The sequence below is a fragment of the Mirounga leonina genome, unplaced genomic scaffold, assembly GCF_011800145.1.
Source record: "Mirounga leonina isolate KUSES-001 unplaced genomic scaffold, KU_Mleo_1.0 Mir_151, whole genome shotgun sequence".
NCBI lineage: Eukaryota > Metazoa > Chordata > Mammalia > Carnivora > Phocidae > Mirounga > Mirounga leonina.
Genome location: NW_023270377.1, coordinates 50,044,933 through 50,333,290, shown reverse-complemented (window position 1 = coordinate 50,333,290; position 288,358 = coordinate 50,044,933). Strand labels below are relative to the sequence as shown.

The 288,358-nt window shown below is 37.2% G+C and overlaps 3 protein-coding genes, 2 long non-coding RNA genes and 1 pseudogene across 10 annotated transcripts in view; 4 read left to right on the top strand and 2 right to left on the bottom strand.

The window, feature by feature from the left end:
- Positions 1-12,380: 12,380 nt before the first annotated feature.
- On the bottom strand, positions 12,381-30,946 carry LOC118012259. Its single transcript, XR_004679656.1, has 3 exons — positions 29,161-30,946; positions 27,093-27,171; positions 12,381-12,549 (listed from the first exon to the last, which is right to left on the bottom strand). It is a non-coding gene; the product is annotated as an uncharacterized LOC118012259 (long non-coding RNA).
- A 1,235-nt stretch (positions 30,947-32,181) lies between these two features.
- Positions 32,182-71,336, top strand: ITPRID2 (ITPR interacting domain containing 2). 4 transcript variants are annotated; one of them, XM_035007602.1, is made up of 18 exons: positions 32,182-32,531; positions 32,897-32,942; positions 35,911-35,960; positions 36,780-36,836; positions 39,170-39,209; positions 39,296-39,394; positions 40,587-40,795; positions 41,682-42,382; positions 50,249-50,321; positions 54,298-54,386; positions 55,747-56,958; positions 59,900-59,977; positions 60,057-60,184; positions 60,570-60,720; positions 61,976-62,029; positions 62,742-63,206; positions 69,824-69,941; positions 70,659-71,336. In XM_035007602.1, exons 1-17 carry the CDS (start codon positions 32,321-32,323, stop codon positions 69,926-69,928), a joined length of 3,768 nt encoding a protein of 1,255 aa, XP_034863493.1. In that variant the 5' UTR covers positions 32,182-32,320; the 3' UTR covers positions 69,929-69,941; positions 70,659-71,336. The 4 variants fall into 4 exon arrangements, with proteins under 4 accessions (XP_034863493.1, XP_034863492.1, XP_034863495.1 ...); XM_035007601.1 differs by having other exon boundaries at positions 61,976-62,041; XM_035007604.1 differs by lacking the exon at positions 69,824-69,941 and having other exon boundaries at positions 61,976-62,041.
- A 48,560-nt stretch (positions 71,337-119,896) lies between these two features.
- PPP1R1C (protein phosphatase 1 regulatory inhibitor subunit 1C) lies at positions 119,897-237,682 on the top strand. Of its 2 annotated transcripts, none has more exons than XM_035007600.1 (5): positions 119,897-119,977; positions 121,654-121,714; positions 174,729-174,766; positions 176,846-176,906; positions 237,158-237,682. In XM_035007600.1, the coding sequence occupies exons 1-5, from the start codon at positions 119,897-119,899 to the stop codon at positions 237,244-237,246; spliced, it is 330 nt and encodes a 109-aa protein (XP_034863491.1). In that variant the 3' UTR covers positions 237,247-237,682. The 2 variants fall into 2 exon arrangements, with proteins under 2 accessions (XP_034863491.1, XP_034863490.1); XM_035007599.1 differs by having other exon boundaries at positions 121,633-121,714.
- LOC118012597 lies at positions 129,568-172,798 on the top strand (annotated as a pseudogene).
- Positions 184,742-194,904, top strand: LOC118012257. Its single transcript, XR_004679655.1, has 3 exons — positions 184,742-184,753; positions 187,988-187,999; positions 194,892-194,904. It is a non-coding gene; the product is annotated as an uncharacterized LOC118012257 (long non-coding RNA).
- Positions 237,683-252,318: 14,636 nt separating the features above from the next.
- The window catches only part of PDE1A (phosphodiesterase 1A), a 236,704-nt gene continuing 200,664 nt past the window's right edge, over positions 252,319-288,358 (bottom strand). Inside the window, exons 11-15 of one of the 2 annotated variants that reach the window (XM_035007595.1) lie at positions 284,041-284,122; positions 281,718-281,838; positions 280,477-280,637; positions 258,103-258,219; positions 252,319-254,898 (exon numbers count right to left, since the gene is read on the bottom strand). In XM_035007595.1, the coding sequence (XP_034863486.1) occupies positions 258,146-258,219; positions 280,477-280,637; positions 281,718-281,838; positions 284,041-284,122 (438 nt within the window). In that variant the 3' untranslated portion in view covers positions 252,319-254,898; positions 258,103-258,145. The remainder of the gene's footprint in view (positions 254,899-258,102; positions 258,220-280,476; positions 280,638-281,717; positions 281,839-284,040; positions 284,123-288,358) is intronic. The other variant, XM_035007596.1, reaches the window with a different exon arrangement.

Sequence of the window (288,358 nt, the reverse complement as noted above, 5' to 3'; positions counted from 1 at the left end):
ATTCATATACCAGAAATGCTAAGGAAAATTAACACTATTTAATATATACATAGAGTCCCTTCCCTAACATTTGTGGGATTTGAAAAAGAGTGTAAGTAGAAGCCCCTGTACAACATATCCAGTTATAAATTGTGGTGATATCTGTAAGTAAAGTGTGTTCTATCCTCCCACCTTAAAAAATATACCTTCAGGCGAAGTTCAAATTTAAAATTGTTTGAAAACTTTGAGTTTCATGTTTAAATAGTGTAACTCCTGGGAGAGTATGCTTGAAAGCCCACAGCCCAGTCTCCCTTCTCTTCCCATTCCCAGCTCCGTCCCACAAGATGAGAGGTCTGAAGACAAGGCGAGAGACCTCAAGATTATGCACATGGCCAGATCAACCCACATAACCATATCTGATCCACTACAAACAGCTGCTGCTTGGGCATCCCTCAAGCCTTGGGGAACAATCCATGCATGGAAACAGTCCTGGGGTTAGAAGCTGAAACAGGCTCATGGCCATTTGGGTGGGAAGTTCTGGGACACTGAGTAACCAGAGAAGGCATAGGAGGAGGCATTGCTCTGCCTCTGGATGGGCACAGTTCTTCAGTTCCTGAATTCTTAGTCTTGTGCAAAGATCTATAGTTAGAAGATGTGCAGAGAGGTTCTCTGAAGCCCCAGGCCCAGAGAACAGAAGCCCCTCTTGCCTGTATGTGTGGGTATGTGTGTATATATATATGTGTTGCCTATATATATTTAAAGATATAGAAAATATAACATGCAATCATGTATCCATTATCTAAGAGAGAGGTATAACCCCGTGGACGATCTAAAAGGATGAGCAATATATCATTTGTCACTGGTGCACTGCAGTGATTAGTAAACTGTGGATATCTACATACTTCAAATAAATCATTCCAATTATAAATTAATGAGATTGCAGTCCTTCTCAGAAGGGCCTGGGAAGCTGTCAAGTTTCCTTCATCTATGTATTGAAGGATCAACTTCATTTCACTCCTTACTAAGCTGCTCTGCACTGTGGGAAAATGAAGAATATTATCTCCTGCTGAGCAGAGCCTAGCAGGGGGCTGACATGGGGATGCCTCCTTCATTTAAGTGTTTCCTACCCTCACTGGTGGTTTCACATTTCTTCCTTTGAGTGCCCTTGCTCTTCTTGTTTGCATTTTGGAAGGGGTTTTTCTTAAAACTTTATAACCCTTTAACCTGTGAGATGCCAGTTATCTTTGGCAATGAGAGAAATGAAGCTCAATCTTTAGCCTTTTGAACAAAAAGTATTGAAGTCCTAACTATATTTACTTTTGTGATACAGTGATATTTGAAAAGAGATAATCAAGAAAATGTAGCATACAAATAAGAAAAAATTACTTTTTATGTGTAATTGTGGCTTTTAATTTTTTAAAAACGTTTTGTTCCAGCTAGCGTCTGTATTTTGGAAGTAGAGAAGTCAAAGACTTGAGTGTAGGTAATAGGAGAAGCCATGAAGGAATCCAAGATGCAGTTAAGTAAGTATTTCTTAGTAAAATGAATCAGGTGTTTGAGCAGATATTATAAATACATGTATGTGAACTATTCAGGTTGTATACTACATTTAACAGTATTGGATAACTTGAAGTGGTAAATTTAATTTGTGGTGACCTCATTCCCCGGAATCTGTGATGAGTCAAGATATTTTACTGATATTTTAAGGGATCCACACCCTGGATCATGATCATTGTAACTGTTTGTGGGTTTCCTTATTACCCAACTATGTTCCCCAACATTTTATTACTTTGTGAAGAAGAAAGTGGGTAATTGGCATATGTAAACAAACAAAGGAAACAAGCAAGAGTGCCAGCTCCTTGGGGACAAAAACATCTCACTGGCTCACCACCCTGTTTCCAGAACCTAGAATCCAGAATGGCCCATAGCAGTGTCCTCAATAAGTTTTTGTTGGCTGACAAAAGAATAAGTGAATTAATGGAAGTAATTTATATCAAGCCCAGGGATTAGTGTTTTGTATATAGTATGGCATTAAATCTGCTCTTACAGGCAAATAAAATGTGAATCGATGTGATAACAAGATAACACAGCTTGTGAAATGATGGACTCACCTACCAACAACTGACATTTTATTATTTCTATTCCCTCATAATATTTGTGTGTATCATAAATTTAAATCTTGTTAGCTTTAATGCATAAAGAGAATATGATAGGTATATATAGTCAGTAGCCTCCTTTCAAGATTACCAGCATAGTCTGAAATAAAGAAGTCAGTCATCTATGCCCTAAAATGGCAAAAATCTGTACCAAGTGATCCTGGTTCCTCTGCTTCACTGAGAAGCAGAATTCACAGGCTGACTTCTGACCTCTCTCTGGTAACAATCAACAACAGGGCCTGTCATGGCCACACAGAGCAGCAAGAACAAAGTGTTACCTGTTCTCCAGGACCTTTCTTTCCAGTTTTCTCTGGCTTCCCGGACTCTGGGCCTCGGTTACCTAGAACGATGGCCTTTGCCAGCTGTGCTGGCCTTACCTGCCTTCCCTGGACTCCAGCCTAAAATATAACAACTCTTTGCCCCTCCCAGCTTTGTGTCTACCTCCCATGGCCTTCCTGAAGCTCTCAAACTATGGTAGCTGCCAAAATCTACCTGGCTAGTTAGACTCCTCTGAGTATTCTCTTTGCTTGCATAACCTCATAACGACCCAAGCATTGAACTGCAGAAAACCTTAGGAGTCCTAAAAAATTAGAAAATAAATTAGCTCTTATTCTAAATGGTCTTTTCTGTTATTGTATTATAATACTTATGTGGGTCTTCCCTTTGTTTAGATAGGCCTGAGAGATGAACCTTCAAGAAGAGTATCAGGTGACCATTTTCTTTTATCTACAGGTATCTGACATTTGCAAAGGGACTGGTGTGTGTATGTGTGTACGTGTGTGATGTGTATCAGATCAACTTTGGGTTGTTTTGCTAAGGTGTTGTTAAATGTTTGAACTGATACCAAATGGTCTTGTGAAAAACAAAACGAAATCTGAACTGTAAAACCAAATCTGAACTGACGAAAATCAAACAAACCCACATCAGATACTGTTCCTTCTATTAGCAACAAGCATCTTTACAGGGGATGAGATAGTGATGGCCACAGTTTAAAGAGCACGGTTTTTAAAAAAAGAAAAAAGTCACATTTTTAATGTCTTTAAGGACTGGTTTTATTTGTCAAGGACAGAGATAGGGAGAAAATATTAACAGGCTTTCCCTAACAAAAACTTTTGAGCTAATGTTGTCTAGACTGTCTCACTATAAAAGGAGGTGTGCTCAAAAGAAATATTGATTCTTAAACATGAATTGTATTAATCATTGAAACCATGTCAAAGTTCTTATGGGAAAGATAAAATATTTTCTAATTTTTAACCTGTGAAACCAAACATCAGGCAGGTAAAATCAGAGAAGTTGTTCAACAGATCTAATTTGTTTTAATCACTGGTTATTAAATACTTGATTAAAATTTTGCTTATCAAGACTCAGTTTGGAATAGTAGAAAATGTTAATTTGGGGCACCTGGGTGGCTCAGTGGGTTAAGCGTCTGCCTTTGGCTCAGGTCATGATCTCTGGGTCCTGGGATCTAGCCTCATGTTGGGCTCCCTCCCTGTAGGGAGTCTGCTTCTCCCTCTTCCTCTCCCCTCACCCCCCGCTTGTGCTCTCTCTCTCTCAAATAGATAAATAGAATCTTTTAAAAAATTAAAAAAAAAAAATGTCTCAGATAATACTTGCATGTAACCAGATTGGTTTACACAGAAAAAACATAGTTTTAGAACATATCACAGCTAAAATGACATTTGGGAGTTTTGTGAATTCAGGTGAAGGCAGTATGGCTTATAAAATAAGCAGGGCACTGGGAACAAGAATGACACTTGACTTCTGGTTCTAGCTTTGCCAGTAATTAGTTTGGTGAGCTTGGGCAGTTCTTTTGATCTCCTTTGGCCTTAAATGTTTTTCACTATAAAGGAGGAGCTAGGCTCCGATTCCTAAGGTTAATTAAAGCTACGAAATCATGAGATTTTTTTCTAGAAGTTTCTATCAAAATACACATTGCTTTTTTACTTATTTCTGAGCCCATCGTAAAGGTATTACTGGACCTTATCCAGTCACAGCTTCGGCAAACAATACAGCCACAGAAAAGCTACTTGCGTCACTTGATTTTATTTTTTAACGTTCAAACAATACCTGGCAAATAAAGAAAGGTGCTTGAATTGTGACTGGCACAACGATACATGGCTAGCTGCACAGAGAATTTAAGCAAACTATACATATTGTCAGGGTGTAGATCGTAGGTAAGGGCTGATCTGCAATTACCTGCATTTGTGAACTAAACCAATGTTGTAAATTGTGGGTGTGGGACATATGCAAAAAGCCCAACTGTATAAAACAGTTTCTTTATGCACATATTCAGTTTTGTTATTTTAGCACAGTTTCCACTCTCCTACTCATTGGCTTTTCTCTTAGAATGCACACATACTCAGCAACTTTTTCTAGCCCTCCCCACTCCTAGTCTTCTATTGCATTTAACACCATGGTCTACACTTTATTCTTTATACTCTTTCATTTCTGTGGCATTACTCAGCCTTGTACCTTGGCTTTCACTCTTCTCTCCACACATTAAATTTAGGTGTAATATGAGATATATTCCCAGACCCTCTGCTCTTCTGTATTGGGTCTTTCTCCCTTAGATTTTTCTTGACTAATTGTCACTAATGTGTGGACAGCTCCAAAATAAACATCTTTATTTTTTTTATCACTTTTGTACAGTTTAAAACTAACTGCCCACTGACTATATTCTCATTTATTCATTCACTAGACAGAGTACATACAATGAGAGGACTATTTTAGGGCCATTGGAGTATTTGAGAAATCAGTTTTTAAATATGTCCTTTCTAGGAAAAAGTGTTACAGGATATGTCTCAATACTTACTTGGTATTTTTAAAAGAATTCTCAATTTTTAATAGAACTAAATTAGATGTCCTATTTTTAAAGAGTTAATGACTCATGTTTTTGATGATTTAGAAATTACTTAGGAGAAAAAGAATTTTAATAAGAGGTTTTTAGACTGTATTAATTTTCTTTTATAAAATTTAATTCAATTTTTAAAAATTTATTTATTTGACCGAGAGAGCGCGCACAAGCAGGGGGAGCAGCAGAGGCAGAGGGAGAAGTAGGACCCCCTCTGAGCAGGGATCCTGATGTGGGGCTCCAACCCAGGACCCTGGGATCATGACCTGAGCTGAAGGCAGATGCTTAACTGACTGAGCCACCCAGGCATCCCAAGACTGTATTAATTTTCAACTCAATCTTGCTTTTGTCTGAAAAATCAAAGATACAGATATAGCGCCATTATATGAAACACATCTGCAGTTGGATTACTCGCTTCTGTCTTCTTTTCTTGTCCAGCACCCTGAACCACTTTTCATGCCTGCTGCCCAAATCAGCTCTCCCCATCTCTGTTTATATCATCTTTTGGTCACTCAGCCTTAAAGCAGAGAAAAGATGGCTTTTCCCTTTCCCTCTTGCCTGGACTCCTATCTCCTGTCAGGTTGTACGTGGATTCTTGCTTCACTCTATTTTTCAAAAGCACCCCTCTGCATTCCCTCTGCCCCTCTGCAAGTGAGAAACCTACATATGCCATGTTGCAACAGTCGTGAGTTCAGCCTCAATTCCTAAGTCCCTTCCAAGTCCCTCCTGACCCCTGCCAGCTGAATCTTTGTGAAGTGTTTTACAACATACTGTTCTATCATCAGTAGCTCTCCAATGACTACAGCATGACCTCTCCAATGACCTTCACATTCAAGACCATCACAACTGTCTGATCTCTTCAAGAAAAGTTAAACTGCTGTTTTGAAAGGAAGAAGGGTTGTTTCGAACTGAGAATTTTAATGTAAGGGGAGTTTGGATTCTTAGCACAGTTTGTATGTTTGTTTAATCTCCTATCTGCAGGTCTGTTGGGAGATAATCTCTCTCTGCAAACAGAAATAAAAATCAACAACTGTGGAAATAGAGTTTTAGAACAAATACATTGACAAAAGGAATAATAAGAGCAGAAAGTAGAGAGATTTGGCTTCCTGCCTGAGTGAGCCTGGGGCCTCCTAGACATACTAGGATAATTTGGGAGCCTAAGGGGGTAATAATTTAAATGAGAACATTTAGTATCAAGGTCCGACTAGAAGTGAAGCAAGAATTTAATGCATTTGTGTATTAAGGCCTATGATAAAGACTAATGGGTTAAGAAAACTGCAATTATTCTAAGTATTTGATATTGCTCTTCAAATTGGAATAAAATACACATTTTAAGAAGGAATTGTTCTAATTACAATCCTTTCTGAACTTACACAATTTTCTTTAAATAGAAAACAAAAGTACTGTCTCGTGAGACTTGCTGAAAGATGAAAATACATGAAGATGAAGATCATCAAAATACAATATCCTTATACATAGTAGAACTAGAAACAAAGTGAAATGCAGTTTAGAATGAATGAGTGCTCTGGAGTCAGACTGCCCAGGTTCAAATCCTGGTTATGCTCTTATTCTGAGTATTTGTGGGCAAGTTACTTAATCTTTCTATGTTTCAGTTTCTTTAACTATAAAATATGAATGATAACATTACTTGCCTCATAGGGTTGTACAGAGGAATAAATAATAATACATGTAAAGTGCTTACAAAAGGTATCAATTTGAGCACTTCCTAACAACCCTGCAAAGTATTACATGTATTTATAGATGATGAAACTGAACCATAGAGAGATTGATACTTGCTGAAAGTAACGCTGCTACCAAGCACTACAGCCTTAGCAAGTCCAGATCTTCACTCTATCTCAAGACTGCCTCCTTGCTTTTGTGTTGCTGGAGATATGATAATGGATACTGGCCCCGTCTTCAAGATAACACTTTAAATAGAAAAACAAGAAGTGAATGGACAATTCTGCAAAGCTGATCTGGAAGCACGGGGAAAAGGGTATTTAACGAGCCTGGAAGGGCTGGGGATGCCTTCCATAGAAGTTTACTGGCTAAACCAGGTCTTGAGGTGTGGGCGGGAATCAGATCAGGGGTTGGGTGTGCTAGGCAAAGGAAACAACAGGCAAAAGAGTAGAGAGGATGTTCTGCATGCAAAGGACACAGAACGTTCAGTATTTACAAGAGGTCAGCTCGGCTGGAATGTAGAACCTGGGGTAGAGCAGGGGCCTGATTTTAAGGGAATAAAGTTGAAGCAGTTCTCTTCTACTAGCCATGAAAATACAAGTCAAGAAGAGGCAGCACAAATGCTTGTACACAATGATGTACACACTGGCCCCAAATAATCAGTACCCTTAGATGTACAAGCTGGTACTCATTAACTGTGAAGCATAGGTCTAAATCCTCTTAAATATTATGTATGCCCCAGGCCTGGGGAGGTCAGATGTGCCTATAGGTAGTGTATACTTTTAAGGAAAATCACCTCATTAACAATTGAGAGAAATCACCCCTACTTCCTTCTTCCAGGTAGTCTTTTTTTTTTTTTTTTTAAGATTTTATTTATTTATTTGACAGAGAGAGACAGAGCAAGAGAGGGAACACAAGCAGGAGGAGTGGGAGAGGGAGAAGCAGCCTTGCCGCGGAGCAGGGAGCCCAATGTGGGGCTCGATCCCAGGACCTTGGGATCATGACCTGAGCCTAAGGCAGATGCTTAACGACGACTGAGCCACTCAGGCACCCCTTCCAGGTAGTCTTTCTTAAGGAAACTTATGTATATTAGAATTATATGTTCAAATTCCTTTGTTTCTAATGGGAAACCATCTCCCCAACATCCTGCTTAAAAAATATTTTTAGTGTTTTAATCTAACCATTTTCACGGCAGTAGATCATCTATAGGTTACATTCAATGTCTTGTGGGTAAGCTACAGAGCAGTGTTGGTTTAAGGGCCTCCTTACACTCTATTCCTAACTAGATTATCTCAAGATAATAGTGGGTTTCAATAGTGCAAGCTTATTACTTAAAACCACTTATGAAGAAGTAATTAAAATATAAGCTAGCTGAGCTCCCCAGGAAATTTTAGCACAGTACCTTCCTTATGCTAAAAGACAATTTTGTCCTTCTCATGCCTCCCTGGATAGTTTCTAGAAAAGTTATTTGTATGGTGCCACCATGTTGAGAAACCATTTTTTTTTTTTTGATAGAGAAATAGTGAGAACAGGAACACAAGCAGGGGGAATGGGAGAGGGAGAAGCAGGCTTCTTGCCGAGCAGGGAGCCCGATGTGGGACTCGATCCCAGGACCCTGGGATCATGACCTGAGCCGAAGGCAGACGCTTAACGACTGAGCCACCCAGGCACCCCGAGAAACCATATATCTTAACAAGGTTAATATCAGTGACAGTGGAACTCCTTGCAGTGTAGTCTTTAATGCAATTTAACCAGTAAAGTATGAGGACATGCCAGGTACTGCATTAAGAACTAGGAGTACTGTGAGTATTCATTTTGTATGTATAAAAATATAAAGTTTCCATGATGTAATATGATAAGTACTAATTTAGAAGTATGCATCATATTCATATCAGATTTGAGAATCAAGAGGGAACATCCCCAGACCTGTAGAAAAAAATGAACCAATTTGGTAATATTTTTTTTTCTCTAGAACCTGGATGTGGGAGGGTTAATTCATTTTATATAGGTCAGAAAACATCTGATTAGCACTAACTTGTCTAGTGTTCATAATTCAAGTGAGTGAGAATGTTACTGGAATTGCTAGTTCCCTTATCTTTTAAAACACCCGGTCTCCCTTGTAAGTGTTCTAAAAATGCAAATTATGTAACATGTACCTACTTAACTAGAATTATTTCCCTATATTATGTAATATATCATAAAATATTTTTAAAGTCAAGTCACTACCTAAAGGTGATAGTATTTCTAAGAACACTTAATGTGGCTATCACAATTTATATAAATTAAAATACTTTTGAGACTGAAAGCTGCAAAAAATATTTCTCTAAAACTGAAGCAATTTTTTGTTACCTATGAAGCAGAAAAGTTTTAATGGGAATCTGTGAACTATTTGTCACTGTAATTTGAATTCTTTAATCTATTATGGATACTTCACAATTCTTTTAATTAATTTTTTTTGATGTAATGTTCCATGATTCATTGTTTGCATATAACACCCAGTGCTCCATTTAGTATGTGCCCTCTTTAATACCCATCACCAGGCTAACCCATCTCCCCACCCCCCTCCCCTCTGGAACCCTCAGTTTGTTTCTCAGAGTCCATAGTCTCTCATGGTTCATCTCCCACTCTGATTCCCCCCCTTCATTTTTCCCTTCCTACTATCTTCTTCTTTTTTTTTTTTTTAACATATAATGTATTATTTGTTTCAGAGGTACAGATCTGTGATTCAACAGTCTTACACAATTCACAGCCCTCATGATAGCACATACCCTCCCCAATGTCTGTCACCCAGCCACCCCATCTCTCCCAACCCCCACCACTCCAGCAACCCTCAGTTTATTTACTGAGATTAAGAATTCCTCATATCAGTGAGGTCATATGATACATGTCTTTCTCTGATTGACTTATTTTGCTCAGCATAATACCCTCCAGTTCCATCCACATTGTTGCAAATGGCAAGATTTCAGGGTTTTTTTTTTGATGGCTGCATAATATTCCATTGTATATATAAACCACATCTTCTTTATCCATTCATCTGTTGATGGACATCTTGGCTCTTTCCATAGTTTGGCTATTGTGGACATTGCTGCTATAAACTTTGGGGTGCACATATCCCTTCAGATCACTACATTTGATACCTCACAATTCTTAGTCTCAACAGTCTTCACATTAAAATAATTTAAAGGAATGTCCTTTGTCTAGCCTGTGTTAGAACTCACATTTCCCAATTTACTAGGAGAATTTCAGGTTTAGTATTTTCTCAGCTTTTCCATGTGAAGGTAACATCAGCTTCCATTGTCAGCCATGTTGTTACTGTCACTCCTTTAACTCATTTCTTTCTTTCCTAACATCCTTAACGCAATAATCACATGGCAGTGACACTGGTTTTATAGTAAATTAGTGAGATTGTTGGATATTTAAAAAATTAGCACCTTCCTATTTTTTATGTGTAGAGGAAAAGAAATGTTATTGGTTTCATGTATTTGAAAATATACCAAATTAGTTCCAAACAAATTTCCTCTTTATGATAGAATAAACTATACAGAGGAGCATAAATAATAATAAATATTATATGTTTTGTATTATATATATTACATTTACTAGATATAATATTATAATTATAATATTGAGATATTTCCAAATCTCCTCACGTTAGAAACATGAAATAATTTTCACCCACTATAATATTAGAAAGGCATCCTGATACATTTGAAGGTAGATAATACCCATTTTAGCTATGAATAGTTAAACATCTCATTTTACAGTCCTACTGCCTTTCACTTACAGATAGAAATACTTCTAGCTTTCCCCCCAGCTTTATTGAGATATAATTGGCATATAACATGTATAAGTTTGAGGTGTAAGACATGTTGAGATGAAACATTTATACATTGCAAAATGATTACCATCAGCAGTGTTAGCTAACACCTCTATCACGTCACATAGTTACCATTTCTTTTTTTGTGGTAAAAACATGTAAGATCTACTCATTTAGCAGCTTGCAAGTATAATACAGAATTATAAGCTGTAATCACCATGCTATAAAATAATTTCCAGAACTTATCCATCTTCAACTGGAAGTTTGTACTCTTTAACCAATACTTCTAGTTTTTAAAGTGCTTTCCCATGTATTTGATGCTCAAAAATCTCAATATATGAAAATGTTATATGTAACATATAACATATTAATAACAACCATATATATAATGATAATATATATCATATATAATATCTAGAGAGAGTGGGAAATGTGGTTCAAAATCATCTTTGTTAAACAGAGAAAATGTAAAAAGTTCATGTTCTACAACTAGTCAGTAAACTATGGCCCAGAGGCCAAATCTGGCCTCTTAACAACTACTGACCTGCTTGAAAATAAAGTTTTATTGAAAGATAGCACTACTCATTCATTTACGTATTGCTATGGCTGTTTTTTGTGATACATGGCAGAACTGAGTAGTGACAGAGACCATTAGGGTCAAAAAGCCTAAAACATTTACTAATCTGGCCTCTTAACAACAACAAAAAGTCTGACCCTTTGTGCAGCAATCTGTCCTTAAAAACCATAAAGAAGTAATTTAAAACTGTTTTTCCCATTTTATGATGTCAAATTTAATAGTATGTGATACATCATATGTACATTTTCCATGAGAAATCTGAATACCAGGAGAGGTGAAATATAGAATTTCACAGCATATAGTGTTAATATTTTGTTTTATAATATAGGAAGGAGTGTATCAAAATATTTATGCTTACAGTAAAATAATTAGGGAAGTTTTGTTTTATTGGTAATGATGTGACTAGCATGAATTCAGAGAGGTACAAAAAGTCTCCTCTTAAAGTAGAACTAATACAGTTCTAATTTAGTATAGCATGCAGTTCCATTCCTACCAACATTTAAGGTTAGCTTGTACTTAGCTAGCTCTTAATAGAAACAAATACTAAATAATTCTTAAAGCCTTAAAATATGCACTAAGGCTCATTGAACCTTACTTTTGAACATTATTTCCTATTAGGGAGTTTTACACTTGAGTACAAATATCTGGCTCTTTTCTTTAGAAACGTCCTCCTCGGACAAGATGTGCTATAATTCTATTATATGTAATATAAAACTGTACCATTGATAATAGATTCTCACCAGTTGAACGTACAGATGAACTAAATACAGATTTTCTGGAAGACATACATAACTTCAAAATATTGCCTGTCCCTTGATTTTCTACTCTTAAGATAGTTAACTTTAGAGAAACTGTAAAACCCAGACTCCCCTTTATTAGTGCTAGAAATTTCAGGGCAATTTAATTTGGAGAATAAAATAAAGAACTGATGTAGATAAATGAAACACAAATGTATAGTAAAATTAGAGTTTTTTTTTTAAATGAAACTACATTTTAACTGTCAGAATGCTTTGCTTTTAGTTTTTATTTTGAAGTATTTGAACTATTGAAAAATAATGAGATCTTTTCTTTAAAGACCCCAAACTCAACATTTTCCTAAAAAGGCTTATGCAACCAACTTTCAAGTGTCTTTTTATGACTGTACTATAATTCTTGCAGGCCTTATCAATAGTAAGAGCTTAATGGGTGGCTTCTAGCCCAAAAACTCATTCTATATCTTCTGAGCATTACCTTTATTTACTCATTTTTCCTTATTTTGCTTAATTAAACCAAATAAAAACATTGATGACCTACTAAATTCAAGACATAAATACAGTTTGAAAGAAAATCTTACTTGACATTCTCTGTTAGTTTGGTACTAGATACTTTTTCCTCAAAGACTGGTCAATAGGGACAAGGTTGAATAGAGCCAAGATAAAGAATTGTAGTTTATTTGTCCAGTTTCTTCTTCTTCTACCTCAGTGGTTTCAACAGCTTTCTAGCAAGTTCCCTTTAAGAAGAAACACAGTGTCATAATAGACATAAAAACTCAATTGCTAAGTATTCCATAAATGTTAGTTCCTCTTTTTATTTTCCCCTTATCTTACTTCTTTATCCTTCCCTTCTACTTCAGGCTTTCTCAAATCAAAATCACTATTCTCACCCTTGCCAGGCTTCCCCCCTCCCCCAATAACAGTGCTTTTAAAGCTGGCTGATGTTGGTTCTGCAGAAGGAGGGAAACAAAGTATGACTAGGAGTCTCTCACTGCTTCTCCAGGCAAAAAAAGTTCTCCTTTGATTCATTTCAGACCTCATTTGCTTTTTGACATTTCTTTAGGTGGTATGTTAAAACACTGGCCTGTGTCACTAAAATAATAATTATACTGTAGTTCCACATTATGATCTTCATTAGTTTGCAAGTTCCTGAGTATCAGAAACAAAATCTCAGTACTCAATTCCTATCTGGGTCAAAGTACAACATAACTATTTATTGAATGAATAAAAATGTGCATGGACTGAATGATTCTTTTTTTTAAAAAAGATTTTATTTATTTGACAGAGACACAGCAAGAGAGGGAACACAAGCAGGGAGGAGTGGGAGAGGGAGAAGCAGGCTTCCCGCAGAGCAGGGAGTCCAATGCGGGGCTCGATCCCAGGACCCTGGGATCATGACCTGAGCCGAAGGCAGACGCTTAATGACTGAGCCACCCAGGCGCCCCGGACTGAATGATTCTTAATTTAAGTGTATTTAAAATTTTATGTAACCTTTTAGTAATGAGGGCACTATGGTAAAAACAAAATAAATTTTCAATAACTTATCTAAATATACTACTTTTATTTGCAAAGTTTAATTCACTAGAAGTAATTTTATTTAACAATATTTCTAAATTTATATGTCTATATACATACATATACACGTACACACATACACGAGTTAAATGGGTTTTTTAATTGAGATTTTCATGTTATAAATCTAATTTGTAAAATGAAAAATTTTGGTAGAAGATTAGTAGCATCAAAAACTGTTTTGATTGGGCGCCTGGGTGGCTCAGTTGGTTAAGCGACTGCCTTCGGCTCAGGTCATGATCCTGGAGTCCTGGGATCGAGTCCCGCATCGGGCTCCCCGCTCGGCAGGGAGCCTGCTTCTCCCTCTGACCCTCCCCCCTCTCATGTGCTCTCTGGCTCTCTCATTCTCTCTGTCTCAAATTAAAAAAAAAAAAACAACAACAAAACTGTTTTGATTAAGCCAAACTGACAGGTAAGGGACTTTTATGTTGACAGCTGAGTCAAGTTTATCTGCTGGGGAAGCCAGGAATTCTTAAAAAATTATAGACAGCTAGATTTAAGTACTCTGCAGTTAAAAGCAGCTACAGTTTATTTAACAGGTTGCTTGGAATCAAGTAGTACTTACTGTTTTGGTATTTTGCCTGACTTTTTCCATTTACAAATGAATCAGTGCCCCATAGAAATAGTTTTAAAATATAGTCAAAATGTCCCAAGTTCATCAATATTTTTTATTAACTAGAATGATAGAACTCTTTAATGGTATTTTCCTGATACTGAGTTTGTGTATTTCTTCACACAATCTGTAAATGAACACCCACCAAAACAAGTATCTATGATATTTATACCAGATTGTTTCTGTGTAGGAACACTATGTTACACTGCTTGCTTTCTTGAAGGAATACAAAAGATTAGAAGTTGTGAATGTTGAATACAAACTTTGGTTTCTTTTTTTGAAATGCTACCTCAAACTAGAGTTTTCAAAAGTGAAATTTACTGATAATAATACAAAGCAGAATCTAGGTAAACAAACAAACAAAAAAAGTTCAAATCTATAACCAACATTCAGTACTAATTTTTATCAAACATCAACCAGTTTTTGTCCTAAGAAAGTATCTAAAAGTATGACCCAATACAACAATAGAACACCAAAATAGGCATGAATTTTTTTTTTCATTTGTTCTGAGTGTGGTGCTTTGCAATTTCTATGAATGGTCTCTGAAGATCAAGTTCATTGTTTTTTGTTTTTAAAGATTTTATTTATTTGACAGAGAGAGACACAGCGAGAGAGGGAACACAAGCAGGGGGAGTGGGGCAGGGAGAAGCAGGCTTCCCGTTGAGCAGGGAGCCCAATGCGGGGCTCGATCCCAGGACCCTGGGATCGTGACCTGAGCCTACAGCTGAGGCTTAATGACTGAGCCACCCAGGCGCCCCAATCAAGTTCATTGTTTTTAAGGTTGAGGAAAGAGACTTGCTCAAGCTGAACAGAGTCAAGATGGCAGAGCCAAGGCCAGGGTTTCTCAGTTTCTACAAAGGGCCTCCAGAGTTCCTCCAAGGAGCCACAGGAGCCACTGGTGGGGCTGTGGAAGGGTTAGGCAGGTAGGACACTCACGTTCCCCTTATGCACTGCAATCTCTTTAACAAGAGTGCTCAGCTTGCATCTCTTTGACATATTTGAAATTCTGGGTAAGAATGAGCTTAAAAAGAAAAGAAAAATTCTGTCCCTAAAAAAAATAAATTTGAAAACCACTGTAGTATCTCATGTACCATGGGAAGAAAAGAGGGGGTATATTATGGGGACCCAAATTTGAAATAATGTCCCTGTTAGTAACTACCATGAGAAACACCTAGAAATTGCATTTCAAAATAAGGGAAAAGGGGTTCTGAATGTGGTTTCTGTACAATAAAACTTTTATTATTTTTCTTTTTTTATATACTATGGTTATTGACTTGATGGTTCTAGAAGTTTGCATCCTACAGAAATGAACAATGAATAAACAAAGTTTGGTAGAGGAACTTCCAATGTGTTTCAGAATACAAGGGCAGGTGGAGCCTACAGAAAAACATAAGAATAAACTAACAGAAATCAGAACGATGGAATGCTGTATGGACATATTGACAGTAAGAGCACCATATGGGCAAAACACTCAAAAAAGCTTTCTGGAAATGAGGTGCTCCAGTAAGAGTAGAGATAAAGGAAATGACATTCCTGGTGGAGGGAACAACAGAGCTGAGGAGGGGAAAGCATGTTTATTGAAGAGAAAGATAGATCCAAATGGAGAGGAGTGTTTGTGTCCGTGATATATAAGCTTGAGTTGGTAAAATGGGGTTATTTTGAAGAAGTACTTTGAAGGCAATAGAAGAGGACACTGAATTTAAAGTATGCAAAAGGGGTAATGGGTACTACCTTTGGTACTCAACAAGTGTTTTAGTGCTAATAAGCTAGCAGTGTATTCTGCAAGGCACTTTTCTGTAGTGTCTTAAATTACTGGTGATGGAAGTATCAAAAGATACTAGATCGTCTTCATAGATTTATTTTAAAGATTTATTTATTTGAGAGAGAGAGAGTGTTTGTGTGTGTACATGCAAGGGGAGGAGGGGCGAAGGGAGAAAATCTTCTAGCAGACTCACCGCTCAGTGTAGAGCTCCACCCAGGGTTTGATCTCATGACTCATGAGATCATGACCTGAGCCGAAAACAAGAGTTGGACACTTAACTGACTGAGCTACCTAGGCACCCCTGTTTTCATAGATTAAAACCACATATGCAATAATGGACACACAGACATTTTATACTTTTGCAATTGTGCTGGCAAAAAAATAAAAAATAAAAGTAACAGGCATACACTATGACCTAATCCACCTCTTGTGCATCAGATTTATATATTACATATAGTTTTTAGTTTTTATCATCCTTTTTTTTTTTTTTTTGAGAGAGAGTGAACATGATCAGGTGGGGGAGGGAGGGGAAAAACAGAGGGAGAGGGAGAGAATCCCAAGCAGGCTCCATGCCCAGTGTGGAGCCCCATGCAGGGCTGGATCCCATGACCCTGACATCATGACCTGAGCTGAAATCAAGAGTCGGATGCTTAACCGACTGCGCCACCAGGGCACCCCTATCATCCTCCCTCTTTTTAAAGATTTTATTTATTTGAGAGAGAGAGAGTGAGCATAAGCAGGAGTGGGGGAGAGGAAGAGGGAGAGGGAGAAGCAGACTCCCCCCTGAGCAGGATGCACAATGTGGGGCTCAATCACAGGACCCTGAGATCATGATCTAAGCTGAAGGCAGCTGCTCAACCAACTGAGCCACCTAGGCACCCCCCTATCATCCCTTTTTAAAGCATCTGGAAAATAAGAAATTTTGCTTAATAGTAAATGCTCTGGGTTTGTGAAATATTTGAAATAGTCTCTCCTAGGGTAGCGTAGAAATATTTGTATACATTAGAAAAATAATGGATATTATTAGACAATTAAAATTGAGGAAAGAACGTTCTTAGGAAAATTTGAATTAAATGACTCTGGAGAAGTGTTCTTTTCCATTTATAGCTTTTATTTCTGTTTTTTCACTATTGAAGATGTGGAGACAAAATTTTACCTAGTATATTAAAATAAGTAATATAAAAAAGTAATCAATGAACTGGAAATATCCTTCCAAGGTCAAATCAATAAATGGTCTTTAGAAAGAGTTTATAGTATGATTATTAATTTTTAGGGGAAAACTTAAACCATTTTTTAAAAGTAATACATCCTGTATATACATAAAAAAGATCTCAAATGAAAATTATCTCACAAAAAAAGATTTTTAAACTTCTATTTTTTCAATCTCTAGTGTCTTCAGACCACCCAGCTGAAATGTTACATGTTTCCTCCCCTCCTTTCTTTTTCTTTTCCCAAGTTCATTGTGGAGGTCTATGGCTATGCATGCACACATATGCCATGGTTTTCCTTTCTAAAACCTGGTATAGGATCTAAAAAAATCAATGACAGAGAAAAAAAAATTTTTTTTAAGATTTTATTTGTTTATTTGAGAGAGAGAGAGAATGAGAGAGAGAAAGAGCACATGAGAGGGGGGAGGGCCAGAGGGAGAAGCAGACTCCCCGCTGAGCAGGGAGCCCGATCTCCAGGACTCGATCCCGGGACTCCACGATCATGACCTGAGACGAAAGCAGTCGCTTAACCGCTGAGCCACCCAGGCACCCTGAAAATTATTTTTTTAAGGAGCAAATTTTTTTCCTTCTTGGGAGTTACCTGGTTTTGCTGGATAAATACTGTGATATGCTTGTTGAGAAGTGTGCATAGGGAAGTCTGTCAGGAGATATGCTTGAGTGAGAATAGTGGTAATTGGACATATTCTAAAATGAATGGCTTCTATAACTGCAGTGTTTTTGTTTTCTTAGAAAGCAGTCTTGGAAGGAGAGCTGAACTGCATTTGAATAAGACTCTTAGGAGAGGGAGGAGAGGAGAGTGGTGAGATGGCTGGTTTCAGATCAGAACATAGTTTTGAAGAGTACTGATATGCCAGATAATGTTGATTATAAAGGTTTCAATAACCTCACTCCGTTTTCCAGCTCTGAAAACTGACTTCTGCTGCTCTGGTCTTGTGCAGCTAGCTCTGTCTTGTGCATGAGCATGGGGAAAAAGCAGAGGCTTCTTGATCTAATAACCTCTGGATCACTCACAAGCAGAAGTGTGCACACACACTCACAGAACTGTGCACACATGCACACAAATGTATATCACCATGTATATCACCATGTTCCTGTCTGTTAGCATAAGCTATTTTCCCATTGACCAGGGGAGGTCAGTTCATGTAAAGATCACTCCGTTCTCCAATCACTGTGGTTACACTCATGGTAAAAAAAAACCCAGAATTTTAAGAGCATGCACAAACTGACTTAGGCCTCTGATAAGCCACTGGAAACAGATGGAAAATGCCAGCTTTTGGTGCTTCCAGAACCACACAGCCTGTGAATATAATCATTTAGAAATTTTCCATCACTTATCTTGTTTTCTTTTGCCCAAGATTACTCTGTACTTTTAGGATATTAAGAATAAAAGCTACATATTTATATGGATAAAAGACTTCATTCTAATTTCTGTTTGTAACTCAAGAAACATCACATCAAAATTGTTGTATTACTGTTTTTCATAATGGTGGTATTATGAATATAATTCTGCTAATTCTTAAAACAAGTAACTGCTGTCAGAAGAAGCCCTTTGTTACATAATTAACTTTAACACTGGATAATTTTTATTGTATGGCCTTATTGTCAGGTGCCTATCTTTATTTCACATCTACTTTTGTTCTATAATAACTAATATTTTCTGAACTAGAATAGATCTTAGAGATCATCTAATCCAGCTAAACTGTACAGAGAAAGACGTTTCATGTTATACATTTCATGAAAATAACTTTTATGGAGTACTACACAAAGATGGAAAACTTTGAATTCTGAAAACATAGATGTATGTCATACTAAAAGAACTTTCACAAAGAAACCTTTTGAAAATACTAATTAGAATTTGTAAGTTGATACTTAGGGATGAACAATATGTGTATTGACTTGCTCAATGAGAGGGCTGACAAAACTGCATTAGTTAGGATGCCTTTGGCTGTAAGTAACAGAAAATGCAAAAAGAACTGGCTTAACACTAAGGAAGATTTATCTGATACTAAAATGTTTTGAGTTAAGGTGGTCACAGAGTTGTTTAATTCAGCAGCTCAATTACTTCATCAATGACAGGATCTAACTTTCCATTTTGTCATCCTGAGTATCTAGGGTTGTCAGAGTAAATACAGGACATCAAGTTAAATCTGAATTTTAGTTAAATGATATATATCCCTTGTGATATTATCCATTATCTGAAATCTCATATTTAGCTGGGTCCCTGTATTCCTGTTTCCTAAATCTGGGAAACTTATTAGCATCTTGGTTTTTCTTTCTAGGCTAGCTCCACTTATGGTCACAAGATGGCTGCCTTATCTCTTGGTGTCATATGTAGATGCCAATATCCAGTGGCATAATAAGGATTCTGTTGGTAAGGAAGAAGGTGGAGGAGTGGTGGTTTGGTAGGTAACCAGCAATATAGGTCTCCAAGGGCAAATCTGAATTTTTGTTGATTGAAACATAATTTCCTCTAATATTAAGTAGTTAATTATATCATAGTAGGTAATTCAGCCTGCCTTCTGATTCAGGGGTAGGATTTCTTTTCTGTAAAAATTTATTTTTTGTCTTTGAGTCTCTTTGTTGGAACTGGGAAAGCCCCTATCACTGCATCTAAAATAACAAATTTTACTGAGTATTCTGAACTAAGGGAGGAGTATGGCTCATTTGCACATTTCCCCTTTCCACATGCCACTATTCCTAGGGCACATGTAAGAGGTTCTCCATGTTCATGGTTGCTGGTTCTTCCCTCCTCCTCTATGTCAGTTGTTCACAGTATGCATGGCCAAATTATACCTCAGTTTTCTATGTTCTCTTCCTCCTTCCACTCTCCCACCTTTGAAAACTTAAAATATCCATAGGGCCATATTTGTACTTAAATGGTAATGGTTTTATATGGGCTAGATAAACTAAACTGTGTTAATATTTACTTTACTAATGTGCTGGACCTCTGAGGTAATTTAAAGCTTTAATCATTTCAACAGTTCAACCTCTTTAAAAAGCTCTTCAGGAAAGCTGCCAATTTAGGCATATTAGTGCCATGGCACTTTTGGCTTCCCTATCACACTGCCAGAGGCAGGTGGCTACAGGAAAGGTTGACCTATATGACTGCACTTCTTGGAGTATGTTCATTATGTCTGTCTGGTCTCTCTTACGCCATCTTTCATTCCCTCAACACGTTCACATTGCAATCCACTGGTTTCTGCAGCCGTTTTCTCCACCCCATTTCCTGTCTCATCTTGAGTGATTCATAAGTGACTTCAATATTTATAGATGTGCCCCACCCAACACCCTAGACTCATCATTTCTTGACCTCTTTTGCTGCACAGGCCTTTAACTTCTTTGGATTTCAGTGATCTACAACCAGTGCCATACTCCAATGCTACCTAGCCCTCCCCAGCAACTCTTTACCCTTCTTAATGACACTTCACAATGTTACTCTCTTATTCTGAGTTCCTGCTGTTTTCAATGATCCCTCTTCCTTATTTCTATCAAACTATTTGATTTCAAAGGAACCTAAACCTTAAGAATATAACAAAGATTCAAGTCCCTGAACCCCTACATGACCCAGATTCTTTCCCTCCTGCCCTATGTCTTCCATCTAACCCTACATGCTATGGCTTATCTCATCAACTAATCTCAACTTCCATCATACTCAACCTCTGAGCTCCTATCCTGGATGGGTGTAAAGTTTTGTCTTTTGAAATTCAACATCTATGTACCTAAACCTGCTAAGTGAAGTCAGGCCACTGCCATCAATCAGCATTGTAAAGGAGTTAAGAGCATGGACTCTGGAGCTAGACCACAGAAGCTCAGTTTCAGGATCCTCCACTTACTGGCTGGGTACCCTTAGAAAAATAGCATAATCACTTTGTGCCTCATTTTCTTCATCTGCAAAGAGGGAATAATAGTCAAGCATATCTCACAGACATATGATGAATAAATGAGCTGATATTTATAAGGTACTTAGAGGGATATATAATGATTAAATAAATATTTTACTTCTCCCCTATAGTTTTGTTTCCATTTTTAATAACAACTATGCCAAACCTTTACTCTTTTAAATTCTCCAACCAGCTCATGATCCATTTCTTTAGCGATGATCTGGCCTAATTCTCAGAGCATATGTAGGACATTAGGTGTGAATTCCTTTAAATTATCTTCCCCTGGGGGTGCCTGGGTGGCTCAGCTGGTTAAGTGTCTGCCTTTGGCTCAGGTCATGATCCCAGAGTCCTGGGATTGAGTCCTACATCAGGCTCCCTGCTCAGCGTGGAGTCTGTTTCTCCCTCTCCCTCTGCCTGCCACTCCTCCTGCTTGTGTTCTCTCTCTGTCAAATGAATAAAATCTTCAAAAAAAAATTATCTTACCCTGAAAATTTAACTACATTGGTACATTGTATCTCTTTCCAATCTAAGAAATGACCTAAATGAAATAAATTTTCCTCCCTTTCTCAAGATCTTATCCGTCAAATACCTAACCTTTTCTGTGTATATTTAACCTTTTTCTGTCTACTTGCTCTTGTCTTTAACCAATAAACATGGTTTATTCCTCAAAAAAATAACCAGAAATCCTTCTTCAACTCTGTATTTCCTTTTAACTATTTTCCTATCTTTATCCTTCTCTTCATTAGATGTCTACATTTACTGTTTCTATCTTTACCTCTCTCATGACTTGACAAATGACAGTAATTATAAGAAGGTCTAATATTAAAATTAAGTGGAAATAAACTCAGAGGGGTCAAAGCTTTAGAAACTGGTTTTTCCCCAACCTTTTCCAGACACAGATAATCATGATCTTGAATGGCCATATATCTATATAATGGTTTTCTTGCTCTTTTGTTCTATCTTAACCAATTAATTGTTTTAGTTTGACTGCCCCTGCTGTTTCCTGTTTCCCTCTTCTAAAAAGAAACCGGCCCCAGAGAGTCCTACTACAGTCAAGGCTTCACTGTTCATCATTCCACTGCAATTATTATCAAGGGCAGCACTAATATCTGTACTGCCAGACCCAGAGGTCAATTCTCAGTCTTCATCTTAATCAACTTCTCAGGAAGTTGGTAGAGTTGATCATTTCCTCCTCTTTTAAACCCTTTTTTCAGTAGCCTTCAAGATACCACTTCTCTTAGTTCTCTTCCCACTTTGCTGGTTGCACTAACTGATCATTCTTAGCCTCTTTTGCTGGATTCTTCTCATTTATTTGTCTTTAAAATGTGGAAAACTCCAAGCACTATCCTCAGACATCTCTTTTTACCATTCTTCCACCAATTCCCCCCTGCTGGCCCCAATTAGTTTTTTAGCTGTAGATACTATTTATATGCTGATGACTCTTAAATTTATATTCCAGTCCAGATTTTTCCCTTGAACTCTATATTCATGTATCTAAATGCCTGCACAACATATCCCCTTGGATGTCTAACAGGCTTTCAAACTTAATACATTTGACAAACTTTTGTTTCTCCCCAAACTTCTCCACTCTCAGTCTTCTCCACCTCAGCCAGGGAGATTGTGTACACTTAAGAGAGGGAAACTCTCAAGAACACAACAATAAAGCTGGTAAAAGAATGAAAACCAGTGAAGGGGACTGAGAAGTAGGAGAAGAGGAAAATATAAGATCAAGAAAGAAATGAGAGGAATAGTCAGTCCTGCAAAAGCTATAAAGATAACTATAAAAAGAGTGCTGAAAAGGATCCAGAGGATTTAGCATTTTAGAAGTCATTGATGACTACTGCTTTGATATATTGGGAATAGTTTACTTGGGAAATAGAAACATGGCTGTCTAGTGTTAGTGAGTCCAAGCACACACATACCTTATAATAATATTTAAGCCAAACTTTCATCCAGAGTTTCAGCTCTGTACTGTATTTTTGAATGCTTGGGGCTACATTTCCATCAGAATATTTATAAGTACCTCATATCTAATATGTCCTATAATGAACTCATTTCCTTTCCTCTCTCTTGTTCTTCTTACTCCTAAACAAATTAATGCCAAATCCCAAATTTTCCTAAATTCTCTATCATGTTGAATAACACCAATACCTATCCATGCACCTACAAGTAGAAAAAACCTTGAAGATCATTCCATTTCTTTCTTCCCACCCATTTCCAATTTGTCAAATCTGATTGCAGCCCCTATTCCTACCAGTCTAACTTGAGTCTGTATTAACCTCTGTATCCCCAAGCCCCATACTAATAAGCCTCCTAACTAGCTCCTTTGCCTAACAACTTCCCATGTCTGACTCTTTCAGCTAGTTACTAGTTATCTTTCAATAAAGCACTTTAGTTAAAAACTGAAAGGTGCCTCTAACTTCCCACTTGCAATAACACAATTTTAGGATAGCACACCAAGGCCTTTGAAATTTGGATCTCACCTACCATTCCAACCTCACTTTATGACAGTTCCTCACTTGCTTTAACATAATCAAACTGAAGTACATTGTGGGGGGGGGGGGTTGCAAATATTTCCCATACTTCTATCTCTGGAATAAAAAGCTAGAGTTTTCAAAGTTCAAATAACTTTTTCTCCCTAAATTGTAAATGCAATTTCAAGAAGTTTGGAAAATAAAAGAAAAAGCCATAATATTGTCATTGTAATGGAGCAGCTTTATTTCCCTCCTAATATTCTTCTATGGATATATATATATTTGTATAGTAAACATAATTTTGCATACTATTCTTATATATTTAGCTTTTCCTTGTCATAGTGCAGAAAAAGAATATACAAAATTATAAAATATTATTTTGAGAAAAGAAAAAATAGAAGAAGAAGAAAAAAAGGGTGGGGACAAAGTAGAGCTATGAATAAGGTTTAGAATGCATACCATGATGACCTACTCATCTACCCGGGTGAGCCACACATTTGGCTTTCAATTTTCTAGTAACCAATGTTAAAAACAGAAACTTTGTTAGTTATCCAAGTCCTGGTGCCCAGGAGATTAGAATAAAATGTCCCAGTAATTTCAACTCATCTTGGAAAAAATATTGTAAAAAGATATTTCTTCTGAGTTTCTCCTAAAGAGAACACAGGGTGATGTACTTAACAACTTCTGGGAAGACTCCTTATTAGAAAAAACGCATCTCATTTCACATCATTGCTCATATTGAGAATCAATATAGACAGATGCCATTTTACAAATCAGAGAGATTTTGTAAAAACCATCTTTTTGGAAATCATTTGGTACTATTGAGACACCCAGGTCTTTGCTGGTCTGCTTTAAAGAATGGCTAAATATTAACACATTGAAATACTCACATATATATTAGTCACAGTAGTGGCGGAATATTACCCTTCAGAAAAACTTTCTGAATATTGTTTCTCTTTAAAATAGAATTTTAAATAGTTTTTAGGTGAAAGGTGAAGTCTTAAAACTTCAGGTCTCCTATTAGGCAATTAAGGCTTACTTGGAAGACCAGATTTTAGGTTAAGAAGCAACAATTCTCTCTTCTTGATCAAGAGTGTGATGCCCCCTGAGAAAGTTCTCTGAGTACAAGAATGTGGCTGGGCCAGGGATGCTACAGTCTTGGGTTTTTGTATCTAACAGAATATAGGATGTTATCCTAGAAGGACTCAAAAATTAATTGAATGATATACTCAAGTTTGCAGAGATTCTCACTGTCCCCAACCTTGAGTCCTCTCCAGAAAGATGGCTAGGTGCAGCTATAAATTTTGGGCCAGAGGTATCACCTTTACTGATAAATTGTAATATTACATCCCCTTAAGAAGCCTAGATACTAAAATCTTTGTTTTTATATTCTCCAAGTTCTTCAGAACATTTGATAAGATAAAAGCAGTTTTTCTACCTTTGCCTTTCTCAATGTTTGTAGGGCTTTGAGATCTGGATCCTTGTCCCTAATTAATTCTGTCACTAACTAGATAGCCAACCTTGAGCAGGCTACTTAAAGTTTCTGAGCTTAGTTTCCCTCCCTTTATAAAATGAGGGAGTTGTAGTAGGTAATTGGCTCCCTAGGATTCCTTCCAGTTCTGAGTCACACTGACCCTCTGCCCATCAGCTATATGTGAAGAATCTCCTCAGTCCGAAGAGAGTGATTACTAATGTTTCTCTAACAGTGGATCTGGAGTACTAGGAGACAGTCACACATCTTAGGTGAGAGCGTAGACTTTGCAGGGGAAAAGTCCTGGTTCCACTCTGCCACTTATTAGTCCATGGCCTGGGGCAAGTATTAACCTCTCTGAAGCTCAGTTTCCCTAACTATAAAGTGAGAATAATACAAGTCCTTATAGAGTTGTATTAAATGAGACACTGTAAATCCAATCCTAAGTACAGTGTCTGGCACAAAGCAAGTGCTCAATCAAAAGTATCCATTTTCAACATTGTTATTTCCTTGGGTCCCCTGAAATAATTGTTCTTCTACTACCACTTGTCCAAATTGAATATCAGCACTATTATAATAATTACAGTAGTTAAAGGTTTTAAGGTGCCAACTTGGCTGACTAGTAAAAAAATTGGAAAGACACAGGCTCAGGGGATTTTTTAAAAATTAACCAAAACAACCTGTGTGTTGACCTTTACCCTGTAGTTCTTTTATATAATAACAGTCTATTAATAAACAGAACTTTAAGCTGTTTGCTTTAGTGCTAATGTAATCCAGGCCAACTATGCTACCTTTCTTGCCCGCTCCAGAGAAATTTTAATGGAGGTTTGTTTCATTTTTCTGTTGGATTTGAAATAAGATTGTGGGGAAGTTCTTAGTTTTGGGTTCCCATCAATAGATATTTAGTTCCTTTAACTTTTGATCATTTGTTGATTATATTTAAATACAACTAAATGTGATAAAATCATTCTTAGATAGTCGAGATAAGCTTTGAAGGCTGTATAAGTACTTATTTTATAATTTAGAAACAATTGCCTAACCATAAAAGAAAAGGAAAAAATTCCCCAAATGTGGGAAACCAGAGTTTTTGGCTATGCTCTTAAACTACAGCAGGAAATATGTGTTTGTTTATTATGACCCCAGTGCTTTCATAGCCAGATTAACTTTCACAGAGTTTTCATTCCATTTAACCAATAATTGTCACCCTGACTTGTGGAAACTGATAATTTGCAGGGAGTTCAAGGAGAACATTTGCATAGTTCCATCTAGTAGAACCTGGCTTGTCCCCGCAGCTTTCAGACAGACCCCTTGTGAACAATTCTAACTGTAGGGCCGCCTACAGGTTGTGTCAATTACCACACAGTAACTTGCTGGGTCAACCTGGAAAGGCCTATCAAATTTTATAGCAAAGGAATTCTGAATTATCATTATATGTTTAAGAATCTCCCTTTATTGATTTTTTTCTAGGTTTCTCCTCATTCATGAGATGTGAGCCTCAACTGATTTGTACCAAGTTGTGGAAGAGTAATTACTTGTATTTCTGCTAAAAAGTTCTCTGCAGGATAAAGGGTGAGTAATATGTTATATAGATAAAGAAGAATCTACACTGATTCATAAATCTTGAATACCTGATTGTTAAATGTCTAAAATGTATCAAGCCATTGTATAGACTTTCATTATATTAATTCAATTTCAAAAGTTTTTTTTAGGAATTAGCTTATTATTTTCTGTCTCTATAGCTCTATTTCCTTTAATATTTTATTGTTTAATTAACTCTCATGGAACTTCTCTTATTTTAAAAGCAATTTTAAAGACTTGTATACCAAATTTATATACAACTTTCTAAAAAATGCCTAAAGTTATTAATTTGTCAAAATTGATTTAATTAGCATAAAGAGATTATTCAGTGGATACATCTTATAGCTTCTGAATTAAAGAATGACAAAAAGGGGGACTTAACTGATGCTAAGATATAAGGGATCTGCTGGTTCTACTCAGTATCACAGTGGTGGTTGAATTGAAGTGTCCTTATTTTGATGTCCCACCTGCTCAATCTTACACTTTTTGGTCAGTGATGGTAAGAAAAATTGGTAGAGTTAAATGTAAGGAATAGACAAAAATGGTTTAGCAAAATCCTGTCTGAGTCTGGCAGAAACCCCGCTCTCTCCCCATTTTGTCCACCCTCAAACTTGCCAAGCCTTGTTCACTTTGGCTTTATTTTAAAAATGCATTTCTGGTGAGTGAGGAAAGGTTTTGTACTGTGTTTTCAATGACTCACCCAAAATAACTCCATTGAACTTGTAAATGGTCCTGTTCTGAATGCAGATTGTGTTTGTTCTGAGATGGGCATGAAGGAGCTGCAGAAAGGAGATTAGAGAAGGGAAATGTGGTGGGAGAGGCAGTGCAGTTTATATTTATTCAGGTTCAGGCACACATAAGAATTATTTTTAAAAAAGACATTGTGTGTGTGTATGTGTGTGTTAAAGAACTGTCTATGAGGTCAGTACCATTTAAAGCTTTTAAAGATACATCTGTATTAGATATGGTTCATCTAGTCACCAACCTCTTTTGATTCTCATAAAATGAAGTAGGAAGATTTACAAGTATATAATTTCAAATATATGCATTATAAAACTTTTTAAAGGGCTAAATGGCTTCAAATAGGAAATATGTGTGACATGAGCTAGAGATTAAAATAGGAAGAAAATGTCTATCAATACATTGATCATATAATAGGACAGTATTAAAACTGGGAAATGCAATAATGACATCCTCTTGTTTTGTTGTGTACCACATAAAAATGTTTAATATCTGAGTATTTAATATCGATAGATGTACCTCTTCAAAAGCTTTTATGATTCAAAATGTCAGAGATCTTTAAAAACAATATTTTAGGGCAGGACTGAAAAGAAAAAGAAAAGAGGACTGATCTAAACTTTCATGAATTCATGAAACAGACCAAATAAAGCTTATTCTGTTACATAATCTTGCCTCAGTCAATTGTTGATGAAGAATAGATGAGCTATTCTTACCTGTTGCTCAGAAACACCAAAGAATTGAGCCACTGAAAAGAAAACAAGCTATCTACAAGGTTTTACCATAGAGAGGGTAAATTTAGCATTATGTGGCAAACTGAAGAACTTGTGATCTGAGGACAGTGAAATGGATGATAAAATGACAAGTCTTCAACATGCACAAATTAGAAAATATGTAAATTTACCCAGATTATGTACATAATCTGCAAGGCAAAGTTCCAGTGGTATTAACACCTGCTTCTCCTTCTGATGTATACGTGAGAAAATAAGGGAAATCAAAATAGCAGATTGTTATGCTATATTATTGCTTACTTAGGAGGACAATGAACTAGTATAATACTCCCCAAATTTTTGCTAATGTGGAAAAACCCTAAGAATAAGTCACAGGTTCAAGTTATAGACTATACAGATGAATTTTATTACTTTAAAATATACACAACTAAAAATACTTTCATGATTAATAATGACTTAAAGAAATGTATCAGAAAAAAATCTTAAGTCAGACTAACCACCTTTCATTATTCATTTATATGGTTTGTAAATAAACCTTAAAAGTTTTCAAAGAATTCATTTGTTGAATAATATTTTCCTTTCATCCTCTTTTATCCTGTTGCAAATTATTCCACTGGTATCCCTGTAAATGTTAGTAGCTATATTGAGCTGGCCCAAAAGATTTCATGTTCAAATGAATTTTAGAAATATGGGGTAAAATGAAGTTAACCAGTTTTCTTCTTCTTTTTTTTTTCCCAATAAATCTTGAGAATTTACTTCTCAAGTCTCTTACATTCATTGTGACTGGATTGGGGTGGGAGAGATGGGGACATAATATATAGTATTTTCCAAACTTATTTCATACAGAATTCTTTTCTCAGGCAATCTTACTGAAATATAAAATGCTGCTCTATTTATTTAATTTGCAATTCTACTTAACTTATACCTCCCACCGTCCTTTTGTCTTAACAAGGGGTGAAAATGTGGTAAACTGCAATGCTACCACTTTCTGATCAGTCTGTATTATTAAGATTTTGATGCATAAAATAAAATTTTGATTACATAAATATTATTGGACAAACAATGCAATAACTAGAACAAAATGCCTTAACTTAATAGTAAATCTTGTTTAGTAATTTTGAGGCATATTTAAGGTCTGGAAAAGTAGAAAATAACTAAAGTAATTAAACTGAGCATAATGTTTCATTTCTGATTAAGCTTTTCCATTTAAAACTGTCTAACCAGAGTATGTTTTCTTTCCTAGCCTGAATTTATGCCATTTAAAAAATTCATCTGCATAAGCACATAGATGTCACTTACCAGTAATGAGAACAATCTCCCTATTATAAAATTGATTTTTGCCTTCTGCAGTATAACAATTCCAGCAGCTATCCTGAGCACCTACTTCCATGTGATTCCATGTGATGCTCACATCAGTTTGGGAAGGTTGTTATCATGATTGCTATTTCACAGATGAGGAATGTGATGACGAGATAATAGCTGTCTTGCCTTAGGCCATAAAACTAGAAAGACACAGAAACAGATTTCAAACTTCAGTCTGACACCAAAGACCCTACTGTTTCCACTACAACTTGCTAGATGGAATTATCCACATCTAATATAAATTTGTTTGTTCCTCTACATTGTAAGCATAGGTGAATCAGACATTATTCCTTACGCAGAGCTTCTGCAGTGTGGTCCACAATACAGTACTTTTTGGGGAAAGAAATCCTTGAAGAAGCAAATAACTAGACTCTCTTCATGTGTGATATGGCTTTCATTACTAAATAAATAAAACAACTTGGACATTTTTTAAAAATGTCCAAGTTGAGAATGCAATTAAAACCCTTTACATTTCTAAATAGCTTGCTGTTTCAAGGATTTCCTTCCCTACTATTTCTGTGCCCTTAACATTTTGCATTAAAAATTATCATGTAGAAGAAAACATACAATTGTGCTATTGGAGATTCAACAATTTCTGTATTCTATTCTAATATTACCACCTGCTGGCATTCACCCCCCCCCCTTTCTTTATAGCTTGACTCTGGTGGTTGGTTTTTAAATATAAAATATGGTTCACCATTGCCTTTCCCAAAAATTCTTTGTTGTCTAAAAGTATTTAAACAACAAAACTAAATAATAAATAATAGGCCTTAGAGGGGTACCCCTTAGAGGGGCTCAGTCAGATAAGTGCCAGACTCTTAATTTCGGCTCAGGTCATGATCTCAGGGTGGTGAGACCCAGACCCAAGGGATTTTGAGCTGGGGGCGGAGCCTGCTTAAGATTCTCACTCTCCCTCTGACCCTCCCCTCACTCAGGCTGGCATGCGTGCTCTCTAAAATAAATCTTAAAAAAAAAAAAATAGGCCTTAGAGAAACAACATAAAGCAAATACTTTATCCATTTGTCCATCCTGAAGAACATAAAGAGCAGGACATTTACCTCAACAGAAGTCATGTTTCTGGTGGGATTAGCACTGTACTAAAAGTGTAAGGGGTACAAGAAGAATACAGAATAATGTTCTTTAATCTCTCACAGTTTACAGTGTGGCTGGGAAGTCAAACATACCCTCAAAGGCCAGTCATATTATTTACTGCACAATTCAGTCTCAACTAAGAGACCTAGACATTCAGTTGTGTATCAGGGAATTGTGGGAGAGATGTGACCAGAAGTGGTGGAAAGATGTGGTTGAGGAAAAGTTCTGACTCAGATGGATCTTGAAATACATGAAGGTATTGGACAGAAAGAACAGCAATAAACGGAGATGCAAGGACATAGAGACAGCAACAGGGTGTGGAGAAAATGGAGTTGAAGCTAGGAGCCCCAGATGAGTAGGGCGGGGTCTGTCAGGGCCAGAATGAAACTGTGAAGACAGCATATTTTGTTCTGTGTGGCTTTTGACCACCCCTTTCAGAGCCTCCTCTCCTGCTACTTCCCTCACTCTCTCTCTCTTACCTTTCCTACAGGGAACTAGGCTCTAGCCTATTCTGAAGGACCATTAAATTGTTAGCTGCAGTTTCCTATAGGACTCTTGAAGACTGAAAAGTCTTTGAAGATTCAAAAAAAGAATAAAGTGAAATTTCAAGCCAATGAGAAGCTAGTATCAATGTTCTAGCACCCCTTCTATTTTCTTTTTTTTTTTTTTAAGATTTTATTTATTTATTTGAGAGAGAGAGTGAGAGAGAGAAAGAGCACAAGAGGGGAGAGCAGGAGAGGGAGAAGCAGACTCCCCGCCGAGCAGGGAGCCCGATGCGGGACTCGATCCAGGGACTCCAGGATCATGACCTGAGCCGAAGGCAGTCGCTTAACCAACTGAGCCACCCAGGCACCCCAGCACCCCCTTCTATTTTCACAGTACATATACATAGGCCCAGAATATAATGGTGGTTCTGGAAAGTTAGTCTGTATTTTTGATATGATCTGGTAGATATTGGTAAACCATCAGAAGTTGGTGTGCGATTTTGAATACGATTTTATAGTCTTTGTACTAAATGAGATTTAAAAAGGGGGGGGGGGATGCCCAAACGCATTTTTATAATAGTTCTGAACCTTGACATCATTTGTTTCTTGTAGCATCCTGTAAACTCTAAAATCCAAGCAAATATTTCTATACTTTCCTAGCCATTCCTTGCTCTATTTTCCTTCATTTCTCCATGTCCAACTTCATTGTGGAATTTACAGATTAAACGTTCTTTCTCAATTCATTTTCATACATAACAAAACCACGATATATAACTTTCTTAAGCATAAAAGTAGCACTTCACGAAGTTTGGTCTTCTCCAGTTTTGACATTCTGACAAATACCAATTACGCGCCTTTCTTTCATCTTCCTCCTCAACTCCTTGGACTTCAGTAAGTCCGCGAGCCCAAGCCGACACTTGTTTTGACGTGGTGAAGAGAGGCACTTGGCCTTTCCACAGTTTTTCTGTGAGAGAAGTTGACAGGAAACAAAGATCGCCAACAAACAAGCAAACAAATCTCGCCCGCTCCGCAGGCCAAGGCGAGGGGGACCCTGCGCCCCACTCCGCGCGCGCCGAGCGACGCTCCGCCCGCGCGCCCCCGGCCGGAAGGGGGCGTGGGACGCCGCCGAGGGAGGGGCGCGCAGACGCGCCGCGGCCGGCCGGGCCCCTGGCGCGTCGGGCGGAGGCGGGAGGCGGAGGCCTAGGGGCGGGGAGCGCGGCCCGGGGGCAGGCCGGCGCTCGTTCTCCGCCGCGCTCGCTCGGGCCACTCGCGCTCCCGCGCCGCGCCGCGCCGGCTTCATGTGAAGCGCCGGCCCTCTGCCCCCTCCCTCCCCTTCCTTCCCTCCCTCCCTCCCGTCCCCTCCTCCTCCTCCTTTTCCTCCTCCTCCGCCCCCTCCCGCGCCGGCTCCCGCTCCCCGGGGCCCCCAGCCCGGCTGGGCGCTGACAGCAGGGGCGGGGGTCCCCGCCGCCGCCGTGTCTCGCGCAGGCTCCGGCTGGGGCAGCGGAGCCCCCGGTGCGGCCATGGACCGGCCTCTGGTGGCGTCGGCGGAGGCGGAGGAGGAACTGGAGTGGCAAGTGGCGAGTCGCAGGAGGAAGGCCTGGGCCAAGTGCCGCGGCTCCTGGCAGGCGTCGGAAACGGAGGACCTGTCCACAGAAGCGACGACGCAGGACGAAGACGAGGACGACGAGGACGACCTCCCGGGCGCGAAGCTGCCGGCGGCGGCGGGGAGAGGTCTGTGCGCCCGGCCGAGTCGTGGCGGGCGGGGGGGACGCGGGGAAGTGCAGGCTGGCTGCGGGGGAAAGTCTCGTGCGCCCTGGGCGACTGCTGTGAGTTCTGGAAGATCCTCCAGGACTTGCTAAGCCGGGGGAGAGGGGACACCTTGGACCTTTAAATGCGCGCGCTTGGCGAGGCGTCTCCAGAGTCAACACAGACACCCCGGTGCCATCTCGTTTCCTTTCAGATGGACACTTAAGACATGTTGCTTAGGCTGCGTTTTAACCCCAGTAGATTTTCCTACATGGCAGTGTCCAGGTTGACCGAGCGGTCGGAGTCCGCCCGGGGTCGGTAACGAGCTGTCCCCTCACTCTGCCCCGCAGGAAACGTGCCCAACGAGAAGATCGCGATATGGCTCAAGGATTGCCGGTGAGTCCTCGCTTTCGCCGCTCGCATCCCAGAGGGAGGTCCGCGGAGATGGCACTCCGGAGCGGAGTCACTAGGGCCGCAGTCCCAGTGGGTCCCGTGGCCGTTGTGAGCTATAAGCCGGAAAGTGAGCCGGCGGATAGTTTCCTCCTCTAAAAGATTAGAAATGGAAGTGCTGTGACCGCTGATTATTTGGTGACCGTGTTGACTTAACAGTTGTTAGGACTTCAGCCCCCGTGCATGATGTTAGCATCAGAGATCAGAGACCTAAAACAAATAATCATGCAGTGTTGTTATTCTTGCCTTGTTTTTATTCGAAAGGATTTTCACATTTCACACAGTATTTTATTTTGCTTTTGTTTTGACGTCTGTATATCTGGCATGGAATGATTTCCCTTTCAAATGTGTTTTAGATGAATTTAGTTTACTTAACAGCACGAACTGGGCTTTAATTTTATTTTTGTGCCTTAATTCTATTTGGACAGCTATAAAACTAACTTTGTTCTTGTAGTTTACTCCTTGGACATGCATTTGTCAGATGGTACTGGAATGCACGAAGGGAAATAGAGCTTTGAAGGCATTCAGACGGCATAAATCTAATTGCTTGCTTTGGCAACTGGTACAAATCTTTGATAAAGTACAAGAGGAGATGAATCATATTGCAAGTAAATCTTACTACAGTAAAAAAGGGCTTGTTTCATATTTTAATTTTTTCCCAATTTATTTTCTACTTGTAAAATCTCATATGAAGAATGTTACTTTTTAATGTGGCTATGGTGTTTGCTTCTGCACACACTTGCCATCTCATTTTGGGCTTTTCTTAACCTTTTGTTCAAGTACCAGAGGTAAGGACGTGTTTTTTGGAGGAAGGAGAAGTGATTTTCATATATGTCAGCTTATTTTTCTAACCTAAACACAGATAAAGTATTGGCTACTACTCCATTGATTTCCCGTTTTGATGAATTACCTGGATTTTTTAGTAACTTTGATGAATTACTAAGCACTCTTCACTGCAGAACTCCTTAACCTTTATTGGGGGTGTCATAGACCCTTTGAGATAATGAAGAAGTATATGGACCTTCTCTCTAAAGGTGCATCAAAAATAATGTTTAACAGCAAGAGAAAAATCACATTGTGTTTACTTAATGATGTATAGGAATTAAGATTATATGCGATCATATCAAGTAGACAGTACGTTTATCTTGTAAGATAAATGCAGTAGGCAAATGTTACTCATCAGACATATCATCTCTGAAAATTCCGAAAGTTTTGTTGCTAATCTTACGTAGGCAGATTCTATAGTCTGCTGCTCCTTCCCTCATAGGTTTCCTGCATAGATTTCCTTCTTGTTCCTTACAGTTGCACCTATTTTGTACAAAAGGGGCATTCATTTGTACCTGGGAAAGCTAAAACAAATAGTCTTGTAATGTTAGCTGTATTATCACAGATTTCACCGCTAGGATATATGCAACTGTAGGTTTTTTTTTTTTTTTTTTTTTTCTGTAACAGTTTAGGATCCTTCTCAGAGTTAGGCATCTACCTACTTTGTACATTATAAGTGATCTAAAGCTAGCTTTTTCCCCTTGATACATTCTCATTTTTTTTTCTTATTGATGTCCATATCCTGAATAAAGATACCATTTGTTATTCCTTTAAGGGGGAGGGGGTGTCCTTTATTTTGATAATCACTTTTTTAACTAAGTGGAAATAAATTGCTTGAATTAACATCTAAGAAAGGATAGTTTTTGAGAGAATTTGGAAGAGAGCTGTTGTAAGAGTGAGAAACTTGTTTCTGAAGGAGAGTGGCAGTTATATTCTCTTTATTTGCCATTTTCTGTTAGGGCACCCACGCACAGAGACATCTGCAGGAGTAAAACAGTGTTTTGTCCTAAGAAAGTAGCCCAGGGAAGAAGAAGGACTTTATAAAGGCGTAAATTCCAGTTTTGTTAAAATATATGCAAAAACTTAGCTCAAAGTTTTTATTGTCTTTATGGTAGTTGTGATTCTTTTACATTTTTCAAAAGCACTAATTTTCAAAGAACTGCCACTGCTTTTATATTTGCTTGCAGAAAGTTTTAACATTAAATTGTCATTTCAATAATATTTTTTGAGACTGATATTTTTATGATCCCATATTTGATGTGAATTTGTAACAGGTATAAACTGTTACTGATGAAAAATTCAAATCACAAAACAGAACTTTCAAAATAAAAGTGTTTCTTAATATAATTTAGTTTTGAGAAAGAAATGAAAAACATTTTCATTTTCACGTTAAAAAATTTCTAAGTTATCTGTGTTTGAACGGGAAGAATGTGAAAGAATTTTAGCAATGGCTGGTTCTTAAGGTTGATTCTCAAGCCAACTTCTTAGTTTTTAGAGTTAAATGAAGATATATGTATTTCATAGTTTAAAAACAGAAAAAAAATCTTAAGCTTCTTCATTTAGACCAAAAAAGATAGTTGGGGTAAGGGAGGCACTGAGAGATGCTCTAAAGTGCTGGTGATAGGTCTGACAGATGAGGTTTAAAAAAACTGTTGAGCCTTATTTCTAACTAGACTCTGACTTTTAAATTTTATTAAAGATTTGTTTTCTTTTCATTCTGTTTCCTGTTTCTAGGGAAGGGATTGAGGGGAGCAGACATTTTCTTAATGCCTTCTGACATTCTCTTTTTCTGTTTTTGTAAAGAAAATGCTAATTAATATCATTTGTAATTACAATTCTTGCTCTTAATTGCTGGCAGATCAGATGTGTGATTAAATCATTCCTGGTGAACTGACTTGAGGATAGGTGTTTGCTTAGTTAGTAGGACATTACTTATGTAATACTCTTGCATTCCTTTTGTGTTTGGGGAGGATAGTTAAACTGTGATTAGAAGCTTGCTTGGCTATGATCCTTTAAATGTAAAGTTGTGCAGTAACAACTCTCCAGATAGCTTTTTAAGACTAAGGTTTATATATTTATGTGGTTTCAGTACCCCTTTGGGAGCCTCGCTGGATGAGCAAAGCAGTAATACGCTCAAGGGTAAGAGAAAGTTGCCTTTCTAAACTTGTTCTTTATGAGAGCCCTACTTAAGAGGGAATGTATACATATGTAAATTATAAAAGTAATGTTCATTTTATAAAATATGCCATTCTGAGAGAAAAGCCAAAAGAAAGAAACCTTGTCATAAACCATAAAACAGTGAATAGTTCAAGCAAATTACTAAACCTTTCCACAGTGTGAAACTCTTTTTTTTGTCTAGTTAGATATTATGAAGATTAATTAAATGTAGAAATATGATATGTAAACATAAGGAAAATATTGAGTGAACTGGGTCAGCTTTAGTGCAGCATTTCTTTGCTTACATTAACTGAAATTGCCATACCTGAAATTTTACCAGCTGTGCAAGACAGAATTGTAAAGTTCAAAGTACAACAAGAATGTGCAGGTAGTGACAAGGCATATAAAAAACACTTATAGTATTAGAAAAGTCTAGCTTGAGCTCCTGACTGTTAAGGGAGGTAAAAAGGAATGATTGCTCCGGGATCTGATTTTCCATGAAACTCTTGGATAAGATGTTAGCTAAATGAGTATCTTCAAAGACATAGTAAGTATAAAATAGCTTGTATCAGGGCTTTTAACAACTTTACCTGGCTGCAAATCATGGTTTGTTTGTGATAAAGTAAAGCTTATACTTGCTTTTTGAAATAATATAATCAGAATAATGAGTACATTCAGGTTTGAAATACTTTATTGTATCTTATTTTTTGCTTGGTCAATTTGCTTTAGCTAAAACTATGATTTTATATGGGGGTCCAGAAGAACAGAACACCAGGATGAGTCTTCTAATGTTTCTTTCAGGTGTGCTTGTGAGAAATGGAGGCAGTTTTGAAGATGATTTGTCTTTGGGAGCTGAAGGTAACATTTGTTTGGAAGAACTGTATTTTTATACAGGTTTAAAATTAAAAAAAAAAAAAAAATTTGAGTGCTTTCAGGTGTACAGTCCTTAGAGCCAAAGTTAAAAGTCTTGACAATGGCTCAGACACACTTTATAGAACCTTTATATGTTAATAATCTAGTTAGAGCTTGTAGGATACATGTAGAAATGGCTCTGAAAACCATTGTGAAATGTCCATGTCTTCCTTGGACTTAATTGCTTAAAGGAACTGTTTAGGGGCAAACAATGGTCATAGAACTGAGGGAAGAATTGCCCCGCCAGAAGGAAGGAAACTTAAATATTTATACATGAGAAGACTAAAGTGAAGCTTATTTTTAGTGTGAGGTAGCCTTATGTCAGACACAGCTGCGGCTTGTCTTTCTCTTTGCATTCAAGTGTCTCCTGTCTTTTCCCCTTCCTCTTTTTCCAGATTTTTAGAACACTAAAGGACAAAAACAAAATAGAGTTATTAGAATTTAATTAGAAATCATTACGCTGATGTCTATTCCAGACTGCAGTAATATTTTAAAAGTGCATTGTGCCATGTTTAAATTTTCACAGATGTTATTATCTAGTCAGTGGATTTATATAGTAAAGTTTTCCACAATGTAGAATTAAACATTTTTATTATTTTATTATTTTACTGGTATTGGGAGATTATTAGTAGCTGTATAGCTGGGTTATGAATGTGTTTTTTATCAAAAAGAACTAAGGATTTTATTAAATCTTTCCAAATTAAATTAAAAATTTTATTGAATCTTTTCAAATTATAAAAGATTTAAAATCTAAATCTTTTAAATTATAATGATGAATGATGAATTTATCCATTGAATGTAGTGTCCTTGATCTTTTACTGTTTTAAGTCAGACTCTATGGTAGATTACTTACTTAGAACCTTCTAACCTTCTAACTCTAGAATATGTGAATATATGAGGTTTTATTATTTCAGTTAATGTGCTTTCAAGGAATAAACTCTGTAAAGAGGTTAAACTTACTGCTTCCCAATTAGTACAGTTGAGCATACTGTCCACCCTTACTAAAATGCATTTCAGTGTTACTGTAAATAGCACTTTTGATATCTGCCTTAATTTCACAATACGGAATTTTTTTTAGACTTTGTTTTTTTTAGAGCAGGGTTAAGTTCACAAAATTGAGGGGAAGGTTTAGAGATTTTCCCTGTACTTCCTGCCTTACCAATGTCTCCCCATTATCAACGTCCCCCACCAGAATGGTGTGATGAACCTGTAACGAGGCATCATCATTACCCGAAGTCCATAGATTACATTGGGGTTCACTCTTGGTCGTACATTCTGTGGTTTAGACAAATGTATAATGACATGTATCTATCATGATATCATAAGTGGATTTTCACTGCCCTAAATATCATTTCTGTTCTACCTGTTCATCCATATTGAGTGAGTTTATTGGAAACCAGAACCTAAAAGGAAGTTCCAGAAAAGAATGGAAATACTGTGTTGTTTTACTGAAAAATTTTCAAGATTATTTTCATTCATTCAGTAAATATTTATTGAATGCTATGTGTTAGGCACCTTTCTGAGTGGATGTACAAAGAAATATAAGAAATTGCCATGACTTTGTAGATCAGAAGTAAAAAAAAAATCTGGTATACTGAAATAGATATGTTTGTAATTATTTTCATTCTTTGTATTTGCTATAAAAGTTAAATGCAGTCAATTTAACTCACTTTAAACTTAACATTAACAATACTTATCTGTTTAAAACTTATAAGTCTAGAATAAAGCTAAAAAGTAATTTTTTTAAGAAAGCTTATTTTGAAATGAGTAGAAATTTTCAAAGTAGATACATGAAAAATTGGTTGTAACTGGGATGAATTTTTAGCCTTTGAAAAACCACAGTAAGAATTTATGTATATTGTTGCCACACTTAAATAATGCTAAATCATGATTTTGCTCTTAAGGTCTTCTCTAGTAACAGCTTTTAAATTTATTAATTAGAATCACATTTACTACAGATGCTGTATATCTTCTTACTATTTGTTTCTAACTATGAAAGAAATTTAATTGGTTATCTGTAAGTCTTTTATTTTAAACATTCAGTGAAGGGTGTAGTTTTACACACTGCTAACAAATGAAAACTGGTTTCCTGAAGCTACTGGTTCTGTTCGTATCGATCTGTATGTTACTTTTAATGATGCAGATTTAATGAACCAAGACAAGGGTTTGGGATATTAGGCATTTAGCTGTAATATTTGGCTAATCTGCTTTCTTGATGACTGTATCACAGTAGTTACTGTTCTAACAATTCTGCTCTGCATTTATTCTTTTACCTGTAGCCAACCACCTCCATGAAACAGATACTCAAATTGAAAACTGGTACGTAGCTGTGCTCTTTGTTCTCTTTTCAAAAATGAAGAACATTTATGAAAATAAGGTTTTATATAATCTAATGTTGTTTATAGCAATAATATCTTGGCCAAAGAGAGAAGACTACAGTTTCATCAGAAAGGGAGAAGTATGAATTCCACTGGATCTGGGAAAAGTAGTGGGACAGTTTCCAGGTAACTTATCTGTAATTATATTACAGTTACATTGTGTTATAGATGACCTACTCACACTTTTTCAGTCTTGGATTTGGCTTGATAGTATGAAATCAAAAAGAATCCAAAATGTTTCATTCATTGCTTTTTAAAAAAAATTAAGATTAAGTAAAAAGCAAATGTGTTTATAATGCTGCTGGAATTCCCGTTATAGTGAGTATTTTGAGCCCTATCAACAACTTGAAAGAGGAAGTCCATAGTGGAATAACTTCTTCAAAAATTCTCCATTTTTTTTAGGGTCTTGAGTTACTGTAACAAAAAATCAGAATAATCCTTTCTAATATAAAGTTTGATATTTAAGCATAGATTTATTTATCTTCAACATATTAAATCAAAGTTCTTCAAAATATATATTAAAATAGGCAAGTACGTGAGCCTGTGGGACCAGTTTACATTGTTATGCAGATTATTGTACTGGAATCTGAGCATTTTCTCTGAAACAAACTGAAATTTTCTTCAGTTCAAGTTTCATCTCTAACATTTTCCTCAGTGAATCTCTGAAGGTGGATTATCACTGATATGAGGAAGAAGAGATAAGAAATGTTTAATTCCCAACAGAATCAGAGCAAGAACTTAACCTTTGAGTAACCCATTCTCTCCATACCTTACTCCTCCTACTTCTGAGTGAAAGTGGTTAGAGAAAATTTGAAAGTAGGCCCCTCCCTCCCTTTCTGAGTTCAGCTTGTTACCTGTATTGCATCTTCAGTGACAGCCAAGATAGCAGAAAACCTCAGTTCTACAGCATGTCCTGTGCTACCAGCTTCCTTGTGTGTTTTTTCCTTTTCATTTCTTTCGTAATCTGTTTATTCCTTATTCTACCTCATCTGTCCTCTAATTGTTTTAGCTGCTTTACTGGGACTCTTAAAATGACAAAAAAAATAAGGTGAGGAAGCATTTTGGGAGTCTTGCTGAGTATCTGCTCAGGGACCAGCTCTTTTTTCCAGTCCTAACAGTTTGAAAGAATGGACTTTTTTTTTTTGAATGGACTCTTTTTAAGACTTCTATATCACATTTAGTACACAGTATATAAAGATGCTGAAATAAATAATGGTGTAAAGAGCAGAAGCTCTTTTTTATAATGTGATGTGACTATAAACTTATTTTATATCTTGATGTTTCTTTTTTTTCTTTTCTTTTCTTTTTTTTTTTGTAGTGTTTCAGAATTGTTGGAACTTTATGAGGAAGATCCTGAAGAAATTCTTTATAATCTTGGATTTGGACGAGATGAACCTGATATTGCTTCTAAAATTCCTTCCAGATTTTTTAATTCATCATCATTTGCCAGAGGGATAGATATTAAAGTGTTTTTGAGTGCTCAAATGCAACGGATGGAAGTAGAAAACCCAAATTATGCTTTAACAAGTAAGGTTTTTAAATATTAACATCCACAGTGAGATGGTCTTATTTTTTTAAAGCCTTACTAATTTTTAGGAATAGCGCTGGAAACTTAATTATTGAAGTTAACACAATAGCTATTTTACTTATTCTGAATTTTTGTTATTCTATTTATAGAAGTTAACTTCCCCCTCCTCATTCTTGACTTAAGTGTTACTGTAACTGACATGTAGAACCTTGTGCTTATCTTAAACTTATCCCCAAATTGCTGATGTTCAAAAAGGAAAGAAGTAGGGGAGTGGCTTGTTACTCTTAAATAAAGTCAGTCAATTTTAGGTGTTTTTCTATAAATCTAAAATAGCATGGCTAATTTGATAATTTTTATTTATATTATATCTTATTTTTCTCTGTTGCACAGAAGTTCCAAAATGGGATCTTAGGTGGTCCTTAGAACAGCTTTAAGAGATCTATAAATCCAATCCTACCTCCTCCCTTCCCCACAATTAGGTATAAAATACAAATTTATGTACATTTTCTTGGCAGAACATTTGCAAGAGTCTTAATGGAGTCAAAGACTTAAAAATAGAATCACAGCTGTAGATCAATAGCCAGTCCATTCTTTTTAATTCAGAGTTGTCATGCTTTGTCCTTCTTTCTGATTTTAAATCATAAAACATAAATTCTTAAATTCTTAAAACATAAATTCTAGTGCTTAGAGTGAAATATCTTCCTCTCTCTTCCCAGTAAATGTAGAGAACTTTTAAATGTTGGATAAGGAAAAAAGTTGTGCTTTTATAATCTTTGTGATCTAAGTTCAATTATTGGCATTCTGGAAAGTACTAATAGTTTAATATATGTATAAATATATAAACAGATAAATATATATATAATTAACATTGTTTCCTTTTTGTAGGTCGTTTCCGTCAAATTGAAGTGCTTACTACCGTGGCCAATGCATTTTCTTCTTTATATTCTCAAGTCTCTGGGACTCCCCTCCAGAGAATTGGAAGTATGTCTTCAGTGACTTCTAACAAGGAGACAGACTCACCTCCACCTTTAACCCGAAGTAACACTGCAAATCGTTTAATGAAAACACTATCAAAACTAAATTTATGTGTTGATAAAACAGAGAAAGGAGAAAGTAGTAGTCCTTTCCCAGCAATTGAAAAAGGAAAGATCCTGAATGTTTCAGTGATGGAAGAAAGTGGCAATAAAAATGATCAAAAGTCTCAAAAAATTGTAAAGAAGAAAGACTCATCTTCTATGTTGGCTACAGTTAAAGAAGAAGTATCAGGTAGTTCAGCATGTGTTATGGAGAATGCTGACATTGATAGACTTTGTGATGAAGCAAATAGTAATTTTAACCAAAAAACTGAAAGTGAACAAAGTGAAGAAACGCAAAGTCATGTGAATACACCGGGTGAGGAATCTGGTATTATGGGATCTGATTTAGGTAACAGTTTTAACATGTCCAGGCACAGTGAGCTGGAAAATGGCAACGAGGTGAAAAGTGTCCATGTGTCCACACATGAAAAAGAGCCATGTGCACCGCTCACGATCCCATCCATAAGAAATATAATGGCACAGCAGAAGGACTCCTTTGAAATGGAAGAGGTGGGTAAAATATCACTGAGACCTGTTTCAAATAATGAGTTAGGAAAAAAATACCAAAAAGATGTTTATAAAACAAAGGTAGCTAATAGATTTATACTAGAAGAAAATCCTCCTAATTTTGACTTTTCAAGTTTTAGTTCTGTGTTTCACCAACCAAGAATTGGTCACAGGACTATGCATCGCCAGGGTAATGTGAGAGTTCATCAGCTCCTCTAGATCCTCTGTCATTCACTGATGATACTTGAACTTTAACCCCCTTTCTCTCTCAGTTTAAGATTTTGATGCCCTGAGAAAGCCCTGAGAGATTATATATATATATATATATATATATATATTTTTTTTTTTTTTTTTTTTTTAAGATTTTATTTATTTATTCATGAGAGACAGAGAGAGAGAGAGAGGCAGAGGGAGAAGCAGGCTCTCAAGGAGCAGGAAGCCCGATGCGGGACTCGATCCCAGGACCCTGAGATCATGACCTGAGCCGAAGGCAGACGCTTAACCATCTGAGCCACCCAGGCGCCCTCTGAGAGATTATATTTAAATTAAAATCAATATTGCATAATAGTTAAAAACACAGCCTCTGAAATCAAGTAGAAGTTTGAGTTCTTTTTTTGCCACTAAATAGCTATGTGCCTTTGGGCACACTTTTCTCAAAGTATCTTAGTGGAAAGGATAAGTTAAGTATGAATAAGGCTTTGAAAAGGATAGGTTTTGGCATGGGACTGGAAAGAACCTGAAGATACTATGTTTCTGAAGGGGAGGATAGGGAACCTCAAGAAAGAAGGTTTGAAACACCACTGAATATGGTTTCTGCAAGCCCAGAAGACCAATGTTTGGTTATTTTTTATTCCTACCTAGAGATATTACTTCATTTACATAAATTTCAAATTGGGCAAGATAAAGAGATGCATTTCGATGAGGTCAACTAAAACTACTTTTGAATGGCCAGAGCTAATACTTATGATTGGCACTGCATAGCTGGAGACAGGAAACTGACGTTTATCAAGACCTACCTTGTGGCAGGCACTTGTACCAGGCCCTTACTTTTCTCTTTAGTCTGTGAGGCAGGCAGTGCTAGTCTTATTTTACACATGAGGAAACTGAGGCACATGAATACTGTTGAAGAGTTACGACCGGAAATTACATAATGTGCAATTTTCTTTTTAAAATTTATTACAGAATAGCATTAGTAATATAGTAGTTACTCCCAGTAATTTTAGAATCACATGCCATATTTTTAGGGAGTTGGAAAATGGGATAATTGATTCTGCCCATAAATGTCCTCTTGGTAAATACTTACCTCTCACATTAGTGAAGATTTTTCATTTATTGCAGAATTTCTGTTGCTGATACAGCTATTTATCTTCTTTGTGGTCTTTGAATTTATCTTTTAATATTTTAATTCTAACTAAAAAATGAAAAGGGAGAGGAGCGGCCCTTTGAAATAGTTTATTTGTAAGCTTCTTTTCCCTTTATTCCTTTACATATTCTTTATATCTCTCCTATTTAGTTTCTAATATATTTCTCATTATAAGTTCATAAGATGACTACTTCATAAATTAAAGCCTCTTTTTGTTCTATTTCACTGTTTGATTCCTTTTGACTTTGTTTTGGTCTGAACATGTCCTACCATTAAGAATTAAAGTGTAACTACTTGCCCTTCATTAGGGCCCCTCTTCTGTGACAGTCAGATATGTCAGTGGGTTTCCTTGTTTTAACTTAATAGCAGAGTATGAAAATTTAAACAGATTATGTTAGATATTTGCAAACCTGATACTGGTGACTCGGATGAGAAGACACTCTTAGACGTTGCTTTTTAATTCCTAGGGTTCCTGAATTTTAAACCATATATTTTTAAAATTATTGCTGTCATACACAGAAGGTCTTTAAAGTGGGGCACCTGGGTAGCTCAGTTGTTAAGCGTCTGCCTTTGGCTCAGGTCATGATCCCAGGGTCCTGGGATTGAGCCCCTCGTCGGGCTCCCTGCTCCACGGAGAGCCTGCTTCTCCCTCTTCCACTCCCCCTGCTTGTGTTCCCTCTCTCACTGTCTATCTCTCTGTCAAATAAATAAATAAAATCTTTGAAAAAAAATAAAAAAAAATAAAGTAAAACATTTGTAAAGTACTAGAGAGATCTGCTTTGGTGGCAGGTTAACATTTAATTTAATGTATGGGGTGTTTTTGTTGTTGTTGTTTTTTGCTCCCTCTACTGGCAAAAGCAATTAATGAAGAAAGTAATGTGGTGGTTGAAGAATAATAGATTTTTGTTTTCAAAAAAAGAATATATGCATATGATCAACCATGGCTGCATTGTAAATATGGGGAATTTTAAGGATAATGAATCCTTGTTTTTCAGATGTATTTAAAACATGGATAAAAACCTTCTAGAACTGTGTTTTTATCCCTTTGGGAACTTTAAAGAGAGCTTGCAGAACAATGGGTAAAGAAAGGAAATAATGTGTTTCTTTAATTTCCTCTCCTCCCAAGTGTGACTTGAATTATACTGACAAATGAAGAGAACAGTCTTACTGAAGCAAACTTTTAGATCCCATTCAAAGTAGGTTGTTGCTGTTTTTCTTTTAGACTCCTTTCCCTTGAGGTTTGATTCCTATTGGGAACTTTCTTCCTGTAAAAACAGCAAATAAACGTTAAGTTAGAGGACACTCCCTTTCTCTCCGTCAACCAGTTCTCAAACAGATTAACTGAATGCCTGCTGCTTTGGGTAGCTAGGTAGGAGAATATGTTGCAGACCTGACTCTGTGCATGAAGCTGCCTAATCCCTCTGAGGCAAAGGTAAGCTCTGACAGTCACCAGGAACAAAGACAGGAAATATTTCAACGTAAGGGGAATTAAATAGATGACAAGACTGACTCAGTCCTTGGAGAGTGAGAGTGATTATTTCTCATGTTAAGAAAAGATAAATAAAGGCCAGAGACTATTTTCAATTAGAAGTCAGTTTGCCTTATAAAAAAAATGTTTTGTAGACTATTTAAAATGTTTGAGTGTGTCTAAAAGTTGTAAAACCCTCCTCTCGAGTTTTCTAATTCTTAATAACTTTCCTAGATAATTCTTGTGTTCTTCTCAAAATAGCTTATTTTTATTTTTTTAAATTTTTTTTTAAAGATTTTATTTATTTGACAGCGAGAGAGACAGCGAGAGAGGGAACACAAGCAGCGGGAGTGGGAGAGGGAGAAGCAGGCTTCTCGCCGAGCAGGGAGCCCGATGCGGGGCTCGATCCCAGGACCCTGGGACCATGACCTGAGCCAAAGGCAGACGCTTAACGACTGAGCCACCCAGGCGCCCCAAAATAGCTTATTTTTAATAAATACATCCTGGTAGCAGTCTAGAGCCATAGATTTATAGAATGAAGGATCCACAGTTAAACCAAAATGATCCTACTCAGTAAGCAATTATTCATCTTTTAGGTGTAAAGGAAAAATTTCTCATACTTAAAAGAAAGAGAGCTTTTAGCTGTTTATTTCTGTAAATGGGTTCTGTGTCTTACTCTACAAATAAATTTATATTCAAATAGAGGTATTATTACTGGAAGTGTATATAATTTTTTAAGCTACTGAAGTCTTAGTGTTTCTAATTCTGTCTCTACACTGATTGTTGATTTAACTACTGTATCTCCTTATTTTTAGTCATTGAGTTTCAGAATTCTTTTTTGTTTTATTTATTGGCCTGAGTTAAAATAATCTGAAATCAGTCAGATACTTGACAGATAGTTAAGTTGTTCCTTTGGCCTTTCAAATTTGACTGTGTTTTGAAGACAAGCATTGTGTCTTAGAATAGAATGCAATAGGATATGAACTCTAACACATGATACATGCACCCATGTCTCTTTGAAGTCCAATTAACCACCAAATTTTATTTGACATTTATCTAAAAGACTTAAATTAACTTTTGTTATATAAGTATTTACCTGACAGTAGAAAATAAACCTTGTAAGTAAAACCTGAAAGGTTTTTTTAAATAAAAATTTGCAACAAATACAGAATAATAAACTAGCACAGAAAGAGATCTTTGAATTCATTCTCTAGTTTCCTCCTTTTACAGATGAGGAAGCATTTTTCCTCCTCTAACATTTGATATTACTTGACAGCAGTGGTTTTCTGTCATCTTTCTGAGGGATATAGTAATGTTCCCTTTGATATCTGTGTCTTACTTGGGGGGGGGCTAAAGGGATGTCAGGGTAGGGAGTCCCTGGATGATAGCAGAGAGAGATCTGTTGTAAATCGTTACCACTTTACTGTTGCAAAATATTTGATCATCCTAAGGACCTGTGAGGTAGGAGTTTTAGTCTTTATTTTTCAGTTTAAAAGAAACTGACATAATTGTCCCAGATAATTCTGATAACTATCTGAAGCCATTTAGCCAGTAAGTGGCATGAATAAGACTTGAATTCAGGTCTTTGTATAAACTTGCTACTTTTGACTACACCATACCACTTGGTAAAGGTCAGACTCGCTGATAGTGTCAGACATTGGACAAAAACTCAAGTCATCTGGTGCCATACTACTTCTTTAGAAAAATAATGCTTTCGGGCGCCTGGGTGGCTCAGTCATTAAGTGTCTGCCTTCGGCTCAGGTCATGATCCCAGGGTCCTGGGATCAAGGCCCACATCGGGCTCCCCGCTCTGCCGGAAGCCTGCTTCTTCCTCTCCCACTCCCCCTGCTTGTGTTCCTGCTCTTGCTATGTCTCTCTCTGTCAAATAAATAAAATCTTTAAAAAAAAAAAAAAGAAAATGCTTTTATTTGAATTTTTTGAGATGTCCTTAAAAATTAGAATTTCTAAAACTCCAGTTTTGATTTTCTTTTTTTAAAACTGCTATACTTATCTCTTTAAACCTTAGAAGAAGGGTTATTTGAGTTAGAACATTCCATGTATTGCAGCTCTATGGAACACAGCACAATAGTGTTGTGCCTGGAAGATGTATATTAGGATAAATGTGATATGTTAAAAAAAACAAAAACAAAAACAAAACCCACCAAAGTAAGGTGCCTGCCGTGGTAGCAGGACATTGATTCACAAAGATAGAGTTTTAATAAATGTTTTGTTAAAACATTTTTTAAAATGAAATAACTTTTAAATATGGGTTTACTTTAAAGCTATTTTCATACAGTTTTAAATCTCAAAATAAATAATTAACACCAATATATAAATAATTAACATCTTACATCAGAGCAATTATCACCATAATTATGTGTTTGCATGTCTTTTTTTTTAGACTATGAGTCTTCTAAGACAGAAACCTCATTTATTCTATTTTATATCCCAGTACCTAGAACAATTAAACAATAAAAAATATTTGCTGAATGAATCAATGATAACTTTCTCCTTAAAGCATTTTTTTGTAATTTTTATTATGATAAGTTTCAAACTTAACCCAGAGATCAAAGAAAATTGTATAGTGAACACCCATTTTCCATTACTCAATTCAGTTATCAGTATTTAGCTATAATTAATTTAATGAAAGGCAATTTGTAGCAAATGACGAGAACACAACTGAGGATTTGAAACTGTTGAGTATCCTGCCACATAAATAAATCCAAGTTTTATTTGCTTCATAATTTTCTGTGCTGTACTCCATCTCAAATTTGACTGCTTTCCTTCACACAACTGTGACCAGTAATAACACATACTAAGCTATGAAATTTAACTGTTACCACTAGCATGTCGTTTTGTTTTCTGTCTTCAAGTGATTAATGATTTTATTGAGTAAGGGGGGAAGAAGAATTCTGACGTTAGTAGTTTTATTAGTAAAAGATGATCCTCTCAGCTTTTCTTTAAGGGCCCTTTTCTTTGAACTAATTAAAGAGTTTGTAGTTTTTGTAGTTTTTTGTTTTTGTTTTGTTTTCCCATAGAGTAGCATTTTGAAAGATAGTATATTAAAGATACATATTCATTAAAGTCATGTTATTTTGTGACTAATTTTATAAATCTAAGGAATAGAATATGTGATAATTCTACATTTAAAAAGAGAGTATAGTTTGGTGTATCATAATGCCCTGCCTAAACTGAGATTCCTAGAATATAATTAAAGAGACATTTGGATTTCTGTTATACTTCTTTGGTCTGTTTGATATTTACTTTAACAGAAAACTCTTTGAAGTAGGGTAGGCTTGAGGAGAGACTAATAATAGACCTTTTGTTGAATATAAAAAGAAAATGCATTTTGTTTCCTTGCATGCATAACAATGGTTTTCCTGTTGAACTTATGTCTGCTGCTTTGAAAAATATATATATAATTTTTCAGTAATAACAAAGAGGTTAGAAACTATTTTACATAATAATTTATAGGTGGTGATTTTAAAAGACCAGTGTGTTTTAGTTCTCAAAAGATTCATAAACCTTGGATTCGTGGAATGTATAGAACAAAGATACCACAAATCAGAGCAGTTTTTTTTTTTTTTTTTAAGATTTTATTTATTTATTTGAGAGAGAGTGTGAGAGAGAGAAAGAGCACAAGAGTGGGGAGCGGGAGAGGGAGAAGCAGACTCCCTGCTGAGCAGGTAGCCTGATGCGGGACTCGATCTCGGGACTCCAGGATCATGACCTGAGCCGAAGGCAGTCGCCCAACCAACTGAGCCACCCAGGCGCCCCAGAGCAGTTTTTAAATTAGGTAATAGTATCTTTAACCTTTGAGATTTTTTTCATGTTTGTCATTCCACTCTCATTCCTGTGGAATATTTCTTATTCATGGATGGGTTCATAGCTCAAAACTACCAGGGTTCTACCTAAAACCTGTTTCCTAATTGCTTTCTCATTTGTTCAAGGTTGAAAACCTTGTTTGGCTAGTTTGCCTACTTTACTAGGATGCTATTTGTTATTTTAAGTACTAATCATTACCGAGTAGTGTTAGGAATTAGGGTCTCTCCCTCTCCAAATGTTTAATCTCAATTTAGAGTTAGTTACATTTGAGTATTTGGGGAATGGGATGGGTGTGGTGAATAAAGAATCTGAAAATTCCTAGATTATGTAGTTGTGCAGATGGGGGGAAAATATCATTAAAAAAAAAAACTTTTTTTGGGTTCGATAACTTCTCTGAATATGGGCTTCAGGGAGGATTTATGGTTAAGATCTTTCAACATTTTAGTTCTGTGACGAAACATGCTTTTCTATTTACAACTCCCAAGTTATGTCTTAAAAGACCACTTATATTAGGATGAAGCAGTCTTAATACAAGTGCGGTTTTTGAGATGCTCAGAATTTTGGGGATTTTATAAAATTTTGTAATGGGAGCATGATATACAATTTTTTAAAGACACAAGACTTGTAATTGCCTGAACTGTGTGTCAGTCGTGATCTGCTGCAAAGTCATGGCATTTATCCTTGGATTGGCCTTAACACTTTGAATTTTAACATTTATAGAACTATTTCTTAGGAATCTATGTTTCATTTAATAGCAACTTTTTTTTTTTTTTAAGATTTTATTTATTTGAGAGAGTGCTAAAGTGAGAGAGATCACAGAGGGAGAGAGAGAAGCCGCCTCCCCGCTGAGCAGAGAGCCAGATGTGGGATTCGATCCCAGGACCCTGGGATCATGACCTGATGGAAGGCAGACGCTTAACTGACTGAGCCACCCAGGCACTCCAGCAACTTTTTTTTTTAATGAAGTAGTTTATACATGTAGTCACTTTTCATTGCTAGCTACAAACTTGCAGTCCTATCATTAACTGGAAAATAGGTTATAAAATAAAGATGTGGGACGCTCTCACAATTTTGAGATAAGATGCTTTGCATTGTTTAAATATAAAACTTTGGTACCTACTTTTAGTTATGTTGATTTGTTTAATAATTATCAAGAGGTATTCTTCTTTGCCATATATTTTTCAAGTTTTAACTACTTAAAACCATTCTTTAGGTTCAAAGTACAGAGGGAGAAGCTCCTCACGTTCCAGCTGCTTACCAGCTAGGTCTCACGAAGTCAAAAAGAGGTAAGTAGACTAATAGTTCCCAAGCACATTACCAAGTGGCATTAATTAATTTGGAAAAGGTGTTTATCTATCAGTATTTGAGTACCTATAAGTGTAAAAAGAAGGTTAAGGACACAGGTATGTATGCTTCATTATACTTTGTTTATAGAATTTTTTTGTACCCTCTTGAAGACTTTTGTGTTCACTAACATAATTTTAGTTTGCTTATCCTGAAATGCAGTTCTTTGTACTCATAATTATTTTCAACTCTGCATAAGGGCTGGATGGGAAGCGATAGAACAACAGATTGAGGCCTACTTTTTACATCGTTATTATTGAAATACATGGTTGTTTTTTTATTTAAGGATTTTATTTATTTATTTTTGGGGAGTGGATGTGCAAGCAAGGTGGGGAGGGGCAGAGGGAGAGAGAGAGAGAATCTTCAGCAGGCTCCATGCCCCATGTGGAATCTGAGGCGGGGCCTGATCTCACAACCCTGAGATCATGACCTGAGCCAAAATCAAGTGGGGCACTTAACCGACTGAGCCACCCAGGCGCCCAAAATACACACTTGTATTATCCGCCTCTGCTTTTCATTATTTAAACATGTTTCCTAAGTATATACATGAATATGCCTCTAGCAAAAAATACCAATCTCTCAATACTGCTTAAAGCTAGTTAAGTTAAATTCAAACTATGGATCAAAGGTGAGTGGCTGTAGATACCGTAGTACTCTTGAATTATTGATTTGACCAAAGAACCTTTGAATCCATTTCTTTCATTTTTAATTTGCAACAAGAAAAACATGTCTGATGTTTAAAGTCACAAAGCATTTGAGATTTAGAGAAAAGGAGGGAGGAAGTAAAGAAGTTAAAGTGACCACTGAAGGTAGGACTTTATTTTTAAAGGTTACACATGCTGAACTACCCTGGTTTTTTTAAACGAGGATTCATATGTATGTTCTTAGAATAGGAAATTGCATGTTTATTCTCCTCTGATCTCTGAAATGACTTTATAAGAACAATTTGCATATAATTTTTCTTTTATTGCATTGTGGTACTAAAAAACAAGATAGGTCACTATAGTTCTGGTCAGACACAAAAAGAACTTTCCTGTTTAATTTTCTTCCCCTTTTTAAGTCCATAAATATATGCATGTGTTTCTGAGCTATAAGAACAGTTCACAGTCATCAAGGAATTCTTTCCTTTAGTTTGGTTGACATGGGATACATTGGAAAAAGCAGCTTGCCCTGCGTCAAAAAAAGGGATTAAAAATGGTATATAAGTATTTCACGATCTTTCAAGAGCAGGCTCCTTGTGGTAGAAAAGACAGAATGTGGTTTGTATTCATATCTGAATTTCTCCCTCTTACCAATAAGAAGTCTCTTACTTCTGGTGGTATAAGTAAAAATGTTAACATTTTTATGAATCACATTTGTATAAATTAACAATAAAATGGTTTTATATTGCATGAGAGGGAGAGGGAACAATATAGTGTTTTCATCATTTTTGAATATAGCCTATCAAATTTTAATAATGTGATATGAAAGTATCTTAGATTAGTTAATGATGATAGAATTAGAATCTCTGGTAAAGTATTCATTTCACAAGTTTAGTAAAAATGCATATAGTATATGCATAAAAATACTTTGCACTTTAGTCATAGGACTTTCGAAGTTACAGTAATCTTAATCTCATATCCAGTCCTGGGATTTAATACTGAAGCCTACAGGTGCCTGGGTGGCTCGGTTGTTTGAGCATCTGACTCTTGATTTCGGCTCAGATCATGATCTGAGGGTGGTGAGATTGAGCCCCATATTGATCTCTGTGCTGGGCATGGAGCCTGCTTAAGATTCTCTCTCCCTCTCTTCAGAATCCCACCCCCCCACCCCTGTTCTGTCTCTCTTAAAAAAAAAAAAAAAAAAAATTCTGAAGCCTAGAGAGTTTTAGTGACTCGACTTTTGTCACAACTGACATTCAGTAAGCTATATTGAGAGAGCAATCAAACATTTTCCTTATTAGAGATGAACAAATTTTCTTTAATCTTGTGGAGTATACAAGTGTTCTGTTTGTTTATGATACTGGACAAATACAAATGCTCAGTTTTGTTTTGTTCTAACTTTAATGTTTTGCTCTAACTTCCTGTTTTTTTATTAGAAATAATGTTTAATCTCTTCAGCTAGGACAGAGGTCTGATTGGTTTTAATTCCACCTTTTTTCTGCAGAGAACTATGTTTTTTGTGAAATGTGTGACTAAAGAACAGAGATTGTGATTTACAGTTTACAGAATAGTTTCGCTTACACCCTATTTAGTTTCTGAAGTAACCCTGTGAGATAGAAGAACTATTTTGTTTGGTGGAGGAGAGAAGTTATTGCTTATTGTGATAAAGTAGGAGCTTGAACCCAGGCTTCCTTGTTCTTTCTACTGCCCAACACGTGCTCTGAAGCCTGAGTAGTCTACGCTCTGATCTAGTGTGTGTGAACTCAGGGCTAACCCCAGAGGTGAGCTCAGCACAGACTGTAGTCCATTGCAGATTGAACAGGACTCAGAGAGAGAACCTGAGCCGAGCTGGTCATTCGCTTCCCCAGGCCCTCCAGCATTTGCCCTTTGCCCAACCAGATAGGCAGTTTCACTTCTAAATCCTTCAAGTGACTGTTTAATTTTATTTTTGCTTTAAGGAGAAAGTTATCATTGATTCATTCAGCAAATATTTTTTATTGTTTAATTGTTCTAGGTACTGGGATATAAAATAGAATAAATGAGGTTTCTGTCTTAGAAGACTCATAGTCTAAAAAAAAAGACATGCAAACACATAATTATGGTGATAATTGCTCTGATGTAAGATGTTAATTATTCTCTCAGTTGATATAATGCATAATTAGTACCTATGATAACAGCTTATTCCAGTTCAGTTTCACTACTGTTCCAGTTTACCTAGACTTACCAAAGGTAGGGATCAGTTTCTTATATCTCATTATGCGTTTTGTTAACTTCAAAACAATATTACAGAATTATTCTAAATTATGATGAGAAAAAATTATGCTATTCTGTGATGCTCTACGTTGAACCTGAGGCTACAGTGGGATAATTTTCAAAGTCAGGTGAATTTTAATTGATTTTGGATTTTATTCAAACATATTACCAGGTTCTGTCATTCAAATCTTGAATGTGGATTTGGTAAACACACTTTATTTAGCGTGCTGCTTTTGAAGTTCTGCAGAACTTGACCTTCTCATGAAGCTTCTCCCCTAGTAAATGTTAATAGCTGTGAAGTCTCTCCTCTACTTACAGTGTGGATGGGCATGTGATCATTCTTGGTGGCCTTTTTACTTTAAGAAGTGTTTTTAGGTTATACTAACCAGGAATTAGAGTTTTCAGGCCAAAAACCAGACAGGGTTTTTATAAGATTAACAATATTATGTACCAGTTGAATGTATTTGAATTTCATGCAGTTGTTAGGAAATCATCGTTTCATGACTTAAAAATGTTTGCATCATTTGGAATATCAGAAACATTTAAGTACTCTGGCATGCGAATTAGTTAATTTATTGGCACCTTAGTTATATTTTTATTTTCTATTAGGAAAATAATAGAACTTTTTACACACTACATTTAAACTTCTAATTTCATCTGCTAAATATCTTTACATATCTACTAATGGAAGTGGTTTACTTTGGGATTTCTATTTTTATTAGCATTATTCTTTATTTCAGCCAGTTGTCCTCCAAAGATAAGACATTAATTGGATTTACCAAAATATATTAACACTGGAACTTAATTAGCAACTGAATGCTGAGTATTTTTGATAGACCTGATTCCGTTTTGGGATGAATTCGAGTTAACCTCCTGTGCTTTGAAGCCCCATTTTGCATAAGTGATGCATATTTGTTGAAGAAGAAATCAATATGTGAATCTGTTAGGAATCATATATGTGTAATATTTTCTTTTCAGTGCGGTCATATTTAGCAGTTTTGCCTAACGACATTTCTTTTGGTAGATCATCTATTACGTACTGCAAGTCAGCACTCTGATAGCAGTGGTTTTGCTGAAGATTCGACAGACTGCCTCTCCCTCAATCATCTTCAGGTAAAAATTTCTATTGTAGTAGGCACTGTGATTAACTTCATATTTTGGTGATTTTTCAGTAACTATATATTTCAAGACTGAATCTGTCTAATCTTTATTTTTCAAATGGCAGAATAAAAATGCCAGGATGTAGATGTTATCTAAGCATTTGACTACAGGTTTTCGTTTTCACTAATTATACATCTCTCTCTGACTGAACATTAGAAACAAAGAGAGTTTCTTCTTCTTTATTTTTGGGCTTTCAGTAAACAGGTTATTTTGATCGTTATTCTGTTTGGCATTTTTCTTCTGTTTTCCCATAATTGTTTCTGTAGTTTACCGTAATTGTTTTGTTTATTTAATTAACAATAATTGTGTTACGTAGCTTGCTGAATATTATGTGACTTTTATGCTAGAGTGTGTTAGATAACCCAGATAACAGGCACATCTTTATCCTTAAGGAGTTTATGTGGAACCCTTGTATGCAAAGATACACAAGTATCTTGAAAGTGTTTAAAATATCTATAAGCAAATTTTAAACAAAAGTGGAGTAAGAGAGAAAGAGAACCCAAAAGAGCCTCTAGGAACATCGTACTTGAGGGATACACGGACAAGAGAAAGAGACTCAGAAAGAATAATCCAGTGGGCAGAAGAACTGGGAGTTGGAGAGCCTTTTTTTAAAAGGCAATCTGTGGACATGAGCGTGGAAAGATAAGAATTTGGCTTTTTGGAAAGTGAGTGTTTGAGTGGTTCTGAGGGAGTAAATGAGGCAGAAGCATGAATGGAGATTAAGTCAATGATAAGGAAGAGGAGATAGGAATGTTGACTCCTTTTTCAAATAAGGGTGATAGGTCTTTGTGCCTTTCTCATATGGGAGTGACTCAGAGAAGTTGCTTGGCTAAGGGAAAGAGCTCTAAGAGGACAGTCTACCTCTAAGAGGCAGAAAAATCCGGGATAAAATTGTGAAGTGATACCTAGTCCTAGAGAGGATGTGATTGGACGCACAGATTGGAGGATTAGCTTTGAAAAAAAGGACAGTTTTCTTTCAGAACAGAGAGGAGTGGGGAGAGGTATGGGAACATTTGTAGATGTTAGGGAAGAAAGTTAAGAAACGTTTGTCCATCTTCTCAGTGATTCAGTGTCATGTGTTGGAAGAAAAGGAAATGGGGACCTATGAAAAATAGTAAAGTTCTGGAATAATCTTTGTGGGAAAGTGGAGGGGTTGCCAATTAGGGGCAGTGAAAAGCAGTTTTGATTAGTACCAGGGCCCTAACCAAGGTGGGAGACCCTGAAAATACAGAGGGATCACATCAGTTGGTATTTTTGTTAATGATACTTACCACTTGAGTTCTTCATCTTCCTACGTGTTTTCCTTTCACAGGTTCCCGAGTCCTTGCAGGCCATGGGGAGTAGCGCTGATAGCTGTGATAGTGAGACAACAGTCACCTCATTTGGTGAAGACCTTGTCACACCAACAGCACAAGATCAGCCTTATTTTAATGAATCAGAGGAGGAGTCTCTCATCCCTCTCCCAAAGGGAAGAGAGAAGGCAGCAACAGCTGCTGCTAAGAAAAGGCCAGATAGCCAGGATTTCCCCCAATGCAAGACTGTGGAGAATGCAGGAAACACGCAGCCCACCTGCAGCACAGGAGATCACATTACTGAGATTACTGAAACGAGTGAGGATTTGTCTCCAGCACAGCCAGGGGACCTGCTGAGGGAAGCAAGTGCTGAAAGTGATGTGGACAAAAGCAGTGAATGTGAATTTGCCCACTATACCACACACCATATTCTGAAGTCACTGGCTTCTCTCGAAGCTAAAGGCAGTGAGAAGGGCTCAGAAAATACAACTGGGCCTCCCTCTTCTGTGGACAGAGTTAATACAGCTTTGCAAAGAGCTCAAATGAAGGTTTGCAGTCTGTCTCATCAAAGAGTAGGGCGTAGCTTGATAAAATCGAAAGATCTCTTAAAACAGAGGTACTTATTTGCAAAAGCTGGCTATCCTCTAAGAAGGTCTCAGTCTTTACCAACCACCTTATTGAGCCCAGTAAGAGTTGTATCCTCTGTCAATGTCCGGTTGTCCCCAGGAAAGGAGACCAGATGCAGTCCACCTTCCTTCACCTATAAGTACACACCTGAAGAGGAACAGGAATTAGGAAAAGAGGTGATCGAGCACGATGGTCAGTCTTTAGTTAAATCCACTATTTTCATCTCTCCGTCACCTGTGAAGAAAGAAGCAGCCCCTCAGAGCGAGGTGAACCGGCCGGAGGAATGCCATCATCGAAGGACTCCTACCTGTTCACTGTATGCTCCGGCGCCTGTATCTCAGTCCGCCTGTTCTCTTCACTCTGTCCACTCCGAGTGGCAGGAGAGGCCCCTGTGTGAGCACATGAGAACTCTGAGCACTCACAGTGTTCCCAGCATATCAGGCACCACCTGTAGTGCCTTCACTGCCCCTTTCGGGTGTCCTAACTCGCATAGACATGCTGCCTACCCTTACCGAGCGTGTTCTGTGAACCCTCCTTCTGCCATCGAAATGCAGTTGCGAAGAGTATTGCATGATATTAGAAACTCACTGCAGAATCTTTCACAGGTATGAGAAAAAAATACCTTTTTTTTTCTTTTATTGCTCTGAGCACCTCTTAATTCACTGAGAAACTAAGTCCCATCAGGCGTGATCCACTTCAGCTTCATTTTCTTACATGCCTAAACTTATGGGTACCTGCCCTCCTCCTATACTCTGTCCTCCTGTCTCAAGGGAGTAGCTGTAATTAGTCCTGAACAAGGTTGATTTCTCTGTTCATAATCTCCCTCCCTTCCAGAGAAGATATTTTGCTCATTAGATAGCCTCCCTTCTTTAGCCTCTTCTCCATGGTCTTTTTCTTAGGTTGTCCCTATTAGTAAAAAAATCTTCACTCTCAAATACTTTCTCTCTTTTTCTCTGCCATTTGATTGTGTTTACCGCCTCTTTCCTTTCTAAGCTTCCCTCCCCTCAGCTTCTGTGTCGCCGTGCGTTCTCCTGGTTCTGCTCATGCTCTCTGACTAAGCTTTCCCCTCCATCTCCTGACTCCTGGTGCTGGTCTCCTGGCACAGAACGAGTCTGCTTCCACTGGGTTCAGAGACTGGAACTACTCCAGAAAAGAAAAAAAATCAGGTAAAGTGTGAATTTGAATAAGGATAGTCTGTGTGTCTTGTCACTTTTAAAATTACTGCTCTCAGATACGTTAAGTGGGCTGGAAATAATTCCCCAAAAAAGCTTTGAAAATAACTAAATTGTCTTTAGGTTTGCATTTCACATTTCCTTCCTAAATCTCTCTCCAAGCTACTTGTGTTTAGACAGTGAGGAAATGAAAATGGCAGTGTAATGTAATGATCACAGTGTTCAGCTAGGAATCAGGAGGCTTAGAATGTATGTAACAGATCTCTTATGATGACATAATAGACAGGAAGCCACTAGGAAAGTAAAAATGAAAGTTGCAACTTCTTTTTTTTTTTTTTTTTTTAGAGAGGGAGGGAGGAGAGGGGCAGAGGGAGAAGGAGAGAGAGAATATTAGGCAGACTCCACAACAGAGCACAGAGCCTGATGTGGGGCTTGATCTCAAGACCCTGATATCACAAACTGAGCTGAAATCAAGAGTCACACTCTTTTTTTTTTTTTTTTAAAGATTTTATTTATTTCACAGAGAGAGACACAGCGAGAGAGGGAATACAAGCAGGGGGAGTGAGAGAGGGAGAAGCAGGCTTCCCGCAGAGCAGGGAGCCCGATGCGGGGCTCGATCCCAGGACCCTGGGATCATGACCTGAGCCGAAGGCAGACGCTTAACGACTGAGCCACCCAGGCGCCCCAAGAGTCACACTCTTAACTGACTGAGCCACCTAGGCTCCCCGAAAGGTGCAGCCTTTTTTTTTTTTTTTTTAAGATTGTATTTCTTTGAGAGAGAAAGAGCATGAGTGCGGGTGAGGGGCAGAGGGAGAGGGAGAGGGAGAAGCAGACTCCCCGTTGAGCAGGGAGCCAGATGCGGAGCTCCATCCCAGGACCCTGGGATCACGACCTGAGCCGAAGGCAGACACTTAACTGACTGAGCCACCCAGCCACCCCAAGTCGCAACTTCTTAAGTTATGTAGTAAAGTATATCTTCTTTTAAATATTTATTTTTCAGAGAGAGAGAGAGAGAGATTGAGCATGGGGGGATTGGCAGAAGGGCAGGGAGGAGGAGGGGGGAGGAAAGAATTCAAGCAGACTCTGCACGGAGCACGGAGCATGGAGCCCAGTGTGGGACTCCATCTCAGGACCCTGACATCATGACTTAGGCCGAAACCAAGAGCCTGACACTTAACGGACTGAGCCACACAGGCGCCCCAAGTATACCTTCTTTTAAATACAGATTTTATTCTTATGACAACTGTCTCCTAATGATTTCTGGTCTAACCAAAATGTGGGTATTTCTTCTTCCTCTTTATAAATCGTAGTTAGTTTTATCTGTGAGGGAGATATCCAACCTTTCAGCTGTCATTATGTGAAACACGGGGTTTCCAGGGCTCTGTCCTGCTACACCCTCATGGTGTACCTTTCCAGACCAGCTTGTTACTCTGCTCTGGGTGTGGTCATCTCTTCTTGGATGCCCCATCAGTAGCTCAGCTAATTAATCTTCTCACCACTCCCCAACCCCGAGGAGACAGATGCTGTTCTTGACCTGGTCTCTGCCTGTCTCTCCAGTCTCATTCTTTGTGTGTGTGCACCAGCTGTGTTGGACTGCACGCAGGCCTCTAAGTAGGTGTGTGTTCCTAGGTGTCTGTTGTTACAAATGCCACTGTTTTTGTTTTTGAACCTGGAATGCCCTGCCCTTGCCTTTCTTTGCCTGACCAAGTGCTGTTTACTGTTAAGGCTCAGCTCAGGTGTCACCAGTGCTGGGATCATTTATTCACCTAATCTAGATTTTTGTATGTTTCGTCATAGCACTCCCCTCCCCCACCCGAACATTGTAAGTTTTTTCTCACTTCTCTCTTTTTTTTTTCTTACACCATGAGAACACTTGAAGGCTAGGAATGCCTTTTGTCTTCCTTTTGTCTTTTTTCTTCACTGTCTAAAATAGTGACATATAGTGGATGCTTAAATGTCTATGAATAAGTATGATAACCACTTGCTACTCTCTCCAGCCAACTCAGTAATTTCCTGTAATCTCAGAATTTGCTATCACTTCTATATTTTTTAGTTTTGTTCTTGTTTTCTACTTTCTCAAGGCAAGAGGGAAGTTCTGTAAGGCATAGATTGAAATGATACATGTTCCATATAGGCTGACTTATACCTGAAACAGATAGGGGTAATCTGGGTGGCACTGAGGACTGATTTGGTTCCTGCTTACAAAGTGAAGTGGGATTTCTTTGGTTGTTGTTGGTTATTTTTTGTTCTGTTTTGTTTTTTGCCTCATAGAGAAAACTATATAGGTCCCAAATTCCACCTTTTTAACACCTTAGATAATTTGGAAGTAACCACTTTAACATTGATTTGTAATCATACTTCCACTTTTTTAAAGTACCCTATGACGAGAGGACCTGATCTTGCTGCTGCTGTGTATAGCACTCAGAAATCATCTGTTCTACCTCTATATGAAGTAAGTTCTTACTTAGATCTTTGTGTTACAAAGTAATTTATGTGATTTAGAGGTATAATTTTGTCATATTGTATTTTAGAATACTTTTCAGGAACTCCAGGTAATGAGGCGGAGCCTGAATTTATTTAGAACGCAAATGATGGATTTAGAGTTGGCAATGCTGCGTCAGCAAACCATGGTTTATCATCATATGACTGAGGAGGAAAGGTAAAAGTTCATTTTGTCTTAATGTAACTCAAAATATTTTTCATTCCAAAAAAGCGTTGTCACCTTTTTGGTTTTATGTCTAGTGCTGTGTACCTTTTATTTTGTGAATCACTGTAAATAAACTTAGGCATAGTGTTTTACTAATTAAACTGTTTTCACGTATTAAGGAAGACGGCGGTTGTATTCTGTTTTTTAGTCTGGAATATTTGGGGGAGAGGGTAGAGGAAGAAAGACCATTTGTCCTACTGGTCACCTGCGGCAGTTGCTGTCGTGCTAATTTTTAGAACTGGCCATTTCAGTACCTTCTAACGGCTTGTGAGAGAGTGGTGAATGTGAAATCTCCAAACCGCTTTTTTCAACCTTGTGCCTCTCATCACACCGATAGGTATGAAGTCGATCAGCTTCAGGGTTTGAGAAATTCGGTCCGCATGGAACTTCAGGACCTGGAACTGCAGCTGGAGGAGCGCCTGCTGGCCCTGGAGGAGCAGTTCCGCGCTGTGCGCATGCCTTCTCCCTTCCGCTCCTCAGCCCTCATGGTATGGCGCCTTGGGGCTTGTCAGCAGTTTTCACTTAGGACTTATGTATCGTGTTCCACATCATTCAGAACCAGTGCCTTAATTTTAAAACATTTTAATGGTATTGAGGCAAGCAGAATGTTTAAGGAACCTTTCCCACAGATCAGCTGAATGTGCAAGTTGTGATTCTTTTCTTATTTAGTATATTTAGAAAAATACTGAAGAATCTTAATCATATTTTTTTTTTTTTAAGATTTTTTTTTTTTTATTTTTTTGACAGAGAGAGACACAGCGAGAGAGGGAACACAAGCAGGGGGAGTGGGAGAGGGAGAAGCAGGCTTCCCGCTGAGCAGGGAGCCCGATGTGGGACTCGATCCCAGGACCCTGGGATCATGACCTGAGCCGAAGGCAGACGCTTAACGACTGAGCCACCCAGGCGCCCAATCATATTTTTTTAATAAAGAATAAGGAGCAATACAAAATTTTAGGAGTTTTAAAGGAAAAATGATAGTGGGTTAATATATGACTAATTAGATTTTAATCACTGCCTGTAACTAACTGCCAAGAACATAAATATCTATTTCACTCAGTCTTTTTTCCCCTTCTTGCCTTTGAATAAATAACTATTCCTTTTAAATTTTTCCTTTATTTTGGATTCTTTGCCAGTCTTTATATTTTTTAAGGAATTAAATGAGATCTTTTTTAAAGGCAGAAAACATGCATACAGCCAAGAGAATAAAATACTTTGTATCACTTTTCAAACTTCTAATGTTTCTTTGAGTGAAATTTAAACTTTAGCAGTTGATTATTTTTTGGTATTATCTTTGCAGTCATGAAATACAGTTTTGAAATGTTGAAATAGTGAACTTTTCTGTTACTTGAACCACATGCTTGATTTTGTTAACAATAGATGACTCCGTACACACATATATGTGCACCTATATGGAGAAGAATCAGTAGAATAAGAATGTGTATTACACACACATATATATGTGTAGCATAGAGTGAGACTATCACTTATCACTTATCCGTAAAAGGTTTCAATTGTTATTTTGAGAAATGCCTGTTGGTGACAACAGAGAATCAGAACATCTCCTGTGAACCTTTAGTCAGAATTAACACATTTTATAGGATCCCATGACAGTTGAGAATGACCTTTGTGACATAAAAGAATGTTTCAGGGCAATAAATAGCCAATTCATTTTATTGTGAAACACTTGCATTTTGAAGAAGTAATTTATACATACATACATACATATTGTTCTTATTTTTTCAGGGAATGTGTGGCAGTAGAAGCGCTGATAACTTGTCATGCCCTTCTCCATTGAATGTAATGGAACCAGTAAGCCTCTCTCCTTTCAAATCACTGGGGAAGGGAATGATAATAACATTTCATAAACACACAATTTTCCCAGTGTAGATGAAATGTTTTTGTTTTTAAATACAGAATTGGATGGTAGCTAAATTGATTGGAAGTGAATTTGGCCCTTCTGAAAGTCTTTTGCCATCTTAGGCCACTAGAAAGCCAGTTAATTGCAGTGGTGATTTATCTTTATGGTGTAAAGGATGTAATGCATTATGAAAAGTATTTAATTTATGCTCCAGAGGAAATATGCTTTCACAGTCTGTTTCCAGGTCCTTTAGGTAGTTGGATTTGTAAGGTGACTACTTTTTGAACAAGAGTCTGATTTTTATTATATTTTAAAGAAAGTGGTTAATTTGGGTGCCAAAGCATTATGATTAGCTATTTTGTTTTTCACTAGTTACTATTCCTTAACGAGTAATTTGGACACCCATACAATAACAAGTAAAGTTTTGTCCAACCATATAATCTAGTTATGTATTTTATGGCTTTGTCTCACCATGAATTTACATTTTCCTACATTTTTGCAAATGAAATTGAGTAGTTACTAAATGAATGAATTAGAATCATGTCTTTACAAGCTAAGTGATTTTTGGCAGTAATCACAACTAGAATTTTAATCTTTTAACTACCAGTCTTAATTTCAAGAGAGAAGAATTGCAATTTTTCTGACTTCCAGGTCACTGAACTGATGCGGGAACAGTCCTATCTGAAGTCTGAATTGGGCATGGGACTTGGAGAAATGGGATTTGAAATTCCTCCTGGAGAAAGCTCAGAATCTGTGTTCTCCCAAGCAACATCAGAGTCATCTTCTGTATGTTCTGGTCCATCTCATGCTAATAGAAGAACTGGAGTACCTTCTGGTGACTCAGTGGGCAAACCTAAGACCCATCTGGTACCAAGCAAGAAAGTATTCCGAGCATCAGTGGCCCTAACACCCACTGCTCCTTCTAGAATGGGCTCTGTTCAGACACCTCCAGATGTGGAAAGTTCTGAGGAAGTTGGAGCAGCTGAAGAAGTCTTGGAGGCTGTGGGACCTAAATCTGAAGTGGAAGAAGGGAATGGAAAAACCCCATTAATGCCAACTGCTGGAGAAATGCATAAAAATGTGGAGCAAGATGAGTTGCAGCAAGTCATACGAGAGGTGAGTGAAATCTATGCTTAATTTATTTGGCAGTATGTGTTGGAGGAGGTTTTATTTGAACATTATTTATAAGATAATCCTTTGATTCACTGTATTCAGTAATTTTCAGAGAGCTTTTAAATTTTCAGAGAGCTTTCCCATTGAGCTAGCTCATGTCTATTAAGATATGTTTCTAATGGCATTTGTGCAAATTTTATACTCCAGTGTGAAATAATAAGTATAAAGAATTTGATCTGTTTGGCTTAGTGGATAGTGGAGATATATAGAAGTTGTTCAAAGATAGAAATACAGAATGAAAAGAAGGTTTACCCTGGGTGATAGCAATGTGTAAACCGGAAACATTTAACCATAGATCTAGGTTACCAAAAGGACTGCAAAAAATTAAGAAGATTAGTAGTCAACAGGTCAAAAGTTAATTGAGAAAATTAGTAAAATAGCTGTTTTGGACACTAGGATCAGGCAATAAGAAGGAATAATATATATATCATTTAAAAAGTGAGAGTACAGATCAAAATTTTTGATGACTTTTAATTTTTTCCTTTTCTTCCCAAATCACACTTTGTCTGGGTACAAAATGTAATAGAGTGCACAGGATAAAAATTACACATGTTGAATTTTTTTTTTTTCAATCTATTCTCTTAAGAGTAACTAAGGAAGAACCATAATTATCCATAGTTCTTTCCCACTGATACTAAAACCCATGATGAGAAAGGATCTTTCCATTGGTTAAAAATGGGGATATCCTATACATTTAAAAAAAAAAAAATCACTTCATAAGAGTCTTAATGAGTATGATGCTCTGTAAGGGATAAAAGAAAAATATAAGATGTGAAATCCTTAAGCTTAAAGACTAGTAGAGGGGCGCTTGGGTGGCTCAGTCATTAAGCGTCTGCCTTTGGCTCAGGTCATGATCTTGGGGTCCTGGGATCAAGCCCCGCACTGGACCCCCCTGCTCCGCGGGAAGCCTGCTTCTCCCTCTGCTCCTCCCCCTGCTTGTGTTCCCTCTCTCGCTGTGTCTCTCTCTGTCGAATAAATAAATAAAATCTTTAAAAAAAGACTAGTAGAAAGGTGTAAATAAGACTAATTCAGGAAACAATCCAAAAATTACACAAAAAAACATGTAATATAATGTATTCAAGAATTTAGAAATAGAAAAGGTCAAAATAGGCCAGAGAAATTAGGGTCAATGGCTCCCTATTTTTAATCTGCATATTTCCAGTAAATTCAGCAATATGAACCTAATGTATTTTTGAAATTAATTTATGAGTAATATAGAACAAATTTGTAGTGGTTATAGGTCAAGAATGGTGGCAGCAGACCAGAATCTTCTCTCAAATGGGCCATTGATCCTCTGGGTCCAGAGATTAGTTCATGTGTATGAGGTGCCATCATTCATAGCTGCATAATAATAGCTTGAGAAGTACAGTAAAAATAAATACAGTTTTACTATGGTATGATATATATATACATTCCTAAAAATTGTTGTGCTGTGCACATTGGTACAGTAATAACCACAGAGCTTATGGGGAAAATAGGATTAGGAGCATAACCAAAACTTTGTAAGTGACATATTTAAAAGAGGATAGAAACCTAACAAAAATAGCACAATTTTATACATGTTAAATGGTTAAGAAATACATAAATACTGCAATAAATATGGTACTTGATCTTGAAAAATACCTGAGATTTGCTTGTGGAACTGGACTTTGGAAGGGTTGCAGCTTGTGAGGTATTGCAAGGTAGCAGAGGAGAGTAAGATGGAATCCAGCAGAAAGTTTTAATACCAGATGTGAGTAGGTGTGGCTCATGACACAGTGAACTGAGATAACTGGTAGATATTTAATGTATATGTATTTTGTGTACTGTGTTCCTAGGTTCAGCTGAACGCAGTTATCTGTATTCACCCAGTATTTCTTATAGATGATACTGCACATAAGCAGACGTGAAAGTTATACTCAAGTTGTTTCCTAATATTTCAATCATGTTGAGACAAATTTACATTTTCAAAACCAGCATTATAGTAGAAGAAACTGCATGTTTATAATTTCTTTTCATGACTTGAATTACCAGCTTCAAGTTTAAAAGGTCTTAATTCTATACATTTATTTGTTCTACAAATGTAATTTTTATAAGTCGATTGTATGTAGCGGGCTACTGTATAGCAGGCTCTGTGCACGCATCTTGCTCGGTTAGGTGCAGATGATTATAATCCATTTTTATGTTTCATATCAAAGACTCATTGTTGCATGAAATTAAGTAATTATTTTTCTCCACACTATATTTATATATTAAGAAGTAAGTTTTATATGAAGAAGTAAGTTTTAAGGTGCATTTTCTTCCCCTAGAAATATGGTGTTCCCTTTAGCTTGCTTTAGTTTGAAAGTTTTCCTTGAAAACTTGACGTAATTTTGCTTGTTTGGCATGAATATTCCCTTAATGCACACTTGAGTCCTCATTTTTAAAGTTGTTAATAGGTGGTCTGATTTGTGCTGTGTGTAATTTCCAAGGAGTAAAGCATTCCTAGACCAGAACATTTTTATTCTTTGGCTGATAGAACATAGCATATAGAAAAAAGATGGTTGTTTCTTGGTCCTAGAGAAGTATTTGATCATTTATATAGAACCTCCCATAAAACAAGAAAGATTTTATAATTTCAAAGACATTTAAACTGACATGCAAGGCAAATGTTTGAGGAATTTTTCAGAATTTGTAACTAAACCTGTTCATTAGAAACTCCCTAAATCAACATTTGGCATAGTTTGGAGGAAGTTGGGCTTAACATTTACCTTTTGTTGTTTACAGATAAGGACTTACCAAGCAGAGTATATAGGTGAAACAAAGTGTTAAGAGGAATTTTGATGTACTTAAGAAAATAAACTATTTTTTTTTTTTAAGATTTTTATTTATTTATTTGACAGAGAGAGACACAGCGAGAGAGGGAACACAAGCAGGGGGAGTGGGAGAGGGAGAAGCAGGCTCCCTGCAGAGCAGGGAGCCCGATGTGGGACTCGATCCCAGGACCCTGGGATCATGACCTGAGCTGAAGGCAGTCGCTTAACCAACTGAGCCACCCAGGCACCCAAGAAAATAAACTATTTTGAAGCACTTAAAAAAATACACCTTATTAGATGAGTTAGTACAATGCCAATTATAATTTTAAAAAATAATGTGTTGATACTATCTTAGCTCAGTTATAAGGGTGTTTTGTTAAACTTAGTTTACAAAATATATAAAATTCAGGTTAGTCTTGATGCCATTCATTTCAAATCCATAATCTTTTTGCTTAAATACACATGGTACTGAATAGCTTTTTAAAGCTATTATATCAGCTACCAAGAAAATTAAATTAGACCCTGCCTTTCCAGTAAATTCTGTGACCCTGACACCATTAATAAAGCCACTCCTCAGGACGGCAGGACTTAAGCTTGGGTTGAATATTGCAGGTGAGGATTAAGCATGTTTGGCAGACACGTTCAGGGACGTTTTCTTAACTGCACGCATGGGTGCATGAACACAATGATGTCTGTCAGGTTTTTGTTTTCATCATTTCACCATATGTGAAGTTTTGAAAAAGTATGCTTTCATTATAATGTGTTAATACAGTAGAATTCTTTCGAAGGAGAACCCTGGAAGTCCTTTCAGACAAATGTTTAGTATACTCATTCAATAACAAAGCTTTTGTCAGACTAAAGGTAACCCACTTTTGCACAGATTGTATATATTGTAGTGGGGAAAAATTACACTCTTAGAATTTGCCCAGGTGGTCTGTGATGTATATAATCAGTGGCCTGAAACTGTTTACAGTTACTTAAAAATATTACTTAATAGAATAAATGAGCAAGTGCCATAGAAGCAAATCAACAGAATTAAACATCAAAGAATAAACATAGATTGCTTTTGTCTTTAGAGAGTTCTTTTTTGTTTAATGAATTTCCTAGGCTTGGTTCATGCCTTTTAGTATCTTTATTACAGTCCATATGACATGCTTTAAACATGTATTTTGGTAAATACGTAGCTTGTCTGTGTTCTTACTATAATTTCTTTCAGTGATCGCTTGATCTAATGGCTGCCACAAAGTCACGACCCAGTAGATGCCTGTTAACCCACACTTCAGACTTGGAACAGAATAGGAGAACTGCTTCTATTGCCAGTGAACATTCTTTTCTTAATCTCATTCAAGTCTGTGTTCAGCCTGTACCACTTTGTGGAAACTGCTCATAAGGGCAGTTTTCCCATCCATCCCAATAGAATTTTCTCAGTCCTAATCCTTCCATCCTCCCTGTAGCATGTGAGACTTGGGAGCTAATTTATTTGTCCATACGTTTATTCCTTCAACAAATTATTAAAGGCATTTTATTGTTTTCAGTGCTAGTCTGTCTATAATCCTTTGTTTTTCTACTTTCGTGTCAGATATTGTCTCTCTCTCCCTCTCATGCCTTTGCTCTGTATCGCTTCTCTCTCTCTCATCAGAGCAAGCATTCAGACATTTATCGAGCACTTTATGCCAGGATACATTGATAAGTGAGACCCAGTTCTCTCCCTGAAGTAGCTCACAGCACAACACTCCCCATTTGACCTCACCCTTCCTAGTCCAGGCTCCTTTTCCCTGGTGGGAACCATCTGTTGGTGACACTCCTTCTTGCTCCCCTCTCTTCCGAGGTGTTCTTGCTGCAGTTTTCTCCTCACTGTGACCTGAAGTTGCCCTTATTTTCTTAAGGTCTGTCATTCTCTGAGAAGTTTTTACTTTTTCCTCTTGTAGCCCATACTGGTCTCTTATTCTCTGTTCTTATGTTTTAGTAAATTAATACATTATTTTTCCTCTTAATATTTTATGAAACAGTATTCATTTTGTGCCCATCTAGATTATAACATCCTCCTTGGCCATGCTTCTTTTATGCTTTATTCCAGTAATGTCCGTACCCTCAAAAAATGTTGGCACCCATTTTTGGTTTGTAGAGAATACTTTTTGGCTTCTGTTTTATTTTTTGAATGATAAAGAATGATGAGAGTTAATAAAATTGCCACATTGCATGGAATAACAGGACTGGGAAGACTATACTACTCATTGTCTTCTGGTAAATAACAGATTTGCAAAGGTTCTGATTCAACACATTGTATTTGTGCTTATAATGTGTTGTGGCTGAGATTCTGGTTTTCATATTTGTATCCAACACATACTCATTTAAAAATAAATCTGAAGTACTATGAAAGTCAAAAACTTTTCCTGATGTTTAAAATTTAGAAATATTGGTAGAAGATAAAAGGAGAAGTCTGTATTTATTTAAATATATTCCAATATAGATAGTAGGTAGCTAAGGAGCATTTGTTTCTGTGAATACTTCTGTATAAATCTATGTATTATGTACCGGTTTTGCATGACAGATTACTACAGAGCCATTTTTGGAAAGACTTCAATTGAGATGTGTTCAGGATGTACTTAGGAACATTTTAGGAAATAGATCAGGCTGACAGGAAACTGTGGAAATGTAGAATTTTTAAAAGCTGCTTGAAAGTGTCTCAAGTTCTAATTTGGGAAGACATTATCAGTTTATTTCAGGAAATCCACATTTACAGCCTTCACAAAGAGCTATTTGGAGGTGATGCTGTATCATTAGAGAGAAAAAGGCATGGATAGGCATGTGCAGTGTCTGGGCATCTGGAAAAGAAAATCTTGATGGAATTATCATTGCCCCTAAGTCTGTTTGCCTCTTCCAACAATAAAGTAAGATTGTGTATCTTTATCTGAAGCAAAATTTTCAGACAGGTGACAAGCCTTTACCATACAACTAAAGAAAAACTTACTTCTTTAGAGTTTGTGGTTTAGAGGATATTTTTCATGTTTTAAAATAAATTATACTAAATTATTTTTTCTTTCCACTTAAAATGTGCGTGTTAGGTTCGAACAATATACAACTTCTTTAGATACTTTGTTTTCAGTTGGTATAAACAGGCAATATACCGATATACTAGTTTGCCACTAATGAGTTTTCTTAACAATGAGAACACTAAGTACACTGTTGATGACCATACAAAAATAGACATTAATAAAAAACATGAAAGTGAATCTAACATTTAGTCAGTTCTTCTTGGTTACTTTGTGTCATGGAGCAAATGAAGTTTTTTAATCTATAAAATAACATGTTTGATGTTCTCAACTTAAGAATTGTGATGTTGGGGCGCCTGGGTGGCTCAGTCGGTTAAGCGTCTGCCTTCGGCTCAGGTCATGATCCCAGGGTCCTGGGATTGAGCCTCACGTCGGGCTCCCAGCTTGGCAGGGAGCCTACTTCTCCCTCTGCCTGCCGCTCCCCTTGCTTGTGCGCTCTCTCTCTCACTATCTCTCTTTCTGTAATAAATAAATAAAATCTTAAAAAAAAAAATGTGATGTTATTTTATAATGGAATTATCTGAGTTACACCAGACCACACACTGACCTGGGTTTGAGGATAGATGGACATGATTCCTCACTACCTCTCTATATTTCATGAAGGTTTACAAGAGGGTTTCTCTATGGCTTAGCTGATTGTAGGAATTAAATGCTATTGTTGTTTTTCTGAAAACAGGAAAAGTAGATTATAGTCCTATTGTTGAATTCTTATTTTTCTCTTTTTCCATTCTAGATTAAAGAGTCTATTGTTGGTGAAATCAGACGGGAAATTGTAAGTGGACTTTTGGCAGCGGTATCTTCAAGTAAAGCATCTAATTCTAAGCAAGATAGTCATTAAATGGAATTTATAGGTAAATTTTACTTAGTTTTTAATGCTTTGTTTTCTTAGTACCCAGGATTGTTTCTCTGGCTAATTTTTAATTTTTAGAATATATATAATAGGTTACCCTGCAGTGTGAAAAACTCATACAGCCCTATTGGAAGTGCAAGCAAGTCAAATTTCATAATACTCACCTCTAGGGGATTATCGATAGTGTGTTATTTTACTGAAATTTCATTATAGTAAATAAATACTGGAATTGAAGGAATCAGAACTTGCAAACCAAACATCATTTTGATACCATTGGACCAAGATTGAGAATTAATCACAAATTATTAGTATCTTTCTTAATTTTTTTGTCTTTTAAAGAAAAGTATCCCGGGGTGCCTAGGTAGCTCAGTCAGTTAAGTGTCTGCCTTTGGTTCAGGTCATGATTCCAGCGTCCTGGGATCAAGCCCCACATCTGGCCCCCTGCTCAGCGGGGAGTCTGCTTCTCCTTCCCGGTGTTCTTGTGCTCTCACTTGCTCTCTCCCTCTCAAATAAATAAAATCTTTAAAAAAATAAAGTATTCTATAGGTCCATATGTAATCATATCATAATTTATAAAAAAGGATGTTATATATATACACACACACACATACATATGTGTATATACATATTTAGAGAAGATTCTCATCCTCCTTTTAAAGAACCTTTTAACACTAATATTTGAAAAATGTTTAATGCTCCCTTCTCTTTCTTTTTGAAGGTTGGCATGGATCCTATTGGCTGTGCGATGTTGGAGTTATCAATGATATACACTGGTGGCGGTGTTACTTGTGCTTCAGAAGATACTTGCTGCTGAGCTGGGCTACTGTATACAGTGTACAATGTTTATTTCTTCTACGCATATCTTTTTTAAAAACGTACATAGAAACTTAGGCACTTTGCTGACTTTATTTCTTTTCTAAACTACCAAAACTGTAGCCATTTGAAAAGCCTAATATTTATTTGTATGTCAATATTTTCCAATTGATTCCCTATATAGAATTAATTTTAAAACTTGAAAACTTCCAGACTTAACCAACTTATAAATAACATATTTCTTCAGACTAGCTTCTTAAAACACTGACCTCTATGAGGTATTTACTGTGCAATAACTGATTCATTTTTTGAGCTTGAAGCAACCAATGATTTTCCCTCCACTGCTATTAATTAGTGTCACTTCCAAGAAGAAAAATTGTTCTGTTGTAAAAATTGCTCTTAATTCTTGAGGAGGTTACTAATAGCAGTAGGATAGAATTGTATGAGGTTACCTACAACTACTTAATGTTCTTACACTGTAAGCATTGTTACTTTACCAAGACAAATGTAATTTTATTATAGCTTATGTAGTATTTTTCTTTTGGAAATAAGCCTTATGTTAAACACTATACTTTTTGCATTGTCCAGACTTCTTATAAGGAGATGTTTCTCCTTCTTTTAGACTAAACAGTAGAGTATTGCCAAAATAATGGGACCTCTGACTTGAATGGATAGAAATGAATAAGCTGGTTTTGTTTTTCAAAATGGAAGTAATTTAGATTTGTTCTCCTCATAATAGATCGTTTTAATTCAGTTTTAACCAGTGAGAACTTCTTGTTTTGGGGGGGGGGGGGGCGGGGGAAGAAGGTGGTTTCCTATTTGGTTTTGTATGTATTAAATAAATGTGTAAAGTAACAACCAAATTTATTAGAATTATTCCTTTAGCATTTATAATTTTCAACTCTTATTATATTTCTTTGTGTGAAATTTTAATCAAAGGTGGTTGAGATGTTAACAATATTCTTTGAAAGAATATCTAAAAGGTTTATAAATGTTTGAATTATCACACAAAGGCTGATTTCTAAAAATAAAACAATAAAGTATTTATTTTGCCTAACATCTTTTTAATAGTTTCTTTCTTTACCATGTGAAGAATTTGGATTAGATTTGATGAGTAACAAGGTCCAAAAAAATTGGATATAACCTAATAGGTTGAAATTCCCTTTTCCTGGAGAGGCTTCTATGATGCTTTGAAAAATACAGTTAAGACCAGACCACCCTGGAGAAAGAGCTTGTACTGATGCCTCTTGGTCTCATCTAGTTTTGTGGTCCTAATGATTACCATCTGAAGCCAAATAAAACTTTCCTTTAAAATGTACTATTAAACTCCAAAGAGCAGACATTAAAGTATCGTTTTATTCTCTGGTCAAATTTTTCAATTTAGTTGATTCTAATATAATAGTAATGATACATATAAACCAGGCACCCCATATTAAAAGTAATACAGGCATCAGTGATTTTAATTGTTCAGCTTTGTAGCCACTTACAGTTCATTTCTGACAATACAAGATACCCAGAGTTTGATAATCAAAATTAGAGATGTAACAGTTGCAGTAATAGACAAAACCAATGGGCAGATCATTTCTCTAGTGTATAAATGAAATAAAGTGAACTTCACTATTAGAGTTTCATCCTTTTCTCCATTTTAAATCTTTGTGTTTAAAAGCCACCATGCTAGCTCCTGTTATGTAGAAATGAATGAGAGAGAAGAAGGCATCTTTTTTTATATGGGTAAGTGTACAAGTACCAAATGAAAAAATATGAAGAAGAATCATAAAAAGAACTTGAGAGAGTGTAGCCTGGGTGGTCAGAGAAGTCTTTACCAAGAAGATGTGGTTTGTGTGAAGTCTTAAAACATGGGAAGTGGAAAGGATGGGGTTCAAATAGTCAAGAATATTAGTAAAGGTTATTCAGAATGTATAAATTGAGTTTGAGTTCCTACGTGCATGATGAAGAACTGTTTTTAAGAACCCAAGTTGTCTGTAGCTTGCACATGTGCTCAGAGCCTGAAGAAAGAAGGCAAAGAAGAAAAAGAATCTTGAAATGGTAGTTTGGAATTTGGGAGTCACCGTGAGTGATATACCATGGACAAAACTGGGCAGCTACTCAGACTTGAGTACATATTGTTCCTCTACGAACGTTCAATTGAATTTCAGTAACATTTAAAATATGCATTACATCAGTTAAGACTATTTGCTCAGCTGGCCATCTTCAACTTTCTAAAAAAAACACTTCATGTTTTTAGAGCAGTTTTAGGTTTACAATACGCTTCAACTTTTTTAGAGGACAATAAGGATGCAGTGAAGTACATGTAAAATAAGGTAAAGAAAACGTCTGGGGGATTCCTGAGGAGATGGTATGCTGCCCATGCTCCTCACTTGTCCACATGGGAGTGTGGGGTAGTGAAAGAATAATACAAAACCAAAGCATAGGTTTTCCTTTTTTGTTTTCCTCTCCTGGAAAGGAAGAATTGATACCTTCCAAGAAGTGGGAAGAGGAAATATTCTTTCTTGTAATTAAAGCTGAAGCTCCAAGCTGTAATAGGTTATGTATGACTGATAATTAGAATCTTTTATAAATGTTGAATTAATTAGCACTTATCCTGGCTGCCTTCTAAGTGGAGAAAGTTAAGATGTCATATCTAATTAATAGTTCCTCTCCTATGTTTTTTTATTTGTTTATTACTGTTAAATCCAGCCCTTTACCTTATTCACTTTGTTCTCATTTTCACACCTGATTCTCTTTCTCACTGAATAATAGCTTACATACAGAATGTCAGTGTGCTTAGCAATAAATTAGAAATGTACTCAAAGAAACCTATCAAACAAATAGCACTATCCATTTCCTCACAAGGGTCTTTTCGGATACCCCAAAGGAGACTAAATCTTGTAAACAATGATTAGCATACTTAGAGGGTTGACTCACTTAATAAAAGTTTGCTGGAGGGGTGCCTGGGTGGCTCAGTGGGTTAAGCATCTGACTTCAGCTCAGGTCATGATCTTGGGGTCCTGGGATCGCCCTTTAGTCTGTTGGGCTCCATGCTCAGTGGGGAGTCAGCTCCCTCTCCCTCTCCCTCTGGCCCTCCCCTGACTCATGTGCTCTCTCACATGTGCTCTCTCTCAAAATAAAATATTAAAAAAAAAAGTTTGCTGGATATCTACCCTTTACAAGGCTCTGAGCTGATGAAGATGGATATATAAAGAATGAATAAGAGCACATTCTAAAGACAAGTAATAGAGTACATTGTTTAGAACTTTGAAGGAATCAATACATTTAGGAATTAGATTGTCTCTTTTTTGTCCATTTATAAAAAAATCCAATGGGTTCTTCAAATGGATAGAAAAGATAAGGATATTGTAGGTAATGTGAGTTGGAATGATATGAAAGGTAATGCATTTTGAAGAATGACTTAGAACTGAAACTGAGAAAAGAATGTTGCTTTATTTTAGAAATAAAAATATTTGAAGTAGTGATGAAATATTTTAAGGAAAATAACTGGTTTATCTGTAAGCTAAGGAGAAAAAAAGGAAACTTGAGAAGTTACTTTAACTATACTACTTACATGAGGAACAAAACTATAGAGAAAATGCACTTTGTAAATATTTGTATGTTCTTTTGGTTTTAGAAAACCTACATTCTGTTGTTTTGATGCTCATATTGATTTAGATTTTTAAAAATGTTCCTTGAATCAATCTTGATGTCATAAATACACTTTTATGGAATCAATAAAAATAGTATCGAATGACAAGTGTACTCAACTTGGACACTCAAATGGTAGGTATAGCATCAACAATGATGAGAATGTTTTTTTTTTGTTTGTTTTTGTTTTATTTATTCACGAGAGATAGAGAGAGAGGCAGAGGGAGAGGGAGAAGCAGGCTTCCCGCGGAGAAGAGGGACCGACGTGGGACTCGATCCCAGGACCCCAGGATCATGACCTGAGCCGAAGGCAGACGCTTAACCGACTGAACCACCCAGGCATCCCACGATGAGAATGTTTTAAAGCAGTTAGAGATTAATGTTTTATGCTAAATTATTTTCTGTTCTTAATTCTAATGTGCATAAATCTCATAGTTTTCCTAAAAAAGCAATTTAGCAGGGTAACACACTTTACAAAGTAAACCCCTTTATGATTTTCTGCCTTTAAAAATAGTGAATCACAGACCTGTACCTCTGAAACAAATAATACATTCCATGTTTTTTAAAAAAAAAAAGATAGCAGGAAGGGAAAAATGAAGGGGGGGGAATCGGAGGGGGAGACAAACTATGAGAACTATGGACTCTGAGAAACAAACAGAGGGTTCTAGAGCGGAGGGGGGTGGGAGGATGGGTTAGCCTGGTGATGGGTGTTAAGGAGGGCACGTATTACATGGAGCCCTGGGTGTTATTTGCAAACAATGAATCATGGAACACTACATCAAAAACTAATGATGTAATGTATGGTGACTAACAAAATTTAAAAAAAATAGTGTTAAATGTCATTTATTTTGCTTCATATGATACAGGAATGTAAATGCTACTCTTTTTTAAAACAAATGCACATATTAATAAAACACCTATATTTTTCCAGTGTAATTAAGCTTACAGCTAGTCATAAGGAGTGTTTGAGGGTTTTTGTTAAATAAAAGTGGTTAAACATTATATTTCTACAGGCACTTCCTCAGAAAACAAGTTACTAGATTACTAGAAAAGGTAACAAAATGTTTTAAGCAAGAAGGCTTAGTATATATGAGATTCAAGTCACCACTGACTTGACATATACGTGCACCTCTCTAGTGGTTAAGACTCAAGCTAGCTTCAAATCTGCTACCCAGAACTGGGATGGGTGATACTAGTTAGTACCTCTTTTACAGAGTTGTTAGACAAATGTAAACACACTTAGCACAGTCCTTGGCACAGCTCAATCAGGTTTGTGGTGGTGCTCACGACGGGTAGAAACAGGGTGACAGGTAAAGAGTTTTCGCAAATTAAGCTTCATATGGAAGGGAGAACATGAATTGATAGATCCAAGCCTGAATTTTTCATCTTCACCATGTTCTTTCAAGCAGTAGAACCGGGGATGGGCGAAAGACCCCTGATTCTCCTACTTTGTGAAGGGTGAACATTATTGTGTTCAAAACAATAAAAAAGACATTTTGTTCTTGAGGGCAAAAATCTTGGCTCATGGAATACCACTTAGAGCAATGCTTTGCAAGCTTTAACATGCATAGAAATCAAATCACCGCAGATCTTGTAGACATGAAGGTTCTGATTAAGTAGGCCTTGGTCCTATTTCCGGGGTCTAGATTTTTGTGTTTCTAGAAGCTCCCAAGGTGAGATTGATGCTGCTAGTCTATGAACTGTACTTTTAGTAGCAAGGATTTAGATTAGTAGGTCTTACTGCCTGTATGCCAGATGCTTTGAAGGCAGAAATCTGATAAGCAGGAAAAGGACTTTTTTTTTATCTCCAAGGAGATGTCACCTGAGATCCTCCCTTCAGGAAACTTTTCATTACAGCCCAAAGTCCAAAATTGAGAACAGAGATTAAGCACAGCACATAAGGAGGAAACTATGAGGGGAACTACCTAAGGCCATGTGCAAATGTACAATTGTCAAGACAGGTCTGTTGGCAACAATAACAGCATAAGCAAAGAGCTATTTTGCTGTTAATGATAGCAGGTGATAAGGCTTTATACTGTGTTGACTGGACATTGAGAAAAGGCAGACAGTCTGAGTGCTTCTGAATTCAACCACTCAAGAGCCAGGATGAGACCCAAAAAGGAATGAACTAGCTCTGGAGATGCTGTAGAAAGAGGAAATCAGCTCTAGAGTATGAAATTTGTGCCATTCAGTGGTGTTTGGAAAAATTTACCATTCCTTTTGGGAAGGGATTAGTGAATAAAAACAATTACACCTGTGTCAAACACATTGTAATATGTTATTCATGTTTCTGAGTTAATTGTTTAGTATATTCATCCACAGATGATTCATGGTTTTGTTTGGTACATCTCAAGTAATTCTTTTATTATTTCTTCAGTCCTGAGGTAAAAAAAAAAAAAAAAAAAAAATCCCTTAAGGTATTGTAAAGCAATTACTAAATCATTATATTATATTATATTATATTATATTATATTATATTATATTATATTATATTATATTATATTATATTATATATTGTATTACCCAGGCCTCCTTGGTCTATGAGGACAAATGGGATTGTATTAATGATGATAGACTTTTTTTTCTTTTGTCTTTTTCCATCACCTCCTCAGGACTGCTGAAGAATATCCTCTTCCTAGAAGAGTGTTTATTTGGAAAGTCCTCAAGAGTTATTCATATGTCTTCACGATAGTCCTTATCTATCGATTCCAAGTGATCTCTTCTCTTTATTGGAGGCTGCAGTGCTCCCCGGCTCTTCTACTGGGGTCCTCAACTGGCCAAAGCTGTGATGATACCATGCCGCACTGAAGAGGGGCGGGAGCCTCTCTTGCTATGTCATCGCTTACTCCATTGGCAGCAAAGCAGCACTGCTTATAACCCAGCCTTCTCACATGAATCCCCTGTGAATGTATCTTTGTTTATGCTTCACTACCATCTCTGAGATGCTTGTCCATGGGTGAGAAGCACTTAAGACAGACACTTTGCTGTCCTTCTCATCCCCTGTTCTCCTCTGATGCTGGCAAGCTCTCTTGCTGTCTGCCAAAACACCAAATTGACCATGGCTGAATCTTTAGCATGAACACAAATTAGTGTGTATAGGTACAAACTGGTTCTCTTTTGGATGCAGACAAGCATTTAATGACAAATGTTGAACATGCATGTTTTTATTATATTTTCTGAAATCTCATCATAAATTCATTTAACAGTGAATAACTGTGGAGGACAAGGCACTAGTAACAAAGCTGATTTTTATATGGCCTTATTTTGCTATTTGCTAATTTGCTAACTTTGCTAGCATTTGAATCAAGTTTCTCAAGATTCACAAAGGAGAATTTTTACTTTGGTAAAAATTTTTTTTATTGTTATTATTATCTTTCATTGCTGTATAAGAAGCCAAAGCAGAACATAAATAATATTACAATCAGTCAGGTGTAATCCTAACCCATTTTTTAGAGTAGATATTAATTTCCCAGAAGAGTCTTCGCTTGGCCCATTCTGCCTGTAAGGCCATAATGGGAAAGGGAAATGAATGAAACAGCTCATTTCTTGTGAAACGTTCTCCCTTTTTAGACTCTAGATACACAGTTGGCAGAAATTATTTGTAAAAAGGCACAACAGCTGGGTTATAAGCAGTGCTGCTTTGCTGCCAATGGAGTAAGCGATGACATAGCAAGAGAGGCTCCCGCCCCTCTTCAGTGCGGCATGGTATCATCACAACTTTGGCCAGTTGAGGACCCCAGTAGAAGAGCCGGGGAGCACTGCAGCCTCCAATAAAGAGAAGAGATCACTTGGAATCGATAGATAAGGGCTATTGTGAAGATATATGAAAGGAAGGAAACTTCATCCATTATCAGAAATTATGTGAGTTATAGAACACACTTGTAATTATCACTCACGATTCTGGGGACAGTTTTTCAAAATAGGTTTAACCTTCCAAAGGTTCTGGATTTGTGTCTGCCCCTAGATAAGTTATTTTTTTTTTCTTTTTTAAGAAATCCAAGTAACAGAATGCCTGCCTTCATTAAAACCAACCTGGAACTCAATATGGAACATCAGCAAAACTGTTAACAGTCCATTTACACTCTTAGTTTATGAATTAGCTGAATTATATAGCAAGGCAGCAACAAAGTGAATTTCTTTATATTCTCCAACTAATAACAAAAATAAAGGGAACAAAGGAGGAGAGAGTTGGGGGAAATTAGTAATAGCCTGAGTTTAAGTCATTTGGTGAGGAAATACTTCTATGATGGAAAAATCCTAACCATAGATACCTATTGAGAAATAGAGATTTCTTTTATAGTATGTTCTCAATTTCAGCATTTCCTTTCTGCTTTTTTCTTCTTTTATCACCTCTTTCCCTTCAAGACCTAGAAATTATTTCCTTACTAAGAGATTTCTTGAACCCTACTTTTCCACTCTGAGAACACTGTTTTCTTCTTCAAATCTGTGCATTATAGTATCTGATAGAACTGGATTAAATATCACATTTTGCCAACAAATGTCCCTTTCAGTATCATTCTAGTCTGAACATTGAGTTTGAGATTTGCTAAAAATCACAGACATTTATATTCATTTATTTTTCAAGACAATATTGCTAAAAATGTACATAACTGAAGTGAGTAGAAGAACATAAGCATGAAGAGGTCCAACCTAGAGGCAGACAGGCCTCAGTTCCTGGCTTAGCTCTACTGCTTTCTTACTTGTTTTAGCTTCACTCTCCTGAAAATAACATTAGCACCTACATCTTTGGTTTATTAGGGGAGATTAATAAAGTATAATAACATAAGGATATTTAGCATACTGCCTAGCATATGGTAAGAGCTCAAAAAACAGTAACTATTAGCAAGAGGTAGTAATGATAATATTAGAAGAGAAAGTAAAAAATAGCAGTGTATTAAGATATCAAGATGATATACTGTCTTATCTTAATCAACTGAGTGAAAATACAGCTGAAGTTATTCCAACTTTATGTTAAATAAACCACTACAAACATTGTGTGATTTGTCATGCCTAAGTTTTATTTAATTCAGGAAAAGCTCAGTGTTAGGTACGTTTGTCACAAGTTTATCTTTTCTGTTATTTTTAATACACTCGGTACCGCAATAAATGATCAATTAGGATAATTGCCAATGGTGAGATGCTTTACCCTGTATCATTTATTTAAAGGATTTGGGGCCTTGGAGAATTGGAATCCTTAGTTTTGGCTATTTGTAGCCCTTTATTGTTTTCTTATGAATGCCCTTGACAACATTCTCCTAGCATAATCCTCCTGTTTCTTTTCTGTTTTTCATTTTTTAAGATGAATAATGAACAACTGAGTTAAGCTTTTAAAACCCTCTAAGCATAGCAATTCTTAGCTGGGCAAGAGTAATTACAGAATATATGTTGTGTGTGTATATGTGTGCTTTTATGCACATATGCATGGGCATGTTGTTTTTATTGTTTTATACTTTTGTATTTGGAGAAATATTCCTTTGAAATACAAGCTACAGAAAACACAACCTTCTGAAATCTTCTGAAAGGGTGTAGTATGGGTTTTAAAAAGTTGAGAAAAACTAACAAATTAAGCTAATTTATTATCAATGTAGGAATATTACAAATAGAAGGTACTATACCCAGAGTGCATTATGATGATTTGCTTTTGAGAAGGTCTACTATTCAGAATATTATAATTCTAATTGATACATAATAGCTAAGAGACTTTCAAGTTGATATAATTCTGAAGGTCATACAATTTAAAGTTTAATAAATATAACTGGTAGAAACTGCAAACAATTTTGACAATTTTTAAAGTCATTACAATGAAGAGTTGGCATCTTCTATCTAGATGGGAGAATTTACAGCTCTGGGTCACAAGGATTGCTAAGGGAGGAAGAGTTACTTCACCATGACTTGTGTATCTTAGAGTCTAAAGATCAGGAAGTGTGAACATCAGTATTTCATGACCTTGATATCTCATGACAGGCAAGAAAAAGAAGAGGCACTTTTGAGAAGTTATGGCTACTGCCAACTTCCTGGTTTCTCCTTTAAACAAGGAACATTTAGATATCTCCTGAAGATTCTGATACAATACTAGAAAAAATAGTATATGCAGCAGGTGCATCTTCCCCACCAACCTATTTTGATGGTTGTTGGGACAAAAGGCCATAATTATTTCTCAAAGATTATGGGACTTTTAATTAACAACGATGATGTACAAAAATAACTATAAAAGAACTTCACAGTATTTATAAGTCCCTGGTTATGTACTTATTAAAATACATATTTGGCTTCTTCTTGGGAAGAAATGTATAAGTGAGCCCACATTTACGAAGCATAAACCATCTCAGATTACTTTTTATGTTTTCCCTTTGTTGAAATAGCTAAGGAAAAGGCCCACCAAGTTCCAGTTCCACTTACCAAATATAAATTGTTTTTGTTTGCCAGGTACCTTGCTTCTTCACAAGTCCTGAGCATCTAACTCCTTCATACCCAGTCATCTCCACTGCTCATACCTCAGTTCCGGCCCTCTTGCTTCTTAGGCCCTTTTGCAATTACAGCACTAATTGCCACCTAGGCCTTTCTGCCTACAGTAGTTCATCTGCTGCCCATATGCCTCCACACTATTACAGTGATTGTTCTAAATGCAAATATGATTCCATCACCTCTTTGCCCTTAGTGCTCAAAGACTCTCAATGATGCCCTGCTCTTTTTGAGTTAACGTCCGAATGCACCCTTTTTTGCATCTTCAAGCCTATTTCTCGAAAGCCCACAATATGCAGCTGTGCCTCAGCCATTCTCAACTGTGCTGCTCCATCCTTCCCTGTATTTGCATATTCCATTCTCTCCTTGGAAGTCCTTTCCTTCTTCTCCAGTGTCACCCATTTCAAGCATCTCTTGCTCCAAGAAACTCTCTGTGATCTACCAAGCAGAGATCACTATTTTGCCTATGCCTCCACTCTATGGAGTACATACCTTTATGTTTGAGTGTGTGTGTGGATCAGCTTTATTGAAATATAATTCGCATACCATACAGTTTACCTATTTAATGTGTAAATTCCATGGTTTTTAATATATCTACAAAGTTGTGCAACCATCATCAGAGTTAATTTTAGAACATTTTTATCACCCCCAAAACACCCAGTACCTATTAGCTGTCACTCTCCAGTCTTCCTCAACCCACCCCCATCCTAGGCAACTATAATTTACTTTCCGTCTCTATAGATTTGATTACTGTGGGGGAGTCTGGGTGGTTCAGTCCGTTAAGTGTCCAACTCTTGATTTTGGCTCAGATCATGATATCAGGGTTGTGAGTCCATCCCCACATCAGGCTCCACATTGGGCATGGAGCCTGCTTAAGATTCTCTCTCTCCCTCTCCCTGTGACTCTCCCCCACCTTTCTCTTAAAAAAAAAAAAAAACGAACAAAAAAACCAAAGATTTGCTTATTCTGGGCATCTCATATAAATGGAATAATATAATATGTAAGCTTGTGTAACTGACTTCTTTCACAACGATATTTTCAAAGTTCATCCACGTTGTAACATGTATCAGTACTTCATTCCTTTTTACTGCTGAATAATATTCCATTGTATGAATGTACCACATTTTGTTTATTCATTCATTTGAAGGACACTGGGCTGTTTTCACTTTTTGTCTATTATGAATAATGCTGCTAAGTACTTTCATGTACAAGTTTTTGTATGCACATATATTTTTATTTATCTTAGATAGAAGTGAATTTTCTGGGGTGTATGGTAACCATATGTTTAACCTCTGAGGAACTGCTAAGCTATTTTCCAAAGTAGCTGGCTAAACATAGAGTTACCAAAGATGAAATAGAGTTATTATATGAACTGTTTTAAATCCCTACTAGCAGTGTATGAGGATTCCAATTTCTCCACAGCCTCCACATGTCTTTTATTATTATTCTAGCCATCCTAATGGGTGGGTGGTAGTATCTCATTGTGGTTTTGATGAGCATTTTTCTGAATGATATTGAGCATCTTTTCAGGTGCTTATTAACCATTTATACATCTTCCTTGGAGAAATGTCTATTCAGATCCTTTGGCCATCTTAAAAATTGAGTCATTTTTCTATTACTGAGTTTTAAGAGTTCTTTTTATATTCTAGATGGGTCCTTCATCAGATATATGATTTACATATGATTTGCAAAATTTTCCTCTTATTTTGTGTCCTGTCTTTTTACTTTCTTGATGATGCCTTGAAGCACAAAAGTTGTTTTTTTTTTTTTTTAAGATTTTATTTATTTATTCACGAGAGATAGAGAGAGAGAGAATGGCAGAGGGAGAAGCAGGCTCCCAAGGAGCAGGGAGCCCGATGCGGGACTCGATCCCAGGACCCTGAGATCATGACCTGAGCCGAAGGCAGACGCTTAACTATCTGAGCCACCCAGGCACCTGAAGCACAAAAGTTTTTAATTTGAATAAAATCATCACCTAATCCAAGGTCATAGAGATTTACTGTTGTCTTTCAGGAGTTTTATGCTTCAAGTTCATACATTTAGATTTTTATGGATTTTGAGTTTTAATTTTTATACATGTGAGGTAGGGATCCAACTTCATTAATTTTCATGGAGATATAGTACAGAACTTTATTATTTTTTCATTTATCTTACTATGGTATAATTATTTATTGTATGTCTTTCAAACTACAGTAAGACAGGAACATGCCTTATTTACCATAGTACACCTAGAACAGTGCTTGGCATGCAGTTGTTCAATACATACTTATTAAATGGAACTTAGCTGGGTGGAAAATATTGATCATTTTTTATTGTTACCATAAAACTAAGTTATTTTTATTGAAATGTGCAAATTATTTAATTTTTTTAGGATAGTTATGTTTTACAAGGATATGTCTATTTTAGATGAACATAAAAAGATTCCTAACCTGGGTTAGATCTATAATCCATCTCAACAGATACTGTTTACTTTCAGAGAAATGAGAGCTATATTATAAAATGTTTAATTCTTCTCCATAATTCTGGTGTCAGTGATAAGACACATTACCCTCCCCCATATTAATTCCTTATGCAATCATTTTTTACTTGGTATAGTAGATTATATTTTTTATTTTTTATTTTATTTATTTATTTATTTTTTTAAGATTTTATTTATTTGTCAGACAGAGAGACAGAACACAAGCAGAGGGAGAGGCAGGCAGAGGGAGAAGCAGGCTCCCCGCCGAGCAAGGAGCCCAATATGGGACTCGATCCCAGGACCCTGGGATGTGACCTGAACCGAAGGCTGACGCTTAACCGACTGAGCCACCCAGGCGTCCCTAGATTATATTTTTTAAAGATGGGTCCAATAATATCATCCTGTTCCACATACTCTTCTAAAATTTTGCCACTTCCCCATCAAGAGCTGGAGTCTCTATCCCTTCCCTTTGCAACTGGCTGAAACTTTAAGACTGCTTTGAACAACAGAGTGTAGTAGAAGTGACCTCAAGGTTAGGACATAAAAAATACCATGCACTGACATTTGGTTCTCTCAGGATGCTTGATCTTCAGACCCAGGCACCATGCTGTTAGGAAGGCCAGAACATCTAGGAAGAGGCCAACGTAAAGAACAGAAGCTCCGGCCTTTGGCCTTGGCTGAACTCCCAGCCAACAGACAGCACCAAATTGCCAACCACATGAATGAGTTACCTTGGTAGTAGATTCGTTGCCAGTCATGCCACCCCAGATGATGTCATATAGAGCTGAGACAAATGGTCCCTGCTAAGCTCGTTCAAATTGTAGATTCATGAACAAAATAATTAATAGATGTTGCTTTAAGCCACTAAGTTTTAGGGATAGTTTATGCATCAACAGGTAACTACTACTAATTTTGGAGCCTAGGAATGGGATGCTGCTATAACAAAAACCTAAAATGTGGCACTGACTTTGGAATTGTACTGTGGGAAGAAGTTGAAATGCTCTTGAGGAGGCTGTTAGTGAAATCCAAAGGTCTCAAGTAGAGTGTTAGTGGAAGCCTAAAAGGCCTTGAAGCAAAACCTTAAAGGAAATAGAGGAAAAGATTATTGGAAACTGAGGGAAAGGGAACCCTTTGTAGGTAATCACAGAGTTTGCCAACATGGTCATTTGTGATAATGTGGCAAAGAGGAAATGTACCTTTAATAAACTCAAAGATCTAGCTAGGAGATTTCCAAGCAGAATATTCAAAATGCCAACTGATTATTTTTTCATTGCCTATGACAAAATGTGAGAAGACATGAGCTAAAGAATAATTTACTAAATAGAAAAGAGCCAGAACTTGCTGGATTTGAAAAAGAATTGTTTCTCATACCCAGATTCTTTAAAAACAAGTTGAAACAATGGCTTCTGGAAAAGATCAAATCCAGTATAAGTCTGTAAGATCCTTGTTAATATCTCAGAAGGATTCAAGACAGTTACTCATAGAACATTTCAAACAGAGGAAAGGTCCTTTCAGGATCTCTCTCTCTCTTTTTTTTTTTTTTTAAGATTTTATTTATTCATTTGAGGCGGGGGGGGGCGGGGAGAGCACAAGCACACGAAAGGGCAGAGGGAGAGGGAGAAGCAGACTCCCCGCTGAGCAGGGAGTCCTAGGAAGGGCTTGATCCCAGGACCCTGAAATCATGACCTGAGCCCTGAGCGGAAGGCAGATGCTTAAAGGACTGAGCCACCCAGCTGCTCCTCGTTTCAGGATCTTAATGCCTGCCTGGCCATATCATTTCAGTTAAATAATAGGGCTTCTAAGATTGTTAATGGTGTTCTCCCACAGCAGTCTCAAAAAAGGCCTAACTATACACCTTTACCTTGAGGAGCTTTGTGAATCTGGCTTTTGTCTAATGAAATTGGTTATAAAAGAATACTTAAGAAACCCACAAGGATTTTTAAAGAATTATACCACCTTCCACTGAAAACAATATAAAATAAAGAGGGCTTTCAATCCCCAACTTTTAGAGGCAGGGGGGGCAGGCCTTTTCGATTCACACTACCTTTGGGCTACATCAGATTATTCATTGCCTTGCTTGGGTGATGTATCACTTTCTTTTACGTGTCTTAAATTTTCAGATTTCAAACGACATTTTCTTATAAGTCAAAAAGAGAAAGACATGTATCATATGATCTCACTGATACGAGGAATTCTTAATCGCAGGAATCAAACTGAGTGTTGTTGGAGTGGGGGGTGGGGTGGGAGGGATGGGGTGACTGGGTGATGGACACTGGGGAGGGTGTGTGCTCTGGTAAGCGCTGTGAATTGTGCAGGACTGTTGAATCTCAGATCTGTACCTCTGAAACAAATAATGCAATATATGTTAAGAAAAAAAAAATAAGAAGAAGAAGAAGGTAGCAGGAGGGGAAGAATGAAGGGGGGGATATCAGAGGGGTAGATGAACCATGAGAGACGATGGACTCTGAAAAACAGAGGGTTCTAGAGGGGAGGGGGGTGGGAGGATGGGTTAGCCTGGTGGTGGGTATTGAGGAGGGCACATTCTGCACGGAGCACTAGGTGTTATGCACAAACAGTGAATCATGGAACACTTCATCTAAAACTAATGATGTAATGTATGGGGATTAACATAAGAATTTAAAAAAAAAGACATTTTCTTATCTCTAATATTACTGGAATCTGAAGAGCAAGATGTTGTCCCTATTCTATTAATTTAATAAATTTTGGAGGCTTCAAATAAACCATCACACAGAGTTTAAGACTGAAAAACTACAGGGTGCCTGGGTGGCTCAGATGGTTAAGCGACTGCCTTCAGCTCAGGTCACGATCCCAGGGTCCTGGGATCGAGTCCCGCATCGGGCTCCCTGCTGGGCGGGGAGCCTGCTTCTCCCTCTGCCTCTGCCTCTCTCTCTCTCTCTGACTCTCATGAATAAATAAATAAAACATTAAAAAAAAAAAAAAAGACTGAAAAACTACAATTTGATTTTTTTCTCTCATAACGTAGCTTCCTCCCACCCACTACCCACCATCTACATTCCTTCAAAAGTTTGTTTCCCTTTTATCTATTTTCTGCCTTTACTCTGTCTTTCTTAAAGTATATTGGCCAGAACTATACTTGATGTTTCAGAGCAGATGATATGCTGCTTTTGTCAAAGGTCAGGACAAGGTTGTATCTTTTTTTTACCACAATACTCTTCTTGGTGATCATGGAGATGATATCTGTCTTATTAAATCTGGTGTGATTGAAAATTTTCTTAAACCTCTTTAGCCATAAATCCCAGAGCAAGAAGATTGCGTTGTCAACTGCCTCTATGAGAAGCAGTTCATGGATTATGGGAAATAAAGTAGGAAGCAAATATCATCTCAAATGTGGTCAGTAGAAATAGTAAATATTGGCAGAATCCTGTTTAAATAGTGAGAAAAGATTATTCCGTGTGTTTCTTTTTACTCACTTCAATTATGTTAAGTTTAAGGAGGTGAATTCAAGTTTAAATATATCTGAAATACTTCCCTTTGCATTTGGCATTTTGGCACTGGAAGCCAGTGTTGCAGCAGGTACATATTTGGAATTGTCTCAGACCGTCTGTGAAGTATGTCCTTCCTTGTGCAGCACACATTTGCAATGTCAACAGTAGCTAAGTACCAGGTGAGCTGCATTCCTTGTAAAGCAATCTAATTATGGCAAACTCAAAGACCTTAGCTCTGGTGATAATTTCCAGAATGAAATGTTCACAAGATGAAATGGAAAAGCATCAGCAGCTCATCCTTTTCTCTGTCATCCTTGTTTATGAAAACCTAAAAATGTGAATGGGCTTCCCTCTTTTGTGTTTGCCCAGCTTCATAGAGACATATACAGAATTTGGCCCAGTGAGTTAGAATTCTATGCAAGTTCCATACAAATTGCTTTCTACTGTTTGAACAACTAGTCACTTCTTCTGGATCTAAAGTCATTTACTTACAAAGAAAGAAACCCAATTTTATCAAATTATTAATTTAAGACCGAAGGTTGAGTAAGACAAGACAGCAACTACAACCCTTCCATAGCAGGGTCCCTGGGTATGGTGCAGGCCAGGTATTCTCAGACCAGACACTACTGTTCTTCAACTCTGATGACTTATATAGAACATAGGCTTTTATAGGACTTCCTTTAGAAAGAAGCCTGTATCCTTTGTTTAAGATTATTTTCAGCAACTCTGTGAACTTCAAAGTTCATATAAGGGTAAATAATCTTGACTCTTAATTTTGGCTCAGGTCATGATCTCAGGATCCTGGGATCAAGCCCCACCTCCGGCTACACGCTCAGTGGGGAGTCTGCTCAAGATTCTCTCTCTCCCTCTGCCCCTGCCCCCCACCCCATGCTCTCTCTCTCTCTTGAATAAATAATTCTTAAAAAAATTTAAGCTTGCTCACCATCTCTTTGCATTTGATACTCATCAAAATATAATTTTCAAAATAATTTAAAACATAGCTCTTCTACAAATATAAAATTAGCAAGTGTCAAAGATTGATTTCATTCATTACTGAGAGAATTAGAGGGATAATAAAGCTAATTGGAAAATGTACTGGACAGGCAGAAATATTATAATTGAAAAAAAAAGAATATAGAATAATATTGTTAAACTGATTTTTATTTTTATTTTTTTAAAGATTTTATTTATTTATTTCAGAGAGAGTACAAGCAGGGGGGAAGGGGCAGAGGAAGAGGGAGAAGCAGTCTCCCCACTGAGCAGGGAGCCCGATGTGGGGCTCGATCCCAGCACCCTGGGATCATGACTTGAGCCAAAGGCAGATGCGTAACCACTGAGCCACCCAGGCACCCTGTTAAACTGATTTTTAAAACCTGTGTTTTATTTCTACCATATAGAAACCATTTACATATCTATACAGGCAAATTCATTTGCAATGCTGCTGGGCAAAAATAATTTGAATGTTATCAATTTTTCTATAACTTAACATTTATAGGGCGCCTGGGTGGCTCAGTCCATTAAGCATTTGCCTTCGGCTCAGGTCATGATCCCAGGTTCCTGGGATCGAGCCCCACATCTGGCTCCTTGCTCAGGAGGGAGCCTGCTTCTCCCTCTCCCACTGCCGTCTGCTTGTACTGTCCCTTTCTCTGTCAAATAAATAAAACCTTTAAAAAACAACAACAACAACATTTACTTCTTTACAGTTGTAAGTTACTCTAATGGAAATAGTAAGTCAAGACAAGTCTACATACCCTTAAAGAGTCAATCTTTTTCCTCTTCTCCCTTTGGCATTTTTCTTTTTACTGTGCTGATACAATTAATTATATTTTCTCTCAAAATGAGAAATGCAGAGCAATTTCTACTGAGTTGTTATTCTAATAAGGGAGTGAAATTATGATACAAATACGTTGGTATTTATTTTTCATAAAATTAGAAACCATTATCTATGTTATTTTTTTAATTTTGAAAGTGTGTTCAGAAGTCAAAATAGTTAATGAAACTAAATGCTTATAAATTTAAATACACACTTCATGAAAAAATTACAAATCACAAATTTAAAAATAAATGCCAAAGAATATAGTCAATGATACTGTAATAATATAGCTACACTTGTGCTGGGCATAGCATAAAGTATAAACTTGTGGAATCACTATATTGCACACCGGAAAGTAATGTAGCATTGTGTGTCAACTATACTCCAATTATAAAAAATAAATAAATAAAAATTTTAAAATGAAAATAAATGCATAAAAATATAAATGTCAAAAATTTTCTATTATAAATTAACAGATAGAATATAAAGAGAATAAAAATATTAAGTCAAGGATTCATAAAATGCTGAGTGCTTAATTAATCATTAGAAATAATATTATTTGGTTTTTAATTACAATTAAAGAAAAAAATGCCCTCGAATACTGGTGTAGTTAGATGACAGGTTGCTTTTGTGTAAATTGTTACAGATACCGAAAAAGGTTTTTTTGACTTTTATTTAAGGTAATATGAAGTATAACTTCAAATTGAGAATTGTGGTGGTATAATAGGATGCTTTCTAAATGAGGGCATCATTGTTTAATGTAAGATTTCAAAGGAGTATAATGATTCTCTGGGAATATCTCAACATATAAATCATACCAATTCCAGCCCTTACTCCTCAACACTGGCTGCTTTTAAGATTTTCCCTTTAATACTAGTTTTCAGCAATCTGATTATGGTTTGCCTTGGGTGGTTTGAGTTTCTTGGATGAGATTCTTGGATCTGTGGGTTTATATTTTCATCAAATTTGGAAATGTCTTAGTCAGTTTTTTTCAAATTTTTTTTTCTGTCTTCCTACCCTTCCTTTCCTTCTGGGACTGCAACTACATGTATGTTAAACTTCTGATATTGTTCCTCAGGTCACTGTGGTTCTGTTCTTCCCACTGTCACCATACTACCAACTCACCACCACCCCACTCCAACACCTGACGCCCCCCACCCAGCCTCCCTCTATGCTTCATTTTGGATATTTCAATGTCTATATTTCAATTGCTAAGTCTTCAAGTTCATGGATTTTTTTCTGTAGTATCTATCTGTTATTAATATCATTCAATGAAATATTCAATTGTAATATTATATTTTCATCTCTAGAAGTTCCATTTGGTTCTTTTTATATCTCCCATTTCTCTCATCATGTTTTTAATGATGTTAATTCCATCATGTCTGTCATTTTGGCAACTGTTTATATTAACTGACTTATCTCTTGATTGTGGAGCACATTTCCCTGCTTCTTCACATGACCAGTAACAATTTTAACAGATGCTGGACATTGTGATTTTATGCCATGGAGTGCTGGATTTTGTGATCTTCCTTTAAAGAGTATCAGATATTGCTCTGGCAGGGTAAGCAACTTGCAGATCAGCTTGATTCATTCAAAGCTTGCCTTTCAGTTTTTCAAAGAGGCCTATAGTAGCCTTTAAACCCACTACTACCCCTGAACCTTCTGGTTTCGCTAATGAAATGCCATGTATTGACAACATTTCTCCACTCACACTGATGTGAACTCAATGGTTCCCAGGTTTATGTAAATTCTGAGGATAGTTTAGTTTACAGCTCCCTAGTAATGATCTTCTCCCAGCACTTGTTTCTTGGCTGGCAATATTGAATTTCACCTCACACACCAAAGACCTTTATGCAGATTTCTAGGGCTCATTCTTTACATAGTTCCCTCCTCTCTGGTAATTCTCCCTGCAAATTCTAGCTGCCTCAGCCTCCCTCATCTCTAAGCTCTGTCTTCTGAACCCATTATATCCACGAGCTTCTGTTTGGGTTTATCCTCCCTGTACTGCAGTCCAGAGATTCCTGGAGCAACCACAGGGTTCATCTTACTTAGTTCCCTTCTCTCAGAAAGTACAGTTATTCAATGTATAAAAACAGTTGTTTCATCCACTTTGTCCAGTTTTGTAGTTGTTTGTAGTAGGAGGTTAAGCTCTGTGAGCAGTTGTGCTTTGGTATAAGGATGCATCCATTTTAAAAAAAATTCCAGAACAACACTATGCTAATAAAAATAAGTGTTTTCTTACTAAAATATAGCATGGTATATTGGAGTAGTAGAATGCCAACAAATGGTAGCAGCCACTGAGTCCGGAGGAAATAGACCAAACTCCATTGCTGACTAGAGCCTATTTCAGCTTTGTTAGTATTTCAGGTCCAGTGAAATTTTCTTATTCCCATCAGTGTCTGGTTTAGGGGACTCCTTACAGCCTTCTGCTAAATGTTACAGCAACTCTAACTTGAGCATGTATAAATGTCTGCAGATAAAGATGAAGGTGCTGCACACAGGGTGGTGCTCTCATAGGTCTTCTCAGTCTAAATATTCCTGATTGCCCTTTACTTTATGAAACCCATGGCAATTTGGCATAGAACACTCTTTGAGGCTGCCTCCAATCAGAATTCCAGGCCCAAAACAAATTAAAGTCCTTTTTGCTCATAGAACTGAGCTATTTGAGAGTGTTCTGCCAGCTGTTTATTGTCTAACCCACTCTCCTCTTCACCTGGGGAGGAGGCAGGGCAGGGGACTCTCTGGAAACTCATCTATGATTCACTTCCATGCTTTACTCACCCTGAGGATCCATTCCACATGCTTTGGACTGAATTGTGTCCCCCCAAAATTTATATGTTGAAATCCTAACCCGCAGACTGGCTGCATTTGGAGTAAGGAAATAATTAGGGTTGAAGGAGGTCATAAGAGTAGAGCCCTGATCCAATATGATTAGTGTCTTTATAAGAGGAGATACCATATGCTTGCTCTCTCTCTCTGCCAATGAGGTCACAGAGAAAAGGTGACAATCTACAAGCCAGGAGGAGGATCTTCACAAGGAACTGGATAGGCTAGCACCTTAATCTTGGACTTCCCAGCCTCAGAACTGTGAGAAATAAATTCCTATTGTTTAGCCACCCAGTCTGTGATATTTCGCTACAGCAGCCCCTAAGCAGTCCAAGATACCACACCTAAGGGAGGTTTTGTTATTTTTTTGTTTCCTTTCTTTGGGATAGAAAACTGCCTTTCTGAGATCTCCTCTATTTTTCATATTTAAAGGTTTTTAGTAAAAACTCTTTTCTCAGCCTTCCAGGATTTATTTCTTGACATTTAAAGGAAAGATTATGGAGTTAAAAACAAACAAACAAAAAACACACAAAGAACAAAAACTTTGTCTATCTCAATCTCTTGCTTGTCTCTTGAAATCGAAACCCAAATTCAAGACTGTCCTTACTGAAATTGATTTTAGGAATCTAATTCTGGAAGCCAAAAGCCAAACTCTGATTACTGACTTTTTCCTTTTCAATGATAACAATCTTAATCCTCTCAGAGGTAATGAACAGCTCCAGTTTTGAATAGGGGTAAGATCAAGCAACAACAACAAATACAAGGAAGTGCCAAAAAGAAAAGCATAGTAATATATTTCAAAATATTATTTCATTGCACAAATGTAAGATTTCTTACCCATGCATAAAAAATAATTGAGAACTAGGTAACAACAATGGTTAAAAAAAAAAAGCAGTACTCTTTTCTAAACTATTTCTCTTACCTCTCTTGATCTCTTGGTATTGCTAGAACTCCTATGACAAAGTTCTCTTCTCTGGGTTCTTCAGGGTTTCTGGTATAGAGTTCTTACGGGTAGTACATGCATGGGCCCCATACTGGTCTCAGGACTGCTGCCTGTCTGACATTTTCCGTCTTACCTTGGAGTGTGACACAGGGTGGCTGAGGTCTCCCTGTCTCCTCTTGGTCCTGGGTTCTGGTGTGCAGGGGCTCCTTTAGATGAGCCTACTAATGGTGATAGAAAGTATAATCCCCCTAGCAATATTATTAATGTATGTAGTTTCCATGTAGAGTAGACTTTTTAACTTTCAGGTCCTATTTGTATTACCAGGTATTACATATTTCCTGTTATCCTCTTCAATTTCTTGAGAGATTTAGATCTAACTCTTCATTGGCAGAGTTAGAGGACAACCCATAGGGGATCCCATGAGCTTACCTGGAAATATCACCTTTTACTATAAATTCAGCCATTTCTTATGATTCAGTTCAAGCACCTTCCTACTCCTCTCCCTGAGTTTTGTACGTATCTGCTATATTTATTGAGAAGATTGCTTTTATCCTCTTTTTGGAAAGATTTAGTTCTTGATTCTTTTTTTTTTTTTTAGAGAGTTCATTTACAATGTCCTCTAGGGAACATCAGAATTTTTTGCAAATATACTCACTGACATTTTGTCCTCACATGTTAGAATTTTGGGTGAATATACAAATTAGGTCTTTCCGGAATCCAATCCAAACTGGTTAAAATGATAGGATTTGTGGCTCATATAACTGGCAGTTGACATATAAATTGGCTTTAGGGTTGGTTTGTCAGCTACCTCAATCATGTCTTCAAGATTCAGTTTCCTTTTATCTCTCCTTTGTCTCATGCAGGTTCAGCTTCTTCTTAAGCCTGGTTCTACTTTGTTGTCACAAGATGGTTGTGACAACTTCCATGGGAATGTGTTTCTCCAGGCACATCTATGGACATAGAGGGGATTGTTTTCAAGAGTGTTCTCAGAAGAGGGAGGACACCATTCTTCCAGAAACCATCAGAAAACCTGTCCTTTGATTTGGTCAGCCTGAGATCAGTCATTCTGGAACAAATAACTGTGACCAGGGAGAGGGATTGTGTATGAACAATTGTGTATGAGATGTTCAGGGGAGGTGAAGGTATCTGAATGAAAATTTGGATAGTGACTAAGGAAGAGGGACAGTAATGTTGGAAAACTAACCACAATGTCCAGTATATCTAACTCCTCAGAAGAGAATAAATGTCTTGAAAGGGAAGAAAAACATGCTAAGTATTCACTTAGGCTAGAACTTGTGCCGGGCAATACATGTATTTCTGACACGGTTAAGGAGTGTCTACCCAGCCTATTACCTCCTTTCTCTAAGAATTTCCCTGCCTTGGGGGAGAGGCTCTGATAACCTGTTTATTAGACAAAGGTGGCTGGATCAGGGATAGACACCTGGTCCAGACTAGGCCAATTATCTTTCTTCTCTAGGAATTTCAACATGGTACTCAAACTAATTAGTCTCTGCTGGTATGTGGGAGCAAACATAACATTGGAAGCTGTGGGCTAGCTGTTTTTTGTATGTGCAAGACAAACAAAGACAGTTTAGAGAGTTTATGAGCAAGGAGAAGCAGAATTAAGGTTTGACTCTAGAGAGAGAAAGAGAAAAGCTTCCTTGGTGCCTAATGACTTTCACATGCATGGTTTAGTTACTGCTTAAGCCTACTATCTATGTAGTAGACTGTTAAAATGGAACTCAAAGAAAAAGAACAATGTAGTAGATTCCAAGGAATAATTCTCTCCCGCCACCTAAGGCCCCAGATACTAAAGTGAAGTGCTGGACCACCTTTGCATAATACACTAAGGGATAATGAGATGCCCCTGCCAGCTTGATCATACCTTGCAGTTGATATAATAGAACAAAGTTGGAGATTAGAAAGATGTCTTTGTGTGATATTATTCTCTGCTCCCTCCTCATGAGAATAGGATGCTTTACTTTCATGACAAGCTGATGAGTGAAGACTCTGAGGAGATTTTGGTATCTGTGTCCTGGAAATTGAGGGAGATAGACAATGGTGTTTGACTTAAGACTGTGAAGTCTAAAGTCAAGAGGTGTATAGCAAATCCACTGGGGTAGTATGTACTTCCACTCAATTTGGCTTGTGGGGACAAAATGAGACCCCTTCCAAAAGTGAGTTGACCTGGGTCATCTTAAAAGAGAATCTCTTCCAAAAGAATAGCCTCAGTGGGTTACGATACACAAAGAAATGGTGAGTTGCTGAATGCTGAGAAGAGAGCTACCCAGAAGAGGGCACACCAAGGGAGTTTCATTGGTGATCTTGAGTGAGAATCTCCAAAGAGCAAAACTGCCCATCAGAGGAAAAGTCAGCAATGTTTCTTCAGTCCAGAGGGCACTGAGGTCAGACTCCATTACACCAACTATGTAACCTGCTCCCATTCCTCTAGTCCCTTTCTTCCTAGGATGACTTTGGAGGGGCCAGAACTGTGGCCTGCACAGTGAGAGAGGAGGCAGAGGAGGAACTGCTTAAAAAGCCAACCATCCCCACCTCCCCTCCTTGCTGTGAGGAGTGAGGAAAGCTTGACACTGAGTAAGAGTTTAGATATTTTCTTTATAGGATGCCAGTTTTGTAATTATTAGACTAGACTGGAACTTTCAATGCCAGAACATTATCTAAGAGTGAGGATAAAAGCTATGGACATACTAAAGTTTTATCCTTAACAGTGAGAAATAGTGTGTTTATTTTCTTGTTATATCTTATCACTAACTGAGGTGTCACATGATCATTTTAATGACTCTGCCAGGTAGTTATTATGATCCCAGTAGAAATTCTTTTCTCTATTCTGTAACTGAGGAAAACTGAGATTCGAAGAGACTTATGGAAGGGGAGTGACTCATGAAATGGACTGTAAAGGATGAACAGGTTTCCATAAGCAGAGAGGAGAGAAAGGGAATTCCAGGAGAGAAAAACATGGAGAAGTGGAAGCTGGTGAGTAAGGGTGTATCCAGGAACTGTGGCAGTCTAATTTGGGTACAGTAGAAGGTCTGGACAGGCTGAGGGCAAAGTAAGTCTGCGAACATGTTAGAGTAAGAAGTGGCCGTTCTTGACCATAACTTTTCCCCTCATCCCTCCTCTACAGCTGCCTCTTTCTCATTCTCTGAAGAAAAATGAAGGTATTCTTTCCATTTGATCATGTGAGAATGTACAATTTGGAAAGCAGGGATTATATGCTAGAATCCCACAAGGTAGAAGAGAAAACTGCAAGAGATTGTGGGATAGGTAGACCTACTTTCAAATCCAATACTATTGTAAAAACGTAGTATTTCTGTGTTTTGTTTTGTTTTTTACAGCATTTTCTGCTTAAAAACATAGTATTTCTGAAACTCAGTTTCCTTGTCTGTAGAGCAAGGAGATTTCGACAGGTACTGTGAGGGATACCTAAGATGAAAATGAAGTAGATAAATAAAATAACTGTGTGACCTGAACTAAATCACAAATGTCTTCAGTCAAGCTCCCTCAGCGTGCCCATCCCATTGCATTGTCAATGACACTTCATGTCAGTCGAGGTGGCTTTTTTTTTTCCAGGCAAAACAAGGTAATGTTTTCTTATAAATGCTCAATAAATGTCAAGCCTAACTTTTTATGTGTACGAAAGTAAACCTTTTGTTTTTGTTATATAAGAAAGGTCCTTTTGGTGAGGGTAAAAAGGACATTTAAACTGAAAGTTATGTATATTGGGCCTGAAAACTTTTAATGGCTCTATTTAAAATGAATAGAAAGGTACTTAAGGAAGGTAGCAGCTGTAGGCTTTCTTTTCTTAGGAAATCAATACTCATAAAACTCAAGGATGGAATTGAGAATTAAAAACCGCAGTGAGTTTATTTTAAAACATGCGGTCTGTCATCTTTATTTTCCCTTTGGATAACACAGGGTTTATGCCCTGATGTCTATTTATGTTGCTGCAACTCTTCTGCTGACTTTGAAGGTGAACTTCATATGGTGCTAGAATCAGAACCATAGGGCTTCAAGATCACTAAGTCCAACCCCCTCATTTAAAAAGAGTAAATTGAGGTCAGGGAGGAAAGTGAACTGCCTGACCCCTTCTCCTGTTTCCTCGAAGTTGTAGGAGTTGTATGGTGGAATCTCCTGCTGTTCTGAACCACCAGGCCCTACTCTGGGAGGGCACGAATTGTCACTCCCCATCTCATCCTCTACCACGGGGCTGGATCTTCCACTAAAATGAGACGGTGCCTGGCACTTGGCAGGCCACTCTATCTATAGTTCTTTTTTTTTTTTTTTAAGGAATTGTATTTAACTCTGAACACATTATTCCATCCTCACTAGAGTCTAATTAGAAACTCTCTACCGTTTTTGGTGTGGCTTAGGAGAATTACCAATCAATCACTGGTTAAAGACAACAAATCCCTGCTGCTCTTCTCCCACATACATGCTTCATGGAGTTGCCTGTGTGAGAAACAGTTCCATCACCAAACCACGCCTACAACTGAAACATCCTCCTCTATGCCTCCTCATCTACAGATTCATTTAAAACCACCATTCCCTCTGTCCAGGGCACCTTACTTCATCCAGCACCTTTCATCCAACTGGCAAGCACATAGATTTGTTCAGAAGACTACCTAGTTCTTTGGGATGTCCCTTCAGGGTCCCAGAAAACAAATTTCACTTATGCTTATATTTTAAATCTAACTGAACCAAACAAAGTTTTAGTATTTACAAAAAACAACAAAAAAAATCTGTTTATATCTTTCTGTGTGATTCAGATACAGAGACTGATTTTATTTGTACAGTTATTGAGGTTATGTGGATTGGAGAATGAGTCATAGAAAATGCAAAAGTAAAACATTGAGTAGAACAAACCAACTTAGAGGGTTTGTAATTTTGGAGGTTTTTGTCTGAGGATGAGATAGCTAAACCTGATACAGCAACAGGCTGCTTGTATGTACTGTGTAGGAGAGATCGGCTGTTCTCCTCTTTACTGGGGAGAGCACAACAGTAATTGGACTTAAAGGGTAGCAATATGCATTTTTATTAGAAACAGGTAATCTTCTGAAGTTCCTACAGTGAGAGAAAGATAACTCCATAGAGTCCTTTTCACCTGTTTTCAAATTCCTCCAGTTCCAGTTCTGCTGTTCACTCCACCTGGTTCATAGATGACCTAGAGCCTTGAGTCCCAAGCTGAGCCCAGGTGCTCAGAGGCCTCTTATGACAACTTGCAACTGTCAGGGGAAAGCACAGTGCCATCTGTCAGGACATCACACCAACTACTGTTATTCAGGTGCTCCAATGTAACTACTTAATAAATGGAACTGTTAGGTATTTCTTTCTTTTTTTTTTTTTAATTTTAATTCCAATGTAGTTAACATACAGTGTTTTGTTGTTTGTTTCAGGCGTACAATATAGTGATTCAACAATTCTCTACATTACTCAGTGCTTATCAAGATATGCTCTTAATCCCGATCACCTATTTCATTCATCCCTCCACCCACCCACCTCCCTCCCCTCTGGTAACCATTAATTCTCTATAGTTAAGAGTCTATTTTTTTGGCTTGTCTCTTTATTGTTTCTTTGTTCATTTGTTTCTTAAACTCCACATATGAATAGAATCATATGGTATCTGCCTTTCTCTGACTGACTTATTTCGCTTAGCATTATACTCTCTAGATCCGTCCATGTTGTTGCAAATGCCAAGATTTCATTCCTTTTTTTTATGGCTAAATAATATTCTACTGTATATATGCCACATTTTCTTTATCCATTCATCTACTGATGGACACTTGGGCTACTTCCATGATTTGTCTATAAAACATGCTTCAATAAAAAAAGAGATGCACATTTCCTTTTGAATTAGTGTTTTCATATTCTTTGGGTAAGTACCTAGTAGTGCAATTACTGGACCATAGGGTAGGTAGTCTTATTTTTAATTTTTTGAGGACCCTCCATACTGTTTTCCGCAGTGGCTGCACCAGTTTGCATTCCCACCAACAATGCACGAGGGTTCCTTTTTCTCCACATCTTCCCCAGCACTTGTCGTTTCTTGTGTTTTTTATTTTAGCCATTCTGACAGGTGTGACGGGGTATCAGGTATTCCCTGATGATGAGTAATGTTGAGCATCTTCTCATGTGTCTGTTGGCCATTTGTATGTCTTCTTTGGAGAAATGTCTTTTCATGTCTTCTGCCCTTTTTTTATTGGATTGTTTGTGGTTTCTTGGTGTTGAGTGGTATACTATTAGGTATTTCTTTTGGCCTAGAAGCAGGGTGAAAAATTTACTGAGACCTCAGGGAAACATGAACCAAAAACTTTGGGAACCTCTAAATAAGGGTTAAGAAACATCAGAAAGATCACAATTGACAAAGGAATTAGCAAAAAAAAAAAAAAAAAATCCCAAACATTCTATCTTTCTATGTATTACCTATTGCCTATAGACTTTCTCATTTTTTTCTCAACTACGTAAACAAAGGCAGACATCCATGGTCAGAAGGCAGGCTCCAACTTCTCTGCCTGTTATCAGTTTACTGCTACTTCACCGGTTATGAATCCTTTCTATGTATATCTTTGTATCTATATCTACAGATAGATAATATTTATCTGTGTATATGTATATAGACAGAAGTTTTTTTCCTAGAGATGTCTCCTCAAAAAATTACTTCTGAAAAGTTAAAGACATAGGTTTCATGTTACAGAATGTGCTAGTGTGGAAGCTGCAAAGTTCTCAAATCCTAATAGAGGCCATCATGGAGAGAGCTGTTGATAAGGAATCAATCTCATTGTAGGTGACCTTTGTCAACTTCACAAGCTCTTTGATGACTTATCCATTTATAAAACAAAGAAAATAATGCAAAGATAAGAAAGGCAGCCTAGCCTTTTGTCTATGCACATTTTTTTTGTTTTGTTTTATTCACCTCATTTTGTGTCACAGTTTCTTTTGGTAATTTTGACTACCATTTATTCCAATTAAGGCAATCATGCCATATTTATCATCTTTCTTTTTTGCACAAGCTGTTTAAAAAGGTCAATTTAAGATTATTTTAGATACAAGTACATTGAAATTGGGAAACATAAAATTTTAAATGTATCATTTTTGAAATTTCCATCTGAAATGCTACATAATTTTATATTTACTGACTCACTCTGTAATTAATTATAAAGCTCATACCACCAGCTGTTCATATTATTAAACTCTAAAATGGATTTTGGGCAAAAAATATTTGATCAGCTGTTTTAATTGGAATAAGTAGTATTAATGTGCTTTCCCACTGCATAACTATACTAACTCTTACGAAGCAATCTCCTGAAATCTCACTCAATTCATGAAGTCACCTGGGTTTCATGTGGGACCGGTAGTAATTTCCCTATTCTCAACCACTTAAAAATAGTGTAAGTCCCTCTGGCTTATTAAATCATAACATGCATTCATTCCATTGGTTATACATAGAATTAATAAACATTAATCAGATCAGGATTAGTCCTACATAAAACTCATGAAATTGAATCATCTTCTGCTCAAAACTCTTTCTGTTTTGAGTCTTCTTTCTTCCCTTCCTGTGGCCAGGTGATCAAAATCTGGCCTAAGGAATGTGTCCCTCCTGCCCTAATCAGTTCTCCTTTCCAGGCGAGGCTTGTGCTTCAGACCATTCCTGAACATTGTTTCTTACCCCCATAATCACAGCTTCTGGTGGATCTCCTGGTGGCTGAGGGACTTGTCAGATGACTGCTTTGCTAATCTTACTGCATTTTGCTAAAATGCAAGTCATTGATAGATGTTTCATAAACATGCCTCCCAGATTGTGTCTCCATTCAATAAGTGGAAGCCTTTCAAGACCTTAATCCCTAAAAGGAACTGTTTGGGGTATAAATTCTAGGCCATAAGAAAAATGGTGGTAAGTATTTTGAAGGGCAGTAGGGGAAAGAAAGCTACATCCATACGATACTGGATTTCCAATATGGCCACTTTGGGTCTGATTCTCATTAGGTCTGATTCTCAGAGGATGACTTTGACAAAAATTTGTGAGCATGAGATTTGTTAAGGCAGTACTTCCAGAAAAAGCCAATAGAGGCACAGGGGAAGCCAGACAGGAAAGGGAAAGAAGTTAAGCAAGGGAGCAGTTTTAGGTCAAATCCTAGCCTCAGCCTGATCCTACAGGGAGCTATGGCAGAGGACATTATATTTCAGAGCTTGTCTTGTCTTGAGGGAAAGGAACGGGGCTTTCACTATTCCTCACCAGTCATTGACCATACCTGCCCTGTGGGAGAAACAAGCTCCCTGGCACCTCCAGCTTTATACAGGTATGGCCAAAGGGGCCCCAGTAACCCAAGAGCAGTCTTCTGAAGATTACAGCTCTGTGCTGTCAGAAGCGCAACATACAGAAGCTGAGGGACTCACAAGGAAGCACAAGACTTATAAGGAAGATCCAAAAGGATATGGGTGGAGCACCTACTATATCTGCTATAATGACATAAACTTGAGAGGGAGCACAGTGGGTGAATAGTGCCTATGCATCCAGATCTTGGGCAGTTGGAGCCTTCTTCCTAGAGGTTAATTTCAACTCCGGGTCAAGATATGGAGTAATAAAAGCACCCCAGAAGTCTTCCTTGTACCTTCTCTCAATCAATAGACCCTTTGAAAAGGTAACCAGTCCTCTGATTATAGTTAGTTTTGCTTTTTTTTTTTTTTTTAACCCTTTTATAAATGAATCTTACAGTATATACTCTTCTGTGTCTGGCTTTTTTTATTCAACTTATTGTGAGATTCATCCATGTTGCAGCATCTAGAGGCAGTTCATTCTTTTCATTGCTTTGGAGTATTCCATTATATGGCTGTTTCACAATTTATTCTACTGTTGCTGGGCATTTAGAGTCTTTCCATGTCACATACTTTGTATGTAAAATCCTACTCATAAAAGAGAATAAACTAAGAGTAAGACAAAAGGAAATCACAGTGGCCAATGTGAACTTTTGTAGTAGTTGTTTGTCTACATCTGCCACAGGACTTAAAGTGCCCCAATAGATAAGCTACACTAGTTTGCCAATGTTTGCAGAAAGACTTCGGTGAGGCCCTATGGATTCAGGCATAACCATTACACCCAGCTACACGGACCCCCTCAAAGAAGCTACTGCATGGCTCCAGCCAGACTTCTGGAGGCTCTGTCAGCCCAAAAGGCAACCTGACTGCAATCCAAGCCAATGCCTGTCATAGGACCACATCTGTGCCTCGCAGCTGGCACTGTGATGCCTGCTTCCCATATCCTCTTCCAAGTGCTTCGTTAATTCCCACTTCTAACTTTCTTGTGTGACTAACTTGTGTGATAAAGTTGTACAATAAATAGAGTGATTCATGCATTTAATAATGGTGCTACATGGTTATTTGAAACATATCTCAATTTCATGATTCTTACCTGGTCTTGCATTTGCCCTGCTTCATTCCAAATTGGGGCTATTATAAGTGATGCTAATATAAATTTCTTGGGAGTGTATTTTGAGGCCTAAATGTTTGCATTTCTGGGAGGTACGTGGATAAATACCTAAGAGCAGAGCTGACTGCATTGACTGTGTATATATTAAGCCTTAGTAGATACTGCCATTGTGTTGTTTCAGCTCTCACTAGCACTGCATAAGAATTTCAGTTGCTCTGCATCCTCAGCATTTTTTAATTTTAATATTTTGTTTATTTATTTGAGGGAGAGAGAGAGAGAGAGAGATCATAAGCAGGGGGGAGTGGGAGAGGGAGAAGCAGGCTCCCCACTGAGCAGAGAGCCCTATGTGGGGCTTGATTCCAGGACCCTGGGATCATGACCTGAGCTGAAGGCAGACGCTTAACCGACTGAGCCACCCAGGTGCCCCTCTGCATCCTCAGCATTACTCAGTCGTCTCACTCTGTAACTTCTAACCATTTTGGGTGTGTGGATTGTTTTTTAAACTGTGATTAAACTGAAAACTCACAATTAAAGATTTTTGTAGAAAGTTTTCTTGAATATAGCAACCTCATTTTGAGAAATGCTAATATTGGTGAATAATTGCTCTCCTCACACAAAATATGGGTGCTAAATATTTATTTATTCAACTGATTTTTTTTTAATTTTTAAGTCATTTAAGTATGAATCAACAAGATCTCTCTTACGTTGTGCATTATAGAAATCAAGGGCTATGTCTGTTTGAATTTGCTCTATATCAAGGAAATTTTTTTTTTTTTAAGATTTTTATTTATTTATTTGTCAGAGAGAGCACAAGCAGGGGGAGCAGCAGAGGGAGAGGGAGAAGCAGGCTCCTCACTGAGCAAGGAGCCTGATGTGGGACTAGATTCCAGGACCCTGGGATCATGACCTGAGCCGAAGGCAGACGCTTAACGACTGAGCCACCCAGGCATCCCTATATCAAGGAAATTTTAATGCTATCAACTACTGTACATGTATCTTTTACAAAAAAAAATTTATGCTGACTAGTCTTCACCCTAGAACTTTCTAGCTCCAATTTAAGACTGAAGAATCCTGGAAGTATGTGGAAATATTTTGACATCTGTGTGGATGTAAAGAATCAGAAACAAGTCATTTTAGCTTCAACTGGGAAAAAAACCCACATTTTCAGTGAAGAAGTATAAGACTATTAAAAAAAAACGTTAGGGGCACCTGGGTGGTGCAGTCAGTTGACCTTCCGACTCTTGGTTTGGCTTAGATCATGATCTCAGCTTTGAGGGATGGAGCCCCACGTCAGGCTTTGTACACAGTGCAGAGTCTGAAATATTCCCTCTCTCTCTCTCCCCCCCACCCCTTCCCCCGCTCATGCTCTCTTTCTCTAAAAATAATAAATACATAAATAAAAAATCTTAAAAAAAAAGTTATGATTTGCTATAGACCGAAAGTTGATAGTGAGGCAAGAGAGAGGTGGCTGGCTGATCCAGGAGTAGAATTTGAGAAGGTGCTCAGGAGTATGCCTGTGCTCATATAGCAATGTCACTGTATATCATTTTACTAGTATGACTTTACCTTTTTAAGCATTTTAGAACTTCTGCAATAGGCAATTAATTATGTTTTTAATTTAGGTAATCATGCCATAGAATCAGGAGCCATTGCAAGAGGTTCCAAGGATCTAAATATATATATATGTACGTGTGTGTATGCGTGTGTGTATCTTTCTCTTTGTATGTTTATCTTTATCTTTGATGGCAAATTTGTTCAACCACATGATTTATATGTTACTTTTTCTCCTTACAACTGAAAAAAATCTTGAAAAATAAAAAATAATGCTTTTAATTAAATGCTGCCTCAAGAAACTGTATATAACTCTATAAAGCATCTGCTCTCAGCCCTTACCGGCTAATACTTTCCTTATCAGTTAATGCCTTATCAGAGATTTGCAGAATAAGCCACAAAGTAAATCACTGGGAAATGGTGGTTGAAAGAGGGAAAATTAAGGATGGTAGTGGAGAAGTCTGAAAGGAAAAGAGAGCTGCTTGTAAATCACAGAAAAGAGTAAGTTCTTCATTATTTTATTGAAGTCTGGTCCTGCTCATTTTAGGATGAGTGCACACCATATGGTTTCTATCTGGAGGGTGCTGGGGGGAGATCAGCGGTCTGGTAAAGTCTATTGCGTTCTAATATCTAATTCATAGACTCACACAGTGATTAAACAGGAAAATAATCTTAGCCATCTTATAGCTATGTTCTTTTTCCCAAATGGGAGAGCTGAGGCTCAGAAAAAGATTAAGAATAATCTAAATGCCACATAAAAAGTAGTCTTCCATTATTCCAGAGTTTTGTTTGCTCCAAATACACCCCTCTCCCTTCTATCATTCTCACCAGTTTCTATTGTTTTCCATTAACAGGAAAAAATCAGAATTCTCTCTTCCATGAACACTTGTGTTTTTCTGTTTCTGTGCTCTTGTTCAGGTAGCCTCTCCACTTACAGACACCTGGCCTAGGCACTGGGGATGACTGTGCTGCCATCCAGGAGTCATTTTACAGCAGAGGAGACTTACATGAACAGAGAACAATTACCCCAGTGTACAGTGCAATACATTCGTGAAAGTTAAGAACCAAAACATGCTCTAGCTACCTTTTTGTGTCTGTTGGAATTGCAGAAACTCTACCAAAATACATAGAAATTACAGAAAATATTTTACTAGATAATACATCCATAATACACCGTAAGTAAAAAAAAGGATAAACTCAGCACACCAGAAATTTTGAAGAATTTCTTGATGGGAAAGAGCAGATAGGACCATCTAGCTGGAGAAGTCATAAAAGAGAACTAAGAAATAAAGGCTGTAGCTGGAGAAGGCTCTACACTATTTTAGCATTTCTTCTTTCTTTTTTTTTTTTAAAAAGATTTTATTTATTTGACGGAGAGACACAGCAAGAGAGGGAACACAAGCAGGGGGAGCAGGAGAGGGAGAAGCAGGCCCCCCACGGAGCAGGGAGCCTGATGCTGGTCTTGATCCCAGGACCGTGGGATCATGACCTGAGCCTAAGGCAGATGCTTAACGAGTGAGCCTCCCAGGCATCCCTATTTTGGCATTTCTTAAAGAAACTAGGGGAAATACATGCTCAGATTGAACAAATCAGAGAGGGAGGGGCCCCTGAGGGCAGTTAGGGCAATTAATTAAAGACTATTTGGATAATCTGTGCCAGCGGACTGCCCCCTCCCCACCCTCCAAAAGCAGTTGGCAGCAGCTGTGTTTGCCCCAAGATAAAGCCTAGGGGACTGTTTCATATACAGAGTGAGTTACCTCCTTAGGAGAGTACTTGTATGAAGGTTGGGGTCGGAGATGAAGGAAAGTAGAGCCTGAGCTAACTTGGAACTTCCAAATCCACAGCAAAGACGGGGAAGGAAGGAGAACCACTTATTCCCTTTATCCACAGGAAAAATTTGGGAATGGGACACTCTGAAATGGGAGTTCTGACACAGGACACTCCCAGGGCAGTGTGCTAGATAAGGTGTAACAACCAGCAGGGCTGAGGAGCCCTCACACCCTACATCAAAGTTATTTGTACACCTTGCAAATTTTCCCAGCCCGACCCTCCTCCCAAACATCCAAGGCAGTCTTCTATATTCAGAATTTAGTGTTGCTTACTGCAAAAGAGGTTCTCATTTGATCTGATAAAACACATTCCAACGACCCTATTATGATAAAAATAGCCAGCCACAAATATAAATAGCAACCCCAAACTACAAACTAATTGAAGAAACTTAACCATGCAAGTGAGTCATTCAAAATATTGAAAGGATCCATAAAGTTTCTGAGTAGCATGAATAAAAAGCCTCTACCTACATTTTGACACACCCTAATGTAGTTTTAGAATGTGAAACAAAGATAAAATCCTTAAAGTTTCTCAAGAGAAAAAATCAGATTGCCTATGAAAGAGTTTTCTTCTAATTAAAATCAGCAATACTGGATACAAGTTGACAACAGAGAAATATCATCAAAGTTCTGAAAGAAAAAACATTAACCTGCAGTTCTTTACCCAGCCAAACCACCTCATGTGGGAGGGCAAAATAAAGATTTGCATTTTTAGATATGCAAAGACAGAGAATTTACTACCTATGAATCATTTCTAAAAAAACTACTGAAGAGGGGCGCCTGGGTGGCTCAGTTGGTTAAGTGACTGCCTTCGGCTCAGGTCATGATCCTGGAGTCCCGGGATCGAGTCCCGCATCGAGTCCCGCATCGGGCTCCCTGCTTGGCAGGGAGTCTGCTTCTCCCTCTGACCCTTCTCCCTCTCATGCTCTCTGTCTCTCATTCTCTCTCTCTCAAATAAATAAATAAATAATCTTTAAAAAAAAAACAAACTACTGAAGAACACAGTTCAGCAAAACAGAGAATGAATCCAAGATGAAGTTGGATATAGGACCAATGTGGGCAAATAAACCAATAGAATGAAATAGCCAAAATATACTGTAAAGAAAAAAACCCTGAAGTTAAAAATAAAAGATCCTTTCACCATCTCGGGTTGTGTGAAGACTGGGAAAAGGGACATGCTAAGCCTCTTGTTTGTTTGGGCGTGTATGCTGACAATGAATGTTATTTATCTATTACATTAATTATTAGTATAATTAATTTTTAATAGAGCAGAAAACAGTGTATTAACCACGCCTTGTGAAAGCCCAGAGGATTCTGAGAGGACATTTCAGAAGAGGGAGCATTTGAACACAATCCTATAGGAAGAGGTATTTTGTCAAGTAACAGACATAGTGAAGAAGGATATTCTTTTTTTTTTTTTTTTCCTAGAGGTGGAGAGAGGAAGTAGGGGAAGGGGGAGAGGGAAAGAAAGAATCTTAAACAGGTTCCATGCTCAGCACAGAGTCCGACACGGGGCTGGATCTCACAACTCTGAGCTCATGACCTGAGCCAAAATCAAGAGTCTAAGGCTTAACTGACTGAGCCACCCAGGTGCCCCTGGAGTAGAAGGATGTTCTGAACAAAGTATCCACATGTACAAAGGGTGCAGCATTGTATAAGGGTTTAGGTTATTCAAGAAAGAATAAGAAGTTCAGTGGTAGCTGTAGGGTGTGTGGCCTGAGATGTGTCTAGAAAATAAGATTTTTAAATCTTTTTTCTTCTCTAAAGGGCCAGATGATGATCTAAGTTGACTTCCTTATTGTACTTTTTTAATTATCTACTCTTATCATCCCTTTTGATCCATGACTCATTATTTGCACTGGAAAATAAGGCTCAGCACATTACAACCTGCTAGAAATTTCATGTTCTTTCTGAATCAAGAATGATCGCTTTGCTTCCAAAATCATTATGCATATATTACACAAACAGTATAATGAGTCATATGCTCTTAAAACTAAGTGGATAGGAATCATAAAAAAGGTTTTTAATATTTTAAATTGTCAAGAAACAGAGATTATGGGATAGCACTGATCATCCCCACAGCAGGTTGTTATGAAATAAATGTGATAAATAAGCAATTCTAATTTACAGACCAACTGTTTCCAGTCACTACAGACCAACATGACCAAGAAACAATGGCAAACACCCTCAGATATTTAATATAGTTTTCATGTTCTTACTAAGAGGTTTGCTTTTCCTGGAAGTGACTCATCCTAATCAGTAAATTATTCTATTTTTTTAATGTTCCATTAGTTCAGATTATTTGTGGATATGAATAAGTGTATATTGCTTGTGGAAACATAGGCAAACACTCAAGAACAGCTATCAGGTTCCTTTTTAGAGTCCATGCAGAACCAGAAGATTGCTAAATTGCAACAATATGAAGCCAAAAATTTGCAATCGTCTTAAAAAGAATTTATTTTTATTTAAATGGAAGTTAGAACAAAGAGAACATATACAAAGTACTAAATGTGTAAATAATACTTAGGTAGTAGGAATGTAGATGCACAAAAAGTAAGACAGAAGAGAGTGTTTATCAAGTTTTATATTGATAATTTAAAAAAGGCAAAATGATAAGTGTTAACGTACCAACTTAAAATAATCATTTCTTGAGGTGTGATTCAGAACAAAAGGGATTTTTGCTGAAGTAGATCTTTCTTTGAAACCGACAGCACAGAAAACAACTGGATTCCTTTCACAGAGATGTTCTAAACAAATATATTTTTTAAAAGTGAAAACATATTCAATATGAACATAATATTCATTCATACAATACCATGGTCTCACTGACATCTATATTATTTGAAACTTTGAAATCACATATATACTTAATTTATATCTTGTTTTCTTTAAAAAAAATTGAGAAGCCTATCAATTCAATTACTATTAGCATCAGCTTTCTGTTTCTGAAGATTGATGAATTAATTTGTGGCTTATGCAGACTTATGCCTCCAGTCTTATCTTCCCTGTATCCTGCCTTTTAAGCAATCTCCTAAGTATTAGCATTTTACCCGAGGCGGGAAATTTAGGGATAAGAGATAAAATTTAAGTCAGTCAATTATGCCACCTTGGAGTATTTCTAACACAAGGTTTATATATACATGTATAGAGAGTTTTAGGTTTGAAAAAATCATTAAGGAAAGAAAATTGGAACCAATATCTAGAGTTGATTTAAATTTCGTATGTGCTGTTTGTCATGCTTTCCTACAGTAATCCAAGAGACTGTTGTGCATATTAATTAAAGTAACATAGGATATTATACTCTGAGACTGTTTCTTACTTGACATGTGTCTCAGTGTTACTTCATGAACTCATGTTACTACATACATTTCAAATTGGATTTTATACAGTATTTGCAGGTACAAATGAGGCGAGCAGAAGATGCTATTAAAACACTTCACAGAACAACCAAAAATTCAATGGAAAAGTCTTACCTGCTTTTTTATGTCATCCCAGAACTTAGGTTCTATTTTTGTCATAAATTGTAACTGGGAAAGACTGTGGTCATACCCCTTCTACAAAGATTTAGTATCCACTTTGAGATGGGATTTTTCTAGAATTAAGATAAACCTGAAGCATCTCAATCACAACCTTACACACAGGATGGGCCTTTCCTGGAATTCCTCTGGAGAACTCGGGTTTTCTGGTTGTGTCCCAGGGTTGTAAGAAACTGAGACTGTCCAACCATGAAGGGGTGAGGGTGGGGCGGGGGGAACGGAAGCAACTGAAGATGAACGGAAGGTCAGGTTTGGGTTTAAGAAGCCCCTACACTGAGAACGGTAAATCAGAACCCTCACTGGTCCCCAGAGGTCATAATTAGGTTGGCAGCAGCAGCTGGCTGGGATCTACCTGATCGTTCACTAACTATACCTGGGTACTCTTTAAAAGATTATATACCTTTTTTTAAAAAAGATTTATTTATTTTAGAGAGAGAGAGAGAGTGAGCACGGGGTGGGGGATGGGCAGAGGAAGAGGGAGAGCAGACTCTGCTCTAAGCCTGACGTAGGGCTCGATCTCACAACTCTGAGATCATGACCTGAGCTGAAACCAAGAGTCGGACACTCAACTGACTGCACCACCCAGGCACCCCGAAAGATTACATACATTTTAAAGTAAGTGTCTCACCATCTCAGGAGTGCAGTCTTTTCTTCTTTAATCATTTCAAAACAATCTCTCGATAAAGGTAGTACACAGCATACTTTTCCTAATGCCTGTAAAATGAATGAACGGATTTAAGAGTCCACCAAAATTTTAATGACAATAAAGACTGTGCCTGGCATCAGTCATATGAAGTTACAAGGCACTTAGGTGACTCACAAAATCCTGCTTTGAAAAATTATGAATCTAAAATATTTGTAGTAATTAATGTTGATCGCTCTCTAGCTGACATTTCAGGGCATGTTTTAAAGACCTAAACTGAAGATAGTATATTAGCTGAGGAGTTACTTGTTGCCTATTTTGTTTTCTTCAGAATGTTTTGTCCATTCAAGTCTCTCTTTTGAAAGACATCTTAAAAAGTAGGACTGTCAGGACTTTGAGAAAACTGTTCCTTCACACTTCTCTGACTGATAAATATTACCTGAATATATTTCACACCTTGCCTGATCACATTTTGAACATTCCTTTGCGGTAGAAGATTTGAAGTTCCTTAAAGTTTAAGGAGCTACATTTTCTTCTGTTAATTCTTTCTCATTGATTCATTCAAACTATCTTAATTATGCAACAGTAAAAGTAAGGATATGTTCCATTTGTTACCCACAGCTTAGAGAAAGAACTAAACTAAGCTAAACAAGAAAATAATAGTGTTCCTCAAGAAAATTATAAGAAAATAAATTTCTCCTGATGTTTTCCCAATTTTATTGTAGCTCATAGGCATTTTATTGCATATATCAGCAAATCTATTAAGAAGTCCTTTGTGTACCTGCATTCTTTTCTGCAATATTGCTCTTATAGATAAATGAGTGGGGTTTTTTTACATTTTTATTTAAATTGTAGTTAACATACAGTGTAATATTGGTTTCGTAGAATTTAGAGTAGAAGAGTAGAATTTAGTGATTCATCACTTACATATAACACCTAGTGTTCATCACAAGTACCCTTCTTAATACCCATCATCCATTTAGCCCCTCTTCCTCCCCCCTCCCCTCCAGCAACCCTCAGTTAGTTCTCTATAGTTAGGAATCTCTTATGGTTTGCCTCCCTCTCTCTCTTTTTTTTTCCCCTTCCCCTGTGTTCATCTGTTTTGTTTCTTAAATTCACATATGAGTGAAATCATACAGTATTTGTCTTTCTGATTTATTTCACTTAGTGTAATACACTCTAGCTCCATTCACGTTGTTGCAAATGGCAAGATTTCATTATTTTTGATGGCTGAGTAATATTTCATTGTGTATATATACCACATCTTCTTTATCCATTCATCAGTCGATGGACATTTGGGCTTTTTCCATAATTTGGCTATTGTTGATAATGCTGCTATAAACGTTGTGGTGCATGTGCCCCTTTGTATCAGTATTTTTGTGTCCTTTAGGTAAGGTAAATATGAGTATTAAGAACAGTGTTCTTTTTATTGAATAGGTGAGGTAAATTCAATATGCTTATGGAAATAATGATCTTATCCAAAGCAGTCTGTCCTTAATTAAAAGACAAAATATGGTTTTTTGGAAAAACTATTTTAATTTCTCTGATTTAAGGGAGAGTGTAAAAATAATCTTAATCATGAAAATTAAGACCTTTTAAAGAAAGTATTATTTTTGTTATTATGAAAGCTAATCTTTTATTACAAAATTAATACCTGCCCATTATATAAAATAGAAAAACATAAAGAGCAAAGATAGATCTATAATCACATCATCCAGAGAAAATCCCTAGTAACATATCAGAACAGGTTATTCCAAACATTTCTCTCACATCACACACAAAAACATAAATATGTGTATATGTATATGTCAATATGTATTTTATGCATGACGACATGCGTGTGGTGTATATGTGTATATATCCACACAAATACATAATGGAATTAGATTAGACATACTGTTTAAGAACTTTGTTTTTTTTTTTTTTTTTTACTTAACTGTAGTTAACAATACACCTTGAAAAAAATTTAATTATTGAAAGCCATACCAACAATCAGGAATGAGATTTTAGAAGTCATTCCAAATTCAAACCCAACACAATGCCATTATAATATCATTTTATCCCACTGTATTATCAGAAATTGATAAAATGTGAAGAATTTTATAAGTGGACTATTTGTTTATTCATTTCTTTATTTGAGAAGTGCACCTATGGCCTCATAGAAAGAAAACTGGCCTACTATTTAGGAATCCAGAGTAGTAATTCCAGCACAGAAAAGAGATGTGTAATCTGAAATAGATCTGAAATAAATTGCTACATTTTATTCTCTTCAACTTAAAAATAATTATATTTGCATTTCTTTTTACAAGTTCTCCCCTCTCTCTTCTATATTTTCAACCTCTCTCTCTATTGGCCACGTCCTTACAGCACAGGACATACTTGAGACTTATGCATCTATAAAACAGACCTAAAAATCCCATTCTTGCTCTTGCTGTCTACTGCAAGGTCCTGTGTTTGAAGGAGACTTTTTTTAAATTGCCAAGGTATTTTTTTTTTTTTTGACTAGTTTCAATTTTTGTTTTCAGTTATGTATCTCTCACTTTCTCCCTCATCCTAGTTACTAAAATTCAACAGATATTTTTGAAAGATCATAATTACATTCTCTACAGTTATTTTTTAGTGTGGATTACAATGCTCCTAAATAAACTGTTTCAACTTTGATTTCCATGTTACGATTCTTCCCTGATCTTCTTACCTTTCTAATTTTTGTTTCCATTCTGTCTTTTCTTTTCTCCCTAACCTTTGGGATTCTCAAAATTCTTAATTTCCTTCTCTGCATTCTACATACTGCCTGGATTACTTTATCTACTTCCATGTAAAAATAATCTTAATCATGAAAATTAAGACTTACATGAAAAAGGCTTATTTGACAATCACTCATATATTTATATGTATATCTTTATTCAGACAGACTTCACTTCTGAGTTATAAACACACATTTTTAATGGTCAGCTGTAAAAAGAAAATAATAGTGACTTTAAAAGTAGCCAACAATTACTGAGTTTTGACTATATATCCCTGTTCCGAACTTAGTGCTATAAACAACTATCAATTTATATTCAGATTTATAGGTCAAGAATTCAGATAGGGTAAAGTGAGGAAAGTTTGTCTCTGCTCCAAAATGTATGGGGTCTCAGCTGGAACACACAAACAGCTGGAAGTAACTCATGGTTAGAGGCTGGAATCATCTGGAGGCTTCTTCACTCAATGTCTCATGGGATGGCTGTGGTGATTCAAAGGCTGTTCTTCACTGAGGCAACTGACTGGAGTCAATACATGATATGGCTTGGGCTTCTCACTGCATACACCTGGGTTCTGAAAGAAAATGTCCCAAGATGGAGCATCTGGAGTGCAGACAGACAAAGCAGAGCAGGAGTGTTTTCTTTGTACCTGATGTCATCAGCTCTGAAGACTCAAACAGCTGGGATGACTTGAGCAGCTGGGGACTAGAATGCTCTGGAGGTTTATTAACTCACATGTCTGACACTGTGGCAGGAAGGACTTGAAGGGTAGGCTCATTTGGGGCTGTTGACCAGAGTGGTTACAGGTATCCTTCATGTGTATCCTCCATCTTTCACAATATGCTGGCTGGTTTCTAAGAGGGAGCATTCCCAGATGGAGGGACTAGAAAGTTAAGTGTTAAAAGAGAACTAAGTGGAACTAGTATGTTCTTTTATGACCTAGCCTCTGCATTCATGCAGCATCACTTCCTTTGCATTTTGTTGGTTACAGACAAGTCACTAAGGCTGGCAGATTCAAGGGCAGGGGAATTTGACTCCACCTCTTTTTTTTTTTTTTTAAAAGATTTTATTTATTTGACAGAGAGAGAGAGAGACAGCAAGAGAGGGAACACAAGCAGGGGGCGAGTGGGAGAGGAAGAAGCAGGCTTCCTGCCGAGCAGGGAGCCCGATGCGGGGCTTGCTCCCAGGACCTTGGGATCATGACCTGAGCCGAAGGCAGACGCTTAACGACTGAGCCACCCAGGCGCCCCTTGACTCCACCTCTTAATGAGGGAGCAGTAAGGGCACATTGCAGAAGAATATGTAGAATGTTGCAACCATCCACATATTAATGAGTGATATCCCTGTATGCCAAGCTGCTGAATGTGAAATCTTGGATTCATTCTTCCATTTCTCTCTTCCCCTATCACCATCCAATTCCATTAAATAACCACATTCTGTCCATCTCCCTCTCCATCTTCACTACTATTTCTTTAGTTAAGGCTTTTGTCATCTCTTGAGTAGAATATTATAACATCCTCAGATTTTCTCACCTTTGGTCTTGACCCCTTCCAATCTATCCCCCACACAGACACCACAGTGACCATTCTAAGACTCTGATCAGATTATGACCCTCTCTTACTTAAATCTGTCTAGTTACACTTGTTGCCTTCACAGTATATCCCACATTTCTTTGCATGGTATACAATGTTGTCATGCCTATCTTCCTCTCCTCTAGGTCAGGGGCTGGCTGAAGCTAGCTGGGTTATGTAGTAATACCATGCATACACTGTGTCAGAGTGATTTGCAGTGTAGAAATCATCACCATATTTACAAAAGGTAGCTTTATGTCACTGGAGTTGATTGTGACCTTGTGGATATGAGAGCCCAGTTTTCCAGACCTTCTATTGTATTAAGAGAAGCTAGATATCTTTTATTTTTGTCTTAAAATGTCATCTCAATTTAAAAAAATACCGTGTAGGCAAACAAAAACTTTCTGTGACCCAGCGTCACCCATCATCTTCCTACCCAGGTCTCCTTTCTACTTCCTATTACCACTTTCTATCATAGCATCTTTACCTCAATGCTGCTCACTTGTTTAGGATTTTGCCTTCTTCCCTTAACTATAAGTTCTTTGAAGGTTGGGACCTTATCTTGTTCATATCCCAGTGGTGTGGCATTGAATTTGATGCTCAATACATATTTGTTGGATGAATGAATGATATTTATGAAAGTATTTTATAAACTAATACACTTTTATGTAGAGTCAAGAATTGCAATTTCTATAGTTCATATAATAATCATCTCCTCCAAATAAAAGGTAGGAAAGACTAAAAGTAAGCTATGGAAATGAATGAAAGTGAAAGTTACCAAAACAAATGAAAAAGGGGTTGGGTAAGGAGAGAGTAAGATTGGATTCCCACTCTTCTTCCCATTACTCCTGTGCCTTTGCTGGATCTGAGCTGAAAGTCTTCTTTATAGTTCACCTGGCCTAATATTTCAAAGGTCCCCTGGTCCACATCAGGCTGTGATTGACTCTGTCTCCCCATGAAGTTCCTTTGCCTGAGCTGTCCAGTGAATTGCTTCCCCAAGGGTGGTGTCAATAAAGTTGCATAGTGCCTTGGGTCTCTCAAATGAAGCTGAACTCTACAAATCCCTAGAGTTCCCTGTCTCTGAGGTGAACTTATTGCTCTAGCCTCATGGCTGATATAGACTTACTGAAAACCCTTCATGGGTTTCTGATTTTCTTTAGTGAACCTGCCTCAACAAGAATAAAGATGAAATGATTGAGTGATGACCCAGGAAAATATTATACGTTAAACAAAATGACATGTCCATAGCTAAGAGGAAAAAATAACTTGAGCATTTATATAACATAGTAGTAATTCTTCAATTCAACACATATTGTAAACACTGCATTAGTCAATATGGGGATCCTAGAGTAAATCAAAATTGTTAAAGTGAAGACAAAAATATGCAATCATAAAGCAATTAAGGAACAATTTTAAGGAACATGGCAGGCACTAAATAAATGAATGAATGAATCAATGATGTCAGCCTTTAAGCAATAAGAGTGATTGCAAGTACACTTTTATACTTAAGTACTGTGGGGATTCAGATTTTATTATAAGATTCTAAAATAGCGAGCTTAGGCCAAGAAGTCTTCTTATAAGTATAGAATTTGAAAAAAATATAAGATTTTAAAATAGCATTGGGGTGCCTGGGTGGCTCAGTCGGCTGAGCGTCCAACTCTTGATTTCAGCTCAGGTCATGATCTCAGGGTCATGAGACTGAGCCCCGCAATGGGCTCTGTGCTCAGTGTAGAGCCTTCTTAAGATTCTCTCTCTCCCTCCCCCTCTGCCCCTCCTCCTGCTTGCTCTCTCCCACTCAATAAATAAAATCTTAAAAAAAAATAAAAAATAAAATAAAATGGATGAAATTAGAAGATGTTATGAAGGAATTCATATGATTAATGATTTCCCTGGGAGAAATTTAATTTAAATAGGTACTGGGAGCTAGTGGCCCACTTCATTTATATTAGTGGTATTTGACCACATTTTACAGATACACTTCTTTGTCCCAATTAGGTATTGGTGCTTTACTAGTAATTTGCTAATATTAATATTGGAAGTTTTGGAATTCTCCAACTATTTGCATTAAAAATAACCGAGATTATTCTACATAATCCCAATTATAATGTCATTCTTGCTTGCATTATGATAGGCTTTCCTTAATGAAAGAAATGAAGTTATAGCTAGAACTAAAGGAGGAGACATAAAAGGGAATGCATCTCAAATATGTCTGCCATCATCAGAATGTTGAAAACATGCAGTTGAAAACCACTGTCTTAGGATTAGAAATCTTTTCAACAGATATGTATCTAGACACTATCATATGTTGTCTGCTTTTGTTCATTATGGTATTTTCAGCATTTAATGTAATCCTACATATTTATAAACATGTTTAATAAATATTTGCTTTTATTTTGGTGATATTCAACGAGCTAACCAAATGTTAAACAAAATAATACCTCATGATATTCAATATACTGAAAAACCTTATTTCCTGACAATATCAGATAGGTGATGCCTAAATGGAATTATTTGGTAAGACTAGATGGCCAACGTTATGCTTGTTCTGTATATATTTAGGATAGGATAGAAAAGGATTTCCAGTCTAGGAAGGAAGCCTGAAGGAACACATAACACATTGTTATAGAATAACATAAAACTACATATAATTAAATACCAGGAGAGGAACAAAAAGAGCAATGCATTTTATCTGGAGAATCTGAGGGTAACTTACTAAGAAGTGGGATTAGAGGATGAATCCAATTTGGATAAAAGGAGGGAGGGCAGGAAAGCTTCCTGGGAAGGTAGGGGAGGCCATAGAAAGGCTGGCTGTGGGTTAAAGTGTGGCCTATAGGGGAGTCTTGAAGAGCTGTGGAAATAGGGTCAGATATTATAAAGAAAATCAGGAAGGCCTAATGGACTCTTCTCTTAATGTACTACCTTCTTTATTCACAGTATCACTTACCTTGAAGAGAGACTATAGTTATTGCTTATTCTAGAGGCATTTTAAATCTTTAATGATAGAACCCATTACTTTAAAAAAAAAAAGTAAAATTGTCTTCTTTCAAGTCAGCTTGGTGACTTAACACCCAGCTCTAGAGTCTCCATTTTATTCTGATATCTAATTTGAAATGTAAAATCTTCTTGGTTACTAGTATCCTATAATCTGCTACTTTCTTTCCTTTATTCATATGCCACTTCATCTTAAGATCTTTTACCATGGAACTTGAACGGTTAGAACATCTAACCATTGTAGGTTCTGGTGCCTTCCACCAACTTCTCTGTAGGCCCTTATGTGCTATTAGCCATCTGATTAAAGCCCAGGCTCTAGGCAATATCATGAGCATTTGAATCCTGTTTCTGCCACATATTAGCTGGGTAACCTTGGGCAAATTACCTAAATTCTTTGGTTCTGTTTCTTCATTGTAAATTAAAAAATGAGGATAGCATTAGTATTTACCTCAAGGGGTTATTATGAATATTAAATAAATTAATGCAGATAAAGCACTTAAAACAGCACTGGGCACATGGTGAGTGATATATAAATGTTAGCTATTACTATTATCTCTAATGGGGAGAAAAAATGTACATCTGAATTTAGTATAACTATACTGCTCATGTAAGCTCATTAAAATTTTTGATAATTTCACATTTAAGTTGCATTTTAAGTGATTCTCGGAATAAAATTTAGCTTGGAAAAGACCTCAAACATCTTCTAACACAATTTCTCTTCCAGTGCCGTAGCAAAAGGCCGGGCATGGAGTAGATGTACTACCTATTCAATAAATACGCCCTATGTGAATGAGTGACATTGCAAAACAGAAAAGACAAATGGGTAGTTATTATACTAGGTAGAAGTATGCTGGGTGCTTTGGGAGCACAGAAAAGGTGAGTCTAAACCCTCCACAGATAGAAGTAAATTTATATAATCTACCTAGAGGGCACAAAACTCAGCTGAGTCTGAACGATGCACAGGAGCTGATCTGGTGAAGAAGAAATTTAATGGGTCTAGATAGTTCTTTTATACTATTCTGGTCAAACTATTCAAAATAGGGCAATTAGTAAATGAGAATGATTTTGTTGCTATTTATACCATAACGTGCACTGGAATTGCAATTTATCAACCCATGTTCTAACCGGTATCAAATTATTCCAAACAGGAAGGGTTTCCTAGTAATTCATATTAAAAGTGTATATGTTTAGGCCTTTTGAAAAGTCTAATTGAAAGAAAAATAATAGTTATCTTTTACTGAGTAGTTATCATGTACTGGCTTTATAATGAACTCATAAAGAATTAATTCATCTAAACCTCACAAGAATAAAGTTCTCTTACTGCCAACTGATAAAGTGAGCAAGTAGAAGAGTCAGGGTTTGAACTCAAGGCTGCCAAGTGCATGCTCTAAATTACTACACTAAGCGAAATTTTGGATTGATCACTCACTAGAAATGCTGTCTTGTTTTCCTTTTGTATAATTTGAAGAAATATTCAGAAAAATTACTACATTAATGATATTGATTCAGGATTCATGCTGGGACTTTTGTAAACTGTTACGCAAAATGTAATTTATAAGTTTCCCTTCAACACTACAAGGATGAGCACATCTCAAGATGTCTTGCTCGTCAGCACTATTCTCCAGCTGAAAGTGTTTTCACATCCACATCCACATCTTCATTTGTTTTTTCCCCTAGTGGGTATAGAAAACTACTTGAGTAATGCATATTACTTTCCATATTCTTTCAACAGAACATTGCATACTTAAATCATTAAGATGGATTCCTGGTACGGACTCAGAATTTAAACAAAAGAAAGAAAACCTCATTTGTAAATACCTGGAATAATATTCAGTACCTAAATATATTCTATAAATCCAAAAATGTATCAAAAACCTAGTATTCTTCAAATAAAGTCTTTCAAATAAGAAAGTAGAGCACTCAAGTTCTTTCTCCCATTAAACAGCTTCATTTTCAGGCTTCCTTCACAAAAGGAGCTGAATACAGGAAGGCCATTTTAGCTCTGCTGTTGCCTCCCCTTAGATTTTAACAGATGTGGAGACCAGGTCACTCTCTCCCTCTACCTTCACCACTAGCCATCATCCTCCAGCATTCTGGAGATAACCCCTTTTATGCTTTTTTTTTTTTTTCTAAGTCCTTTACTGTATGTATATCCCTACTATTGACAATAAGCCACAATGTTGGATATCATTAAGTTTCACTAATGTTTTCTAGTCACTTCTGTATTCTTCCAAATCAGAGGATATAACTGGCTCCACCAGGAAATGAAATAGAGGTCATTACAGCAGCAGTGACTTTCAAGCTGTTTGCTAAATTTAGCTGTCCAATACTTTCCACTCTAATGAAAACTGTGAACTACAATTATAGAATGCTGGAACAGAACACAGCTTAAAGGTCACCGAGTCCAATCTCCCATTGTTTTTCTGATGAAGGTATGGGGGCCTAGACACAGTCTGAGATTTGCTTGAGGACACAGAGCTTGTTAATGGTAGAGATGCAACTTGAACTAAAATCTGCTCAGTCCGGGGCAGCGGTGTCCGTATTACTACACCACAGATGCTCTGCTTCCCATGGTCAGTCTTACCTAACTAGATCTCGCAGCAGAAATATAGCTGATATTATTGGTTGTGGCTTACCTTCTGCGGCCATTCATCAATTTGGTGCCTGAATGTGAAATGGCAAAGGTGTCTGACTTACAAGTTGCTACAAGAGAAATGAAATTATTTCATACCCAAACCCTGCCCCCAACTCTAAAAACTTCCTGCTTTATGTTCATCAATAATGAATGGCCCATCCCTGCAATACTCAGAGGGAGCTTACATTGCACTTTTGAGCAGCCGGTTAGTAATGTACAGTGGATAGAGCCTTTCTTTCAAATCCCAGGGCAGCGGGTCCTTCAAGGCAAGCATTGCATTTTCAATTAGCTGCTGAGTGAATGCCTGGCATGTGTATTAGTGAAGAAGCACACAATTAGCTTATTGTTTCTTTCTGTATTGTGCTGAGACGTTCTAAGAGATTGGTGGGGGAACAGACAAGCCAGGCATCACTGTGGAGTTGAAGAAGGGATTTACTCAGACCTCGGCATCTTCACTTGCTCGCTCTGGAATTACAGCGATTTATTACGAAGTGCCCTGTGTGGCTGGGTGGAGTGTGCCTGAGGAAACACATCCCAGACACCACCTGGGGTTAGTCTTTCTGAGCCCTTCCAGTCTCTGACTAATTCTCGTCATTATCATGGAGCCCAACAGTCCCAAAAAGATACAATTTGCTGTGCCTTTATTCCAGAGTCAGATTGCACCTGAAGCAGCAGAGCAGGTAGGTGGAATTGGGTGGGGACCAGTTCCTGTATATAAAGTAATACGGACATACATTCTTATTAATTGAAAGCTTCTCTACCTCTTGAATTTGCCTAACTTGGTGACTTCCCAGGATATGTTAATAAGAAATAAGTTGGTTTCCATATGGCACTTGTATTTGAGTTGCATTGGGTGACCTATTGACTAAAATGTAGCATTTCATGTGATAAAAAATTGCACCCGTTAGAGAAAAAAAATGGTTATATTAGTGATTCAGATTTGGATCAAAAAATCTGTTTGCTTTTGCTTACTAAATTAGCAAGTTCAACATTTAGAGAAACCTTAAACAATTCTCAGAATTAGCAACCTTTTATTTCATTATTTATAAAATAAAAAGATTCATTTAACAATGAAAGCATTAAACTTTGAAATAATTTCAGATTATAGGGTTAATATTTTTTTAATGTTTTTCATCATATATTAAAGCAGTAATTATAAGTATGTGTAATATATGATAGATAGGATTTATAGGTGTTATGTATAATTTAAAAGACATTTTATTCAGATATTAAAAGAGTATTAAACATTTCCTGGATTCCTTTTCTATGTCTAATATACCTATATATCTCTATTTCTGTCTCTCTCTTTCATGTAAAATTGGTTTACATCTGTATCACCTTTCATATTCAGATTTATTTAGACTCCTGATGCAATGAAACCCCTTAAAAGACCATTTGTGGTAAAATTACAACAGTGGGGAGGCAAAAGCAGAAAAAATTTATGGGGTCATCAATCTAATTCATTAATTTCTTACAACCTCAATTATCATTGAATCCTTTTCCAAATATTTTACACAAAGTCTTAAAAATACTTACTGAATCTGAGACTCATAACTTTCTAGGATGTTTTGATAATCTGAAATAGATCCTCCCAGACTCAGGCCAGATAAATATAACCTTGAACTTCATATATCTATATTGAATGGAACATTGGTTCTGTCCTAGACAAAATGTCATTGGTAAATTTTATCCTCTATCCTACAGACATATATTTTAAGAATTTACCTATATATTTAAGAAATCAAGAACACTTTAGAAAGTGTAATCATAATATGCTCCTGTAACTCTTAAAATAAGAAAAAAAAAACTCACATCAAACCTATTAGTTTTAAATGAATTACTCTCCTAAAATCCATACTCATTCTTTATTTGTCCTAAATATGTTACTAGAAAATAAGACAACCTTATAATATTAATTGAAATTAAGAACTCAGGCTGTTAAATTTAACCTGCTAGAAATTTTAAGTTTTCTGAGCTTCTCTTAACCTGTTTAGAAATAAGGATAATGGATCTTGAAAGCATCATCATTATGGGCCTCCAAGAGAGCCATTAAAACTAGCAAGTCATCCTTGTCCCTATGCTGCATATTATTTCAGTGGCATCATTTGATTATACACAACTATTTCTTTTCTGTGGAAAGGTAGCTTTTTTGGTCAAAGAAGGTGATACTAATACCTGAAAGTTCTACTCTCTGGCTTTCCAAAATTCAAAATAGTGAGCACCTACTGTGTGCTCTCCAGAAATTTGCTTTTTTATGTTGGGAAAAGATGAGGATGGAAGAGTTCTGCAAGCTGTAGAGTAACCTGGGGCAGCGTCTGACTCTCACTGACCTTAGCTGGGCCTTTGTTGTTCACAGATCAGAAAAAGAAGACCTACACCAGCATCGCTTGTGATTCTCAATGAACATAATCCCCCAGGTAAAGAAGGATGATGTCTTTGCATTGATAGAACAGAACAGAATTGTTTGAAGAACATCAGAGAGTATGTCATTGCCAAAAGGTTTCAATTTAGGATTTCAGTCAGTCCTAATCTAACAAACTAGTCTATAAAAATGGATCATAAACAACATCAGAAATATAGAAACTCAGTCAACAGTCTGCTTTTCCTCTAGAATGACACATTGGTGATGATACGCTACAAAATGGTTTCTTGTTTGTATAGAGACCGGTTTAGTGCTTATTAATGAGCATGGTGGAAAGCTGTTGAATTAGGTTCCGAACCTCAAATTACAGTCTAAGAGATGCTTATATCTCTATAGAGTAGGTTTTTTATTTATGAAAGCTTGTCATGGGGTGGGCAATGAGCTAGCACTGGCCACAGCTTTGTTGCTGATGTCATGTCTGAATAATGCAATTGACAAGTAATCAGATCAATTTTCAGTACTGCCCATTTGAGAGTCATTCTGAAGGGTTGCATCCATTTGTTGTGGTTTTACTTTCCATTTCCTGTAAGAAGTAAAGCTGCCTTATTCCTGATAAATGACTATGATCTGCAATATACAAACATTATTTACTTATTGAATGGAGGTGATTTTTATCTCACATTTAAGTGCTGCTTCTAGAAATACAAGTAAGACAGCAAAGGTCATGGCATTAATTTGCACACAGGCAGGACTTGGTGTTGGGTTTTTTATAGGTCTAAACAATATGGGTGGACAAAAGGAGTTTGAATAATAGAAACATAATAAGTCTAAGTACAGGCTGCAGTGAATAATCTGTTTTAAGAATACCAAGGCAAAATAGTCTTTGATTTTTTTTTTCAAATTCCTTTCTAATTACAGAAGCATACATAAGAAAGTAAAATTCTAATATAATATTCATCATTGAGTCTAAATCCAGGAAGGTGTTCAGCTGATGGGAAACCAAAGCAAATTTATTCCTGATGAAAATAGGGTTTGTTTCTATTTCTATTTCTTTAAAGTGCTATAGCATTTGAAAATCATTTTCAAATGTATTATCTCAATAAATGTTAACTTATTTTGGTTTAGTAAGAAGTGCAAATGGTATGCACTTACAATTTACAAATAAACATAAAACTAAAATCTTCTGGGACGCCTGGGTGGCTCAGTTGGTTAAGCATCCGACTCTTGATTTTGGCTCAGGTCATGGTCTCAGGGTCGTGAGATGGAGCCGTGTGGCGGGCTTCATGCTAGGTGTGGAGCCTGCTTAATATTCTCTCTCTTCTTCTCCCTCTGCCCCTCTCTGCCCCCTTCTCTAAAAATAAATAAATAAATAAATAAATAAATAAATAAATAAATAAATAAATAAATAGAAAAATAAAATCTTCTCAGATTGGAAGTCATTTTACAGCAATTTTCCATCACTGTCTTTGCTCACAGCAGCAACTTTTCTACAATGTCCTAGAATTTACCTCCCCCAAGCCAACCTTATAAGGTGTTGCCCAGCTTGATTTCTAAGTGTCCTGCTACAGGTATTATTACTGTTTGAACATAGTGGAGCTATGTAAATGACCCTTGTGGCTCTCATTCAAGCCCCCCAAAATAGTAACTAATGTTTTTTGAAAGCCAAATATGTGCCATTTATAGATGAGGGAAATAAGTATCAGAGTGGTGAAGTAATTTTTGTGGAAGTTACTCCACTGTAAGTGACAGATTATACAGACAAACTCAGATAAGTCTGATTCTAAAGCCCATGCATTTTCTACTGCATGATGCTGGCCCTGCAAATTTCAGTTTGCATTACATAGTGAATTCTCTGTAAATGGGATTAGACTTTCAGGCCCTACTGACAAGCAAATCTGAACCTTAAATAAATCTTTTGTCTAGATCACTAAATTTAGTAGATTAGGAATTATACTTAAGTATCCCTGTGAATCAAATTTAGATTTTCTCTAGAAATCCTTTTCTTACCAGACCTCCTAATCACTAGATGGCATTGTTCTATTTCCCTTATTGACTCCATACTTCTCTGTTTTTAATCACCACTGGAAAGAACTTAGATGCAAATAGCATCTCACACAGAACTGTGTCATTTTAGTAATGTCATCTCCCTGCATCTTCAGCCTCTTTTTGGAAACTAGAATAGTTTAAAAGGGACTGATTAGCCCTTGCCTGTGCATAGTAATGTGTATGACAACCAGAGATTTCTGGACTAACATTGGGTTCCTGCAGCAAAAAAGCCAAACACTACATAGCTTCCCTAGTAAAAATGATCTATAACCATGATTACTGGAGAAATAAATATAAGAACCAACCAAACAAACCAAATAAACAGCAACAAAAGAACAAACACCATACTGAACCAAACGAAACCTAGATACTAATCTTCACTATTGATGTGGTCTTGGTTGGGTAAGGGACAACATCTCCAAGCTTTATTTTCTCATCTATAATGTAGAGATAATGTCCATCCTTTCTACTTCACAAGGTTGTTGCAATGATTGAAAGAATTAATGTGAACACCCTTAAAAGTTGTAAAGTGCAGCAAATGTTAGGTGTCATTAGCTGATGTGTTCTGGAATACAACCTTTGCATGTGATATTTAAAAGTTAACATAGGAACAGAATTTTCATAATCTCATCTGTACTTAATATTTCTGACTGACCCAAAATTTTTTTCCAAATATTACCTGAACATTCTCTACAAAACAAAACAAAGTAACAGCAACAACAAAAACTTCAAGTGTTAAATGACCTTATTTAAGCAATTGTTTCTTCGAGCCCTAAAAAGCGATATATTCTTTAACAAATAACAATTGTGTACAGCTCTAAATCCTGGTAAACTAAAAAAATCTCTTCAATTTTACTGAAATTTCCCAGAAAATAACTGAGTGTTCTTGGAATCACCTGTCATTAATGCTACTTAAAATTCAAATCCCTGAAAATCTTTCCTTATTTCCAATTAATGTAGCAAAGAAAATTAAATTTTCCATTATAGAGACATAATTAACAAACACTCCCAATTCATTTAATGAGACAGGTATCTTATAATCACTGTTAAATGAATTAAACATAGCTTCCCTCTAACCTCTCCTGGAGTTTGCAGAAATAGTCAGTTATAGAAGTATTTGAAAGACTGATTTGCTTTTAGTTTCAGAAAAACATGCATTGTTTGTATTTGATAGAGGGGAAACAGAATAGAAAGATGTTAACATGTACATCCAGACTGTTTGCTAGTTGATCTATGCTGGTCTAAACATATAGATGAGGCAGGCATTTGATTGGTAGGATTTCAGGGCAGCAAAATGTGCTCTCAGTCCTTTTCCATCCAATGGCCCAGAATTCTCAGCAGCAGAAGCACTATGGAAACAGATACACAACCTGTTTAGGATATATCACCCTTGGGCATAGGTTAACAACCATAACTTAAAACAATGGGAAGCAGAACTAAAAATTTTGAATTGAAGTCATCATGCCCCCCAAAATTTAATAGCAATGGGCGTGTCTTTATGGTGGAGAGAGCAGAAACAATGTGTTTGCTTCTAGGAATGACTCTAAAGAGCCAGATGGCAGTAAAAAGAGACTTGAAGCCTGACATGTAAAGTTAGAAAAGGACCAAAGACAAATTTTAACTTTTTTTCTTTTTTTTTTAAGATTTTATTTATTTGACACAGAGACAGAGAGGGAGAGAGAGCACAAGCAGGGGGAGCAGCAGAGGGAGAGGGAGAAGCAGGCTTCCTGCAGAGCAGGGAGCCCGATGCGGGGCTCGATCCCAGGACCCTGGGACCATGACCTGAGCCGAAGGCAGATGCTTAATGACTGAGCCACCTAGATGCCCCTAATTTCAACTTTTTCAAATATTTTCTGGGGCTACCAGTCTAAGTGACCTTGTAGCAAACTGCTTATTTTTCTGTATTTTCAATTCATCTTCTGATTAAGGGCCTATTGATGATGAGCTCTCTGAGGCTATACCGTATTGTCTATTCTTATACTGTGTGCTGTTCGCTTTTACTCTTGCATAATCTGGAGCTAACTGCTTTGGTTTCTGTATTTTTATTTAGAGAAATACATACAAATCCTCTCTATTTAGAAATAAATGGCAATGCCAACTTTTGCAATTTACTTCATCAAATTTCTAGATTTAAACATTATTTGTCTTTAAGTAGACTTATGAGAAGACTGTATATTTGGCTACCAGTATTAGAAATCTAGAATTGGAAAGAACTTCAGAAAATACCTAATTTAACCACACATTTTTGTGAAAGATACAAAAATCAACCCAAGTCCCTGAGACTTGCTCCACTTCATATATCTCAAAGAAGAATCCATAATTACCCCTACTCTTCAATTCTAGATCCAATAATTTTAGATGTTAGAAAATAGTTTTATCAAACTTGGGTGATATCTGCACTTTATTCTAAAATAACTCATTTACTCTCTTCAATAAAAGTTTATTTTATTTAAATACAAAAAATAATTCTTTATTATTTTCTTTATTATTTTTCTTTATTACTATTCTTTATTATTTTTCTTTATTATTATTCTTTATTATTTTCTTTTCTAAATTGAATACTCCTAGTCCCTATAAGGGCCTTAATGAACTCTATCCAAATTTTCCTTTTCTCTTGGCCTTTGGAACCCAGAGCTGGACATGGTCTTTCAGTAAAAAGCTAACCTAGGTCTTCTGAATAGTAAAGTTTGTGGCATTCATTGTCTTCCACTTACTTTAAGTAGAGACAATATGGTTACAATTAAATTTAATGGACCTGATGCCTATCATGCATGAGTGAACTTTAAGAGGCCTGGAGCTTAGTGAAGGTTTGGGTAAGTACCCAAGAGTTTGGGCGCCATTTAAAAGTTTACTATACATCTAAAAAGTGGGACCAGAAATACAAAGTAAAATAGTTTTCTGGGGCCATTTATTGAACTTCCTATCACAGCCGAATTTGGGGGAGATCGACTTTCTCTCTGACACTTTTGGCTTTAAACATTTTTAGAAATGAGGAATAAAAACAAAGCATTTTCTCAAATAGGTGAGGATCCTAAAAATTAATTAATATGAGACACAGGAATTAAATATCACACTTATCTCTGTTCAACCTTGAGATAGTAAGATAGTAAGTCTAGTCAGTAGAGAGAATTGGGTCTCCCAATTAATTGGGCTGTTTGACGCCACAGACTGAAAAAGAAGCCACAGTCCATTCTGGATGTAGCATATGACTTTCTAAATGGGGCTTGCACTTTAGGACTCTGACACTAAGTTAACTAAAGCTCTGGATTGATAACCCTGAGACATTGGATGATAGCCAGAGAACATTGCTGGACTGAGATTGAGTTGTTCAAAATAGAGGGGCTCCAGGAATTTCTGATGATAGGGAGGTTTTGCAGGGTCAACAAAGTTAAAGTAGAGATTTATTTCCAGTGTTAGGACATTCATATGCACATAATCTCTTATCATGGAGATCTTCTGTTTTACCAAATGAATGATTTGTAGTCAAAAGGCAATGGGCACCTTGAGTGCAAGCTCCAAGAATCACACTGAGGATTTTCCTGGAACTTAAGGATAGGTAGGAAAATCATCAACCCTACACCTGAGGTGCCTGTCACCTCCAAGGACCTCCAATCAAATGTACTCAAAAAAAAGCTATAAGGGACTCACAGTCCATACAGTTTTGGTTCATTCTCAGTTTTCTTATCTTCTGTGGAACTGTTGTTGTAATTCATTATGATCCACAATCCTTGCTGATTATTCAGCATTTATTTTGCCTTTTCACTATTAATGGCAATATAAAACAAAGAAAAGTCCAATATTTGAAGATTACTTAGGAGTTAACTGGTATTAATTTCTAAGGAATTTTTAGAAAAGCCTTTTTCTTCTCCTCAGCATTTATTTCTATGAGTTATTGAATGCCAAACCATGCTGAATAATTTAAAGACAAGTGACGCAGTGACTTTCAGAGATTCATGTACTGCACAATTGATTGACTTATTTTCCCATAAATACTCAATCTGGGCAGCCAAGTAGCCCATTCAGTCAGAATGTTAACTGTGAGCCAAAGACGAGGTTCCAGTTCTTAGTAATGCCAAGGTTTGCTATACTGTAAGTATTCAAAGGAACTAGCATAATCTTCAAATTAAATGAATGAAAAAATGAAAGGGCAAATCATAAAACTATGAAATAGTTTTATTTCTACTTCATTTCAGCAAAATTACTACTTTTGCTCATTTTGAATAATAATATATACTGCTTATTTTTGTGTTGATTTTAATTAGAAATACCTTAGTGAAATATGACAGAATGACAGTAGGGGTCAATTCACTTCATTTTTCTTGTTCTCTGCCTACTTGTGGGGGGATATTGCAGGTGAAAATACCTCGGAGGTACTTTTGCGTGATGTGAAGAGACAGTATTGGTAGCAGGTAGAGCACTGGCTTTGGAGTAATACGTGTGTTTGAATTTCAGCTTTGCCAGTACTGAGTGTGTAGTTAACCTCTATGGGCTCAGTTTCCTCCTTTTGTAAGGGGGATATTGAGGTGTGAGAAAATGCTTAGCACAGTGCCTGCAACCAAGTAGATCCTGAAGACATGCGACCCCCTGCATCATTATACCCATGCTGAGAAACGCGGTGTTCTCCTAAAACTTACATTTATCAGAAGATGACCCAGGTCCTTTCCAATTCTGGCTATGGTGTCAGATAGTGTCAGTGTCCTCAAGAGATGGGGGTTCTTGATAAGAGAGAAGATGTATCCTATCTCCTAATTCATCAGGATAAGAATACACAATCACGGAATTGTTATGTGTCTTATACTGTGATATTTGTAAGCGTGTCTTCCTTACAAATAAAATTTCCATGAAATAGGAGTCCTTTAGAATTTTCTTTAAAAAAAAGCAAGCTACTGGGGTGCCTGAGTGGTTCAGTCAGTTAAGCTTCCAACTCTTGATTTCAGCTCAGGTCATGATCTCAGGGTTGTGGGACTGAGACCTGTGTTGGGCTCAGTATGGAGTCTGCTTGTCCCTCTCCCTCTGCTCCTCCCCCTGCCGCTTACTCTCTCTCTCTCAAATAAATAAAATCTTTATTTTTATTTATTTATTTATTTTAAAAAATATTTTTATTTATTTGAGAGAGAGAGAGTGAGACAGCAGAAGCAGAGGGAGCTGCAGAGGGAGACGGAGAAGGAGAAGCAGATTCCCCATAGAGCAGGGAGCCCGATGCAGGACTCGATCCCAGGACCCTGGGATCAGGACCCAAGCGGAAGGCAGACGCTTAACTGACCAAACCATCCAGGTGCCCCAATAAAAAAATCTTAAAAAAAAAAAAAAGGCAAGCTACTGATGTCTTTAAAGTTACAAAAGGCAATAGAGATCTTTGTAGCAGATTTGTATTTGACCAAAAATGAAATCCATATTCTAATAGTATATGATTATTAAGTATAAAAATCTTTTAGAGATATCTATCAAACATTCATGTGATTGCTCACATTTATTTCCACTCCATTTGTTTTCACTTCCTTCCATACACTATCCCTGTGCCATATTTTGGCTAAGCTTTCTTTTTTTGTTTCCTTCTTTTAGTTCTTTTGCCAGATCTTAAAGCTTAGTCTAGACAGGCTCATTTGTGTAAATCAGTCTCCATCTTTTCCACCAATTTCTCTTATTTAAATTGCAGCATGAAACTCACTTAAATCTCAAAAATTTTCTCTGACTAGTTTCATCATTGTCTGGCATTTTTGTTCCAATACTGTCTTCTCACTTCCAACTCTTAAAGCTATTTCTTGGTTTATATATTCAATACAATTCAAAAATATGTTTTGAGTCCTTATTCTAAATCCTCTAGGAACATGTGGTTTAGATAGTGGAGAATAATATGTCTACATGAACCAGGATACAACTGTAAATGACAGAAATCCCAACTGCTCAGACCATGGTAAGATTAATTCTGGCCAAGACATAGAGGAACTTATTTCACATGTTCATTAATCTAGAAAGCATCTGTATGACTTATTTTGATCTTAGGGCTTTAAGTTTTAAGGATTGGGTCAGAACTAAAATTTTACTATTTATTCCAAACTAGTATAATAGATATAGCTACTCAAACTAGTAGACTGAGCATCGAGTTGAGTAGATGTTAGATGTCCATGAGCTATTAAATTTAAATGGATAAAAAAAAAAAGATTCTCAAACCAATGGCAATCCATCAAACTTTTTGGGTACTTACTCTAATTAGGACACAGTGTTAGCTGCTCTAGGAGATAAAGCAGATAAGTCACTATCTCTGCCCTCATGGAGAAACCTACTTGAGACATTTATAATTTGATACATGTATATTGAGAGTAGAATCAACAGCATGTGGCAAAAATATAAAATATATTTCAATTCAGTATAGAAATGTCTACATTTTGGGGAATTCAATTATAGTACTATAAAGTACAGTACAAAGACTAGGTGCTTGATAAATGGCAACTATTATTTTGGGGTGGCAGGCATATGGCACTTAGGAGTAGAGACACTGGAATCACTCAGGTCTGGGTATAGATTTCAGATGGCTGCTTACTGCCTGTAAAGTTTATGCCAGGAAAGTGGCTTATCCTCCCAGGCCCATTAAGTGAGAAAGCTGGATTCAAGTGGCTCTGAAATGCAGGTTTCTTTTTTTAACATTACTATATTTCACTAAATATAAAATATATTCATTAGAAGCTATTCTGAGTCCTTTGAATAAGAAGATGTGCATTTTTGTGTCTTCAGAATAATATACAAGTACCACACCATTGTCGATTGTTACGGAGAGTTTAAGGGCACATTCAGTTTCAAATTTAAGATTGAAAAAGTTACAAACAGCTTTTTCTAATTGTTTCTAGTTCATAGCCATATTTAAGACAAACAGTAAATTAGTGGTACTTGACAACCTCTAATAAAAAATCTAGTCAAGTTCTGTAATGAATCGAGAGGAGTTATTTCCATGTTTCTTTATTTTAGAATAGCTCCAGAACAAGCTTCAAGCTTTGGGACGTTTTTTCCTCTTCTCCCACCATTTTCTACCCTTGAGTTCAACCAAGTAGTGATGTGACACTGTTCCAGCAATTCCAGACACAATCTGGTAGCAGAATTTACCAGGGGATTAAACTGAAATGCCCCAAGGGCTCAGTCAAGAGACACAGATGATGAGTACCTAGGCTCTGTGTGGGACATTGTGATGGAGGATGCAAACTCCATTCAAATCTTTCAGATGAAACAAATAGACAAAACCACTATGAAAGAAAGAAAGAAAAAACACTGTGAGGAATGGGTGCACCCAAGTGGTAAGTTTCCATGGGACCTAAAGTTGCACCTTTCAAAGTTGTTACTGTTACTATACTCTACCTTCTATACTGCAAGTACTTTACTAGATGTAACACATTGTCCCTGACACTAGAAAAGCAATATACCTGGAGATCAGAAGGAACCTGTGAAAGTCTGAGGTAGAGAGAGGAATGTCCTGAAGCAAATGTCCCAGCTGCAAAGTAGTTGAAACCTGGGAATTCATCCCCCATTCCCAGTCTGTTTGCTGTCACTGTCTTCTCCATACCCTGTCCCCCTCAGGTCTTCCCCAGTATTTCAGCGGCCCCCGGCACATGCTAGAAAACGTTACATCCAAATCTGTGAGTCTTCCTTGTGTTGTGGGTAGAAGATTATGTTTGAATTTAACTCAACGACTTTGTATCACTCGGAGTAATTTGATATAGTGACAATTATAGTGCCTAACAACGCTAATTTGTGAAATAAATTGCCAAAATCTGCATCATCAGAGGGGGATATATTGACAAGTCTGGTTAGAATACAATTACAGTTTGACCTTGGCAATAATGCTGAGGAAAAAGTGCTGTGTAAAATAAGAAAAGCTAGAAAATTTGTTTCCTCCCTCCCTTCCTCCCTCTTTCTTCTGGGACATTTATTGCTTTATTCCAAAATCAGTAGTAGTAGAAGCAGTAACCTCCAAACTGCTTTTCCATGACTTTAAAACTGGGAGGTGGTTTGTATACAGTTGAGCCCTAAAGTTAATATCAGTGAACATGGCATGACTGGGAATTGCTGTCTTAGTTTCCAATTCCATGAAGTACAGATCATGGTAACTCCAACACTGGTTGTGCTGCTGGAATCAAGTGAGATAATGTATGCTAGCAACACTATTGATGGTAGATTTGTTTTTTCTCCACTCTGGCTTGTGTGAGAGACTTTGGCAGACTTAATTATATAATTGGTGATTGACTAGGGCAACTTTACTTTTTCATAATTGATATGTTAAAAGCTGTAATTTATATCCTATAATTTACCTGTCCAAGCTCTTAATTAGCTATGATAAGGCACATGAGGTCTTCTCATGAGGAGCTCATATATTTAATCATAATCCTCACATCATTCCTATTTCTTGCTTTAAATAAGTCAGTTATTTCCTCCATTGTCTATTAATCTATATTATCTAAATTGTTGATAACTGTACTAAAGTTGAGATTTAGTTAAGGGAAAGAAAGACAGAGAAAAATGAAAATAATTGTGTTAGATTATGGTTAATATTACTGCTTTATAATTTCTTTTCTATTGCCTCCTTTATTTTTGGCTGAGGGCTCTAAAACTGAATACAGGAAACTTGCTCATTTGCCATAGGTACCTTCCTACTGAAAATAACTTTTCCATATGTGCAGGAATTTCAGATCAAGCAGGACAGACTCAGGCTGGATTTGCTTTCCAAAGTACTCTAAGGATTATCCACTTTCCCTTCATGGATCCTAAGCACTGCCCACTTGCCCCTAATGATTAAAAGGTTTTCAAGAAATAATGCCAAAGACCCACTCACCATCACATTTCAGTGAAGTAAAATGTCATGAATGACTAAGCTAAAATGGCTCATCTCAAAATTCTGCCACAGGTCATTTGACTTGGTGAATAGCCCAGAATTCCTGCTTTAGTCAGCCAATGAAGGGCACCTTTTTGCTTAAGATCTTGGAGATGACCAAAGATAATTTCATATGCTAGTTCTATGGTTCACAGCTGTCACTGGAATCAAGGCAAAAACTAGCTATACTGTTTATATGGACACTTACAGTATAAGAAACATATGCAAATATATTCTAAAGTATATTTAGGACATAAAAGACAAAAGCATACCTCAAAGCTACATATAATTTTAAAAACCATATAAACTTAAAGGCAGGGGCGCCTGGGTGGCGTGATCAGTTGGGCAGCCGACTCTTGGTTTGGCTCGAGTTATGGTCTGGGGGTGGTAGGATCACCTGGCTCAGGCTCCCCTTGCTCATGTTCTCTCTCTCTCTCTCTCCCTAAAGTAAGTAAATAAATAAACCTCAAAGGCAAATTTAAAGTGGTTAATAGTAATGTATCTTCCTTTTGGTAATTTTATAGTTTGAAAACATAATTTTCACCTATAATATTTATGCTCAACAACTCTGTGAGATAAATATTATAACCTTCATTTTACAAAAGGAAGGTGATAGGTGAGCTGCTCAAGGTCAAAGAAGCTAGTAAGTTAGTAGTCTGAAATTTAAACATAGCTTATCTACCCAAGGTCAAAGCACTTTCCACTACATTAATAACATTCTTTCTACAAACAAGCAATATTATACTCTTGTTATTTTATTTCTGTCTTCCTCATGGAAGCAAGAAAGCACACTTACAATAAGCAAGTTCCTCATTGTAGCTTGGCCAAGTGAGATTCTGTTTGTTTGCTTGTTTATATTTATTTTAGAGAGAGAGAGAGAGACAGAGAGTGCTAGCAGGGTGAAGGGCAGTGGGAGAGAATCTCAAGCAGACTCCCCTCTAAGTGCAGAGGCCAATACAGGGCTCAATCTTCTGACCCTAAGATCATGACCTGAGCCAAAATCCAGAGTTGGACACTTAACTGAGCCATCCAGGCACCCTCAAGTGAGATTCTGTTTGATGTAATACCAGAATATACTTCTTTCTATCCCAATGTAATTGTGTTCATTCTAGAGTGGCAATTCTACATCTTTTTCTTTTTATTTTCTTTGATAATTTATTAGATAAGAGGACCTTAGAGTTACTAATACTAGATTTTTTTATTATATAAGCAAAAAAATAACCAAACAGAAAAATAAATCTCATCCATTATTCCATTCTTAGAGTTAGATGCTGTTTTTTATTCATGTTTCTGTTTGCCTACCTTTATGTCTACACTTATTTAAAAAACCATTGTCTTGATTCAAAACATTAGTTGGAAGGCTAACATTTACATTTGGATTCTAGTTGACTCTGAACATGACTGATTTGTACACATACTGGGATGCCATCCTCCGTTCCTATCTACTGTAGTTTTTCTTATCTTCCTAGACTAAGATCAAATCCCCCTTCCTCCATGAAGTCTTCATTGACCACTCTAGCTGGAAGGCTTTACTCCAGTAGAAATAGCAACTCAGTGAGTGGATCCATTTGCTCTAAATGATTGTCGATGCCTTTGTCACCTAGTATTGCCCTGAAGGAATGGATTATAGAAGTAATAGTTTTTTTTTCTTTCTTTTTTTTTAAAATTATGTTATGTTAATCACCATACATTACATCATTAGTTTTTGATGTAGTGTTCCATGATTCATTGTTTGTGTATAACACCCAGTGCTCCATGCTGTATGTGCCCTCTTTAATACGCCTCACCAGGCTAACCCATCCCCCCAAACGCCTACCCTCTAGAACCCTCAGTTTGTTTCTCAGAGAAGTAATAGGTTTTAATGTGAGTCAGAAAAAGAAAGATTGGGTCACAAGGCCTTCCATGTGTTAACAGACTTTAGTTAAGTCTTTTCTGGGTAGCAGGGCTGCAAAATCAGGTTCTGAGGATCTGAGAAAGTAAATTTTAGTTGTAGAAGACTTGAGCTGGTTGTTTCGTTATTTTCATATAGAAATGCTCTGAATTAAGCACCACAGGCAACTAGTGACTGCAGATACATAGATATTTTTGCATAATAATAATTTGGGGACTTCTTATGTTTTATAGGACAATTTAAAGCCTGAGTATGTTTTGTCTAATGACCAGTTTTATTCTTTTGCTGTCTTTAAATTACTGAAACAGATTTTAAAATGTTAGTAAAATGGTGATGGTGGAAAACTGAATATATAATCAGTTTGGCTGCTTTCTTACAAGAGTATGGGAGTTCAAGAGTTCAATTCAATACCATTAAATAGGAGTAATCTATCCCACTGAAAGACTATATACTTTCCTTCTATGTTAACTAGCATGTGGGTCCATAATTAGGGGGTAGGTTTTCTTTTCATTTCCTTTGAATTGTGAAATAAACATCTTACCTAGCAATTCCCCTTAAACTATCTGCTTTTTTCAACGATAAGCTACCAGAGAGTAGTTAGCAACCTGTAGTCAATACTGAAAATCAAACAGTTCATTACTTATCAAAAGCATTGAAAATGACACCATTTTATCTAAAAAATCCATTTGACTGGCTTGCATGTAAGATTTCTGTGTAAGTGGAACTTAATGACTGCAAGAAAAATAATTTTAGAGTGGACCTTGTACCTTATTCTTCCTTTCCCTCATTTTTTACACAAGGAAACCACTGAAACAATTTACTTTGGCCCCAGTGAATTATTTACAAGCATATCTATACATAGCTTCACATTACAACATTCCAGCTGCTTTATTATTTTCTGAGTCAGATAAGATTGTATTCTATGTATTTCTGTTATCTGGGTACTTATTAACATGTCTATCATTATGGATATACTGCTAGTATAATACATAAAAATGAGTTCATTGCAGGCATCAGCTCCATTTCCTTATTTCTAACTTAACTTGACATTCTTTTTGGCAATTTTTCCAGACATACCACAATCCACTTTCTATTGAGATTTTTTTTCCCCTTTTAATATTAAGTTTTTCTGTGCAGCAGCTAGAACACAGAATTCCTCTCATTGTCTTTAGAGCTATAGACCTACATTTCACCTCAGTAAAATATCTGAAAAGCTTTAGCATCAAGCTCTTATGAGAACACAGCTTTCTTAGATGTAAAAGAAACCTGAAACTTTGACATAAATTAAGAAGAAATGGAATATAATTTCCTGCTCCAAATTTTACAGACAAATGAATATATGCAAATTGAAATAAGATAAAACAAAAATAAAAACAACTTAAAACATAATTTATACATAAGTCATCAAATTTATATTTTATCAATAATGTAATTATGTAATAAGATTTAGAATGAGTAAGAACAGAATACTCAGATTTTATTTTTTATTAATAGCTTTAGTTTAATGTTTTGATGAAAAAAATGACTAAGAAAACACTGAGTGGGTTGTTTCAAAACTGAAAAATAAAATTACTGGCATTTAAGATTGTTCATTAATATCCTCATTATCTGCACTGATTTACATGCTTTAAGCACTCCAAATCCAAATTACAAATACAGTAGCATCTGTACTAATTGTCACCAAACATTTGGTAGTAGGAAGCATATACGAAAAAAGATGTGTTTGTAAGTTTTTCCCAAATATCTGTACATTGTAATTCTCAATTGCTTCTTCTGTAACTTGTAGAACTATTCCGTGCAGAGTTTTGGTGAAAACAAAAATAAAAACAAAACCCCAAAACTGCCGTCAATCATCCTGTTGGGACAGGGTTGGTCTGTATTTTCTCCCAGAAGCCAAGCAAATAGCAAGGAGCTTCCTTCGGTGAAGGGTGGTGGTGGTTAAAAACATGACAACTATGGTTGACCCTTGAACAACATGAGTTTGAATTATTTGGGTCCAATTATAATACATGGATTTTTTTTACAGTATTTTATATTGAATTTTTTTTAATACAGTACAGTACTCTAAATGTATTTTCTCTTCTTGAAGGTCTTCTTAGTAACATTTTCTTGTCTCTAGCTTATTTTATTATAAGATTTGCTTATAGTGCATTTTCCAAATGAGGACCTTTTAACAGAAAATGACTTTGAGAATACTTATATACAGCTGTATTTTTAGCACCCACAGCTGAAAATAATACATAATGATAAAAAGCTACAATAAAATCAGTAATGCTTGAAAATGCCGTATTTTATAAGTACACAACAGCATCTCCACTCAACTGCAAAGTAGTCACAGGTGCATGCACAAAGCCAAATACTTATAATTCACTGACCACATGCACAGTGTGTAAGATTTCACAGACTCCTGTCATTGTCATGGAAATGGCCTCTGTAGAAAGTGAAATACAAGTCAGTCAGCTTTGTGATACACTGAATTCAATCAGAAGTCATTTAAATATGGAGATCAACTGTCACAGGGGACAGTTTGGAAAAGTAAAAATTCAGGAAAGAAGAAAGACATAAATTGTTTAACAGAAGTTAAGCATCATGGTTACATGTTATGTTGTCTCTGAGCCTTCCAAGTCAACAGTAGGCTATGAGTAATTAAGTTTTGGCGGAGTCAAAAGTTAAACACAGGTTTTCAACTGCATGAGCATTTGGCATCCCTAACTTCCACACTGTTCAAGGATCAACTGTTATCAACATGGTTGGAATTATAAAAGAACACCTAAATTGTCAAAATTTTAAACTACTGTGATAAGGCATATGTAATTTGCACTATATTTGAGACCTACTCTACATATTCTTGCCTGATCTTTTCCAAGTAGTATTCCTGTGTTTCATTACCTTTGCTCACTTTCTGCTCCTTATGGAATAATACTTAGATTCCTTAGCCTAATATCCAAGATCCTTGACAGTCTGGATCAAGCCAAATTCTCCAACTCGAACTTTATTCCTGGGCTTGAACCTGCATCACTGGTCAGACAGGCTAGTTGTCCTCTAACCATTTCCACCTGAAATCTTTGAATGGAAATTTTGTCCTACTTAGAATGCCCTTACCATGACTTCATCTTACCAAATAGTTGCAGTTTTTAATATGCTCAGCTATATTTCATTTTACTCATTTCTAGAAATATTTATCAGAAATATGTCTTCTAGCAGCTCAGAGCTAGAAAAATACTGCTAAGTAGAGTACAGTTTGGTAGTGGCTTAAATTCACGTTTCCCACATTCAATTACAGATGGACATTAACTCAGTCTCGTGGCATCTCCAACCTAATAAACTCTATGATAACCTCTATGATGTTTTTCGAATTGCCTCTGTGTGTGTGTGTGTGTGTGTGTGTGTGTGTGTGTGTGAAAATGAACCTTACCATTTGGACTTGACGTAAGTGTAAATAATCACTGAAAAAAAGTAATGCTCAATAGCCACCCTACTTTCCACTAAAACATCCTGTTTCATTAATTTTGACAAGCAAAGGAAGCATTCAGTAAAACTGGTAAAAGTCACAGTACTGGTTCTATTTTGGTCTCAACTGTATGCATGATTACTTTCTCTAGGAATTCCAACTGATGATTAGTCAGATTGTACTTGACCATTTCAGTGATGAACAGTTTAGCTCTTTTTGAAGCATCATGGTTATGACTGGATAGCTCTAATTGTTAGAAAGTTCTGCCTTACATCTAGTTGAAATATCCTTCTTGAATTTTTCAACTGTTGATCTTGGTATGTCCTTCTAAAAGATCTCAGAAAAAGTGTAATACCTATTCCAACTGAGAACCCTTCATATGTTTGGAGACAGACAACTCCTTTGCCCTCAGTTCTCTCTTCTCTAAAATTTTCAGTTACATTTAGCTTTCCAATTATGATATGATTTTCAGAAATCTCACCATTCTGCCCCATGGTGATACTCATACTTTTCAGCATAGTACCCAAATTTTACTCATTTAACAGTTAGTTATTGCTCATCTACCACAGGCCCTGTAGTGTGCAACATGTGAGGATTCACAATGAAATGTGATGGAGTTTGTGCTAGCAGAAATACAGGATACTTTAGAAGCACATAGTAAGAGCACATAACCCAGTCAATAGGCTTAACGGAGAAAAAAGTTTAGAGAAACTTGGAAAAAAAAAAAAGCAGGGAAGACCAACCATTCAAGACAAAGGGCGAAAACATTAGAAGTAGGGCAGGGCATTCAAGGTTCAAGGAACTGAAAGGAGTCCAGTATGATGCAGCAAGGAATGGCATCACGTGGGGGTGGAGATCAAGCAGGCACTATGTTGGGGGGTACTATAAATATTTTTAAGGAATTATGATTAGGAACCAGCAAACAGAAGGGCTCACATGCTCAGATTTTATTCTAGAAAGGTCTCTGAGGCTGCAAAGAATGGGTATGTGGGAGAAAGCCTGCGTGCATGGACAGTCAGTGGACTTGCTTAATTGGATGGCAGAGAGGGAGGTGATGATAAAAAAGAAGTTTGAGTTAAGGCTATAGATGGGCCTTTCATACAAAGGCAGAGCACATTTGCGGAGGAGTGGAGAAAGGTGATGAGTTCAGAATGAAACACATTACTTTAGATATAGTGGATAAAATAAATAGCTCTCACTCTAATTCCATATGAAATATGCATAACATTCCTAGAAGTAATGCCTCAATGATGGAGGCACTGGTATTAAAAATCAGTTTACTAGAGCCTCTTAAGAGTAAGCACAATGTGCTTAAAAGGAAATGTTTACCGAGTAATTATTATCTTAATAATGTTAGCAATATATCTACTATAGGCTCAGTACAACTACCTGAAAAACAATTATTGCTCTTAATCATTAAAAAACTCCAACTAAACATATACATCACTAGTCAGGCAATTGAGATTACCGACTCACATCTACTTATCTGCTGAGTCACTAACATGCTGCCAGACAATCTAGGGGATGGGTGTTATCCTACCTCTGACAGCTGTTCCATATGCATGCGCTCCAAGGAATAACTAATCTTAAATTGCATGACCTCAGTTCAACACATCTACTTAAATTCGAAGTCCAATCAGAACATTTCTTCTTCTTTTTTTTTTTTTAAAGATTTTATTTATTTATTTGACAGAGAGAGACACAGCGAGAGCAGGATCACAAGCACAGGGAGTGGGAGAGGGAGAAGCAGGCTTCCCGCCGAGCAGGGAGCCTGATGTGGGACTCGATCCCAGGACCCAATGACCATGACCCGAGCCTAAGGCAGATGCTTAACGACTGAGCCACCCAGGCGCCCCCATTTCTTATTCTTTGATGAGTTTTATGTCCTTCTCATTTTCAATGTTTAGCAAAGTCAGCATGTGTGGCTAAACAAGTTATCTAAGTATGGATCTTGGAAGTTTTGAAGATTTGGGAAGTCAGAAGCAGCAAACCGTTTCAATCTGTAAATAAGGGCATTTGTTGTACTCCATATAAACACACATATTTTCTATCATTTGTGTTATTTATCCCATTATTGCCAGGTCTCAAGTAAATGCCTAACTACACTATCTACTTGGTCATTCTCTTGTTCTCAGTCCACTCCACTTCAACCTTAGAAAAATTATATGTCTAGAAGCATGGTATAAAAAAAAGATATAACCTTTGGAACCAGAAAGGCCTAGGCTTGAATCCCGTCTGTCACTTACTAGTTCTGTGGCCTTAAGTCACCCAACCTCTTTGAGCTTAATTTGCTCACATACAAAATATAATTAATAATATCTACCCCATACAGTTGTTTTGAAGATGAAAATAATGAATGAAAATGTCTGGCGTGTCATCAGAGTCTTAGAGCCAATAGCAATAAGGGCACACCATTAATTATTTTAGATTGTTGATGCAAAGAATATGTGTGATTTACTTTCCTCAACTGGAAAACCTGTCAATATGGTCATTACACTTGCTGGTTGTGTTTAATGGTGATTTTAAGAATTGGGGATGAAGTGTCCCAAAAAACACTGGTTAAAATTAAGGAATTGGCAACTCAAAAACCACTGAAAGAGAATTTAGACTAATATCTATTATTATTGCCTAGGATTTTACTAAACAAAATAAAAACAATGATATTTGGAAGGAAGGCTTTAGTTATGAAAGATCAAAGATATTTACTTTGATCTTCACTGGAACCTTCCAAAGTTTCTTTAAAAATAGTGTCTTTTAATTTTTTAGAATATAAGGATTAGATGAGAGAGACTAAAAGTGGATTTCAAGTTAATCAGAGCTGCACAAATGGTCTAGAGCATTGAAGGAATAAGAAGACTTTAAAAAAAGAACTGACACGTTAGCCAGTTTGTATCTGCTGGTGACACCCATTTGGTTCTCAGTATTGAAGGATAAATGTTATTGTTGAATGTGAACAAAATTGTATGGACTAATTTAAAAATTGTCTTTAAAATTTCCTGACATCTTTTCTGTCTAATCTCCTCTTTTGTTAACAGCAGCCTTGAGTTTTAAGCAGTTTCTCCCATCGGGCAGATATGCTGACACATGCATGCGAGGTCATGCACCATTATGAATGAAATACAAAGAAGTTGAAACCCAACCTTAAACCTGAGCCATTATTGAAATATTTGAGGTATTACAAAAAAAGCAAGAAGCTTAAAGTTTTGAGCAATGATCAAAGTAAAAACCATGGACTGAAGAAATACTGCAATATCAGTATCTGAACTGGTTAACTTGGCTTGTCTCAGTGCTTGTTAATAATTTTCAGAGTACTCATCATATTGATCTTTAAAATGAGGATGTAGGGTACAAATTTTCTTGCTTAAAGGGAATACTGGTTAGGTTATTGCCTATATTACCATGTTTTATTTATAGAAATTGTTTGCTTTTTGTTACCCTATTTATGCAGCAGCGACATGGGAACAATTAAAAACAAAAACAAAACCAATTGTATACTGGGATTCAGGAAATTTGGATATTAATTTCAAGTCTGACCTGATCTACCTATATGAAAGGGTTAATCACTTCATGTCTTTGAGCATCATTTTCTGTATCTGTGAAATGAAGAGATTTGATGAGATGGTATCTTCTTTCTCTGTATTGAAATTTAACAATTTTATGGTTATTATTGTATATATACACATATACATACACACACGCAGGTATTTACCTTCTGCCCAGATATTCTAGCACACTATATAACTGATTGCTCATTATGTTCCATCATCCTATGACTGTATATTATGGTTTATTTATTTCAGAAAATACTAATACCATTAATACCTCAGTTATATTTCCTTTAACAACCAAATGTCATTAAATACCCGATTGAAATTCTGCTCAAACCCTGAGCATCATATGCAAGACCACTTGAACAGAGATCCCAAAATATGCCTTGTATATATGCCTTGTACAGAATTCTATGCTTTTGAGAATAAATACCATATTGAGGCATATGATGGTGAAATAAAAGAAAACTAGACAATAAGGATACTTGTCCTCACTTCCACTAACCAAGTAACTTCAATAAGGCACTTTGCCTTTATTTTCTCAGTTCCAGCCTTTTCCCATTACTCAATAAAGGTATAATGCCTGGAGACTGTGAGTTTTACCTGGACTTACTGAAAAATGTAGGGCCTAAAAATTTTAAATGGACTCAATGTATGTATTTTAAAATATTTCAAAATATAAATCAATGTATTTGAATAAATTTCTATAAAATACAATTTCAGCTAGTTATTTGCAACATTTGCAAATGTATTTATAAATAAATTATATTTAATGTGAGCTATGAGTATATGTGATATGGTTGGTATGATAGGACAGACCCCTCCAAGTCACTGCTCATACCTTTGGTAAAGGCATATTGGTAAAGGGCAACAGAATCAATGCCTTCAAAGGACATAAAGGATTATGTTCACTTTTTAAAATGCTGTTATTATAATTCTTGATGGTTTGCAATCAAAGAAAACTTAGAAAATATTTTGTGATAATTTTACCTCTGAAAGTAGTGGACAAAGCATAAGGGTTTTGGAGTAAGACAGTTCTAGGTTTCAGTAAGATAGTTTCTAGCTCAGTGGTTAAGTGTCAGACTCTGGATTTTGGCTTAGGTCATGATCTCAGGGTTTGAGATTCTCTCTCCCTCACCCTTCTGCCCCTCCCCCTGCTCTTGTGCGATCGCTCTCTCTCTCCTCTCTCTAAAGCAAATAAATAAAATCTTTAAAGAAAAAGATAGTTCCAAGTTTGTATCTCAGTTTTACCACCTAGTAGTTACGGGATCCTACAAAAGTAACATAATTTTCTTGAAACACAATTTCTTTACCTGGAAAACAGTACAGGGTTATTCATCTCATGTGAATATTAAATGAGGGTTAAATAAAATAATAGTGATTGGTACATGGTAGTTTCTTAATGAAATGTTAGTTTCCTTTTTTAAACAAAAATTGATTGATTTGGCATTTTTAAAGAAATTATATATATAATTAAAATTATTAAATTCATTTTATTATTAAAATTAGTATTAAATTATTAAATTTATATTACTAAATAATATAAATTATATGCATATATAATATTTGGAAGAGAAACTGATTCCTAGTCTCCTATTCTTTTTTTTTTTTAAAGATTTTATTTATTTATTTGAGAGAGAGAGAATGAGAGACAGAGAGCACGAGAGGGAAGAGGGTCAGAGGGAGAAGCAGACCCCCTGCTGAGCAGGGAGCCCGATGCGGGACTCGATCCCGGGACTCCAGGATCATGACCTGAGCTGAAGGCAGTCGCTTAACCAACTGAGCCACCCAGGCGCCCCTAGTCTCCTATTCTTTAGAGCTAAAACATGTTAACATCCAGCTTCCTTAAATCATCATTTAGTCAGACTAAGTCTTTAATTTTGTCTTTGTTTCTGATAATGAACTGTGAGAGTCCGGGTTCCTGATTATATGGTTAATTGCACTTACACTCTATTAACTGCCTAAAAGTGGTTAGACATGTTTAATTTTTGTGTCAACTTATAGGCTAAGCCCTAAAATATTAAATTTGTGTGATTCACAAATTTCTAATAGAGAACTAAAGTTTTAATCCCACTTTCATCTATGATCCAAAAGGAATCTTTCCTTGTCATCATAAATACATGACAAAATACAGTCTATCCATCTTTGCAGAGGTTTAACTATCTTTGAAGTCTTTGCCAAATACTTGGTGGGCGAACAGGTTTTATAAGTTTCCACTGAAGGTAAGCATTCCAAGCGGATCAACTATACTTTTAGGGTATTTATTTATTCATTTCATATGAATTTATTCATAAATTAATAAATCAATTAAGAAAAAAGCTACATTTCTGGAAGCACATAAATGTAATAAAGGTATGTTAATACATTTTGGAGTTAATAATTTATATTTCTATTTTATGGATAATACAGTTCATAGAGTTCTAGTCTAGGTCGGCTTCCAATTTGTTATGGTACTTAGCAGGTTAATAAACCTTTCCAGGCATTTGGTTTGCTCATCTATAAAATAGTGTTTTATTTATTACCTTTGATGAGATGAGACCAGTATGGGCTTTCAGAGTCAAGGCTAAGTCTAGATCAGGGTCTTGGCAGGGTTAGATACTAGGCAAGTGTGAGGAAGATACTGGAAGTTTATTCAACAGAGCAGATTTGAGGTATAATCAAAGACAGAGAGGAGAGAAAGCAAAATCTTTGTGCAAATCTGACATCAAAGATAAAATGTTCACACCTGTGTGCACATGTATGTGCATGTACATACATGTGATCACTCATATTCAGGAGAGGGAGTATGGGAGCAAAAAAGTTTTATTTGTCCATTATACTTCAATAAAGCTGGGGGGAAAAAAGAAAAAGGCAACTGAGAAAAATAAAGAAAAGAAAAGAAAAGAGAAAAGCAAAGCAAAGCAAACTGGGTGGAGGTTTCCAAAATGCTACAGTAGATCCCTAAACTGGAGGTTGCTTATTGTTTCATTGGAGTTCTTCTTGTGAATATCCTGCTTAGCTATAGGTGAGATAAAAAACTTTTGTACAAAACCACAAATGAGTTACATAATGCAAAGTAAATATGCCATTGTAGAAATTCTTTAAATAAACTCTCAGAGTTGTGCCAAAGTATTCTTCAATCTCTGACAGAACTATACATTTTTTTTTAAAGATTTTATTTATTTATTTGAGACAGAGAGCATGAGAGGGAGGAGGGTCAGAGGGAGAAGCAGACTCCCCGCCGAGCAGGGAGCCCGATGCGGGACTCGATGCGGGACTCAATCCAGGGACTCCAGGATTATGACCTGAGCTGAAGGCAGCCGCTTAACCAACTGAGCCACCCAGGCGCCCCAGAACTATACATTTTGACTCTTTAAACCATTCTCCAGTTACCTTTTCCTACTGCTACATTCAGTATTATTAAAAGAGTTTTTTCATTTCAACCTAATTTTTTATCCTACTTCCTACAAAATTCATAATTATTTCTCCTTGCTCACTGTTCTTGCCCATATGGCTTTAGGTTTGCATACAAATGAGAAATGAGTGATGTTAGAATGAGATAGGATAGAGGTATTTCCGGTTGCTCAAATCTCATGACTTTAGAACAGACCTCAGTTAATTCAACTTGATTGCAAACTTCTGGAAAACAGTTCTGTGTCTTATTGATCTTGCATCTGCTCTTCACGGACTGCAGCACTGCACTTGCACATTAGAATGTTAACATGTACGGAATTGAAATAATTTTTGTTTCACTCATTTATTCAATAAACTAATAGGCTTTGAGCACTGTTCTAGGCATTTGAAGATACAGTGGTGAAGTGATACATTCCTTTGAGATACACATTCTAGTGGGAACTAGTGGGAAGAGTCATTAATCACTAAGTCCTTATCTCCAATATGAAGTTTCTGTGAGTCTGTGTTCTGTCATATAAGAAAAATAAGTTAAAATGTATAGCCTGTGGGGGCGCCTGGGTGGCTCAGTCGTTAAGCGTCTGCCTTCGGCTCAGGTCATGATCCCAGAGTCCTGGGATCGAGCCCCGCATCGGGCTCCCTGCTCGGCGGGAAGCCTGCTTCTCCCTCTCCCACTCCCCCTGCTTGTGCTCCCTCTCTTGCTGTGTCTCTGTCAAATAAATAAATAAAATCTTCAAAAAAAAAAAAAAAGTATAGCCTGTGCTGTATTTGGCAAAATACATTCATTCACCTCCATGTTTACTACGAAATGGGTTGTTTTCATTGAAACTAACATACCGCAAACCTTCTGTGGTCTCGTAATAAATGTGAGATGCTAAAGCTCTAGATTTCTGGCATAAGTCAAAAAAGAAAAATAATGCTCTTCTATTTTGTACTTTAAAACAATGTGCTGTTTATATTGATGATGGCTGTTATTCTGAGTTAATGTCAGTGAAAAGGAGATGGTTATAGCTCAAGTTTTTTGAGCCTTTATCTCCATTCAGACTAATCAATAATAACCATTTCTAGTGATTTTTCTCAAATTTGTCTTTGTGATCCTACCTTCTTCAATATTTAAAGAAAAAAATGGACAGTAATGTGAAAAAATGACTTTACACTGTATAGCTTTTGGTTGTAATGATATATCTAAATTAAGCCAAACTAGGGGCACTTGGGTGGCTCAATCGGTTAAGCGTCTGTCTTTGGCTCAGGTAATGATCCCAGGGTTCTGGGATCAAGCTCCACGTTGGGCTCCCTGCTCAGCAGGAAGCCTGCTTCTCCCTCTCCCTCTGCCTCCCACTTCCCCTGCTTGTTCTCTCTCTCTAATGAATAAATAAAATCTATAAATAAATAAACAAACAAAGCCAAAATAAAAATATTGAGAATGTAATAGTTCAGTTTTTGTGCTACGTGTGCTAGATAAAATAGACGGCAAGATTCAATTTGTGAGCTTACAAAATAGTTTTAGGAAATAAGACAAGGAAGTTAGAACAAATGATAGAAATGAAAAACCATATAGTTACAGTAAGACAAGACGATTCATTATTATTTTTTTTTTAAGATTTTATTTATTTATTTGAGAGAGAGAGAGAGAATGAGAGACAGAGAGCATGAGAGGGAGGAGGGTCAGAGGGAGAAGCAGACTCCCTGCCAAGCAGGGAGCCCGATGCGGGACTCGATCCTGGGCCTCCAGGATCATGACCTGAGCCGAAGGCAGTCGCTTAACCAACTGAGCCACCCAGGCGCCCAGACGATTCATTATTTAATGAATGATGTCAACAGTATATGCTTACAAGGGTTCAGAGGAGTGAGAACCCTCATGATGCTCTTCAAGTTGACTTTATGGAGTAGTGGGAGTTTCATTCCAGGCATATCTTTATGGAGGTAGAATGTGTGAAGTTGAATGCTCAGGTCAACTGGACTGGAGCAGATGGTTAACACAGAAGACCAATGAGAGTTTAGATATGTGGGAGCCAATGTGTAGAGGTGCTAGAATGAGTAATTCTGAATTTGTCTTGCAAAGTGGAAATTATTGGTATTGTATGAGCTAGAGCATGTCGTAATCAAATGAAGCTCAGACTTGCAGCACAAGTATAGAAAGGGGAATAGCAAGCAGGAGGGTCATTTGGGAGACCAATGGAGTAGTCTAGGAAAAGTGATAAGGTTCTAAACTGGGCAATGGCTAACAGACACATGAAAAAAATGTTCAACATCATTAGCCATCAATTCAAATCAAAACCACATTGAGATACCATCTTACACCAGTTAGAATGGCAAAAATTAACAAGGCAGGAAACAACAAATGTTGGAGAGGATGTGGAGAAAGGGGAACCCTCTTACACGTTGGTGGGAATGCAAGTTGATACAGCCACTTTGGAAAACAGTGTGGAGGTTCCTCAAAAAGTTAAAAATAGAACTATGCTATGACTCAGCAATCGCACTACTGGGTATTTACCCCAAAGATACAGATGTAGTGAAAAGAAGGGGCACATGCTCCCCAATGTTCATAGCACCAATGTCCACAATAGCCAAACTGTGGAAGAAGCCAAGATGCCCTTCAACAGATGAATGGATAAAGAAGATGTGGTCCATATATACAATGGAATATTACTCAGTCATCAAAAGAATGAATACCCATCATTTGCGTCGACATGGATGGAACTGGAGGGGATTATGCTAAGTGAAATAAGTCAAGCAGAGAAAGACAATTATCATATGGTTTCACTTATATATGAAACATAAGGAATAGCATGGAGGACATTAGGAGAAGGAAGGGAAAAATGAAGGGGGGGAAATCAGAGGGGGAGAGGAACCATGAGAGACTATGGACTCTGGGAAACAAACTGAGGGTTTCGGGGGGGGATAGGTTAGCCCGATGATGGGTATTAACGAGGGCACGTATTGCAATGGGCACTGGGTATTATACACAAACAATGAATCATGGAACAGTACATCAAAAACTAATGAAGTACTGTATGGTGACTAACATAACATAAAAAAAAGGAATACAATTAACAATAACATAAAATTCTAACATTTAAAATTTAAACTTTCAGAATCACTTTGATTAACATATAACGCTTTAATTTTGGGGAAAATGTTTTATTTTAACAGTATTCTTCTCATATGCAAAAGAGATTCTTAAAATAGGGGATTCATGAAGCTTAAAAAAAATAAACTGGGCAACGTCAAAGTAATGGATTGTGAAAGACAAAGCTGTAAGGTGTTGAGGAAAATTAGTCAATTTATCCCCTAAATCACTGATTGTCTGAATGGGTATATGATGAGGAAGCTCAGAGAGTAAAGCAGGGCTCCATTATGGGGATTGGGAGACCTGGAGGAGGGAAATAATTTTGCAGTAAAAGTGAAGTTAATCATAAATACAAAAGTAATCGTTATGTAGCTACATTATAACATATTAAACTAATTCATAGACTATACGTAACATACACATTGCTGATATTTTATGTATATTATAGTTATAACCCTATTTATGCCATGACAGCATGCTTATACACAAAAAACCCAACTTCAAAAAAAATAAAGCCAAATGATAGAGTCTATTTAAAAATCAGATGCTTTAAAAAAGTAGCGGTTTATATTGTCATAGATGCAGCCTTAAGTCTCCTAGGTCTTCCCGACCTATGGATGTAGATATGACCTTATTTATAATTCCTAAAGTTCCCTTGTGTAGTAGCCATTGCCTGCTAATGTGGGTCTTCCAGCTTCATGCAAAGTTCTTTCCCTAATCAAATATTTTCTTAGATCCCTTGGGTGAAGCATCACATGTGTACCACTTCTCATTATTTTTATTGCTTCACTGGGCACAGCTGCTACTACTTTGAACTGTTTCAACCAGCAGGCACATTTTTTTTTTTTTTTCAGTTTGTAGCCATCCTCTGCCCTGAGCCTCCTGGTGATTCAATGGCACCAGGCTTTGGTCAAAAGTGCTTCTCTCAGGATGCCTGGGTGGCTCAGTTGGTTAAGAGTCCGACTCTTGATTTTGGCTCAGGTCATGATTTCAGGATAATGAGATTGAGCCTTGCATCCACCTCTGTACTGAGAGTGGAGCCTGCTTAAGATTCTGTCTTTCTCCCTCTTCTCCCCCACACCCCCCCATACTTTATCTCTCTCAAAAAAAAAAAAAAAAAAAAGAGCCTCTCTCTTCTTGGCATTAGCCCAATAGTGGGGTTCTGAAATGCTTAGAAGTGAAGTATCTCTTTCAGGTTTTACTTATAGCTCCTTTCCCCATTTTTGGGTGAGGAAATGAGTTCAGAGAAATTGAGTAATGTGGCAGATGCTATATGAAAAATCAGTGGCAGAGCTGGGATTCAACTCAGATCTGACTGCAAACCCTGTACTCTTAACCACAGAATTTTTAATAATTATGAATGTCATGCAGTACCATAAGACAGCATAGAAATAAGCTCTGGGGATCAGATCCAGAGGCTTATTAAATCAACAAGACAAACAGAAATCCCTGAACTGAAGTCAAGCTTAGTCGCTAATTTGGTGAAGTTTTCTTCAAAGTAGACAATGACATGTAGATACATCTCTGCAACAGCAACTTAATATATCAGATATATTAAATAATTGAGATGCTTAAGAAATAAGTTCCCTAAAAATATGAGCATGTTGCAACTTTTTTTTTTTTTTTAAGATTTTATTTGACAGAGAGAGACACAGTGAGAGAGGGAACACAAGCAGGGGGAGAGGGAGAAGCAGGCTTCCCGTGGGGCAGGCAGCCCGATGTGGGGCTCGATCCCAGGACCCTGGGATCATGACCTGAGCTGAAGGCAGACGCTTAACGACTGAGCCACCCAGGCACCCCTTAAAACTGGATTAAACAAATTAGATGTATGTTTGACATTTAATATTGAAAACTCATTAGAAATACAATTAGTTTTCAGATTAGAGCATGAGATTGCAGACAACTGAAGGAAAGATTAAAAGGACTATAATCCCCTATAGGTATTTAAATGAAAGTAGCATTATTTTGATTTTTGATTTGATAAATTGTTTTAATATATTCATAAATATTCATACTAAGAGTCTTCATAGGAAACCTGAGGTAAATAGATAATACATTTTAATTTCCATATTATCATTGCATAGAATTAGAGGAAAGAAAAGGAATATCTTAAGTAATAAAAATTATTAGATTCTAGATTTTGGGGATAAGAACAAGAAAGACTATACAACCTGTACTTTTCTATCTCTTTTTCTGAGAACCATATATGGGTTCTTCTTAACCATGACGGACCTAAGGGTAAGGGAAAATTTGAAGAAAGCTAAAGTAGAATAAATGGCCCCTTTGAGGTCCCTTCCACCCTGAACACTGTTTTGCATGTTTCCCCTGACAGCCTAAGAGGAAATCATAACTCTTCTCACATGTAGTTTCTCCTATTCTTGGATTATTTTCTTCTTTTTATTAAAGCTCTTAGTCCCCCATCCTCCAGTATCTTTACTCTCTTCCTTTCTTCTGCCTTGTAATGTGAATAGTAGCCTATATCTTAAGAAGATGAAAACTCTTGTCCTGACCTTGGCCAACCCTTTCTATATGTTACTAGATTTCTCTCTGGCTGTTTATGACTCACTTTTCAAAGGTTAGCCTGCCCTTGCTTCTAGATTCTCTTTAATTACTCAACCCAGTTCTCTGTGGCTTTCACTAAATCGTCTAAGGTCACTTTATCCAAACATACTTGACTTTTTTCTGTGCTTATCTTTCTCAATCTCTCAGCTGCTTTTAAAACTATTAACAATTCCCTTCTTGAAATTCTCTCCACCTTGGGCTTTTGTGATTCTATGCCCTTCTTTTCTTTCATGGCCAGGATGACTTCTCTTTCTCAGTACTGTTGACTGGTAGCTCTTTGTCCCTACCATCCTCAATATGGGCTCAAATGTTTACTCTTTACTCTGCTTCAGAATGAATGTCACCAAGTGCACATCTATCAGCTAACTATAGTTTGCCCACTAAACTGTGCATCCCTTCAGCATTTACCAATTTAAATAACAATCATGTTTAATACAAACAACTATGGTACCCTCTGTATACTCCAGTTGACAGATTTACAGGGTGAGATTGCTCTACAAATGGCAGGGAGCTAATCAATGTTTGTGGACTGTATTTCCACTTTAAAATAATTCAGTTATTTAAAAGTATGAATTTTCCAAACATACTCCAAATTTAGAGTTTTGTAAATGGAAAATTTATCATTCTAATGTTTTTGTTCTAAAAATTTTTTGAGATGTATCTGTTTGAGAGTATATGCCTGAACTTGAACGGCACCCTAAAACTTACAGTTCCAAAATATTTTTGAAATGAATTTTAAAGAGAGCATAACTCATAAACCTGAGTAAAGACAGTTTAATGGAGCTGCATTACTTTCTGTACCTTCTCAGTTCTTTATAATATTTTTTTTTTTTTAAAGTAAAACCAGTAAGAAAATAGTAAGGTAAAAACTAGCAGTACCTAAAAGAGAGTAAAATCACATGCCATGAACTTTAAAGTGGCAGCCAAGAAAAGAAATAGATGACTCAACTCAGAGTAGCTCCTCATTTCTCCTCCATCCTCAATGCCATCCCCGTAAGTGGTGCAATAATACATCCTGGTTTTATCTAAAACCTTCAATTTGGAGAGACCTCTATTCAGGGGCATCCAATAAAATTTGTGGGGGAAAAAATAAAATTCTGAAGAGTAGAAAGCTGTTATCCACTACTATAAAATCTCAGGATCTCAGTAGAAGTTTGAAAACCCATTAGAGATCATCATATTCAGGCTTCCATATATAATGGGAAGAGTAAGGGTATCCCTCTTATGAATAACATACATTGTTAACTGGTGGGGTAAACCCTAAAGTGGGGAATTTAGTAAGATGTTGAAGAAATAGCAGAGCCAAGACCAATGGAGCTCTCCCTTCCCCCACTCTTCTCCTATTAAATCCTTAAGTTATATAAAAGTAGACATAAAAATCCCCAGTTCTCCATTTTAAGTTGGCAAGAAGGTAAATAAGTCAAATGTTAAGTGGGAATTCTATCAAAAAGAATGATATGTAGCTTATCATATGAAAAAAAAGATATAGAATGGCAATTCTGTAAACAATACAGAGAAAAAAATAAACATGGCAATGCACATTGCTAAATACAGATGAAGAAGCCAGTATGGAAGAACATACTATGCAAGGACAGAAGAAAATTTCCTCATCAATGCTTAATACAAAAATACTTAGTAACAATGTGATCCATAGCTAAAACTTGAGATGGTAAGAAGAGAGAATAAAATAAAAGGGAGACTTTAGGCCAGCATGCCACCACTACAGGACTGATGAATATATTACCAACAGAAATAAAACATAATAAGCAAGCCAAAAGTGGAACTTCTAATACAGAGGAAAAGCTTGAGATACTGTGGATTTATGCAAAGGGAAAAGACAGATGGAAACAATTAGGAAAAAGAGAGGGCAAAGATAATCCAACTTAAGGACAACTGGTCTCACCCCCACCCCTCCACCAAAGGAAAATGAAATAAGAAACCCTAAGTTATACTAGCAAATTTTTAATTATAATAATGAAAGAAATGATTGAAGATTGAAAGGGCATTTGATGATCCAATAAAAGCTATTGCAGTGTGACTAAGATAAAATAATATTAGTATTAAATTATTACAATTTAATAATAAATGATTTTTCTGATGGGCAGGCATATAAAGAAAATTGTTCCTTCTCACAACACCACTAAATTACAGAAGGTGGTAGGGGCAATATCTACATAGTTCTAAAGGAAAGTGTAACTCAACATATTTACTCTAGCCAAATTATCTTTGTATATTAAAGTATGCATATTCTCAAACATGCAAGAATTCAGAAAGAGTTTCTCTTAGGTCTTCTGAAAAAAGAAATTAATAATGATATCCAGCTAACTCAAAGAGAAATTAAAACAAAAAATATTTGTGATGAAGAAGCTGTTATGTTTGCAAGCATTTCTATATTCTTACAATTAAGGTTAATCAATGTAAATATTACAAATCCTGAAATATAAGAATTAAAACCAAAAAATTCAGGACTTAAGAAGTTTGAGGAAAGAAAAAAGTTCTAATTTCTTCATTTTCGTAGTATAGTCAATTGATAAGAACTACACTTGAAATTGTAGTTAAAATAATGGTCCCTATTACCTTTTATTTTCATAATGTTAGAGTGATCTTTAAAGAGCTATTACCTCTTTGGTGAAAAAAAAATTTATTTGAACTGTACCATCTTCTAAATTTTATCTCAGTATCTTTTCCTCCCATTACATTGTAGAAATATTAGAGTACTTTTTAAAACTAGAAAACTGTCAAACATATAGTGATGACTTCCAAATCAGTGTCTTGATCCAAAAATACTGCTTGATCTTCAGATGTCTATGTTTAAAAATTGTCTAGACATTTCATTTTGGGTATCCCAGAGGCATATCAAACTTAGCATATCAGAAAACAAATTTATCACTTCCTGGCATTTCCCCAAATCTGCCCCTTCTCATGTATTCTTTAACAACCAACCAATCCCCAGTTACTGCCAGTTTTATCTTCTGTTTCTCAAATGTATCCCACATTTCCAATGCTACCACCACTTCTTAACTCAGGCCCTTATCATCTTCATTCTGCAATAACCTTGTCTGGCTCATGCCAACTTTGATTTTATACTTCTCTTTTCCAACAGAATGACAGTCTTATAATACACATCTAACCAGATCCAGATTGAATTGTACTCCCATAGCCCCTTACACACTTTTAACAAAACTTCTTGCACTGCACTGTGATTTTTTGGTCTGTGTCTTATTTTTTTTTAATTTTATTTTATTATGTTATGTTAATCACCATACATTACATCATTAGTTTTTGATGTAGTGTTCCATGATTCATTGTTTGCATATAACACCCAGTGCTCCATTCAGTACGTGCCCTCTTTAATACCCATCACCAGGTTAACCCATCCCCCCACCCCCCTCCCCTCTAGAACCTTCAGTTTGTTTCTCAGAGTCCATAGTCTCTCATGGTTCGCCTCCCCCTCTGATTTCCCCCCTTCATGTTTCCCTTCCTACTATCTTTTTTTGTTTATTAACATATAATGTATTATTTGTTTCAGGGGTACAGGTCTGTGATTCATCAGTCTTACACAATTCACAGTGCTCACCATAGCACATACCCTCCCCAATGTCCATCACCCAGCCACCCCATCCCTCCCACCCCCCCAACTCCAGCAACCCTCAGTTTGTTTCCTGAGATTAAGAATCCCTCATATCAGTGAGGTCATACAATACATGTCTTTCTCTGATTGACTTATTTCACTTAGCAGGTCTGTGTCTTCTTAAGAGAAAGGAAATGTATCTGATTTCACTCTGTATTCCAGTACCTAGCCCAGTGCCTGGCACCTAATTGCTCAATAACTACTTGAAGAGGGAATGAAAAGTGACTATGCCCATGCACACTTCTGTTAAATAGTTCAGCAGTCTGACTGAGAATCTGGAATGTTCATCACTACATCACATTGCTTCTTACCCCAGCATGGAGCAGGATACTTGATTCACAAAGTTTACTGAATGAATGAATGAATGAGTGAGTGAGTGAATAAATGAAAAAATGGTTATGATGCAAAGCTAGATTTTCAAATCAAATGCCTAAGTAAAATACTTTCACAATGTTTCATCAGCTTTTAATAACTGCTCGACTTATGTTTTGGAGAATAAACCTCTAACTAGTCATGTAAGTGCCTCAGTTATAAAAATAATTGCCATGAGAATTATATATATATATATTTTTTTTTTTTTCTGCATAGAGTTTATTTCTTGGCATTCTTGCTGCCAACTCTAGATACCCTAGGGTAAAAAAAAAGAAGCCTAATTTGTTTCTGAGTAATCCCACAATGGCTTTACTATAGAGACCTTTGCTGTACTCATTCATTCCATTGTGCTTTAAACACATCTTATTCTGCTTCTTCATAAACAAGGAGTGTGACTAAATGGTGGAAGGGAAAACATTCTCCAAAACAAGTCCTTTCAAGGAAAAGAGTTAGAAGACTAAAGCTACAAATTCAATGCAAATTGGGTTTAAATTTATTTGGTAGAACAAGAGCCCCTTTCCCACTTATAGTCTGTATGTCTAGACAGTTTCTCCTATCAAGGATTCAGTGGGTCTGCTCAGATCTGGTTTCAAATCCTGATTTTACCATTTACTATTTGATTTGTCTCTTTGAGGATAGTGAAAACTACCCAATAATGCTGAAAGGCTTAAATAGGGTAACATATGTTAAGGGACTTAGCACAGTCCTGACACAAAGTAAGTACTCATTAAAGAGCAGTTATTAGATTATTATTTTATTATTGTTATTTACTGCTCATTTCCATTGCATATTTAAAATTCACAAACATTTTAAACATGAAATTACTACACATGCAAACTAATACTTAATTCTGCTTCTCAGTATAAATTTAATTTTTAGTATTAGTATTTAATAATCAACTACATGTTCATCTAGAAGATGGTTCCTAAGATAGTTCTATGCAGCCCACTATCAACATTTCATAGTTCTATATTTATTGAGAAAACAATGTAATAATTATACCTTATACTTCCTGACAAAATATTTGACATAGAGTCATAATGTATATTATCAAAATATTGTTTTAAAAAGATCACTGTGTGTATACATATATAGGTATGTGTATATGTGTGTATACACACACATATAATACTAAATGACCCATTCATGAGTACTTATATTTGTAAGCTGCATTTTCAAGGTAAATTCACTAGAGGCCTATATTTTTTATCCTATCCTTCTGTTACGCTAGTTAGCAGGTTTTTTTTATTTTTTAAAGATTTTACTTATTTGACAGACAGAGACATAGCAAGAGAGGGAACACAAGCAGGGGGAGTGAGAGAGGGAGAAGCAGGCTTCCCGCCGAGCAGGGAGCCCGATGCGGGGCTCGATCCCAGGACCCTGGGATCATGACCTGAGCTGAAGGCAGATGCTTAACGACTGAGCCACCCAGGCGCCCATAGTTAGCAATTTTAAAAAGAATAAAGTCTTATACATTGTTTTGAGAAACAACACAAAGATGAAAGAAGCAGCATATAGCAACACATAAATTAAGAGACTTTTGTGAATTTGTAAAAATTCTAGCAGAGACTAAATACCAGAACAAGTTGAAGCTTGAAAATAAAACACACATATAAAACAGCTTTTAGATCCTTTAGGAGCAAGGGGGGAAAAAAGCATTCCAAATTGTTTTTGTTAAGATGTTGTAATATTAGCTTAAAAACAAGAGCAAACAAACAAAAAGAGGTCTTCAACTTTTATATTTCTTTCATCTCTTTCTACAAGGGGAATTTTCCTCCAAGTGAAAATGTGCTATGAGCATTGTTAAAAGAAGTTAAGTTTAGTAACAGCAACAACAAAAAAATGAAAGCGCTGCTTGTTACTTTAAGTTTAGGTTCCCAGGCTCAGTAAAAAAGTATATCACAAGATAATAAAAAGAATAGCAATTATGATCAAAGAGCTATTGCTGTCAACATTTAAAGATACAAGCAAAATAAGTGAGCTGGCAGAAGACTGTAGGAAGTCTTGATGTTTACAGCTGAGAAAATAGTGGAGTTTAGAAACTGAACTGTTAATTTGACCTTAATTTGAAGGAAAGACTATTGCAGACTTTTTAAAATGTGGATTCCTAGACACAAGTAAGTTCATTCAAAACAAATCATGTTCCCACAACTTTATTTCTACTCTTTTAGCAGATTATACTATATTAATTGATCAGAACAATGTTCAAAACATATATATATCAGTAAGATATTTGGCAAATATCTCCTGATATTCATATATATATATATATATATATATATATATATATATATATATAATGGAAAATAATCATGGATTATAATGCATTTAGACAATTCATAATTTTTCAAGGAACCCTACCTAAAGATCAGTGGATATATATGGGCCTGGTAAGTATCTTAGTGATTTGTTTCTTCTTGAGACATTTTGTTCAATATTTTATTATTAGTGACTCTAAGTAAAGTCTTGCTAAAACTCCAAAGCTGGAACGATTTATGTAGGCATTGAATGGTAGAATGAAAGACAAAAACCATCGTACAAAGTGTTTGGATGGGCTGAAAGCCTTCCAGATTAAATATATCAGGGAAGAATGTAAGATCCTTTAACTACTTAAAATCAAAGAAAGAAAGAACAAAGAAGAAAAAGCTTATGTGAATCAAATCTATAGACTTAAAGAGATAATAGGCTGTGTGAGCTTATTGTGTATGGCAGCTGATGTAATATTTTGTGATATTAAGAGAACTATGATATACCCTCATTTGGAATATAGAGTCAGTTCTGAAAATCAGCTTTGAGGGCCATCAGCTGACAAGAGTAATGAAGATGTTAGCTGAAGCTCCAGGAAGGTAGACTTTAGCTCAGAATAGAAAATAATTTTCTAATGGTTAGATTTTATAACAGATTATATAAAAATTTCTCAATTCACTCCCTTTTACTAAAACTGTTTAAAAACAGCTGATACTGAAAGTCTGCTAGGATTCAAAGAAAGATTTCTTGTTTTGAGTAGGAATTTTTTCCGAGCTTTATTGAAATATAACTGACACATGACATTGTTTAAGTTTAAGGTGTACAATATGATGATTTGATACATGTACATACTGCAAAATGATTACAACAATAAGATACTCCATCACTTCACATAATTACCTTGTGTGTGTGTTTGTATGAGATAAGAACATTTAATATCGGCTATCCTAGAAATTTAAAAGTATTTAATACAGTATTGTTAACTATAGTTACTGTGCTGGACATTACATCCCCAGAACTCTTTACTGTTATAACTGGAAGTTTGTACCCTTTGACTAACATCTCCCCATTTCCTCCACCCCCAGCCCCTGACAACTACCATTCTACTGTTTCTATAAATTTAGCTTTTTTTAGATTCTACATATACGTGCGATCATACAGTATTTGCTTTTCTCCTTCTGACTTATTTTTTTCCCTTAATTTAAATTTTAGTTAATATACAGTGCAATACTGGTTTCTGGAGTAGAATTCAGGGATTCATCACTTACATACAACACCCAATGTTCATCACAAGTGCCCTCTTTAATACTCATCACCCATCTAGCCCATCCCCCATCCACCTCCTTCCATCAACCCTCAGTTTGTTCTCTATCCTTAAGAGTCTCTTACGGTTTGTTTCCCTCTCTCCTTTTTTTCTTTTCCCCATTCCCATATGTTCATCTGTTTTCTTTCTTAAATTTCACATTTGAGTGAGATCATATGATATTTGCCTTTCTCTGATTTATTTCACTTAGTCCACTTTAACTCCATCCATGTCATTGCAGATGGCAAGATTTCATTCTTTTTGATGGCTACTATTCCATTCTTTATTCATTCATCAGTCGATGGACATTTGGGCTCTCTCCATAATTTGGCTATTGTTGATAATGTTGCTATAAACATCAGGGTGCATGTACCCCTTCGAATCTGTATTTTTGTATCCTTTGGGTAAATATCCAGTAGTGCAATTGTTGAATCATAGGGTAGTTCTATTTTTAACTTTTTGAGGAACATTCATACTGTTCTCCAGAGTGGTTGCCCAGTTTGCTTTCCCACCAACAGTGCAAAAGTTTCCCCCTTTCTCCACATCCTTGCCAATACCTGGTGTTTCTTGTGTTGTTAATTTTAGCCATTCTGACAGGTGTGAGGTGGTATCTCATCATGGTTTTGATTTGGACAGACCCCTTAATTATGATATAATGCTTTTCTTCATCTCTTGTTACAGTCTTTGTTTTAAAGTCTAGTTTGTCTCATATAAGTATGGCTACCCCGGCTTTCTTTTGATGTCCATTAGCATGATAGATGGTTCTCTATCTCCTCACTTTCAATTTGCAGGTGCCCTAGGTCTAAAAGGAGTCTCTCCTAGGCGGCATATAGGTGGATCTTGTTTTTTTAATCCATTCGGATACCCTCTGTCTTTTGATTGGAGCATTCAGTCCATTTACATTCAGAGTGATTATTGAAAGATATGAATTTAGTGCCATTGTGTTATCTGTAGAGTTGGTGTTTCTGGTAATGTTCTCTGGTCCTTTCTAGTCTTTGGTACTTTGGGTCTTTTTTTGTTTCTTTCTTTCCTCCACTCAAAGAGTCCCCCTTAAAATTTCTTGCAGGGTTGGTTTCCTGGTCACAAATTTCTTTAGCTTTTGTTTGTCTGGGAAACTCTTTATCTCTCCTTCTACTCTGAAATGACAGCCTTGCTGGATAAAGAAACCTTGACTGAATATTTTTCTCATTCAGCATGTTGAATATTTCCTGCCATCTTCTTCTGGCCTGTCAAGTTTCTATGGACAGATCAGCTGTGAGTCTGATCTTCCTTTTTAGGTTAAGGACTTTTTCCCTTGCTCCTTTAAGGATTCTTTCCCTGTCTGTGTAGTTTGTGAATTTGGCTATGATATTGCCTTGGTGATGGTCGGTTTTTGTTGAATTTAATGGAAGTTCTCTGTGCTTCTAGGATTTTGATGTCTGTGTCCTTCCCCAGATTAGGGAAGTTTTCAGCTATAATTTGTTCAAATAAATCTTCTGCCCCTTTTTCTCTCTTCATCTTCTGGGATTTCTATGAAAAGAATGTTAATGGGGCACCTGGGTGGCTCAGTCATTAAGTGTCTGCCTTTGGCTCAGGTCATGATCCCAGGGCCCTGGGATCAAGCTCCACATCAGGCTCCCTGCTCCGCGGAAGCCTGCTTCTCCCTCTCCCACTCCCCCTGCTTGTGTTCCCTCTCTTCCTGTGTCTCTCTCTGTCAAATAAATAAATAAAATCTTTAAAAAAAAAAAGAATGTTATTATGTCTTAATAAGTCACTGAGTTCCCTAGGTCTACCTTCATGATCCATTATTTTTCTTTCCCTCTTCTTTTTGGCTTCATTATATTCTATAATTTCATCTTCTATATCACTGACTCACTCCTCTGCTTCATCCATCCTTGTTTTTATGGCCTGCACTTGTGTTTGCATCTCAGTTACAGCATTTTTAATTTTGGCCTGACTAGATTTTAGTTCTTTTATCTCTGCAGTAAGGGATTCTCTAGTGTATTCTATGCTTTTTCCAGCCCAGCTAGTATCCTTATAATCGTTGTTTTAAATCCTAGTTCAGACATCTTACCTATATCTGTATTGATTAAACCCCTGACCATGAGTTCTACTTCCCATTCTTTCTTTTAGGGTGAATTTCTCTGCTCATCATTTTGTCTAGAAAAGCAAAGAAGAAAGAGAAACAAAACAAAACCCAAAAACCAAAAAAACTAGATCTTGGTTGTGTTTTTGTCTGCTTATTAAAAGAATCTAGATTCCAAAATACTATATATATATACACACACACACACACACACACACACACAAGATATACATATAAAGAAAAATGGAAAAAATAATAAAAATTTTTAAAAAGGGAATTGAAAAAAATAAAATAAATGAAAAATAAAAAGAATAAAAGTAAAAAGGAAGTTATATCCTGTTTCCCTTAGAGAGGAAGCTTTGCAGCACTCTGTGGTCAGTAGACTTCGTGTGAGCAAGTTGTTTTTGCTGTTGTCTTTTGGGGAAGGGGCCTGCTGCGCTGATTCTCAGGCTGACTTAGTTCAGTGGAAATGAATCTCCAGGGTGTATGGAGGCAGGGCTTGGTGTACAAGGCTCCAGCCTCCACTAGGTGGTGCTGTTTCAATCCCTGAAGGCTTTCAGCACCGATGGGCCAGATGAATATGGCTGTGCCCCACTCTCTAGCCCCAGAGCTGAAAGTTCATGCCCCCCACTCTTCAGTGAGCCCTCACAGAAGAGCATGATCAATCACCCCCGTTGTGCCATCTAGCTTATATCATTTAAGCAAAATACCTTCAAGGTCCATCAGTGTTGTCACAAAAGGCAGAATTTCATTCTTTTTTATGGCTGGATAATATTCTATGCTATATATATATATATAGAGAGAGAGAGAGAGAGAGAGAGCGTGAGAGAGAGAGAGAGCCACATTTTATCCCATCATCCATCCACAAACACTTATGTTGCTTCCAGGTCATGACTATTATGAATAATGCTGCAATGAACACAGGGGTGCAGACACCTCTTTGAGAGTGTGGTTTCATTTGTTTTGGATATATACCCAGCATTGGGATTACTGGATCATATGGTGGTTCTATATATAATTTGTTGAGGAACTCCCACACGGTTTTCCATAGTGACTGTTCTCAACTTACAAACCTACCAACAGTGCACAAGGGTTCCCTTTTCTTTACATCCTCGCCAGCACTGCTTATTTCCTGTCTTTTTGATAACCACTTTAATAGGTGTGAGGGGATATCTCATTGTAGTTTTGATTTGCACTTCCTTTCTTAAAATTATGTATGCAACTCCAAACATTGAGCCACCAGAGAAATCAAAGAAGGAATTAACTAGTAAAAGATGATGGCCAAATATTAGAAGAGTAAAATAACACAAAAATCAGCATTTTTAAAATTCAGTATTCACAGAGTTATGTTTAGATGAGTGCAAAATGCATTTGGTCAACCACTTCATGTTCAAATTCATGTGTGTGGAAGTAAATTTGATCCATCTGTTCCCGAATTATTTTCTCAAACCACCAACATTTTATTTTACAAGAACTGATTTCCAACAAGTCTTATGATATCCCTGACCTCCTGCCAAACCTGCTCAAAAAGTCTGAAATATGGCTATTGTACTGAACCTTCTCAAATATGCTGGGTTTTTTTTAATTAAGAGCAAAAAAACAGGCAAAAAAGTATTTATCTGCTACATTGCCATTCATGCTGAAACCAAGCATAATACATGAACAAAAAGACAGAAGATCAACACAGTATCCATTTTTACTATATATATGTCCAGATACAGTATAATACAAATTATCTAGACAGCAAGCCTTGTATAAGCAGTTTACACATACGCCAGGAGTTTAAAAGGGGAATGGATGACCAAGGACAAATTCATGTTCCCCCTGAGGAATGACTTAAATCATATATATCACCAGTGAAGTTTCTCCATCTACCCTTTGGCTGCTCCTTTGTATTATAGGCATATCTTGCCTAGTCTACCTCTTCACTTTGTTCTTAGGGCTGTCACGTGGGCCATCCACTTCTCTAGTTCTCCACCCTCTGGGCATTGTCATCCTTTCCCATGGCATCACTGACCACCTAGATGCTCATGACTCCCAGACCTGTATCTTCACTCTGCTTTCACTTCTAAGACAATTTCTGAACTCTTCCTACTTGGATCATCAGTAAGTCCCTCAAAATCAACAATTCCATGAGCACTCAAACTATGAGTCAGAAATCGATACAATATTTGGCTTCCTTCTCCCCTTTTGTCACTCCCCTCCTTCCCCCAGTCAGTCACAAAGTCCAGTCCATTCTTTCTCTTAATCAGCTCTCTAACCTCATTCAAATCATCATATTCTATCACCGTAATTACTGGAATACCTTCCTAGCTGAACTAGCTATATATCCAAATGGACTCCTACAATCCATTCTCCATACAACTGTCAGAACAATCTTTCTACAAGGGAAATCTAATAATGCCTTTTTCTGCTTAAAACCCATCAGTGGTTTCTCATCACTTTAGAATAAAGTCCAAACTTCTTAATATTATTACAAAACCCCATATTATCCAACTCCTTCTTAAGTCTTCACCCTCTTCTCTCTGAACCTAACCCTGGCATTCCATAGTCCAATATTTGAGTTCTGTTCAATTTCTAAATAATTGTCATGCCCTCTCACACCTCAGGACATTCCCACAAATTGTTTCTTCTGATTAAAATCTCTTCTCCTCCCTAGTTCCACTCGAGCCAAGTTCCTTGCCCCATCAACTTTCCCTACTCCACCTACCTTTGCTGTCCATGTCAGCTTGGATGTCTTTTCCTCCAAGAAGTCTTTCTGGCTCTGTCAAAGCTAAGTTTGATACCCTTGACATATGCTTCTACCACACCTGTGCATCCTCTATGACAGCCTTTATTTATCACACTGTACCATAGTTGTGTCTTTGCCTGTCTCTTTCAATAGAGTTTAAGTTCTCTAGAAGGGTTGGATTCCATTTCCCAGCAGGATGCCCTATGCATATTATACATGCAATAAACTATTGTTAATACTAGATGTATTTTAGATCCCTGGTGACAGCCTTGTTAAAAAACACAATCTGTCATATAACTGATAAACTGCATTTAAGTATGGGTTTTCATTTAATTTTCCTCTTATATCACCATTCACAGGAAAAAATGTTTAAAGACATAAAAATAAATATAAAGCTATTTTCCCTCCTGATACACACACACACACATTTTTTTCTGTTGTCCTATCTGAACTTGGTGCTAAACATACTGAAGTAGTATCTAATTATAGTACTTTTTCCTCTAATGACTATAAATAGTCATTGCTTTCTATAACGTGAAATCCTCAAGTAAATTATATATGAGACAAAAAAAATTGAGAGATAGCATGAAGGTTGAGATTTCCAGGACAGGTAAAATACCAAGAGTTGAAAAGAGAACATGATTCCATAGATATTTAATTCCTTCAATCTTAAAACTGAATGAATAAAGTATCTTTTCTTGAAAAATATTACTCAGAATGTGAGATAAATGTTTATAGATGATCTACTGACAAAAGCTAACTTCTATATTTTCCAGGACTTTTAAGATTTTTCTACAAAAAGTTATGTAAAGTAGAGTAGAATTTTAAAGATAGTTCCACTGGCCTTTCTTTTCATTACTAACAGAAACATATTTACCACCAGTGATAGGATGCCTTCACTTGATTAAACCATGAAAATATTATCATGTTGTTATAGGTACTCACATGTACTCAGTGTGTAGAGTGACACTTTGTAACTTTTAGGAATGTATCTTCCATTTACAACTAAAAAAGGGACGTTTGCCTTTTGTTATAGAACATTCTCATTAAAAGGAGATTGCTATTTTACTTTATGTCATTTTACAATGGTCTACTCATAGTAGAATTACTCAGATAAAATTATTTTGAAATTCACAGTGGTGTGTCTACACAGTTGAAACACAAAAGAGTTTGGGAAAAAATTAAAGTGTTTTTCAATGGAGGGTATCAAATAGCATGATTAAAAAATAAGCAGAATTAATAAGTCACTGTCAATTTTGGCAGCTAGTATAAAAAAAAGAGGAAATATTCTATAGACTGAAAAGACTACTAAATATACTAAATATTCCAAATACTGCTAAGCAGCTAATTCTTTTCCAACTCCAGTGCCTCTCAGACCCAGCTCTAAAGTTCTCAAAATTTCCACAAAATTTTCTATCATTACTGTTCAAAAGATTGACCTCATTTGAATAATGTTCTCATGTTCACCTCAATCATTTCTCCTAGTCTTACCTTTAAGGCACCTAGTTATAGGACTTCATCTGGGGTCTCTGCTAAGAATATCTTTGTGATATCCTATGTGATAAAATAATGAAATTATTTTAGTGTTTTAAATTGGTTAAAAGCTGAATTATTCAAATCCTAACTAGTTTTAAGTTTATTAGGTCAAAATGACACAGAGCACTTTGTTGGGAAGATTAATAAGTGCTTATTAAATAATGACTTGATTGGTTGTCTGCATTGCCTGAAACATCTGATCATCTTAAATAAATCTATAAAACTAATGCAAAAATAAAATGTATAATTTATAATCAGTTCTTTAGGTAATTCTATGAAAAGGATATTGAACTTTTAAAAATTAGAATTACTAAAACAAGTATAGATGATTAAACTGATGTCATTCCCCACCGCCTCTTGAAAATAAAAAATAAAAAACATGCATTAAAGAAATCAATTTCTTTTCCTGGAGCAAATGTGCGAAATCTAAACTCCAAATAGGCAGAAAAACTTTACCAGTGGTTGAAAATCACAACTGATAAGATGATGCAACAGTTCTTTGGCCCTCATGTAAGCTAGTTCTGTGGTAGGATAAAATGTTTTATAAGAGAAACTAAGTTTATAAAAATCAAAAATACTAACGAAAAGCAGACTTCTGAGGTTTTAAACGATCTGATTTTTCTGTTCTTCTTCTACTGTGTTTGGAAATGGCAGCAGAAATGATGAAATATAAACATAAAAGAAGTTTGGAAGATTTCTAACCTCTCTCACAAGACAATTGCTGGTTGAGAGTTCTTAATAAACCAACATGATCCATTTTGTGTTTTTCTTGTCATCTCCTTCACTATTTCCACATAGAATACTTTGTACCTGATTCTCATCTAAAATGAACTATTTTGTAGAGGGCTTCTGAGAGATAAAAACCTATATGGTAATGAGGTTGGGTCTCTACTTCTATCAATTAAAAGTGGAAAGCTATAAATAACACTGAAAGAACAATACAGCTGTGTGAATCTTGGCACAACAGGATGAAACTATTTCTACTGTTTGCTTCTTTTCCCCCTGTCCCCTTTCCAGCGCATATAAATTCATTGCTCTGGTGGTTTTAATGTGGGCACCAGTTTTGACTAAATCTAAGAGCTCAAAGAAAAACACAGCTGAAACCACTGCCTAGTGGCTTAACTCACAGCCCCAAATGATAGGCCTCCGACAGAGCCCAGCAGGCTTTCAGCAAAAAGGCTGCTGACTAGAGCTCATTTTGAAAAGTGGAGAGTTTGATAGTAAGTCAGGAAAGAGGCTTCACTATAGCTGTCTTAGGAGATTTTGCATTGCTCTACTAAAAAGAAGCAGTGAGTGTTCTACTCCTCTACTCTATGTAAGAAATACATGATAGATTTCTCTGGCACTTTAGACCGGCTGATTCTATGCTAGAATGCTAAAATCACAAGGTAATGACACATACAAAATGACGAGCTGAGCTGTGCATGGCAATTTCTTTCATTTGTAAATGATTTATCTTATTCAGTCCTGAAGGCTTACAGGTCAGTGATTGTTCTTCAACTAGTAGACCTAAAGCCATCTATAAAATTTCTGTCTTTAACTCTGTCCTTCTCTGTATGGCACAGCCACAAAAGATCTCCTCAACACTTGTGATCCAAGGGTCTTTGGAAAGAAAGATGTTCTACCTTCAAATATGTTAGATATCAAAATAGAGAATCTGCTGAAATGTGATGATTTAGATTTCACTGCTGTTTTCAGAGATCTGATGGTAAATTCCTCCTGAGACTGTCAAAGATAGCGCCAATGTCCTTGTGATTAAATCTCTAGGGCACCTCAAGGAGAAGGCTATAAATTGCTTTCCTTCGTTGCTACTCCTCTACAGAACAGAATTAATTTTTCTCCCACAAATTAGTGCTAGGAAAAATTAAAAGAAAAGCTGATTGCAAGGACACTAAGGACCTAGGATAGTATCCCAGTTTTCTGTCAAAGCAGATAACACCATTTATTAGACAAGGAATGGAACATATAACTGTAAGATATGCTGAGCAAGTCTTCAGTTTTATTACTCTAGTCCCACACAATCACCAAAATCCCTGGATTCTCTGTTCCCCTACAGTACCCTCTGCCAGTGGCCGAAGAGGATTTGTCAGCCTCTCACTCTGTGATGTCTCTGATCTCTAGTTTGTTCTGCAGGTCTGGATGCATTCTGTAATTTATCTTGCTTTTCTAGGTGTAATAAGTGGTATCACTGGCCTGCTGTGAACTGGTACAGACTGTCCCAAGCAAAACCTCAAAATTTAATATTAAAGCAGGTATTTTGTTGTTGTTCTGTTTATTTTCCTAGCTCTGTAACTATCCCATGTAATTTCTATTGTCTCTTAGTAAACATTCTCTAACAGCCCAGACTCTCCATGGCTGTGACCCTGGTCTTAATGCTTAGTTTCATGAAAGTTGATCTTTACAACCTATTTATATGACCCCACCAGCTTGTACTGTAACCTGAAATCCCAGTTCTGGTCTTTAGGACTGAATTGCCTCTCAGAACTCTATCTGATGACACTGTTCCACTTTGGTCTTTCAGATACAAAAATGCTGCCTCTCTCCCCCACTTGACACTCTGCAACCTTCTGCTTGTTAACTCGTAATAGTATCTCTGGACCACCCATTCAGATGCCACCCCCACCGGTTCTCTGATCAGTGTCACACTCTGGTAACAGATCCCATGCATTGATCCCACAGCCTTGCTTAATTATCTTATTCTAGGCCTTTGCCAAAATAAGTACTAATCTTGCCCCACTTAGTCATACCTGTCCACTTGTCATCCATAAGCCAGTACTTGTATTTTTATAATAAAGTGGAGTATAAAACAACTGCAAACCTGAGAGGAAATTTCAAAGAAAAATACTGTAATGTAGAAGGTTTTTTTCCACATCATTTATCAATTTGGATGTGCTTTATATATATTTCCTAGAGTGTGAGTCCCAGAACACAATTGACTGCAATTTCAACCAGATTGTATTATAGCAGTCAAATATTTTCTCTTGACTAACTTATAGAATAATTTAGATGCTGGCTAGTGTGTAAAGTCTGTGCAATTGTAGTATTTACTCTCTTGTCAGTAGATTAGTAGAAGAGGTAAAAATCAACTTCTAGTAATATTTACTATGGCAGCTGGAATATTGTGGTTTAATGAGGGAGTTTTTCAGTGCAGAATTAACCAGGGAAAAGTGGTAAGGTTCATAAGAGCTGGTCCTGGCTTTTCTTGGTAACTAAACATCATTACCACATGAGCTGCAGTATTTCCATTGATGGACACTTTTAAAAAGTAAAAAAAATCAATCAAGAGATTATTACTTCGTCATCATGCTTCATAAACTTACATGACCTCTATTTTTCAATTTAAACTTTGCTGCGAAGGCATATGGAATTCTTAGAGATACATTAGATGAGTCTCACTGCCTCAGAAGACACGTAGAATATATTTTTTAATAAAAAATGTGACTAGCATATAGGAATGAATGTTGACAAATAATGACCTCTCCATATCTATTTCCACTCTTCAAATATATTTAAGCCATCTGTTTTTGGATATAAAGATGCATATGAAATATTTCAGGTCTAGTGAAGGTGGATGGTTAATATTTTCTAAAACAAAAAATATGATAATACAATCATTCATACTATATATTTTTCTTATATTTTTAAAAAAATTATAAAACATCGATTATAGATTGATGATTTTTAATGGTAAATTTGGTAGAAAAAGTATTAAGTGACACTGTATATAACAAAAATTTTAGCAAAATAAATAAAAAATTTACTTTTTTTTTTTGGTTCAAGGTAATCCAGGAAATTAGTCTGATCTCTTTCAGGATTTATTTTAAGGGATGGTTTTGAATAATTATAGTTTAAGTATAAAGGTGTCAATGACCTCTGCTCCTACAATCACTACCTTTAGAAGGATCTGTCTGCAGAAGCACTGTCTTAGATTGCCTCATATGGGACAGAGGCAATATTTTTTCAGTTATTAATAAAAGTTATGGAAAGTGCTGTAAGTTAATGGATTGAACACTTAATTACATATACAACAAAATACTTAATTGATAGGAAATTAAGAACCTTGAATCAATTTTCACCCAGGTTTTTGTTAATGTAACATAAGCAGTCAATTTATCATATGAAATAAACCTACACAGCAGAAAGCTTGGTGGTATCATGGTGTGATGACCAACTAGAATGTGGGGGTTATACACAAAATTTTTCTAGATTTTAGAATTCTTTTCACCTGACTTTATAGCCATCTTCCTAGATAGAGAAATATGTACTAATTAGAACATCAAGTGACAATCTTAAGTATCCCTACAAGGAGACAATCCAATAGAAACCTCAATGTGGATGGCAAAGAGACATTTAAAAGACGCCATTCCAATGTTCATTCTTGAACTTGCCTTTGGTAGAGTCAATAGGGATGAGAGAATCTGATTTTTCTTAATCTATTATTCCAACAAAGTCATAGGCAACTAACAGATTAAAGCACAGTTTTTTATGGCAACTGCTACAAAGAAGAAAAGCTATGGAAACTAAATTTATCACACTGCAGTTAAATGATGGAGTATATACACTGGCTCAAGTGAGTGCCACTGACCACAAAAGCAATTCAAAATTGATATTTATAATAAAGTTCTGCATATGCTTTAGGTGGCCAGAGATGTTCCATGCCGAATTGGTCAGATAAAATAAGAATCAGTGAAAACAAACCTACAGTCTTTGCCACGGAAACCAAAGCATATTGGGAAATCTCAATTTCCTTCCTCCTGTTTGAGCAGGCATATTTGGCTCTAACTCTGTCTGTTAATAGTTATGTTTAGACAATGCCAAAGGAATGCCTTGATAAATAAAATAATCTAGCTGGGGTGTGTGTGTAAAAGAGAGACTTGTCATCACACATAATAATGGTAGTTTTGTGAAATTCAATCCTACTGTAGTGAATTCTATTGGACTGGATGATGACTGGTCACACTACTTTCTCCTATGACAGTCCCACATCAAAACAAATGCGAGATCATTGCAACAACACAACAGAATGTTGCTTCACTGCTTCAACCTTGATGAAAGGAAATTATCTACCACATTTTAGAATTAGTTATTTCTGTTTTTGTCTTTTGGTGTGAATAACTGAAATCACAAAATGTGCAGTTTTTTCTTATTGTGCTCTAATATTTTCAGTAAAATAAAATGATATGATCATATAACAAACATGTATGATTATATTTTGTTGTCAGGTGACTAAATAGACTAAATTTCTTTCAGTTAATTAGAACAAGTCTCCAATGAGTGAAGTGGAAAAAAAACATATGTTTGAATTCTAAACAAAATGTAATTTATGTTTCTTTCTTTGATACTCCCCAAAAACTCAGAGTAGAGAAGAAATATAAGCTATTTTGGAGTTAGGCAAAACAGGCTTATAATATAAAACAAAATTCCATGTTTTTTAAAAAGGCTTTATATCTGGCTAACCTAATCAGTTCAAGACAAATATTAATAAGAAAAACTAACCAAGAAGAATAAAAACCTTTTTCATTGAATTATGCAATGAGTGAAGTCTACACAGTTGCCTTGGAAAGACACTGTTTTAGTGTGTGTTATAGTCAGAAAGTAGGAAAGCACAAGGCTGAATGACTGGACACCATTTTGTTCTTAAAATAATAGGTTCTGAGTCCTGGGTTGAATTCTGAAAACTCCTAGGGCATAAATTAAATATTAAGAAACACCACTGATTGGAGTGCCTGGGTGGCATATTGGGTTAAGCCTCTAACTCTTGGTTTCAGCTCAGGTCGTTATCTCAGGGTCTGAGATGGAGCCCTGAGTGGGCTCCCCGTTCAGGGTGGAGTCCGCTTGAGTTTCTCTCTTCCTCTCCCTCTGCCCCTCCCCTCTGTGCTCTCTGTCTAAAATAAATAAGTAGATCTTAAAAAAAAAAAGAAACACCACTGGCATTTAATGATCCAGTGGATCAGAATACATGCATTGTTAAAGTGGATCATATTTGATATTTACTTAAAAGATGATAGCAAAAGATTTTGCATTGATAGAATTGCTCAATTCAATATATTCACAGCTATCTGATAATCACCCAGATACTTCCAGTGATTATATCAAACAATTGTGATTGCTGTCCTCAGCCAATACTTCCTGTTTGCCTATCCCTATACAAGGGAGGGGAAATTCATTAGAAGGTTCCATAACTTCTAAAAATCTAGTAATCAAGATATAAGATTAAAATAAACAATAGTGCTGGGGCGCCTGGGTGGCTCAGTCGGTTAAGCGTCTGCCTTCGGCTCAGGTCATGGTCCCAGGGTCCTGGGATCGAGCCCCGCATCGGGCTCCCTGCTCGGCGGGAAGCCTGCTTCTCCCTCTCCCACTCCCCCTGCTTGTGTTCCCTCTCTCGCTGTGTCTCTCTCTCAAATAAATAAATAAAATCTTAAAAAAAATAATAAAATAAAATAAAATAAACAATAGCGCTATATACTATTCATTCTGCTTGTCTACTTTTTTATTTTTATTTTTTAAACTTATTTATTTATTTTTTGCTGCTTGTCTATTTTGGTTTCTTACTATATGAAATATCAACTCTCTGCACTGTGGACTTACACAGAAATTTCACTACATATACGTGTTTCTATATATCCACACGATACATACAGTTTTTCATTATAAAAGTAATGCATGTTCACTAGAAAAAGAAACAGTACCGGGAGAGAGAAGATGGAATGAGTTATTCAATCATCGAGAGATAATTACAGTTAAGATACTGAATATATCCTTCTATGACTATACATTCATTTCTCTATCATCTCTCTCCAGATAGTTTATCTATACTTTATGAAACAAAAGTACCATACCTATAGTTTTGAAATCCTTTTAATTTATACAGTATATGCCTTCACGTCAATAAATGCAGATCTGTATCATTGTCTTTAGGGAGCTACTCTTTGATGAACTGCTCGTTCGGTTTTTGGACCACGGGCTCAGTCTCTCAGCTTTGGCTCACAGTCAGGAAAGGGTAACTGGGCCAGTAAGTCAAGAGGCGGGAGACCCCCGTCCCGCCCCCGCTCCGCATGGCGGCTAGGGTCGGGGAGGCAGAGGCGCCAGGGCGCCGCGGGAGGCCAGCCCTGCAGCCGCCGCACAGCCAATTCCGCAGCAGCGGTGCTTTTCCCCGTACCCCCGCTCTCTTCACCCTTCGCCGCAGTGCCCACGCCCGTTTTGGCTACCGTGGATGGACAGGAAGAGTTTGAAACTGAAGTAACCACACTGGAGAACGCGCTTCCGGGCGCATCCCCAAACCAGTGTGGACAATTTTGTACGGTAGGAATTCTTATTAATTCAGAATCGCGATATGAGGCAAAACATCTTAGTGGAGGAACTGGCATTTTCCTACCGATGGATCTGAGCAAAGAAGTTCTGCTTACCTTGGAAAAGCGCAGGCTACTCTACGTGTCAGCCAGGCGTCGAGAGCGCCTCGTGCACCGCGTCCGCTGACTGTAAAGGCCGGCGCCGTCCCGCAGCCCAGGCTCACAGGGGAAGACGGGACAAGACGCGAATGGCCGTCTGAGCTGGAGGCCCTCCACAGGCGGCCGGACCCAGAACCGCTTCTCCCCGAGGTGATTCCCAGGGCCGCTTAGCGGGAGAACACAGTGGGGCGCCACAGAAAATACAGCGAAGATAGACGGACAAGTACTTCATTCCTCACAAACTACGGCGTGGGCTGGGGTGGGTCGGAGCATGCGCACCTGGTGGAACGCGCCAGGAAGTACCTCCCGGGAACCCGCCGCCCCTGGGCCTGTGAGGAGGCTGAGGACGTGGCCAGACCAGTGTCCACGGGGAGGGGTTGCCAGGCTGGAAAACGACCCGTCCGACGTTAGCCGGGGCCCTGCCCCGTTCCCTGAGCTCACGCACGTCAGGATAGGACTGGAGCGCTGTTACTTCTTGGAGGGAGATTTCATCCCTTCCTGTGCAGAACAGGGTGGGAGGCGGCGGCTCCTTCTCACCCGGCGGCGCAGCACGGGAGTATTTGCCAGGCTCAACGTCAGCGTGCTCAACAGGCACCACCGGGTGTACAGCACAGCGCCCCCCAGGCCCCCCCCCCCCCCGCCCTCAGCTACAGGGACACGGACCTCTTGTGCGTCCACGCCAGGGCCGGCCCTGGACAGGTTCGAGAAAGGGTGGAAATCATCACGAAGAAATTCATTTTAGTGGCTGGAATGTGGGGGTGGTGGCGCTGGAGCGAACCAAGGCGCGGCTCATGTCCATGCTCATGCTGAACCTGGAGTGCAGGCCTGTGATCTTCGAGAATGCGGGGAGGCAGGTGCTGGCGACCCGTTCCAGAAAGCTGCCCTGGAGCTGTGCACCCTCATCTGCTATGCGAAGCTAGAAGACATCCTCAGAGTCGCTTCTAGTTGTTCCACGGGAAGCCTACAGTGGCGGCTCCGGGTGGTTTACTGACCGGCTGACTCTCAAGCCCTCCGGCTGCGTTGTGGAGTGAAGACACACGCCTGTGCAGAACATCTGGGTTCTTCTGATAGAGGCCCTCCGAAATCCCACCCAGATCGCGAGCTCTAGACAGAGCCCGTGTTGAGGCACGTTTCTTGGGTGTGAATTTAGTGCCAAATTTCACAAGCGGTGCAAAGTGCAGGACCTTTCTGTTAAACGTGAACAAATTTAATGCCACGGAGCACAGCTCAATTTCCAGCCTTCAGTATTAAATGTGCCGCTCAGTGGAATAAAAGGTTTACCTTCACCACTGCAGCGAGAAATAGGATGAAGTGCAGGAACGTTAAACTCAGCCTGCTGTAGAAAACCAGGTTAGTGTTCCTACCTCTGTCCTGTGTTCCCTGAGATTAGCAGTCGCCAGTGTGTCAGCCAGCGCCAGACTGCCTCCTCACAGGGGCCGGAGGGCTAGTCGGGAGTAAGAAACCCAGCATGGGGCAGGGTTTCTTACAATTGCTGGCTAGGGTAACTGCAAAGCCTGTGAACATTTTAAAAGGTAGGAGACTAAGGAGCTCTAGGTTCTGCATGTCTGGATGTTTCAGGAGAATTAAAGTCAGATGGCTTTGGTAATATAGGATAGCTTTGTGGTTTGCAAACTTGAACAACTACCCCCCACCCCTGCCCAGGGGCCCCAAGTGGGAACCCACATTGACCACCTCCAGTAGTGGTGATGCTGCAGTAATCCCTGGCACCTGGCAGTCAGGGGATTGCACAACATCTGGCTGCAGTTTGGTTGGAGAAGAGAGTCTCCAAGTCCTATTTTTTTCCTTTTTAAGTAGGCTCCATGTCCAGGGTGAAGCCCGACTTGGGGCTTGAACACATGACCCTGAGATCAAGACCTGAGCTGAGATCAAGACTGGGACAATCAACTGACTGAGCCATGCAGGTGCCCCTCCAAGTCCTAGTTTTTGAAACGTGGAGAAACCCAGCCTCTGCAGTACAGATGAGAGAGGGACAGATGTTTTAAGGAAGTCAACTAAACATCTAAATATTTTTAAAAATGTCAAGATCCATGTAAAGTAGATGAGGAGGTATGAAAGAAATTCAGCCCAGAGGTCCTCCACCCATTGAAAGGCAGTATGTGAGCTCCTCTTCCTCCTGTCTCTGCCTCCTTACATTCTTTTTTATACAGACAGCCTACACGTTTCCCTAGGTTTGTCATAAGAAATATTTCCTTCAAAGTAACTGGTTCTTTCCATGGGCCTATGGAAAAGAGGGTGCTGCCACTTTCAGAGTCAGAGTGATTGGGCAGAATGGAAAAGGAGCTTTGTTCAGCTTAGTGGCCAACTTGAGGAAATTTGTCAAGCTACAGTGAGTAGACTGGCAGCAAAATCCACAGAGGAGATTATTTATGCCTTAACACTGTGAGGTTGATGACAGCAATAGTTGATTCAAGGGCCATTTCCCTGGTTTCCTTTCTGGATTACTGGAAGGAGGGCAATTTGGAATTTCAAGACACAGATGCCTTTTTTTTTTTCCCCCTGCCTTTTTTAAAACTTAGGGAAAAGATTATCTCAGAAGGAAACCATCTCCTTCTGTCCCCCTTTACCTTAGCCACAGATGTTATATAAACATAAGGCAGGGCGTCTGGGTGGCCAAGCGTCTGCCTTAGGCTCAGGTCATGATCTCAGAGTCCTGGGATCGAGCCCCACGTCTGGCTCCCTGCTCAGTGGGGAGTCCGCTTCTCCCTCTGCCTCCACCTCTGCCTGCAGCTCCCCCTGCTTGTGCTCTCTCTCTCTGTCAAATAAATCAACAAAATCTTAAAAAAAAAAAAAAACACAAGGTGATTATTAAATTATTTTTTATCAAATTGTTGAAAATGTTAATATGCATATTATAAAGAAGAAACCACCTTTCTAATGAAATATATCTACTTCTCTTGCAGAAATAGATGACAAGAGGGTGACCAACACCCAAGCCGAAGTAAGTTTCCTTATATTTTGTACAAATAGGTGTTCAAATCAATTAAAAACATAATTAGGTTGGTTTAATGTTTTATAAAATATGTCAAGACAATTGATATAAGAACTAGTTTGCTTTTCCTGACTGAAGAAACAGTAAAATGGGGTCATTAAATCTCTGCCTCTGTGCTACTTTGGTTCTCAACCTATGAAATGCCAACCCCTGAAAAAACTTGTAAAATAAACCATTGCTTTTAGTGATAAGATACAGTATTGATACTTTCAATTTAGTGACTAGTTGTTTATGACCAACTACAGGCTAGGGCCAGCCACTGTTGGAATCCTGGAGCAAGAAGATAGGGAGCAGGCACCTCTTAAAGGGTCTTCTGGAATGTGAAGCCAAGAGCAGACCCTGAGGTCAGAGGTTCACCTACACATGTAGGAGTTCAGATGGAAAAATAGGAACCAGGGGAGGCTAGGGGAGCTGATAATATAAAATATATTGAATATAAGAAAGCAAGTAAACTTATGCTCAGAAATAAAACAAATATTGACTAGTGTGCAGACATACAAGTCAATTCCCATGGCTGCATTAGTTAGGCATAGAGCAATACAATACCCAGAGGAAAATGTAGAAAGAACAAAATATCAAATAGTATCTCTTAAGACTTTTCTAAAAATTTAATGAGATTGTGTATGTGAAAATGCTTTGACAACTGAACTCTTACATACATATAAAGCAGTTTTTATTGCTTAAGAAGTTTTACTACATGGTACTAAACAAACTTTTCTGTAGGATTAATTTTCCACTTGATCTTTGAATGTGTATATGGAAATAAATATGAGAAATCCCAAAAGTGATTGTTTCTTGAAATCAACCAGATGAGACTGAATACAGTAAAGGAACATCAGAAATATCAATCATCCACACATTGAACATTAATATAGAGTCGCTCTGTCTATACCTGTGCATAATGAACTGGTGGTACTGAAACATTCTATTTTGGAGAAATTTGCTTGTACCATATGCTTGGCTGATATGGATTTGACAACTATTGGTTGAAATTTTTTACTTTTTAATGTATTGTTTTTGCATCAAGTAAATGTCTATCGTGATGATACTTTTGAAGGCAAATAAGCTTTAGTATGTACAAGGGAAGATACCTCAAATTCTGTGTACTGTCAATGAAACAGTTTCTAGTTTTGCCTAGAATAATTCCCAAAAAGAGTCTTGTAACTACTTATACCTAACCTTTTCAAAGCAAAAATGATCGAGGCACAAAAACTCATTGATTAAGACCACTGCCTTTGCCACATTGAAACATAAATCAACACACTATTAAAAAGGAATCTTTGACATATTCTGATTGGGGTATAGACCATATATATGTATTTTACCATAATAAATAATACTATTTACATATTCACATATATATGATTAGTTTGTGGTTTTAACCATGAAATATGTTTCTATGTTCTAATTTTTGTAATTTTTAATGCAAAAATTCTCTCTTCAATAATTCAGTCCTGATCTAGTATATGTAGGTAAGTGTTACACAGCAGTTTTGTTAGGAAAGGACTTATTTATCTGTTGAAAATAGAAGAGAATATTATCTCAACACTAATTCCAAGTAAATGGAGATGTTAGATTGAACATGTCAATTCCAGAAGTTTATAAATTGATATTACGTACCCAAACCCTCATTATCTATCCAGAACCACTCAAAAATCCTTTGAGCAGGTATAGTTATCCCATGGACATACCTTTTGGAGTATACATTGTTCTGGCAGTTGTGTTTTTTCTCCCAAACAAAAGGGATTGGTGTCTCTTTCTCTCTTTCTTTTAAAAATAAATGAATGCTACTAGGTGAGAAAAAGAGTAATTTCAGGACTGTGATAAAGAGTTGTATGATGAAATTGATTTATATATCTCTTAAAACTGTGCTGTCAGCGAACATGTATATAATTTCTCATTGATTTGAGTTGTATGTCGTAACAGGGGGAATCAGAAAGCTCTTTGAAATATGGCACAGTGTTTGTTTCCCTCACAGGGCTAATTTTTACTCAAATAATGCTTTTCCTCTTTTCTCTTTGTCCACAGTCACAAAATGCATCCCCAAAGCAAAGGAAGCAGAGCGTGTACACACCACCGGCCATGAAAGGTACTGTTCAGGTACTGTTTCGGGTTGCTGTGAGTGTTGAGTTCATGGCTGGCAGGCTGTCTCTTTTCATTGACCATATGCTTGATTATAAGCTTGATCTAGTCTTAGCTCTACAACTTGATAATGTGACTTTCAATAAGATATTTTACCCATTTAAAACTTAGTTTCATCAAGAGTAAAATAGGTAGCTGAAAAAGGAATAACTAGAGATGTCTCAGAATTTCAGTCTGGAAATTCTCATTTTCCAAAATAATGACAAAGATTTTTCTTTTACCCTTCCTCACATATTTTCTTTGAAGGGATCTTTCCAGAATCCCTAATTACCCTTGACAGTGGTGCCAGACCATTGCCATTTTTTTTCTTAGCTTATGAAAAGTAGAATAACTTGAATTTGGAGCATATTTAGTGTAAAGTGTTGCCTCATTGCCTTATGTCAAGAATAGCTCTAAGAAACCCAATGAAACAGTGATTAGCCGTACATGTAACAGCTGTTCAAATAACAACTAAAAATGCTAGCTCAGATCCTGGCATTTTCCCAGATTTCTCCCCCAAAACTGGAACTGCTAAAAGAACATCTAAGTGTGTCAGAATTTTGACTGACACCAGTTCCAGGGAAGGCTTCTTTTATTTCTCACACAAAAACGTTCCTGACATGAGGCAGAGTGTGCTCAGTCCAGTAGCTCCTGTTCCAGTCTGTCACTTGGGCCGTTGGCCCAGTGGCTCATCAAGCTCAGTTTCTACTACAAGAGAGGCCAGCTGAGCAGTTTCCTCTGGAGTCTGGAGAGATGTCTAAATTGGGAGTGAAATTTTCCACTCTGTATTCTCTCTAGATTTGAGGCTTTTTTTTAGGGAGGTGAAATATAAATGGACACATTAATAACTACTTTCAGTAAACTTCCTTCCTGTGCAGCTATAAAATACCCTGTTTGTTTGTTTGTAAGACTGCAGTAAATAACACAGTCATCAGTATTGTACTGTATTTCCAGGGTAATTACTGAGAGTATCAGGCTTCCCTCTCCAAAGATTAATATACTCATTTGAAGATCTATTTCCTATTGTAAGTCATCTTGTACTTTTAAGACGCATCAGTTTTGGCATGAATGGGCAACAGTAAAAGATATATGTTCACAATTTAATAATTTCCTCTGTTCTATTTTAGGATGGCTTAACTAAATAAAGTAATACTGTTCTCATGTCCTCAGAGAATAATATTATTTTTAAAGGAAATTCTTAAAATCAAAGCCCCAAGAGCTTTGGTTATATTTAGCTCTCAAATATCATAAGAATGTGGGATCCTAACATTTAGGGAAGTTAGTCATATTGCATATTTTCACATGTGACCTTACTTTACTACTGTCTATCTCTCCAAGATGGCTGTTCAGTGACAGTCAGTTTGGTCATGAGTTAAAGGCTTGGGAAAGCACAGTAATTCTTTCAAGAGGCTACCAGGATGTTATTACAAGCCACTTAGGTCCTCATTTATAACCAGTAAATACCTGGGTAAATCTCCTGCTTCTGATTAAAAAAAGAGAGAGAGAGATAGAGAAAGCCAAATCCACATATTTTATTCAGTCTACCTGTCCCCAAGAGCTAGAAATGAATATTTCAAGACAAAATTAAGCTATGGTAACATATGGTGCATTGTGGGCACATTAAGAAATCAATCATAAGAAAGATGAATTAGCAAAGGAAATGTTATTGAGATACTAAATACAATAATACAATGGCTCTGAAATGTGTAATTTTCTTCAAAATGCAGTGGAACATCATTATACATTACTGAGTACAAAAAAATTTTTTTGCTAAGAGAGCAAAGCAGCAACAGATGTGATTAATAGTTCTAAAAAAATTACTCTACAGAAAGGCCAAGGAGGACTTCTTGAAAGACCTAGCAAATAACTGGTTAGTGAAACAAAACAAAATACAACAAAACAAACGAAACAAAAACAAATTGGCCAAAATCCTTCCTTCTCCCTTCCTTTGCTCAGTTGTGAGGAATTACCAGGTATAGAAACCAAAGTGGCAAGAGGGGAGAGATGCTACATCCCAACTATTTCTGTTTCAATTAATGCATGGACAGGTTAGTCTATCTCTTAAGTACATTTAGTTTTTCTCTTTCACTAACAGTGGTACTTATGTCTCCACCAGGTTTCAGCAAACAGAGACATGTCCAGGTCTACTTATCCAATGCTTCTGTTTTTCTAGTTTTAATTTTTCTCACTCCCCTCCCCTCTGGTCAAAGAGAAAAATATGATTTGGTAAATGAATTACCATCCAGAATGATGCATCAGTTGGACTGGATTCTTAAGAAAGATCATCTCCGTGACCACTGGAATCATTGGGTGGTTGCCTTTTAGGGCCTGGTACCTGGATCAATTAGTTTATGGCCAAGGTGGCAGCACCATATGATATAAATATGGAAATGTAAATAGAAGAATCTGTATATGGCTGTCTTCCTTCAGAGGCGTTTCATGGTTTGTCCAGCACATTTACTCTTAGAACGTAATAACAGATTTAGTACTTGGTCTGGCTGTCTTTCTATTCATAACATTATAGGCATTCAGCGTGTTCAAGGAGCTTAAATGTTAACTAGGGCAACTATCAAGTGATGACTGAATTTTTTCCACTGCATCTAACCTCAAGGTATTACATTGGCTATGTCTTCTTGCAGATTCCAGTATATTAGGCCTGAGGTGGAGTCAGATAATCAAAAGTTCCAAGTAATTCTGCTGCAGCAAGTCTAAAGATTGACCAGACTCAAATAGCCAATCACCTACCTAACATGTCTCATGGAGATCAAAATAATAATGAGATCAAAATTAATATGTTCAAGACTGACTTTTGAATCTTCTCAACACCAAATCAGTTTGTCTTGTACTGTTTCCCTTCTCAGCAAGTGGAATATCCATCTGCCTAGCTGAATATTGCCGAGTTCTGAGAGCTTCCAGGGATCCTCCCTCTCTTTCACTCTCTTCAATAGTAGAACACTAGCTCTCATGGGTTTCCCCCATTAGTATCTCTTATCTCTCCCATCTTTTCTCTTCTCTTATCTCCAATATCACCACCATATTTCAAATCACAATCATCTCTTTGCCAGGATAGATAGACATACCTTGAAGGTATTCTAAACCACTGCTATAAAGCAAATCAAATGAATTTTTTAGTTCCGCAGTGCATATAAAAGCTATGCTTACGCTATAGTGTAGTCTATTAAGTTTGCAATAGCATTATGTCTAAAAAAAAATGTATATGCCTTCATTTGAAAATACTTTATTGCTAAAAAATACTAACCATCGTCTGAATTTTCAGCAAGCTATAATCTTTTTGCTGGTGGAGGGTCTTGCCTCCATATTGATGGTTGCTGACTGATCAGGGTGGCGGTTGCCAAAGGCTGGGGTGGCTGTGGCAATTACTTTTTTTTTTTTTAAGATTTTTATTTATTTATTTTAGAGAGAGGGCACACAAGTGAGTGCAAGCAGGGAGAGAGGCAGAGGAAGAGGGAGAGAGAGAATTTTTAGCAGACTCCCTGCTGAGCATGGAGCCGATCCCAGGGGCTTGATCTTACATTAAGAGGTCATGACCTGAGGTAAGATCAAGAGTCAGATGGTTAACCAACTGAGCTACCCAGGCACCCTTGTGGCAATTTCTTTAAATAGGACAACAGTGAAGTTTGCCACATCAATGGACTCTTCCTTTCACAAATGATTTCTCTGTAGCATGTGTTGCTGTTTGAAAGCATTTTACCCACAATAGAACTTCTTTCAAACTTGAAGTCAATCCTTTCAAACCCTGCCACTGTTTTATCAACTAAGTTTATGGAGTATTCTAAATCCTTTGTTGTCATTTCAACAGTCTTCACAGCATCTTCATCAGGAATAGATTTCATCTTAAGAAACTACTTTCTTTGCTCAGCCATAAGAAGAAACTCCTCATTTGTTAAGGTTTTATCATGAGATTCCAGCAATTCAGTCACATCTTCAGGCTCCACTTGTCATTCTAGTCTTTTGCTGTTCCCACCTCATCTGCAGATACTTCCTCCACTGAAGTCTTGAACCCCCTCAAAGTCATCCATGAGGATTGGAATCAACTTTTTCCAAACTCCTATTAATGTTGATATTTTGACCTCCTCCCATGAATCACGAATGTTCTCAGTAGCACCTAGAATAGTGAATCCTTTCCAGAAAGTTTTGATTTGCTTTACTCAGATCTATCAGAGGAATCATTTTCTATGGCAGCTATAGCTTTATGAAATGTATTTCTTAATTAATAAGACTCAAAAGTCAAAATTACTCCTTGACCCATGAGCTACAGAATGGATATTGTGTTAGCAGGCATGAAAACATTAATCTTGTACATCTCCATCAGAAATCTTGTGTGATCAAATGCATTGTCATTGAGCAGTAATCTTTTAAAAGGAATCTTTTTTTTCTGAGCAGTAGTTCTCATAGTGGGCTTTAAAATATTAAGTAAACCATTTTATAAACAGATACGCTGTCATTCATGCTTTGTTTTTCCATTTATGGAGTATAGGCAGAGTAGATTTATCATAATTCTTAAGGGCCCTAGGATTGTCAGAATGGTAAATGAGCACTGGCTTCAATTTAGTCACCAGCTACATAGCCCGTAACAAGAGAGTCAGCCTATCATTTGAAGCTTTGAAGCCAGGCATTGACTCTTCCTCTCTAGCTGTGGAAGTCCTAGATGACATCTTCTTCCAACAGAAGGCTGTTTCATCCACATTGAAGATTTGTTGTTTAGCGTAGCCATTATCTCTAGTCATTAATTATCATGGCTAGATCTTCTGGATAACTTGCTACAGCTTCTACATCAGTACTTGCTGCTTCATCTTCCTCTTTTATGTTGTGGAGATGGCTTCTTTCTTTCTTTCTTTTTTTTTTTTTTTTTTTAAAGATTTTATTTATTATTTGACAGAGAGAATGAGAGAGAGAGAGCACATGAGAGGGGGGAGGGTCAGAGGGAGAAGCAGACTCCCCGCCGAGCAGGGAGCCCGATGCAGGACTCGATCCAGGGACTCCGGGATCATGACCTGAGCCGAAGGCAGTCGCTCAACCGACTGAGCCACCCAGGCGCCCCAAGATGGCTTCTTTCTTTAAACCTCATAAACCAGAGGTACCTGGGTGGCTCAGTCGGTTAAGCATCCAACTCTTGATTTCGGCTCAGGTCATGATCTCAGGGTCGTGAGATGGAGTCCACATCGGGCTCCATGCTAGGCATGGAGCCTGCTTAAGATTCTCTCTCCTTCTCCCTCTGCCCACCCCCTACCCCAACTTGTGTGCTCTCTCTCTTAAAAACAAAACAAAACAAAACAAAAAACAACCTCAAACTTTTATTCTGTAGCTTCCTCACCTCTCTCAGCCTTCATAGAACTGAAGAGAATTAAGGCCTTGCTCTGGATTAAGCTTTGGTTTAGGGAATATTGAGGCTGGTTTGATCTTCTATCCAGACCACTCAAACTTTCTCCATATCAACAGTAAGACTGTCTCACTTCTTTATCATGTGTGTGTTCACTGGAGTAGCACTTTTAATTTCCTTTAAGAACTTTCCTTTGCATTCACAGTTTGGTTAACTAGGCGCAAGAGGCCTAGCTTTTGACCTATCTTGGCTTTTGACATGTCTTCCTCACTAAGCTTAATCATGTCTAACTTTTGATTTAACGTGAGCGACTTGCGGCCCTTCCTTTCACTTGAGCACTTAGAGGCCATTGTAGGGTTATTAATTGGCCTAATTTCAATATTGTTGTGTCTCAGGGAATAGGGAGGCCCAAGGAGAAGGAGGGAGATAGGTAGGTAATAGCTGTTCGGTGAATTAATCAGAACACACACCTTTCAATTAAGTTCACCATCATTTAGGCACAGTTCCTGGCGCTCCAAAACAATTACAGTAGTAATGTCAAAGATTCTTAATCAGAGATCACCATAATATAATAACAATGAAAAAGTGTGAAATAGGGGCACCTGGGTGACTCAGTCGTTAAGCGTCTCAGGTCATGATCCCAGAGTCCTGGGATCGAGCCCCACATCAGGCTCCCTGCTCTGTGGGAAGCCTGCTTCTCCCTCTCCCACTTCCCCTGCTTGTGTTCCCTCTCTCGCTGTGTCTCTCTCTGTCAAGTAAATAAATAAAATCTTCAAAAAAAAAAAAAAAGAAAGAAAGAAAAGAAAAAGTGTGAAATATTGTGAGAATTACCAAAATGTGATACAAAGACACAAAGTGTGCAAATGCTATTGAAAAAATTGTACCAATAGACTTGCTTAATGCAGTGTTGCCACAAACCTTCAATTTGTAAAAAAAAAAAACTCAGTATCTACAGTGTGCAATAAAGAGAAGTACAATAAATCAAGCTATGCCTGTAACTGGTTACTCAACAACATCTAGTCTTTCTCTTCTTGCCTCCCAGGAGTTTTCTATACTGTAGCCAAAGTGAATTTTATATGCTATTTCCTTGGTTAAAACTCTTTAATAGCTCCCCAATTCCATTAGATAAAATCCCTATTCCAGAGCAAAGTTTTCAAAGCTTACTGGCCCATGGCTCCAATCTGCCTCTTCTCTCCCCGACTAGGTCCCAGACATGCTGGTATTCTGCCAGCTTCTGAAATACACCAAGCTCTTTGCTGGTTCAGGAAAGATTCACACATTCTTCCCTTCACCTAGAATGTTCTTCCCTGCCTCCTTCTTATCCCCATTCTTTATTGGCGAACTCCTACTTATCATTCAAGCCCTGTCCTTAAAGATCAGTTTCTGAAAGGAGCTTTCGCTAACCCTCCAATCTAAATTCTCTATAGCTATAAACTCCCTATTGATCGTTATAATCTCTACAGTTCTTTCCTAGCAAGTAAATATGATGTCCAGCTATTTACTAATGTCTCTCTCTTCAACTAGACTGCAAGTAATGTCTGTGGCAACAGTGATAGTGTCTATTTTATTTACTACCATATCTGCAGGGCTTCACATAATGCTTGGGACATAAGCAATGCTTATAAATATATTTTTAAATAATTTTTAAAAATATACCCAATGCACAAGTGTTGGTGAATCAGTCATTTCCTAATGATATCTACCTTTTCTCTGGTCTATTAGAAAGACCTTTTTTCTGTTGAGGGCCCTAGAAATTTGTATTCATGTATTGTTTTATATCTTGTTACTGTTTGTGGCAAAATTTAAAATTGCAACTATCTAAATATTTCAGGATATTTATTGGGTCCTCACCTCACCCTTAATTTACGTCTTTCAAGGTTAAAATATCTCAATATCAGTTATGCCTACCATTCTGGGTTTTTTTTTTTTTTACATTCTTTCTTGATCTCCTAATAAGCTCCACTTTGCCTATATTATTCTAGAACTGCATCATTCAATAGCAACCTTATATTTAAGTGTGGTTTGATCGGAATAGAACAGAGACTTCCATTATGCCTATCACCTCCTTCCTCCCAGATTATTTAACTCTAATAATGCAACCTAAAATCTTATTAACTTTTTCTGGCAGCCATATGCATTGATGAAAAATAGTGAACTTACTATAAACTCAAAACTTCCAAGCCTTTTTTTTTTTTAAAAGATTTTATTTATTTATTTGAGAGAGAGAATGAGAGAGAGAGAGCATGAGAGGGGAGAGGGTCAGAGGGAGAAGCAGACTCCCTGTTGAGCAGGGAGCCCGATGTGGGACTCGATCCCAGGACTCCAGGATCATGACCTGAGCCAAAGGCAGTCGCTTAACCAGCTGAGCCACCCAGGCGCCCCCAAGCCTTTTTTATGTATTGCTTTTAAGCCCTCTTACTCACCATGCATTTCCCATTTTAACATACGTCTTTTTTTAACGAAAAAGTAAGACAGTGTTGTCATCCCAATTGAATTTCCTCTTGTTAGAATCAGGCTGTCACATGAATATGTCATATTTTGTACTGTGATTCTATCATCCATTTCTTATCTCAATCATGTATCATCCACAGATAAGATAAGCTTATCTTTGGTATTTTTATCCACATTTGTGAAAAACATATCAAACAGAACAGGGCCTAGTAGCATACGTATCTCTCTCTAGTTGACATCAATCCCCCTGAAAGCCACCTTTCAACCAATTATCAAATAGACTTCTATATCAGGACTCCATCCCATAAAACCAGAGGATATTATGAACACTATTGTTAGATACATTGTTGTGTTTCAGATATTTTGTGCTGACTACATTTTTTCATCTATACAGATGAGTCATAAATTTATAATGTGTTTGATGCATAGAAATGACAGAAGTTGAAGTTTGCATAGAAAACAGACTTTTCTATTACCCTTTGTAATATAGTGCTTTATCATTATGTAAGTAGAAAGTTCTGAGGATTATCAGAAAAATGACAGCTGACTACTGAATACTCATGTGCACTTTTTTGGTGTTTATATGGTGGTCAGCCTTGTAATTTACAGCGTAGCCAATTAAATTATTGTTGGATAGCTTGAATCACGTTTCCAGAAAAGCAAAAGTAGGTTTGAGTCTTGGGACAGGAAATAGCTGACTCATTTCCATCCTCATTTTGTGTGTGTGCGTGTTTTACTGGAATGCAAAAATGCCTTCAACTGAAGAAAGCAAAGCAAATTATTGATTTAAAAAGGAAATTTGAACATGAAATGAAGCAGCTGACTGAAAATTACATTGTATAGCAGGCTCTGTTAGTATTACATTACCATTTTTAATGCATAGTAAGTCAGATGTTATGTGTACTTCTAAAAAGGATCCTCTCATTCTTTGTAATTTCTTTAAAAGAAAGTTTTAGTTACTTTGGTGTCCAGAGGTTGTTCCTCTGGTATGTCAAAGAGGTCTTTGAATGCTTGCAGCATTGGAACTCCTACATTTTATTTTCTCCAAGGATGGTTGTGATCTCAATATTTTATCTTAACTCAGCCTCTTCTCATACTTAAGCAAAAAATGCAAATAAGGAATAACCTAGGATGGGAAACCATAAAAAAGCTGAATAGGTTTTTAGAGGGTGGTGGATGACAGTGGCAAGGATGTGACCTATAATAATAACTGAAGGATAATCTTCAAATCAGGGAAAGCCATTGGTCATAATAATTTTACTGGACCCAACATGAAGGGACATGGACTTTGGGGGGCAAGCAATCAGGGTTCAAACCTCAGCGCCACTGTTTATTAACTCTTCAGCTTCAGCAAGTCAAGGAGTTTAACCTCTCTTTTCTCATCGGTAAGATATTGATGATACTTACCCCACAGTATTGCTGTAGAGACATAAGAAAACAATATGTGAAAAGAGCATGTTTAGAACAGGCATGGCTAGGCAGGAACTACTTCGAATACTTCTTTGAACCCTGGATGAAGAGTCAGGTGCACTCCTTTTCCATTTCCACTGAGCCTGGGAGAAGGGAGGAAGGAACCCAGGAGAGGGATGGAAGGGGGAGAAAAGGACTTGGGGGAGAATGAAATACATGCCAGGATTTTGCTCTTACCCTGGTGGGAATTGAAAAGTCAGGGTTAGAGGTGTCCAATCCTATAAGGTGCCTATCCACCTAAGAGTGCCCATCTGATAAGCATGTGGATTACCCAGCTTTGCAACATTTGCTCCACTTTTATTTGCACCTGTCTCAGGTGGATTTGTGCAACTAGTCTTTGACCTTTCAGTTCCTTTTCAACAAAACCCAACTGGCTTTTCCTTCATTTCACCTCAGACACTGTGTCCCTCATTTCCCAGCTAACAGCCCTTGCAGAAGTATTTGTTTTTAATTTATAAATCTTATATTTCAAAAAAGCATAAGAACAAAGTGATGGTTAATGGTGAATTTAGGGATTGCTAAAGATTATGCAACAGATATGTCTAGCCAGAAGGATGAGCAGGAATCACATCATATAAATTCAGCCTATAATTAGCCAACCAAGGTAGATTAACAATGATTATATTGAATTGTAACCAATTCTTTCCTCCTGAAATCAAGCCTGTTATAATTGTGACTGAAAGAATACTCAGAAGGAATAGATCAGCCTGTTCTTATCACCCCCTGCACAGTCAAAATTGAAGGCAGAGAGAGAATTTGCAAGATCTTTTAATTTCTCATCAGGCAATCTCTACCATACTACATTCTTTTTAAAACATTTCTGTCCTTCTGTGGGTGTTTTCCAGGTATTCATCACATTTGCCTTTCTAAACCTTGGCTTTTTTGTTTGTGCTGATTTGATTTATTTACTGTGTAGGGTAGGGTTTATTTATGCAATTCAAGAAACATTTTAACAGATTTCTAGATAACAAGGAACATTCTAAAGATACACAAGTCTTGCTTATTTCTTAAAAAAAAAAAAAAGTATGTTTCTATTTCTAGATCCACTTCCTTCACTTCTCTTTAATTTCTTCCACTAAGTATTTGTTCATCTTTCCTCTTATCTTTAAGTGGAGAGGGTGGTGTTAGTGTGGAAAACTGATATGAGATTGTCCCTTTCTTGAAAGCCACTATGATGTCTTTTTTTCTGAGTTCAACACTGAGAGAGAGTGAAGCAAGAGGAAAATGCCAGCAAGTATGAGTGGACTTCATATTTTATAGCATTGTCAGTGATTATTAGGTTGAGAGGCCTAAAGGACCTTAGATGAATTAAATTGCAACTTTAATATTTGGGACAAGAAACTTAATCTCATGTGGTACTACTTATACTTTGAAAAGGAGACCACTATTTGTCAATATGGTTCCATTCGTGTTTTTGTGTATATTTACCTACTTTTAAATTAATCTTTTAAATTTACATTGTTGTATAAATAATATGCAACTTTAAAAATTGCCTCGTATCTTAGAAGCAGGGAAGGAGATAAACTTTTGCATTTGGTTGGAACAGATTCATTGAGATACAGTGTCAAGATTATTTCCAAATATGTAAATTGTAAAATTCAGTTGTATAAACACTAATCATATTCTTCCACAAATCACATATGAGCTTCCACTGTGTATCAAATACTGCAATAAACTGTCGTATCTACAGAGATGAAAAGCAAAGTCTCTTCCCAATGGTAGACCAATCTAAAGGAAGCAACACCGAAGTACACAGGTAGAGCACATCCAAGTGAATCCTTCAACAGGGATTTGACAGAGTTATCAGAGATCTGAGAAGACTCACTAGGCCTGGGGGACAGGAGAGTGAAGCCACTTTCATATCACAGAAGGAACAGTTATCTGTACACATATGCTTGGAGAGTAAAACAGACCAGGTCATGGAAAAGTGGAATACGTAGCTCACCATTTTCATTCCTCCTATTCATGTGAACTTGAAAAGCATTTACGATGACAGCCTAGTGTAGAGAGTGAAATCCTGCATGGGACCTCTGCTGCAATACAAAGTTTAAAGAGGTCCCACTAATGGACTATGAAGACAACACTTTCCAAAGCATTTGGAAATCCTTGTGCATTTGATTCCATTTTAAAAGTTCTGGTTCACATCTTTGTCTTTCCTCTTAAGAAGGTTACTTTTAAAGCAGTAATTTCCAGCTCAAATTATACTTTAAAAATAAACTTTATATTTTAGGACAGTTTTAGATTTTCAGAAGAATTATGATGATAATACGGAGATCCCATGGGCCCTGCATTCAGTTTCCCCTACTGGGTTTATACCATATATTAATATAGTATATTTTTTATAATTAATAAACTGATATTGATACATTATTATTAACTAAAGTCCATATTTTATTTACTATTGTTTAATTTTTACCTAATGTCCTTTTTCTGTGCTAGCAACCCATCCAGGACACCATATTACATTTAGTTATCAAGTCTTCTTAGGCTCCCCTTGGTTGTGAGAGTTTCTCAGACTTTCCTTATTTTTGATGACTTTGACAGTTTTGAATAATACTGGGCAGGTATTTTCTAAAAGGTTCTTCTATTGGGATTTGTCTGATGATTTTCTCCTGATTAGACTGGGTTTGTGGGTTTTGGGGAGAAAGACTGCAGATATACCTTTTCATCACATGGTATCCAAGGTACCTACAGTTACCCTGACTTACCACTGTTGTTGTTGACCTTGATCACTGACTGGAGGTGGCATTTGCCAAGATGCTCTACGGGAAAGTTACTGTTTTTTACTTCCTTTCCATCCTGTACTCTTTGGAATGAAGTCCCCACATGTAGTTCACACTTAATGAGGGAGAGGTTGTATTCCGCCTTCTTGAAGGAAATGTATAAATTATTTGGAATTTTTCTGCACAGGACATTTGTTTCTTCTCCTCCCTTTATTTATTCAATCACTTATTTTTATCAGTATGGAGTCATGGATATTTATTTTATACTTTAGATTATAAATCAGCACGACTTTATTTTGTTGCACAAATTGTTCCAGGTTTGGGTCTAGGGAGTTTTTCTGGTTAATCCCTATTCCCTTGGACATACCCATTATTATGGGGGTTTTGTTGTTGTTTTATTCATTTGTTTGTTTGTTTGTTTTAGCATATTCTTACCTTCTGGCACTTCAAGATCCTCCAGGCTCATTTGTGTATTTCCTGCCCCAGTCTTAGAATCACCTTTTCTCCAAGAAGCCCTCACGTTACAATTTTATTTTCTGTTTGAGTCAGTATACTGTAAAATGTATGTATGCATCAGTAGGTAGTTACTAAAAATAGAGAAATCTATTTCTTGCTCTGCAGAAATGTATGTGAATCATATCCATTAGCATTTAGGAGGGTTAATGCTACACTATGAGCATACAGATGTACACTCTCCACTCTTATTAATGCTAATGGAAATTCTGGGAAGAAAAAACAGCGCCTAAGAGCAGATGTTGTCTTTATGGGCTTGCCTTCCTTCATTTAAAACCTAATACAATGTTTCTGGGATGACATTTGTATTGCTGTTTTATGGATGTGGAGTTAGATATGCAGTCTTCTTGGAGATTGGTTATTTGCTTTACTTAAATCAGAGATTTAAAGAAGTAACATTTATAACACCTTATACTTGTGTAGTGCTGCAACGTACATGTTTTTGTATAATCTATTTGTTTTTACAGCAAGCTTATAAGATAAGCAGGATCTTTTATTTTAGAGGAAAGTGAGGTTCACAGAAGAGCAGGGTTCCCATGTTAAATGTCATTCTTCTTTACAAGGCTAACTTGTGACATGAGCCTTTTTTGCTTTTTTGTTAGAATAACAATAGGCCTCATGTTTTCCATTTACTGTACCCATCCTGTTTACCCTAATAAAATCCAGTGATCCCTCAACCTCATAACTTAATGGAAAGTTTTTATAAGATCTTTTTTGCCAAAGGTCCTACGGAATGCGTAGCACCTTTGTTTTTAATTATTTTGTATTTTAGGCTCACCTTATAGGTCCCTATATAATAACAATTTTGTACTCAGACTAAGCTTGCCTTTATCTTGTCTCTCTCCAATCCACCTTTCCTCTAACCCCTGACAACTGACCACACAAATCTGACCCCATGACATTTTGTTTTATGACCTTTCAAATGTGTACCAATTCCTTTAGAATAAGGCCCTGGAAAGAATGTGGAGGACTGTGTAAGATCTGACGCCTCATACCTGTCTAGCCCCACCTCCTGCCTCTTGTATTTCAGGCCCCTGCAATGCTGAACTGTACTGAGTTCCTTGAAAATAATACATGGTTTCTAGCCTGAGCATTTGCTCTGAAGCTTCATTTGCATAAAACGCTTTTTTTTTCTGTTCCCCGCCCCCACTTCTAAATTCTTTGAGCTGTGGTAGTTCGAGACTCAGAATACATTATACACACCTATTTGTATGTATCTGTAATCCCACTTAACTAGACAGAATTCCTTGAGGACACAACCAATGTCTTATTTGTCTTCCATTTGTCTTGCAGAAGGCTCTTAGTAAATGCTGAATCAGTGAGTGAATAATCTTTCTGGTTTAAAAATGTGAATTTAATAGCTTAATTTTAGCCATATGGAAAAAAATTATAAATTTCTGGTGTATATTTTATTCACTCACTTATTCGTTCTACAACCACGTATAAAATGCCTACTCTCTTCCAGGTCATATATTAGGCTCTGTTAGTTCAGAATGAGTTAAATGCAGTCTCTGTACTTAGGAAAAATGTAGTCAAGTGAAAAAGTAAGTTGTGTAAGAAGTAACGATAAGGGGCACCTGGGTGGCTCAGTTGGTTAAGCGACTGCCTTCAGCTCGGGTCATGATCCTGGAGTCCCTGGATCGAGTCCCGCATCGGGCTTCCTGCTCGGCCGGGAGTCTGCTTCTCCCTCTGACCCTCCCCCCTCTCATGTGCTCTCTCTCATTCTCTCTCTCTCAAATAAATAAATAAAATCTTTAAAAAAAAAAAAAGAAGTAGCAATAAGTTGGGTGCCTGGGTGGCTCGGTCATTGAGCGTCTGCCTTCGGCTCAGGTCATGATCCCAGGGTCTTGGGATTGAGCCCCACATCGGGCTCTCTGCTCAGTGCGAAGCCTGCTTCTCCCTCTCACACTCCCCCTGCTGTGTTCCCTCTCTTATTGTCTCTCTCTCTGTCAAATAAATAAATAAAATCTTTAAAAAAAAAAAAAGAAGTAACGATAAGTTCCATAACATTATATGGACAGCAGTATTTTTTTCATTTATTTATTTTTATTAATATATATTATTTGTTTCAGGGGTACAGATCTGTGATTCATCAGTCTTATACAATTCACAGCACTCACCATAGCACATACACTCCCCAATGTCTATCACGCAGCCACCCCATCCCACCCACCCCCCTCCACTCCAGCAGCCCTCAGTTTGTTTCCTGAGATTAAGAGTCTCTTATGGTTTGTCTCCCTCTCTGGTTTCGTCTTGTTTCATTTTTCCCTCCCTTCCCCTATGATCCTCTGTCTTGTTTCTCAAATTCCTCATATCAGTGAGATCATATGATAATTGTCTTTCTCTGATTGACTTATATCACTTAGCATAATACCCTCTAGTTCCATCTACGTCATTGCGAATGGCAAGATTTCATTTTTTTGATGGCTGCATAATACTCCACTATATATATATATATATATATATATATATATATATATATACCATACCTTCTTTATCCATTCATCTGTTCATGGACATCTTGGCTCTTTCCATAGTTTGGCTATTGTGGACATTGCTGCTATAAATATTGGGGTGCACATACCCCTTCGGATCACTACATTTGTACCTTTGGGGTAAATATCCAGTAGTGCAATTGCTGGGTCGTAGGGTAGCTCTATTTTCAACTTTTTGAGGAACCTCCATACTGTTTTCCAGAGTGGCTGCACCAGCTTGCATTCCCACCAACAGTGTAGGACGGTTCCCCTTCCTCTGCATCATCGCCAACATCTGTTGTTTCCTGACTTGTTAATTTTAGCCATTCTGACTGGTGTGAGGTGGTATCTCATTGAGGTTTTAATTTCAATTTCCCTGATGCCGAGTGATGTTGAACATTTTTTCGTGTGTCTGTTGGCTATCCGTATGTTTTCTTTGGAGAAATGTTTTTTCATGTCTTCTGCCCATTTCTTGCTTGGATTATTTGTTCTTTGGGTGTTGAGTTTGATAAGTTCTCTATAGATTTTGGATACTAGCCCTTTATCTGGTATGTCATTTGCAAATATCTTCTCCCATTCTGTCGGTTGTCTTTTGGTTTTGTTGACTGTTTCCTTTGCTATGCAAAAGCTTTTCATCTTGATGAAGTCTTAATAGTTCATTTTTGCCCTTGCTTCTCTTGCCTTTGGTGATGGATGTTTCTAGGAAGAAGTTGCTGCAGCTGAAGTTGAAGAGGTTGCTGCCTGTGTTCTCCTCAAGGATTTTGATGGATTCCTGTCTCACATTTAGGTCTTTCATCCATTTTGAGTCTATTTTTGTGTGTGGTGTAAGGAAATGGTCCAGTTTCATTCTTCTGCATGTGGCTGTCCAATTTTCCTAACACCATTTGTTGAAGAGACTATCTTTTTTTCAATTGGACATTCTTTCTTGCTTTGGACAGCAGTATTTAGATGCAGAGGAGGAAATCGCTAGCTCACCCTGTCACAGATAGTGAAGACTTCGAAGAAGAGATAAACATCACCTGTTAGTTGAGGGATTCAACAAGATTTTCGTAGAGAAGCCTGAGGGGTGGATTCCAGGCAAAGGGTGGAGCAGATGGGGAGGCACAGAATGTGAAAGGGCTTGTGAACCTGTAACGTTGTGAAGCTGGGGGTAGAATGTGTGGAGAGATGGTGGGCACTTGTCAAACAAAGGTCCTGTGTGTCATGTGCTCATGTGTTGGGAATTTATCCCAAGACATCAAAGGACTTTTGGACAATTTCTAAAATTCCATGATATGTTACCATGTTCTCTTGAGTGCTTTGAAAATAGGGGGCAGGGGGAAGGAACAAAGAAGTTGATTTACAGGGCTAATTTTTAAAGGTCAGTCTACCTTAGATTTTATTTGCCTCAGTTCATCTGCCTGTTTCCAATGCTCTTATTTATATAAGAATGGCTAACTACTAGTACCAACCTCACTTTCTTTTTCTTTACTGCATTTAGACTTTCTAAATAATAGCTATGACTTGTGAGAAGCCAAAATAGTCACCATATCATCTTCCAAAAAAAGTTAATGAAAATCCAATTAGTAATGTGTTATATTATAAAAATGTCAAGATAAATTGAGAAACTAGTGCTTAGTGGGGCAAGTTTAAGATAGGATTATATTCTTTACAAATTTGTGCCAGTCTATGAAACTTTTCTAAACATTTTCCCTTATAAAACCTTACATTCTTAAAAACCAAAAAAAAAAACCACAAAAAACAAAAACCTTACATTCTTGTCTAAACCTTTAAAAAAAAGGTCTGAATCTCAAGATAATTTTTTAAAGTTTCATTAATTCCTTTTCCAAAAGATCCTCGTGACCAAATATCCCACATTTCAGTTGCCAGAGCTGGCTGTACTCTTTCTGTGGCATGTTTATTATAGGCTAACAGAGGTATCAGCATTGCTGTCAATCAGTATACAAATATTTATTTAACTCAAACTCCGTGCTAAGCTCTGAGCTGTGTGTTACTTTAAACAAATGACCCTAGGTCAAATTTTGAGGGCGGTTTACTATTTTGGTTTTTTTCATTAAAGGACAAAATACCAAGTAGAAGAAAGAATGTCCAAAGGTTACAGTTTCAGGAAATTACTAGGCCTACAAGATAAAAATGGCATGATAATCCCTACTTTCTGGAATAATCACCAATGAGAACCATGCTGTGCTTTCCTTATACGTCGTCTTTTACAGAAATTTTACTCACTGCACTCTTGAGTAACTTTGTAAGATTTTATTCTCAAAACCAAACTTAAAATTATCTTATTGAAGCCTGGCTCAGTCCATAGAGCATGTAACTCTTGACCTTGGGGCTGTGAGTTCCAGCCCCACGTTGAATGTAGAGATTACTTAAAAATTAAAAAGAAAAATCCTTAAAAAATTATCTTATTGATATCTTATGTCTAAGAAGCCGTCATAGGGCAAGGCTCTCACATGTTTCCATCAGGTTAACAGCCAAAAGACATCTTAGCTTTACATACAGCTAGACTAGAATTGACAAAGGACTGTGAGCGTTTGAAATGACGTCATCCTGTCTCTTCTCCATCTGAGGCTGTTGCTGAGTCTATTGTTAAATATTTAATTCTTTATTTTATTTATTTATTTATTTATTTATTTATTTATTTATTTATTTATTTAAAAGATTTTATTTATCTTTTAGAGAGCAAGCGAGAGAGAAACAGCATGAGAGGGGAGAGGGTCAGAGGGAGAAGCAGGCTCCCCGCTGAGCCGGGAGCCCAATGTGGGACTCGATCCCAGGACCCCGGGATCATGACTTGAGCCGAAGGCAGACGCTTAACCATCTGAGCCACCCAGGCGCCCTAAATATTTAATTCTTGATAGTGTATTGGTCCTCCTAGATCCTGGCAGTCTAGAGTCAAATGAAAGAAAGGAAAGAAGTAAGCAGGAGAAGTAACAAGTAAAATGACTACAAGAGCTACGAGAGCCGTCTGAGCAGGGAAGAAGCAGAAGCACTGCAAATGTACACGACTACAGCATTGCGTGGGACAAAAGATGACCAAAACAGTGGGCTGGAGTCACTAAGGAAAAACTCGTACTGTTTTAATTATAATATGTATTTTATTTTCTTTTTTTTAAAGATTTTATTTATTTACTTGACAGAGAGACAGTGAGAGAGGGAACACAAGCAGGGGGAGTGGGAGAGAGAGAAGCAGGCTTCCCATGGAGAAGGGAGCCGGATGCGGGGCTCGATCCCAGGACCCTGGGATCATGACTTGAACCGAAGGCAGACGCTTAATGACTGAGCCACCCAGGTGCCCCTATAATATGTATTTTAAAACACAGGAAAGTGAAACTACACAATGAAAGATTTTAGATCCTGCTTTTAAAAAAAAATAGTTTGTATTCAATGTGGTATGTGATTCTCATTCCACAGCAATACAAATGCATACATTCTGTCATCCTTCCTTTTTCTGAAGCCTTGGTGCCTACCCACTCTTGTTGTCTTGAAGAGTGATGACTGGGTTAATGAGGGTGTGAGATGACAGGAGATGGGGAGAGATCTAGAGCTCAGCAGCTCCTACACTGGCATTCTAGTCATTCCAGGACCTTCGGAAGGGTGTGAAAACAAAGTTGGCCTACTTAAGCAATGTTCCTAGGTAAGCACCTTACCTCCTATGGGCAGCAGAGGTTTCCTTTAAAATCTTTCTCAGAAATCTAAAGGTGAAGACCAACTTTCAAGTTTTCTTCCAGTCCCTACAAAGAATTTCATCTGGTTTGGAAAGTTAAAAGGGTCACTCTGAAACAATAGGAAGTGTTTTTATTTTTTATTTTGTAGTGGTGAGCAGTCTGGAGCGAAATTGCCAATGCCATCAGGATTTGTAACCACAGATAACCACACTGAAATGCTCTTTTTATGGACTATTTCAGGAAATAATTAATAGAGTAATAATAAATCTTTCTTCCATACTATGATACTTGGAGGACTATATCACTTCATTTAAAATTCTTGTTGACTCTTGACCCTGAGCAAGATTCTCTCCATTTCATGTGAAACTATGAAGTCAAAGCATTGCAGTTAAAATTTTGAAGATGGTTCATTTGATAATCTCTAGATTATCAGTTTTGCCTCTTATCGTACTTACATGAAAAATAAACATATTCATATATTGAAAATCACCACCGTATGATGACCCTTACCTTGTGTAACAACAGGTCTCAATACAGAGTCTGTACGGGGGAAAAAAAAAAGTTTTGAAAAGTGATTAAAAATGTATTTTTAGTATGCATTTATAATGACTGTTATAAATAGTTCTATTTATTATTTTGATGTTTGCCTTGAAAACATTTATTCTTTTTTTTTTTTGAAAACATTTATTCTATTATTGTGGGAATTAGTCTAGATCTTTTGGGGCAGTGGTTAGTGTCTCCAACAGTGACTATCAAGGATTTTGAAGTTCTAGAAGAATGGGGCAAGAAGAGAGGTCCTCTCCTTCCATCTGCTCATCTTCTTAAAACGCACAAGAAAAAAATACCTGCCCTTACTTTTGATGTTGTGGAAGAAAGGACACATGTAAACATTAGGTTAGAAGAATGGAGGAAAGGATTATTGGAGTTGAAATTTCCCTCCGGCACTGCTCCCCTTTCATGCTTTAAGCCTTGATGGCTAATGAAGTTGATCAGAGTTGTTTTTTTTTTTAAATCTTCCAACCCTACTATTACTCCTTGATGTAATTTCTCCTCTAAACAATAAACTAATTGGCACTTATGCAGTACTTTCCTCCAAAATGTTTTTCTGTTGATCTTTCCCAATTACATATGCCTATAGTATCCTGCTTATGCTATTTTCTTCAACATTTAAATTCAACTGGGTTTTTATAATACACCTGCAAATTCTAGCATGAAGAAATATGGGAAGGAGATTCCTTTGCCAAAGAATCTTAGCCTATATGATAATGTTGATCCCTACATACTCCTTTGTACCTGTCTTACTCATCCTAAGCATTATGAAAAAATAATAATAGAAGTAATTTTACTTTGGGCTTTCTTAGAAGATGATAGGCAAATGTCATTTGATTATTATTTAATTAATCTATAATTACTTGGACATACAGATGTGTTCTAAAAGTAATGAAAACTTTTAAAAATTCTAGTCTATGTTCAAATTTTAAGAAGCACATGAATACACACTTGAAAAATGAAAACTAGAACCGTGCTTTATAACCTCAAGGAATCCCAAAGTGTGACAAAATATGTTTCAAATTTCATATTACTTAAACATTGCTACAGTATGCTATTTGTTTTTGAATAACTTAAAATGTCATAAACTTAAATGAATTTTTTGGATTCAGATATATTTTCTAAGAGCTGAACCAAGATAAAATGGAGAAACACCCGCATAGCCTTCATTTTAATGCAAAAAAATTTAATTAATTTATCAATTTATTAAAGTTAGCAATGAAAAATATTCCAAAAGTAAATATTGCAAGGCCTTGTTAATGCCAAAGCTTTCTTTCATCATATTAAGATTAATTAATTGTTGAATCACCATAGGTCCCATGTTTTACTTGTAAAGCCAAACCAAAGAATTCTTTTCATTTATATCAGCATTCCTAGTTTTCCAGACAGACATTTTAATCCCTTCTGATCTCTGAGATAAATATATTTTTCACGTAATTATATAATTACTCAATAGAACAGAACAGATCCCATGGAGCCACTCCAGTGTGTGCTGTGTAAATAATGTTCTGTTCTACCCCTGGTAATTGACCAGTAGACACCCCCCCAGGAGTATTTTGATCCCTTAAATAAACACTATATGGGAAAGGGGGGAGGGTCATATTTTCTTCATTGGCAATGAAACCAGAAAGAAGAGCTTCACATTCAGTACTTATTACATCATTTTAAAAAGAAAAAAACTGCTTGTGACCCTATAGCTCCCTCTGCTGGTTCACAAAGTTTTAAAAGTACAATAGACAATGTTATGAACTAGAGCCTCTTAAGAGAAAAATGTGTCATTTCAGGTATGCAAGGGCATTAAACTAAAGAAATCAGCAACAGAAAGGCTCCTTATTTTTATGTTTCTTAAGCTGTGAGCCACCCTTCTCACTCTGTTTTTAATCATTCTACCATTGTGTGCCTGTACGATCTTACTCTCTGCAATAAAAAGCAGGCTTTAGAACAGTAGGCAGGTAATTTTTCTGGACAACTCCAACAAAAGTAAGATTCATGAGCTATCAGGTCCACCTTAATAGCTCTATCCCTCCATAAGTCGGGGCATTATTCACAGGGGGCCTTACGTTACCCTTATTCCATCTAGAGGGGTGGCAAGTGAAAGATGTAAAGAAATAAACATCTTTTTCGAACTGATCAATTAAAGTCCTGTGCATCTTCATTTGGTATTGTAGGCTAACAGTAGTCAAAAAAGGGAGGTCAGAAGTTGGAGAAACATGATCTTGAATCCCAGGTTTGACAAAATCTGTGTAGTCTTCTTCAAGTTATTTATTTTCTCTGCTCTTTCTTGTTCACATCTATAATATGGAGATAAAATTCTCGGAGAGTCATTGTTTAGCCTCAGAAGGCTAAGTAAAGTCATGTATGTATAGTGCCTGGCGTGTAGCAGATATATATTAATTGTAGTTACCACTATTACTAAGAAATTTGGGTTTCTCCTCCAGTGAACAAATGATCCAGAGAGTGTCAAAGAGAAACAACGTCCCTTCCAAAAATTCTAAAAGTGTGGCCACATAACATATGTTCAATCATATAAAACATATAACTTCTATTGAAAAAAGTTAATGTGATTTGATTTCACTATGGTTACACAATCTACAATCCAATCCTCTTTTTTTTTTTTTCTTTTGATATGGAGACAAGGTCAGAAGTATAGTTGACCCTACGGAATTGTAGGTCCCAGAAACCTATTAAATTGGGCTATAAAAGTAAAGCTAGGTAAACAGTATATTCTGATGAAGAGGATTTAGGTAATGAGTTGTAGAGTTTGTCATAGATTATTACACATAAATTCATATCTTTGATAGCTCTCTTTTGCTACATATGCAGTAAAAGTGTTTATTTTACTCTATTAGGTTTGACAAGACAGTAAATAGTGGTTTCACAATCAAATAGCAGGATAGGGAAAAGTGGTTCGAGCCTCGTGTTTATATTTTCTGAGTGACAGTTTACCTCTAGGGAGAGTTGTGCTGTCTCTAGTTCTATGTGCACAGGCTAGGTCACTCTTTATTAGGTAATAAAAAATAATAGAGGCCGAACAGGTAGTGGTTAAGTGCAGAACTCTGAAGTCAGAAAACCTGGGTTTGAATTCTAGGTCTATTTGGCACTGTGACCTTGAGAGAGTACGTGGGATGCCTTATCTCTGCTTCTCTGTCTTCCCTGATAAAATGCTGATATAAAAGTGTATGCTTTTATCAGTTTCCTATGGCTGCCTTGACAAATTACCACAAACTCGATGGCTTAAAACAACAGAAATTTATTTTCTCACAGATTGGAAGGCCCGGAAGTCTGAAACCAGATTATCAGCAGGGTCATGTTCCCACGAAAAGGCCTAGGGAAGAATCATTCCTTGCCTCTTCCAGCTTCTGGTGGCCTCAGCTGTGCTTTGGCATGTGGCAGCACATCTCCAGCCTGTGGCTCTGTCTTCACGTGGTCTGTCCTCTCTGAGTGCCCCCCCTCTTCTTATGAGGACCCTAATCATTGGACTGAGGGTATTGGTATCCAATCCAGTAAGACCTCATCTTAATTACATTTGCAAAGACCCTATTTCTAAATAAGGTCTCATTCTGAGGGTCCAAGTGGACATGAATTTTAGGGGGCACTATTCAACTACTACACCCCTCACAGGACAACTCATAGGTTGACTTCTAAAACTTTATCTGTAGCTCAGGCAGTTTCACCCACATTACAGATGCCCGGTTACAAATATGTACAGTGGCCCCCTGTACCTTACACACAAGCCAATTAAAACTGCCCTCAATTTCACCCCAAATGAGAACCACTGGATTCCTCAATTCTTATAAGTGGTATCACCAACCCCATTTACCTGTCCTTCATTTCCCAAGATTCAAAGCCTCAGCATTTATAACTCCTCCTTCTTTGTTATATTATCTAATCAACCTTTTGGCCCTATTGAGTGTACCATGAGAGCAATTAACTTGTTATACTCTCTTTTCTCCCTTCCAGGTCAGGCTTCTTTAATATTCCCCAGATGAGAAGTAGCATAATACAGTCACAGAGTAAATCACAATAAATGCACACACACACACATATGTAATTCAGAGGACAGAAAAATAACTACATTTCCTTTAACTCAGATATTACGTCTATTTAATGATTTAATGAAAAAATATGTGCTATAATATACAATAAAGAGGGCTTAGTAGTTCTGCATGTGAGCTAGCTTTATTATAGAGAAAGGAGAAGCTTTGGGGGGGAAAAGGAAAATATTTACTATGCTTCTAATCTATAAGATGTAAACAAAGGCATGGTGATCTGGCATGGATTCTGTCCAGACATTTTACAATCCTGGCCTCAGCTTTCTTAGTAAAAATGTGACCTTGAAAGAGTTATTTAAATTCTCTAAGCCTACAGATGATGCTTTATCATTCATTAATTAAGGTTATACTTACCCATAAGTTTGACATAAAAATTAAATGAGAAAACTATATGTAAGATGCTTTGGAATAGTACTATGCCCTTAACACATGCTTAATAAATGTTAACTATTAGATATAATCTTAGAATCCTGTAGAGCTTAATCCTCTAAAATTCTTGCACCTATTTGTTGTTTCATGTGATGGCTCATTTCATTTAAAGTGTATTTCCAGATTCTGTTGCATTTTAACAAAGCCCTGTGATTTGGGTGCAGTGTGTGCAATTGTTAGGAAGAACTTGGCTTCAGAGTCATTAGCTGCTGTTGGGCAAATCCTTAGGGCAGGGATGTACTCTTTCTGAGCCTAGTGCTCTCTGGTGTTCTTACCTATAAAAAGGGGTTAAAATGTGTTACAAGAATTAAACAACAAACAGTGAGCATTCAGTAAATGATGGCTGTCCATAATAGAGTGTTTTGGGTCTCAGATTCTAGGTGAATATCAATGGGTGCTCTTAACTTCTTTTCATTCTTTCAAAAAGAGGATGTGGGGCATCTGGGTGGCTCAGTCATTAGGTGTCTGCCTTCGGCTTGGGTCATGATCCCGGGGTCCTGGGATCGAGCCCCACATCAGGCTCTCTGCTCCGCGGGAAGCCTGCTTCTTCCTCTCCCACTCCCCCTGCTTGTGTTCCCTCTCTCGCTGTTTCTCTCTCTGTCAAATAAATAAAAATCTTAAAAAAAAAAAAAAAGAGGATGTGATCTGGGTGGGAGGATGGGCAGAATGGGTGAAGGGAAGCGGGAGATACAGACTTGCAGTTACAGAATGAGTAAGTCATGGGAATAAAAGGTACAGCATAGGGAACAGTCGATGATATTGTAACAGCATTGCATGGTGACAGATGGTAGCTACAGTTGTGGTGAGCATGGCATAACATACAGAGAAGCTGGCTCACTGTGTTGCACACCTGAAACTAATGTAACATTATGTGTCGATTATACTCAAAAAATCCATTATGGTGCAGAAATTACATGAGATATCTGGGCAGAAAGAATTAGAGCACTGTGATAGAAGCTCTTAAAATCCTTATATTTCTACTGTTAGAACAATCAACATATATTCAGCACCTATTGAATGTTGAGATTCTGAAGCATGTTGGATCAGCTGAAAGTGATCACTCAGTAAAGTGAACGAGAGCCTTAATTCTGAGATAAAACTAGCAGGATCAAAATAGAGATGAGCTTTCATAACTTCGGGATGACTTCTTTTAAAAATAACACGCCATCAATAAAAACTGCATTTAACAGCAATTACGTTAATTGAGTCTAATGTGTGTGGTTGAAAACACTCAGACAACTCTTTACATATACCTCATATCCTGTGTAAGGCCATGTCTATTTCAGTATGGATACATATTTTATTACACATATTAACAATATCCTCCATAGTAGTAGGTCATAAATGTCTAAGAGAGAAGCCTCATGGGAAAATAAATACCAAAAAGTTCAAACTACGTATACACACATCCATCTTTTTTTTTTTTTTTAAAGATTTTATTTATTTATTTGACAGAGAGAGACACAGCGAGAGAGGGAACACAAGCAGGGGGAGTGGAAGAGGGAGAAGCAGGCTTCCCGCTGAGCAGGGAGCCCGATGCGGGGCTCGGGGCTCGATCCCAGGACCCTGGGATCATGACCCGAGCCGAAGGCAGGCGCTCAACGACTGAGCCACCCAGGTGCCCCTACACACATCCATCTTTAAAATGTCTTTTTGAAGCAGCTTAAAGAAATAAACACTGAGGTATTACTTTGACAAAGTAGATCACAACATATTGAAATTTGTGCAGGGTTGCATATTGTCCTTTACTTACCACCCTGCTTCCCAAAAGGACACACAAAAACAGCTTATGAGCTGGTTAGGAATTTTCACTGCACCCACACAAAGGATAGAAACACATCATAAAGCAACAGATGAGTACATGCACATGATATTGGAAGTCATTTGTTTTTGTTTTTGTTTTTTTTATTCTTATGTTAATCCCCATACATTACATCATTAGTTTTAGATGAAGTGTTCCATGATTCATTGTTTGTGCATAACACCCAGTGCTCCATGCAGAATGTGCCCTCCTCAATACCCACCACCAGGCTAACCCATCCTCCACCCCCCTCCCCTCCAGAACCCTGTTTGTTTTTCAGAGTCCATCGTCTCTCACAGTTTGTCTACCCCTCCGATTTCCCCCCCTTCATTCTTCCCCTCCTGCTATCTTCTTCTTCTTCTTTTTTTTCCCTTAACTATATTGCATTATTTGTTTCAGAGGTACAGATCTGAGATTTAACAGTCTTGCACAATTCACAGCGCTTACCAGAGTACATACCCTCCCCAGTGTCTATCACCCAGTCACCCCATCCCTCCCCCCCCACCCCCCATTCCAGCAACCCTCAGTTTGTTTCCTGCGATTAAGAATTCCTCGTATCAGTGAGGTCATATGATACATGTCTTTCTCTGTTTGACTTATTTCGCTCAACATAATACCCTCCAGTTCCATCCACGTCGTTGCAAATGGCAAGATCTCATTCCTTTTGATGGCTGCATAATATTCCATTGTATATATATACCACATCTTCTGTATCCATTCATCTGTCGATGGGCATCTTGGCTCTTTCCACAGTTTGGCTATTGTGGACATTGCTGCTATAAACATCGGGGTGCACGTACCCCTTCGGATCCCTACTTTTGTATCTTTGGGGTAAATACCCAGTAGTGCAATTGCTGGATCATATGGTAGCTCTATTTTCAGGAAGTCATTTGTTTTTAAAGTGATAGAAAGGTGATCAGAGGGCATACAGTTAGGAAAATACTTTGTAGCAGAAATCTCACCTGATTGTTAAGGATTCAGATTGTGTCTGACAAAATCATGAAGCATTGCCTCTAAAGCATATTTGCATGTCTATGGCATAGGAATCATGTTTGGAAAGTTACTCTGAAGGACTAAGAGACCCACCTCACGGAGTTTCAGTTTGACATGGTAAGAGAGCCTTAGTCATAGAAGACGCCTGAATCTGAGCTCAGGGTCCATTCTGTCACTCACACTTGTTTCCTGCTCTGCTTTTATTGGCCCCATGTCTGAGTCCTAGAAGAATGTAGGCTTAATAAGTGCTAAATATATGTTGACTATGCTAGCATGAGAAATATGAAAGACTAAGAGATTGAAAGAGCTGTTCCAGTAAAGGCATGATCGAACATCAGAGACCTAAGCAATATGACTAGGGGGCCCCTCTAATCAACTGGGATATGAAGGGAGAAAGGATATTTTTTCCTACTTTGACCCAGACCACCCTTTGCCTTAATATCAAGAGGGGTCTAGTTGACAACACTTTATGGAGCAAAGATGCACCTGATGGGAAATTGCAGCACTCAGTGGAGTCTGGTGACACTCAGTGGGAGCCTGCTGTACCTGGTGGGACAGAGTCAATACAGTCCCACTGGAATACACTTATGCATGAACACTTGTTACACACTATTACTCTGAAAAGTCCTGAACGCCTTGGAATGCAGGGCCAGGACAGAGTGGATTTTTAAAGAGGTCTAAGGAGGGTCCAGCAGTCAAAAAAGAGATTTGAAGTATCAATGATTTTTAAGACCCCATTATATCTTCAGGTTGCTAAAGTCTGGGAAAGTCAAATTATAAAGGATTAAATTTTTGGATTTCCTTTTTTTTTTTTTTTAATTTTTTTTTGAGAAAGAGAGGGAGAGCACAGAGGGAGAGGGAGAGGGAGAAGCAGACTCCCTGCTGATCAGGGAGCCTGACACGTGACTCGATCCCAGGACCCTGGGATCATGACCTGAGCCGAAGGCAGATGCTTAACTGACTGAACCACTCAGGCGCCCCAAATTTTCGTATTTCCAATTGTTTATAGGTTTTTGGTTTGAGTCTTCTAACTGACAGAGTTGAATAATTAGATTAAAGATAAAAATTAGTTTTCCCTTAAATATTTTATTTTGCAAGTTTTCCATTATACACGCTCATCTCCATGCACATAAATACATACAACTCTCTCCAATAAAAGTAAAATGTTCTAAGTATTTGTTCTTTGGTTGTAGAAAATGTACAGTTCTCTCCAATAAAAGTAAAACATTCTGAATATTCATCCTTTCATTGTAGTAAATAGGTAGTTACTAAAAATTATTTTCTAAAATGTTTATCAGTTTTTTATGTAGCTTTACCCTCCAGCCCCCACTGGAATATAAATGTGAATATGGGTGCCAAAGATGATACTTCTAAGAGATAATTAAATTCTGGTTCAATTCACTTTAGACAAACTGGGAAGTGTCTTGTATTTTATCGCCTCTAGCTTCTCACACTAAAAGCAATCCCTAAAGAATTTGCTGCATGGAATGTTTTTTCTATCTAAAGCAACTGTTGGCTTTGACTCTATGACAGAATCGACCCCAGTTATATTTCTTGAAGTTCAAATATTTGGTATTTCTTCAATGAATAAACTACACTACAACATGCCCCAAGGGAAATTGTTTTAAAATAGAGAAGGAACAGATAAGAAAGTTGATCACATAACACACATGTTTGGTCTATTTTGCCCTCCAGTTTATTTTAGTGTTTTGGTCAAATGAAAGTAGATTGATAAATATATTTTAAAAATGAATTCTAGATAGATCATAGAATAAAAACTTTAAAATGATAGTGTAAAATAACCTAGAAGACAATGTGGGTATGTACAAAATATTGAGTCTGGAAATAGAAATATATTTATAGAATATATCTAAGACATAAATGAAAAGTTAAGGTGAGACTTTACAGAGAATAAAAAAATGAAAGAGAGGACTATAGAAGTGAATAGAAAAAATTCTGAAAACCAAAACATTATTGAAAGATAAGTGGCATACTGGAAAACATGGCTGATAAAACAAATCCTTTAAAAGAAGAATGAATTAAATAAGGCATGAAAACTTTGTAGAAAAATATTAATTTCCTCAAACAGCTAAATCTCCTTTATAACTAAAGAAATATAAAATAAAAACCTATAAATTTAGAATTCTCTTTACAAATACAATATTCAAACTTTGTGAGAGTGTGGGAAAAGAAACATTTATACATTGTTATTGGAATATAAGTTGATTCCACTTTTGCAAGAAACAGAAAAATACTCAACCTCTTATTACAAAATTCTGCATTCATGGATCTGTTATAAACATGACATGGAAAAAATAACCATATAAAACATGAAGTGAAAAAAACCTGGATTCACAAGGATACCTGCCTTATCTGTTGTATGATCTCAATTTTATAGTGAAAATGGGAAAAAAAATACAGCAATATTAACAATGGTTACCAGTATGAAAGGTAGTTTTAAATCAAGATAGGAACTGAAGGATTTAAATAATAGGGTTCTACATTTGTACACAAAATATCAGTTAATATATCTAAATCTATCTCATATCACATAAACATATAAATCCATTAATTAACACAGTAACTACCTATGTAACACCTACTATGTGACTGATACAATTTTCATGGATGGGTAGTATTGAGGGAGTACATTTTTCTTCTATTTTTCTTGTCAGGTAAAGAATATAGTCTTCTGTAAACAGATTGGAAGGTCCATAGTGACATAAAAATTGTATAATCTCTTTTTCAGGGTACCTGGGTGTCTCAGTCAGTTAAGCATCCGACTCTTCATTTTGGCTCAGGTCATGATCTCAGGGTCCTGGGATTGAGCCCTGCGATAGTCTTTGGGCTCAGTGGGGAGTCTGCTTGAAGATTCTCTCCTGCTCCTCTCCCTGCTCATGTGTGCTTGCGCTCTCTTTCTCTTTCTCTCAAATAAATAAATCTTTAAAAAAATATATCTTTCTCTCTCCCCTTTACTGAGGTGAGTTTAGATAGCATTACCTTAGGATATTAGTATATTTGACATTATACCTTCTACATTAAGATTAGGCCATTAAAGTTTATATATGAATCAATGAGAGAAATGATGAATACCACACAATTTAGTATTTGTAGAGTTGAAAGAAAATTTATTACTAGCTGGTGATCAGTTACTACATATCACTGAGAAGGTCTATTACAAATGGTTCTTTTGTGACTTTAATCATATTTTTAGTGATTTTTCTGGTCTTTCCCTTACTATGGTGAATTACCACAAGATTTGGTTGGCAGGATTTGACATGTGATTACTTCCTTCTCCGTGATGTACTTTCTCTCGGTGACTTTCAGGCTCTGCTCCTACCAGGTTTTCCTCCCACCTCACTGGCATGCCTTCTTGGTTCCTTTTTTTCTTTTTTTTTTTTAATCCTCCTTTCTCAGACCTCTCACTGGTGGTATGACCCAGCGATTAGTTTGGGTCCTCAGCTCTATCCATATTCACCTCCTTGGTAATGTCATCCAGCCTAGCAGCTCCAAGTGCCTTTAAACACAAATGATTCCAAAATTTATATCCTTTAAATTCCATGTTCACATATCAAACCACCTTGGAAATATAAGGGATATTCACTTGGATATGTAACAGACACCTCAAACTTAATATGCCCCTAACAGAAACCATAATCTCCAGACTTCTGGCAACTCCCTCCCTAAGGAGGAAAAAAAACCCCAAAAAACGAAAACAAAACAAAACTTGCTTCTCTTGCAACCTTCTTTCTCCCAGGTAATGACACTTCCATTCTCCCAATTGCTCAGATCAAAAACTTTAGTCTTCCTTGACTTCTTTTTACTCTCACATTTCACATCTAGTCCATTAGGAAATCCCACTAGCTCTCCTTTCAGAAGATATTTCACTTTTGCTTAAGCTATCAATACTCTTCACCTGGATTATGGCAATTACCTTTTATTGGGTCTGTTTTTAACTTTGTACACTATAGTCTGCTCTAACTACATCAGCAAGAGCGATACTTTAGATTGTTCGTAAGACCTGCAAAGCCCAGGGTCTGGATCCCTGTTACCTCTCTGACCTCTTCGCCTGCTACTTTCTCTCTGCTTGAAGCAGTGCCTCTTTTTTCCTTCTTGAAAATGCCAGTCATCCACTCACCTTAGGGCCTTTGCACTGTCTGTTTTCTCTGCCCCAGTACTTTCGTTCTCTAGATACCTGTGTGGCCAACTTCCTAGCTCCTTTGAGTTTTTTCCCAAATGTGTCACCTTCTCAATGAAACTTACGTGGACTACTATATTTAAAATTACAACCAGTCGATCTGAACTTCTGAGATCCCTTCCCCTGCTTTATATTTTGCCATTAATGATACTTTTATATTTCTAGCATATTTTATCATTTATTTATCTTTCATGTTTGGTGCTTATTATTGGAAATTGTCCACTAAAAATAAGCCCCACAAGGTCAGGAATTTTTTTTTCTTTTTTGTTTACTTGCATATTCCAGTATAGAGAAGAATGCCTGCCATATGGTAGATACTCCAGAAATATCCATTGAGTGAATTAATGGACTATAAATGATTATAAGCTGTGATCATGTCTATGTGGGTAACTGCTGGATTCCCAGAGTCTAGCATATGGTTTAGCATTTAGTATACTATAGGAATATTTGCTGAATGAATGAATGGATGAATGAGAACGAGAAGTGGATTTATTAATCATGACACAACCTTTGGTCACAAGTCCATAGTTTATGATAGCATATATTTTTCTTTGTTGCTTCAAATTAATAATACTTATAAAGCCTTATAAGCTACACAAAGATAGTAAGTACTTAATGAGTTCCCATAGGGCATAACCATAGACTAAGAAATGGAGTGATGGTAATCACCTGCTGCTGCAGATGATGCTATGAACATGACCTGGTCCAAATGCTATCCCCGTCCTCTGAGGGTGGAGAGATCTCTCCTTGGCTACATTCTGAGTAATAAATTTTTTTCCCAGTAATTCTTAGTAGCTGTTTTTAACTTTTGTGGTGGTTTTCTCCCTAACTTTTATTTTGAAAATTTTAAAACCTATATACATTTTCTAATTGTAGACAGACATTGCATGGAAGATTCAAAGCTTTACAGATAGCTCTCTCTCTCTCAGGCAACTGCCTTGAACATTTTCTATGGTTTCCCAGGATATAACCAATAAGGAGACAGTAACAACTCTTCATTTCCTACTCAGGGACTTTACTATTGGTAAATTCTGACCACCATGCTTTAGATTAGTAAAAACATAATTTACAAATTTGGGGGACTCTTGCTGTAGAAATTTTGGGGGGGGGGCGCCTGGGTGGCTCAGATGGTTGGGCGTCTGCCTTCGGCTCAGGTCATGATCTCAGGGTCCTGGGATCAAGTCCCGCATCGGGCTCCCTGCTCCTTGGGAGCCTGCTTCTCCCTCTGCCTCTCTCTCTCTCTCTCGAATAAATAAATAAATAAAATCTTTAAAAAAAAAAAAAAAAGAAATTTTGGGGGACTCTTGCTGTAGAAATTTTCTAGTCCACAATTACATTTCAAAAGACTTCTAAACTATCACTAAACTGGAAACCACAGTTGGATAAAGTTTAGAGGAGGATTGTTGATGTTCACCCATAGCTGCCCCATAAGTGGTGTTTATCCACCTGCTTGGTCATCAGAGTTCATGGGGAGTGGTAAGGTGATGGTGACACAGAGTGAGGCTATAAGGAAGATGTGTGATTTCCCATGATGACACAGAGACTGACATCTGGCAGGGCTGACTAAGAGTTTGGCAGTTTTTTTATCACTCAACTCCTCTTACCCTGAAAAGCTTCATGGATATTTCAACTACATTGACTATTCCTTTACCCCTACTCCTTGGTAATGTGTTTCTTTCCTTAGCTCTACATGTTTGTTTCAATGTAATCAAAACTAAGATAAACAATTTGGCTCATAGGGTTTCTAGTAGCAAGCACACTGTAAACATGTTTGATGTAAATGAATCAGAATCGTTACTTGGTGCACACAACATTTCTTATTTAAATTCATTTATACTGTCTTAACAAAATCCCAATAGGAACTAGACCTCTACACCAAACCTTTTTGATATGATATGATATGATATGATATCATATGTATATATATATTTAAGATAATCTCAAATAGTGGAGAAAAAGGATGAATAAGCAGTTGGGGTTTCTTCTATTTAGGCAACCAGGTCAAACTGGCCCTGTGCATGAACACCATTTATGGCTTGGTTTTATAAACTAAATTCTGTGATTACAGTAAAAATCCAGCTCTGAACAGGAGGCTTTTTTGTAAAGGCATGTCCTGCAAGAGTCAGACAATTCTGAAATAGATTCCAGCTATTTAGATTATCTCAACCCAAGAACAACTAAATACTGCCATGAGAAGGACTATCAGTAGTAAATTCTGGGTTGGAGTTGCAGGTACATAAAAGCCAAATCCTTAAAGAGCCCTCCCATTCAGCAGGAGCTTGGAAAGGATAGTAAGAGGAAGAGATTAATTCTCGCTCGTGGTTTTAACTGGCCCAACTACCTCAATTCCCTTGGTGTCTCAAATTATTTCAAGCATGAGAATGAATATTTGCTAGATGTGCATATTTCCCAGTTGGAAAAGATAGTCCTTTTCCAGGAAAATTTAAAATTTGCCAGTTTTGAGATAAACTTTTTATGCATTTCCTCAGTAGTCATAATTGTTCGTGGATTGTGTATTTTGTTTCACAGTTAGCTTTTTTTGCCTTTTTATTTTTATTTTTTTAAATTTTTATTGAAATTCCAGTTACTTAACATGAAGTGTAATATTAGTTTCAGGTGCAGAATTCAATGATTCATCACTTACATACAACACCCAGTGCTCATCACACGTGCCCTCTTTAATCCCCATCACCCATTTAACCCATCCCCTGCCCACCTTCCTTCTGGTAACCATAGTTTGTTCTCTGTAATTAAGAGTCTGTTTCTTAGTTTGTCTCTCTTTTTTATTTTCCCCCATGTTCATTTGTTTTGTTTCTTTTTTTTCCAAGTTTTTATTTAAATTCCAGTTAGTTAACATATGGTTCAATATTAGTTTCAGGTATAGAATTTAATGATTCATCACCTACTTATAACACCCAGTTCTTATCACAACCAGTGCCCTCCTTAATACCCGTCACCTATTTAGCCCATCCCCCAGCCACCTCCTCTCTAGCAACCCTCAGTTTTTTCCCTGTACTTAAGAGTCTGTTTTATGGTTTGCCTCTCTCTTCCCCCCTCTATGTTCATCTGTTTTGTTTCTTAAATTCCACATATGAGTGAAATCATATGGTGTTTGTCTTTCTCTGGCTGACTTATTTCACTTAGCATAGTACTCTCTAGTTCCATCCACATCATTGCAAATGGCAAGATTTCATTCTTTTTTATGGCTGAGTAATATTCCTGTGTGTGTGTGTGTGTGTACATACACACCACACCTTCTTCACCCATTCTTCAGTTGATGGACATTTGGGCTCTTTCCATAATTTGGCTATTGTTGATAATGCTGCTATAAACACCTGGCTGTATGTATCCCTTTCAATCAGTATTTTTGTATCCTTTGGGTAAGCACCTAGTATTGCAATTGCTGGATTGTAGAGTACTATTTTTAACTTTCTGAGGAACCTCCATACTGTTTTCCAGAATGGTTGCACCAGTTTGCATTCTTACCAATAATGTAAGAGGGTTCCCCTTTCTCCGCATCCTCACCAACATCTGTTGTTTCCTATGTTGTTAATTTTAGCCATTCTGACAGGTGTGAGGTGATATCTCACTGTAGTTTTGATTTGTATTTCCCTGATGATGAGTGATGTTGAGCATATTTTCATGTGTCTGTTAGCCATCTGTATGTCTTCTTTGGAAAAATGTCTATTCATGCAAAGGAATGAAACTGGACCACTTTCTTACACCATACACAAAAATAAATTCCAAATGGATTAAAGGCTTAACTGTGAGACAGGAAACCATCAAAATCCTGGAGGAGAACACCGGTGGCAACCTTTTTGACACTGGCAGTAGGCAGCTTCTTACTAGATATGTCTCCTGAGGCAAAAGAAAGAGCAAAAATAAACTGTTGGGACTTCATCAAAATAAAAAGTTTCTGCACAGTGAAGGAAACAATCAACAGAACTAAAAGGCAACCTATGGAATAGGAGAAGATATTTGCAAATGGCATATCTGATAAAGGGTTAGTATCTAAAATATATAAAGAATGTATAAAACTGAACACCCAAAACCAAATAATCCAGTTTAAAAAATGGGCACAATGTTTTGCCTTTTTATAAATGCAAGCAGGTACAGATATTTCTATAGATTATTTCATTTTCATTACACAGCATAAAGTATTATTTAAAGTATACAAAAATACTCACAGAGCAACATGGTAGATAACCAGTTGGCAATTTCCTTTAACCATAGTAATCATCACTATATTGCTAATTAATTTGGTACTATTCTTAGCTATATACTATGTTACTAATGAAATGAATAATAGTACATATCAATCTCTAAAAATTAGATTGAACAATTTCATTGTCTAGGTAAATAAGTTTCCTTAGTTTAACTCTGTGCCCAGCATTATCTTCCAAAGCACAAATATTTTAAAACAATTTATTTAAGTCTATTCCATTTTTACATGCTTATAATATATTCTCTCTTAATACTCACATATTTTAAATTATACATTTGAATTTGATTTTCATTTGAACATCTGACCAAAAGCAAATCATTTCAAGTATAAATATTTAATCTCTCAAGAAGAAATGGATTTATTTTCCTTCAGTGTACATGTATGCTATATATGTTTCATTTGGACATTCTTGTCTATCAAGACTTAACAAATCTATCCAAAAAAATACTTTGTATAAAGATAAATACTAATTCTGATTAGGTAGCAGTTGAAAACCTGAGCCAAAATTCATTTTGTCATCTGATATTATGTCAAATTACTTTTTTTTTTACTTGCACAAATTTTTATTTTCTAAGATTTTGTTACAATTTTATTTTTATTTTTTAAAAGATTTTATTTATTTATTTGACAGAGAGAGAACAAGAGAGCACAGGTGGGGGGTGGGGGCAGAGGGAGAGGGAGAAGCAGACTCCCTGCTGAGCAGGGGCCCCCATGCAGGACTCCATCCCAGGACCCTGGGATCATGATCTGAGCCGAAGGCAGACACTTAACTAAATGAGCCACCCAGGTGCCCCAATTTGTTACCATTTTAATATGCATTTAGGTTTATTACTGTTCATACTGAACTTTAGTCTTTGATCTTGTGTCATTTTAAAATTTATTATTGAAAATATAAAATGTTTACATGTTTAAAATCAAAACTATATAAGAAGATCTATTTAGGAATCTTACTTCCTATTGCCATCCTTTCCTGTCTGTCGCATGTACCTTCTATAGGTAAGCTTTTTCATTAGAAAAATAAGTGTATGCTTTTATTTCTTTTTTCGTGTGTGTGTATGTATATTATATGCACTTTTTCACTTTGCTTTTAGCATTTAATAATATATTACTTTTATTACTTTTAAAGGATTCTCTTGAACTGTAAGTTTGTGTGTGTGTGTGTGTGTGTGTGTGTGTGTGTGTGTGTGACAGAGAGAGAGAAAGAGAGGGAGAGATGAAGCTATGTAGTTGAATATACTTTTCTTAAAATAAGGCTGCTGGGTGAAGGATTTTTTTTCAACCTTAAACAAGTAGTAAATTGGGTGACATTTGGCCTTTATAACAGATGAAAACCAGATGAGAATTTCTTTCTGCTCTAACCTCTGATGATTAGACAAACTCAGTTTCTTTAAATTCTGTGCTCAATATTTACACTGAATCTTTTTTTTAAGATTTATTTATTTTATTTTATTTTATTTTTTATTATGTTATGTTAATCACCATACATTACATCATTAGTTTTTGATGTAGTGTTCCATGATTCATTGTTTGCATATAACACCCAGTGCTCCATGCAATACATGCCCTCTTTAATACCCATCACCAGGCTAACCCATCCCCCCACCGCCCTCCCCTCTAGAACCCTCAGTTTGTTTCTCAGAGTCCATAGTCTCTCATGGTTTGTCTCCCCCTCCAATTTCCCCCCCTTCATTCTTTCCTTCCTGCTATCTTCTTCTTCTTCTTCTTTTTTTTTTTTTAACATATAATATATTATTTGTTTCAGAGGTACAGGTCTGTGATTCATCAGTCTTACACAATTCACAGCGCTCACCATAGCACATACCATCCCCAATGTCTATCACCCAGCCACCCATCCCTCCCACTCCCCACCACTCCAGCAACCCTCAGTTTGTTTCCTGAGATTAAGAATTCCTCATATCAGTGAGATCATATGATAATTGTCTCTCTCTGGTTGACTTATTTCGCTCAGCATAATACCCTCCAGTTCCATCCACGTCGTTGCATATGGCAAGATTTCATTCCATTTGTTGGCTGCATAATATTCCATTGTATATATAAACCACATCTTCTTTATCCATTCATCTGTTGATGGACATCTTGGCTCTTTCCATTGTTTGGCTATTGTGGACATTGCTGCTGTAAACATTGGGGTGCACGTACCCCTTCGGATCCTTACATTTGTATCTTTGGGGTAAATACCCAGTAGTGCAATTGCTGGTATTAGAAGTCCTAGCTACAGCAATCAGATAACAAAAAGAAATAAAAGGCATCTGAATCGGCAAAGAAGAAGTCAAAATCTCACTCTTTGCAGATGATATGATACTTTATGTGGAAAGCCCAGAAGACTCCACCCCAAAACTGCTAGAACTCATACAGGAATTCAGTAAAGTGGCAGGATATAAAGTCAATGCACAGAAATCAGTGGCATACCTATATACCAACAACAAGACAGAACAAAGAGAAATTAAGGAGTTGATCCCATTTACAGTTGCACCCAAAACCATAAGATACCTAGGAATAAATCTAACCAAAGAGGAAAAGAATCTGTACTCAGAAAACTATAAAATACTCATGAAAGAAATTGAGGAAGACACAAAGAAATGGAAAAACATTCCATGCTCATGGATTGGAAGAACAAATATTGTGAAGAGGTCAATGCTACCTAGAGCAATCTACACATTCAATGCAATCCCTGTCAAAATACCATCAACTTTTTTCAAAGAAATGGAACAAATAATCCTAAAATTTGTATGGAACCAGAAGAGACCCCGAATAGCCAGAGGAATGTTGAAAAAGAAAAGCAAAGCTGGTGGCATCACAATTCCAGACTTCAAGCTCTATTACAAAGCTGTCATCATCAAGACAGTATGGTACTGGCACAAAAACAGACACATAGATCAATGGAACGGAATAGAGAGCCCAGAAATGGACCCTCAACTCTATGGTCAGCTAATCTTCGACAAAGCAGGAAAGAATGCCCAATGGAAAAAAGACAGTCTCTTCAACAAATGGTGTTGGGAAAATTGGACAGCCACATGCAGAAGAATGAAACTGGACCATTTCCTTATACCACACACAAAAATAGACTCAAAATGGTTGAAAGACCTCATTGTGAGACAGGAGTCCATCAAAATCCTAAAGGAGAACACAGGCAGTAACCTCTTTGACCCCCGCTGCAGCAACTTCTTCCTAGAAACATCGCCAAAGGCAAGGGAAGCAAGGGCAAAAATGAACTATTGGGACTTCATCAAGATAAAAAACTTTTGCACAGCAAAAGAAACAGTCAACAAAACCAAAAGACAACCGACAGAATGGGAGAAGATATTTGCAAATGACATATCAGATAAAGGGCTAGTATCCAAAATCTATAAAGAACTTCTTAAACTCAACACCCAAAGAACAAATAATCCAATCAAGAAGTGGGCAGAAGACATGAACAGACATTTTTCCAAAGAAGACATCCAAATGGCCAACAGACACATGAAAAAGTGCTCAATATCGCTCAGCATCAGGGAAATCCAAATCAAAACCTCCATGAGATACCACCTCACACCAGTCAGAATGGCTAAAATTAACAAGTCAGGAAACGACAGATGTTGGTGGGGATGCGGAGAAAGGGGAACCCTCCTACACTGTTGGTGGGAATGCAAGCTGGTGCAGCCACTCTGGAAAACAGTATGGAGGTTCCTCAAAAAGTTGAAAATAGAGCTTCCATACGATACACTGAATCTTATTTGAAAAGATAGTCTAGGATGAATAGATTAAAAATATTCTTAATGCAATCTCCCAGAAATGGCAATATAATCTTAATTTCTCTAAGAATAAATTTAGGTAATATGCCAGGTTTTGAAAGTCAGGTGCTTTCAGATGATAACTGGTAAGTATCCCATAACATGCAAAGCCTCAAACTAAATTTTTAACACCCAAATTCCCTATTCACACATGCACAGTCTTCACATTATTATAAACCATAATTTAAAAAATAAAAATTTAAAATTTGAAAAAAAATAGGTAACCTGATTCTCAGGGCAGATCAAATTATTCAAAAATTTTGCCTTCCTTTCCCCAAACAGATACTGAAAGCAGTTAACCAAGATCAATATTAAAAGAGAATAAGCGAGTATATAGTTTTGGATATGTTGATTTTGTGTTGGCAAAGGACTTTTTTTAACCTTAAAGAAGTAATAAATTACATCAGGAGAATACTGACATTTAAGAAGAAGTTAGTAAAAGCAGAAAAATAGAACAAACAGGGGACTGAGAAGGAGGATTAATTAAGTGCAGCACAGGGACCACCGGTAGAATGATCTCTCAGAAGGCAAGAGAAGTTGAATCCTCAAGAAAGAGTGGCAAAGACGGAGGAATGGTGAAATTAGGTTAAAGCTTGAGGAACACCAGTTGGATTAGGACAATCAAAGGTCACTACAAACAATTTTGGTGAAGAGATTGGAATGGAAATCATATCAGAGTAGGTGACTGAGTGCACAAGAGGTGAGAAAGTGGGCCCAGCAGAATAGACAGCTCCTTTCTTTCAGGATAAGTAAGATACAAGCAAGAGGAATATGCATGGTTAAAGGAGGTTTGTGCTTGTTTGCTTACTTTTATGATAGAAGATAGTTGAGTACGTTTTACAAACTGAGTAGAAGAAGGCAGTAGAAAGAGGAGAGAATGAAGTTCTAGATAGAAGGTAGAGGCAGATCCCTGAGCAGACTGGAGTTGAGGATGTGTGTGGGAATCCTCCCAAGACCATCAGCACTCCCAAACCCCCTTACCCTGCTCTATTTTTCTTTTCTCTGCAGCATTGGTTACTTTCCATAATACTATATAATTCATGTATTTGTTACATTTATCACTTGTCTTCTCCACCTCTCTACCCTCAATCTCTTTTTGTGAACCTTTCATTTCCTACTATTCCCACTTATCCTTTAAATAGAAGTGTCCTCCCAGGGCTATGAGATTCACAGGGGCAGAGATGTGTTATCTTTTGTTCATTCACATATTTCAAGCACCTAGAACATGGTGGACTTTCAATAAATACTTGTTGAAAGATGTTGGATTGTATAATTTTTAAAAATGTTGGGATTAGCTTGAAAGATTTTTTTTTTTACATGTTAAGTAGGAATAATTAAGCTGCAACTTACAAGAAAGGTAAGGTGAAGAGAGATTTCATATATATTGAAAGTTAAACATTCACTGTATTGATCAGATGTTATTTGTGGAGTAACTCACAAGCCCTATTTAAATGGCTCACAAGCCTTATTTAAGTTCATCATTGGTTTATCTCATATGATAGTTTATTTTGTTTTTAATAAGTTGCCATCATTTAAACACTAGACTTAACTCAGAGTTTCAGATGTATGGCTTGTCTTGGAAAGCAAGAGGATGTGGCGATATTTGACTCATCTCTGCATGACAGCAATCACCTGGATCTGATTTAAGGCTGTCCCCTCACCACCACCCTCTGGGACATAGTCTCACAAGATAAAACATGTGCTCTTCATTTGCCAAAGTCCTACCCATTCGCTAGGATATCCTCAACACTTAAATCTACAGTCAGTCACCATTTATTATTGAACTTGAGCTACTATTTTTCCTATTATGGTTGCTTCATCCTGCCTGGCCTCTTTGGGCAAATGTGTCTACAATCCATAATATTGATAGTATTCAACTAACAAGTAATTTGTGTACTAATGGGATTTTCCAGTATCCTTAGAAGTAGATGAAACTCCTCACCACGGCTAGTCAGGCCCTGCATGAGCTGGCTACTCCCATCCTCTGACCTCCATTCATAATCTCCACTTGGCTTGAAATGCACTCCTATTTTCTGTCTTCAGTGGCCCTCTTCCTTTTTCTTAAATATGTCAAGCTCCCTCCAGTCTGTATGCCTTTACATTTTCAGTTTCCTTTACTGCAATTTCTTTCCTTCAGATAATCAACATGGCTGGTTGCTAATTTTGCCACATGTGCAAACATGCATTAACAAGCAGCTCCTTCCTGCAGAACCATACAAGTTGTTCTGAAATCTCAGTGTATTTCAGCTTTCTGCCCTTTTAAGTTCTCTAACAAACAGCTTGCATGAATGGTTTACTCAAGGCAAGGGGGAAGGTTTCCTAGTGGCAGGATTAATTTAAATTGATAGGAAAACCAGGTGACAAAAACTGCACACAGAACAGATTGAACTCCCTAGATTCTACTTTGAAGAATATATGCTATTAGGCTTATTAGATACTCAAACCTTACTCATGCAAATACAATTGTGCCCATTCAATGTATCTAGCCAGTAGAAATATCTTGACTGACACTCATTTCCATGAAGAAAAATTATTTCTAGCACATTATATACTAATTAATAAACTTTCTTATATTGATTGGAGTTACAAATAGTGCTCCTCTGAAGTGGCTTTTCCATTAGGGTCCTTCAAATGCTAGCTAGCTCTCCTTGGAGTGTTAGTCCTGATTAGTGTACTTGAAATATTAATCATCTGTCCCTAAGGGGTAGATAAAATTAACACATATTTATTTACTCCTGTACATGTACCCTCACACATATCACATTCTCTATTCTGATGTGTTTTTCAGTACATCATAGGAAACATACCAGTTAGGAATCAATCACTCATACAGAAAGCCAAACGATGAGAATTCTTTCCTCCCCACCACCCCCAAACCAATTTTGAGTGAATTGACCTGAGAATAAAAAATTAGTTTACTACTGGGACTAAGAGTGCCATTCAACCCTTTACTCCATCTATGGGAAATAATGGGATTTGAGAAAATTGTTTCTGGAACTTCCCATTATAACTTGAAATGTATTTGGTTACAGAAACAAGGCCAGTCTTGATTTGGCTTAAAATGGATCTGCCGGTTTTGCATTTCTGGATCTTTATGGGTTGAATAGGCATTGAAGGCTTCCTTCATAACTATCATGAAACCCAAACTATGTCTTCCCATTTTTCTTTTCCTGATCCTTCAAGTACATGTATTGCACAAAGGTGTAAGCAGCAGTGTAGAATTTACTGACAATTTCATAAGATAAAAAGAGGAGGGTCTAATATCAAATATTCCAATGTAAACTCTCAAAATTCTCATGAGACTTTGCTCTCTTTTTAGGTATCTCTACCTCTCCTATAATCCAACAGATGGCATCCCCTCCCTTTCCCTTACCTCAGATGCTGCCCAGGCCCTTCTGATTCTGTCCCCTCTCTTCCAAAAGCAAAAGGTTCCCTTTTCTTTCACATGCATAGCCCTACATTTTTCTCTGAATCCTAGATACCAACTGATAGCACAGGCCCCAAAGCCCCAGCCTCCATGATTAATGAATTTATCAAAACAGCAAATGTAGGTCTTTTCCTCTGGAGGATTTGTATGTCAGCAATCTAGAAAAATAAAACAAAATTCCCCACATTTTACATCTGCCCTTATAAAAAAATAGATTGAGTTCCAAACCTTATGAACACATTTTTGGAACACAATCTCTTCTTAATTTGTAGACTTCTTGACTAATGGAAATAGAAAAAAATGCTCATTAATTTTTGGATTTTCTTTGAATATGATGGATGTGGTTTCTTATGATGATATTTATTATGTAACAAAAAGGTACAAGCTGTTCTGTCTCAACACACACTAATCTACAATTATTTGTGTACAGAGTATTAACCTAAGAACAAATATCTAAAAGTAATTGGGAGATCATAATAAGCTTCCTAAAATAACTTTGTAGGAAAAAAACATGAAAAATTTGATTCTAGTAATCAACTCTTCAACAGATGTAATCTATCTCTCTACATTCTTTTAGTGATGATATTTTCTAGGAAAAAAATCAGGACTGAGGTCATTCGCAATTTTGCAATAATGGTACAGGAAGTAGTTCAGGAGATGTTGGAATTCCTAAGATATTTCCATAATTTATGGGAAAAGTACTTAAGAATATTTGAAAGTAGTACTGTTCTAGAAAAATATCTGCCTTTTCCCTAAGTAGCATTAGCCCTGCAAATAGGCAGAGAACAGAAACCTATCTACATATTATGATGTAAAGGGGCAATACAGAGTCCTAATTTCCTATATCATCTCACCTACTGCCATTATTTGAACCTTTTTTCAGGGGTATGAAAAAAGAATACAAATTCTCCAGGAAAAAAAAAGTTCATCATATTATGTCTCCAGGGAATTTAGGAAGAGCTTATAACTCAAATAATGAGATCTTGACCCAAAGGGAATGAAAAAGCAGATGCCCTAGTAGAAAAAGAACTAAATTAGAATTTAGGAATTTTGAGTTCTGATGCTCATTCTGATATTGTCTTGCTAAAAGATCTTGGGCAACTCATTTAATTATTGGCAGATAAAAATTCTCTTACTGTGAAGTGGGAATAATAGCAGTAGTCCCTCCCACTTTTCAGCATTGTGTTAAGAATAGAAAAATGTTTATTGCCCTGAAAAATTGAAAAGTGCTATAATATGTTGTTATTATTAATAAACAGGATGATAGAATTAAAATCAGGAAAATAATAGGAAAAGCAGAACGGAGGCCCATTTTAGGTTAGCTAGTGTTAATCATAAACATTGATAATATAGGATGAAGGTACAAAGAAAGGAAAGAGAAGGAACCTTCCAAAGTAATCTTCTACCCCAAGACAGATTAAATGTCCCACCGGGGAAGGCAAGCTGGTGCAGCCACTCTGGAAAACAGTATGGAGGTTCCTCAAAAAGTTGAAAATAGAGCTACCCTATGACCTAGCGATTGCACTACTGGGTATTTACCCCAAAGATACAAATGTAGTGATCCGAAGGGGCACGTGCACCCCAATGTTTATAGCAACAATGTCCCCAATAGCCAAACTATGGAAAGAGCCAAGATGTCCATGAACAGATGAATGAATAAAGAAGATGTGGTATATATATACACAATGGAATATTATGCAGCCATTAAAACAATGAAATCTTGCCATTCTCAATGACGTGGATAGAACTAGAGGGTATTATGCTAAGCGAAATAAGTCAATCAGAGAAAGACAAGTATCATATGATCTCACTGATATGAGGAATTTGAGAAACAAGACAGAGGATCATAGGGGAAGGGAGGGAAAAATGAAACAAGACGAAACCAGAGAGGGAGACAAACCATAAGAGACTCTTAATCTCAGGAAACAAACTGAGGGCTGCTGGAGTGGAGGGGGGTGGGAGGGATGGGGTGGCTGCGTGATAGACATTGGGGAGTGTATGTGCTATGATGAGTGGTGTGAACTGTGTAAAACTAATGAATCACAGATCTGTACCCCTGAAACAAATAATATATTATATGTTAATTTAAAAAAATGTCCCACCAAGAGGTTGAGGTAAGCCATGCAGTAGCTGAACCTTAATTTTACCTAGAATTGGCTGAGATCATAATATAAGGGTAAACTAGGTGAGTGGGAAAACAGAGATGAACAACAGCAAATGTATGACATCAAAAATTGTAGATACTATTTACTTGTATTTCAAAGCCAAATTGAAATAATGGTGAGGAGGAAGCTCAAGAGCTAACTATGGTATTTAAAAAGTTTTTCTTTGCTATATTTTTCTAGAGTCTTCAGAAGACTGCTTTTAATGTGCTATAACATCATGTGTGTCAATATCTTGTATGTCTTCACAATTTACCGAAGTAGATGTTTAATCTGAGAAAACTGACAAATTTTAAGCATTATAAAGCCTAAGTTGTGATAATTCTGGGCCAACCACTTCTTTTAGAATCACTCAAATTCTGTCATCTTTACAAATTATTTACAAATCCACACAGTGAGAGCTGACCATAAATGTTCAGGGTTTTGTAATAATAAAATTATTGCCTCAGGAACCAAAGAAAGCATGAAATAAGATGATTTTGACATCTCACCTGCAAGTCTATGATATCCATCCTTCGAAAGTTGCCTTGCCCATAAGAAGACAATTACTGACTTTGTAAAAAAATCTCCTAAATTTTCTTCATTACTTTAGTTCCAGTAATGAGTCTAAGATTTAGATTTAATTTGAAGGACACTCCTGAGATATAATGGAACATTTCCCATTTTGTCTGGTTCTTAGCTCATCACATGTTACATTCAAAGCTGGAGGCAGAGGCAGAAAAGAAGGAACAAAAAAGAGATACCCCAGTTGCCTTCCATTTCTCTTTTCTGTCTTCCATGCTGAAATAAGTTTCCAGGAAGATATAAGATAGGGAGAATAGACTGTTCAGGTCACTTTGGGTTTTACATGTCAAAACCCAAATCTAATTAGTTCAGGCAAAAGGGAAATTTATTGAAAGATTACTCAGTTACTTTACATTAAGGGAAAACAAACTATTAGGAAAGGAAAGAGAGGAAGCAGCTGAGCCTCAGGAAATAGATAATCAAAGGCTCCCATGTCTTCCATGTCCTTCACTTTACCTGTGAACTTCATCCTCCTCTAAGTCCCCTGCAGATGAGCCCTCTCCTCATGGAGGAAGTATGGCCATGCAAACAAGTTTAACATCTTATACCACGTATAATTTCAAAATTCTAATGTAAAGACTTGGTTTCAGACAGCAAAATCATAGGGGGAAGGATTATGATTGGCCCAGCATGGGTAAAGGGCCCTTCATCTTGGCACGATGGCCAGAGGGCAAGGCGACAGGAGAACCGGGCAGTGCTTATGGTTCTCTGTGTTTGGATTGATTCCTGAAGGAAGGTGAGTGGAAAGGAGTCATTCCCTGTAAACAGGGGAGGGTAGAGAGCATTGCTGAAAGGACTATCAATAGATACTCATTATAAAGAACAAATCAGGAACACCTGGGGGATAATATTATTTGTTGAGAAATAAATCTTCCTTAGAAACTTAGAAAATTATACCTCTTATTTCTGCCTACTTCTAATTATATTCTGGTAGTACTGTTGGTGAATTTTCCCAACATGCAGCCTCCAAATATAAAAAAGGATTGTGTTCTGAAAATTGACTTCTAAAGGATTTGGATCTCAAAATATATAGACTCAATGCTACAAGTGGTATTTTTTTAGGTCAGTTTATAGAAGTAGAATATAATATGCCTAAATTATTATAGTAACAGTCCATTTCAATGTCACTGAACATTCATTAGAGTATCTTTCTAAAGGGCCCAGCTTCCACACACCATGGTACATTTTACCTCTTAGTGATTTATCTCATAGTCGACACCAAGCAACCAGATCATGGTTGGGTAAGAGAAGGCAGGAAAGGGAACTCTGCTGGGATTCCCAGGCACTCTCTGTGTCTGGTGCAGTATGATGCAGAGAATATGGAATGAAAGTCTCACAACCTGTGTTCTAGATTGAGTGACTACTACTTGCTGTGAGACTTCAGAAAACAGGTCTTGGTTTTCACATCTTAATATGATGGTGGTGGTGGTGGTGGTGATGGTGTGTATGTATGTGTATTAGGGGTAAGTTGGACTGCTGTTTAAATTCAAGACTGGTTTTTAAAGTGCTTTCAACTCTTGTACTTCTGTGATTGAGAAAATGCACTTTCTTACAGCACTATCGCTACTTAAGGGACGACAGCTCTTTGAGCTAAGTTATATGGGGAGGGGACTAGAAGGGAAGTGGACCAGGAGCACAAGCTATTTTCCTTCTGTGTCCATTGATTTATATGTTTTTCTTAATAAACCCTCTGGCTGATGGGGAGTCTGGCCACTCTCCTTTTCTGAGGTTTCCTGTGTTAACAAATGAAGTAATGCCAAAACAGAATTGCAAAAAGGATAGATTTGTCAATATTTTCATATGACACAGCAAAACTTATGATATGATACAATTAAATTATTCATAATTATATTTATAAAAAAGAATAATTAATGGCATAATCCAGGTAGAATGATCCAGTAGTCAAATGTCTGTGAAGTTTAATGATATATACTTTAAAAAAATTGTCACTAAATTTGTCAATAAATATCTGTGATTGTATTTGTGGACTCATTTGGAGAAAAATACCAAAAGTTTAATTCATGGCCAATTGTGCATAAGAGACACTAGCCAAATGACCCTCTGGCATTTTGTGTGAGAGATGCTGCTGCCTTGTGTTAGTAAATTGGAGACTATTTCTAGTCAGTGTATCAAACCAAAAATAAAAGTGCTGTTTATTCTCAATAATTTCATGTTATTTCTAAAAATCTGGTGATTACCTTACTGGTTATCTATATATTTTTTTCCTCAGAGTAGTTTCTGTTTGAGGGAGAAATAAAAATAAGTAACTCAGAAAAGTTAAATAGATAGATGTGCAGTAAATTTGGGAACATATTGAAATGATTTTACATCATTTTGGGGTATGATAAGCCATAAACATACTTTAAGAGAATTCTTCCTCTCAAACTATGGGTTTAAATGAAATTCAACATGGGGTTTGAAAAACTTCAGTTTTTATTAATAATTTTAGAAGTTTTCTAAAACAAAGATAATAAATTTTTATAAATTGAATGCAATGTGTATACACTGAAACTAAGATTGTTTACTTTTTTAAGAGAAGAATTTGAAAATTCAAAAGCCATGATTTTAGAGCAATTAATTTATAATGTCTGAGCGTGTTGGGGGGTTCCAATTTTGGTAATGAAAAGAAAATTTTTCAGGTAAGTGTTGAGAAACTAAGGAAATTAGGTAAGTGAATACTTCCTCCCCCAGTTATTACATTTGAATATCATAAGATAGAAATAACAGAAAATTACAATTTGAAGGAAAAATTTTAATTTTTTTCTTCCTTACGTAAACCATATAAAATTGCTACTGCCTGTAGAATGAGTATACAATTGCTCCTTTGCATCAAGTATTCTTAATAAAATCAGAATTTAAGAAGAAAGAAATAAAATGGTATCAGCTCATCTAAGGAGAGTTTGCTAAAGATATGTAAGAAGAAGAGATACTGTGATTTTACATATGGGAGACAAGTGGAACAGACCAACTGTAGGGCAGCACATCAAAGAAGAAAGTAGGTCAGTGAGCCCCATGGCAATACAATGAATTGCTGTTATTCAAAGGGATGGTCAGAGAGTTAAGCTGCCGGTGAACAAGAATGCCTACAAGAACAATGGTAAATGAACAGAAAAGCAGGGTCAGAGCAAAACAGTTGCAAGGCTCAGAGTATGAACTGCATGTCCTTGGGTTGGGCAGAGGATGAAACAGCAGAACAATGTCGTCATTCAGAAGCTTCCTGGCGGCAAGCGAGCTGCATAATAAGAAGCAAACTGAGCTGAGGCCCTCCACAGACAAAGTGGAGGAAAACAGCCTCAGGATATGGAGAGAACTGAGCACAATTTGAGACTGGATGTTAACTAGCAAGTCATCAGGATTAGCACTTTCCTGAAGATTTTAAGTAACAAGAGAAACACTGGGGAGACCTCAGTACTTAAATCCATTTGTTATAAAAGCTATATACCCAGTGGGATTAATTACCTGTGTTTGGGTATCGAAGCAACATTATATCCTGGGGCAAGTACCATTTCTTGTTTCCATCATTAAGATTTACTACACATTTTCTTGAATTGTAATTGCTAAGTAAGTCCAAAAAAGTATAGGAGCCTGAGAAGAACAAACTAACTTCAGACTGAGAACACTCTAATTTTTCTGCCATAGAAGATGTGACTTATATTGGTGGGGCAGAATTTCATTCATCTAAAAAAAGAAAGGAGTAGGTTGAAAATTCTGTATACTCTGAATGGGAAATACTTTTAATGAAAGTGAGATTGAAGCCACTTATTTCTTCACTTAAAATGAACTGAGCATCTATGCTACTAAGGCACTGTTCCAGAAGTGAAAAAATTTAATGATTTAAACAGGAAAATAAAGTGTTTTTCAGGAAATGTTAAAGCTTACTTAAGAAATGTGGTTAAAAGTTTTATGTGAAAGTGGTCTTCAAGGTTGTAAGCTTTTTGTCCGTTGTGTTTCATTGTCTAGGTTCAGGCATTAGGAATGTAAAGTTGGGTTTATCTCAATTGTAGTTTTGTCAGCTATAATGCCCTGCTTTATTTCTGATAATTTTCCTTGCTTTGAAGTCTATTCAGTCTGGAAGCGTAATCAAACCAACATGAGTTCCCTCCTTGGTGAGTTATAGATACACCAGGTGGAGTTGTCGCACAAAGTCAACTTTATTTTTGCAACAAATAAGGAGATCACAGGGAGTAACTTCCAAAGCCATGATTCCCTGAACAAGGGTGGATGGGTTCCTTTTATTTAGGGTTAGGATAAATATTTTAAAAGGGGAGCCTTGTCACCATGTAGAGGCAGGAGTAATGTTATGCCTTAAGGAAACATGCCTATACATACATTGTATGTAATGTAAATGAGGCTTGTGCTTCTCCTTGGGCAGAGATTTTAGTTTTACAATGAGGTAAGTGTAATTGTTGGTCATTCTAGAGGTTACCCCATGGTCCATCTGTGCAGGCCCAAGTTGGGGTTATGCTCAAACTGGTCTGGGTGGTCTGGGCAGTCACTCTAGCTCAAGGGGCAATTTCGCTTTCCATTTACCTGAGTTTAGGGATAAGGTGGAAAAAAGAGTTTAAAGAAAAATGTGGGACAGAGATGAGTTAGTACAAGCAGGTGGGCGTAAAGGTCAGGTCTTGGGTTCTAGCTGGTGAAAAAGTAATATGGCTACTCCCGCTTTCTTTGTTTTGTTTGTTTGTTTGTTTCAGATTTTATTTATTTATTTGACAGAGAGAGACACAGCGAGAGAGTGAACACAAGCAGGGGGAGTGGGAGAGGGAGAAGCAGGCCTCCCGCTGAGCAGGGAGCCCTATGCGGGGCTCAATCCCAGGACCCTGGGATCATGACCTGAGCTGAAGGCAGACACTTAAAGACTGAGCCACCAAGCCCCTCCTGCTTTCTTTGATTGTTAACAAAATATATTTTCTCCACCCATTTATACTTTTAATCTGTACACATCTTTATATTTAAAGAAATTTATTTTTTTTAAGATTTTATTTATTTTATTTGAGAGAGAGAGAGAGCAAGAGCTAGCATGAGCAGGGGAGAGGCAGAGGGAGAAGCAGACTCCTGGCTGAACAGGGAGCCTCATGGAGGGCTCGAACACAGCACCCCGAGATCATGGACCTGAGCCAAAGGCAGTCGCTTAACCAGCTGAGCCATCTAGGTGCCCCTATTTAAAGAAATTTCTTATAGACAATCCATAGTTGGGTGTTACATTAGTAAATATCATGCTTTCTATTTGTTGCCCTTGTTCTTTGTCTCCATTTTTGTCTTCCACTCTTTGCCTTTTGTAGTTTTTATGGAGCATTTTGTTTTGTTTTGTTTTGTTTTGTTTTTTAAAGATTTTATTTATTTATTTGAGAGAGAGAGAGAGAAACAGTATGAGAGGGGATAGGGTCAGAGGGAGAAGCAGGCTCCCTGCTGACCTGGGAGCCCGATGTGGGACTCGATCCCAGGACTCCGGGATCATGACCTGAGCTGAAGGCAGTCGCTTAACCGACTGAGCCACCCAGGCGCCCCAATTTATGGAGCATTTTGTATCATTCTATTTTCTCTCCTTTCTTAGTCTATTGGTTATACTTTTTTTTTTTTAAGATTTTATTTATTTATTTGACAGAGAGACACAGCGAGAGCGGGAACACAAGCAGGGGGAGTGGGAGAGGGAGAAGCAGGCTCCCCGCAGAGCAGGGAGCCCGATGCTTGCCTCGACCCCAGGACCCTAGGATCATGACCTGAGCCGAAGGCAGACGCCCAATGACTGAGCCACGCAGGCGCCCTATTGGTTATACTTTTTTAAAAAAATTTTGGTGGTTGTCCTAGAATTTGCAATATACATTTACAACTAATCCAAGTCTACTTTCAAATAACAGTATACCATTTCACAGATAGTGTGAGTCCCTTATAATAATGCAATAATCTTATTCTCTCTTGTACCTTATATCATCACTGTCATTTATTTCACTTATATATAAGCATGCATAAACATATAACATATATACATAAACATACATAAATGAATACATTGTTGCTATTATTGTTTTGGAACATCAGCTGTTAGATCAGCTAAGAATAAGAAAAAGTTTTTATTTTATCTTCATTTACTCTTTCATTGATGATCTTCCTTTCGTTATGTAGATCCATGTTGCTGATCTATGTTACTTTCCTTCTATCTAAAGAATTTCAACATTTATTGCAAGGCGGGTATACTAGCAACAAATTCACTCAATTTTTGTTAGTCTGAGAAACTCTTTGTTCCGCCTTCATTTTTGAAGGATATTTTCACAGTGTAAAGGATTATAGGTTGCTGGGTTTTTCTGTCAACATTTTAAATATTTCTCTTCACTCCTCTCTTGCATAGTTTCTGAGGAGAAGTTGGATGTGATTCTTATCTCTATTCCTCTCTAGGCAAGATGTTTTTTTCTTCCGGGTTCTTTATTTTTTTTTTTTCTTTATCTTTGATTTTCTGTAGCTTGAATATTATATACAGAGGTATGGTATTTTGGGCATTTATCCTGCTTGGAATTCTCTGAGCTTCCTGGATCTATGGTTTAGTGCCTGATGTTAATTAGAGAGAAATCCTCAAGTCATTATGGCTTCAAATATTGCCTCTATTTCTTTCTCTTTTTCCTCATACCAGAATGATATTCCCATTACCTGCATGTTACATCTTTTATAGTTGTCCCATATTTCTTGCATATTTTGTTTTGTATTTTTCTCTTTGTTTTTCAGTTTTGGAATTTTCTCTTATCATATCTTCAAGCTCAGAGATTCTTTCCTCATCCATGTCCAGTCTGCTAATGAGCCTGTCAAAGACATTCTTCATTTCTGTTACAGTGTTTTTGATCTCCAGTATTTCTTTCTTTTTTTTTTTTATTTTTTAAAGATTTTATTTATTTATTTGACAGAGAGAGACACAGCGAGAGAGGGAACACAAGAAGGGGGAGTGGGAGAGGAAGAAGCAGGCTTCACGCGGAGCAGGGAGCCCGATGCGGGGCTCGATCCCAGGACCCTGGGACCATGACCTGAGCCGAAGGCAGACGCTTAACGACTGAGCCACCCAGGCGCCCCTCCAGTATTTCTTTTTTATTCTTCCTTAGACTTTCCATTTCTCTCCTTACATTATCCATCTGTTCTTACAGGTTATCTACTTTTTCCATTAAAGTCCCTAGCATATTAATTGTAGTTTAAAACACAATTCCTGGTGTGATAATTCCAACATTCCTGTTACATCTGACTCTGGTTCTGATGGTTGTTTAGTCTCTTCAAACTGTGTTATTTGCCTATAGATGCCTTGTAATTTTTGTGGAAAGGTGAACATGATGTACTGGCTAAAAGGAACAGTGGTAAACAGATCTTTAGTAACGTGGTGGTAAGGGGTCGAGAGGAAGTGTTCTACGGTCTATGAAAAGGTCTCAGCCTTTTAGCAAGTCTGTGCCTATGGACTATAAACCTCACCAGTACTTCTTGGTCCTGCTCCTCCCCACCTACGTGGAATAATATGGCTAAAGGGGATGGAATTTGGTATTTCTCCCCCCCCCCCCCAGGTAGGTTAGTCTTTGATATAATCCCAGAAGGTTAGGCTCTAGTAAAGAACCTCCTGAGAGCAGACCTTGTTAAGAAGAATAGAATGCTCTGTTTTTGAAAATGGCTACTATCCCCCTTCCTTGTCAAAAGCATGAGGAGATTTTTCTCTGATTTCTACTGTGAGAACCTATTAGAGCTCCAGGAGGTAAAATACACAAGACTGTGAGGGCCGTAAACAGTTGCCCTTCTGTCCCCAGAGTTTTTAATCTGTCTGTGTTGTCCACACTGAGCCTTCAGGCATTCATCAGTTATAGTTCAGGTTTTCCTACCCTGGCACTGGTTTCCACATGGGTTTCTGCTCCAGCAAGCTGTGTTCTTCTATAGCCACTTTTCTGCATTTCCATATTTTGGCAGTGGTTTGCTCTGTGACCTTGCTTCTCTAATGGATCTAAGAAGAGTTGTTGATTTTTTTCAGCTAGTTCATCTTTTTACTTGTTAGAATAGAGTGATGACATCTAAGCTCTTACATCTTGGACCGTAATTCTTTGAAAATGCTTTGAAAATCAGATCATGTTTCTCCTCTACTCAAACAGACAAACAAAAACACCAAAAATATCTGTCAGTAGCTTCCCAGAATAACAGGCAAAATGCTTATAAGGTCCCTTGAGGTCCTACATTGTCAGGCTCCTCCTCTGCCCAGCCTGAGTTCGGCTATCTGAGCTTACCTCCTCCTACTACCTCATTCCCAACACTCCAGGCTCATTGCTGTCCTCTGACCATGGCAGGTGTGCTTCAGACAAAGTGTTTACAGTTCTTATTCCATTTGCCTGGAACAGTCTTCCAGATAGCTTCACGACTCACTCCTACCTTCTTTATGTCTAATTGGGGTCATTTCTCCTTGTGAAGAAGCTCTGTTGTTGTCAGAAGGTTTCTCAGTGAGATTAGAATCAGAGCTGGATGATTTGGCTGTGTCATTGGGCATATACTGGCATCAGGCTATGGTAGCCTATAGAGATCATTGCTTCAATAGAAAACTACCCTGCCTGGGAAACAGAGCCTTTAAAATGCCAGCACAGGACATCCTCCTGTGGGCGTGCTTAAAAAACACAGACAGCATTAGCTTCTGTGGCTGTAAATGCAACTCCCCTTTCGTTATTTTATTTTTAGTGCTTTCCAGGCTAACCACTGGCTCCTGCTGATTGATGCATTCTTTATTTTAGACATGCTATTGTGTTCAATCAATGGCAGTCAAGTCTTGCTAGCTAGGGAGCCATTCTGTCCCTTTCTAAAGTGAAATTGCTCAACACATTTAGCTCCATTATATGTAGGCTTAAAAATTTAACTCTGTTTCTGAGTTCATAGGGAATGCATTAGCTTAGAAGCAAAAGGAGTATTAGAAGGGCACTTGAGTGTAGAGGGCAAAAGAGGCACTCAGTCCATCAAAGTGATTCTCATCCTAGGCTGAGTAGTAGGATTCTCACAAAATTCTGGCTCCTACCTCATACTTACTGACAAAGATGTGGGTACTTTACATTTTAAGTAAGACTAAACTACTCTCCAAAGATATTATTTGAATTCACACTTCTAACAAACAGTATGTAAATGTACCTCCTCCCCTACCTTCTCCCTTGTATTTACTGCTAAATCTTTTACCTAGGGTTTACTCTTGGGCAAGAGCTTTGGTGAAATATATCATAGTAAAAATATACATAAGATATATAATACTCACAGTTATGAATATCACGTAAACATGCTGCCCCTATTTCTGTGTATGATGAAGAGAGAAGCATATCACACATTTATTCCTCTCCAGAAAAATGCTTCCCTAAGTAAAAGGGTATTAAATGAAATGACAATGTGTTGATTTGCAGTTTATGTTAACTGATCAGTTACCATATTAGAACAGAGATTAACTGTACTGCATATATGTAATTTACTTCAGATAAAGTAGAAAGGGATAGATTTAGGGTGAGTTCAGGACATGATAATGTGTTTAGCTTTGGAATGAAGTTGATATGTCTCTTGATCTCTGTGACCCTAAGTGTATTAATATATAGCTAGGCATCATAAAAGAATGACAAGAAGATTAAACAAATACATATGAAAGCATTTTGGGAAATGGAAAGCACATTTTCAAGCTGAGAGATGATGGGCCCTGCTGTACCATGTTTTGTTTGTTTGTTTTTTAAAATATTTATTTATTTGAGAGAGAGAGAGAGAGCACGCAGAGGGAGAGGGAGAAGCAGGCTCCTCACTGAGCAAGGAACCCGATGTGGGACTCAATCCCAGGATCCTGGGATCATGACCTAGGCCGAAGTCAGATGCTTAACTGACTGAGCCACCCAGGCATCCCCCAGCTGTACCATGTTATAGGATACATTATATCCCTCAAGTATATCTAGCATGATTATTTTGATAAAATTTGAAGGGTCAATATACCAGGAACCATTAGAACATAATCTTTCTAGGGCCACTGAAATCACTCTTTTGTACATAGTAGGCCTTCAGAAAATAAATGGCTGTTAACTGTATTTTGCAAATAGTTTTCTTATATAGAACTCAGACTTGCTGTTTCCTTTACTCTATCCAGTGTATTGCTCAATAAATAGCTCTCCAAATTAATATCTCCCAAGTTGGAGCTCTTTTTTCCCATATCAGAACTCTCCAAATGTATTATTTGTAGTACTGGTCTGTAACACATATTCACAGAATTAACTTCATTTATGTATACATCATCGCCTCTTGACCTTCATCCCCATTTGATCTGTAGTTGTGTCTCTCTCCTGTGCCTAACATACAGTAGGGGCTTTTTTACTTTATGATATTTAACTCATATTGCTTGATGACTACTATGTCTCATCTCCCAGACTAGACCATGACATGTTTTCTGGGTCTCCCAGAGTCCTGTCTCAGGTTTGATCACGGCAGAGAGAAAGGCTGCTTCTTTTCTGATAACCTGAACATTATTTATAACTTGGTTCTATTCTGGGAATATTCTTGGGTGAGATTAAATTCTCTATCTTTCTGATTCCAAATTCCATTAAAAACAGTAACAACAACAAAAGACTGGCAAGTTACATCTAAATCTATCTGGTATGTAAAGTTCTTTCAAGGAATGTGATAATAAAAAAAGCTCTTATGATCTTGTTGCCTGATTTTCCTTCAGGTTTTAACTTGGGAAAAGGCCAATGACAGGGCAAGATTGGGTCCTGGTGACCCAGATGAAGAGCCCCCAGTAGGAATTAGGGGCCAAGATTTGTGTCCCAGCTCAGCCAATGACTGCTGTGTGAATTTAAACAAGTCACTTTGCCATCTGATATTGCTCCTTCATCTTTAAGCTAAGCAGATTAGACCAGGATTCATATTCACAATTATTTGTGGGTCAGAGACCACTCTGAGATTCTGCTGAAAACTATGGGCCTTTTTCCCCCCAAAAAGCACAAATACAACTATAAATAGAATTCCAAAAGTGTCAGAGGCTCTGTAAAATCCACCCACATATTCCCTAGAGGACTTTAGAATGATTTTTAAGGTCTAAAGTATGTGGTTGAAAAAAAAAAATCCATTTACATTTGCTACTCCCAATGTGAATTAGTTTTAAAATGTGGATTTGAGCCATTTATGTCATTAGAAGTCATAATTACTTTTTTGTAATTTAAAATACAGCAGAGCAAATTTTTCAGTAGAAAGAAGATCTCTTTTATGGATTAATAGCATCTCAGGTTCAGCGAGGTGGTCAGTCTCTCGTGCTGCACAATGCAGGGCCTCCTTCTATGACCCATCTCAGAGATAGACATTTAGACTTGAGCCCATATGGTGACGAGAGCTCACTCACATGTTTATTGCTGGGCAAACAAAGAGTTTAGGAATCTTCTTTTCTTTTTGAGCTATAGTCTGCCCTCACCATGTAAATGTCCGCTATTGACCCTATTTCTGCTCTCAGGAGCTACATAGATAAATTTCAGTTTTTTTTTCCAGTCTGTTAGGAATTCAATGGCAGCCTCTTTTGTCCTCTCTTAATTTTCTCTATGCCAGGCATTTCAGTTTCAAATACAATTGTTCTAGAAAAGTGATTTCATAAGACTACTTTTAATCTCAATTACCTTCTTCAATAGAACTCTTGAAACAGAGAGCTCACACTTAGTAAGTATATTCCAGAAAAGGTCTGACAACCCACGGTTAGGGAGTCACTCCTGCTGCCTGCTGCCTGATGTTAGGAAGGCTGCTGACACCACCAAGAGCCTGGTCCCTAAACAGGTGCCTCTGCTGGGTCCTGTTGGAATTGTGATCACCTGAAACCCCTAACTATAATCAATCGAGACTGCCCTCATTCTCTATTTCTTAAAAGCAGAGTAATCTTTCTAAAAGCAAAACTCCCTGTTGGCCTGCACCTGACCTGCATCAGCCTCTTCCCCACTCTTAGAAACCTTTGGGAATACTAGTTGTGTCCTTCATCATGCCATCTTTCCCTCCAAGTGTTGTGCCATCTACAAATGTAAATAAGCCTGCCCTTTTTTTCACTCCAAATTAATTGATAAACATATTGACCCATGGCTTGCCAAATACAAGCTTCCCTCTGTGGATTCATTATTCATCCTTCTTTGCTCTGTCACTTCCCAGCTTCATCCAACTCACATTTAACTGCCTGATCTATAGAATGGAGAAGAGCAGGAGGATTATGTCCTGTTTGGGGCAACATTTATTTCCTTTCCTTTTCTTTTTTTACTCATTAGTTTCCTTTCCTCAAACTCTGTTTTCTTCATTCCTTCATGGGTTCATACTGCATATCTTGGTCTTACATTTGGTTCCTTATCCTGTGTTCATTTGCTATGAAGAGAACCTTCATTGTGTTTTTTGGGATCTCTTGGCCTTCTGCTTTGTGCAGGGCTGGCTGAGTCTGCGTTTGTTCCAGGAGGCTCTTTGCTGTATGCTGTGCCGAGTCAGTCCTGTGCAGGCGAAGTGTTTCAATATATGCTCGTTAGCATTCAGCAGAGGCGGCTCTGGCTCTGAGGATTTTCGCAGGCCCCCAGACCAAGTTATTTTCTTCCACCTTCAGAATTACCTTAATATTAAATGAAGGTTTAAAGAAAATGTAAACACAAAGTATGTGTGTGTTTGGGAATAGGAGGAGGGCGTGGGGAGACAGAAATTATTAGAAAGTCCTCATAGACCTCACACTTTAATCTTAGTACAATTGCATCTGTAACCAAACAAATATTACTGATAGGAAAAAAGATTCAAGACACAAGTTAACCAACTATCCGTTATTCAATGGAAAGATGACATGAATGCAAAGTGCTTTGAGAACCAAGGAATGTGTGGTTCTGTAGAGATGTTCATGATATCACCTCCCGTCTTTCACCTAGAAACAGTTAATGTCACTCTTGAAAAAGGCTAAAAAAGGCATCCTCCAAGGTTTGCCCAAGTGAGTGATTTTACTTTTAAAAAGGCTTCCTCATATAACTTTGTGACCATTATTGGGTTATAAAATAAATTAAATATGGGTCAGGATAAGCAAGTAGGCCTATACTCAAGTAAGGGAAGTAATTGACTAATGGTTTAGTAAGTTGGACTTTTTGGTTACCATATTTTCTTGATGTTTGAGCCCCTCATATAAATGAATCAATGTTGCCATTAAGTTATTAACTCTAATTTAAAGAAAATTGTCTTAAGCACAACTTTGTTACTCTGTAGTTACCTTGTGGATGAAAGGGATGAGCTCTAGAGGTAATAGAACCTTTTCAAACTGAGAGAGGCACAGACAATTTCAGCTTAGAGAGTGACAGGTGGCTGAATGATTATTGTGCTTTAATATTTCAGAGTCAATCCCAACATTGTCTAAGCAAGGTTAATAGGTACTGTAAACCTATAATAAATCCTAGAGAATGACAGGAAAATCTATATCAACATCCAAAAAGCTAAAGGTGAAAATGAATTAGGGTCTCCTGACAATGCAACTTTATGCCTCATTCACTATTTATTCACTTAGTCATCAGTGTATACTGAGGAAATATGATGTGTCATAACTTCTTCTAAAACTGTGCCATCCTTATAACCTTGAACAAATTACTTCCCTTCTTCAAGTCTAAATTTCACCATCCAGGTATTTCTGTCATGGAGTTGTGAGGTTTAGTGACTAAGCTATGTAAGACTTTAGCAGAGTAACTGATTGGATGCTTATTGAATGAATGAATTCCCTTACCTTCTCCTTAACATTTAGACATCTCCCTCCCACCCTGTAATTTATAATAATATAAAATAAGTTCCATTTGTTAATAATAAATGTCCATCTACAGTTTTGAGTCAACAGGAATTGTGAGGGATCTGTGTTTGCAGATGAAATTAAAGTATTTAGATATTATTACAACTGATCAAATATTTTTGCAAGATAATCCACCAAGCCCAAGGATGTCATTCTTTGCCAAACAGCACTCTGAGGCTTGCTGACTGCAGTAAATGCAAATCCACACGTTTTTTGAGTTTCTTTGTTTCATAGCAAACATGAGCAGTGACTTCCTTTCATTTATCAATTCTAACCAGAATATTTTTCAGTAATACTTAGAAAAATCTTATAAACCAATTTTCTAAAATATAAAATATGTATACAATTTTTCATGTTAAGTAGCAATGGACACATGAAGTGTCCACTGGTATGATGTTAGAACAGACCCAAGTGAAACAGAAGGTAATTCTGTAGATTTTGAGTATATAGTTGTGGTAGTTGCCTTCTGGTTTATACTCCAAATTTGGGTTAATTTTGAAATCTTAAAAAAAGATATGCCAAAGACATACACCAAGTTATTTATTAATTATATCAGTCATTTATTCAGTCAATATGGATGAGTACGTACTGTTTGCCAGGCATTGTGCCTGAGACCCCAAACTGAAACTATGTAATCTTGACATCAAGAAGTTCGCTCCAATGAGAAAGATATGTGAACAAATCAGTTCTATAAACTAATTGATACAAGAGAAAATGATCCAAGAGCAGGAGGGAAATATGAGAAAAAGCTAGCCAAGTCCGCTTGGGGAAATTAGAGGAGCTTCCCAGAGGAGGCAAGCTGAGGCGGAGGCATAAGCGGGAGATTATCAGTGGGGAAGTAGGAAGAAGCTATTTGGCAGGGAGAAGGCAAGGAGAGGAGCATGGAGGCTGGAAGGAGCCCGGAATGATCAGGGAATGTGGAAGAGTGGGTTAGTGTCCCTAACTAGTAACTCATAAATTACTGTGAAAGGGGGAAGCAGGAAGGGCTGGGAAGGAATGAGGCCAAATAGGTGGGGAGAGGCCAGGATCTATCAGCCTGTGGAGCAGGCAGAGGGTGCCAGTGGGTTGCCCCTCTGTGGGCGGTGGGGGGTTACTGGAGAATTTTGTCTATGGAAGTTTCGTAATCAAATGAATATGTTCTGATTCCTGAAGGAGACTAACAATATTGTGATTCTTTTGTTGTTTACAAGTTACAGAAATGGTGCACACCCCCCTTTGTTCCTAGGGGTTTCTTCAATGATTCTGCTTGTAATGAAGTTCAGGGATGCCAAAAGAAATATTTGAGCTAAGTAATATATCAGAATTACAGTAAGAGCCTGTGAGCAGATTTTTAGTTAACAGGTTTTTAATAGGCTGTGATGCAATTCTTAATGGAGAAGATTTAATTATAAAGGAAGCCTGTCTCTAATGGAAATTTGGCTGGTGTGTTTTGATTTCTCAGTGAATTAAAAGGTTTATATAGGGTTAGATGGTTGAAATTCTTGGAGAAAACGTGTATATACCACTCTGGCCTGGGTTCGAAAACTTTCCACTCATTTTCTTTATCTCTTGCAGCAAAGCAATGAATCTGCTAGAAATTTCACTTAAATAGAGCATAATTTTTTATAATTTCAGGGGTTAAGCATCTGAAAGGCCAGAATGAATCAGCATTCCCTGAAGAAGAAGAAGGTGTAAACGAAAGAGAGGAGCAGTGGGAACATTAATTACGGGTCTGCAGCAAGAAGGCTTCTTGGGAATAACTGAACCATTAACTTTTCTGAATATCCCATGGAAGGCCACTCCCTGATTGACCTCCAGAAGCATTCTCCACCTCTGCTCTCTACCATACAGTAGTAATACACCTCCTGGGAAGCTCTCCTTGACTGAACTTTAGAGCCAAGTACAGATTGTTCGATATTACTTAAAATTAAAGAATAAGCATTTATTTTATGGTGATTTTTCTTTTTAATGACATTTGCATAGACATTTGCAAATATGTGAGTGTTCTAACTTTAATACTGCAGAGCTTAATCCCTGATGTCCTACTGATGTGATTTGCCTTCTAAGGTCAAATGTAAATAGCTTCACTTTAAGAGTAAAAAATAAATATTAAATACATTTAGACATGGTGTGTCTGGGTTTAACTTACAGAGGAATATTTTAAGGAAACTTTTTTTTTTAAGATTTTATTTATTTATTTGACAGATAGAGACATAGCGAGAGAGGGAACACAAGGGGGGCAGTGGGAGAGGGAGAAGGCTTCCCACTGAGCAGGGAGCCCAATGCGGGGGCTCGATCCCAGGACCCCGGGATGATGACCTGAGCCGAAGGCAGACACTTAACGACTGAGCCATCCAGACGCCCCTTAAGGAAACTTTTAAGTTTCATTTATCATGTTTCTGTATACAGAACAGTATGTGGTATTTATTTCAAAATGATGAAGAAATGCCCAATTTCTTGATTCAAAAGATCATAATATATTGGTCTTTAGGTATTAACCATCCATTTTCCTCCAACTTGTTAATGGCTAAAGGACTGCAGAATTCTCATTTTTCTGAGCTGTGAGAGATATATTTCCCAGCATTTCCACTAGCTTTTAAGAAAGAAAAATGTTAAATCTAAAATAAAATATGCCAAAATCTCCCCTGCCACTTTTTTGGCTATTACTTGAAATATGAGCTATTTCCTATTGCATTTTAAGGAATGATTAGCATTTTGTAAATCTTCTATTTTCATCAAATAAGAAATTCCATTAATTCATGCATATAGTCATTCATTAACTCAGTAACTATTTTTAATGAGTTTATCTCTGGCAAACGACTTTGCTGGGGGTTATAAAAATAAAGGAAAGATAATTTCTCATCCTTAAAACTGGCAGAGAAGGTAAAGCATCAGTATAAAGCAAGGTTTTCCAGGACAGTATATATATATATATATATATATATATATTTATTGAATAGAGCTTTTGGTTATTCAAAGTTCTGGCCTCCAGGACAATATTAATTATTTTTTTAAAGATTTTTATTTACTTATTTTAGAGACAGCTTAGTGTGTGTGTGAGCAGGGGGAGGGGCAGAGGGGGAGGGAGAGAGAGAGAGAATCTCAAGCAGACTCTGTGGAGCATGGAGCCTGACATGGGGCTCGATCTCACAACCCTGAGATCAAGACCTGAGGGGAAACCAAGAGTCAGTCACTTAACCAACTGAGCCACCAGGCACCCCATTAATGATTTATGGCATTTCAAGGTAAAATATCTATGCCACAAAATTTAGTGAGGATGGTGGAATGCTCAGTTTGGTTCCCACACTGATGATACTGGTGAAGTTCAATGGTTTCATGGATGGAAAAAATGAAAACGTTTCTCAAAAGTCAGTAAAGAGGGAACTTAAGATGGAAAGAAAAAAAGCAAATGTGAAATCCACTGTGGGATCTTATATCAAGATTCAAAGAAGTAAAACTATTGTTTTTAATTTTGAATGCAAGTTTTACAATATAGAGATTAAGAGAAATATGTGAATCTATTAGACAATGCAGTAGAGATAACAGTCATTTTTCTTAGGATATTTTCCTCAAGAAAATAAATGCAAAACTCATTGATAAGTAGTATCACCAAGTATGAGTGAGCACTCTGGTTCCAAGTGTCTTTCCTCCTTCCTGCTCTCCTTTCCTCCCTTATTCCCTCCCTCCTTCCCTCCATCCCTCCTTCCTTCCTTCCTCTCCTCCTCCCCACCCCCACCCCTAGCCTTTTATGGGGTTTGTTGTTGTTATTAAGCCAGTTTCAATCAAAACTTTCTGGAGTTTCTAGACCACCTGCTGTGACTGTTTGATTTCCTAAATTTCTTTCTACTTAAAACATGATTAAGGCGCAGATTTGTTTTACATGATTTTGAATTATTTGTAGAAAACATTCTGATACCCCTAGAGACTATTTGAGATAACCCCAGGGTGCTAAAAAATAAAATTTGCCCTCCCTTTCCTTGAACATACTTTCAAAATGTTTTTTTTTTTTTTTCAAAAGGATTCAGACAAACAAAAGAAATCAAAGCTTTTGCTGATTTTGTAACATCATTTGGATAAATAAGTAGCATGGCTTCTGGATTCTTCTGTTCTCTATTAAAAATACAAAAATATAAAAATTAAAAACATAAGTTTTCCTTAGGAAATGTTGGTTTCTTCCATTCTGTTCTCTACTCTCAAAACAGAGATTACAATTAAAAGCATAAGTTTTCCTTGGGAAATATGTTGGCTTTCTCAGAAATCTGAAGGAAGCCAGCTGAGATAATAGCTTTTCAGTTTCCTTTTCACACAATTATAGTTTACAACAAAATTTTTTCAAGAAGACAACTTGGCTTCAGTTTGGCTGAATGGTCAAAGAAACTTTCTGAGCAAAACAAAACAAAAACTTTATCTTTCCCAGACCACATTTATAATATAACATAATGGCTAATAGATGAGCTTTGAGTCACTCTGGCCTGGGTTCAAATTCAATCTCTATCAAATTTTAGACTGTTACTCCATTTGTAAAATGGGTAACATCATACCTACCCCTATAGATTATCGTGGAAATTAAATGAGATAAGACACATTAAAGTGCTTAGTCCAGCTTAGGGAGCATTTAGTAATCGGTCCCTGTTGTTGTTATCAAGGTGGGAAAGGACCTGATGCTGTCTATCTAAGCCTTACCCAACACATGATCCTCTTCAACATCACAGACCAGTGATTGATCCCCTCCCTTTTTGATTAACTCCAGCTGAATCCCAAACCCAGCTAAAGAGCTTTAACTATTCTTCTCTGTATGAAACTCTTTCTTCTGTACTTCACCTCCTTGATCACAGCCATCCAGCTCTGTGATGTCTTCTCCCAAGTGGCCTCGTCTCTGTGTTAAAACACCACCAGGTCCTCCCAACCTTTCTCATCATCCTGGCCACTTGCTGTTGGATCCTCTTTAATTGTGTATACTGAATCTAAGAAAGGTTATGTCAGGGAGATATGTTGGGTTTTTTCCCTAATCTCCCTAAACATAAGAAACTGAAGCATAGAATGTAGCAGGGCGGAGCAGAATTCTAGACCAGGATTCTTTCTATTAGACAATAATATTGTAAGCCCTTTTGCTTCCCAGAGTTGGCTAGGGTAAGGGTCTTTATAAAAAACAAAATTCTCAGACTTTTTCTGTTCTTAAAAAAGCTCTCACCATCCATTTTAAATTTTAATTCAATTATGGCAATGTTTTCTACATTGTGGAAACATTTTAGGTTGGTAAGGGACAAATTACTTTTATTTTTATACTTATAAATACTGTCATAATACATATTAGAAAAGATACATAATCATGATCTTATTGCTATTGTTGCTTAGGATGAGGCAAGGTTAATGTGTGAATATATTTTAAATCAATTTAAAGAAAAATATTAAATAACCATAGTAGAGGTGGTACCTCAAAATCACCAAATGATATACAATTGAATGAAGTTTGGAAACACTGGTTTTGGGTATGGTCATAGCAAATAAGTGTAAGTATTGTTGAGTTCATTTAATGGCAATATGGATTTATGAATTTATAAATAAACCACTTATATTGCATTAATTTAAAAATTCTGTTTCTTTATCCATATCTAAAAGCAGTGTAAGTGCACACTGAGTAATAGAAAAATCATGTCTAATTACATTAAAGTGTTAATGCTCATAGTGATTTTGAATATTTGCTTTCTCTGAAGATGAAGGAAGAAGAAATGCCCTTACTTTTCTAAGACCCTAATTCTAAAAACCAGTTTTCAAAGCTCCAGCAGGTGTATTAATTATTAAAAATGTCCATGCTGCCAAAATGTGAAATCTGTTTAAAGAAATTAAATTATTAGATTTCAAACATCATGATATTCTGGAAAACTAAATATCAGAGGAAGAATTTTAGGAAAATGATGGAGGGCATCTTTGGTTTTAAGTGACACTGTAAGTAGTTAAGATGCTAAAGTTGTCAAACATCCCACTAATTCACACAGCAATGGGGGTGAAGGTTTCTATTTTGCAATATTATGTGAATTAAATAATTTACATGAATGCATAGGTACTTGACTGCATTTTGTAAAGAGGCTATCATTCAACTCCAGAACTATTCTTGACATTTATCTTGTGTGTCCTCTTCATTCTGTGGACAGACATTGGTGCAGTCACTTTCCTCCTTGCATTTCATACTTAGTTCATGCAGATAGAGAGACTTGGTCTGTAGAAGGCAGACGAACATGAGAGTAGAAGAAGTAGGCAAAGGAGAGAACTCAAAGAAGCCTAAAAACTTGAGGGGAAAAAAATGGTATTAAATGGTATTGGATTCATCTTCATTTTTTGTTTCTCACTCTACAAATGTGACTTAGTATTTTTTCCCTTTTCTCTTACTTTTAGTAACAATGAGCCTAATTTGAAGCAATGAGCACAGTAAACCCAGAGTATATGTCACTAGGATTAGAGTCCTAGAAGTAGCAGAATATTAGAATATGTTTGGCAAATGATTCTTCATTATTATTCAGAACAAGCATTTGACAGCAAATAATAGAAAACCCAGCAAACAGTAGCATACAGGCTGATTTATGTCATGCAATAAAATGTCCAGGACTGGAATTGTGTGGCTCAAGACTCCATTGGGTATCCAGACACTTTTCATTTTCCTTAATATTCTCGAAGTTGTGACTTCATGGTCCCAAGAGAGCTGCTGCCTCAGACATCCAGTCTGTTCTAAGCAAAAAGAGCAGTGGGAAGAAAAAGGGAAAGAATCTAGCAGGAAAACAAAGTTGTCCCAGAGGCCCCCAACTAATGTCTTACCGGACTAGAGCTGTGCCGTAAGACTACTCCTCAATGCAAAGGAGTTGGAGAAAGTACATATTTTTTAAAGATTTATTTTTAGAGAGAGAGAGAGAGAGTACACATGCATGCAGGGGGGAGGGGCAGTGGGAGAGGGAGAGAGAATCTCAAGCAGATTCCCCGCTGAGCATGGAGACTGACGGGGGACTCAGTCTCACAAACCTGAGATCATGACCTGAGCCAAGAAATCAAGAGTCAGATGCTTAACTGACTGAGCCACCCAGGTGCCCCAAAAGTAAATATTTTAGACAAGGAACCTGGCCACCTTCCAACTCACAATATCTGCAACGAGCAATATCTGCTTCCCAAATGAACAGAATTCAGGAAAGCTCTTCTTCCCTGGGGTATCTCAAGGAAGCACAGACTATTCAATACATGTCAAAGAGTTGAAAACATTAAAACTCACTAGATATTTTTGCTACTTAAAAATGCATAAATTAGGTTAATGTTTATGATAGGCCTGTAGCTAGATAGAACAATTCAGATATCCTTAATTATTCTACAGTATTTTCCATAGGATAATTTGGTGTCATTTATAAAAGTATACTCTAGAAACAAAAGATCATTATTCTAGTTTATTATTCAATAAATATGTATGGATGAGTCCTGAGGATACAGGTACTAATAAGAGAGTTAAAGTCCTTAAATCCATGGATGTATATTCTAGTATTTGAAGACTGTCAATATACATACAAATTCATACATAAATTATTAATAATAATAAATGAAATCATGTCAGATAGTGATAAATTACTGGAAGGAAATAGAATGAGGTGATGTGGCAGGGCACCTGGGTGGCTTAGTCCGTTAGGCATCTGACACTTGATTTCGGATCAGGTCATGATGTCAAGGTCATGAGATTGAGCCCCATGTTGGGCTCTGTGCTCAGTGTGAAATCTGCTTGAGATTCTCTCTCTCACTCTGCCTCTGCTCATACCCCACATGCTTGCGCAGGCTCTCTCTTTCAAAATAAATAAAATCTTAAAAAAAAAAAAAGAACGAGGTGAGGTGATGTGGCTCAGGGTGGCATCTTCTCTTTGATCATAGTTCTGTGACCTTGGGGAAGCCCTTTAATCACACTGGGACCCAGTTTTCTGAGCAGTAAAATGGAGAGAATGATATGAGGGAGTGGATCAGATGTTCCTGTGAGGCTCCTTCCAACGCTAAGAACTGTTTCTTCCTCTGATTCTCTTTTAGGAACTGCAGACAAGCAGCAAAGAAGAAAAGAAGAGACAGGAATAGACAAAAAGCAACAGCATTAAGAGAGAATGGGATCAGAAGAGAAAAAGGGTATCTTTGTATGCTTATATGGCAGTCAACAGAACAAAATTGTTTTAGTTAGAAATATACACACATATGTATGTATGTATTTAACGGCATTAGCATTGTAACCAATTATATTTTCTGTCTTTTAAAACTTCTCCTTAGAAGATGATCTCAAAAACGGTAATCATTTTTTTTTGTTTGTTTGTTTGTTGTGGTGGTAGTTTTTTTCCTTAAGATTTGAAAGTCTTTCCAAGAAAAACGTCCTCCTACAAATCACTAATTGGATAATTTACTCTATCATAGCATGCAGGCTTAGTGGCTATTAAGTTGCATACCAGGTTTTTCCCTTTACAGAGATTTATGTGACATGGTATGAAATTCTCTGGAACATTTCCACGGTGTTCTGGAATAGTTTGTTTTCTTTTTCTCCACCAGGTGCAAAATGGGTTGATAACAAGCAGAAGCTGACTTGTCAGTGCTTCGCTCCTGTGGGAGCTTGGAAATATACCAACACAAAACCACACCACCACCATCACTTCCACCTGCATCATTGTGTCTTATTTTCTTCCTCTTGGATTGCCTTCAGAAGCATGTTAGATATTTGGTACATAAATATTGACATGTTTTTCAGATACTGTTCTTTCCTTTTATATATTTTTCCTAATTATTTATGCTACACTATTTGCCAAGTTCCTTTTGGTTTTAATTTACTTTTCTCTACTACGAAAAGGGAGATCTTGAATTTGGGTAACTTTTAAGCGATTCATTTTTAGTTTTTCTAATTCTGGAATCTGAGTCTTCTTTTACAATAGAGAGCTTTCAAATATATTTCCTTTTTTCTTTTCAAATTCTATCATATTTATTCTTCTGTTTCTTTTTCAAATTGTTGGTCTTGATTCAGTTTAGTTCCACAAATACATATTAATAATATACTGCACACCAACTATTTATTTAAGCATCAGTTATAAAAATGAAAAGGCTATTATTGTTGCTGCCCTCCTGCCAGTTAATACTGGTTCAGTTCTTTACAGTTAATAAAGTGGCCTCACCTATGTTTCTCAGTTAATAATCACATTAAATATGTATGACAGATAGGATTCATTTTATAGGACAGGAAACTAGAGCCCTAAATGAACTAATAATTCAACAAACCCTTCTATTCGTTGATGCTCTTTTTGAGAAATTGTGATGGTTTTAGGATGGGAAAGCCCATCTTCCTTCAAAACCAGAGGCTTTTGCATTTTCTTAGAGTGTCTTGTAGATTGCACTGGAATTAAATTTTCTACATTTCAGACATTTCTACATTTCAGACTTAAAGCAGAGGGGGATAATTTTGTTAATGATGCTGGAATAGAAAGAAGCCCCTGAGTTCTACTTTAATTCTTTGATATTGACCTCAAACTAAAATGACCTTTAACCAATAGAAGAAGCAAATTTGAAACTCCTTTTAAACTATGTGACTCATTTAAAAATATTTTTTATGTTTAAATCTGTGCTTTAAAAAAAAAATCTTTAATATCTAAAAAGTTGCTGAGCTTATGACAATGTTGGGTATAATCTTTTCTTAAAGAAAAAGGCATCAATCTTTTTAAGTTTCTTTTCCTTGATTTCTAATAAACTGAAAAATCATTTCACAAATTGCTTTTTTTTTTTGTTATGGCCTTTCCCTTTCTCTGCACCCCATCCCCAGGATTTGAAGAATGCTAATTTTTACTTACCATTCCCAGATTTGTATTGCCCCAAAAGTAAAACTAATATAAACAAGCATAATTACCATAGACTTAAATGACAATTGTGGCATAAACTATAAATATTATGGCATTAAAAAACAATATGTTACGTAAGGAGGAACCAAAGAGAACATTCTAACTGCTGCTTTCCTCAAGCTGAGGAAACAATTTATTGATGTTTCAAAATAACTTTTTTCCCTCAAGAGTAGCGATGGGGTTCAGGACCAACTACTGCAAAGTATGACACCCTGGCACATTAAATACTGTAAGCTGAAGGGGTTTGAGAAAATGGCAGAAGCAGGAAGGTCACCTTCCCTCTGCCCTTCTCCCTGAAACACGCCATAAAACCCTCACGTGAGGAGTGCCTTATAACCAGAAGAAAGGAGCACCCTTGTCTCTGAAGACAAAGGGACTCAAAGAAGAATCCAAACAAACAAGCACTGCTAAGTATCCCCCAGTTTACTACACTTACTTCATACTCCTTAACTTATCCTAGTCTTCCACGACCCCATTCTTCCTCAATCCTAGCATGAAAATACTCAGATCTGTTTCTTTGGATCTTCATTTCCTTATGAAGCCTCCCATGTCATGTAAAACTTATTAAAAACTATTAAATAAATCTGTATGCTTTTTTCCTATTAATCTCTTTGTCAGTTTAACTTTCAGAACAAGCCAGAAACCTTTTTCCTCCCCTACAGTAGCAAAGGTAGAACATGGCTTTATATGAATCAAAACAACGGGATGAAAAAACTTAAAAAAAAAAAAAAAAAGCTCATAGATGGTTGACCATCTCTTGCAGGAGAATATCTTCTCTTCTTTATTTTTTAAAGAGACTGGCATTTGTCCAGGCACTGCAGTAGATGGGCGGGTTACATGACATTTCCCTGCAGCATAAATTCTACGGATGTGTTTCTGTAATCATACTAATTACATTACCAGATGTTCTCATCATTCTTCTCTTGCCTTAATGGGACATAGATTTCCTATTTTGAAATTGTCACTTATTTGTTATATTTGTCAAGTGTTTTAAATACTATATGGGCTCCTTTATTTGCTTTTGAAAACAGTAGTCTAAAAATTAAACTTGACATGAAGGCCAGTGATGACTAAGATAGGAATTATAATATTAATTATACTTCTACTAACCATACCGTGCTACTGCAATTATCCTGGACTTTCATAGGATACCAGGCCTGAGCTACCTATTTTCTCTGTCATTATAAATAGAGTTTTCATAGGAAGCAGTTCACTGGAACAAGTTATTTCTTTGGGAACCGACTGATAGCTAAATGAGATTTTTAAAATAATAATTCTTAGAGTATGGGCAGAGAAGTATTAAAAATTAGACACTGTCATCATAAGCTACCAAAAGCTGTATTGGTATAAAATAATCTAATGCAATATTTTGGGGAAAATATAATCCAAAATCAATAAATTTTGATTTAAAGCATAACTAAATTTGTATGCCTTTTTCCTATTAATGTATTAATTTTTATAAATCTTTTTCTTTCATTGTGTAATTTGGAGTTAAAATATTTTTCTGTTGAGGAATATATATATACATATATATGAAAATGTGTGCAGAATTTAAACATGTGTGCATGCATGTATATGTACACATATGTGTAGACAAAAATACATGTGTACAAATGCATATATATAATGTAACTGCGCTGAAATAAGAAGGGAAACTTTCTTTAAAGAGAAAAAAATGTAACCCACTTGCTATTAAAGTAAGCACAGACTTAAAACCCTATGAAATAAATACTTCCCTCTGTTATCACTTCCATATTATCTCTGTTAAGGAAAGGCTAGGTGAGAATGGAGGAAGACGTGCAGAAGAAAGTAGATGAAAGGAAGAAAGTGAGGACCTCCCACAGAAGGTGAAGAGCAGACTGTAGCCAGGCGGGAGGTGGAAAGAGAAAGGAGCCTGAGAGACGGGGAGCCTGAGGGAGAGGCAAGGCCTGCTCCCGCCCCCTCCCTGGCCTGGCCACACATCTCGCTTTAGTAGGTTCCTGCCCAGGCTGCCAAGTCATCTCCATCTGAATGCGGCTTTTGCGCGCCCGGCTCTTTCTAGCAGCCCCTTTTCTCCGTGGTGGGTTTAAAGATTCTGGTTTCAGTGTTGACCCACTTGGCTTGTAGATTGCATCTGATTTACCACATTTAGTGGACGCGTCTGTTTATGGGCAATTTCCTCATTATGAAAGGTCCTCTCCTTTTTTTTGTTTCCTCCAAAGAAAGACCTTTTTGTTTTGCTAATGAAGGTTCTGTGAAACTGGTGGAGTTTGCGGGGATGTGTGCCTGTAGTTTAACTTTTGAGAAACTGCTATTGTTGCTTCTAAGTGCACCTGGATGTCTAATAATGTGTTTTATTTAGCAAGCCATCCTGGAAGTCTAAAGGTTATTCTTATTTTATCTTTAAGCTGGTATTTTTCTTCTTAATATTTGCCTTAAACAATTTCCCCTAGAATTGAACGTCTGCATGACATATATCGACATATATATATCAATAGAGGTATCTGTCTATAAATAAATACACTAACATATCAAGCTCTATCTGAATCTACTCTATCTCCACCTCTATCTCTACCTCTCTAGCATGTATGTAATTCTGCCTTTCCTCTCCTCCAGCAAGGACATAAATCGTGCAGTTGATGATAATATGCTCTATACTATAGAATGGCTAGCCTACTCCTTACATGGAGAAATCTCCCCATCCTGTGGTCTTTTAGGATATTGCTACTGAAGTGAAAGCCATGCTATGATCTTGCAACTATAATCATGAATTAATTTTATAAGAAGAGGATGATTCTTTTAAAGGAGAATCTTGGTAGATTCCTATTTTTACAGCTCATACTATTTCAGTTTAGAAAAAACTGTGTCAGTCATTATTCTCAGCATCTTACATGGGCCATTTCATCATTCCAGTAATTCTGTAAAATAGGGACGCTTACATCTCCATTTCATAGAGGAGAAAACTGAGGCTTGTCCAAGATCACAGAGACCATGACGAAGTTTGAAATTGAATTGAGGGTCAAATTCAGTCCTTGGATAAGGTATTTCTTGTCTCAGGTCTTGCACATAAAATTCAACAAACAAAATGTCATCTGGATTAATATAATTACATTAATTTCTGTTAATTGAGAACCAACAGTGTGTCACATACTGTCCAGATTCCTTAAATATTCCTCAGTATTATTTCGCTAATCTATCAAAGTCTTCATGGTGAGAGGTTAGGAAACATTAAGGCCAACAGCTACCAACCACCAAAAACATTCTGTGACTTGAGGTCATTCCTATTCCAAAGCTTGTATGGTTCCCATTATTAATCACCGAGGCTATAAGAAATCACCTAGGAAATGTGAGCTTTTCTCCTTAGCATATTTGGTAAGATTAGCTACAATTAATATACCTCTGCACCAGCAGACCCATCTCCCCAAGGGTAGACAAGAGACAGATGGAGAGATCTTAATGTTTCTCTCATAGAATTCAGGTTTGCTTTTAGCAGCTATTAAGTATTAAGAATTAATGCACTCCCCATGTGTCTGCTCTGAGAAAAAACACAAATGGCTTTTTGGAATTACTTAGATCTAAAGTGCTTGAAAAGTGAGTCTCATTTTGATTGAATTAACTAGAGATGTTATCTGAAAAGAATTATCTCAATCATATATCAAACACTTAAACAAATATAAACTTTTCCTGCCTGCCTTCATTCATTGATTCATATTTACTTATTCTGTAAGTATTTCCTGAACACTTACCATGTGTAAGGCACAGTGCTTCCTTACCTTATAATCTGGCAGCAAGTGAATGCCATGGCGAGCGAGCTACAGTATTGGAGCAAGGAGGGGAAAGCTCAGTGCGCGTCTAGAGGAGGGTCTGAGGCTCCTGCCCAGAGAAACGCGAAGAGGCTTTCTGGGAGAACTAGCAAATGTGCGGACCCCCTGAGGCCGGGGGGGGGGGGGGGGCGCGGGGCGGGGAGAGTGTGAAAGGTAAAAATGGCAAAGACCCTTGCAGAGGAGGAGTCCCGTGCGAGGGCAGAGGGGAAATCAGGAACAGGGACTGGCGAAGTGCATGCAAGCTGTGGCCCAGAGACAGGCTGGCGTTAGACTGCGGGGCTCTGAGTGCGACGGCCAGGAGTGTAAGGTTCACTTGTAAGCCAATGGTCCTCAGAGGGAGAGCTCCCAGTCCTGCAGCAGCGGCATCACGCCGGGCCCCACCTCGCACCTGGCGAGCCCGCCCCCTGGGGCGGGGCCTGAGCAACCTGGAGTTCAGCAGCCCCTCCAGGTGAGGCGGACGCAGCCCAGGCCTGGGAACCGGAGCGCGGCGAGCCCCGCGGGACTGCTGTGTGTGCTGTGCCCGGAAACTCTGCTGGCGGAGTCCTCAGCGGGCCGCCAGGCCCCGCGGAAGCGGCGGCCCCCGGGGGTGACCGCCGCGGCGCCAGCAGCCTCACTCTCCTTCCCCGGGTCCCGCGCTCCTTGGATGGGAAAAAGCAGCACTGGGGCAAGCCCGGCAGAGGCCCGAGCGCCAAACCTGCCCGCGGGACACCCCTGACCCCACAAGCGGAGAAGGCCTTGTCCATTTTTAAAGGGTTACAAAGGAAGAAACGGAAGAGGAAGAAGAAGAAAATGATGAGGAAGGAAGAGGAGGAGGAAAGGGGGCACCAGGAGGAGAAACACCGCGATGAAGTGTGGCCTGCCCAGCTGGTGTTTGCTGCCCGATCCTCTACAGAAAACGCTTGCTGACCCCGGTGCAGACGAGCAGAAACAAGGTTCTCGGTAACTGAAGAACTCACAGAGTCCGTCCCGATCGGCAATCTCCCGGGGTTTGTTTTGGAGTCGTTTGGAGAGCAGTACCATGAAGAAAGCATGAACTCTGGAGCCTCTTGTCTAGTGTGGAGAAAAACAACCCATGCTTGAATGCTTAGTGGGTGTTTAGATGTATCTCCCTAATGTTTAGTTATGGTCTCAAACAGTGCTAGGCACCGGAATCACCCAGTTATCTTCTTAAATGCCAATTCCAGTTTAGTAGGTCTGGATGGGGCTTGAGAGTGTTCACTTCTAAGAAGTTTCCGGCGGGGGGAAGCACACTCTAAGTAGCAAAGGTCTAGGCTGAACCCCAGTAGGTTATTTGAAAAAACACATTTTTAAAGTCACATAGGAGGCATGCAAAATAATTCTTCCTTCCACAGAAATCAAAGGCGGCTTTTCTGCTGTAAAACATCCAACGGTTCACCAGAGTGCACCGGCCCTTGCTGGTGGTCACTGGCAATTCTGTCAGGATATGGAATGAAGGGGAGAAAAGGAAGGTAATGAATATGGTGGGTGGAGAAGACAGGACAGATCCTCCCACAGTGACCAGAAGTAGTCTAGCCTCATGGTTTGGGGACTCACATTCTCTTAGACTTCAAATCCAGGCTCCCCCACTGATCAGCTGTGTGACCTTACACAAATTAGTTCACCCTCTGCCATGACTCCTCATCCATAGATGGAAATAAAATTCCTCAGAGAGTACTCATAGGGAGTAAGAGGCAATATCAGAAAATACTGTTAATGCCATAGTGAGACTGTACTAAACTATAAGGAACACTAAGTAATGGTATCTTTAATTATTGGAGATAAAAAATATATCAGCCTGAGATGCAAAGGAAGCTCTCTAAACACCACAAATCTTAAGCAAACAACCTAAACATTTATTAATGTTACTAAAGGACAAATGGCCCCAAATAGAGCTTTAAATATACCTGTTGGTTCATAAGGATTTGTATCTTAAATATTTGGGATTCCTTCCAAAGAAATCACATGTGTGTAATGGGGGACATTAGTAGGTGTTTGTTTTTTGACTCTAAAATACATATTGTCTTTGTTGTTTAAGGGTTGTATTAGATGGTGGATAGGCTTTGTAATATTTAGAAAAGCAATTAGAAGGCAGAAGGCTTATAGCTTCCAAAGGAAATATGTATTTTATGTCTAATTGTATTTCAGAATTAAAATATGGCCTTTGAAATTTTTGCTATTAAGTGGAAATTTATCATAGAATCACACTCGAAGTAAAAAGTTCAGTTAAATGTCATGTATCTGATGAGTACATACATTTTTATATTTTAACGGAGTGCTTTGGCACCGCGGAAGCAGTCTGAGAGGTGTCACGTACCGTGCCAATTATTCTTAATTGAAACTCTCTAGGTCTTCACCTTGATTTGATGCCCTTTGCTTCTTTATTATTCTCAGCTGTTACCTTATTCACCTTGTTCTTCACAAAGCTTTCCTTTCCACGGTGCTTCTGCTCCATGCTACGTGGATGTAGTAGAAAGAAGAAGGGGTCTTTGGTGCCAGAGAGACCTAGAAGCAAATCCAGGCTGGAGTTTGCCACCTGAGACCTGACCTTATGCGCTTTCTCCGAGATTTGGTTTCTTTGCTCATATTGATAACCCACTTTGCTGGATTATTGAGGATTAGAGATAATATGTGTTAAGTGTTTTCACAGAGGCTGTCCATAGAAAATAGGCAACGAGTATGAGCTTCATTATGATTTGTAAAGGAGGTATCAACTCATGTGCAATCCACTCTAAGAAGTCTTCCTAGAAGCCTGGAAGATGGAAGCGATTTTTACCTTTCTTAATACCCAGAGCTGCATTTTACTCGCACCGGGTTACTTTTATATGTGGCATTTTGGTTATTTATGTGTATGAATATCTGCACTATAAGAGATGAAATTTATAGAGCTAAGATTCGGGTTTCCACATTCCTCTCTGCAACATGCATTTAGCCAGGAGCTTGCGAATAACAGCCGCAATAATAAATGTTCAATGAATAGTTTTTTAATAGAGCAAAAACCATTTTCTGACAGAACTCATATCAAAACTGATATCTACCTGATTTTCCCTGATTCCCCCAACTCTTCAATGCCCCACAAAATTGAATTATATCAGACACCAAATGTTTCACAATATTTTCCCTCAAGTATGATTTATTGAACAATCATATGTAATAGGAAATACAGAGAATTACAGCAGAGTAAAAACACAAGAATTGTAGCTTGTCATGTTAAAAATGAAATAAAAGAGCTACTGGTTAAATAAAAAGGCATATGAGATTGTTAGATATATGTTGTGTAGCTGAGAATAAAAATGCAAAGCCGGACATGGGAGACAGAACTGCCGACTCACCCACCCTGGCTTCAGGGCGGACTCGGGCTACACTGGTGTGTGTGGAAGGGATGGGCACTGGGGACCTCCGCGCTGACTCCCGCCAGTTGGCACTAATTCGTCGCTGTCTTAGGGAGAGAGAAGGCAAGAAAGAAGGGAGATGAGAAGGAGAGAAGTAGAGAGGGGAGGGGGAGGAGGGAAAGGAGAGAGGAAGGGAGATGAGGAAGAGAAAAAGCGCATCAACAGCGTGACAATTCTTCGGAAGAAGTGGTGCGTGTTTTCTCCACTCCCTCCAGAAATTCAGTCACGGTGCTTTATAAGTTAAATAACCTGGAAAATTAGGGGAGAGGCCATATACAGAAACTGATGAATCCATTATATTTCTCTCTCTCTCTCTTTTATTTTTTTTAGTAACAAAGTCTATAGGTCCTAAAGTATCAATAGGAACAAAGCGGACAAGTTTCCTATGACCCTTGAGAAGCAGTCTCAATTTACTTCCTTCTCCCTGGAGAGATTCTCTAGCTCTACTGAAAGACAACTGGCTCAAATAAGAACAAAAGTAATTACACTTCCCAGATAGTCAGATTCTATTTTAAATGCAGAATATTTCCTAGCTGGTAAATAGCTATTTTTAAAAAGACATTGAAAGCAGTAGTTATAATTTCTTCATAAATAGAAATAAAAAGTCCATTGTTAAAAGACAAAAAGTCACCATGATGTACATATCTATAAATCTCCCCCAACACGCCATCATAGATCAATTTGTACTGCTTACGTTTAAAATACCAATTGCATTATAATGTCTATGATACAAATCAATTCTTTAGCTGAGTTCTACACAAGATTCAGGTGAACCAAAAACTAAGGACCTTATTCACAGAACATTTAAAAGCATTTTATACACAGTCTATGCACAAATATATCTTAAATTAGAACAATGCATACCTAATATGCATATAGAATATGGCTTACACATTAAAGGAGATCTAAGTTGTGGGTTCTAAAATCCCACCACTCAGACTTAAAAGCTTCTGATTTCATCAATTTTTAAAATATTGCTTAGCATTGTGGAACCCAAGAAAAAAGCAGGTGCAACAGAAAACTGATAGTATGGATGGATCCTCCTTCACTTTGTTCTTTAATTGATGGCTACTTTTGATTTTTTCCATCCCGTTTCTACCTTTCACAAAGATAGATTCATCTCAGAATCACTGAAGTGTTTGCACAGTGAAAAGTTACAGCCCCTAATTGTGCTTGACCTTTCTTGTCAGCTAATAACTAACAAAAGCTGTTCTTCAGTTTGGAGCAAAGGAAAGGCTCTGCACATGCTCAGGCAAAACATGACAAGCAAGCTGAGTTTCCAAGAGTTGCAGTCTGTTTCTGTGTAGTAAAATTAAAAAGTCAAGCCAAATAATATTATCTGTACAGAAAAGTGTGGGTTTCCATTTTCATAGATATTTTTCAATACACACACACACACACACACTTCTTGTCACTGATCCTGGGCCTGTAATATATTTTGTTATGTCCTAGTGGGATCAACACCCCAGAAGGCAAATTCCATTCTCAGTTCTAACACCTGTCTCCAACAATGGCTGAAGGTTCTTGTCATCCTGGAGTGTAGGTGATAGGTGATTTGCATTGTGATGATCCCCATATGGGTGACGTTTCGCGCTTTGGAACCACAGGGTGGTCCGCTGGTTTCAGGGATGGGTTTCACTGTGGTTTCCCAGCTTGAGAGTTACAATGGTCATCAGGTCTCAGAGCCAGGCTAAAGCTCCACTGTTGTCACAGGACTTCAACGACAGCTTCTGAACAGCCTGACCTCTCATGTTGCTTCCGTGTATTTAAAATAAGGACAATCTAAATAGCCTGTTCTTCAGAGCTGCAAAAAAAACTGTTTTCCATATTTTTGCTTTGCTTTCCTTTTACTTAAAACCTTGCAATATTGGTAACTATAGAAGTCCGCATAAAACAATACAAGAAAGAAAATTTTTTAAATGCCTCATCTTTTGCCCATGTGTCGCAAGGTCACCCATGCTATAACTGGGTTCAGAGTGTTGAAAATTTTAAACTATCCACCTTTTGTCTTAAAAATTTCTCAGACTTGCTTGAAAAAGCTGGATCAAAACAATCAAAACATTTCCTCCAAGACTGTTTTTTGGAGGAAAGACAATGGCAGAAATACTGGCCAAAAACTCTGATGGCAATTTTGAATGTATTTGTTTGGCCGGAGGTACTAGCTCAGAATTTATGTTCTTCTCAGTATAAGTTCCTTCTAGGAGTCCATTAAAATGGCCTGATCCAGGTGTGTGCTGAAAAAGGAGAACATAACGTTGTGGAAAGTTGAGGATTTAGGATGTTTTAGTCCTGTTGTCATTATCCTGAAATAAAATCCAAATGAAAATGAAGATCAAGTTTTAGTCATATACATGCATCAATTACTGTGTGGTAATGTCACATGGACTTTATACACCTTGTCAGAAATAAGGGATTTATCAGTGTATAATAGATAATTGGTTTTCTATCTTCTTAGAATTCCTCTTCTTCTTTCTTCTCTTTGTGTATATGTGCATGTGTGTGTATGTTTGTATATTTCAATTGCAGTAAAAATTTGGATTGTTTGGATCAGAGGTCACAAACTCAAGGAGCTATACAAGCCTAGAAGACAGTATAAATGAGGTAAGTGGGCCTGTGTGAGTCACAAGGACTGTAGTGAACTCAAGAGCATTAAGTCCTGTTTAAAGATATTTAAAGCGATATTTTAAATCAGTGTGGGAGTCAACCAAGCAAGTGCACAGAGTAAATCCAGCCCACAAGCCATCACGCTTTGACGTCTTCTTGGACGGTACACTCAACACTAAAGAGCAGGCATTGGTAGGCATGGGGAACACTTCCCCCACCAGGGAGTACCAGGTCTGATCATCGTTTGCTCTTGGAGCACCGGAAATCTCTGGCATGTCCTTCAAGGAAGACAGTATAATAAATTATATTCCAGCCTCTTTTGAAATAATAAAGCAGCATGGCATTTTGTATCCAGTTCCAATCGCATTCACTCTAATTAGCAAAAACATTTTGAAAAAGTAATCAAAACAAAATAGTTCTGTGGACCGAAATGTCTTAGAAATAATAGTGAAGTTATACAGCAATGTGAAAAGTAGATTCAAAGGTTGATTTCTTGCCCTAAGTACAGTGTTGCACATTGATTGATGAGGTTTCATCACGGTGCATGTTGAATTAGACTTCAATGTTTCCTGAGAAAATATCCCATACTGGGGCCCACACACTGAGAATGAAGTAGGTAATGGCTCTCAGAGATATGGCCAGGCTGCCATAAAATCTATACTTGCCATGATGGAGGCCAGTGAAAGAATTAGCTAGAGGTCATAAAGGTGTGGTTAATACCTGGGAGCCTGTAGGCAAAATCTGACCTTCACATATATTTTGTTTGGTCTACACAGGGTTTCAAAAAACTTTGAGCCAACATTAAAAATGGAAAGATTTTACATAAAAAAAATCTCTTAGCCAATGGAAACACCTGGAAACACTGGTCCCTAATTTGTACATGGTGAAAATTTGTTGGAGGCAAAGAGTGGCTGGCTGCCACCTTCAGCTCAGGTGTACTGTGTCCTTTCTGTTTCCAAGGCTGACCACTGCTCTCATCTCCCAGATACTGGGCCTGAGTCACAGTTACCAATTGTCCCCACTCCTGTTGGTTTTCTACTTCCCCTATTTAAGAGATCTGCCTATCTCTTGGAGGCATATAAATTTCACCTACTAAAGGCCATGATTTCTGGAAGACTGACTGTGCACTGAAGGCAGAGCTTTCTCAAACTGAGAAGTAAACTACAGGATTTGGTTAGTGCTGATGGAAAGAAAAATTGTCTAACGGCCTGCTTGAGTTTGAACACCACTATTTGAGTGGGTCTCAAATCCTTCCAGCTTCAGGGTCTTTTTAGTTGCAAAAAAGAAATAAGAGGCTTCATTAACTGCCAGTTGAATCCCACTGAAACCTTTTACTGATGAGATGCCAGAATTTTACAGATATGTATGTTTTTTGCCTTAGACATCTTCATAGATTGGACAGTCATTTTTACCAATGTACTGGTGACCTGTGTTCCCTGCACACAGTTTTTGGAAAATGTTCCTAAGTATTCCAGTCCCATGTTGCAAATGCATAAGAAATGCTTCTTGTAGACTTTTTTCTTTTGAAGCTACATAATGTGCACTGGATTGATGGCATCCAGTAGGAAAGACTCTTGCTTAATTTTGATTAACTCTGTGTCCTAATGGTATTTATTTGACCAAAAAACAAAACAAAACAAAACAAGAAAAACCCCACAAAACAAAACAAAAAAACAAAAACTTTTTGTACTGAAAACATTTATAAATACTCCACTGAATTTAGTTTTCCCTAAAATATATACCTGGAGGGTCCATCATATATCATCAGAACCTAAGAACTCCTCTGAAATAGCCGTGAGTTCCAAAGGTAATAAATTTATAGTCTGGGTGGAGGGTATGAAGGGAAATTGCTATAGCTAATATGGGACAATATATTAAAATTGTTAAATATAGACATACATGGGTTTTAATTGCTGCACAGCCACTCTGTTGGCTTGATTTCTACCCAAGCTTCATATGTAAAATAGGAATCACAATCACCAATTCTGAAATTGTTGAGAGGACTAAGTGAGATTAATACATGTAAGATGCTCACCACAGGGCCTGACACTTGAGAGTAGCCATTAATGAAACTACTGTTATCAATAAAAGACAGTCTTACAACCAACTCAAGAATACCGCAAGATATATCATCTTAAAAGCCAAACACAGTTTAACTCTTTTGTATCTAAAGCAATATGTGAGGAGCTACCAGTAACATTTAAAAGACTTTGTATATGGTCCCTTCAGCATTTTCTCTTGCCCCCACCATCACCCCAAAAGCAGGACTCATTATAACATGTGAATTTTCTTTCTTACTTTTTAAGGAGACACTAAGACATCTCCACTATAAATATACATCCTTCCCTTCCAGTAGCTTGCCCTTCCCCTGTAGGCCCAAGACAACGGTTCTCAACTGTAGGGTACAGAAATACCACAGACAGGATTATTAAAAATTCCGATTTCCAAGGCTTCATTCCCAGAGTTAGTAATTTGGTGGATCGAGGGCAAGCCCTAGAAGCTGATTTTTTAAAAAGAGAACAACTGATGCAAACAAATGTCTATAGATTTTAGCAAACATTGATGTTTGTTTCATAATATGTACTTGCTTTGCTATTATCATCCAGTGTAAACATTTGTATTTCCTACATGAAGTAGAAAGAGAGATCAGGATTAAACCTCTCCACAGCCTACAGATTATTATTTTTAAAGGACTAAAATGTCTCACTAAGTATATTTTTTATTGATGAGCAAATTAAGCTCTTTGAAAAAGTAAATATGTAAGATTTTGCTTCAGAAAATAGGAGAGATTTTTTTTTAAAAGATTCCAGGAGGACAATGAAATGAGATAACTTTGTCTCTAATGATATTCTACAAACCATTCATTTCAGAAATTAGGTTTCTTGTCTAAAAAATAAAATTACCTCTCATGTTTAAACTCACAGAAGCCTTTAAGGTATTTCAAACCTATGAATGTGTATCCGCATGTTTTTCTTCAGTGTTTACTACATCTTCTGAGTTCTTATGAAGATCGGATTCACCTACAACACAAGCAAACAAAAACAAAATAAGCCTAACCAAATGTGGAAAAAAACTAATAAGGTCAGGAACCTAAAGCAATTTAGTCACATGTTGAAGATTCAGTTTTACAATGGATTTTGTGGTACATTTCTCCAAAGGTACTAAATACTTTCTTTCCAGACTACGGATTTATAGAGTACAACAAGGCATCTTCTGGTGGTTGTATAACGTTGTGAAGTTGCAATTTATTCTGGTAATACAGAACTGAAATAGATGGGACATGTTTAAACATTTATTAAATCAAACATAAAAATTATGCATGCTTTTCTTGAATTTTGGAGGGGAGGACCAGAGGGAGAGGGAGAGAGAGAGGATCTTAAGCAGGCTCCAGGCCTAGCACAAGCCCGAGGTGGGGCTTGATTCTCACAACCCTGAGATCACGACCTGAGCCGAAATCAAGAGTGGATGCTTACCCGACTGAGTCACTCAGGCACCCCTTTCTTGAATTTTCTAAAACAAGTTGTTTTAAACAAATGCTCTAATGATCAGTGTCTTTTACCACACACCCCTTAGTTGCTATGAATTTAAACAAAGGACTATTAAGAGAATAGTAATTTTTAAGATAAGACATAATCTGCCAAAACACACTAATGGAATTTATAATCCAAGAATCACTCATCTTGTATATGAACCTTGAAAAAAAAACATTAACGTGGAAAATGTGCCAACATTTCTAGAGAGGTTACTGAGAATCTATCAAAAATAAAAATATAAAGCAAAGTGTATAGATAAGAGAGTCTTATGTGAAAAAGAAAGTAAACAAAATTAGCAGAAATTGATTTTTGAGTCAGTTACTCAAAATACTTTGATATTTCAGGAATTAGTCATATATGATGGCATGCTCTTTCTGTTTGAAATTTGATCAAAAATATACTAAGAATTAAGGGCGTCTGGGTGGCACAGTCGGTAAACTGTCTTGCTCTTGGTTTCTGCTCAGGTCGTGATCTCAGGGTCGTGAGATCCAGCCCCAAGGGGCCTTCTGCACTCAGCAAGGAGTCTGCCTAAGATTCTCTCTCCCTCTCCCTCTCCCTCTGCCCCTCTCTGCTCCACTCACGCACTCTTTCTCCCTCTCTCTGTCGCTCAAAATATATATATATACGTGTGTGTGTGTGTGTGTGTAAATTAACAGTTAAGCTTTACACCAGTTATCTTTGAGATAATTTCTTTAACATATATTGTAAGCCTGTTGTCTCAGTTGCAACAGATTTTTTTATTGAGGTTATAAAATTAATATATAAATCTTATAGGGTGTTAGTACAAAGCAAAATTATTTTGTTTCCCGCTTTCTCTTTAAAATTTCATTCAAGGGGGAAAGTTATCTTCTATCCAGGATGAAATTTTCAGGTAGTATCATCACTTTTGCAATCATCTTTAGACAATAAAAATATTGTGTGATCCCATTAAGTTGCCAAAGTCTCAATTCTGATATTAGATACTCTGGTCACATATATTACACATCAATCTTAAAACAAAGATCATAGAAGATTCCTTTCCAACTTTGAGTTTGTGGCAGAGCCCAGAAATGGTGTATGGCTGGGGGATGGTTGATGTTTCTGTTTCACTCTCCCGCAACGGGCTGCCTTGACTCCTGAGCCGGAGCAAGGGAGAAAAAGGGCTGAGAGGAGAAGCCAAGCTCCTACCTGACCAGCACCGTGGTAAGACGGCTTCGTACTCGCTAGACCTGGCAGGTGTTTGGAGCTAATTCTCCTGTGAACACATTCACAGGCTCTTCAGGGACTTCTTGCCAGAGGCCATGGCTAAAGATGTCTCACCACCTTGCTATGTGCACGTGAAACTCGGGTTCCTGTACAGTGTTCACAGCCCCCGGGAATTCTATTATTGTATCTTTAGCTTCTGTCTGCTGAGGTCCCTTCATCCTTCCAAATATGGGTGGGCCACATTTGGTTCACACAAAACCCTCATGAGGCAGTTGTTCCCATAAATTACGTGAGGGAAGACTGAAACTTACATAGCAGCCTCTCATATGGCTCATCTGTCACCAGCTACTCTTTTACATTTCACTTAAGAATTAGACTCCATTCCTAATATCCCTGAGGGTCCTGGTGCAGTTCTCTTCTCTTGATTTGAGCTAAAGAGGGAAGCATTTCTATACCTTTCCCAACAGCAGATAGCTCTTTAAAGAAAATCTTCTCACAAATCCTTTCAACCATTAACAACCTGCCCCTTTCATTTGTTTGAGTTGGGTAAGGATCATAAGCATCCCATAATTGGCTTTGAATCTTCTTTGAAATTCCTGTCTCACAGGATTTATTTCTGACATCTTAGACTTTTGGCTTAAACTTCTGATTTAATATTCTGTTACTTAGGACTAGATTAGAACAGAACAGAGTGAAAAGAATAGGCTGAACTAAAAGAGGAATATAACTAATTCACTGGTTCTTAAAATTTTTGAGAGAACCTTTTACAATGGGAAAAACACTAAGGATAAAGAACTCACCAGTAACAAAAGTGGATGAGAAACAAAATCATCAAGTGGGAATAATACAGCAATTACAATTTACAATCCTTGTTAAAATTAGTTCATATGTATTCTAACATGAACATATTGTTATATATTGGTTTATTACATCAGTAATGAGTGATCTGAGTAAGAAAGAATATAAATTAATGCATAAGAATGACAAATTTTATTATTATTAATAATATTAGCAGCAACAGCAAAAACAGTAAACATTTAGAGAATATTTACACTATGCTAAGTGCTTCATATATTTTATCATTTAATTCCCCCCCCAACAATTTTTATTGCCCAAGGTCACATATCATCTAAGGAGAAGAGCTGGACCTTCAACCCCCGAGCCACGTACTTCACTACTAAACCAAAGAGTTTGGTCGCACAGTGCTAACACCCTGACCCAAAGGGACAAGTTTCCATTGGATTTGAAAGAGTAAAAGCATTCCTTGTTGCTTGGAGAGATACAATTGCAAAGTTTCAAGTTGAGAAGTGTAGAGTAAACATGTCATTTTTCTGACAAGCTACTAGGATTCAAAATTCAGTTCTTCAGAGAAGAATGAGTAGTTTGATAGTAAGAACTGTGAGAAGCATTTTCTAAGAAATAAAACTCTTTTTACTGCCACTCTGTGTAGTAAAACCTGCAGTAGGAGACGGCTAAGGACTCAGATACCAGGGTCACATAATCCTACACTCAGGAGGATTTCAAAGCAAAAGGCTACAAGAAGGAATCAAATGTTTTCTTGTTAATACCATGGAGGAGATATAATGATTTGTGACTCCAGGAGTAAACTGTTCAATTTAAAATTCAACATAAATATGTGACTGGGGTGAGTATCTATGCTTAAAAAAATCAAAAGCTGTGCATTAGTAAAAACCCTGTTACCATTTTTGTGTCAATGATTTCTGACTCTCCACCCTGCAATATCACAACCAATCATCCACTGTAGACATAAGGGATTTCAAACTGCACTGTTTTCCTTGCATATTCATCCACAACAAGAGCAATAAATTGTCTCTAACCTAGAGACGGCAAACATCACAAGTTTCCTAATTTTTAGTGTTTATGATCAAATTCTTCAGTAGAGAGAAGACTTTTTTTGTATGAGTTTCCATCTACAGAAGAAAGAGTCAGGAGAGTATGTCCCCTTTGATTTTGTTCTTCATTTTCCCCATGGAGACGAAAACTACTTACAATCTTCATGAAGCTGAATATATAATTGTTAGCAAGTAGTTACCTGCTGCAGAAAGCAGATTTGGTAAATACTGGTGGTATGCAGAGTCTAAAATTCTAGGAGTCTTTAGATGTTCCTAATAATAGAATGTAAATGTTGTTTGACAAATTTGTAGACTGGTTGAATTGGGGAAAACTAAACCCCAAACAAATAATTATTTCTTCCATCTTATTTAGCTTTAAGTCACAAATCTCAGAGGGCTTAGTTGGTAGTTATCTTGACTAAGGTTCAAAAATCAGCCAAAATAGAAGCTAGTTTCACATATCCAGCTATCCTTTAACCTGGGATGAGAAGGGTTAGTGCTCTTTAAAAATGCCTTCCATGATATTTTTTTCCTCTCCTATGTACATCCTCCCATCTAACTTAGGCTGGCTGTGAGGAGAGGCTATTTGAAGGGATGTGTGGAGAGTGTCTCATCTACTTAGAGTTTTTAAAAGTTGTAGTGGAATAAATTGCTTCTCTTGGTCGTAATGCAAGTTGTTCCTATTACAGTATGCTTATAAATTGTAAATCCATGCTTTAAAATAAAAGCACTTTAAGCAATTAGTCACACAGCACTTTATTGATCTACAACATTTAGCCAGGATTGTGGGGAGTGATGCAATCTTTAATCTATCAAGACTCATATAACAGGATTACTCTCATGATGGAGGTGAATTTATTTAAAATAAATCATGGGTGCTCTATTATTTCTACATTACTAACATCAAAACTATTATCTCATTCTTGTTGAACTTCTTATTTGATGAGATTTCTATTTCTTACCAGTCTCTGGATTTTCTTTAATGAGCAGACTTGCTCAGCATGTTTTAAAGAAGCCTAGCCCAAGATGGAAGGGTGATTTGGGAACATAGGACCCTTCTGAATGAGTCCCATGAGTTAATATTATTGAATGGGTCTTTGTCCTGAATACCTCTTTATTTCCACGACAGTGTCCTGATACAAATCAAAATTAGTCAAGACTTCCAACATCACTCACTACCAGTTGTCTTGCTAAAGAATGAGCCTATGTTGGGCTTCAAAGAGGTTACGGAAATGAAGTTTCGACATTAGATTCTTGAAGATTTTCACCATTTCTTCTTGAAGGCTTATGTATTAAATCCTACCTGAAGAGATCCCTTGGATCATTTTTATTTACCTTCATTTTTTCATAATTTCTTCATAGAAATTAAATATATGAAAGAAAGATCAAAGATTTCAGCTATGTCTTTTTTTCATGATTTCTGAGAATTCCCTACATTCCTATAGTTAACAAGGGAACATTATATTAGCCAAAGTATGAACAGAAGTCCCAGAAGGAGTAAAGTCAGAACTAAAGAGTTTGGACTGTATTTGGTCTAAATTTAGGCATACTTTAAGGGATAAAAGCTAAGACGGTAAAATATTCTTTTGGAAAGTAAGTGAATTGCTATAAACTAAGTTTGCTGGATTAGCTAAAATCTTTTCCTTTTGAGGGCACTTAGGTGTACAGAATACCCTTTTTAAAATTTGTTGTTGTTGTTGTTTTCCTAAAGGTTTCTATGCCAAGAAAAAATAAAGGCAAGTATCTTAAGTGGCAGAATCCTTGACAGAAAGCATTTAGATAAAGGTTGTTCATTTTCAGCTCTACAAATTGGGCGGCTATATCCGTCATTCGGAATAAGCCACTTCCATTCCTTCACTCACTCCTGCAGAAAACTGGATGAACTTGAGAGATACTTTGAAGAGATACTTTCCAGGTAATTTTGATGGACTAATTAAGAATGGAAAGGTGATAGAAGAGTCAAGATCAATTTACAATACATCCACTCAATTGATGGAATTGATCCATTGCATATTTTCTCATGAAATATTCCATTGCTTTATCTCATATCAAAATTATTGTGATCAAGTAGTGTTCTTCTATAATATACTTCCTTAAGGAAGCCTTCTATGAGATCTCCATGTAGTTTGAAGGCACATATGTGAGCCCAGGAGAGAATAAGAATTACTGCAGAAAGCACTAAATTCTAAATTCTTCACATGTATTGACTCATCTAATCTTCACAACAGCTCTTGAGATAGACACAATTTTTACGATCCTCACTTTAAAAATCAGCAAACTGAAACAGAGAGATAAAATAACTTGCTCAATGTTACACAGCAAGTAAGTGATGGGACCAGGATTGAACAGATAGTCTAAGTCCAGAGTTCTAGGTCCTAACTCTACACTATGCAGCCTTCCTGGGTAAAGTTTATTTAATAGCTATGTTTTTTTCTTTCCTTAGTATGAGTTTATGCCTTATCTTTGAAATTAAATCTGACGGTAAATGATAGTTTTTTTTTTTTTTTCCTAAGGCAGAGACAGAGAATAAGAATAAATAAACTTCTTTGTGAAAATACGTTCTTTGGTATTAGACACAAAGCCAGTCTCAGCTAATTAATTATTGGGGTGTTTCTACTAGTCTACTACAATTAACCATTAAGTCAACTGTTAGGGAATCACAGTAAAGAAGGTATATAAGAGCAGCTCTTAAAAAGACAGGTTTTTCAGGGGGAAAATAACTTGGCTAAACTTATAAACTGAATTATATATTGGACAAGTCATTCTCAAATCCCACAAAAGAACAGTATATGGAGCCATTTTACTCCTGATGTTCACTTCTACTATAATAGAAATACCTTTTCAAGGATATCTGTCCCTTAAATTTTTATCAATCTTTTTTTTTTTAGTGGCAGAGAACTATTACAGAATTTGTTCAGAAAAATGGTAGAATTGATGTAAAAGATAAAGTTTATGAAAGTCACATTACCTTTTTGATGTTTTAGAAAAGGGACCTCCAAAGTGAAAATATAAGCTTTATTGCAGAAATGACACAATAAGTGATTAGATGCTCAAAGAAAATTAATTGACACAACATATTATCCTAGTAAAGAGAAATGCTACAAAATGCCGTTTAGATATTTGAAAGCATAAAGATGCTGGCGTAGCCATAGCAGTTCAACCAGGTCAATTAAGGAATTTGTAGCTTTTGTGGTCAGTGATACCAATTGTGCAATCTGCAAAAATGGATTCCTTTTCTCTCATGGGGCCAGGCAGATTTCCAGCAAGTAGATTGAAATCTCCAAGTTTTTTGGTCAAACTAGAGCTGCCACCACGCATGAGGTTTTACTTAAGGAGGTTTACTGATCAGGAAAACTGAACACTTGTATGAACTGGTTTTTGCTTTTGAAAAAAAGGGTACTTATTTAAAAAACCTTGAGACCATATTATTAAAAAGTTGTGAAAAACTAAATTATACTTGGCATTTGTAATTATCCATGTTTGTAGGAATTATGGTGGAAAAATTATGAAGGTAAATATAATTGATTTCTTTTTTTTTAAAGGTTTTATTTATTTGTCAGAGAGAGAGAGAGCACAAGCAGGGGGAGTGGCAGGCAGAGGGAAAGGGAGAGGCAGGCTCCCCTCTGAGCAAGAAGCTCAATGCGGGCTCGATCCCAGGACCCATCCCAGGCAGATGCTTAACCAACTGAGCCACCCAGATGTCCCAATTGATTTTTTTCTTAATTTTCAATATATTTTACTTTTGCTCCTAAAACCTTTTGTGATTTTTGTATTCATCAATAGTGGTCTTGAAATGATTTTTTTTTTCCCTAATTCTACTTATTTTTTTCACCATTTGATTTGTTGCCTAAAAAGCCTGGATTCTCAGGAGCTCAATTCTAGTTGATTTCAAATAGAGTAGACACCCTCAGAATCAAATAAGAGGCTATCTTGCAGGATATTAATATTGTCTACTAGCAAATAGTATACAAGTATTAGGATGTAGGACCATATTCTATAAAGAAATAATATGGAATCTGTGACTTATTTTAAAAATAAAAATATAATCGTACTTCCTGTCCTTTTGCCTTTTTTCTAGTAATATATTTTGATAATCCTAACAAAATATCGAATTCTTTGTAGAGATACAGAGTTAGAGGACCAATGCTCTTAAATAGGTTATGACTTGACTTTTAGGTATGATTACATTCTATCATTCCTTAATCTACTGAGAAAGCATCAAGAAAATCATTAAACTTTTCTTTTGCGTGTCTCTCATAAGTTATAGTCATGCACAATATAATCCTACTTTTTATAATTCAATATAAATACCATAAGTAATTTCTTTAGGGGCACCTGTGTGGCTCAGTCAGTTAAGCGTCTGCCTTTGGCTCAGGTCATGCTCCCAGGGTCCTGGGATCGAGTCCCGCTTCGGGCTCCCTGCTCCACGGGAAGCCTGCTTCTCCCTCTCCCACTCCCCCTGCTTGTGCCCTCTCTCTCTGACAAATAAATAAATAAAACCTTTAAAAAAATAAGTAATTTCTTTAACTCATAAGCATTTGGTAAACTCATAAACATTATGGTAAAGTATAGGAGGACATTTTTGGCTGAATACGGGTTTCAGAGCAATTTTTAAATCATTGGAAGTTAAGTTTCTTCCCTTTACTATTCACAAGCCTTTACATTTAAATCTTTAGGAGAGTTATAGAAATATATTTTTAAGGAAAAGAATATTGGACACTGAAAAAATACACTGAAACACAGATACTGAAAATTTTACCATAGGAATTACTTACATTTATTCAATTGTATATAAATGTAGGATACACTGTGTATGAATCAATATATGTCTTAAGTTCTGAGTGACCCAACTAAAATGATGGTAAAGACAGAATGAGTTAAAATTGTTAAGTGTAACAATGAAATAGTGCTTGAGAAAGAAAAAAAAATGATTTGTAATACTCAATAAGGACCATCTGTTAGAGTGCCCTTGACCAAATAGAAAGAACAAGAGGCATGCCTCGGATGGAGAGGATCAGTGGAACCTTCTGGGAATAATTTCATATATCTGACTACATCCAACTATGGATACAATCTCAAAAGATAAATCAGCTTTACTTCCAAATTGAGTAAGGAGCACATCTTTCTACTTGTGTTGCTACCAGCACAGATCTCTGCTTGTCCTCATCCCGGCACCCGTGGAGAAACCATTTCTTCATCACTGAGCCAGCCCATAATCACTAGGGAATGCAAGCCTGCTCCTTCTGCCTTCTTTCCAACTTCTATTGTCCGTGTAAATACAACTGGGGAGTTCACACACTCGAACAGTATCACTTAAAATGCCCCCAAATTCTTTTTTTTTAAGACTTTATTTATTTAGAGAGAGAGAAAGAGAGCGAGCGAGCAGTGGGGAGGAGCAGAAGGGTAGGGAGAGGGACAAGCAGACTCTGCGCTGAGCACGGAGCCCTACACAGGCTCAATCTCACGACCCCGAGATCACACCCGAGCCAAAACCAAGAGTCAGACGCTTAACCAACTGAGCCACCCGGTGCCCCAAAATGCCCCTAAATTCTGCTGCTGTTACAGTTCCTCCATCAGCAAACAGTTTGGGCAAGACTTCTGTAAGAAAATTTAGAAAATGTAAATAAACTAACCTGTCATAACTAACTTCTAGAAGATGATCCAGAAACTATCCAGAAGGTTACGGGCTTTGAATTTAGACAAACTAGGCACAAATCCCAGCCTTTTCAAAGACTAACTGTATGGATTTCAACAACTTAAATTCTCTGAGCTACAGTTTTATCAGACTGTAATTCTGACCTTGTGAGGTTTCTGTAATAAATGTTTGTGTAAATGATCCATGGGAAGATATATAAACGATGTAAAATTCCCTCCCAAATTCATAATTTTCAACTTTTTAAAATAATATCTATGGGATATAACACACCACTTGAAAGCTTATGGGATCAGTTGTGTTGAGACTAAACAGAAGTAGATTTGATGAAGCAATTATGCTGCTCTCTGAGGTAAGTTTTCAGAAGAAGTTGTTTTCTCTTTCTGGATTTACTACTACCATGATGCTGTTTTTTGTGTACTATATTAAACTGTTAAAAGGAATGAGCAAGATTCATTTGTAATATGTGTGCAAACCTGTGATTTGGGTAACTAACTCGCCCCCGCAGACCTCAGTTTTCACGTTGGTAAAATGGTGATAGTACCTAAATCATAGGGCTGTTTGGCTGATTAAATAGGAGAGAGACCATGACAGAACTCGGTATAGCCTGACAAGTAAATGTGTACTTAGTAGAAAAGGATTCTGCATTCTATTTAGCATTAAGACCAATAAGATTACAAACATCCACTTTCATACATACTGTAATACACAATACTGCATTTTAAGATATTTCAAATACGAATAACAATACATAAGGTTTAATTAGTGAACCTATCACAGTCTATTAAAATGTCGTGTTAATCATAATGTAAATTTGATCTTTTAAAAATATTTTAATACTTTCCCATCAGTTTTAATTATCTCCTTTATTTCTGGCGGGAAAATCTTTTAGTTTTGTGTTTTAATTTTTCAAGCAATGATACAAAACCTATTTTTTTAAATTTTCTTTTTCCTGTTGAGAAAATCTTTGAAGTTTTCTAGCAAGATATGATTTTAAATAATTCTGTTTGACTAAAATATTATTACATATTCAGTACATTTCAAATAAATTATAAAATGTGAAAAAATAAGCAAATATCTAACTTAGTAACTCTTATGATGATTTTCTGATTACAAAGATAGGTCATAGGTACAGTGATTAAGTTTTTTAAAAATGTCCTGATGATGATAGGAGATAAAGCTTTTTAGAGGGATTCTAACGAAGTTGAAAATAACTAACCAAATCATGAGCATTCCAGACACGCCTAAGCATGCGTGAAGAACTAGAGATGTCATTTTAGACCATTAATCAGGCTTTTGTTTTGTTCAATGGGTTAGATTTGAGGCCAGAGCTAAATTGTTCTGTACAACGGAGGGGATTTTAGTGGCCAAGAGGGGGAAGAGAGGAGTTGAGATTGTGAATCAAGAGGAATATGAGACTAAAAGGTTTTGGAGAAAGAATAGAGGTGAGTGATGACAAACAGATTTACATTTTGCTCGGAGGTTTATTGTTAAGACGACAAAGCTTCCAATGTCCTTGGAACTTGGAATTATTGGGGGACTATGACAAAGTCTTGAACCTAGGCCAATGTTTTAGCAGTGTGACACCCCGAAGTTCTAGTTAGAAATTCTGGTAACAATTGCCAGAAAAGAGTAGCACCAGAAGGAGAGAACAGTCTCAGAGAGCTGGTCCCTACTTCCTGCCCATGGCTTTGATCTTATTCTGCCCCCATCACCTCTGTTCAACAGTGCAACATCCAATCCACTACTTTCGTCCCCACCATTATTTTCCCTACCCCCCAGATTTCCACTGTCACACACTTCACCCCAGAGTTTTCAGAGGCTACAAAACTCCTGTGAACTCTTGCAGTGATTGCTCAAATTGCTCATCTAAGTAAAATTAGAGCAAGTGAGTAGGTTTTGGGTGTCTGAAAACAGAGCAAGTATAGATACTGTGCAAGAGAAGAGGCTTTTGGGGACCATCCCCCCATTTAGTTTTCCCTTTTTCCATTTATCAGCTTTTTATTTTCTCTTTTTAGATCTTTTTTTTTAAAGATTTTATTTATTTATTTGACAGAGAGACACAGCGAGAGAGGGAACACAAGCAGGGGGACTGGGAGAGGGAGAAGCAGGCTTCCCATGGAGCAGGGAGCCCGAAGCGGGGCTCGATCCCAGGACTCTGGGATCATGACCTGAGCTGAAGGCAGACGCTTAACGACTGAGCCACCAGGTGCCACTCTTTTTAGATCTTTTAGCTAACAAAAAATATATGGTACAACATAGTGGGTAATATTTCATTTATAGGGTCTCATCACTAAATTCAGACCTTCATAAAATGGAGTCAATTCTCCTCTACCCGATACTGACCAAGTTCTTATCTGGCCTTGAGCAGGAACCACTGGAGATCTAAAGTGGAATATTCCATTAGTTCTCTTCTTCAAAAATCCTATCGGCTTTTGTTTTGCACATAGTAGGCCTCTGTAAATATTTTTGTGGTGACCTCATTAGTAGTTCTCAACTTTTTGTCAGGCTCCACAGCTTTAATATCTGCGACACACTCAAATCACAATATCTCATAATATACAGTGGCTCTCGCTAGGTGAGAGATGGTACACACCTCCAAAGGGGAATGTTGGAATCTCCAGGAGACATGTGCAATTGGAAACATATCCTGAAAGTCCTCTCCATTCCCACTCGTACTCCAAACACTGCTTTTGGTAGGCCCCTTTTGAATGCACTTTTCTCTTCCCATTTTGAGAATGCAAGTCAGAATGTGATAAATACCCCAACTGGAGTCTGAATAAGACAGCTATGCTTACATAACTAAGGGATAGCTTCTTGGAAAAGGCAGTTTAGCAGAGTTTTGGAAGATAGGTAGGATTTTAAGCAGCAAAGTGGAGGAGGGGGCCCAAGAAGTGAATTCCATGAGGAAGAAAGAACAAGGATGAAAGTAGAGGGGCAGAAGGCAAATGTTCCAGAGAAGATATGTGACCTAAGACACAGATATTTTAAGGGATATAGTTACCAAGGTACATGCTGTTGTTTCCTGAGTACAGCTTGCCAGGGTGAAGCTGGCTCTGATTCTAATCTGTACTTGGCTTGTCTTGACCATAAACTGATTAATTTCCTGTTCTCCCCCCTCCATGTCCTCTGCATTCATTTAAATGCACAAAAGTGTTCTATTTTGACCTACCTCTGTAAACTAGAGATAAGCCATATTGAACTTTTAAAAAATAAGATAGCCCAGAGGATGCTAATAGGCTGCCAGGGTTGAAAACTACTGAGTTCTGCCTTTATAATAAATGAACGAGTGAATGAATAAGCACATATTCACTGTTCCAACTGTATGCAAGCTCTCCTGGGGGTAAGTGACCTTGGTGAATACCACCTCTTAAAACTTCATAATTCTGTTCCATTATATCTGTTGTACTTCTGCTCTATTGTACTGATAATATAACATAGAATGTCAGCTAAAGAGATTAAATTGGAAATAAGAATAAACTAAATGCATAATATATAATTTAATTTACTAATAATTTGAAATATACAATTTAAAAATTACTAGTAAGATCTCATTTAAACTGTTGTGTTTTTGAACCATGATTAGAGAGAAAATGAGAGTGAGCTCTAGTTGTTTTGTTTTTCCTTTGTAAGATTTTATTTATTTGGGAGAGAGAGAGAGCATGAGCAGTGTAAGGGGCAGAGGGAGAGGGAGAGGGACAAGCAGACTCCCCACAGCACATGGAGCCGAAGCAGGGCTCATCCCAGGACCCCGGGATCATGACCTGAGCTTAAGTCAGCCGCTTAACTGACTGAGCCACCCAGATGCCCCCAGAATGAGCTCTAGTTTTTTATCTGAAAGACTTTGCTTCCCTCCATTTGATTAATTGTCCCTTCTGAAATCTAAACAGTATGCATCTATTTTCTCAAAAAGATGCTTAGAATTGAGTCCTGGGAGTTTAAAAGTTATAATTTTGTCTACATGATGAGTTTTGATTCATTAAAAAGATAACGGGAAGGAATAACAAACATTTTACAAATAAATATTGAAAAAACATAACCTTTTAAAGTAATTCAATACAAAGTAATATGGACAAGTTGTTGTTGTTGAAAAACAATCTATTTTTATTGTCTCTAAGCAGCAGATGTAGAATTGTTAGGAGCACTGTTAGGGACTGATAGGGATTGCTGGCAAATAAGAAAAAAACAATGGGTCCAGAACCCTAATAGAGATCTACGGGATAAAAGCACAGAAATATACCACAGAGTGATGTAGGCATGTGGCAGGGAAAGTCCTGCTGTGTAGCTGGTTTGGGTGTAATGCTTAACGATCAGGTCTCAGAAGCATTAGGAGAAAAGGAGAATGAGAGATCAAGCAAAGGGGATGGTGAAGGTTTGGTGGCCTACAGTGGCTGAAACAGGGGGTCAAGTGTCAGAGGCAGGAGGTGGTAATAGCAAGAAGCAGATGGGGCAGGGTATGTCCAAAGAGATGAAAGGGAAAGAACAGAAGTCAAGCAAGGTGGTTATCCCAAGGTTAACATCACATTAGGAACTTCGATGGCATCTAAAAAAGAAGAAGAAAAGGAGGTTAAGAACCCTAAGTGGAATAGGCTTACTCTGCTTCAGTTAAAACACTTGAATGACAAGCTTCTGTTTGCTTCAAGCATGTAGCGTGGGGCCTTCAGCTAGACACTATGTTTTGTCACAGAGGAATAACAGAAGTTATATTATTTGTGCACCTGATTTATGGGCTAAGAAATGGATATATTATAAATATATTATTTAAAAAACCTAACTACTTAATATCCTTTTTAAATTTTTTTTTAGAAATCTGTTTTCTATCAAGATCCAAAAATTCCCTGATGAGACAGATAATAGCGACTTGCCTCATCATGGATAAAGCTCAGAAAACATGGCACTGAGTAGAAAGATATTCCTTAAAGAATGTATCCCACATGATACCATTTACACCAAAACATGCAAAACTAAACTATGTATTGTTTACAGTTACACAAATAGGAGTAACAGCTAAGAAACAAAAAAGAAAGAGAAATAATTATCATGAAATTGTTAAATCTAGTCATTCTTAAAAATAAAATTATAGAAAATTACAATTAAATATATTGTATTTAAAACAAAGGTGATAAATATCTAAAAATCTTTTCCTAATTATTTTGACCCATTTTTTCATTATCTAGGTCTTGAGGTTAATTATATCCACCAAATCTGTATGATGCAAATATCTTATGTGCGTATCTTTTCCCAGCTCCCATGGTCAGAGACTTCATACTGATAGCTTGAAACTGGACATGGTGGGAATATTTGCACCATGGATACATCAAACTTTGTGAATCAGGGCTTCATTTATTGTTTCACTGTTGTCTACAGTGGTGGAGATAATGATTTAAAAAACAGAGATTAAATTTAAAAGTGTTTCATGTCTATAACGGCTACATTGTAAATAGCACAGAAATTTGAAGAAATTTTTTTTCCAGTATTCAAAAACCATTATCCAATCAAATGACCAAGAAGTCATTTGCATTTTCAATGAACAAGTGAAGGCGACATACGCCTTCTATGTTTTCTAAGTTCTGACGTGTGTTTTTTATATTTCATCTTACTCCTTGATATAAATGAAAATATCGATCATATGTGAACAACTTACATTTGTCAGTTGCAACCATAAGTGGACCAAAGACACAGAGTCTGGCAAAAATCAGTGAAAGTATTCTGTGAAAACCAATTATCTACACAGAATTCACAACAAAGGCTACTGTATATTTTATTGTTACTTTTAAATTACGTGCTACACATCCTTTCTATCAGTAATAGTCACGATAAACCTGTATATATGTGTGTGTGTACACTTTTTTTGAGCCGGTTGTTAAACTTGTCAGCATGCTATTGTTTGTAGGCTGTGTTATTTACATATAGTACAAATATTTACAAATAGTACATATATGTTTTTATATGTTCTTTTGTGGTATATTTCACAATATATTTTTTAAAAAAACTAAAAAGTAAACAACTTAATTAGTCCTCTATAACTATTAAGAAAATTGAATCAGCAGATGAAAATTATCCCACAAAGAAAACAGTAGGCTTGCCTGGTTTTTGAAAGTAAATTCTGCCAAACATTCAATGCCAATTTAAGGCTCACAAACTCTCAAGAATTTAAAAACTCCGGACGCCTGGGTGGCTCAGTCGGTTAAGCATCTGCCTTTGGCTCAGGTCATGATCCCAGGGTCCTGGGAATGAACCCCAGATCAGGCTCCCGTCTCAGCAGGGAGTCTGCTTCTCTTTCTCCCTCTGCTGCTCCCTCTGCTTATGCTCTCTCTGTCTCTCTCAAATGAATAAATAAATTAAAAAATCTTAAAAAAAAAAGAATTTAAAAACTCCAACTCATTTTCTGAGGCTAGTGTATCCTTAATACCAGAACTACAAGTATGAGAAAGGAAAATTGCAGGCTAATCTCATCATAAATATAGATTTTTTTTTTAAATCAGCAAAAGTAATACATAAATTTAAAAAAGTTAATACATCACAATTAGTTGGGCCTAATCAAGGAATATAAGGTGGTTCAACATTAGAAAACCTATTAATATAAATCATTATAGGAACCAATCAAAAAAAATTATTGAACTATTTTAAGAGCCACAGAAAAGACAGTTGAGAAAACTAAATGTTCCCTGTAAAATGCATTTTCTCTGAAACCAATACTACACTATATGTTAACTAACTTGTATTTAAATTAAAAAAATAAAAAAATACATTTTCTTAACAAATTATTGATGGAAACATAACCTCATAAAGAGCAGATCAAACAAAATTAGGAAATACCACACTTAATGATGAAACATGAAACACCTTCCTTCTAAATTTAGAGACAAGCCAAATGCTATCACCGCTTCCATTTCAGATGATTCTGGATAAACTTGCTAATGGAGTTGATTCAAGAAAAACAATCATTAAAGGTATACATTTGGGAAATAAAAAAAACTGTCATTATTTGCAGAAGATCAGTATTCAAAAGCAAATTGTACTTCTATACACCAATGAGAAACAACCATTTGCAAAAATAACAAAAAATATAAAATACTGATGGGAAATCCAACAAGATATATTCAACATTTTGAAATAAATTATTATTAAGGATAAACAGTGATTACATGGTATATAATATGCTTAATGTGGTGCCAGCCATCTAACAAGTATATTTCCATCACCATTATTATTACTATGAAGTAAAAGTAAACTTTCTGAGAAACATGGAAGAAGACATATAAGATATATATGAATAGGAAGACTCGCCATCATAAAGATAATTCTCTCCAAATTGATATCAAAGTAATTCTAACCAAAATCTTAATTTGTTTTCCATTTTGGTGGATCTTACGAGCTACTAAAGAAAAAGTGGGTCTTAAAAATTTCAAATGAATGATACCATACTGAACACTCCGGAGCATTTATGTAGGAAATAAGCTCCCAAAAGAGACTAGAAAACACTTGTGTGTTTGACAATTTTAATGCATATTTTAAAATGTCAAGCTCGCCTTCACCTAGCACTAGGTTTCCTTCTGGTTCTAAACAGCTGTTACTGGTGCGCAATGGGCAAATCTTATGGCGCCTTGGTTCCCACGCTGCCTCCTTTCCTCACTTGTTACTTGCCTTTGAGCCCTAGTATTTTGGGGTTTGAATCAACATCAAATAAATCAGAAAGTTTAAGTACAATAAGAAACATACTGCTTTCCATTTCAGTCTGACACCCCCCCACCCCCAACACCCTGATTCCATTTTGGGACATAACTTGTTTTTTTCTCAAATACACATCTTCTTTGAGAAGACGGGAAAGAAAACAGCTCTGGGATTGATTTGTGGTTTTGTTCTGATCAAGGTGGACTTGGTGGATCTGGTTCAATTTGTAATTTTTGTGTCTAAACACAAACCAAACCATCAAGTGGCTTACGAAAGTAACTCCTTTGCCTCAGGGGAGAACCAATACTTATGTTTGTCATTTGGGGGCTAGCTCTAAAGAGACATGCTTCTTTAACAGTTCTAGGTATGAAGCTAAGTGTCTTCTAAAATCTACTGGTTAGTTTATAGGTTTTAAAAATTTCTCTATAAATGGCATCTTGCTATACTGAAGCTGCTTGTGTATTTTGCTCAATAGTATTTGTGTCTTCCATCCCTGTTGGGACTCACACCTAAAGTTCATTTATCTTTTTTTTTTTTTTAAAGATTTTATTTATTTATTTGACAGAGAGAGAGAGACAGCGAGAGAGGGAACACAAGCAGGGGGAGTGGGAGAGGAAGAAGCAGGCTTCCCGCCGAGCAGGGAGCCTGATGCGGGGCTCAATCCCAGGACTCCAGGATCATGACCTGAGCTGAAGGCAGACACTTAATGACTGAGCCACCCGGGTGCCCCTAAAGTTCATTTATCTTAACAGTTGTGTGCTTTTCCATAATATGAATATACCACAGATTGTGAATCTATTTTGCTGTTGTTTTCAGTTTTTTTGCTCTCAAGAATAGTGCTAGAGTGAATGTTTTGTTCATGTCTTCTGATGCACATGAGCAAAAGGTAAGAACAGAAGGAATCTGTGATCCGTTTTTTGTTCTTTAAGATGTATGTATTTTAAAGAGAGAGAGAGAGTGTACAAGCAGAGAGAGGGCTGAGGAGAGGGAGATAGAGACTCCTCAAGCAGACTCCCCACTGAACTGAGCACGGAGCCTGACGTGGGGCTCAATCCCAGGGCCCTGAGATCATGATCTGAGCAGAAACCAAGAGTCAGCCACTCAACCAACTGAGCCACCCAGGTGTCCCAGGAATCTGTGAACTTTTTGCCCAGAGCTACTCCCAACCTCCCTGCCAACCCTGACTTGAGAATGGCAGCAGAAACCAGTTTTCCTGCTAGAGGTGGTAGGCTCAATTTGGAATAGGAGCAGAGGGCTAAAGACCCTGGTTTCTACAATGTAAAGCATGGGTTTAGTTTAGAAAAAATGGGGGGAAACTCACAGCTTTGCAAGCCTGAGGCTGCAGTCCAAGTTTGGGTAACTGGTAGATGAGCAGCATTTCACAGAAAAATCCTAGCAATTAGAGAGCCGTGGAAGGTCTGAGATAGCTCTCCACATATCTCCAGCTTGCTGAGGAGCTATGCATGCATGGAGGAGACCTTGAGAAAGTCTTCCTACACTAGCTTGATTTTTGAAAACGATGTTAAAAAGCAATACTCCTCATATTATTGGATTTCAAGGACATGTTTTAAATTTTAATTATTAAATATAAAGTCTGCATTTTAGAAGCTTTTAAAAATATCAGAGACAAAGTTTTATAAGGTTTTGTATTATTTTGTGGAAGGGTGAAGTTACTAACTTCATTGTTATCTACTATTGATTATGCATTTAAAATTTTCTAATTAATCATGAAAATGAAAGGAATAAAGAGTAAATATTTCAAACCATCAAGGAAATGAATTGCAATGGAAAAAAGAAACAACTCAAGCAGTAAAAATGAAGGCAAGAAAAGTGGGAAAATGGAAATAATAGATTAAGCTTTAATTTTAATAATTTTTATCATGAATAGATACTGAATTTTCTGGAATGTTCTTTCTGTATCTCTTGAGATCTTAGATTTTTATCTTTTGATCCTTAATAAGGTAAGTTGCATTAACAGAATTTTTAAATGTAGAATCAAGGGGCGCCTGGGTGGCTCAGTTGTTAAGCGTCTGCCTTTGGCTCAGGTCATGATCTCAGGGTCCTGGGATTGAGCCCCGCATCAGGCTCCCTGCTCAGCAGGAGTCTGCTTCTCCCTCTCCCACTCCCCCTGCTTGTGTTCCCTCTCTCGCTGTGTCTCTCTCTGTCAAATAAATAAAAATCTTAAAAATAAATAAATAAATGTAGAATCAAATTTGCATTTCTAGTGTAAACCCAGTGTGGTAGTCAATTCAGTCTGCAAACCCAGAACTCCAGCAAAGGTAAGCAGATGCCCTCCAGAGAGATTCTATCTCCAAAGTTTCCTTATCTCTCTCAATTTCTGTTTGATCTTTATTTGGATAAGTTCTGAGGGTATCAGCTTTTCTCTCTCTTTCTGTCTTTCTTTCTTTCTTTCTTTCTTTCTTTTTCTTTCTTCCTTCTTTTTTTGTTGAAAGCAACATGCTTTTTAATATTTGTTATAAGCAAGGAGACAGGGAGATAGTTCTAGAAGCACTGTCTCTGTCAATTTCTTGTTAGCAATATTCCACCCCACATTTTTAGTTGTTTTTACCATGAGATATTTCTTTAAGTTTATCTACTTCACCACTGCATTGGAAATAGAAACCAAACATGCAATGTTATAAATAAAATAAATCTGGCAGTAGTTGCTTTACTTAAAATGTGTGTACTCTACACAACTACCCCTTGGAAATGATATTATCAAAATGATCTATGGTTTTAATTTGCTAAAACCAGGCTGTCTGTATTCAAATCTTGGTTCTATCTTTTCCAATGATAGGACTCAGATATTATTCCTCAATTCCAGAAATGTACATTGAGAATTTTATATGCACCTAAAGTTTACTGTCCCTGTGCAACAAAATCTTCAAAAGAGCACAGTGCCAGAAAGTTTATTAGGAAGGGAGCACTTTTAGTCCCTAAGCCAATTCTGACAGAGTTTTCTTTCACCAGTTTATGACAAATAGGTTCCAGGTGATAGGTTGATGTTTGCGGTTTATCATTGTTTCTTTTAGTTAAAACTTTCTTGGAAGAGAGAGTGTTTTGGTCAATTGGATTTTTGGGTTCATTGAAGATGAATACTTTTTTTCAAAAATTTTTGAAAGAGGTGCTAGTGTGCAGTGGGAAAAACGTTGGGTAAAGAATCAGAATAGTTTTGACTCTAGTGCTTAGAAGCTGTGTGATCCTTTATACATGTGTATAAAGCAAGGGTAATCATTTCTAGTCAGGAAGGTTGTTGCAGGAGGAAATTGGATAATCCATGTAAAATGCCTGGCACACAGGAGGGATCTCAGGTCTTGCTTGCCTCTTCTCTGCCTTCCATCGCTGAAAATATATTTATTTATTTGTTTTCCTTTCTGAATAAATACATTCAAAGTGGAGTTTAAGTATTCATTCATTCATTCATTCATTCATTCAAAACTATACTCATTAAATAATTTTAAAGCACCTACACTCTGCCAGGGACATGTTAGCTCTGAGAAAATGATGACAATAAGATACATATTGTTCCTGTTTTCAAAGAGCTTATGGGTTAGGGATTTATGTCTTATAGTGCTTCAGGGTCAATATCTTGAGTATAATTTGTCCCTAGAGAAGGGTAATTCCAGGCATCTGAAGTCTCCAGTTAGATGGGTTTGACAATATTTCAGTATTGCCATCTGGGTCTTGTGTTGTGTTATGTTCTTTATCGAGTGACAACAATGTATTACAAAGGCCCTCTGTAATGGCCAGGACTAGCTACATAATTGCAGGGCCCCATGCAAAATAAAAATGAGGCCCCTGGCTCAAAAATTTTTAAGAATTTCGAGATGATGATAGTAGAGGATTTAATTAAGCACAGGGCCATTCTGAGTAGGGGGGAGGGGGGCGTGTGACTATAGGACGTGGCCCTCGTCATGGCTGTATGGAGCTACCAAAGCCTGGGAAAAGATTTCTTTTCAACTAAGATCAGACTTATGGGAAAATGCGAGTTGCAGAGTCAGATGAAGACATGAGAATGGTATTTCTTTTACTTCTAATAGCAGAGGTGGAGGAAATAATGTGACTCACTAAGTAGTTATTTCATTAAATAAATATTTACTGAGTGCCTCTTATATGCTCAACACTGTGGTAGGAGCTGAGGATATACTGGAAAACACAACAGACCATGTCCTAACTTTTATGGACCATAGGCTACCCATGTGGAAAACAGAAAAAAGGAATAAGTAAATATCACTGATTATGGACTAGTGATACCACATCGAAGGCACTAGACTGGGCCCTCATCGGGAAAGACAGGATGGAGGACGTTACTTGTAGTGGTCAAGGAGGGCCTCCTTGTGCGGCTACCTACCATGAGGCTTTCAAGCACTGCATTTGGAGAGAAAGAGTCAATTCTAGCTCCTTCACTTACTAGTTATGGGATTTGGGGCAAAGTCACATAGTGTCTTCTGCCTCGGTTTTCTTACGTAAATGAGAATAACAATAGTATATACCTTATAAGGTCCATGTGAAAATTAAATTAAGTGAGTTAATTAAGTGCTGTTTTTCAAGTTAAAGTTAAGCAACAGACTTCCCAGGCAAGGAGGAATCAGCCTTGCAGAGAGCTGTGGGGAGAATCTCTGGCTGAAGAAACAGTCATTGCAAAGGCTCTGGGGTATTTCAAGAACTTGCCAGAGACCTCTGTGCAGGGAGTAGAGCACGGGAGAGACACAGGGCTATGGATGGGAGCGTGACGGGGGGCAGGGGCCAGATTTGGAATTAGGAAGCTAATTTCCTGCACAAAAGATAATGACTGATACTAATTCACATACCTTGTAAACCAAATCGACTCATTTATTTGAATCAGAAAACATATCAGAAATAGCTGAAGCTAGCTTCCCAATTGTTTCCTTTAATGGCTGATTACAAATTATTTTTTTCCAACGCATGAGTAGACTGGTCACCAAAAGAAATAACTTAGGAACATTGAAAAAAACACACCCAAATCTCTGACACAGGGTGTTACATTCCTAATGCAACACAAAAGCCACTTGCAAAGCCTAAAACACAGGCTCCAAAGCACTTCTAGAAATGAACAGGAGGTCACTCTGCCACGTAAAGTTTTGTCACCATTTTATCGTCCCCTCCTTCATGTTCAGGTCACTGCCACCCACGGACACAGACTTTTGCAGCCCATGTGACATAAGCAGAGCAGAATTTCTACCAGATAAACCAACTTTGTTAGCGATAATCAAAAGTTGGCCAAATTTCAGATACCACCAAAGGCTTGTGTATTTCATCAAAGAAGAAATCTAGGGGGTGTGGGGAAAGAAAGCCAAAACCCTAGAGGAGGAGTTAAGAAAGAAGGAGGTGGCAGTTAGGCTTCATAAACAACTCTACCTTGTGCAGCTAACTCTTTCCACCTCTCTTTGTTCTGCTGGATGATGTCCACCAGGTTGTTTTTGAAGCTCTGTAGGTCTACGCTTGTCAGGGAGTAGTCTGGGGAATAGGTTCCGTCGTTCACGGTGCCTTTCATATTTGATCGTCTAAACAAATCAACGCTGCGAACACAAGAAAGGTGCTGAAGCTAATAGTCACAATGAAAAAAAAAAAAAAGCCCCCAAAACACAAAGGTCAAGATATGAAATGAGGGAGCAAAGCCTGAAACACTTTACAAAACCAAACGCTGACCCAGAAAGGCAAGTGCTCAGGCCCGGTTTGGAGGGTGCGGCCGGGCTGCTCACGTCCCTCCTTTTCTCCTCTCAGGGAGAGGGCAGGGACTCTGGCTGGAAGTCCCTGGGTCGGTCAAGGACTCCCAGAGCAGCAGGTTGGAGCACTCTTGCATCTTGGGGTGGCTAGGCCTGATTAGAACAGTGGAAACTTGAGGTGAGCTGACTTAGCAGTGAATCCATTGGTGGACATAGCTGACTTAGCAGTGAATCCACTGGTGGACATCAATAAAGGGGCATCACGATTCTGGAGCCCTAAGTGGGGGCTCCCCCGAATCTTCCTCGGGTAGAACATTTCCTCAGTGTCCTCACTGGGGCCCCATGTAGAGAGTCTGTTGGTGTGCCACTAGCAAAAGTTGTGTGTTCGGATGGACAAGAATTTAAGCATGACTGGTTTCAACTGGAAGCTTTAAATAATATGCCTTAACAAATTTATTGATGAAAAGTGTTCAGCTTGAAATACTGTAAGTGATTGTATATATAATGGATGTTACTGTTACATGTTATACACATCTATTGACCCACATCAGCTACAAGCCTTCTTTTGGTATAGGATTCTCCCCAGATGTACAAGTGGGTTGTAATTGGTTTGTTTGTAAGCAAACTGACACAACTAGATATGTTAATATCCAAGGCATAACACATGCATTTGCATGAAAATTCAGATATTTTCAGTCTCCTGAGTATTGAATACTCTTGTGTTATACTCATTAGACACACTTTGCAGTGGGTATCAAGTGAATTTCAAAGGCAGATGCAATATCACACCTAGCCACTAGGTGGAAATACTACCTAATAATTCTTTTAAGAACGTCCTGCCCTGCTGTAAGAGATAATAAGATAATCTTAAGTAAAAGGTTATTAAACAACACAAAGATAAAAAAGGATGCAAAAAGGGAGAAAATATCAAACCTGCTCGCCCCATAGGAAGAAGTGTCTGTCTTTGAGGCTTCCTCTATAAGAGGAGTAATAATTTTCTCTGTTGAGTCTGTCAGAAGAGAAAATGTTGGCTCTACTATGAAATCAATGAAACCTACAAAAGCAAAAAAATATATATATTTATAAATTGAAACATTACAATTTCTTGAATTCTAAAATCTGTAATAATGAAGAGTTTGACGCACCTGATAGTAACTATCAGCTATAACACTGGTTCAGCTTACCCTGTGCAATTATTTTCAATCTAATAACAATCTTTTTTTAAAAATTCTAATAACATAATCTTTAGAGATAGTTTAATAGCTCTATAAAATAATCTCCCAAGTAGTGGAAGTGATCCAATTTTAAGCCTGATAACTCGTGTATATTGGCTTTCCTATTTAATATTCAGTTTTATACTCTTGTTAACAATAAATTCAAATCTAACCAGAGTGAATATAATTTCCTCTCTCAGTGAGAGGGATCATTACTTTTCTGAAAGGTCTCCACTTGCTTTTCGAATTTATTACTAATCAACAAAAAATAATATCTAAGCTTCAAAGAAACGAAATAATTGAAGTTTTTTCTCAGGCCACAGGAAGGCAACCGCTTTTTCCCCCTTACTGTATCAGTCAGAGCTTTCTGCCAGTGTGTTAATATTTCAAATTGCTGTTTATTATTCTCTGGATGTAAAGTGTTAGTTCACAGCCTGTGGGTGTGTTCTGTCAAATCAGTGAAGAGAACAGTAACATCTCTGGGAGACAGCATTATTCCCACCACCTTGAGATGTCAGGATGAATAACAACTTTAAATGTAAAGTACTCATCAAGATAGAAAATGACACATAGAGAGGAGGGGGCACTGTCCTCTAGGGAGCCCTTCCCCCGTGGTGTTTAGGTGGAGGAGACAACCTATTGCGCACTCTGTACACACTTCAACACTAAAAGTCCCTGGAGAGGTGTGCCCCTGGAAATCAAGTGCTTGTGGCCTCACACCTGGGAGCTACGAACGACCGTCCAAATATAAGAGGAAACTGGAGGGAGGCTTTTTAAGGGCTACTGTGCCCAGAAATATCCACATTTGAAGAATATCCCATCCATCAGATACAAATAATTCACATTTCAAGTAACTGGATTAGTAATAGTATACATTAGGGTGCCTTTTTTTTTAAGGGAGGGCGAGAGGGTGGGGGAGGGGCAGAGGGAGAGACAGAATCCCAAGCAGGCTCCACACCTGGTTGGAGCCCACAGGGGGCTCAGGGCTCGATCTCACAACCCTGAAATCACGCCCCCCCCCCAAATCAGAGCCGGACATGTAAATGCGGCCCCTAAGGTGCAATTTTAATTCAAGAAAACTTCAATAGTTCTGTGTTTTAATTGATGCCTTCGACTCAAAGCAATGTTAATTGGCTACCGGTGTGCTACTTCCGTTCTGTCTGTGGTTTTAAATGCCTGGGATACGGAGCCTCGCAAATGATGTGTCACCTCCACTAACAGGATAGCAATTTATATTATTACGGCAACAAGCCTCAGAAACTTCCCTTCTTTCCAGCTTGCCTGAGGAGGTTCTTACCCTGTCACATTCACACCTGCTAAACAATGGTAGGCACCTATGTTATGGTAGCTAGAAAAATAGCTTTTGGAACTTGGATGGGAAGGGGCAAATGTCAGAGCAAGAAGCTTTCTGACAGTTGACTGCTGCTTTGTAGGACTTGGTACGGAAGCAGCTAGAGAGGTTAGGCGGGCATCCTTATGTTTATTAATCTTAACAGCGCAGTCATAAAGATGCTGGCTCTGGGAATAACCATTACAAATATTTGGACCATGCAGCATAGCAACAATATGTTTTAATAATGGGCTGAACTTGCCGGCTTATCTACTTATATCAAAAGAATTTTTTTCTGAAGGAATATAAGCTACTGTATTAAATATATATTGCAAACTTAGTGATAACACAGATATATTAATATTTTCATTACATTGTCCTACATACAAAGGATTGAATTACAGATTACAATCGTCAGCAACAAAACACAAAAAATGCTGTCTCTTACACAAGAAGAAAGTCCATTATTTGAAAAGGGGTTACAAGTCAAATAACAATTACATTTACTAATACGCTGATTGAACTACATTTTGTGAGAATTTTTCCAAAATTCTTATCATTCAGCACCATATACATCAGTCTGAAGATCAAATTTATTATGAATATGAAGTGAGGTTTTCATGGATGTTGCCCCTTTGAACAACATGGTTTATCCATTTGAAAACTGGCTCACACACACCCACCCTCCATAACCACCATTCCTGAGTAGTACCTATTTGTGACTGGGCCACCATCGTTGACTTCCGATCACAAAGTGGGGAAAATGGAAGTCCTAATTCAGCTTCTTTATCTCCCTGTGAAAGGAAAGCTCATTAGTACAGACTTGGGTTGGAGACGCTTAGATAATGAGCAGTCTAGATACAAAGTCTAAAAAAAGCCACATCTTTATTTTAATTGGCACTGTGTTTTTATTTATTTAATTTTTATAAAACCAAAGGTATAGTCCAAGTTGATGTAACTTTACTCAGTCTCCCTTTTGAGGACATATATGTTACTGAAGAAAAAAAAAATGAGCATTTTCAGCAAGTGGAGACTCTGCTTTGGCATTACAACCCCTTTACTATAAAGAGACAAATCTTTGCTCTTTGGAATTTTCAGCAGCTACCATAAAATAGTCATCTCTGTGTGTTATTTCACATTTAATTAACACTCAAGCTCGTGGATTTTTATGCTCTTTTTTCCCCCATGCCAAGTACATCACACAGATCTTCAAGTATCAAGACTTCATGATTGTACTGCTTTTTGAAATTAAAAGTATATTAACATTTTGAAACATCTTTCCATTTATTAATTGAATCTCCCACAGCAAATATTGAATTTTAATTGAATTCAATTTTAATTGAATCTCCCACAGCAAATATTGAAGAATATCTTCAACACTTTTACTTTCTGTGTGCATCATTTTATTTTAATATAGTCTCAGAAAATTGAAATGTCAATGATTTTTATTATTTGATCTTATCTATGGTAGGTTAATTGAGCACATATGTTAAAGAATTCCATTTATGTTTGGGTTCAACACCACAAGAACTAATTCAATTTTCATCTCCTAAAATGAAGGCTGCTCTGGGCAAAACGTTCTCTTCACAAGGTTTATCAAACATCAAACACAGGTTCTTTCCTTTGCATTCAAGGGGATATGCTTACAAAAGAAAGAGAAGCTACTTTACTTTCTTCTCTTCGCTTCAATTTTCTGGCTATTTGAAAGAATGCCTCGGACTCTATTTTTTCCTACGCTATAGTATCTTCATGGACTATACCGGCCTTGTGTAAGGCCACAATTTAGGACACACGGCCAGTTTCTGAAGTCAGAAGACAAAAGGGAAGGGCCTTCACTTTTGCATTGATGTGGAGCCCATGTAACAATGGTAACAACGGACCGCCTACTGGAGGAATTCTGAGTTCCCACTCACTCGGCGACCTTGAACACCTTTTCTCATGATCTTTACAAAATCATGTCAATATGTTTTATGGGCTTTACAATTTTTCATTGACAATGTTGCCTGGTGCACTTCCTCTAAACCATGCCTCTGATTATAAGGAGGAGAAAGTTTGAAATCAGAATTGTTTGACGAAAATCTAGATATGGTCACCAGAGAAGTAGGCAAAGTAGCTGCAAATGGGTATATTTTACTCTCATGACTTAGAGAAAATGGGGCGTAGAATTTCCATGACCTCCTTCAGCAGCCATGCTCCTTCCTTAGAGGATAATGACACCCATTCCATTTGGAATTAATATTTACATCCAGGGCAAGGAATTATTAGTGCCATCAGCCTTGGAGCTATAAAATACACACTTGGATCCCTGCTGTCCAATTGGTTCTCTCTGTTACTTTAGACATATCACAACCTTTGCTGAAATGAATTCTCATATGTTACCTCACTTGGTAATTGAGGTTAACTCATATTAGGAATAAAGATATCATAGTATCTACCTAGTAGGATTATCCTGAGGCTATCTAAGGTAATTTACATGAAGACTAGTATTCGGTAAACAGTCATTAATATTAGCAAATAAGAACCACACTTCTTCCAGGTAAAGAGGATTGAGAGTACACTATCCATGATGAGCACTGAGTATGGTACAGAAGTGTCGCATCACTTTATGGTACACCTGAAGCTAATATAACATTATATGTTCTAGAGGGGAGGGAGGTTGGGGGATGGGTTAGCCTGGTGATGCGTATTAAAGAGGGCATGTCCTGCATGGAGCACTGGGTGTTATACGCAAACAATGAATCATGGAACACTACATCGAAAACTAATGATGTGATGTATGGTGATTAACATAACATAATAAAAAAAAGACAAATAAATAAGAATCATAATAATAGCAAAGATACAGAACTGTGAGATATTTATGATGTCTAATGCATATTTTGGATGGTGTTAAACCACAGGAAAAAAGATTGGTACTTAATTGAGCATGTGGCGGAGAAGCATTGGCTTCCCCCCCACACACACCCTGTTTTCTAGCAGGGGATTGACCGACAGGAGTTCTACTTTTGAAAGATTGATTTGTCAGCAGTGTGGGGGATGACAAGAAGTGAACTGAAGATGACTCTTGGGCTTCACACCTGAATGAAGAGGAGTCTTTGGTACCACTAATAGAAGTAAGACAATATGAATGAGGGCTGGATTTGAAGACTATCATGGATTTGATTTTTAGCATATTGAGAATAAGGTACAAGAATAATATCATTGTTTATGTTAAACTATAAATAATAATATTGTTATTGTTAAAATAGAAATAAAGCTCCTCATGGACTTCATGGGAAATGCGATATTGGAGACACTTATCTGACCTATGAGGATATGACTGATTGGTTTTATTGATCGGGAGCTGCTGTCTGGTATTTTAATAGCTATATTTTTATACTATATAACAGAAGTTCTTTGATCTAAAAATGATAATTTGGGCCTGAAGAAGACACTGTGATGATTTATCTTCCATGAGCTAAATTTTATAGAATGCTAGATGGCAACATTTTCATATAGGACTTAGGCATTTGACAGATTTATGTAGGGTCCACCTTCCTATATTTGGAGTGAGAAATTTTATATTCTGTTTGCTTCTTGTATTCCACAATGGAATTGGGATATTAAATTTCCACTGCTAAAGCACATTGAAAGCTAAAGCACATTAATTATTTAATTTATTTATAAATATTTAAAGTGTTATCCTTTAGGGTGAATTAAGGCCATGAGTGCAAGATTAGTAGGGGGCCCTATAGCCAGACTCTGAGGGCACTATAAACAAAATAGGACAAGGCGGGGGTTACTACTAAATGAGAGGGAAAGATACGTAAAGAGAAAGTTGGATTCCCTGAGGATAAATTTGACAAACTTTGTAATTTTCCTTATAATATCCCTGAATAGGGAACATTTACTTTCCATCAAGATGAGATCAGGGGTCAAGGCAACAGACATTGTAAAAGTCAACTAGTTTTTCTTGGCGGATGTACTTTCATTTGAGGGCACTGCCTTCAGGAGGCCAAAAATGTACTTTCAAAAAAATCAGTAAAATACCGAATATACATATATTCTGGTACATTGATTTGTACAGTGGTTGGAGCCAAAAATATAGGGCCCTAAGGCACCAAACTCAATTAATTAATCAATGCCACTCAATTCTGTTTGTGGATCCCCGCATCCTTTCTTGGGGATGAGCCTGCAGGTGGGGAAGGGGAGAAAGTGACCCCAGCAACATGGAAACACCAGGCAGCCTGTGGTGCTCAAGCTCCTGCCTGTCTTCAGTTCCCCCGGAGGTTGCTGAGGTTTCTTCTCTGAAAGGCCACAACAAAGACCAATCATTATTTTTATATTTTCTTAACAGTGTGAGATGCTCTGATCACTGTCAACAGGATGTCAAATCCCATGACTTACTGGCACATTTCTTGTTTTTTGCATTTTATCCGAAGCCAAAGCAATTTCTATAGCTTTCGAGAACTGAAGAAGATAGAAAAGGGTGAAGTATAGAAATCCTGAGAAACCTTTTGCATTGAAACCTAAGTTTTAATCACAGAAGCCCTACCACCGATAAACATACAGGAAGCTCCTGACCACAGACCTGGAGGCCACTATAAGGCCAAGGATGAATTGGAGGGGCCACTAGTTCTATCTGGGAATTTAACTGAGGAGAAGGGGAAGAAGCAATAGTTTAGCCCTCCTGGCACAACCTACTTAAGGGATTTAGGCCACCTAATTATCTTCCTTCCTTCTAAAAACGGTCCTTCTAAATTCTAGAAAGCCACCAAAACTGTCTAAAAGTTTAATGATTATTATAGCTAACATATTCACTTTAAGCAAAATTTATGATGTGGTATAATTGTATTTTGTGAGTTATATTTTGTTGAACATTAGTACCCCTTGTATAATACTTGCATGCCTCTTAAAACTATGAGCTTTGGTTTTTACATTTTAAGTTATTATCCTGGCTCATAGCTAGGGTTCTTTATAGTGATGAATATTTCTTTGGTTGTGTCTGAATTTGTGATGCCAGATCCTTGGCTGGGAATGCACTAAGTACA

What these genes read in the sequence shown, in the direction of transcription:
- ITPRID2 (XM_035007601.1), top strand. Translation starts at nt 32,321, where the DNA reads ATGGACCGGCCTCTGGTGGCGTCGGCGGAGGCGGAGGAGGAACTGGAG. An exon ending in ACTCCTTTGAAATGGAAGAG is followed by an intron (nt 42,383 to 50,248) that starts GTGGGTAAAATA and finishes ACCATTCTTTAG; the next exon opens with GTTCAAAGTACAGAGGGAGA. An exon ending in TGCAGCAAGTCATACGAGAG is followed by an intron (nt 63,207 to 69,823) that starts GTGAGTGAAATC and finishes TTTCCATTCTAG; the next exon opens with ATTAAAGAGTCTATTGTTGG.
- PPP1R1C (XM_035007599.1), top strand. Translation starts at nt 119,897, where the DNA reads ATGGAGCCCAACAGTCCCAAAAAGATACAATTTGCTGTGCCTTTATTC. An exon ending in CACCTGAAGCAGCAGAGCAG is followed by an intron (nt 119,978 to 121,632) that starts GTAGGTGGAATT and finishes CACTGACCTTAG; the next exon opens with CTGGGCCTTTGTTGTTCACA. An exon ending in TGACCAACACCCAAGCCGAA is followed by an intron (nt 174,767 to 176,845) that starts GTAAGTTTCCTT and finishes CTTTGTCCACAG; the next exon opens with TCACAAAATGCATCCCCAAA.